The 240,265-nt window shown below is 48.2% G+C and overlaps 61 protein-coding genes across 61 annotated transcripts; 30 read left to right on the top strand and 31 right to left on the bottom strand.

The window, feature by feature from the left end:
• Positions 1 to 7,369: 7,369 nt before the first annotated feature.
• On the top strand, positions 7,370 to 8,315 carry KVR01_006306 (uncharacterized protein; the record flags this gene model as incomplete). Its single annotated transcript, XM_044789838.1, has 5 exons — positions 7,370 to 7,438; positions 7,500 to 7,659; positions 7,722 to 7,837; positions 7,952 to 8,033; positions 8,119 to 8,315. 5 exons carry the CDS (start codon positions 7,370 to 7,372, stop codon positions 8,313 to 8,315), a joined length of 624 nt encoding a protein of 207 aa, XP_044645109.1.
• Positions 8,316 to 10,463: 2,148 nt separating this feature from the next.
• On the top strand, positions 10,464 to 11,034 carry KVR01_006019 (uncharacterized protein; the record flags this gene model as incomplete). The annotated part of the gene is made up of 2 exons (XM_044792781.1): positions 10,464 to 10,971; positions 11,006 to 11,034. 2 exons carry the CDS (start codon positions 10,464 to 10,466, stop codon positions 11,032 to 11,034), a joined length of 537 nt encoding a protein of 178 aa, XP_044644822.1.
• A 15,785-nt stretch (positions 11,035 to 26,819) lies between these two features.
• On the top strand, positions 26,820 to 28,180 carry KVR01_005872 (uncharacterized protein; the record flags this gene model as incomplete). The annotated part of the gene is made up of 3 exons (XM_044787010.1): positions 26,820 to 27,195; positions 27,282 to 27,537; positions 27,714 to 28,180. Exons 1-3 carry the CDS (start codon positions 26,908 to 26,910, stop codon positions 28,178 to 28,180), a joined length of 1,011 nt encoding a protein of 336 aa, XP_044644675.1. The 5' UTR covers positions 26,820 to 26,907.
• Positions 28,181 to 28,482: 302 nt separating this feature from the next.
• On the bottom strand, positions 28,483 to 28,970 carry KVR01_006107 (U4/U6-U5 snRNP complex subunit DIB1; the record flags this gene model as incomplete). The annotated part of the gene is made up of 2 exons (XM_044787651.1): positions 28,483 to 28,850; positions 28,907 to 28,970. The coding sequence occupies 2 exons, from the start codon at positions 28,968 to 28,970 to the stop codon at positions 28,483 to 28,485; spliced, it is 432 nt and encodes a 143-aa protein (XP_044644910.1).
• A 1,745-nt stretch (positions 28,971 to 30,715) lies between these two features.
• On the top strand, positions 30,716 to 32,222 carry KVR01_005749 (uncharacterized protein; the record flags this gene model as incomplete). Its single annotated transcript, XM_044781646.1, has 2 exons — positions 30,716 to 30,853; positions 30,912 to 32,222. 2 exons carry the CDS (start codon positions 30,716 to 30,718, stop codon positions 32,220 to 32,222), a joined length of 1,449 nt encoding a protein of 482 aa, XP_044644552.1.
• A 595-nt stretch (positions 32,223 to 32,817) lies between these two features.
• KVR01_006195 (tethering complex subunit PEP5) lies at positions 32,818 to 36,133 on the top strand (the record flags this gene model as incomplete). Its single annotated transcript, XM_044789481.1, has 4 exons — positions 32,818 to 33,032; positions 33,108 to 33,482; positions 33,545 to 34,750; positions 34,805 to 36,133. Exons 1-4 carry the CDS (start codon positions 33,021 to 33,023, stop codon positions 36,131 to 36,133), a joined length of 2,922 nt encoding a protein of 973 aa, XP_044644998.1. The 5' UTR covers positions 32,818 to 33,020.
• On the bottom strand, positions 35,778 to 37,895 carry KVR01_005820 (uncharacterized protein; the record flags this gene model as incomplete). Its single annotated transcript, XM_044793934.1, has 3 exons — positions 35,778 to 36,501; positions 36,571 to 36,678; positions 36,780 to 37,895. 3 exons carry the CDS (start codon positions 37,893 to 37,895, stop codon positions 36,301 to 36,303), a joined length of 1,425 nt encoding a protein of 474 aa, XP_044644623.1. The 3' UTR covers positions 35,778 to 36,300.
• A 36-nt stretch (positions 37,896 to 37,931) lies between these two features.
• KVR01_005831 (uncharacterized protein) lies at positions 37,932 to 39,585 on the bottom strand. The gene is made up of 2 exons (XM_044788011.1): positions 38,460 to 39,585; positions 37,932 to 38,373 (listed from the first exon to the last, which is right to left on the bottom strand). The coding sequence occupies exons 1-2, from the start codon at positions 39,443 to 39,445 to the stop codon at positions 38,271 to 38,273; spliced, it is 1,089 nt and encodes a 362-aa protein (XP_044644634.1). The 5' UTR covers positions 39,446 to 39,585; the 3' UTR covers positions 37,932 to 38,270.
• An 853-nt stretch (positions 39,586 to 40,438) lies between these two features.
• KVR01_006351 (uncharacterized protein) lies at positions 40,439 to 43,989 on the top strand. The gene is made up of 5 exons (XM_044784786.1): positions 40,439 to 40,650; positions 40,721 to 41,276; positions 41,351 to 41,530; positions 41,649 to 42,034; positions 42,145 to 43,989. The coding sequence occupies exons 1-5, from the start codon at positions 40,579 to 40,581 to the stop codon at positions 42,490 to 42,492; spliced, it is 1,542 nt and encodes a 513-aa protein (XP_044645154.1). The 5' UTR covers positions 40,439 to 40,578; the 3' UTR covers positions 42,493 to 43,989.
• Positions 42,698 to 43,551, bottom strand: KVR01_006444 (uncharacterized protein; the record flags this gene model as incomplete). The annotated part of the gene is made up of 2 exons (XM_044781870.1): positions 42,698 to 43,298; positions 43,475 to 43,551. 2 exons carry the CDS (start codon positions 43,549 to 43,551, stop codon positions 42,698 to 42,700), a joined length of 678 nt encoding a protein of 225 aa, XP_044645247.1.
• Positions 43,990 to 46,020: 2,031 nt separating the features above from the next.
• Positions 46,021 to 48,321, top strand: KVR01_006356 (uncharacterized protein; the record flags this gene model as incomplete). Its single annotated transcript, XM_044793402.1, has 6 exons — positions 46,021 to 46,222; positions 46,289 to 46,376; positions 46,461 to 47,652; positions 47,720 to 47,956; positions 48,023 to 48,068; positions 48,275 to 48,321. 6 exons carry the CDS (start codon positions 46,021 to 46,023, stop codon positions 48,319 to 48,321), a joined length of 1,812 nt encoding a protein of 603 aa, XP_044645159.1.
• Positions 48,322 to 49,179: 858 nt separating this feature from the next.
• KVR01_006212 (uncharacterized protein) lies at positions 49,180 to 52,162 on the top strand (the record flags this gene model as incomplete). Its single annotated transcript, XM_044782029.1, has 4 exons — positions 49,180 to 49,683; positions 49,824 to 51,404; positions 51,454 to 51,986; positions 52,045 to 52,162. 4 exons carry the CDS (start codon positions 49,180 to 49,182, stop codon positions 52,160 to 52,162), a joined length of 2,736 nt encoding a protein of 911 aa, XP_044645015.1.
• A 911-nt stretch (positions 52,163 to 53,073) lies between these two features.
• Positions 53,074 to 53,946, bottom strand: KVR01_006084 (uncharacterized protein; the record flags this gene model as incomplete). The annotated part of the gene is made up of 1 exon (XM_044787718.1): positions 53,074 to 53,946. The coding sequence occupies one exon, from the start codon at positions 53,944 to 53,946 to the stop codon at positions 53,074 to 53,076; it is 873 nt and encodes a 290-aa protein (XP_044644887.1).
• A 664-nt stretch (positions 53,947 to 54,610) lies between these two features.
• On the top strand, positions 54,611 to 56,272 carry KVR01_005926 (uncharacterized protein; the record flags this gene model as incomplete). Its single annotated transcript, XM_044783471.1, has 1 exon — positions 54,611 to 56,272. One exon carries the CDS (start codon positions 54,611 to 54,613, stop codon positions 56,270 to 56,272), a length of 1,662 nt encoding a protein of 553 aa, XP_044644729.1.
• A 925-nt stretch (positions 56,273 to 57,197) lies between these two features.
• Positions 57,198 to 58,484, top strand: KVR01_006152 (uncharacterized protein; the record flags this gene model as incomplete). The annotated part of the gene is made up of 4 exons (XM_044782191.1): positions 57,198 to 57,348; positions 57,416 to 57,563; positions 57,621 to 58,087; positions 58,156 to 58,484. The coding sequence occupies 4 exons, from the start codon at positions 57,198 to 57,200 to the stop codon at positions 58,482 to 58,484; spliced, it is 1,095 nt and encodes a 364-aa protein (XP_044644955.1).
• A 242-nt stretch (positions 58,485 to 58,726) lies between these two features.
• On the bottom strand, positions 58,727 to 61,147 carry KVR01_005929 (uncharacterized protein; the record flags this gene model as incomplete). Its single annotated transcript, XM_044781838.1, has 1 exon — positions 58,727 to 61,147. One exon carries the CDS (start codon positions 61,145 to 61,147, stop codon positions 58,727 to 58,729), a length of 2,421 nt encoding a protein of 806 aa, XP_044644732.1.
• Positions 61,148 to 63,266: 2,119 nt separating this feature from the next.
• KVR01_005994 (uncharacterized protein) lies at positions 63,267 to 64,232 on the bottom strand. Its single transcript, XM_044788391.1, has 2 exons — positions 63,649 to 64,232; positions 63,267 to 63,576 (listed from the first exon to the last, which is right to left on the bottom strand). The coding sequence occupies exons 1-2, from the start codon at positions 63,949 to 63,951 to the stop codon at positions 63,328 to 63,330; spliced, it is 552 nt and encodes a 183-aa protein (XP_044644797.1). The 5' UTR covers positions 63,952 to 64,232; the 3' UTR covers positions 63,267 to 63,327.
• Positions 64,233 to 64,785: 553 nt separating this feature from the next.
• On the bottom strand, positions 64,786 to 66,813 carry KVR01_005738 (uncharacterized protein; the record flags this gene model as incomplete). Its single annotated transcript, XM_044787111.1, has 5 exons — positions 64,786 to 65,406; positions 65,465 to 65,911; positions 65,975 to 66,043; positions 66,115 to 66,355; positions 66,481 to 66,813. 5 exons carry the CDS (start codon positions 66,811 to 66,813, stop codon positions 64,853 to 64,855), a joined length of 1,644 nt encoding a protein of 547 aa, XP_044644541.1. The 3' UTR covers positions 64,786 to 64,852.
• Positions 66,814 to 67,685: 872 nt separating this feature from the next.
• On the bottom strand, positions 67,686 to 69,081 carry KVR01_005871 (uncharacterized protein; the record flags this gene model as incomplete). The annotated part of the gene is made up of 2 exons (XM_044786651.1): positions 67,686 to 68,907; positions 69,077 to 69,081. The coding sequence occupies 2 exons, from the start codon at positions 69,079 to 69,081 to the stop codon at positions 67,686 to 67,688; spliced, it is 1,227 nt and encodes a 408-aa protein (XP_044644674.1).
• Positions 69,082 to 81,314: 12,233 nt separating this feature from the next.
• KVR01_006206 (uncharacterized protein) lies at positions 81,315 to 83,793 on the bottom strand. Its single transcript, XM_044781345.1, has one exon. The coding sequence runs from the start codon at positions 83,636 to 83,638 to the stop codon at positions 81,422 to 81,424; it is 2,217 nt and encodes a 738-aa protein (XP_044645009.1). The 5' UTR covers positions 83,639 to 83,793; the 3' UTR covers positions 81,315 to 81,421.
• A 54-nt stretch (positions 83,794 to 83,847) lies between these two features.
• Positions 83,848 to 87,740, bottom strand: KVR01_006395 (superoxide dismutase SOD2). The gene is made up of 6 exons (XM_044784434.1): positions 87,356 to 87,740; positions 86,997 to 87,262; positions 84,560 to 86,917; positions 84,339 to 84,357; positions 84,080 to 84,178; positions 83,848 to 84,030 (listed from the first exon to the last, which is right to left on the bottom strand). The coding sequence occupies exons 1-3, from the start codon at positions 87,486 to 87,488 to the stop codon at positions 86,615 to 86,617; spliced, it is 702 nt and encodes a 233-aa protein (XP_044645198.1). The 5' UTR covers positions 87,489 to 87,740; the 3' UTR covers positions 83,848 to 84,030; positions 84,080 to 84,178; positions 84,339 to 84,357; positions 84,560 to 86,614.
• KVR01_006193 (uncharacterized protein) lies at positions 84,695 to 86,440 on the top strand (the record flags this gene model as incomplete). The annotated part of the gene is made up of 1 exon (XM_044782952.1): positions 84,695 to 86,440. One exon carries the CDS (start codon positions 84,695 to 84,697, stop codon positions 86,438 to 86,440), a length of 1,746 nt encoding a protein of 581 aa, XP_044644996.1.
• A 149-nt stretch (positions 87,741 to 87,889) lies between the features above and the next one.
• Positions 87,890 to 91,190, top strand: KVR01_006255 (uncharacterized protein). The gene is made up of 3 exons (XM_044786464.1): positions 87,890 to 88,057; positions 88,129 to 88,847; positions 88,910 to 91,190. The coding sequence occupies exons 1-2, from the start codon at positions 88,016 to 88,018 to the stop codon at positions 88,672 to 88,674; spliced, it is 588 nt and encodes a 195-aa protein (XP_044645058.1). The 5' UTR covers positions 87,890 to 88,015; the 3' UTR covers positions 88,675 to 88,847; positions 88,910 to 91,190.
• On the bottom strand, positions 89,799 to 91,126 carry KVR01_005991 (uncharacterized protein; the record flags this gene model as incomplete). Its single annotated transcript, XM_044784846.1, has 2 exons — positions 89,799 to 90,496; positions 90,556 to 91,126. The coding sequence occupies 2 exons, from the start codon at positions 91,124 to 91,126 to the stop codon at positions 89,799 to 89,801; spliced, it is 1,269 nt and encodes a 422-aa protein (XP_044644794.1).
• Positions 91,191 to 92,712: 1,522 nt separating the features above from the next.
• KVR01_005758 (uncharacterized protein) lies at positions 92,713 to 94,416 on the top strand (the record flags this gene model as incomplete). Its single annotated transcript, XM_044787727.1, has 3 exons — positions 92,713 to 92,965; positions 93,334 to 93,613; positions 93,672 to 94,416. The coding sequence occupies 3 exons, from the start codon at positions 92,713 to 92,715 to the stop codon at positions 94,414 to 94,416; spliced, it is 1,278 nt and encodes a 425-aa protein (XP_044644561.1).
• A 4,428-nt stretch (positions 94,417 to 98,844) lies between these two features.
• KVR01_005943 (uncharacterized protein) lies at positions 98,845 to 101,904 on the top strand. Its single transcript, XM_044789045.1, has 2 exons — positions 98,845 to 99,670; positions 99,971 to 101,904. The coding sequence occupies exons 1-2, from the start codon at positions 99,168 to 99,170 to the stop codon at positions 101,553 to 101,555; spliced, it is 2,088 nt and encodes a 695-aa protein (XP_044644746.1). The 5' UTR covers positions 98,845 to 99,167; the 3' UTR covers positions 101,556 to 101,904.
• A 227-nt stretch (positions 101,905 to 102,131) lies between these two features.
• Positions 102,132 to 104,600, top strand: KVR01_005992 (uncharacterized protein). Its single transcript, XM_044783615.1, has 3 exons — positions 102,132 to 102,960; positions 103,033 to 103,549; positions 103,634 to 104,600. Exons 1-3 carry the CDS (start codon positions 102,518 to 102,520, stop codon positions 104,360 to 104,362), a joined length of 1,689 nt encoding a protein of 562 aa, XP_044644795.1. The 5' UTR covers positions 102,132 to 102,517; the 3' UTR covers positions 104,363 to 104,600.
• A 1,522-nt stretch (positions 104,601 to 106,122) lies between these two features.
• On the top strand, positions 106,123 to 108,170 carry KVR01_006371 (uncharacterized protein). The gene has a single exon (XM_044781382.1). The coding sequence runs from the start codon at positions 106,646 to 106,648 to the stop codon at positions 107,954 to 107,956; it is 1,311 nt and encodes a 436-aa protein (XP_044645174.1). The 5' UTR covers positions 106,123 to 106,645; the 3' UTR covers positions 107,957 to 108,170.
• A 3,194-nt stretch (positions 108,171 to 111,364) lies between these two features.
• KVR01_006209 (uncharacterized protein) lies at positions 111,365 to 119,009 on the top strand (the record flags this gene model as incomplete). The annotated part of the gene is made up of 4 exons (XM_044787792.1): positions 111,365 to 112,310; positions 112,369 to 115,030; positions 115,117 to 118,907; positions 118,966 to 119,009. The coding sequence occupies 4 exons, from the start codon at positions 111,365 to 111,367 to the stop codon at positions 119,007 to 119,009; spliced, it is 7,443 nt and encodes a 2,480-aa protein (XP_044645012.1).
• A 536-nt stretch (positions 119,010 to 119,545) lies between these two features.
• KVR01_006389 (uncharacterized protein) lies at positions 119,546 to 123,672 on the top strand. The gene is made up of 3 exons (XM_044792067.1): positions 119,546 to 120,473; positions 120,531 to 120,692; positions 120,753 to 123,672. Exon 3 carries the CDS (start codon positions 120,807 to 120,809, stop codon positions 122,136 to 122,138), a length of 1,332 nt encoding a protein of 443 aa, XP_044645192.1. The 5' UTR covers positions 119,546 to 120,473; positions 120,531 to 120,692; positions 120,753 to 120,806; the 3' UTR covers positions 122,139 to 123,672.
• A 674-nt stretch (positions 123,673 to 124,346) lies between these two features.
• Positions 124,347 to 128,245, bottom strand: KVR01_005846 (uncharacterized protein; the record flags this gene model as incomplete). The annotated part of the gene is made up of 3 exons (XM_044785349.1): positions 126,623 to 128,245; positions 125,490 to 126,505; positions 124,347 to 125,422 (listed from the first exon to the last, which is right to left on the bottom strand). The coding sequence occupies exons 1-3, from the start codon at positions 126,931 to 126,933 to the stop codon at positions 124,347 to 124,349; spliced, it is 2,403 nt and encodes an 800-aa protein (XP_044644649.1). The 5' UTR covers positions 126,934 to 128,245.
• A 495-nt stretch (positions 128,246 to 128,740) lies between these two features.
• On the top strand, positions 128,741 to 129,177 carry KVR01_006235 (uncharacterized protein; the record flags this gene model as incomplete). The annotated part of the gene is given in 2 exon segments (XM_044791137.1): positions 128,741 to 129,041; positions 129,059 to 129,177. The coding sequence occupies 2 exon segments, from the start codon at positions 128,741 to 128,743 to the stop codon at positions 129,175 to 129,177; spliced, it is 420 nt and encodes a 139-aa protein (XP_044645038.1).
• Positions 129,178 to 130,795: 1,618 nt separating this feature from the next.
• KVR01_006080 (uncharacterized protein) lies at positions 130,796 to 132,381 on the top strand (the record flags this gene model as incomplete). Its single annotated transcript, XM_044784962.1, has 4 exons — positions 130,796 to 130,880; positions 130,939 to 131,642; positions 131,723 to 132,150; positions 132,216 to 132,381. The coding sequence occupies 4 exons, from the start codon at positions 130,796 to 130,798 to the stop codon at positions 132,379 to 132,381; spliced, it is 1,383 nt and encodes a 460-aa protein (XP_044644883.1).
• Positions 132,382 to 132,684: 303 nt separating this feature from the next.
• On the bottom strand, positions 132,685 to 132,994 carry KVR01_005802 (uncharacterized protein; the record flags this gene model as incomplete). Its single annotated transcript, XM_044786087.1, has 2 exons — positions 132,685 to 132,839; positions 132,916 to 132,994. The coding sequence occupies 2 exons, from the start codon at positions 132,992 to 132,994 to the stop codon at positions 132,685 to 132,687; spliced, it is 234 nt and encodes a 77-aa protein (XP_044644605.1).
• A 458-nt stretch (positions 132,995 to 133,452) lies between these two features.
• KVR01_006118 (uncharacterized protein) lies at positions 133,453 to 136,500 on the bottom strand. Its single transcript, XM_044792353.1, has 4 exons — positions 135,387 to 136,500; positions 135,142 to 135,323; positions 133,976 to 134,962; positions 133,453 to 133,900 (listed from the first exon to the last, which is right to left on the bottom strand). The coding sequence occupies exons 1-4, from the start codon at positions 135,424 to 135,426 to the stop codon at positions 133,649 to 133,651; spliced, it is 1,461 nt and encodes a 486-aa protein (XP_044644921.1). The 5' UTR covers positions 135,427 to 136,500; the 3' UTR covers positions 133,453 to 133,648.
• An 882-nt stretch (positions 136,501 to 137,382) lies between these two features.
• KVR01_005983 (uncharacterized protein) lies at positions 137,383 to 139,376 on the bottom strand (the record flags this gene model as incomplete). The annotated part of the gene is made up of 5 exons (XM_044784431.1): positions 137,383 to 137,413; positions 137,587 to 137,938; positions 137,997 to 138,081; positions 138,142 to 139,100; positions 139,178 to 139,376. The coding sequence occupies 5 exons, from the start codon at positions 139,374 to 139,376 to the stop codon at positions 137,383 to 137,385; spliced, it is 1,626 nt and encodes a 541-aa protein (XP_044644786.1).
• A 4,321-nt stretch (positions 139,377 to 143,697) lies between these two features.
• Positions 143,698 to 149,971, bottom strand: KVR01_006153 (uncharacterized protein). Its single transcript, XM_044787266.1, has 5 exons — positions 147,217 to 149,971; positions 146,929 to 147,147; positions 145,377 to 146,845; positions 145,076 to 145,241; positions 143,698 to 145,013 (listed from the first exon to the last, which is right to left on the bottom strand). Exons 1-5 carry the CDS (start codon positions 149,794 to 149,796, stop codon positions 143,739 to 143,741), a joined length of 5,709 nt encoding a protein of 1,902 aa, XP_044644956.1. The 5' UTR covers positions 149,797 to 149,971; the 3' UTR covers positions 143,698 to 143,738.
• Positions 149,972 to 155,613: 5,642 nt separating this feature from the next.
• Positions 155,614 to 156,687, bottom strand: KVR01_006142 (uncharacterized protein). The gene is made up of 3 exons (XM_044787214.1): positions 156,109 to 156,687; positions 155,997 to 156,053; positions 155,614 to 155,934 (listed from the first exon to the last, which is right to left on the bottom strand). The coding sequence occupies exons 1-3, from the start codon at positions 156,463 to 156,465 to the stop codon at positions 155,656 to 155,658; spliced, it is 693 nt and encodes a 230-aa protein (XP_044644945.1). The 5' UTR covers positions 156,466 to 156,687; the 3' UTR covers positions 155,614 to 155,655.
• Positions 156,688 to 157,266: 579 nt separating this feature from the next.
• Positions 157,267 to 158,447, bottom strand: KVR01_006359 (uncharacterized protein; the record flags this gene model as incomplete). The annotated part of the gene is made up of 4 exons (XM_044782080.1): positions 157,267 to 157,526; positions 157,609 to 157,888; positions 158,010 to 158,260; positions 158,411 to 158,447. 4 exons carry the CDS (start codon positions 158,445 to 158,447, stop codon positions 157,267 to 157,269), a joined length of 828 nt encoding a protein of 275 aa, XP_044645162.1.
• Positions 158,448 to 159,170: 723 nt separating this feature from the next.
• Positions 159,171 to 160,923, bottom strand: KVR01_006183 (uncharacterized protein; the record flags this gene model as incomplete). Its single annotated transcript, XM_044786948.1, has 4 exons — positions 159,171 to 159,333; positions 159,398 to 159,777; positions 159,883 to 160,289; positions 160,452 to 160,923. The coding sequence occupies 4 exons, from the start codon at positions 160,921 to 160,923 to the stop codon at positions 159,171 to 159,173; spliced, it is 1,422 nt and encodes a 473-aa protein (XP_044644986.1).
• A 1,371-nt stretch (positions 160,924 to 162,294) lies between these two features.
• On the top strand, positions 162,295 to 164,522 carry KVR01_005984 (uncharacterized protein). The gene is made up of 2 exons (XM_044792430.1): positions 162,295 to 163,609; positions 163,704 to 164,522. The coding sequence occupies exons 1-2, from the start codon at positions 162,675 to 162,677 to the stop codon at positions 163,828 to 163,830; spliced, it is 1,062 nt and encodes a 353-aa protein (XP_044644787.1). The 5' UTR covers positions 162,295 to 162,674; the 3' UTR covers positions 163,831 to 164,522.
• Positions 164,523 to 164,561: 39 nt separating this feature from the next.
• Positions 164,562 to 166,748, bottom strand: KVR01_006204 (uncharacterized protein). Its single transcript, XM_044781659.1, has 6 exons — positions 166,287 to 166,748; positions 165,925 to 166,170; positions 165,821 to 165,856; positions 165,600 to 165,758; positions 165,149 to 165,528; positions 164,562 to 165,021 (listed from the first exon to the last, which is right to left on the bottom strand). Exons 1-6 carry the CDS (start codon positions 166,731 to 166,733, stop codon positions 164,574 to 164,576), a joined length of 1,716 nt encoding a protein of 571 aa, XP_044645007.1. The 5' UTR covers positions 166,734 to 166,748; the 3' UTR covers positions 164,562 to 164,573.
• A 2,146-nt stretch (positions 166,749 to 168,894) lies between these two features.
• KVR01_005918 (uncharacterized protein) lies at positions 168,895 to 171,007 on the top strand. The gene is made up of 4 exons (XM_044793690.1): positions 168,895 to 169,602; positions 169,674 to 169,793; positions 169,894 to 170,359; positions 170,477 to 171,007. Exons 1-4 carry the CDS (start codon positions 169,411 to 169,413, stop codon positions 170,923 to 170,925), a joined length of 1,227 nt encoding a protein of 408 aa, XP_044644721.1. The 5' UTR covers positions 168,895 to 169,410; the 3' UTR covers positions 170,926 to 171,007.
• Positions 171,008 to 171,590: 583 nt separating this feature from the next.
• Positions 171,591 to 175,453, top strand: KVR01_005965 (uncharacterized protein; the record flags this gene model as incomplete). The annotated part of the gene is made up of 3 exons (XM_044786025.1): positions 171,591 to 171,842; positions 171,899 to 171,949; positions 172,005 to 175,453. Exons 1-3 carry the CDS (start codon positions 171,671 to 171,673, stop codon positions 175,451 to 175,453), a joined length of 3,672 nt encoding a protein of 1,223 aa, XP_044644768.1. The 5' UTR covers positions 171,591 to 171,670.
• Positions 175,454 to 177,721: 2,268 nt separating this feature from the next.
• Positions 177,722 to 180,013, top strand: KVR01_006311 (uncharacterized protein; the record flags this gene model as incomplete). The annotated part of the gene is made up of 6 exons (XM_044785282.1): positions 177,722 to 177,847; positions 177,943 to 178,368; positions 178,434 to 178,545; positions 178,596 to 178,630; positions 178,734 to 178,924; positions 178,984 to 180,013. 6 exons carry the CDS (start codon positions 177,722 to 177,724, stop codon positions 180,011 to 180,013), a joined length of 1,920 nt encoding a protein of 639 aa, XP_044645114.1.
• A 296-nt stretch (positions 180,014 to 180,309) lies between these two features.
• On the bottom strand, positions 180,310 to 182,173 carry KVR01_005851 (uncharacterized protein; the record flags this gene model as incomplete). Its single annotated transcript, XM_044787353.1, has 1 exon — positions 180,310 to 182,173. Exon 1 carries the CDS (start codon positions 182,071 to 182,073, stop codon positions 180,310 to 180,312), a length of 1,764 nt encoding a protein of 587 aa, XP_044644654.1. The 5' UTR covers positions 182,074 to 182,173.
• Positions 182,174 to 183,951: 1,778 nt separating this feature from the next.
• On the bottom strand, positions 183,952 to 184,973 carry KVR01_006190 (uncharacterized protein). Its single transcript, XM_044789327.1, has 3 exons — positions 184,510 to 184,973; positions 184,355 to 184,442; positions 183,952 to 184,279 (listed from the first exon to the last, which is right to left on the bottom strand). Exons 1-3 carry the CDS (start codon positions 184,676 to 184,678, stop codon positions 184,138 to 184,140), a joined length of 399 nt encoding a protein of 132 aa, XP_044644993.1. The 5' UTR covers positions 184,679 to 184,973; the 3' UTR covers positions 183,952 to 184,137.
• A 2,531-nt stretch (positions 184,974 to 187,504) lies between these two features.
• Positions 187,505 to 189,907, top strand: KVR01_005954 (uncharacterized protein). Its single transcript, XM_044787897.1, has 4 exons — positions 187,505 to 188,280; positions 188,385 to 188,602; positions 188,656 to 189,010; positions 189,124 to 189,907. The coding sequence occupies exons 1-4, from the start codon at positions 188,048 to 188,050 to the stop codon at positions 189,725 to 189,727; spliced, it is 1,410 nt and encodes a 469-aa protein (XP_044644757.1). The 5' UTR covers positions 187,505 to 188,047; the 3' UTR covers positions 189,728 to 189,907.
• A 1,350-nt stretch (positions 189,908 to 191,257) lies between these two features.
• KVR01_006260 (uncharacterized protein) lies at positions 191,258 to 193,299 on the bottom strand (the record flags this gene model as incomplete). The annotated part of the gene is made up of 6 exons (XM_044784983.1): positions 191,258 to 191,860; positions 191,926 to 192,073; positions 192,495 to 192,739; positions 192,797 to 193,010; positions 193,094 to 193,171; positions 193,268 to 193,299. The coding sequence occupies 6 exons, from the start codon at positions 193,297 to 193,299 to the stop codon at positions 191,258 to 191,260; spliced, it is 1,320 nt and encodes a 439-aa protein (XP_044645063.1).
• Positions 193,300 to 194,136: 837 nt separating this feature from the next.
• Positions 194,137 to 197,457, top strand: KVR01_006088 (uncharacterized protein; the record flags this gene model as incomplete). Its single annotated transcript, XM_044784679.1, has 5 exons — positions 194,137 to 194,322; positions 196,139 to 196,398; positions 196,591 to 196,993; positions 197,042 to 197,330; positions 197,363 to 197,457. 5 exons carry the CDS (start codon positions 194,137 to 194,139, stop codon positions 197,455 to 197,457), a joined length of 1,233 nt encoding a protein of 410 aa, XP_044644891.1.
• A 388-nt stretch (positions 197,458 to 197,845) lies between these two features.
• KVR01_005869 (uncharacterized protein) lies at positions 197,846 to 199,452 on the top strand. The gene is made up of 2 exons (XM_044794736.1): positions 197,846 to 198,305; positions 198,370 to 199,452. The coding sequence occupies exons 1-2, from the start codon at positions 198,243 to 198,245 to the stop codon at positions 199,054 to 199,056; spliced, it is 750 nt and encodes a 249-aa protein (XP_044644672.1). The 5' UTR covers positions 197,846 to 198,242; the 3' UTR covers positions 199,057 to 199,452.
• Positions 199,453 to 199,767: 315 nt separating this feature from the next.
• KVR01_006167 (uncharacterized protein) lies at positions 199,768 to 204,659 on the top strand. The gene is made up of 4 exons (XM_044793321.1): positions 199,768 to 200,175; positions 200,268 to 202,708; positions 202,779 to 204,020; positions 204,110 to 204,659. The coding sequence occupies exons 1-4, from the start codon at positions 200,148 to 200,150 to the stop codon at positions 204,137 to 204,139; spliced, it is 3,741 nt and encodes a 1,246-aa protein (XP_044644970.1). The 5' UTR covers positions 199,768 to 200,147; the 3' UTR covers positions 204,140 to 204,659.
• Positions 204,636 to 206,343, bottom strand: KVR01_006017 (ferroxidase). Its single transcript, XM_044783534.1, has 2 exons — positions 205,826 to 206,343; positions 204,636 to 205,733 (listed from the first exon to the last, which is right to left on the bottom strand). Exons 1-2 carry the CDS (start codon positions 206,189 to 206,191, stop codon positions 205,479 to 205,481), a joined length of 621 nt encoding a protein of 206 aa, XP_044644820.1. The 5' UTR covers positions 206,192 to 206,343; the 3' UTR covers positions 204,636 to 205,478.
• A 316-nt stretch (positions 206,344 to 206,659) lies between these two features.
• Positions 206,660 to 207,317, top strand: KVR01_006417 (uncharacterized protein; the record flags this gene model as incomplete). The annotated part of the gene is made up of 2 exons (XM_044794119.1): positions 206,660 to 206,728; positions 206,817 to 207,317. The coding sequence occupies 2 exons, from the start codon at positions 206,660 to 206,662 to the stop codon at positions 207,315 to 207,317; spliced, it is 570 nt and encodes a 189-aa protein (XP_044645220.1).
• Positions 207,318 to 207,822: 505 nt separating this feature from the next.
• Positions 207,823 to 208,248, bottom strand: KVR01_005783 (uncharacterized protein; the record flags this gene model as incomplete). The annotated part of the gene is made up of 2 exons (XM_044784436.1): positions 207,823 to 207,929; positions 208,008 to 208,248. 2 exons carry the CDS (start codon positions 208,246 to 208,248, stop codon positions 207,823 to 207,825), a joined length of 348 nt encoding a protein of 115 aa, XP_044644586.1.
• A 287-nt stretch (positions 208,249 to 208,535) lies between these two features.
• KVR01_006254 (leucine--tRNA ligase CDC60) lies at positions 208,536 to 213,185 on the top strand. Its single transcript, XM_044789707.1, has 8 exons — positions 208,536 to 208,692; positions 208,751 to 208,848; positions 208,903 to 209,081; positions 209,180 to 209,679; positions 209,742 to 210,667; positions 210,732 to 211,230; positions 211,321 to 212,083; positions 212,152 to 213,185. Exons 2-8 carry the CDS (start codon positions 208,795 to 208,797, stop codon positions 212,582 to 212,584), a joined length of 3,354 nt encoding a protein of 1,117 aa, XP_044645057.1. The 5' UTR covers positions 208,536 to 208,692; positions 208,751 to 208,794; the 3' UTR covers positions 212,585 to 213,185.
• Positions 212,884 to 213,650, bottom strand: KVR01_006243 (uncharacterized protein; the record flags this gene model as incomplete). The annotated part of the gene is made up of 3 exons (XM_044784340.1): positions 212,884 to 213,175; positions 213,295 to 213,486; positions 213,592 to 213,650. 3 exons carry the CDS (start codon positions 213,648 to 213,650, stop codon positions 212,884 to 212,886), a joined length of 543 nt encoding a protein of 180 aa, XP_044645046.1.
• Positions 213,651 to 215,326: 1,676 nt separating this feature from the next.
• On the bottom strand, positions 215,327 to 219,878 carry KVR01_006329 (uncharacterized protein). Its single transcript, XM_044788610.1, has 4 exons — positions 219,172 to 219,878; positions 218,577 to 219,118; positions 216,069 to 218,510; positions 215,327 to 215,979 (listed from the first exon to the last, which is right to left on the bottom strand). The coding sequence occupies exons 1-4, from the start codon at positions 219,594 to 219,596 to the stop codon at positions 215,915 to 215,917; spliced, it is 3,474 nt and encodes a 1,157-aa protein (XP_044645132.1). The 5' UTR covers positions 219,597 to 219,878; the 3' UTR covers positions 215,327 to 215,914.
• A 3,901-nt stretch (positions 219,879 to 223,779) lies between these two features.
• KVR01_006408 (uncharacterized protein) lies at positions 223,780 to 229,312 on the bottom strand (the record flags this gene model as incomplete). Its single annotated transcript, XM_044782432.1, has 2 exons — positions 229,011 to 229,312; positions 223,780 to 228,953 (listed from the first exon to the last, which is right to left on the bottom strand). The coding sequence occupies exons 1-2, from the start codon at positions 229,183 to 229,185 to the stop codon at positions 223,780 to 223,782; spliced, it is 5,349 nt and encodes a 1,782-aa protein (XP_044645211.1). The 5' UTR covers positions 229,186 to 229,312.
• Positions 229,313 to 229,850: 538 nt separating this feature from the next.
• On the bottom strand, positions 229,851 to 232,158 carry KVR01_006066 (uncharacterized protein). The gene is made up of 2 exons (XM_044785304.1): positions 231,015 to 232,158; positions 229,851 to 230,936 (listed from the first exon to the last, which is right to left on the bottom strand). The coding sequence occupies exons 1-2, from the start codon at positions 231,924 to 231,926 to the stop codon at positions 229,911 to 229,913; spliced, it is 1,938 nt and encodes a 645-aa protein (XP_044644869.1). The 5' UTR covers positions 231,927 to 232,158; the 3' UTR covers positions 229,851 to 229,910.
• A 2,415-nt stretch (positions 232,159 to 234,573) lies between these two features.
• KVR01_006247 (uncharacterized protein) lies at positions 234,574 to 238,013 on the bottom strand. The gene is made up of 6 exons (XM_044791780.1): positions 237,456 to 238,013; positions 236,967 to 237,251; positions 236,371 to 236,904; positions 236,130 to 236,303; positions 235,465 to 236,061; positions 234,574 to 235,397 (listed from the first exon to the last, which is right to left on the bottom strand). Exons 1-6 carry the CDS (start codon positions 237,678 to 237,680, stop codon positions 234,720 to 234,722), a joined length of 2,493 nt encoding a protein of 830 aa, XP_044645050.1. The 5' UTR covers positions 237,681 to 238,013; the 3' UTR covers positions 234,574 to 234,719.
• Positions 238,014 to 240,265: the final 2,252 nt, after the last annotated feature.

Consider the following 240,265-nt stretch of genomic DNA (forward strand, 5'->3'; position numbering starts at 1 on the left):
AATTAAAATTATAAAATATAAAATATAAAATATAAAATATTAAATATAAAATATAAAATATAAAATATAAAATATTAAATATAAAATATAAAATATAAAATATAAAATATAAAATATAAAATATAAAATATAAAATATAAAATATAAAATATAAAATATAAAATATAAATATAAAATATAAAATATAAATATAAAATATAAAATATAAAATATAAAATATAAAATATAAAATATAAAATATAAAATATAAAATATAAAATATAAAATATAAAATATAAAATATAAAATATAAAATATATAAAATATAAAATATAAACTTTTTTAATATAATTAAAACTTTTATTAAATAATAAATTTTTTTATTTAATTATATATTTTTATAATAAAATTAATAAAATTTAAAAATAATATTTTTATAAAATATTTTAATATTTTAAAAGTTTTATATATATAAAAATCTTTTAATTTATATTAATTATTAATTAAATTTTTATTTAATAATAATAAAATTTATAATTAAATTTAAAATTATTATTATTAATTTAAAAGGTTTTTATATATATATTTTATATTTTAAAATATAAAATATAATATAATTATATTTATAATTAAAATAAATAAAACTTAAATTGAATTAATATTTATATATTTAATAAATTAATTTATATATTTAATTTTTTATATATTTAATATTTATTTTATATAAAAGTTTATATAAAATTATATATTTAATTAAAATATATTAAATTTTTAATATTTAAAATATAAACTTTTAATATATTTTTAATAAATTTTAATATATTTTTAATATTTTATTATATTTAAATTAATTATTATTTTATAAATAATAATTAATAAATAAAAGAATTTTTATATTAAATTTTTTATTTATTTAATATTAATTATTTTAATATTAATTTTTATTTTAAAATTTTAAAATAAATTATATTTAATAAATTATAAATTTATTAATTTATTTTAAAATTAATTATAAAATTTTATTTAATAAATAATTAAAATAAATATATTATTAATATATAAAATATAATATATTTTAAAATAATTATAATTATTAATATTAATTAATTATAAATTATTTTAATATATTTTAATTAATATTTTTATTAAATTTTAAATTTTATATTATATTTTTAATATTAAATAATATTTTTAATAAATTTTAAATTTTATATAAAATAAATTTATTTTATTTTTAATATAAAATTAAAAATATAATTATAATTTTATTATTAATTATTTTTAATTATTTTATATTATTATATTTTTATTTAATTTAATTTATATATTTTTAATTATTTTAATTTTTATTTTAAAATTAAAATTTTATATTTTTAAAATTTAAATTTAAATATTTTATAAATTTAATATATTTTAAATTAAATTTATAATTTTAAATTTTAAAAATATATTAATTATTTTAAATATTAATAATATGTTTTTAAAATAAAAATATTTTATATAATAATAAATTTAATTATTAAAATATCTTTTAAATTATTAAAATTATAAATTTAAATAATAAAATATAATAATTTAATTAAATTATTTTTAATTTAATTAATAATAAAAATAATTATTTTATTAAATTATTTTTAATTTAATTAAATAATTATTTTAATTAATTTATATTTATATTTAAATTATATAATAATATTATATATATTATTTAATAATATTAAAATTAAATAATATATAATTTATAATAATTTTAATTTTTAATATATTATTATAAAAAATATTTTTAATAATAAATAATATTATAAATATAATAAATTATAAAATTATTATAAAGGTTTTTATATAATAAATTTAATTAAATTAATTTTAAAATATATTTTATTTATTTTTTAAAATTTTAATTATTTATTTTTAATTTAATAATAAAATTAAATAATATAAATAATTTATAATATTAAATTTTATAAATTTATTTAATAAAATTTTATTAATATATATATATATATATATATATATAATTTTATTTTAATTAAATATTTTAATATAATTATTTATATAATAATTATTTTTAAATTTAATTTTATTATATTATTTTATAATAATAATTAATTAATAAATTATTTTTTATAAATTAAAAATATTATTTTATAATAATATTAAATAAATTTATAAAATAAATAATTTATTAATTAATTATTATTATAAAATAATATAATAAAATTAAATTTAAAATAATTATTATATAAATAATTATATTAAAATATTTTAATTAAAATATTTTAAATATATATATATATATATTAATATAATTTTTATTATATATATTTATAATATTTAATATTAAATTTATTAATTAAATTTATATATATAAAATAAAATAATAATAATATTAAAAATAATTAATTATTAATAATTAATTATTAAAATATTATTTAAAAGTTTATATAAATAAATATTTTTATTAATTAAAATTTTAAAATAAATTATTATTATTATTATAATACTTTTATTTAAATATATAATTAAAATTAATATTTATATATTTAATAAATTAATTTATATATTTAATATTTTTATTTATTATTTAATATTTATTTTTAATAATTTTTATATTTATAAATATTTATTAAATTAATATTAAAAACTTTATAAAATATTTTTAATTTTAAAATTTTAAAATATAAATTTTTTAATATTTTTTATTTTTATTTTTAATAATTTTTTAATATAATTTTTAATTTATATATTTTTAAATATATTTAAATATTAAAATTAAATAAATATTTTATTAATATTTTAATATATTTTAAAAATATATAAATTAAAAATATATTAAAAATATTATTAAAAATTATTAATAAATTTTAAAAAATTATTAAAAATAAAAATTAAAAATATTAAAAATATATTATAAAAATATTAAAAAATTAAAAAGAAATTAAAAATTTTAAATTTTAAATATTAAAAATTAAATAAATATTTTATTAATATTTTAATATATTTTAAAAATATATAAATTAAAAATATATTAAAAATATTATTAAAAATTATTAATAAATTTTAAAAAATTATTAAAATAAAATTAAAAATATTAAAAAATATATTATAAAAATATTAAAAAATTAAAAGAAATTAAAAATTTAAATTTTAAATATTAAAAATTTAAAAGATTTTAATTAAATATATAATTTTATATAAATTTTATATATAATAATAAAATATTATATATATAAATATTAATTTATATAATTATTAATTTTAAATAAATTTAAAATAAAAATTATTTTATAATATATTATTTTTAAATTTTTATAATAAAATATTAAATTTTTAAAAAAGTTTTAAAATAATTTATAATTTTATAAAAATTTATAATAAAAATTAAAGTTTTATAAAAATTATAAAATATATATAAAATTATTAAATATTTATATATAATTTTAAATTAAAAATAAATAATTAAATAAAAATATTTATATAATATAAAAATTTTAATATATATAAAATTATTAATATATATATATATATATATAATAAATTTTATTTATATAATAATTTTTTAAAATTATTTTTATTATATAATTTTTTATAATAATTAATTTATAAATTATTTTATTTATAATTATATTATTATTAAAATAAAAATTTTTTATTTTATTTATATATTATAAAATTAAAATTATAAATATTTATTATATTATAATTATAATTATTAATATTATATTTTTAAATATTAAAATTTATATATATATTATTATATAAAATATTATATATATTTTAAATATATATAAAATAAAATATAATATATTTTTAAATATTATTATTAAAATAAAATCTTTTATTTTATTTATATATTATAAAATTAAAATTATAAATATTTATTATATTATAATTATAATTATTAATATTATATTTTTAAATATTAAATTTATATATATATTATTATATAAAATATTATATATATTTTTAAATATATATAAAATAAAATATAATTATATATTTTTAAATATTAAATTTTAAATTTTTATTATTATATAAAATATTATATATATTTTATATATATTAAAATTAAAAAAATTATAAAATTAATTAAATTTTTTAATTTATAAAAATTTGAAAAAAAAATTATATTAATAATAAAAAATAAAAAAATATATAAAAATAATATAAATTTAAAAATTAAATAAATAAATTAATTAATAATTAAAACTTAATATAAATTTTAAATAAAATAAATACTTTTAAGTCTTTAAATATTTTAAAAAGATATATATAAAGGAAGATATATATTTTTATTAGGTTGGCCGTAATTTAGAGATTATATAGATAATGAACGAGCTTAGTGCCTCTATTGCCTTAGAGTCGCCTTATGTGTTTGTGTGGGAAAATTTGTATATTAACAAGTAGAAATCAACAATCCGGCGGTGTCGGGGCAAGCTCCTCGTCCAAAGACTATCTGTATCTGAGACTGTCTTCAGGGGCACAGCACAGAGCACAGACGCCCACGACCACCACTCGGAAAGATTTCGCTGGGGCTCCCATCGGGATGTACAGACATGATATTAACAGAAGCCTCGAGAACTGAGGTAGTTCAGTAGTCAAGCTGCGGCGTGCTGAGCTTTTTGAGCCTTTGCGTGCGCACGAAGAGGCCGCCAGATATAGAGGACGGCGAGGTTAACTCATGCGAACCCCGGATTGACGTGATGCGGTTAATAAAAAGGGATTTGCAATAATGCTTACTAACGTAGTCCGGGGGTCAACGGAATGTGTTCCGGTGTGGCTTGGTTGCCCTTCAAATGTTTGCTCACGAGAGCGGCGCAAACGCCACAGCCAGCGCAAAGACTTTACACGCCTCGCAACTCACGACGAAAGAGACTGCTGGATTTCCATGCCCGCTAGGAGCTGAAGAAATGTGAGGTACTCTGATGGAAAGCCTTGCCCCGGCTGCTTTGGCCCCTAGGCAACGTCTGACGAAGCGTGGATTGGAACTTGCTGCTCAGCATCGAAACCTGGACTTTTGCGAAGGCATGATCAGCTTGCGTGTCCCTGTCCCCCCATTTAAAGAGATCTGACTAACTTAACTTAATTTTTTAACGACATCGCGGAGATAGGGATGTTTACTCGCTTATAATGTAGTTTCGGCCGGTGATTAGTTAGCAGGTTGCTGGCGAGGCTTTTAACCGCCGGACGATCGTATGATCAATGCCTTAATTAACGTTGAAGTTCCTTGAAATGGACAAACTATTTTGGTAGTAACAATAAATCACCGCTGTACCTAGGCGTTCCAATCCTCCATAGTCCTACTGTAATGACTATCCATACAATTAAATCTTTACAAGTCAAAAAACATCCTTGCAGTGCTCAGTCACCTCAGTTACTGTCAATATTCTTTCCCACTAAAACAGTCAAGATCTTGTGTTTCAACTCGTCTGGCACGTTTGTAAATGCCTTCCAACAATGCCTTATGTGGGCTTCAGCACCGTCTTCCGTCTCAACTAAAAGTCTTGCTTTGCCCAATGCGAATCCACGATATTGGAGTAACCACCGGTAGTAACAGTGCGTAACATGCTGTTCCCAAGTGGTGAACTTGGGACCCTGGTAGAACGGAATCTGCTCATACGGGATCTCGATCGTTCCTTGCTGGTCTTCATAAAAGGACCATGCCTTTGATGCCTCATCGAACTCGGCAATGATCTCTTCATCATAACATTCCTCTGGAACCCACGCATTGATGACACGATGGTAGCGACAGCCTCGTGCTACTGCACCATCCGGAGTGTCGCCGCATACGTCACAAGTTTTTAACGACATCATGTCGTTCACCAAAGACCAAAAGGCTCTACCCGTATCGAAAATACCCCAGACCGCGAACAAGAGAAGAACGCAAAACAGAAACTGCTTCCCAGCTTTCCGTTTGGGGGCTCGTGATCCTCGTGATGACGATGAACTCTTGGGTATGAACGGTGCACAAGGTGCATTGCATTCACGAAGGATTGCTTCTTCGTCTGTTTCGGAGGCGTTCATGATTGTGGGGTGGAATTGAAATCCCGTTCTCATGAATTCTACCGAATATCAGTCAGTATTTCATGTCTGAGACTCAACGTCTGGACTTCTTTTAGACATGCCTGTGTTTTCAATGCTCGCTTCAGCGTACTCAGTCCATCCCAAGATGAAAAGTTCAGGGTCGAGAACGGGCAAAGACCGAAGTCAAAAGCCCTGGCGGAGAAGTGCAATTGCCAAGATCCCCCGTGGTGCATCGATCGCCACGAAAATCGCGCGATAGCCAACGTTTGATGAAAAGATATTTTATCACAAGCTCGGGGCTCCACTACTGTAGGGCCCTGTTGTCCATGCAAGCGAGCGCCGGAAGCTTCACTTCCTCTAGGTAGTGTAGATACCAATCAAATTGCGCTATCGGATGTGCCGAGCTGGTGCGTCGTGCATTCATTCCCATTCATCGGATATTCACGTCACGCCATCAGTTACATATGTGCACGCGCACAAGGACACGCACGCCTCTGCAGGCATCCTGACCGGCATTACTACATTTTCCCCTCTAACAAAAAGTTTTGCCCAACAAAGTGGGGGCAAAACTTAAAGTAGATGTGTTGGCTAGGGTCCTGCATTGCCTTTTTACACTTGAAAAGATGCGCAAAAAATAACTTTGAGAGCCCCTGCTATTACAAACTTAATTAGCACTCGCGTTTTCTGTAGTCGTACAATTCGACATGACTGACCGCCACACAGGACATGGTATGTTTTGAAGTAAGACAAAGTAAGCCCCACCTCGCTTCTGCCATTCGAGCTTCCATGAAGTCCGACTGGCTGAATGGTTGGGCGGGCCTCCTCGTGATTTCCTCTATCAATCATCGATAGGCAGGCGTTTGTGATAGCAGGGTGGGTCAACAAAGAGCCAATGTCGACAGGGACAACTTAAGCACCGGAACTGGCGCATGCTATACCGGAGAAGTTAGCGCCTACGTTTGTCATCTATGGTGAGAATTCGACTGTCACGAAAAGTTCCTAATCCACTCGGAAATACACGGGTCTCAGATACGGAGCCACCAAAGCTGTAGACATCTCGGTGTTTGCGATTTTTAAATAGGAGTTTTGTTGCCAATTTCAAAATCTCCGTGCAGCAAGTATCAGGAAACTCAACATCACATGACAGAATCCAGGTTCTTTCCGCTTTTCACTAACATGTCTCATTATCTTGAAGCTGCTCAAGACGACGAATATGCGGAAGGCGTCGGCGGAGACCAGGAACACCTATTGGAAAAACCCCAGCTGAAGACGTCAACAAGGACCATAAAAATACTGGTCACTATATGTGCATCGCAACTCATCTTGACAATCTTGCTGGCTCTTCGCAGTTGGAGTCCGAGTTGGCATGGGTGTCACGGAGGAGATATGGGGAGTAGTCCAGGTATCTGGGGCACTGGTGCGGTCACGGAATACTGTAAGCAAATTAGCTATGCCGCTCTATGGTAGGGCCTGGACTGATTCTATCGAAAGGGCAGCTCCGTCAGAACATTCGTACGGTTCGAACGGTATTCGTCAACCCCCTCCGGCCAAATTACACGGCCAGCACGTGGGACATCGAGTACGCCGAAGGACAAAAGAGATATACCGGTCCCCCAAGCGACGATATTGAACGGTCCTGGGATGACCTGATGGCGGGTGAGCTTGGCAGCCTCGGTCTCCCATCCTACCTTTTTAGCTGACGCCGTTCCCTCCTGCAGCTATCAATTTCAACGTGTCCGGCGAGCTGGCGTCGCCTGTCGAGGGAGAAACTTTCCATTACCCGGATGGCCATTACCTGCTCGGGCTGGAAGTATTTCACGGCCTGCACTGCGTGGTATGTTACATTCAGTATCATGTAATAGGGAGATCTAGTGCCTGAGGTCATTCGCTACGCATGGCAGCTGCGACTAGTTACTTGGATGGGATCTCTGATCTGGACATTTTACAGAACATCATGCGCAGAACAGTAAGCTCTGGGGCACTCCACGCCAATAGCACAATGGATAATGAGCTGTGGGCGAAGCATGTCTGTGAGTACCGCTCATACCTGTTCCACCACGGTGACAGCTACGAAGGATGTACAATGATCTTAGACAGAAGATAACCGTTGAGCAGGGCATTGCTTGGATTATTTGCGCCAATATGTGCAATGCAACGCAGACTTGACGCCCATGTTCTTCGAATACATCGGGAGATCCTCCGTAAACCATGACCACAGCCGAAATCTGGCACTAAGGAAGGGGACCGTCCACACCTGTGCCGATTTTGAGGGCATACATGGTTGGGTTATGGATCAAATTCACCAAAGTTGATTTAAAGCGGACTTGGACCAGTACCTACGTAGCCTGAATAAGCTGAGAATGAAGATGACCGGAAATTCGCGCACCCAAAGAGGGGCGGAGCGCACCAGGAGCGCTTGGTCAGTATTGGGTGCGCGACGTCCACTTCAGGGTGCACGGATTTCCGTTCTCAAGATTAGCACTTTGCATCTTGGACTTCCAAGATACATTTGGGCGTACCTCTGCCCAACCAAGGCACTTGCGGCGCCCTCAAGACGAACCTTTAACCATACAAGCAATGTAGAGCTTCGTAGCTTGTCAAATCCTTTGCTTTATTTAATAATATAGACTGTATTACCAATAAACTGACCTCATGTCAACGACAGTACTCCTACGTGCCTACAATAAGAGCTCACAACTTGAGCGTGCCAGAACAACCCCAGGCTGTGGAACACGAGATGCAGACTGCTGTCAATATCCTAGGGGCCTCAGTAGTACAAAGTTCATCTGGCCAAGGCAATCCGCACCTCATATAAAGTTCAACAGACCTCTGTCCTGCAGGATCGCAGTCAAATCACCGGGAGACCCCCCCTCTTTTTTTGTCTAAACTATATCTTTTTGCATTTCGGCCTTTGACACCGCGGAAGTCATTGTGTACTCTACTGACTTTCAAAAAAGTATAAAATATCATGCGTAAGACGGGTGAGAAAGTTGATGCCTGCATCAAGAGAGTTTCCGAGCGCCTCACACCGTTCAAGAGAACTTTTCTCCGCAACCAACCCGATTGCACAGGCCGAATGCCGTCACTCCTCGTGGTAGCACGGCATCAGTGGAAACCTTCGTCAGTTTGAAAGAACCTGCATACCAACCGCCGCGTCACCGTGTGGTGCGGGTTATTCCACTGACGATCTATAATCAAGGTTTTTTCAAACTTTGTGGTACCCAGCGTTGATTTTGATCGGTAGTCATTCTCGGCAGATGAAAGCGACCCGAGATGACAAGAAAATATTCAAATAAAGCGGACACGGCCGGACCTTTACAGAAGTAGAGCCGGAACAGCCTTCCATTAAACATCATTTCGCAGCAAAACGGCAATCTTCTAGCAACGGCAGATTTCATACTCACATCGTATTCCACCATGTACAAGCCTATCGCCCTCCTCCTCTTGTTTTGCGGCGCCATTATGGCCGCGCAAGTGAGTCGAAATCAGGCATTTGATGCAAGTGTCCAGCACTGACCTGCGGGGCTACAGGATGACATGGGCAACAACCCGAAGCCCAGGCGCCAGATCGATATCCAGGACTATGAGCCCTTGGCCGAATACTGGCAGGATGAAACAGCTGGGGATAATTGATGGGCATTTGACAAGACAGGACATGAGGGAGGCCGGGCACTAGGATAGCGCATCTGCACATCATCTCGTATGGCCTTGTCATTCTTTTCCAAGGCCCACACCAGTAGCCTCTTCTAGCATAGGTCCAATGACTACCTGCCAATATGTCGTTTCCCTGTTATTGGTTCATCTATCCCCAACTATTTTAAGTTTTTGACGCCGTCGTTGGGTCCCAACAGCTGGCAGACTTCGACATATATCTTTAGCAACATCGGGCCTGCGGATAGCAAACTTGGACGCAAAAGTTAAATTCACGATGAAATCCGGGACCCCGATTTACCGCCGTCTAGTGAATTCAAAAGTGGGCCTCTTGATCTTAACTGTGACATCGGGGGTTGTCTTCTCCTCAGGCTAGCGACTAGGTTAGACTGAGCGAGATTTGTACGTCAAACACGGTTCCATCCTTTCCAAGAGAGCACTGCAAAAAAATAGGAATACTGATATCAGCTGAGACCAAATTTTATTTCACGGTGAAATCACCAGACCCGCACAGACCTTAGCTTAGTGTTGCATAAATAATACCTAGTCAAGGTAACTGCTATTCCTCATTCTTACTCTTCTCACTGGTCTGTAATAACGCATCGAGAACCAAAAGCCAACGAACAGACTCCGTATATCAACTGAAGGGAGTCTCGATGATTGTCTCTCTGCTTCGCATTATCCAAATCCTCCGTTTCACATCTGGATCGGCGGTTTTGGCAGTCTTAATTTGCGGCAGCAGTTTGTTGTACAGCCAGTTCAGGCCATGGGTCGGATGTGGTATTCAGAACCATCCGATTATCGATTTGATGGCCGATGCAGACAGAAAATTCGCCGAGCTGATTTCCAGGCAGGCGAATGTCTCTCAGGACGCAATCCATTTCTACCACTCGAAGCGTGGATGGCCAATCCCAGACGGGTTCAGGGAGTGGCTGCGGCTCGCTCAAGAATATGGCGCAATTCTGATAGAAGACTTTTGGGATCCCATCTATGAAGATCTCGCACCCTTCTGGAATATGGATCCCGTTAGAGTTCGGGGCTTGGCGCGGCAAATGACGTACGGAGAGCAATCAAATAACATTGATGGCTTTTGGGTCCGCGAGAATAAGCCTGGTACTGATTGCCAAGAAGACTTCTGTCTTTGGTTCCTAGAGCTACTAAGACAGCTTGTCGCCGACGGTGCTGTGCTTCCCGACGTCGACATTCCGGTGAACTTTCTCATAACGCCAAGAGTGATTCCGCCGTGGGAGGCCACGCAACCCAAATCCATGAGCACCATGACCTCAGTCCAACCTGAGATCCTCTGGCTAGGATCAGGTAGGTGGCACAGCTGACACTGAGATTCAAACAGGCGCAGAATATCTTTCAGCACCATTCTAACGTATACTACAGATACAGACTTCGGGCGCCTATTTAGCGAAGCATGCCCTCCTAGTACGCTGGCCCGCAGAGAAGACAGTCCAGGCTCGAGTAGGCAAACGAGTCACTGGTGCCATGATTCTCATGTATCTCTGGAACACACGGAGACACATATGTACCAAGGATTTATTCGTGACTTCGGGCTCTCGCAAAGCCCGTGTCACCAACCTGACTTACTCCATTTACATTCCAGTTTCTTCAGCCCTCAGTTGCCAAATCCTACAACCGCATTGGTGCCTTGCTTCTCAACGCAGAGGGTGGGGCGTCTCAGCAGAGAAATCCGTATTCCGGCGCAAGCATACTGGGAGGAGTCCCCGCTGTACCATTCCTTGGGCGGTGCGGAACAAGAGCCTGGTCCTGCTGACTGGACGACAAAGACATCCAAGCTTTTCTGGAGAGGCGGAAACACCGGAGGTCCGTTCGACAGCGAAGACTGGAAATGTTCTCACCGTCATCGGTTCGTTGCATTGACGAATGCAACGGAAATAGGACTCGTAAATAGATCAAGCAATTGCCATCTCCGGTGGGCAATGACTGCAGACGCATGCGATCTGGCCCGTGGGGGTCGGGGTGGTTTATATGATCTCGCGAACCAAAACTTCGACGTCGGCTTCTTCGCACTAGGCTGCAGCAAGGAACGCAACATCAATTGTTCATATCTTGACGAGAGGTTTAAGGCCATCCCTCCTGTATCACTGGCCCGAGCACAAAGAAACAAATATCTGATGGACATCGACGGCAATGGGCTTAGCGGTACGTCGACTTTTTAGTGTCCTCCGTCAAGGATCAATCTTGGATGAGATGCTAGCAGTCACACTCTTTAGGGCGATTCCGAAGTTTCATGATGTCGACTTCCGTTCCATTAAAAGCGACAGTCGTCCAGGAATGGCACGAGGGGCGTTTGATTCCCTGGAAGCATTTCATTCCTATAGACAACCGTTACCATGACTTGTGGGGCGTCCTCAACTATTTCATGCCTGGTCACATGTTAGAGCATGACAAGATACGGTGCCCACACCATGCGAATCGGGACGAAGAGGCGATGAAGATAGGCCTAGAGGGTGCTATTTGGGCCAGAAAGGTATTGAGGAAGGAGGACATGAAACTATATGTGTATAGATTGCTGCTGGAATACGGAAGGTTATACAATGGATTCAACAAGACCTTTTCTTCCTAAGCGAAGAGTGTGGAGATAAGTGAACACAAATATTCTTCTACGCGGTGGCCTCATGCCACTAATTGTGTTCTTCTTATACTGTTATCGACATCATGTCTTTTTCTTTAAACGCTGGGTCTTTGAGCGTTTACCACTATATGAAAGGACTGGATACACCTTTGCAGTACACGGATTAAAGACGAAACCACCTATACCTGGTGCAGAATACATAGAAACTTGCACAAATCGAGCGAGATCGGACACATTCTTACCCTCTGCGATAGGCCAGACACACTGGAGTGGGTTCGAACCCTATCAGTGCTACCCAACCACCACAATAGCGTACGTCGAACTGGAAATATCATACGCTTGGTACTGGGCTAGCTGTACCTCTGCACTATGTATTTCCTCCTTATTAGAGGTGGTTGCCCGAAGCGTGTTTCTTTGACTGGAAGCCGGCGTAAAAGAACCTCTTATGTTCTTAATTGGGAAAGCCCTGACGGCCAAAACACATCGTCAAACTCGTGCCACTCATTTATATATAATAGGGCCTAGAATAGGCGTTCCTATTCGTGGGAATACCTTGGAAGCTTGTGACAGGAGTGAAGGGCAGGGGCTGAGGGGTTAGCTATGGGTCCCCTCACCTTCTGCCCCAAGGCCCGAGGGCCAACCTTTCTTCCTTGTTTTCTTCCTCAGGCAGACGTATTTGTAAAATCCATATAATTTGGTGCAAACTTCGAGCCACAGTCCCGTCAAGTCCAAGTGACGTCTTAAAGGTCTGTTACCTGGAAGTGTTTGACAGACCTGGTGATGATCTGCGTTGGGCACCTAGGCTCTTGGCGGATGGAAAGCTCCGCAACGCGTTTAAAGGCCAGTCTTGCGCTGGGCTTTTCCAGGGACAATCCACAGTCTACCTTCCACAACTTTTAAATTAAGTCAGTATACTACATCACACATAGCCCCCCTCATACACTCTATATTTTTATATCCTCCTAATTAGTATTACTTTAATAAATACCTATATTATAAACTCTATAAAAATTATATAATTATAAAAATTATATAATTTAATTTCTCTCCTTCTTTTATATATAATAATATAGTTAAAATCTCTACTTTAAAAGTTTTTACTACCTTAAATAGCTACTTTAATAATAAATCTTAATAAAAGGTATATAATTAATATTATTTTAATAGATTTACTTTATAATAATAAATTATAAATATATTAATCTATAAAGATTATAATTTAAGTTTTTAAAAGTTATTATTAATATAAAAGGTTTTTAATTAATTAAACCTTTATATAAAGCTAATTAGTCTATCTCTTTATATATATCCTTCTTTAATACTTTATAATTTATATTATTAATTAAAATAATTTAAATTTTATAAGTTATATAATCCTTAATAAAAATGAATATATTACTTTATTTAGTAAAATCTATTTTTAAAGATATTTAAAACTATATAAATTAATTATTATTAAATTAATAATATTATAATTAAGTCTTTTATTAATTTTCATAATTATTTATATAACTTAAAACTTTTAAATATTCTTTAAATAAATTAATAATATAATAATAAAATTAATATTTAAAAGGTAATAAAAATAATAATTTAATAATTAATTTATTAAAAAAGTTTTAATTATTAAGAAAAAGCCTTTTAGAAATTATAATATATAATAATAGAGTATATTAATACTTTAAGTTAAACTTTTTACTCTTTATTATATTTAAGATAAAAATAGTCTAATAGTAATAATTTCTTAATAAAAACTTTATTAACTTTAAGGATTAATAATTTACTTATTTAAATATTGATTAGATTAATAATTAAATTAGTTTATAGTAGTTAAAAAGGTTTTATATTTAAGATTAAGTTATTAATTAAAAGAGTTAGTAAGTCTTTATACTTAATAATTACTATTTATATATAATTAAAAACTTTTTTAAACTTATTTTAATAATTAAATATAGTTTATTTTCCTTTTAATATATACTTTATATATATTATAACCCTTAATATTAATATTTTCTCTATCTTAAAGTAATAATATTACTAATAATTAAAGCTTTTATAATAATATATAATATAAAGAAATCCTTTAAGAATTTTTTAAAGTATATTATATAACTTATATAATAGTATTTATTTTATTAAAGGTTAAGAAAGTATAGTTTATAATAAGTATTTAACTTAAATAATAAGAAAAAGGTTTAATTTAAAGTTAATAGTTTTATTAATTATTATAGTTATTATTATATTAACTTAAAAGTACTTAATATATAATTTAAATAAGGAGATAATTAGTATAGATTTAAAAATACTTTATTTATTTTATTAATTATATAAAATTAAATTTAAATTATATAAGTTAAATAACTTTTTAGTTATTTATAGTTTAATTATTCTTTTATAAATTAGGTAAGTTACTTAATAAGTTAAATATATATATAACTATTATTAAAATTAAAAGAGATATATTTATAAATACTTCAAATTATTAAAAGTCTTATAAATAAACTTAAGTTATTTTTAATTTAAATAAAGTATTTATTAATATTATAATATTAAAAGATAAAGTAATAATAAAATAGGTATAATGAATATTTTATTAAAACTTAATAATAATAATATTAAAATTAAAAATAAAGATTTATTAAAAAGTATATTAAAGTATAAAGGTTAAAAATTAAAGAGTTTTAATTAAATAATAAATAACTTTATTAATTATTAAGAAATTTAAGTTTATAGTTATATAGTTAAAATTAGAGTGTTTAATTTAATTATATATATAAAGGGGTTATATATAATATAGTATATTAACTTAAAATAGTTATTATATTTTAAAATCCCCTTTTAAATATAAAGTTAAAAGATTTATAATTATAATTTTCTAACTAATTTTTATTTAATTATTTTATTATATTATAACTTAATTTAACTTTATTTAAACTTTTTAAACCTTTTAATATTTCTCCTTTTAAAATTAAATTTAAAAGAGCTTTTAAACTTAAATTTAAAATTCTTATAAATTTTAATTTTCTTTAAATTAAACTTATAATCTCTTAACTTCTTTAAAAATATATATTAATTATCTTAAATATTAATAAATTTTTTAAAGTAAAGATCTATTTTATATAATTATAAACTTAATTATTAATAATTATTTCTTTTTTATTTATTAGCTATTAAAATTATAAACTTAAATATTATATATAATAATAAAGTATAATTACTTTATCTAAAGATTAACTTTTAATTTAATAATATAATAAGTTAAGTAACTACTTTTAAATAATTTTACTTATAAAGTTAATAAATATATATATTTATTTAAATAGAGTTAAAACCTTTAAAAGAATAATAACTTTTATCTTTATTTATTTTAATTAATTTATATTTATTTAAGTTATAAAATAATTTTATATATAATATTTAATAATATTAAAACTAACTTATAATTTATAATAATTTTAACCTTTAATAAATTAATAATATTAATTTAAATAAACTAAATATAACTTAATACATTAATATAAAAGATATTTTTAATAATAAATAATATTATAAATATAGTAAATTATAAAGTTACTATAAAAATCTTATATAATAATTTAATTAAATTAGTCTTTTAAAGATATATTATATTTTATTTTTAAAACTTTAACTATTTATTTCTAATTTAATAGTAAAATTAAAAATATAAATAATTTATATATTAAAATATTTATTAAAAATAATAAATATTAAATATATAAAGTTATATAATATTTAATTTATATTATAATTAAAAATAATAATAATATAATTAAAGTAATTTAAATATATATTCTTTTATTATATTTTAATTATAATAATTTTATTTATAGTAAAGTAAAAAAGTAAAATTAATATTTCTTTTATAATTACTTTATATTTTAATTATAAAATATTAATATAAAGTTAAAATTAAAATAAAAGTAAATATTTAATATTTTAATCTTTAAATTTATATTTATTTTATAATAATTCTATTATAATATTAATAATAATAATTCTTTAATATTTAATATACTTATATAAATAATAACTTTTACTTTAAAACTTAACTTTTTTATATAATATTTCTTTTAAAAACTTATAATATATTTATAAAAGGTTTATATATAAATAATAAAAATAGTTTATAAATAAAAATAATTTAATAAAAATAATAACTTTAAATATTTAATTAAATATTTATAAATATTAATATAATTAATTAATTAAATAATATAACTATTTAATTATAAGTATAAAGTTAATAAAAATAAAATAATAATAATAAAAGTTTCTTATTATTAATTTAAAAGAATTTAAGAATATATACTATTATTAATATAAAAGTAAATATATTTTAATAATATAATTGCTTTAAGATTTTAAACTTATTAATATTTACTTTTTAAATATAATAAATTAATTATAAAATATATATTAATTAATTAAATTTAAACTATTATTATATTAAAATAATTATTAGAAACCTTATAATAATTAAAGTTATATAATATTTAATTTATATTATAATTAAAATAAAATAAAAGAATATTAATAGATTTATAAAGAGTTAATTTTAAAAAATATTTTTAAAATTAAACTATTAGTTTAAATAGTTAATAAGTGTTAGTATATAGCCTTATTGGCTATATATTAGGTACCTAGAGTGCTCCTTTTTAAAGCACTTTTAGTTTTTAAGAATCTAACTATTACTACTACTTATTCACTCACATTAATACTATAAAACTTTATATAAAGTAAAGCCCTTCTAATAATAAGTAAATTTAATATTATTAAATTATTTTACTTTTTATTATAAATAGTTTATATTATAATTATATAAAAGTAATTAATATTTAAAATGAAATAAATAATTAAAAAAGTTTATATTAATTATATTATAAATATATAACTAATTATAAAATATAATTAATATTTATATTATAATATTAATTAATTATAATATATAAAATAAATAATTTAATAAGTAATTATTAGTTTTAAATAATATATTTATTAATATATAGCTTTATTAGCTATATATTAAGTACTTAAAGTACTTTTAAAGTACTTTTAGTTTTTAAAATTTAACTTTTATAATTACTTATTTATTTATATTAATACTATAAAACTTTATATAAAGTAAAACTTTTAATATTAATTAATAATTAATAATAATTATAAATTAATAAAAGAAGATATTAATTATTTATTATAAAGACTTAATATATTAAGTTTACTTTTATTAATTATATATTACATATTAATTTTAAAGTATATTAATTAAATACTTTTAAAAGATATTTCTATTAAAATAGAAATTTTAAGTATTTAATAAGATTAATTTATTTAATTAATTTATATAATTAACTATTTAAAAATAATTAAAACCTTTAAACAATTAATAAAATTAGTTTATTAATTTTAAAGTATTATAATATATATATATAAAAAAGTAATTTATTTATTTAAATATTATTTTTCTTATTTAAAAATTTTAGTTTTAATAAATATATATTTTCCTTTCTACCTTCCTTTTAATATTCTATCCTTTATTACTCTTACTTTTATATTTTAATATTTCTATAAAATATAAAGTATATTTAAAATAATAAATTCCTTAAATATTAAAATTTAATTATAAAATAAATTTAATTAAATTATTAAAGTAATTAAAATTTAACTTTTAATTTTATTATAATTTAAATAATTAATTAATATTAATATAATTATTAATAATCTTAATTTTAATACTAATTAATTAAATACTTTTATAATATATTACTTATATTAATATATTATAATAAAATATTTTAATTATAATTTATTTTAAAGTTTATTAATAACTTAAGAATTATAATATAAAGATATTTAAAAGATTAATAGAATTATTTTATAAAATAAAGTATATATTTAAATATAATAGAATATATATTAAAAGTTAATTTTAAATATATTATAATTATTAATAGAAATTATAATTTAAAAGATTTTTAAAATAATTAAATAAATAAAAATAAATATTATATAATTAAACCTATTTTATAATATATAAAATAAATAATATTACTTAAAACTATAATTTAAAAATACTTTTAAAAGTAACTCTATATAAAAATTATTAGAAGATAATTATTATTTTAAGTTTAGAAATATAAAATAATAATAATATATAATATTAATAAAATTTAAACTATTAATTTAAATATATATAATATTAAAAGATTTTATTATTATAATTACTTTTAAAGTAAATAATATTAAAATTATACTTTAAAATAAATTAATAAAAGTAAATAACTATAATATACTCCTTTTAATAAATTTTAAAATAATATTATTTTATTAAATAAGTTAATAAAGTTTATTAAACTATATAATAAAAATTAATATTATATAGATAAATATATAATATATTTAATATTAAAATTTATTTAATATTTTATATATATAAGGTTTATAAAATTAACCTTTTAAGATTTAAAATAGTTTTTAAAAGATTATATTTAAATTAATATTTAATTATTAAATTTAATATATTATAAAAGTAATATATTTAGAAATATTTATTTAAAGATTTAATTTTATTTTAATATTAAAGTAAATTATTAATAATATTATAATAATTAAATTAATAATATACTTAATATTATTAAATTAAATAATAATAATATTAATAAAATATTTAAAAGTTATTTTAAATTTTATTTAATATTTTAATAAAGGTTTAAAAGTATTTAAACTATTATAAAATATAAATAAATAATTATAGGTTATCTTTATTAAAGTATATTATAAATTATAAAAGTTTAATAATACTATTAATATTTAAATTAAATATAAAAGAGTTAATATAATAAATTATAATTTCCTTTAATAGAACTTTAATTAAATAATTAGAATAAAGCTTTATATATATTATAATACCTTTAAAAATAATATATATAAATTATTAATATTATAGATTATTTTACCTATTTTATAAAGTTAATTATTATTTTAAAATAAAAAATTTAAAAATAGTTTTAAAATTATTTTAAAAGGGAATTATAAAGGTTATATTATAAAAGAGATTTTTAATATATAATAAGAATATAATAAATTAAAAATATATATTATATATAGAAAGTAAAAATATTAATTAATTAATTATTTAATTTAAAGAAAAACTATAAAATAATAATTTTTAACTTTTAATAAAAAATAAAATAATAAATAAAATTAAAGTAATTAAAAGAAATACTTTAAAGTATAAATTATTAATATAAAAATATAAATTAAAAATAAAAATGTTAAAAATAATAGTAATTATTAAAATTAATAAAATAATAATAATAAATAATACTTTATTTACTATTTAAAGGATTAAATATTTATTTATTACTTTATTAATAAAATTAATATTTTAAAACTTATATAAAATTTAAAAATAAATATAATTATTTAAAACTATTTTATTATAATATTTTAAAATATTATTTTAAATATAAATATAATAAAAGTTTTAATTATTAAAAATAATAATTTAAAATATTATAATAAAAGATTTAAATATTTAATTTAATATTTTTATAAAAGATAGAATATAAATTACTTTTAGAAAAATATATAATATTAATTAAATTTATAATAATTAAAATAATAATTAATATAATTTTATTTTATATTATAAACTCTAATATATTATTTTATTATCTTTTAAAAATTTAAATTAATTAAATATTAAAGTTTATAATATAATAAATATAATAGTTTATATTAAAAATAAATTTTTAATACTTTTAATTATAAAGTTTAAATATTTATAATTTTTTAAAATATAACTTAAAGTATACTATATTTTATATAATAAAAATAAAGTTTTAATATTTATATAAATAGTTTAATTATTTATTAATAGATTAATTATATAAACTTTTATATAAATAAATTATAAAATATAAATTAAAAATAATAAAATTTATTATAATATTTCATTATTAATATTAAATATATTTAATAAGCTTTTAATAATTTTAATTTATAATTTAAAATAATTATAATTTTAATTATATTATTATTATTAATATTATATATTTATTAAATAAAAGTTAATTTTATATATTATTAATAAAAATAAACTTTTAAAATATATTTTTTTAAAATATATTTATAAAATTAATTTAAAAATACTTTAATAAATTTAAATAAATATCTATTTAAAACTATTTAATTATATTATTTATAATATAAAACTTAATTTAACTTTATTAAATTTATAATAAAGTTAAAATTATAAAAATAAAATATAAGTAAATATTAATAAAAATATATTAATTAATTAATAAAGTAAAGGAATATTATAAACTATTAAAATATATATTTAAAATTTTATAAGTAAAATTAAATATATTTATATTAAAAGTAGTTTTATAAATAATTATTAAAATAATAAATAATATTATAAATTTAAATAAATTAATATTAATACTTTTATTTTTAATATATATTTTAAAATAATTAATTTTATTCTTAATAGTAATAATACTTTAAAAGTTAAAATAATTTAAAAGTTATAAAAATATTTTATAATAATTAAATATATAAAGATATAAAATATATTTTAAAATTATTATATTAATTAAAAATTATATAAATACTTTAATTTTTACTTTAAAGTAATATTTTATATAAAAGAAAAGTATAATTAAATTAAACCTTTTAAAATAGTTTTATAAAAAGTTATAATATAACTATTTAAATAAAAATATATTTAAAATATTTAAATTAATAAATATTAAATTATATTATTAAAAATATAAAAAGAATAATATATAAAAATAATAAATAAAAGAATTAATATAAAGAAGAAAGTAATTAAGGAAATTAAATAATAAATATAAATTTAAATATTTAAAATTAAGGTAATAAAGTACTATTTATATAATAAGAAAGAGGGAAATCTTAAAAATTAAAAATAAATTAAATTATTATATTATATAAAAGAAAATTAATAATTATAAGCTTATTTTAAAATTAAAATATAAAGGTATTATTATAATATTAGGTATTTTATTTAATATATTTATAATAATAGAGTTATAAAATTAATTAGTAAAAAATAATTAATTTTAAATAATATAATAAAACTTTTTATTAAAATATATAAATTTTAAAGTATATTTTATATATAAAGTTAAAGGTATATTTATAAAGCTATTTAAAAGATAAAATAATTATATAAAAATATAATAATAAAATAAAATATATATTTTAATTTAATTATTAATAATTTAATATATAAGTATAAAGTTAATTTTAACCTTAATATTAAAAGGTATATTTTAAAATAATAGTTTTTAATTTTATATAATATTATATAAATATATATATAATTAGAAATTAAATTTTAAAAGAGATTTTTATTTAGTTATTATTAGAAATAATTTATAAATATTTATATAAAATAATTATTTAAATTTTAAAGTTATTTTATAAAATTATAAAATTAAATATATATTAATTTATAATTTATTAACTTTATTTATATAAAAGTTATATATAATTATATTTTTATATAACCTTTATTTATTTATTATTATAAATAATATAATTAGTTTTAATTATATTAAAATATAAATAAATACTATTTTTATATTTTATAATTTAATATTTTTAAAAAATAATAACTAATTATATATTATAAAGTTAAAATTAAAAACTTATATTCTTTATTTATAAAAATAATTTAAATTTTAATAATTATAAAATTATATAATTTAATAATATAATTAACTTTATTTAAAAGATAAAATATATTATTTAAACTTATATAATATAGAAATTAAAATTAAAAATAAATATAAATTATAATATATTAAAGTAGTATAAATTATAATAATATTTTAATTAAAACTTTATTTATATTATTTATAATAATATAATTATAATAAAATTTTATAAAAATAATTATAAATAATTTAATATTTATTTATAATAATAAATTAATAATATTAATTAAAACTAAAATATATTTTATTTAATATAAATATATTAAAATTATATATATTTATAAATAAGTTACTTATTAATATTATTAATTTAAACTTATAAATTAATTTTATTATTATATTTAAAAATAAAAAGTTAAATAATAATAACTTTAAATTATAAACTAATTTAATTTATTAAAGTTTAATAAAGTATAAAAGTTATTTATAATATTTTAATATTAAAAATATATAAAAAGTAATTAGATTTAATATTAAAATTATATTAAAAACTACTTTTAATTTTATTATTTTAAGACTATTATTATTAAAAATCCTTTTATTATTTATATAAACTCTTTATTATTATATAAATATTTAATTAAATTTAAAACTATAGTTAAAAATATTTAATAATTAATATTATAATATTATATTAATTTTATAAATAATAAAAATAAGTAAAATTAAATAGATTTATAAAGATAATAATTTAATTAATATAATAATAAAAATTAAATTAAATAATACCTTTATAAAACTTATAAATAAAAATAAACTTATAATTTATATTAAAGGAAAGTAATTTACTTAAAGTTAAAATAGTATATTCCTTTTTTATAAAGTTTTTTATTATATTTTAAAAGTATAATATATTATATTTATTATAAAGTTATTTTAAAATAGTAAATTATTATAATTATTTTTAAAAGTATATTTTAAAATAAAAGTTATTAACCTTACTTTTTAAAAGATTATTTTAAAATAATAAATTATTATAATTACTTTTAAAATAGTATTTTAATTAAAGTATTATTTAATTTTATTAAAAATACTTAAATTTAAATTTTAAATAAACCTTTAAATAATAAGCTTTAAAATTAGTTTCTTAACTAATTTACTTTTTAAAATATATTAAAAGTAGAGATTAAATTATAAAATTATCCTTAAAATCCTTAAAATTACTTTCCTTAAAGTTAATTTTAATAACTTTTATTAATTTTAATATCTAAATTAATATCCTAAAAGTTAATATTAAAACTATCTTTCTTAAAACTATTTTTTTAAAATTATTATTTTAATTATAACCTTTAAATATTTACTATTTAATTAAAATATTTAAAAATAATATTTTATTAATATACTTTTAATAAACTTTATAAAAAGTTAAAATAATTATAAACTTAAAATTATTATTTTAATAAGTATATATAAAAGGTAATTATATATATTATTAATATAAAATTTATAATTAATCTTTTATATTAAAATAGTTTAATTTAAAATATAAATATTAAAAATATTATATTATTTATAATCCTTTTAAAAGTATATAAATAATAAATAATTAAAATTAAAATATTAAAGATTTTTATATAAATATTATTATCTTAATTATAACAAATATAATAATTATTTTTATTTAAATTATTATTAAAATAATCTTTAATAAATTTATTAAAAATAATACTATTAATATAATCTAAATAAAAATATTATATTTAATAATTATATTATAAACTTTATTTCTCTTTTAATAATATACTTCTCTTTAATATTCTTAACCTAAAGAGTTTTAAAATTACTTTATACTTTATAATTAAATAAATAGAAATAATAATAAAATCCTTTAAAAATAATATTAAAATAATAAATATTAAAAGAAAATATTAAAATAAAGTTTTAAAACTTACCTTTTATAACCTTTTAGTTTTTTATTAAATTTATAAATATACTTTTTAAATATAATTATAATTTAATTTAATACTTTAAAATAAATTAAAAATATATATAGTTTAAACTTTAATTTTAAAAGATATTTTTAAAGGTACTTTAAAAAGGGTTTTAAAAGATTATTAAAAGGAAGATTTAAATTTACTTATTAAAAGTAACTAAATATAAAAATTTTAAAATTATTAATATTAAATAAAAGATATAATATTTATTTATATTAATAAAAATAATAACTATACTTTTAAAATTAAATTTTAAAAGTAATAATATTTTAAATTATTTATTTAATTAAATAATTAAAAATAATATTTTATTTTAAGGATTATTTATTTAATTAAGTAAATAAAAGTAATAAATCTTTTAAATTACTTACTCTTTTAAAAATAAAAATATTAATATTAATATATAACTTTATTAACTATATATTAAATATTTAAAGTACTCTTTTTTAAAATACTTTTAGTTTTTAAGAATCTAACCTTTATAATTACTTATCTACCTATATTAATACTATAAAACTTTATATAAAGTAAAGCCCTTTTAATAATATTTTTAATTTATAAATAGTTATATTAAAGCTATTAAAACTAATTATACTTCTTTTAAATATATAATAATTACTTCTTAACTATTTATTTTCTAAAATAGTTACTTCACTTTTAAAAACTACTTAATTAGTCACTAACTAGTTATTACTTTCCTATTAAAACTAGTTATACTAAAGCCGGGGGCGAGAACATCGTACCTAGGGCTAGGAGCCCTTCACCCCCGACCTTATAGTTAACGGTTAACTTACCACGGGTAAGTAAGAGGATAGAAGAGTCACTTCTAGGTACTAATTAAATAAGAATAAGGAGGGATAAATTTCTTTAAAAGTTCTTTAAGGGAGAGGTACCTATTTATATAGTTTATATCTAAGGCTATTACTAATAGCTATTAAAATAATATTATAAATATTAATTAGTATTTTTATTATTAATTAATATAATTTTATAATTAATTTTAATTAATCTTTTTAATTAAATAACTAATTAATTAACTTTTATTTATAATTAATTTTAATATAAACTTATAAGTATTATATATTAATATTAATTATATTTTAAATATTATTATTATTTTAAATACTAATATATTAATATAAAATAATTATTTATATTATTTTATTTTTAACTTTTAAAAGTTATATTAATTTTAAATATAACTTTAATATTATATAAATTAAATTAAAATAAAATATAAAGTATTAAAATTATATTAATTAAATTAATATTATAAATTAAAAATAATATAAAATATTTAATTTATAATTATAACTTTATTCTTTTAATTAAATATTTTAATATATATAACTATTTAATTATTATTTAATAGTTAAAGAAAGTATATTAATTAAATATTAATTAAAGTATAAAATTATAATATAATATAACTAATAAACTAATTATAAATAATATATATAAACTAGCTTAATTCTTTATTTCCATATTTTAATTTAATAATTTTAAATTTTAAATTATAAGTATATTAATTTAAAGTTTAATTATATAGTCTTAAAATTCGAGCTATAAGTATATCTTAATATAAAGTATCTTTTTATATTAAATAAGTTTAAATAAGCTAAGCCTTACTTAAGAAAGCTTATCTTAGGTTTACACCCTCATACTATAATTATAGTAAAACTCTAACCTTACAACTATTCTAGACTGAAGGGCAGATTAGCTTAACGGACGAATATTCAGGTATTTTATAGCAAAAGGACGATCTGGCTTTCTAATTCCCGAGGCCCGCGAGGAGCACTCAAGATTGTTTCTGCGAACATTAAGAACTACGATTGACTTCTGTCTGCATGTACGGTATCTGTTCGGATCAATTGTTACTAGTTAACACTGAGTTACACTGTATGGGGGCGCTGCTAATGGGTTCGGACCTATACGGAATAGGAAAGAGACAAGGCAAAAACCTGAGAGGAAGAGATATTAGGGAATGTGTTGTGCTTCCTTTTGTCCCTCAAAGCTCCAGCACTTGGTCTTTCATCTACCTCAGTATACATGTGGGACAGGAATCGAGGGAGGTATCCGAGTTGCCGGGAGGATTCACATGGCCACAAAATATCATTTCGTCATTTTCATCATCGAAAGCGCTGAAGAATGTGACAAGGAACCTGATAACCACATTTCACGACCGATTAAGTTCATGTGGATTCTTAGGATTATGGTTCACGCACTTGAAAGTAGTCGTTGTGACCTTGGGGTTGGGACCGCAGGTCTCATCACAAGGAACGTCTGCCGGCTGAGTGGCCGAATCGTGCCAAAGAAACTATTATGATAGCAAAATACAAGGCATTTTTAGTTCGTCATCGTGTAGCACAACAAATCGAGAGTGGAAATCTTCGGGGTAAGCATGATCCTTGTCCTCGGAGACTTTCTGTTGCTGCCAAATCAAAACTCCTGCACTGGCAGGACGACAGGTTGAGAACAGTCAGCGACAGACACACTTTTGGCCATCATCCGTATGATCCTTTACTAGCGGCCGCTCCGTCCGACTCATCGGGACTCGCTCAGAGGCCCGTGGGGCTTGCACTAGCGCACTCAGCAAATGTGAGAGCGGTCAAGCGGCATTTGCCATGGTGGTTCGTTCTTAATCCCCTGCATTTGCCATCTTCGGGATGCCGGACAGACTAGCCTCTGTGGTAGGTTTCAATTAAGTGCGTAGGAAGCCAGGCAGCAAGGTTTTCGGATCACCAAGAGGCAGGATGTTACGAGTTGACGGACCTAGTTAGTGGCTTATTATACACCGTAATATAAATTTCCTTCCCCGCAGGTGGTGATATCAGCAATGTCGTCGGTGACATACCAGTTGACTCAAACTTCTAGATTCAGTATTCATCACGAGTCTTCACAACTCGAAAAATCTAAATCCCACTCCCATCATATCATTTCAATCATGGCGACACCGAATTTTGCTTTTGGGGGCGGCATATTTATGGCCCCGGAATTTAAGAGCAGCGAAGATGTTCAGGAATACCTAAGCGTCCTCGAGGAGCATGGCATCAAGATCATAGATACATCTGCAATCTACGGCAAGTCCGAGCAATTTCTTGGAGAGGCAAAGGCAGCCAGTCGCTTCACGATCGATACCAAAGCCCCGGGCGCCATGAGCCCCGAGCCCTCGACCAAAGATGTCGTGGTTGCTGCCGGGAAGAATAGCTTGGAGAAGCTCCGCACTTCGCAGGTCTGTGTCTACGCCACCTGAGCAAATGAGAATTGGTTTCCCGGTCTACGGTGTGTTTTGCAAAAGGCTGATTGCGTTTACCGCAGGTCGATGTTTACTACATCCATGTCCCAGACACTCGTCTCCCCTTTGCGGAAACGCTGGAGGGCATCGACGCCCTCTACAAATCCGGAGCATTCCGGAGGTTCGGCCTTTCAAACTTCAGCCCAGAACAGACGAATGAAGTCCTACGGATTTGCCGGGAACGGGGCTTTGTGCTTCCGACGGTGTACCAGGGAAACTATAACGCCGTGGGGCGTCTGGCCGAGTCTCAGCTCTTCCCCATCCTCCGCGAGAACAACAGTAAGTGACGCCCATTGAGAAAAGTGTCAAGCATCTGTGTACCTGCGGCTTCAATACTCGAAACAGGTGTCACTGCGCTGTTCTATCAACATGCCTATATTTCAATATCGGCATGGTAGTCCGTCCCGGTGCGAAGCTCACTGGGTGAAGCAAGACAGCTGACCAACCCATGCTAGTCGCGTTCTACGCCTACAGCCCAATAGCCGGAGGGTTCCTAGCCAAGACCACAGAGGGGATTAAGGAGGGAAAGGGGCGGTGGGACCCCTCGAGCTTCCTGGGAAAACTCTCCCAAGGTCTCTATGGCAGTCGGCCCGCCATGCTCGGTGCCCTGGACACGTGGAACAAGATCGCAGCATCTGAAGGCATCCCCGCGTCGGAGATGGCCTTCCGCTGGGTGTTCCACAACTCGATCCTGGACGGGTCCAAGGGCGACGCGGTCATTGTCGGGGCGTCCAGCCCGGAGCAGCTGAGGAAGACAGTTGCGGCCGTCCGCAAGGGGCCTCTGAGCTCGGCGGTCCAGGGGCAGATCCAGGAGATGTGGGAGGGCATGAAGCATGAGGCGTTCCTGGACAACATTAGTGGGCAGTCTGAGGAGCTCATGAAGGAGTTGGGGGATATGATAAAGCAAAGTAAACAATCGTGAATGCCAGAGGGTGGAATGCAGGTCACTGGGCGCCGGGGCCCTAGAATGTCGTACTGGAGGGCTTTCATTAGCGGGTGTTCCCCGGAGAATGCTATTTGTCTCATTGCTTAGCTGTCACACACCCAAGTGGTCTATCCGTTTGCCGCCATTCCAAGCCAACAGTCTCGTGGCTGGCGAAATGATCCCGAAATTGCAGCCCATTTTCACCTCACTCGAATGTTGAAGTGGCGTCTGTCTGGGTACCCGACTCCTGCCCGACTCCAACCCGACTCCAGAATATTTGTTAGGTGTGAGGCCACAACTCAATAGCGATGTCTCGTGCTGTAATCCTTGGGGCTCACGACGAGACCTCTGCCCTTCTTGGCACCCCGAAACACGGTCTCGAGGATGTCGATGAGCTCCTGCTTGTCGTCCAAGACCCAGTTGAGCTTGTTGTTGTTACCTGTTCCGAAATCGCACATGATGTGTTTGTTGCGGAAGAAGAACATGACTGTGCAGGGGTCGTACAGCTCGTACATGTTGTTGAAATCGGGCACCCTGTCGATGTCACAGAGGTAGATGGCGGCGAAGTTCTTGACGCGGTCGGCGATCTTGTACAGCACTTCGTCCTGCCGCATGCAGTCTGAGTCATGGTCACGGCCGAAGCGGATGACGACGAGACGGTCTTCCTCTGTGATGGTCGTTAGTATGTGATGCTGAGACGGGCGGAGTCAGCGTGAGACGCACCTGAAAGAATTGCTTGGTCCACGTGCCAGCCTGATGGCAGGTGGGGAAGCACGACGGATCCCATGATGAGTCGCTGATCTTGTGGTGCGACTTTGTGTATGAGGGTATCTTGGATGAGTAAGGCTTGATGATGGATTTGCAGCGGCGATGGTAGTTGAGTATCAGGGCTGGTGGGTTGCTGATTTGAGGCTCAGCCCAAGGTCACTTTAAGGTTTGGTTGGGTAAGGTGAGTGAGTGAAGGAATGATGCAGGCAGGAGTCGGCGTGTGGGGCAGGCAGCGGCACTTCATTCAGCGGGCAAGATAGGGCGGAGGCTAGTAGATACCTTGTGCTCCAGCAGTCTACAGTACATCAGGGAGGTATCTTACCACATCTTTCTTATTCGACCCTAACCCTTCTCTCTGCCCATATGGCCATATCGGGACTATTTTGACTTTAGGCCCCTGTTCCAGTGCCTTCTAGACTCGAGAGGCTGGCCACCGCTACAGGTACGCAGTGCTCCGTACCATGCAGCGGGAAAGCGAACTTGGTCCATCACTTTGAATTCAATATTTCACCACTCAAGTAGATGGTCGTCCGGCGGCATTGGCACAGTTTAAAATGTTACCCAATCAACTGATCGTCGAGTCCTGGCGCATCAGACATTCTATCACATGACTCCGTGATGTGTGACGATCCACTTGGGAGATCAGCATTCAAGCATTTGCTCTAGCTGACACTGGGCTACCATGTTCTGCACTGCAATGACGTTTCTCTCTCCTCCCTACTTAAGTATGTTTATCGGAGTGCAACATGACTTCCTGTACAGTTTTGTCATCAAAAGCTGTACGAATGAGCGTGGTTGGCGGAACCTTCGGAAGGCAACTCCAGCTCACGCCTTTCACACGCCGGAATACTTTCGAAAACCAGATACTAGTGACGACACGACGAACACGATATGTGCATAGCAACTTCCAAGGTTGTATCTGGGCCTGCCCCTTCATTTCCTCCTTCCTTGCAAGGTCACGCCAAGCCATGGCCCAAGACCTATGCCAACCGCCCAGAAAAACATTGGATCCACTCATGCTGTAAAGTCTTCTTGGATCTCGGCAGAGCGGTTCAAGCGGGAAAGATGTCCCCGAGTTGCATGGCCCGAATTGCAGCAGACTAGGCCAAAATTAGCACAAGATGTCTTCGATACAACGCTCTTTCGCAAGCAGTGCGACCTCACCGGCCCATGGTAAAATGTCCGACGTCCCCAACAATGGGCGACTTTGGCAACTCGTGAGCTGTGGCGTGTCAATAGCGCTATCATAATATTGACAGGCATCAGGGCTGTAAGTGGTAGCAGTTCCACTCAACCGGCTTTCGACTATTCCAGGACCACTACGAAGTCGTATAACTCTGATAGCAGAGAAGGCCATGATGGCGTCTGAACGCAGCGAGCCGCCCAATTGGCCGAGGCGGGCGGGATAAATGAAGCCAAGGCAAAGCCAAGTCAAAGCCAAGATATCTACATTGAACCTTCCAGCTTATCGTAGGCTTGACCTGCTTCATCAGGAATACGCAGGTGGCATTGCTCTTTCCTTAAGAGAAGGTCACAATTAAGCCTTTGTGTGCCCAGGTGCCTCTGCAGGCGCTATCTCTGCGAGGAAGGTAAGACTCACTGCCCCGTATTGCACAATGTAGAACAACAACATCCGGAACTGATTTAAGGCAAACATTCCCTCTTCATCCTTTTGCTCGACTACGACTTCGTTCCTCACCGCATCACCACACATTCGCTCCGTCCCTTCAGTATCGGTGTTTCCTGTATTCCTAATCACCCATCATGAAGTACGCCCTGACCCTGTTGGCTCCGGCCATGGCTGCGGCTGTCTCGCTCAAGACCCTCCTTGGCGAGAGCGAAATCACCCACGAGATGTACCAGTCCGGAAGAGTTCATGACGCCGTCATGCACTACAAGATGGTATGGTCCTGCCCTTCGAGATATTTGATATATCGTCCCAAAGCTGACATAAAAACAGGACGAGTGGGAGCAACGCCGCGCCGACGGAGCATACAACCAGACCCAGCTCTTCCAGACTCTCCCTGCCCCCGTCAAGTGTGTCAACGGCCAGGCTGTTGTCGTCCCAGGCGACCGCCTGCAGACATTCCGCTGCAGCAACCTTGATCTGCAAGACTTCAAGACCCACGCTGAGCTGGGGAGCAGCAGCGGCTCGGGTTCCTCTTCCTGGGGCTGGACATCTCCGGACGGACGTGAGTTCGGTGCTATCGGCCAGGCTGATGGCACTGCATTCATCGAGATCTCCAAGGAGGGTCGGATCACCTACCTTGGTCGTCTCCCCCAGCAATCAGTCACCTCGCAGTGGCGCGAGATCCGAACGGTTAAGAACTACTTCGTGATCGGATCTGAGGCGGCGAACCACGGTGTCCAGATCTTCGACGCCCGCAAGCTCCTGACGGTCACCTCACCCAAGACCTTCAGCACCACCAGCGACATCTCGCTCTTCAACAGCCTCCCCAGTGGTCGCACCCACAATGTCGTCTCCCTCGAGGAGAAGAACTTCGCCGTTGCAGTCGGCGCACAACCTCGCACAGACAGGTGCAGGTCGGGTCTGATCTTCATCGACCTGTCGAACCCTGCCAGCCCCACGACCCCGGGCTGTGCCCCCGGTGATGGCTATGTCCACGACGCCCAGTGCCTGGTCTACCGAGGACCGGACACCCGGTACACCGGACGCGATATCTGCTACGGATACAACGAGGACACCCTCACCATCTACGACGTCACGAACAAGGCCGCCGCCACCATCATCTCCACCACCAGCTACACTGGCGCATCCTACACGCACCAAGGCGTGGTCCTGGACCCCAACAACCAGGAGTACCTTCTCCTAGATGACGAACTCGACGAGCAAAATGGCGCCGGGACTGCGGCCGACGGGTTCCCCGTCACCTATGTCTGGGACATCCGCGACCTCCGTGCGCCCAAGCAGACCGGTCAGTACAAGTCGACGGTGAGGTCGATCGACCACAACCAGTACGTGTACAACGGCCTGTCCTTCCAGTCCAACTACGGCGCGGGTCTCCGCGTCCTCGACGTGTCCTCTGTGCCCCGCGACCCGACCGGCAAGGGCATCAAGGAGGTGGCTTTCTTCGACGTGTTCCCGGATGACGACAACCAGCCCGGCGGCGGCCGAGTCGCCTTCACCGGTACCTGGTCGCACTACGCCGGATACCCGTCCGGAAACATCCTCGTCAACACGATCGAGCGTGGCGCGTACATCGTCAAGAACCCTAATGTCACTGGACAGATGAAGGGCCAGTTCGCCTAAGGAGCTCCTTGGCCGGGTTTTCCGGGAAAGTAGGGGTTGGCAACAGGCAGTGGGCAGGGAGAATCCCAAGACGTTTTCCTATACATACTTCACGACCTGTAAATACCCACGTAAATAGTATGAACTGAGTACCAAAAAAAAAAGACGATTTGACTCACTTCATCTGCTTCCCCCTATCGAGTGACTGTGCGACGTAAAAGCCCACATAGACACAGGATCCTGGCCGATCCATCCATAGTATTGGTGACTTGGGACACTGGATACGACATTTTAACGACATGGTGCAGTTGAGACGTGTACACGCTGTCAAATGGAGCCACATAAAGACCCAGTAAACAACATCGAATGTGGCTGCCCCAGGGTGGTTTCCAGCACCAGGAGAGGATGGGGCATATTGACAAAATAGAGATATTCTGAATGTTCAGGATCAAGAGTCGGGCATGAGTGTAAAGTTATGTCGGATCATCTGCGAGGCCTTGTTGATGATGAGCTGCACATGTGCACTGCCGGATTGTTGTGTAACTCGACCGTTGAGAGCCCCAGTTTGGAGCTGCATCAGGCCAAGGCTTCCAGGCTCCACACCCCTGCAGCCACTGCATCACCAGCTCGCGCCACGCTAAGGCACGGTGCCGCAGCGGGAGCTGCTGCTATCAGCAATCGCCAGGTGGGAGCTCGTCGTCACTCGTCCCCAGCACAGCCGGACCAGTCGACACCACCACCGCCACCACCTCCCCGCCTCTCGAACGACTATGCGACTGGCGCCCAGCTCGTTGTCACGGAGGCAACGATAGGCACACCATGGCTCTCTCTGTATGTCCTCAACTTGCACTGACACCCTTCCGCAACGCATTCAAGAAGGTCTAACCTCTCGCCTTGCGCGCACAGTGGAAATCCTTCGACTTCTTCGACGTCAGCCAGGTCAAGCTCGCCGACGACGACGAGACGCGCTCCTTCTTCGAAGGCCACGAGATCTCCAGCGTCTGCTCCGGCTCCGACAGCCTCTTCCTCGGCAGCTCCGACGGCCACGTGCGCATCGTCGGCCCCAGCTGGCGCATCGTCCGCAGCTTCCAGGCCCACGACAATGTCCGCATCTCGCACATGCGCCAGGTCGAGGGGACGAGCCTGCTGGTGACCGTCGGGGAGGACCTCAGCGCCGAGCCCGTGCTGAAGGTCTGGGCTCTGGACAAGCCGGTCAAGAAGACCGGCATGCCCACCTGCCTGAGCAGCGTGACCATCTACAATGGGAGGAAGCAGTTTCCCGTGCGTGACCACCCCGGGTCATAACTACAACTGGTTGCATTGCATGGCTGAAAGAGCTACAGGTGTCGGCTTTTGCCGCGACAGAAGACTTGTCCCAGATCGCCGTCGGCTTCGCGAACGGCGCTGTCACGGTCATACGGGGCGACCTGATCAACGACCGCGGCACCAAGCAACGAATCGTTTACGAGTCCGAGGAGCCCATCACCGGGGTCGAACTCCGGGTCGACGAAAGGCTGACCACCCTCTTTATCTCGACTGTATCTCGCATCCTCAAGCTGACCATCTCTGGCAAGGGACAAGGCCAGCCACCGAAAACAGTCGAGGACCAGGGGTGCGGCGTGGGATGTATGGCGGTGGATAAGAGGGACGGCAGCATTGTCGTCGCAAGAGACGATGCGATCTACTACTACAAGGCCGAAGGACGAGGCCCTCCCAAGGCATACGACTCGCCCAAGGAGCTGGTGACCGTGTTCAACCAGTACGTCGCGCTTGTGTCGCCACCAAAGACGGCTGTGAGCCCAGGGCAACTGCGCCGGCGCTTCGGCGGGGGCGCTGCGGACGCCATCTTCAACGCCTCGACCTTCTCCCTGCTCGAGCCTGACCTGAAGGTCATTGCACACACCGAGACTCTGATCTCCAAGGTGCTCGCGGTTTTCGAGCTGTGGGGTGACCTGTACACGTTGACGCAGGACGGGAAGGTCTACAAATATCACGAGAAGACGCTGCAGCAGAGGTTGGAATTGCTTTACCAGAGGAATCTCTACCCCTTCGCGATATCCCTTGCGCAGACCGCGGGTCTGGATACTCAACAACAGAATGTCATTTTCCGCAGGTACGGCGATCACCTGTATCAAAAAGGGGAGTACGATCAAGCCATGGCTCAATACATCAAGGCGATCGACAATATGGAGCCGTCACAAGTTATTAGGAAGTTCCTGGACACGCAGAGGATACACAACCTCATCGAGTATCTGGAGCAACTTCACGAGCACGGGAAAGCCACCTCAGACCACACCACACTCCTGCTGAACTGCTATGCAAAACTGAAAGATATCGAAAAGTTGGAGGCGTTCATCAAGCAACCCGGGGAGCTAAAGTTTGATCTGGACACAGCAATAACGATGTGCAGGCAAGGTGGCTACTTCGAACAGGCTGCCTACCTCGCCAAAAAGCACGGGGAAAACGACCTGGTGGTGGACATTCTGATTGAGGATCTGAAGGACTATAAGGAGGCCCTTGCCTTTATCTGGCGTCTTGATCCCCAAACGGTGAGTTCTGGCCACGTGCGCTCAGAGAGAGAATGTGACGCTGATACAGTCCAGGCTTACCCATGCCTGATGAAATATGCCCGGGTGCTCATCGAGCACTGTCCAAAGGGCTCGACGCAGATGTTTATCGATTATTATACTGGAAACTACCGCCCCAGGGTGCGCAACGCTGATACCATCGAGACCCCGGCATCAGGTGGCGGCTTCGCAGCTGGTGCAGTGAGCGCCGTCCAGAACCTGTCCAACCTTCTCCCTCTGCCATATATGAACTCGTCCGCGGTTGCCTCGCCTCCGACACAAGGGAATATAGAGCCCACTGTGAGCGATGGGGCTGTGCTGCTTGATCCAGACGACGCGCCGCCTCCAAAATACACCGCACCGCCACCCCGAACAGCGTTCTCATCCTTCATAGATCACCCTGACGAATTCATCATATTCCTCGAAGCATGTCTTGAAGATGAGAGCATATCGGAGGAGAACAAGGCCGACCTCAACACAACCCTATTTGAGATGTACCTGCACAAGTCTACAGAGGTGAAGAGCGAGCACGACCGAGAGCAGTGGGAGCAAAAGGCCAAGAAGCTCATCGAAGGCCGGGGGGCGCCTATAGAGAACTCCAATGTGTTGCTTTTGTCGCATCTCTCCGAATTCCAGGACGGAACAACCCTGGTCAAGGAGCAGGCCGGCCTCCTGTCGGATATCTTCCGCTCCTACACCTCGGCCAAAGACACGCGCGGCGCCATGAAGGCCCTGCGCAAGTACGGCCCGCAGGAGCCCTCGCTGTACCCCGCGGCGCTGGCGTACCTGACGTCAGACTCGCGGGTGCTCGACGAGGCGGGGCTGGACGAGCTGGCCAACGTGCTCAGCACGATCGACAAGGACGGGCTGATGGCGCCGCTGCAGGTGGTGCAGATGCTGTCCAAGAACGCGGTGGCGACGATGGGCATGATCAAGCCGTACCTGCACGAGACGATCGAGCGCGAGCGCAAGGACATCGCGTCGAACCGGCGGCGCGTGGCCGGGTTCCGCACCGAGACGGAGCAGCGCCGGGCCGAGATCGCGGACCTGGGCGCCAAGCCCGCCGTCTTCCAGGCCACGCGGTGCCCCGTGTGCACGCAGGTGCTGGACCTCCCCGCCGTGCACTTCCTGTGCAGGCACAGCTTCCACCAGCGGTGCCTGCGCGGCGGAGACGGCGTCGAGGGCGAGTGCCCGCTCTGCGCGCAGAACAACGCCACCATTCGGGCCATCAAGCGGGGCCAGGAGGAGAACGCCGACCGCCATGAGCTGTTCAAGGATGAGCTCGAGCGGAGCGAGGACCGCTTTGCTACCGTCGCGGAGTGGTATGGGCGTGGTGTGATGAATGTGCAGCAGAACCTGGAATAAGCAGGGCACACGGCAGGTTTTTCAGGGACAGCATGGACATTGGGGCTTCGTGAGAGGGGGATGATGGTCGTGGTAGCATGGAAGCGGGTTGGGGGTATCATCATATTGGTTTTGTTGTCTATGGAGCGTGCAGATGTATTGAAGAAATGGTATCCATCCTATGGCGATCACGTGGTGTCGCCTATGCCAAACAAGTCGTTGAACCACCGGCCGACCTGCTCTGATGCGCCGCCGCTGCCGCTGTGTGACAGGACATGCCGCCAGTCGGCGATGGTGTGAAGGTGCTGGCCCCGGAGGGCGGAGCCGTCGAAGCCGGACAGGTCGGCCTCTTGGATCTGCCCATGGCGCGCGGTGATTGTTGCGCGGAACTGCATGCCATGTCAGTCATGTATTCTCAAATCAGAGGATCCGTGTACACCCTGGATGAAAGCACCTACATCTTTTGGCAGACCCGGTGGGAGAGGTGGTCTCTCCCTGGGGTCGTCCTCGGACGGATGGGTCGAGAATGTAAACAGGGGCGTCTGGTTGTAGATCCACTCTTGGGACTGCACCACAGCAGTGATTCAGAACACATCAGCAAACAACCCACACACACGCACACACACACTCCAAAGCATCATCAACAACGCAGGACATGCCAACTCACAGTAAGCTCCCTGTAACCCCTCTGGATCATCTCATGCGCAAAGTCAGCGCCGCCGCCGAGCTCCACATCGAGATCAGCGGCGCCATACATCCCCACAAACTCGCGCCGCACAGCCGCCACGAACTCCGACACGGGCAAGCCAACATTACACACCGGGCTGCGCACGCTCTCGACGCCGCGGGCCCTCATGTACGGCTCGGCGGGGGAGCGCAGCAGGCGGCCGATGCGGGCCAGGTTGGGCGAGGCGAGCAGGCAGGTCCCGTGGTGCAGGGAGCGCAGGCGGGTGAGCTTGTAGGCGGACCCGGAGACCTTGAACGTCTTGGTGCTGCTGCTGCTGCTGCTGGTGCTGGTGTGGGATGGTGGTTGTGGTGTTGGTTGTGGTGGTGGTTGTCGGTCCACGACGATGTCGTGCCTCTCGTTGACCCGCGCCGTGGCGACGCCCAGCCCCCGCAGCGCGCGGACGACCATCTCGGCGTGCTTGTTGCGGTCGAAGGCCTGCGGCGGGCAGATGACGCTGAAGTTGACGTTGCCGGTGTCGTGGAAGACGGCGCCGCCGCCCGAGCGCCTGCGGACCAGGGGGGCTGCTGCGAACCGCCGAAGCTGGGCCAGGTTGACCTCGAGCCAGGGGTTCTGGTTGCGGCCGATGACGACGCAGGGGTCGTTGGTGTAGAGGAACAGCACCGTCGACTCTGGGTGCGAGTTTTGCAGGAGGAAGTGCTCTGCTGACAGGTTCAGATAGGGGTCGCGGCTGTGCGAGGTGTAGACCTGGACGCGGCTTGAGGCCTCTGAGGTCTGGGCGTGCCAGCTGCTGGTTGACGTTGAGGTTGTGGTGGAGGTCGAGGTTGAGTTTGAGGTTGAGATGCCTCGCCTGCTAGGAGCGGCACATCGTGAGAGGGGGGCGGCGTGGGAGCCTGCCTGGCTTTTCAGACGCCATAATGTCCGGCTCAGGGGGGCCATTAAAGCATCACTGGCTGGGGCGCAGGCTGTGTTGGGGGCTGGATATGGTCCTCCACAAGAACGAGCCCGAACATGGTGAGTGAGGACTTTGATGTCTGCAAGGTTCAATCCCGATCTGACGCTTATGTAAGCAATACCCAGGTGTGTAGTTGAGGTCATGGATGCATGTCTCGTTCCATTCACGGCGCTATAGCATTTGCATGGCAATTCATAATGACAATTGTTTTTACCTCACTTAAATCAAGCTTACAAAATCAATCTTGCAAAGCTCATTTCAACAATCAGATGCATATCAACTTTTGTTCCGGAGGCTGGGCGCACCACGACTTCATCAGATATTGGATTTATTCAGTCGGCCAGGTCCACAGAATCATCTTTTCTTGACCTTGGTTTTACGTGAAATTCCTTTTCTCGACTGCTTAAGCCGGCGTCCAATGTTCAGGCCCACAGGTAAGCCAGTGCCAAGTCAGCAGTGCACACAACACGGTCCAGCTCCTTTCGAAGTTGAATACCAAGGCTTGCCTGCAGTGCTGCTCATTTGGTCTGCTCCTTGATGAACTTCTCCAGCTCCTTGCCGTTGACAATGCTGTCCACTACACCCTTAGCTTTGTGGTTGAACCCGAGGCTCGCAGTGAGGCTATCGAGGATGTCAGTCCGCCAGCCACGACATACAAAACGACAGGAAACAAGCACAGGAGTCGCCGTGCTCGAGACGTGACTTACTCAGGGCTGGTGTAGCTGTTCTCAGTGCCCCACACAATGTAGCCAAAGCACTCGCTGTAGGGGTTGTCCTTGCCACCAACGAACTCGATGAACTCCTCCTTCGTCTTCAGCTCCCTGGGCTTGCCGCCGTTGGCCCTTGCAGCCGGGTGGTCCAGCCTCCTCAGCTCCCCCGCGACAGCATCGAAGTGCTCCTTCCACGAGAACGGCTTCCTCTCGGCAGGGAAGACGTAGTGCGTCTTCTGCTGCCCCGGCTCAAGCTTCTCGAGGTGCTGCAGGAGCACGACGTACTGGTCCACGAGGTCGTGCACCCACACGCAGTTCCACGCGCCCTGAAACCCCTCCGGCAGCGCGACCAGCCCGTTCTTCATCATGAACGACGTCAGCATCGGGGTCTGGATCGAGATCCGGTTCCAGGGGCTGGAGCCGATGCCGTAGATCAGGGGCGGCATCATCAGGCTCGCGACGACGTTGTGCTCCCTCTCCGCCTCGGGGTTGAGGATCTCCTTCCGCAGGTGCCCGTCCACGTGGCGGTGGTACGCGTCCGGCCTGATGCGCGCGTCGATCTCCTCGTCCGTCAGGTGCAGGTCGGACAGGGTCTTGTCCCCGACCGACTTGGCACCGAGGCCCGCGGCCGAGTTGACCAGCTCGTCGTTGCCGCTGGTCTGGATGTAGATGGCGCGCTTGGAGCCCTTTGGCCGCGCCTTGAGGCCCTCGACGATGGCGAAGGCGCCCTTGTCGTCGTCGGCGGACGCCGTGTGGATGATGATGTCGCTCTTGGCCGCCCACTCCTTGATGGTGTCTTCGTCCTCGAGCGAGCCCCGCACCGGCTCGATCCCTTGCTCCTTGAGCTCGGCGGCCTGGTCGTCCCGGCGCGTGAGGGCGTGGAGCTTCAGGTCTGGCCTCGCCTCCTTGAGCTTCACCAGGAGTGAGCCGCCGATCAGGCCCGGCCCGACGAGGAAGAGGGTCTTTTGTGCCGTGGAAGTCATGTTGATCTCGGGGGTGGTGCCTGTGTGGGTGTGTTGTTGTCCGTGGTATTTCCTGCCAGTGGGTGCATGTGGTGATACGAGGTCTTGGTGAGGGGCAAGGTCTACTGATTATGTACGCGATTGGAAGCGACGGTGTTAACGTACTGTCGCTGCACCGCATGCTGCACAGGCAACAGGCCGCATCGGACTAGTTGCATTTATAAGCCGATTGAGCGTTTACCACTGTGTAATAAGTATGCAAACACCCCCGGATCCTTTTCTATTCATTCCAACGGCCGTTTTGCTAGTTTCCAGATGACCTTTGCTCCATAGATCCTTCAGAAGTTTTGATTGCATATCCAGGATATCAGGTAGAGGACATCTCTGTCACCGTTGGTCGTGTGATGGCGTCCTGTTACATATGTAATTTAGCGACACTTAGATACCACCACAATATGTCGAAACATAGCAGCTGTCAATACTCAAAGACTAGTACACTATCCCCTGTTTACCTTTCACGTACAAATTACTCTGAGAATTAACTGCAGAGTAGGTGCCTACTTAAGTATGTACCTAGTTTCTCTGGACTTGTATAATGGCTGGGCAACTTCCAGGCAAAGTGTGCACAATACCTAGGTACTTTAGGGTGGTTTAAATCTTTTTCTCCTCAGTGCAGTCGAGTGAGAATCGTCAAAGGAGCGCTGGGACTCCTCACACGATGGGAGGAAAACAAGGCTGAGGCTCGAGGCTTGTGAGACAGCTCTAAATGCATCACGTCGAATAGATGAATGTTGGCAGCACTTGCATGCCTGCATGCTTCCAGAGCAGCAGAAGTACATCAAGTTTGTACATTGACCTATTTTAATCATGTATTCGCTAAGGACACCCTTGCCCCTGCTGCAGCCTGAATTACTTAAGTAATCAATCAATACGGCCCCATCGCTGCCTGTCTGCAGCCAACTTGAAGGTCGATTGCTAGCCGAGCGCACACCGGTAAGTAGCACCACGCCACTCTTTTGTTCTATGTAGGACCTTTCATTTTGGTGCTGATGTCCTCCTATGATCTTCGCTAGGGCTTTGAACGCAACACTTTCAATTCGCTCGTAGTCTAAACCGAACCGAACGTCAAACTCGCCAGCTGGCTAGCATCAACAATGCCTTCGCAGTCTATCATGGACCTCTCGGGCGTGAGCGCCACCACTTTGGCCACCGCCGTCTTCAGCGCTGTGCGTTCCTCTCTGCTTCTATTGATACCTAGGTAGCAGCCGATAATGTCATGACTAACATCCTGCACAGATCGCCGCCTACGCGTGTACGCGCGTTATTTACCTGCTGTACTTTCATCCGCTCTCCCGTTTCCCGGGACCGCGGCTTGCCGCCGTTACCAACCTATGGTATGCCTACCACTGGTTATCCGGACGGTGGCCCTGGGCGGTCGAGAAGACGCTGCACAACTATGGCTCAGCCGTCAGAATCGCACCCAATGAGCTCGCCTTCTTCACGCCCCAGGCCTTCACAGACATTTATTCGCCGCAGCACAAGAACATGGAGGACTTTGTCAAGACCAACTTCCAGAACCGCGGTAAAGACCTCGGCGGCCTGATCTGGGAGGAGGACCCCGTTCGCCACCGGAACGTGGCCAGGCAGGTCGCCCCGGCCTTCAGCAGCCGCTCCTTGCGCACCTTTGAGCCCATCATCCACGAGTATCTGGACTACTTCGTGGCCAGGATGACCGAGGTCAATCTCGACCGCAAGACCATCAGCGTTCCACTGGTGACATGGACAAACTGGCTAGCTATGGATATGGCTGCCGACCTGGCGTGGAATGAGAAAATGCACCAGATGAGAGACAGTAAAGCCACACACTCCTGCCCTTCCCCGGAAGGCGACAGCTTCTTTCTTCGGCATACTAACTCAGGCAAATAGTGAAAAACTCGGTGAACCTTGATGTGTTGCTCAATTTCAACTCATTCGCGACCGTGCTTCAAGTGTTCAAGCGTTTCCCTTTCATCAGACCACTTCAATACCTGTTTGCACCCTTCGGAAAGATTACGTTGTTCTCCCAGATGGAGAAGGCGACGTCGGATAGTGTGCGCCGCCGTATCGGTATGGTATCCTTTCATTTCTTCATATTACCCCCCCTCCCCCCACTACCACATCTTTCTGTTTTCGAGGAAGAGAAAATTGGGGTTGACTATCGCGTACTCACCCTCACGTCAATTAGATCAACGAGGTCGTACGGATCATCCAGACTACTTTGATCATATACTACCAGTAGATGCTCCCTACCCCAAGGACCAAAAGGAGCTTCTTCATATCGGATCCGTCGCATTGCAAGTCATGTTCGCTGGCTGGGGCCCCATGGGAGATCTGTTTTACGGCGTCATTGTGCATTTGCTCACATATCCCGAAACTCATAAACTCTTGACCCAAGAGATCAGGGAGAGTTTCTCGAATTACAGCGACATCAAGCCTGGACCAACGTTGACGACCCTACCTTACCTCCATGCCTGTATCGAAGAGACGCTGCGCATGCTCCCAAGCAACAATACAGGCTTGCCCCGGATCAGCCCAGGGGCCATGGTGGATGGACAGTACATACCTAAAGGTGTAAGTGTCATTTTAGTTTTCCCTTTCCCCCTTTCAGCTTCCCTTCAACAGGCCACTACCAGCTATGAGATACTTCTGACTATGAGATATACTAAATCGTCGGCTTGAAGACCCACGTACAGTCTTGCATCTGGGCTCTGGCACGTCACCCGGACTACTTCCATGAGCCACTCCACTTCAGGCCACAACGGTGGCTCCCTGCTTCTCATCCACTATACGACCCAGCCTTTGCCAATGATCACCTTAAGAGCCTCTACCCATTCAGCCTCGGTCCGAGAATATGCATGGGTAGAGAAATGGCATGGACACAGGCTCGAATGTTCTTGGCCAAAATTCTCTGGTCGTTTGACCTGGTTGAAGTGGAGGGGCAACGATTTGATCTGGAAAAAAGCTTGATTCACCATGGCTTCTTTGATAAGCCCGAGATGTATGTCAGGTTCTTCCCTGTGTCGTTATGAAAGACAGTCGAAATAGAGGATATTGTTTGTCTCGGGCGTGGTTAGGAAAGAAGGTTTCAGTTGTACAACAGTAGCATGCAGCCGCATTGGCTCCAGCGTATTTCTTTCTCTAGAGGGACTCGATCAACTCTGAATAAACAAGACCATGGAAAAATATCATAATGATTATCAGAAACAACGAACATCAGCCTCTCAAGAAGTTTGTTCATTGCCATTTGACAATCACGATGACTCCCATCACAGCCTCTCTTCGTGTCTCAACATCTCTTTTCTTCCCCCAGGATCCCTCATCTTCTCTGAGACCATAGTCCGTCACAAGCTCTGTCCGGAGGGGAATGTCCCTTTCGAACCAGCATATCAGCCACCCGAACCCTGTGAACGAGATGGCAGCATACAGCACGCGCTGGATGGCGCGACGGTAGACAGCACGGATCTCATCCTGGACGGCGGGCGGGAACCGGCGAACAAAGTCGGCCGAGGCGAATTGATATGCGCCACCGCCACGGAGCAAGCCGGCCGCCACGGGGCTCGAGATGGCGGCTGGGATGGCTACGCCCCAGACGCTGCCGATGGTGCGGACAAAGTTCCAGCTGCCCGTGGCGGCGGCCTGGTCAGACTCCGGGACTGGCGCCTGAAAGGCGGGCAGCTGGGTGTTGAGCAGCAGGCCCGCCCCCAGAGGCGCCGTGAACATGTAGCCGACCCACTCGCCCGTGGGCGAGTGCTCGTCGAGGCGCGAGAACAGGCCGAGCCCCAGCGTGTACAGCGCAAAACCTAGCAGGTGGATGGCCTTGTAGCGGCCCCAGCGGCTTATGGCGGCGGACCACAATTCCATGTTACCCTAACCTGGAATCTACCACTTATAAGCCCGTACCGTCACATGAAGGGGGCTGTGCGTGAGGGTATCCATTGACTTACCGAGAAGACTCGAGAGGTTTGTCCCTGGCTAGTAATAATATTAATAAACACATTCCCAGAATCATACTAGATGATGGTTGTCGCCTCCTGTGTAACTGCCTCCGATGGGAAGTCCTTTGCAAAGTCGTCCCACATGACAGCCATCTGTGCAATGTCCCATGAACAAGACTCGCAGTAGGAAGATCCTCTATTTAACGGCCCCTATCACGGCGTAGCCAAACAAAAATTTGACAAGCTATAGAGGCATCGCAATGACGCTCTGAGAGGTGCTGCATATATTCACCTAGGTACTTGGCCGCTGATATTCATGGTGTTGCATGTATTGTCGGTGATGCAACAAAAAAGATGCATCATTGATTCGCAGGTTGCAAAGCCAAGGATGTCATGGTCATTTCTGTCGGGGCGGATGTTATGTGGGATCGAACTTCGCGTGCTTGTAGCTTTGACGAGCTGGGTACAGTACCCCAGAGTGTGGTGGGTGGCACAGGAGGTTGGTTGTCCTCCACGCAGAAATGCACATCAGACACGCGAAGGGGGCATTAATAGCACATTGCATACGGCTCAGTACCATCAGGCCTAGAGCAGCTGCGTAGGTGAGATCGCCACCCCTCATGCTACTTTATAGGACCAGCCGCAGCCTACGATGGCTGAGTAATGCTATTAATTTCGAGAACGGAAATTCGCGTACCCTCAATCGGAAGGCGCGTACCCTCCCTACTATTCAACCAATCAGAGAACAGAACCTCAAAGTCTTCACGACTTCAACAAATAAGGCTTCTTCGCGATAAGGGACCACAAACAGGGCGGGTTGGTCCTCTAGGAACTCGGGTCGTGCCTACCGGCCCTACTCACGGCCCTCCGCTATGCTTCGCGCTCCGGGGCTCGCCCCCTTCGCCCCAGCCGGCCCTTCGAGAAGAAGTCGTCTTGTATAGAATACTGCTTAGTCACCGTTGGGTACGCGCCTTCCGATCTTGGGTACGCGAATTTCCGTTCTCTTAATTTCTATAGGAAGAACGAGCAGGTGGTTGCTGATAGTACTGCTGTGATAAAGGATCTGGGAAGACAAAAAGACCGTGCATACTTAGCATCAGTGACCGATTTGCGAGCAGGATCTGAAACCCGGGAAATGAATTGAGAGCGGGAAGCGCGGCCACATTGGCCAGTGAAGATGCAGCTTCATGCAGCCGTATCATGGGAACACTGCGAGGGCCAATGGTGTTGGGAATCAGACCACAACATGCGGCTCTGCGGGCGTGGCAATTCCCGCCCTGGAGGAGCCTGGAGGAGCTTGGAGGAGCTGAGGGACGCTGAAGATACTCGGGCCGTCAATATGGCAACCAGGCATCTAGAGTTGCCCAAGGTCGCCTCGCCAGCAAATGCCAGTGGTGGTTGCGGTGCGCGGCCTGTACAAGCGCTAAACTGAATATATACCACGGCACGGCAGACTGGGCGCCCGGAGTGGGTTGTAGCCGAACCTTCTCTCCTATTCCGTCAAGAAACGAAATTTCTAGGAATTCGACCAAGACAAATCCACGATGGTTGAAGCTTTCATCAAAGCCTACGGGATATCGTCTGTGAGACTGCAGGAATACTTGCAGCAACTCTTCCCTGGGCACAGCATCGCCGTTAATGCAAGTACTATCTCTCCCTTGAATCTATTTAGCTCAAGGCATACTTCGGTTCAAGGCATTTTCCGAGGTGCTTGTTTTCATGGAAGGAAAACGCCTAACACGGATCACAGACCGTCCCCGGAGACCAGTTTGCCGTGGATCTGCCTCAGCAGCTCAGTCAAGTAAGCCTGACCTAATACGGAGATGAGCCTCCCGTATCGGACTAGAAAAATGACTTACCGAGTTGGAAGGCGCAGGTGACAGAGCTTTACAGGGTGCTTCGCCGCCGGCGCGGGTGATGGTTGCACACAGACGTGGCGGAGATAAGTGGAGAGCGCAGATCAGCCACTGCGATTCGGACGTGCGAGGACTGAAGAGAGAATGGAATGCACAAGGCTCTGTTATAGCCCGGCATTGTAGCCAAATACGTCGAAGCTGGTCTTACTGGATTGAATAAGGTTGACACGCAGTGAATGATTTATGAGAACAATAAATTGAAACATGACTTTTTCCACATACCAAAATTCTCAGCTGAGGATTCTTCGCCTGCGCCCTAGGTTGATAAGACGCCGACACCCTCCCAGGTGCCCGATGGGGGCGGAGGCCTGATCTTCAAGGCGAATTGCCTCACCGGTCGCCCTGCAGGATGCCCGCCCACATATGCAGCGGCCGGTATCGACCAATCAACTCGTGGACAGTCCCAAGCACGACGTTGCACCACTCCACCCCGGCTGTTGTGTCGTTTTTCGTCTGGTTACAAACATCCAATTAAAGGTCTCAGATGTTGTGACACCTAGCGTGGGGGCGTTGCACCTTCGAGGCTGGGAAGTGGACCCAATATCTTTTCGTCTACAGGTCTCATTGCGAGGTTGAAAGTCCTCAGAGCCTCAGTTGTACTCCCGACAGGGCCCAAGTTGGAATGAATTCAAAAAGATATCTTCATCCGGACCATTGCTGATTCAAATCGAGTGTTTCTGTCAATTGAAACAAGTATCCTGACGATATGGATTCCTATGATCAGCATGATGTCTTGAACGCGGCTCTCGTTGATGCCAATACATATCCTGTCAATCTGCTACGTTCACACTCATTCAAGCATGAATTACTGTCATACAATGAAACTCTTCGGGAGCAAGAACAACGCTTGTTCGTGGACGAGCCTGATTATTCTGGCGTCAAGCTCGTAGAATCATACGATGGCTGTGGTAAGTCAAAATCCGATTTGTATATTACAGATATCTTTTCTACGGGCACTAAGTGCTGCCAAGCAGAATTTGGACAATTGAAGAGGTACAGGACAGTGGAAGAGTTAAAAAGCCACTTCCGCGCTGAACGTAAAGATCCTCGATGCCGGCACGTGTGAGTCTCCCTTGCATCCAGCAACAACGGTATAACAGGAACACAATTTAAGTGATTCAGAGAGGATTCTGACAATAGACATAGTTTCATAACAGCAGATCATTCTCGCGCACCTCTTGACTGCTCAATGGACGTTTTCACATATACTCTGTCATTCTTACAAACAATGCCTCGATTCCTAGACCTTGCCTTCACCTTCGGAGAGCAGGAGGCATTGAAAGACTTCCACTATACCGCCTTCAACGCTGAGAACTTTCTTGATGACTTTGAAGCCGAAAGACATCGTATTCCCAGATTGGGGAGATCAGGCCACGAGATCAGGCATTGTTTCAATCTGTGGTCTATAGAGAGGTCTAAATCTCCTCCGTGGTCAATCCGACAGACCGCAGTTTACCACTCATTTGACGTGCGCACGGGACGTGCTACCTGGATCAACGTCAAGGGTAATGAGCTGATGCAAGAACGAATCACACAAGCCCTGGGATCCACCAGCCAGCTACAGCCTAGTTCGCTCAAGACTATCAGTGGATCTTTCTCTGCTTCTCTTCTGACACTCCTTCTTGTGCTTGAATGGAGTGGTGAGAATTGGAAATCAAGAATCAGTGATCTTCAAAACCAGCTCAACGAAATACTGTTGAAAGCTAAAGGCGCCCCCCTCAAGAACATTGAGCAGTCGTTGAGCGTGGACGCGAAGGCTCTTCTTGAGCGATTGTGGGAGACCGAAGAAGATGTTGGAAAGCTGCCCCGCCGCATCAACTCAAATGCCTACCCGAAAGCGCCGCGGAGAGCAGATACCCTGCATAGCGTTTTGTCGACTGTGTCCCCGAAGCGAATACTGAGCGGGATCTCCTTCTCGAGAGCTTCAACCAGTGTGGAAGCTGAGAAGAAAGATTCTCCAATGCTGAACAGACCAGAAACCCCACCGCAGCCACACAGGCCTGAGCCCCTCCTCGCATCTCCGACACAACTACAACAAAGCAAGTTCAAAGTACTGCAGGAATTTACCGTCGACGGACTACAGACGCTGACAGACGTCGCATCGCAAATTCACGAAGTCAAGCTTGTCATGAAGCTGAATGCAGAGGTCATCAACGAAATTATTGACTATTATAAAACGCTTGTTGAAAATGATCAAATTCCCATGGACATCAAGAAAGGCTGCGCCCAGGACCTGAAAGGCTTCTACACACGCGCCAGGGCAGTTGTCAGAAGCTTAGAAATGGAGCAGTCTCGAGCGGACACTCTCATGAGGATGTTCGAGGATGGCAAGTCACTGGTAAGTTCGGCCCGCATTCTAGGCTCTCTTGATATACTGGAATCAGTAGCTGACGAGTTATGATTAGTTCGACAAAATTGTGCAGTTCCGTAATATCGAGCTGAACAAGCTCTTTGCAGTCAATGCTTTTGAGAGCGGAAAGCATGTACATGCTATGACCAAAGATATGCACCAGTCAAGCCTCGAGATGGAGGCCATGACGAAGAGCATGAAGAAAGTCGCAGAGAAGACGGCCATACAGACCTCTTCAATGCACCTCATCACACTGGTCACGTTATTATTCTTGCCCGCCACTTTCGTCGCCGTAAGAACTTTTAGATTGCCGTCTTTCTCTTTCTCTGAGTTGACGGGTTATCTAACATCAGTCCAGACATTCTTCAGCAGCGGAGCATTTCAATGGGACCAAGACGACCCACGTGGGTCATCAATGCCATTCTGGAAGCCGCAATTCTTTGCGTTATTCGTATCGATCTGCTTGCCCATGACTGGGGTTATTATCTGTCTTTGGTGGATCTTGTACTGGAGGAACAATCGCGTCAGGCGCCAGCTTACTCAAGAAGACGAGGAGACTCTTGTGGGAGTTAAACCAGTTGCTGCAGGCTGAATCAATCGCTCTTGCAAGCTTCCAATCATTTCCCCAACTATGTTCACATTCACGCATCTACCTAGGTGCCCATTAGAGTACCGTGGAAAAGGAATTGGAAATGATGACGTCGGTTTCGTTTCTCTCGGAAGAAAATCTAGACACCATTCGGAAAGCGTGGATTAGTAATGAACTCGAACATCCTGCATGGTGGGGCATCCTGCAGGCTGAGTCCTTTTCGTCGGAGTGTAAAAAGGGGAGGTGTGGGTGAGGAGGGGGAGGCGCAACAAGTGGGAGATTACTGCAAGAGAATGCCTTATGAAAGCCCACAGTGGCTGAGGTACCTAGATAGGTTACCTCCGGTGTGACTAGACCGAACCGAGAAGCTGGTGAAAAGCCCGCAAGGTGAGCGTGGGTGGTGCGTGAGTGGTGGGCAGCCCGGCCGCTTCTGCAGATGACTGCATGCCAGGTGTGACACCATAAAGAGTTTGTTGGACGCTCGTACAAAATGAGGGGCACGGTTGTATTTTATCATCTTGTTTGATTCGAAAACTCGAAGTCCTGCACTATTCGTGACAAGAACATCAAGCATCTCGGACAGGGAGACCTATAAATGGTCTTACAGGACCTTTGGTGTGCCCTCGCGATCCAGCAGACTTGCGTAAAACGAAAGCCCGCTCCTTGTGGACCACCGTTCGAAACTTTCGTCACTCTCTGCTCGCCCTTCGACCCTACTAGTGGAGCTAACCTGCCAGGATAGTTCGAACGAAGCCTTTGAATGATGCTCTTCAACAGCGCGAGTACAAATTGTGTTTGACCAGCACGCTCCTTGCTGCCTGAACCTCACCGAGAAATCTACCCATCCACGTCTGCGATCCGACATCAACCAGATATCCCTGCACGAGACATCTATTGTCGAGGCTCAGCGATTAAATACGTCAGGGATGGCCTATTCATATAGCTCGACGACTCCAGACTTCCAACCCTTCGACGACTTTCATTCGTGGGTTGATAAAAACCAGACCGTTGGTACCGATGGACGCGGCAATGAGTCCGAATACATCACTTTCGAAGCTTTGAAGGAATACTGGCAGCGTGCTCGGATCTCTTCTATTCTGAACGCATGTAGCCACGTCACACCCATTCAAGTGCCCATTGACGACATTCTGGCTAGATTCCTGCGAATTTTTTCGACCCTTGCCTACATTTCCACCACCGACAGCCCAAAACTATTTTATATCAAGAAGTTCGTGGAGAAGGATATTGATGATCATAATATGCTATTCGACTCCAAGCCACCTGCCTTCTCCGATGCGCTAGATGGACGACAAACCTTCAACAAGTTTCGATGCTACCAGTGGCTTTTCTCCCCGGTTACTCTTTGGCCACACCGTTTACAGTTCAGGGAGCTGCTACCGGAGAGTATATTGCCTTTCAGAGTCGAGAAGGTACTCTCGGGTAGAGATGGGGAAAGCACAATAGTGAAAAAATGCCATGTTGATCCCTCTTCTGGCCTGCCGACTGTGAGTGCTCTTGATTTATTACGAATGGTGCTATAGATCGTCTGAATTAATGCGTCTTCCGCCAGGATGCGATTGTTTTAAAAGAGTTCGATCCCTCCGAAATGAAGTACTCATTCAAAAACGAGGTTGATACATACATCAGTCTCGAAAACAAAGTCCCTAAGCGTATCTACAAACAGCAATTTCTAAAATACTATGGCTCATTCACAAAGGGCGACAGAGGATTCATCATGCTCGAGTATGTAGAAGAAGGAAGCTTGTTGGATTTCTTCGACCGCAATCAGCTGCCACTTGAGCGACAGGAACTCTACGGCCTATGGTCCAGCCTCATCGACCTATTCACTGGGCTCGAATATATTCACAGTCTCGAGCAGGACCCCAGGAGCAGCATTTATGGCAACATCCGTTGCGTGCATCACGACCTGAAGCCTGCCAACATCTTTGTGTTCCGAAAAGGGGCCACCACTGCCTATGATTACCAATTCAAAATTGGTGACTTTGGAATGACAAGTACGGCCCTTGTCAAGACCCCGAACAAATCAATCAGAACCCCGGCCGAACCAAGCACGAAAATGTACGGAGCCCCAGAATTGTCCAGCCGCTATGCAGCATTGGAGGATATTGACTATGGTGCACTATGGGAAATGGACATTTGGTCATTTGGGTGTGTTCTTTTCGAATGTTTGGTTTGGATGACATGTGGATCAAGAGGAGTGCAGGCCTTTTTCCAAATGAGGCAGAAAGAAACCGATGCAGATCTGCGCCTCAAGGACCAGGGATACTCAGGTTGTTTCCACAATGGAAATGACCGAAATCAGGCTGTTGACGACATGATGAAACTTGTCATGGAAAGAAGACGGGTGTTTGATGATCTATCCGGCGCAATTGGTGAAATTATCATGCACGATATGCTCATAGCGAACAGCAAACGCAGGCTGGATGCTAGGACCTTGCGACCGCGTTTCGAGAGAAAACTGGAAGCAGAGACCCGACAACCGGAGAATCTCCAAACATTGGATTCGCCACCTCTCATGAGTCCCATCCGGGAGCAAAGACCATCGCAGGAAGACGGCGACGAGAAAATGCCCCTGGTAAACATTCAAGCAGGAAACCAAATTCGCCAAGATATCCACGCTCGCGAAGGGCTTGGGTCACCTAACTCGCTAATTGAGAGCAGTCGCAGCCTCCCCAGGCCCAACAGATCTCGTTCGAGTACCGAGGCAGGCGAAATACTCGCATGGCCTGCTTCACCGGCATCAATGGAAGCTCCGGACCGAGAGCAGGCACAAGCATCTCCATCAGGTCCAGACCAGGCGCATATAATTATCTCTCCACCGATGAAACCTGACTCTGGAGCTGCATCGGCTCTGAGCGACCCGAACGATATGTCACATCGCACGTCGATACACAATTGTCAACCTGTATGGGAGGAGAAGATTGCACATGATGACCGAGTGACCTCGCCAGATTCCTCACACGCCGTGGAAACAGTGGCCGCTGGTGGAAGTGGTTTGGGGGGACACGTTGAATACGCCCTTCTGAAAATTCCCGAGGTGCTCCGGTGGATAGATCGAAAGAAAAGAAGCGGGGCACCGCCACTGCCTGATTATCAACGAGCCATGCAGGAGATCGATGGCCGGGAACAGGTATGTCGACTTGCGTATACGTGACTATATTCCGACTAACCACGAACAGATATTTGTCATTGACGACTCGGAAACTATGAGGCAAAATCACTGGGATGATGTGATCGATACAGTGAAAGCGCTGGGATACTTGGTGAAACACGCAGATCCAAATGGAGTCGAACTGTTTGTCACTTCTAACCCGACCAGACCTAGAAAGAGTGGGGCGAGGGAGATCAGCACTCTCGTTCGTTGGCTGGACAACCCAGAGAGAAGATATCCTGGAGGCCCTTGTAACATGGAGTCCAGCCTCAGCTCCATATTGGACCATGTCAAGAGTGGTCTGAAGAAAGGGCCCGGCTTCTTCCAGCAGACAAATCGCCGTGGGACAAGTGTGTACATCCTGACCGACGCAATATGGGAGGGCGGAACGAGGAAACAATGCGGAGTTGAAGACCCGATCAAGGATCTTGTGAGGAAGATGCAAAAGCTATGTAAAACCAGGACAACTGTCGCCCTGCAGTTCATCCAGTTTGGCGACGACCCACTCGGAAAACAGAGGCTCCAGTACCTCGATGACACCCTAGGAAAAATCTTGGATTTGTGAGTTAAAGTGCACCAAGTTGACCCTTGAAGGTCCACCTCGTTAATCGTGGTCTAGCGATATTGTTGACCATAGACATCATGAGCGAGACGGGGTTTGGCATATGCTCTTGGGCTCCATCAGCCGTGGAGTCGACCAAGAAAATGATGCCGAAGGTCAAGAAGCGGTCACCTGAGGCCTGGTTGGACCTGCGTGGTCAGGGGCAGTAGCCCTGATTCCATGATCGTGCAAAGATATCAGCTCGAATTCCTGAGGGTTGACACAATTGCATCCTGTAAGTAACGTTAACGGCTCAAAACAACGGCTTTTCAGCAGAAATCAATCAAGGGTCACCAGGGATATACCTACATACTATTTCATGTGACGGCTCGCGAGCTGATAAAAATATCTAGTCCACTGGAATTTAAGTCACACACCCGTTGTTAGGCATTGCTAAAAGCCATGGCGTGGACGAACACCTTCTATGCAAATTGAAGAATGTTGTTGTCTGTAGGCTTAATCTGGCACATACCTGGGTACATGAAGGTGCTTACAACCTGCCGTTTGCAGGCACCTGAATCAACCAACCTATACCCCACTTTTACCTCTCCCTGCATATGCGTGAAGAAAGCCAACCGACAAATGTGAAGGTACCGGGGCATTGCAACACACGCACAGATGCTTATTTAGTACCTTGTCCCTTCGGCGCTTAATTCTGGCTTTAGATGTTGCTCAGACATTTGGAAGTTATGAACATAAGGATGGGGTAAAGCAACCCCAGCACCGCACCCACCCACCTGGCCTTTTACAAAACCAGCAGTGGTAGGGGTAATTTTGTTCCCAATTGGACATATTTATTCATTAATAAAGCTGCGGGGAGAAGTGAAATATGTAAATTGTTTTTGTTCTTACTTTTGTATTTCAGTGGTAACCTTGAAAGTTAAAGTACCAGGGGAAAAGGGTTTGCCTTGTTTCTCAGGCTGTAAGAGCTTTCTCGCTGCGTGTAGGGGAGCGCCCTTTGGTAATTGGAAATAAACAATCTGGGGAAATTTCAGTAACCACTGCACCAAAACACGGCTGTGCTGATTCTCCGAGGAAGTAAATGACCTACTCGACTGACAATTCCTCGTCAGGCTTGACGACGGATGTTTCCTCCTCAGGCTTCTCGATGGTGGGTGTTTCCTCCTCAGGCTTCTCGATGGTGGGTGTTTCCTCCTCAGGCTTCTCGATGGTGGGTGTTTCCTCCTCAGGCTTCTTGATGATGGGTGTGCCATCAGCGTTAACGGGCTGTCCCTCAACGTTTACCCAACCACAGCTCCCTCGCAACCCCCAAAACGCCTCAGGTGCGGCCTCCTCAAGCGTCAAGCCCTCAAGCAATTCGTGTGTCTCGAGAATCTTTCTGTTGCCTTCATGAAGTTTGCTTAAAGGAAATTCCGTGTTCCTACCGACAAATGTGTAAACGTGACCTTGCAACAGGAGGTGATTAATGTCATCTCCTAAGTATACCGTAATGTGCCAGTCGGCTGGCATGTATCCAGTCTTTCGGCCCGTGCGATCGAACATTGTGGCGGTGTTATGATGGTCTGATCTCAGAACTACACATTTCATCCCGAGACGTTTTGCCTCTCTAATGAGGATGTCCTCGCACCGCTTGACTGTTGGTAAGGCAAGGCGCAAATAGCCAGATGCTCTAGTCCAGAACACATTTACCTCAGTCTCGTACAAAGGCTTGCCACAATCGCACGGTGGGGTCAGCGTGTAGCAAGCACGGCACTTAGGGGTGCCTACGATCAGGCTTTCTGCCACTTTTTGCATTTCACCCATCTTCCATGGGACACCGCCTCCCTTGCTCCTGTCAATTTCGGTGTGTCCATGGATGTATTTCGCGTTCTGAAGCTTGTTCTTGGTCTTCGCGTTTGACTTACCTGCGGGTCTTGATCCTTGCTTCGGCCTTGGGAGCTCTCTTGCTGAAGATGACATCTTATCGACTGACAGTTTTAGGGCTGTTGAATAGGTCCGGATTGAAGTTTTGATCGCTTGTAGTTGATGCTGGGTTGGTACCAAGGTGGTTGGTTTTCTTCCAACCTTTCTTGATTATGGGTAGATTCTTCCCTTATTTAAATTGACCCCGTAGCAGGACTACTCAGATGGTACAAAAAGCTTCGGTGGACCTCGGAACCATTCAAAAGCATTCTCTTCGTATCAAGTGGTTTTCAACGGCTGGCCTTCCGTTCCATTCCTTGTCAAATGTCAACGCATTGTCACCCTCCTAGTGGGGGAGCATACACACCCAGATCATTTGAATCACACAATCATTCCGCGACAATGGAATCTTCATTGAAAGGCTGCCTTGTTGGGTTTGTTCAAATTGGTAGGGTTGCTCTGCCGTGCAAGGTCGCTGTCGGGGCTTTCTGCTCATGCTGGACAACCTTAGAACAATTAAGAACAAAGACTTCTTTGACCTCCGGGCGAGGCAAGAATTATATATATTTAAGACAGTGAGTTCTTGACTGCCAGCCAACTGACATTAGACGCCACCCAGAACCAACCATTCACATCTCTAGTAGAGATCAAACACAACAGCAACAGCCGCAACATCAGCAACAGAAGTCCACGTTTCGTACCTTTTGCTGCATTTAATACCATGGCATCAACAACAAATTCAATTCGACCGGTGTATGTGCCAGCCGACTCCGATGTGGGTGCAGAGAGCATCGACGACTACAAGCCTGGCGGTTTGCATCCTACCCATCTCGGGGACCTCTTGGGTCAAGATGGCCGGTACAAGGTAGTACACAAACTCGGCTATGGAGGCTTCGGCACTGTTTGGCTCTGTCGGGATCTTCAGCAGAACATGTGGAGAGCTGTGAAGATCCTTGCTGCCGAGCATTCTACTGGTCACTGTGCGGACCTAAAGATCTGCGAGATGCTCGAGAACTTGAGCCCTAAAGAGAGAGACATCAGTTTCAGTCATGTGGTCATTCCAGAGGACCACTTCTGGCTTGACGGGCCTAATGGCACGCATCTTTGCGTCGTCATGCCGGTCCTCGGTCCGAACCTGGAGGATGCCGCTGACAGACACCACCACGAGGCACAACCACTGAAAAAGATTTGTTACCAGCTCGTGCTTGCCATGAAGTTTCTCCATGAAAGGGGGATCTGCCATGGTGACTTCCGTCCTAACAACATCTGCTACGTCTTGAAAGGTCTTGATGACCTCGATGAGGAGCAAATCTTGCGGCTGCTTGGTAGGCCGAACTTGCTATGTTACGTTGACGACGACGAGTATGATTGGCGCAGCGACTATGCAGGAGAAGCCGAGGAAGATGACACCTTCTACGACGAGGGTGTAGCAGGAGACGATTTTGAAGATGACGAGAATGTTGTGCCTAGCCCAGCATCTGAAGAACATGAAGACGAACACGCCAGTGTCAACCTCCATGAGCCCAGGTATATTGTCATCCCTCCAAACCTTGCCATATCTTCGGGTTATGTCTCGGATGAGATCGCAGTGATCGACTTTGGAGAGTCTTTCCTTGCATCCAATGCACCTGAATCCACTGGCATTCCTCACTCATACTGTGCCCCTGAAGGATTCTTCGAAAACAGTTATAATTTTGGATTCGGTAGCGATATCTGGGCACTTGGCTGTTCCATCTTTGAGATCAGGAGAAGTGGCCATCCATTTTTGGGTTTTGGCGGCGTTTGGGGACTTGTGAGTGAGTGGGAGGATTTGAACGGCCCGCTGCCTGAGCCATACAGGTCCGCCTTCGCCAAACAAGTCGAGGTTCCCGAGGATCCATTACAGTGGGCGACGCTTAGTGTTGAGGAGAGAAAGGAAAGTCAAGCCGAGCACATGAGAAGAGTAGGTGTGCCCGGGTCCCTTCACATGCTTCTTCTTCTGGAGGAGCAGTTCGTGGTTCCCTTGGCTGAGGGGGAAGCACAACCACCGCCTCCACCCCCCGGACGGGGTTGCAGGGGTAGGTACCTCATGCGACCGGGCTACAAGATAATGGTTTCCGAGATCCCAGAGGGAGAGGTTTTAGAGCTCTTGGACCTCTTCAAGAAGATCTTTGCCTGGAAGCCTGAGGACCGCATCGGAGTGGACGAGATTCTCAGCCATGCGTGGTTCAACAGCTGCCGAGAAGGAGATGTTATGCAAATGACTGTCTCGCGCTCGGAAAGCATGGATTTGGATATAGATGGAGCTGAGGTCGCCGAGGTCCCAGACTGTGGAATTTTCCAATACCTACCGGCAGCTATTCGTAGACTACTTTGGCTAAACGGCCGAGGTGGCTTATGGTAAGTAATGCTGAAACAGTTTGGTAGAGTTGTTAATGAGTGGTAGATAAAATGTGTTCTGGGAGTAAAAATCGTCTCTTTTGTTATGCATATTGATTAATACATAGCGTTCAAATGTTCAATGTTTGTAGTTGACAATGGGATTGCGGTACTTAGTAATCATTATTTTCAAAATTTCGGCGCTGTGCACGTGAAGGCCCAGGGAATTTTCGTGTTAAACCCCGAATCTGCATGATCTACGAATTGAAGAGTTACCTAGGTATATTTGTTATTACAGGACTTCACAATGCTGTGCAAGCATGAAGAAGGGCAGGGACTGGTCACCTGGCCCCGTGAGGCCTATGATACTTGTGTGATTGCGTTCGTACAACACTGATAGCGTGCATCTCCCTTTGAGACAGATAAATTAGCTTCGAATCTGGAACTATTGCCGGTATTCTGTAAAGCGTTGTTGGGACCTAGTCAGGAGATAGAACCTAGTGTCCTGACACGCAGTGCCTGTATTTCCGGCTGTGAGGGCCTTTAGCCCGAAAAAGCGCGGCTGGCCTCCTCCGAGGCAAACTCAATCCACCTAAGCGGCCAAATAGACACGGAGACGGAATGCCAAGAATGGGTCTGGGCTTCCAATGGTCAGATCAAGTCGATGCTATTTCATTTCGAGGCCACGTTTTCGTCTCCCGATTCTGCGGGACCAACTGCCCCATGTAGTGCCCTCCGGACAAACCGGTGGTCTAGTATCCCAGCTGAACACCGCGTGGAGCGTACGGGCCGAAGCGACACGCCCTCTGTACAACACTGTAATTCACGTATAGATAAGCTTTGGCCCAGCCTGTTACAGAGATTCCTATTCTCTCGTTGCTCTGTATTTTCTCGAAAGTGAGCTGCATACACTGTCATTTTCTCGTTGGGCCGGTTATTGTGAACTAAATATGGCTCTCAGGTCCTTGTGGTTGGTGTCCGTGCTGGCTGCTGCTGCATCAGCACAAGTGCCAATGTACGGGCAATGTGGAGGAATCGGCTTCACTGGAGCTACGAATTGTGCTTCAGGATCGGTCTGCACGTCCTTCAACCCGTACTACTGTGAGTTTTCAAGCAAAAAATACGGTGATTTGTTTATTCTTAGCTGACAACTTCGCTCGAATTTCAGCCCAGTGTGTTCCAGGCACATCTTCAGCGGGGCCAACATCCAGTAGTACGTCGAAGGCCTCAACATCCACGACCACGTTCAAAACCAGCACGACCTCCACAGCCACGCCTAGTAGTGCCCCGACTGGAGCTAAATATTTGATCACATTGTCAGTATCTCATGCAAGCTATCTTTGCTCCACTAGTCGTGCTTACTCGTGAAATAGCGGCGACTCTTACTCGCAGACTGGATTCGATATCAACGGTGACAAGCCATCAGCCAGCAACCCCATCGGAAACCCAGCGCTGCCCGGCTATACAGCTGCTGGTGGTCTGAACTGGGTGGGCATACTGGCCTCCCAGCTGAACACGTCCACACTCCTCACGTACAACTTCGCGTACGGTGGCGCCACGACGGACTCGAACCTCGTTACGCCTTACGATCCTAGCGTGAAGAGCCTTGTGGACCAGGTCGGACAGTTCAGCAGCTCCCTCGCGTCCCACCCGTCTTATGCCCCATGGACGGCAGCAAATACGCTCGTTGGAGTGTGGATCGGCGTCAATGATGTCGGAAACACCTATTATCGCAGCAATGTCACCGATATCACCAATGCCGTCATCTCGAAGTATTTCGATCAGCTCCAGATCATCTATAACGCCGGCGCTCGGAACTTTGTCCTGCTAACCGTCCCACGTGAGTTCTCGGCCCCGCTCCCTTTCAATGTTCCGACAGATTTTCAATACTGACACAACACGGAAAAGCAATCCAATACACCCCGCTCATGCTCGGACAAGACCAGAGTGCGAGAGACTCGGAGGCAGCAGTGATCGCCAGCTACAACTCACTTATCGCGTCCTCGCTTGCGAAGTTCACCTCGGCCAACAGCGGCGTCACTGCGAAGATCGTCGATACTACGACGCCGTTCATGACCGCGATCAAGAACCCCACCGCATACGGCTCGCCAGACGCCACGTGCTACAACGCGGACGGCAAGAGCTGCCTATGGTTCAACGACTACCACCCCGGCTACTCCATCAACAAGCTGGTGGCACAGGCTGTGGTGAGTGCGTGGAAGGGAAGCTTTTTCTAGGTCAAGTCGGCCTCGGGGCCTCAGCGCTAGGCAGTGATTCTTGCATCAACTTTCAAAGGAGACGCAGTCATGTTATAAATGGCAAATGTGTCATGTACATTGACAAGTCTTTATCTACTGTGATCTCAAAATATACAAGAAAGCTTCGAATCCGAAGGAAAAGAAATCACACCGAGTCTCCTGACTCCCGTTTAAAACCTTCTATACCCGACCATGCAAGGTAAAAGCAAACGCAACTCCCTCTAGTAGCGGCGGCGGATGACGCGGCCCGTGGAGTCACGCCTCTTCCTGCGCTTGCAGGGGACCTCGGTCTCGGCACCGGCACCTGGGCTGCCAGCGCTGCCGGTGGCGACGTCGAAGGCGGCGATCTTCTCGGCCGCGTGCTCAGCGACGATCATGATGATAGCCTGTGTGTTACCGGTAGGCAGGTCGGGATGGATAGAGGCATCAACAACAAACAGGTTGTCGGTACCGTAGACGCGGGTGTCGGTGTCGACGACGGCGGTGCCGTTGGAGCGCCCGTCGTCAGTGCCCATCTTAGCGGTGCCGACCCAGTGGTCGCCCGAGATGAGGTTGTTGGTGATGATGGACTCGGGGGTCGCGTCGGCGTCCATGGCCATGGAGGCCGCGGCGGCGAGGGTCGCGTTGCCGTTCTTCTTGGTCGTGGTGTCTATCCACCACTGGATGAAGGTGGTGAAGGCCTCCTTGTCGCCGTCGGTGATCAACCAAGGCTTGACGTTCAGGACTGTATTGCCGCCAGCTGTAATGCCGAGCTCGCCCGTAGTGGTAGTGCCGTGGGTCAGGAAAGTGCGCACAGTGATAATGCCGTCCTTCATGGCGCTGACGGTGCCCTGGAGGTAGCGCTCGACGCCATCGGTGCCATTGATGGAGGTCCACAGGTGCATGCGCTGGGCGGCCTGGGTGATTGGGCCGGAGCCCTGCTTGTAGAGGTCCAGGTCAGACTCGACGGGCGCGGTGGCGATGCCGGTGAAGTCGTAGGCGTCGAGGCTGGCGATGTTGAAGGACAGAGGAGCCTGGGCGTGGTCCTTGAGGCCGTGACCGACGGGGAGATCGATCCAGTCCGCCTCATCGGGGAGCTCGACACCAGTGGTACCTCCCTGGACAATCTTGAGAGCATCAGACTTGCCGATACCAGAGTTCCAGAGGATCCTAGGGGTGGACAGAGCACCTGCAGCGAGGACGACCTTGCCACCCTGGTTGAGGTTGATGATCTGCTGGCTCTTGTCCTCAGCCTCGACGAGGACACCGGTGACGCTGCTGCCATCGCGCTTGACCTGGACGACCTTGCTGCCGAGCTTGAGGGTGAAGTTGTCGAGTGCCTGAGCGTGGGGCATGTAGGTCCTGGCGGGACCGGCACGGAGGTTGTTGGTGATGGACCAGGCGGGGCGAGAGTAGATCATGTGCTTCTCGTTGGGAGACTTGATGGAGTCGACCTCGGTCCAGCCCTGGGCATCCAGGTAGGAGGAAACAACACTGAAGGCCGTGTCGTCGTAGTACTTGCCGTCCTTGGAAGGCAGCGTAGTACCGGGGTTACGCTCGTACAGACGCTCAGAAGCCTTAGTCACATCGTCCCAGGACCATCCCGCGGGCCAGTTCTGGAAGTCGTGCGCAGGAGGGTGGATGAAGTTCTCGCCGTTGATGGAGCTGGAACCTCCGAGGAGACAACCAGCCATCGAGGCGGTGTCGCTGCAGATCTTGGTCCCGGAAAGGCCTGAAAGACTGCTACCGAGGGCGGGAACATCGTAAGGGGTCAGGGTGTCATTCCATGGCAGGGCGTTGTCGGATCCGAGGGCGACAGTGTTGGCTGGGCCACGCTCGATCAGGAGCACGCTGGCGCCAGACTCGGCAATACGCTCAGCAGCAATGATACCAGAAGGACCACCGCCGACGACGATCACATCGTAGGTGCTGTTGGAGGTTGTGGGGATGACAGAGGTGCCGTTGCCACCAACCGGGGCGGTCGAGTTGCTGCCAGCGCCAGGAGCAGGCGGAGCAGGCGTGGTGGCCTTGGAGGCCATGGCAGCCCACTCCTCGAACTTGGCAGACTGGGCGCTGGCAGCTGGGACTCCGTACAGACCGAAGCCAGCGCCGTGGTAGGGCAGCTCACTGGCGGGGTCAGAGGGAGTGGTGGGGTTCTCAGCAGAGAGTGCCCAGCCGAAGATGGGAGTCTCGTCTGTGGGCTTGAAGGTCGTGGTACCACCGACGATACATCCCTCGCAGAGGAAGGTGAAGGAGAAGTGGGTGCTGTTGACGAAGGTTCCCTTCTCGATGGGCAGTGCGCTGACCTCGGTGGCGTCGTACACGGCCGGGTTGGCGTATGCACTGGCTGTTCGGAAAGTGCTGACAACCTCGTCTCCGTTGGCCCAAGCAACGAGCAGCAGGTGGTTCAACATGCCCCCGGCAAGCGAAACAGCTCCCCATCCTCCTGTCTCTGTGATCGGCACAACGAGCTGTCCGATGAAATCCGACTCGATCGTCTCGGGAAGCGCAATACCGAATTGGAACGCACCGCCGTTGGCATAGTATTGCTGGAAGTCAATGCCGGTGTTGGCATCCGTGTAAGCGGACGACGTGGTGGCAGCCGCGGCCATGCGAGCAAGCCCGGCGAGGGCTGCTGCAGAGCCCATGAGTACGGAACGCATTTTCGTATCTTTCCAAGGTGCTGGAAGTAGCTGTGGTGATATTGATGTGATAGGGACTGAAGGTAACAGAGCCTAGCTCTGGTTCGTGAATGAATGTATGTGGAAAAGAATGTCAAGTCAGGCAAATGCACTGACAGTGAAAAGAATGAGAGACAACACCGAGCTCGCGGTGACTTTGAAGAATACAATCCCAACTGAAGATGGTCGTGCTTGAGGAATGGGAGAAAGGGAAACAGCTGAGAGAACGTCTCGACATATATCCTACCTTTCTGTGGACCGTGTGCACCCCGCGCCTCCAGTGGGAGTTAGATTACCAACATCGTCGATGTCCTATGCCCAGCAACGTGTTTAGGGGGATGTGTTCAGGGGACCGGCCTGAGCATTTCGGAGGTTTTTGTTTGAGGCCATGATCCTGCAGGGGTCTTGTACATAACCTGCGCAGGCGGCGCTTGAGCTTAGTGATAGATGTTCCGTGTACTTGATATTACGGGACGAAGTAAGCTTTTGCGGGTCGCCTTCCCCAAGGGGAGTCCTGTTTGCTAAGGGCCAAGCATTGAAAGCCTCGTGACCCATCGTAAACGGTAGCTGGCGAGTCGTGTGTGCGATCATGAGTAGCATCAGTGCCACTCAACAGTTCAATATATCCACAAGATTTGACCGACAACATCGTTGCTGATGGATCGTGGTTGTTTCGTTTCGTTCTGTTTCTGCGGCTCCTTCCTGGACGTTGATCCTACCGCCAGTTGAAGCCTCAAACCTCCTCTGACGTGATGGTCCGCGTCCGGGGCGGACGGCGGGGGTGGAACTCCAGGCCTTCGGATCCGGAGACCGGAGAAGAGACTGATTGGTGGAACATCTGGGGAGGCTACTTTGCCCCTGTCATCAATCCTGCACAGGCTTAAACGCCAAGCCAGCGCGATAGGAAATTCCAGGGCCCTAATTCGCTGATCTTCTACGAGGAACGGTCCGCCACATCTCGGCGAAACAACCGCTCAAGCGAGGTGGAAGGTGGATTCAATCCGACACACGGAACAAGATTAGAACAGGGAAAACAACCTTGTTCGGTGGGCCAGCAGGATATCTCCTCCAAGGGAGCCGAGATGAGAGGAGCAGAGGCCCAGTGTATTAGATTCCAGCGTCAACCATGTCGACGCTGTCGTCATGGCAGCTGTCACGTTTGCCGAGGGAATGCGTGGGTGCATGCGCTCTTTGAGCCTCCTTTCCGCCGACAAGCCTGGTACTTTTCTGGCCTTGCACCAATACAGACGCACTAGGCATCCGAATTTCCGATCCTCAACTGCATCCCCCCAAAATCGGCGCCAACCGAAACATCCCAAGGTCTGGGCCCAAGGCTGAACTACAAGGGTTCGTGCTTCCAGACCGTACATATCCACAGTACAGGAAGAAAGCACCACTTCCCCTGCGTCTGATGTGGCAGATGTCATCGCTATCACCGTTATCACCGCTGCCACCTACCGCATCGGTTCAAAGCAGTAGGCAGCTCTCGAACTTCTCATCGACTCGGCTGCCGTCCGAGAATTACCAGCGCCAACCTACTGGTGATTGTTAGAGCAGATAGGGTAATCACGATCCACAAACCTCCTGCGGCGCAGATCTCCCGAAGATCGTTACTACTTGTGGACTGTCTTACTCGACCCCATCCCCAGGTGGCGTGTTCGAACTGGGCCTGCTAGAGCCTCCACCTAGCATAGCCCGAGGCTGGTACGGTGATTGCATCACTCCCTGTTTCTTCCACGTCTCTCACATTGCTTGTACTTATTCGCCATTTATGTTTGTGCTATACGGTCTGAGGGTGAGCCTAGTAGGGAACGAGGCCTACAAGGACTCCTTCTCCACCGTCTCGGCATTTCCGTTCATGTTCGCTGAACCGCAGGATTTGTTCAAAGACGGCTCTGGTATCTATGGCTAGACGGTACATAGACGCAGCATTCCAATGATCACCAAGTCATTCCAAAAATTATTTTGTGTGATGCAGATCAAACTTCACCATTGATGTCTTGCGGGAATTCGTGGCGGGCAGACGGAATGAAGCTCGCGAATCAAGAAAGCTGATCACTGTTCTATACTTCTGTGCATTTGAGTCAACGGTACCGTCATACTTGTTGGATATCTCGAGCTTAGTGTCCTCTATAAAACGCCGAAGATGGGCGCCAAAGTGTCTATCCGATTCTTTGCTTCCTCCTAACCCAGACTTCGCTGTCTCCCGCCTCGGCGCCCTCCGATTCGACAGGGCGAAGCTCAGTCTCCCACACTTGCAGCCTGTAGTTGCCCCGGTCGCCTCTGCCGGTAATGAGATCAAAAGACCAACCGTGCTTGGGGCATGTGATGCCAGAACTCAACACAACGCCAAAGTCTTCAATGTCAAATGGTGTCCCGTCTGACAGCGGATATGACGAATGAGGACACTCCTGCATGCCTGGTTAGTCTAAAGACACATCGGCAGCACATTCGTTACATTTATCAATGTGGTGTTTGCTTGCCTGATTTATAGCATGAAATTTGCCCTTGTACTTGAAGACAAGCACTTGGTCCCGCAGGCTTCCCGGCTCGCACGGAGCGCCGGATTCGTCAAGCTTGACCTCGCTGGCAAGGGAACTGTCTTCCTTGGGGACATACAGGACTTTGCAGCCGGGTGTCGTTTCAGCACCGGCGCCACACGGGCGCGCATGGGCGATGTTGTCCTCGTCCTCGCCTGTGATGTTCGGAAATGAAGACGCTAGGCCAACCCGGAACCATGCGTCACCGCCCCTGGAACGGGAGAAAGGGTTGAAAAATAGAGTCATGGCTGTGAGACTACCACGGTCGTCTTATTGACAAGTGTTGTGAGACTGATGGACCAAAAGTGATGTGGGTATATCCAGGCGGATTGGTCCGGCCGAATTCAGGATGTTCAGATTTTGTTGTATCGGTGAATGAAGGCTGATTCGACCTCGGAACTGGTGGCTGTCCTGACTCACTATCCGTGTGGGTTACGACCATACAAATTAAGCAAATCCAGTGATGATATTACTGGCCATCGAAAGTCTCATGCGTCTACAGATGAACGTAGGATTGGTATTGTAATGACCTCGGGAGCGCTTTGCTTGGTGAGTCCTCGGCTCTGGCACCAGCTGAAGTGTCGAGGGTCCTAGCGTGGGAGGGTGGGTCCGAGGGTTAGGGTCTAAGGTTTTCGAAGGGGAGGAGGGATTCATCCATGGATATCATTGATGTCTTCCGAGTCTCACAGATGCCATTCTGTCGGTGTCTAATAAGGTGGATGCAGTATCCGATACACAATTCTTTAGCTTTTACGGTTTTTCTCTAGTTCCGTAGGCCTTGATGCCCCACCAGCATCCCATACCAATGTGACACGGTCAAAACCGACCGCCCCAGGAAACCTGGGACTTGAATCCTCACGAGTGCCCACACGTGCGAGTAACACTGGACGATAATGACACACATAAGATCATTTAGTAAGTTAGATGAACTTATTCTTTCAACGTTGGATCAGTTCAAAAATAATTATCATGTTTCAACTTATGTCTACCGCGGACACCAACATGCGTATTCTCAACATTTAGGACTCAGATTTATGCCTTTCAATGAAGTGTTCCCAACTCAGGGGCCCACCATATGTTCTCCGGGTTCCTGGCTCACATTTCAATTGGACTTTTGAACTCCCTCTCATGATTCATCCCATTCTCTTCATGTTTCCGCCCGCCACTTCATCCCATATGTGCGGCTGACTGCCGCCGCAGACATGCACAAGACGAGCACACCCCCACCCAGGGCGCAAAAGGATGGCATGGCCCCAATCCCTTTAATCATGTAGTGCACGAGAGGAACAGCACCCGCAGAAAGAGTGCTCCGCGCGAGGTTACTAATCGCCGTGGCGCTGGCGCCCTTCCCCGGGTATAAGTCGGTCATGAGGCAAGAGGTCAAGGCAAATATCATGTTTGCGAACACCGCGATGAAGAACTGTAGAACCAGGAGGACGGCGATCCAACGCCGGCGTGATGTTGTAAATGAGTCCAAGAGCGCCAGACCGTAAAGGACCACCGAGAGCGATAGCATCACGATGATCCAGAAGACGTGGCGGAGTCGTGCCTTTTCGATCGGAAAGTCACTGGGTATAGCCTTGAGCAATATATTGCTTTCATCTGGCATGCCGTGGGCTTGTCTGTACCTCGCTTCGGTGGAGCGGAAGTCCCTATTCATCAACCATCCGGGGATGACTGATCCGAGACAGGTACCGGATCCTGAATCACGGAGGCGTCAGTGTCCTGGCCCCCAAACTGTAGAGGTTGCTGAACTCACCATTCGCCAAGTATGCCAGGCCTATATCAAGCTCGCTGAGGCTAAACCTTTCTTCGAGAATCATCGTCGTGGTGCCATTCATCATACTCCACATCGAGCACGCGACTCCACCCAAAACCAGGCAAAACAGCGTATTCTTGTCGCGTAGCATGCATAGGGGCTCCAAGAAGTCCCGCAACTTGATCTTCTGCTTGGTCATGTGGTAAGGGCTTGCGGTGTCTGACTGCCCTCCCGCCCTAAAATCCCAAAGAGGCTTGTATCTGAAGCCCTTGACGCGCGCAGAGCCATTCCCGACCACAGATCTCAACGTCTCTGGCAGAACCACGATGATCATCACTAGGATCAGGCCGTTGAATATGGCGAGGGCAATGAATATGGAACGGAATCCAAATCTTTGGGCCAAAGCGCCGCCCATTACAGGACCCACGGCCATGCCAAACATGCGTACTGTAAAGTTCAGATAAGTCTTAGAACTCCACTGCAGCAGCTTCATTTTACCCTCTCACTTACACGCTTGATATATACTTAAAAAACCACCGATCTCGATAGGGGGTGCAATATCCTGGATGAAGCCGCTCCCTCCAAGATTGTCAGCCGGTCATTAATTCAGTCACTATTTCAGATCTGGCATTGACAAGTCGCATACGTACCAATGCTGATCACGGAGGCGCTGCCGAATGCCTGCAAGCCACGGAATACGAAGATAATTGGCAGGTTGGGGGAGCCGGAAAGAACTCCATTAGCAACGAGGCAGACGATGAAGGAGTAGATATAAGCTTGACGTCTCCCTAACTTATCCGAGAGGGTTCCCCATAGCAGGACCCCTATACCCTGCATGAGCGAATATGTAGTAATTGTAAGAGAGGTTAGTTGGTGTGATATGTCAAATTCCTGTCAACGAACGGTCAGTGTAAGATTCTGAGTAATAGTCCTGCTATTCGCTTGGGACAAATATCAAATAAAGAGCTGAAGACTGGCGTCGCCCAATCGACTACCTTCGTTATGCTCTTCAGCGCTGGAAAATAGGTGCTAGATGTCAGGCCTGACAAAGTCCCAGCCACACCAATCAGGGCAACCATGAGATACTTCGTGCGCTTTCGAAACACGTGGTATGGCACATCGGCAGCCGCTTCAACATGTGGTGTCGTCGCAAATATCGCCAGCTGGTCCTGATTGCCCGTGTCTGGATTTATTGTATGCCCGAGCTGGGGCCCATCCGGTGTTTCATTCGAATTACGTCTGCTATAGTCCGGAATAGTTCGTAATGAGTTCAGCGGCAAGGCCGTGGGTTCGCTCACGTCTTCCTGTGTCGTCTTTTCGGAGGCAGACTCCGCCAGATGACCGCCCATTCTTTCTGCTGATGATGAGCGGCAAAGATTAATATAAAAGCCCAGTAATAGCTGCAATCCTATGATTGCGTGCACATGTGTTGGGTGGGGGGGGGGGGGAATCGCCGCGCCTTCGCCAGTTGAAGGGATAAGGTTGAGAATCGTACCCGTGGACGGTTGGGCAGTGGTAATTTAGAGTACAGACTTGGTAGGCTGAATCGAAACCATCAAAAAATGTCAAATACATCCGTAAACACAAAATTCCCACCCGGGCCTCACGAAAATAATTATGTCAAAGTGTGTTCCAGGCCGGCCCGCACTATGAGTACTAGCCGGTTGTCGAACAGTGACGGGACCACGCCATTAGCCGCCACTTTAGAAGCCCACACGCGGCGTAGAATAGTCTTATTTCGGTCTATATTTGAGAATTGTAACCTTTCCAGATCTTGAATGACTTGTATCTAGGTATGCTTACTCAGGTAATGAATACCTCGTTCGCCATTTCCCTGCATACTAGTAATTACTCAACTGCCAATCGAAAGGACACACCTTGTGTTGTGACCCGGTCCTTGGTATTCAGGAAAGATGGTAAAAGTTTCGTGCTATTTTTCCAGCATAGAACTTTTATAGTCCATTCCATGGCCTATAGTCATGGTTGTTCAGCGTTCCAATGATCGTACCAATCGGGCTGTCTAGCTGATTTCATGACATATGAACCTTACAGAGAAGTAAAAATGAGCTAGCACTTAAGAGTGAGCGCCTTATTTGATGTTGTTTCTTTCTAGTTTTGTATTCTCAGTGCATGCTCTAATCAACTATGCTATCAGGTAGACTCTTGGTCGTTTTGACTCTGTGTGCCAACAGTCAGAACCAGTATAGCCACCAAGCTACTACTAGCCCACCACCTTAGCAACCCAGTCATACAGAGTCAGCCCAAGCTGGCTCTCTGCACCTATCTGGCAATGCTCTCCAGCACCAGTGTTGGACTGGAACAGATGGAACGTCGCCTCGACCCCAATCATCTCCGCCGCGGCGGGCGCCTGTTCTAGACCGGCAGTATCATGGTCGGCACCAGCCACGAATACAGGGACCGTCAGGTTCTGCGCGAACCCGCCGATGGTGTAGTTGCCCAGCTGATCAAACCAGTTGAAGTAAGACTTGGTGTTGAAAGCCCAGCGGCCCTGGTTCACAACCCACTTGAAGCTCGTGGGCGCCAGCCCGCTGTCATAGATAGCCTGCGTGTAAGCGTTGAAGGCACTCTCGTTGCGCGCGTCGTAAAGCTGGATCAGCTGCGCGGGGAACAGCTCCCGAAGGACCTGCTGCAGGTTGTACAGCCCGTCAACCAGGGTGACTCCCGCGAAGCGCCCCTGCAGGACCGCGGCGGCGCGCACCGCGAGGATGGCGCCGAAGGAGTGGCCGTGGAGGATCAGCTTGTCCGTGTCGACGTCGTCGCGCGTGTGCAGGTAGTCGACCACAGGCGACACCACTGCGTCCCAGTTCGGGATGAACCCGAGGCCTTGCTCGCGGCGCACGGTGGGCTGGCCTGGGCCCTCATAGGAGATGAAGTTGTAACCCCGGGAGGTGGCCTGGCGGCCGATTCCGTGGTATAGGTCCTCCTGGCTGCCGTCGTAACCGCTTACGGCGACGATGGTTGGGCGTTTGGCCGAGTCAACACAGGCGCGCTTGGCTTTCTTTGACGGGGAGCAATACGTGTCGGCCGGGTAGAAGTAGGCCGGGATGGTGAAGCCCGGGCCTTGGATGGTGAGCTTCTCGCCGGGGAACGGGAGCAGCTCGATGGCCTTGGCGAAGTTGCTCAACTGGCTGTCCCATGCGCTGAGGAGCCGTGGATCGGTAGTGTTACCAATGAGGAAGAATGGTGACGTCCGATAATATGACGATGCGTGAAAATACGACTCTAGCTGGCCGATCGGAGAGGTGGTGCTGTCGCCTTGGGCCTCGATCTGCCCTGCGAGGTAGTTGAACTGGGAGTACCAGCTCTCGAAATCCCCGGGTGTGATCTGAGAGGCAGCACGGAGTACTTCACCCGTGTTGGAGCCGAGGTTGTTTGACAGCGCCAGGACGACCGACAGGATATATGAAAACTCGGAGTCAGTGCTCAAGGGCAGCGTGGTCACATTCGTTCCATTGTTTTGGGCAGCCTGATCAGGGAGATTAGTGGTCAACAAGGGCCTAGGCGACGTTGATATTGGTTGGGGCTGGAAAAGAGACGACTGCACGCACGGCAAGAAAGACCTGACCGGTCAGGGCGAGGACGTGAGCCAGCTTCATGTTGGCTACTGGTAGTGCTTATTCTCGTATGGACCAATGTCTGTGGTGTCGAGATCCGGAGGGCTCGCCGCTGTTGAAGCTGGACCAAGTGCTAGTGTTGGAAGGAGGCGAACACCTGATGTTTTGTGGGAAGCCACTCCCGCAAGAGCGGTAAAACACAGGCTCTTTATAGCTGTTTGCTCTTGGAATCATTGACGAGAAGGAAGATACTAGTGGGGAGTGACTATATGCCGCATCCAAAAATTTTGTAGTTGGACGTGGTATTGGATCCTTCGCGCCATATCGCTGTCATGCCTGGCAAGCCTATCGTGTAAGCGACTGGTGGTGTCCGATTCCTTCCTGCAGGAGGACATACGCGTAGGACTAGCCTATATTGGACTGCCATCACTTTCCGGTGACCTTAGTAGTTCCCATTACCGCTGTATAGGGAATTCCGCTCCCTGGGCCTGGGAAGTATTCGTCATCGACAACATCTGGAGGTTTGAGTGCATACCATGGTATGGAGCAAAGATGTGGGGATGTTCTAGAAGCCATGGAGGATTGCTAAGAGCTTAAACCTCGCAATCGGGATCGTTCCCCCACACCTGGGAGGCAGTGACTCGTGAGTGAACTGCCTGCCCCTCTTGCTGTGCGGGTGGGCTAGTCTATAGCCTCGATGGTACCTTGTTATAAGCTCCAATTGGCCTCTTTCAGGGCAGTGGACATGGACAGGCCGGCAAGAACAGCCTGTTTGGGGATAGGACGCTGGGAGCTCGACCATCACAGCACCTACATAGATGGTCCCGGACCTCTGGTTGATAGACCTGCCCCAGTCTCGCTTAACGTTGGAAGCCCGCGACTCCAGACCGTGAATCCTGCTCGACTCATCGAGATTTGATTTTCAACTTAATATGGCTCGGTTCCACCATTATTCCCACCTGCTGGACTCTGCACATAGCAGTGTTGATCTCCACCAAGTCCAGTAATCAGCTCGGGCTCGCGATCGCCTCCATCTGAGTTGCAGTCGCTGGGGTTGCTTTCCGTCACTTGGCACGCCGTTCCACGTGTTAGTGCCAGGGACAAACCTTGGAAATGGCAGGAACCCACCTTTGCAGAAGGACAAGCTTTTTGGGTCCCCACAACCCTGATTCATTTCAACGTCACCGTCAGTCTCTCCCCTCCCTCTCCTACCTAATGCTATATTATACCAACCAGTCTTACCTAATAGTCGTACTTATCTCAGGCCTTGGCGCACAGGTGACCCGTCACCCACACCCCTACCGTCACCCCTAATCACCCTATAGGGGTAGGGGGGGGGGAGGGGAGTAGGGTTAGTAGGTTAGGGTTAAAGCTATTAAGATTATACCTAAAAAGGTAAAGGTAATAAGAAAATAAATAATTATTTAATAGAATCTATTATTAAAGAATATAAATATCTACCTTCTTTTTATAATTTTTTTAAAATTTTTATTTTTTATTTTTTTTTATTATTTTTAAAGATTATTTATATTATTAATTTAAAGTTATTAAAAATTAAATTTTATTAAATTATATTAATTAATATTAAATTAATTAAATAATTAAAGAATTAAAGTTAATTATTATTAATTATAAATTATAAATTTTAAAATATTTTTAAAAGATTATTAAAAAGTTTAATATTAAATAATAATTTAAAAGATATTATAATTAAAAGTAGAAATATTATTAGGTAGAAATTCTAAATAAAAATTAAAAAAGGTTAAGTTTAATTAATTAAATAATATTAATAATTTAATTAATAATTAAAGTTTTATATTTTTATTTTATTTAAAAATATTAAACTTTAATTTAATAATTTTTAAATATAAATAGTAATTTAATTATTTTTATTATAATATTAAATTTTTAATAAGTTTTAAAAGTTTTAAATATTAAAATAAAATTTAATTTTTAAACTTTTAAAAGTAAATATTTAATATATTTATTATAATTTATTTATAAATTATAAATATTTTTTTATAAAATTATAAATAAAAATAAATAATTTTTATTTAAAAGTAATAAAATAAATTTAAGTTTAATTTATTAAATATTATTAATTTAAAGAGTTATAAGTTTATATTAAAAGTTAAAAGAATAAAATTTTATTAATAAAAAGTATAAAAGGTTTTTTATATTATTTATTTATTATAAAGAAGATAAAGAATTAAATTTTTAATAAAATTTTTATTTTATTTAAAGTTAAATATATTTATTAATATATAACTTATTTTAATAAGTTTATTAATTAAAAATTAAAAAATAGTTAATATTAAGTAATATAAACTTTATTAAAAGAAATACTTTATTTATTATTATTTTATTTTAAAAATTATTATATATTTTAAAATTAATTAATATTAATTAGTATTAATTTTTTATTTATTATTATTTTAAAAGTTATTATTTATTTTAAAATTTAATTTAATATTAATTAATATTAATTTTTATATTTTAATTATTTATTAAAACTATTTAATTTAATATTTTTAATATTAATTATTTTTAACTTTTATTAAAATAAATAAAGCTTAAAGTTAATTTAAAATAATAATAATAAAGTTTTTAACTCTTTTATTAAATTAAAATAGTTAAATTTTAAAATTATTTTATTATTTAAATTAAAATATATTAATAATTAATTAATTTTATTATAAACTTTATAATATTTAAAAGTATAATATTTTATAAATTATAATTAATAATTTTAATTAATTATTATATTTAATTTAAAATAATAACTTTAAAAAACTTTAAAATTAATTAATTTAAATATAATAATTAATATAATAATATTAAAGTATTTTATTTATTATTTTATTAAAATTTATATAAATAATATTAATATTAAATATTATAAATATAAGTTTTAAATTTAAATTATTTATATAATTTTTTTAATAATTTATTTTATAATATAATAATTTATTATATATATATATATTAATATAAAAATAATTATATTTATATTAAAAGAATAATTAATAATATTAAAATATTAATTATAAATAATAAAGGTATTAAAAGTTATATTAAAATAAATTAAAAATATTATAAATAATATATTATAAAGATAATTTAAAAATATTATAATTAAAATTTAATATAATAAAATATTATAAGTTTTATAAAAGGATTATTAATATTTAAAAGGAATATAAAGAGTAAATAATTAAAAAGATTATTTAATTAAGTTTTTATTTATTTTATTAATAAATTAAATAATAAATTATAATATTATATTATTTATATATTTTATATAATTTAATATAATAATATTATTAAAGTAATAATAAATAGAGTATTTAATAATTATTATAAAATATTTAATTCTATAAAATAATTTTTTATTAATTATAAAATAGTTTTAATTATTATTTTAAAGTTTTATTTATATAGTTTTTTTAATAATTAATTATTATTTTTAAAATATAAATATTTTATATAAATTTTAAGTTTTTATTAAATTAATAATATATTAAAATATATATAATTTAATTAAAATAAAAATAATATAATTAATTTAATATTTAAAAAATATTCAATTAATAAATAGTTAAAATTTTAATAATTAATTTTAAAAACTTTAAATAATATTATATTATATTAATCTTTATTTTATATTATATATTTATTAAAATAAATTTTTTAAAGTATTTAAAAATTAAATATATTTTAATTTAAAATAAAAAATAATAAATATATTAATTTATAAATTAATTATTATAATACTTTTAATAATTAATTTATTAATTTTAATAGTATAATTTTAAACTTAATTAAAAGTTAATTAATTTATTTTTTTTTATTTTTAATTAATATTAATTAATATTAACTATATTATAACTTTTTTAATTTTTAATTAATATTAATTAATATTAATCTTTATTTCCTTAATTAATATTAATTAATATTAATTTTTATTTTTATTTTATAAATTATTATTATTATTATTAATATTTAATAAATATTATTATAATATATAAAATAAAATAAAGTATTTTTAAAGGTATATTTTTATTAATAAAATTAATATAAAAGATAATAGTATTTATAATAAGTTATAAAGTTTTTTTAATTTATATTTAATAAAATTATAAAAGATTTCTTTAAATATAATAAAATTAATTTATTATTTATTATATTTATAGTAATTTTATTTTTATTAATATAGTTAAATAATATTTTAATAAAATTAATAAATACTTTTAATAATATTTTTATTTATAAGTTTATTATAATTTTATTAATAATATTAATTATAACTTTATATTATAAAAATAGTTATAATTATTAAATAATTAATAATAAAATAAAAATTATTATAAAATAAAAAAGATTTTATAAATAAATATTAAAGTATAATAAAGTTAATTAATATAATAATAGTTAATATTAATAAATATTAATTTAAAATAAATAAATTTATATTATTTAATATTAATTATTTTTAATTTAAAATTAATTAATTTAATTAATTAATAAAATATATAAAAGCTTTAATTTTAATTATATAATATAATAAGTTATTATTTATTTAAAAATATTAATTATTATTTTATTAAATTAAAAGAGTATTTTATATATTTAATTTATAAAATTTAATATTTATAATAATCTTTTAATTTTAATTTAAAATATATAAAATTTATTTATAAAATTATAATTAATAATTATTTATTTATTAATATTATTAAAATAGGTTATTAAATTAATCTTTTATTATTTATTTTTAAAAAATAAAATAAATAAATTTATTAATAATAATAATAATAGTTTAATTAAATTTATTTTTAATAATAAAAGTATAAGGTTTATAATTAAATTATTAAAGTTTATTATATTATTAATATAAAATAAATATAATTAATTAAAAATATATATTAAATAATAATTTAATTAAATATATTAATAATAGTAAAAAGAAATTAATAAAATAATAAAATTTTTCTTTAAATTTAACTTTTTAAAGTTTTTTAAAGTTTTTTTAATATATAGTAATTAATAAATATTAATATATTAAAAATCTTTATATTAGTTTTTATAATTATTTTAACTTTTATTAAAATATTTTATTACAATTAAATTAATAAGAAATAAAATTTTTAATTTTAATATTAATATTTATTATATTAATTATTAATTAAATTATAAATTATTATAAATTAAATAATTTATTTTAAAAATATAAATTTATTTATAAATTTTAATATAAATAATAAAATTAATAAAAGATTAATTTTTTATAATTTATTTAAAATTATATTAAAGGTTTATAAATATAAATTTATATAAACTTTATTAAAAAAGTAAAATAATAATATTTATTATTTATTAATTAAATATATAATATTAAAAGATAAAAATATTTATAATTAAAATATTATTAAAAGTATATAAAAGTATATTAATATATATTAAAATATAAATATTATTTTATAACTTTTAATTATAATAATAATTTATTTTAATATATAAATCTTTAAAATAATATTTTTTATTATATTAAAATATATATTTTAAGTTATATTATATTAAAGTTTATAATTAATAAATTTATAAATAATTATTTTAAAATTTTATTATATTTTTAAAGTTTATTAGTTTTTAATTAATAATTATTATTTTATTATATAATATTAAAGTTTAAATTATTATAATAAAAAGGTAAAAGAAAGAGAGTAATAATTTAAATATTAGCTTTTTTAAATTCTAAATATAATTTTATAAATTTTTAAATATAATAGTTATAATTAAAAGAATATAATTATATAAATATTAGTTAATATTATTTTAAATAAATTTATTAATTTTAAAAATAAATAATTATTAGAATATTTAAAATAAATTAAAATATATTATATTTTAAGGCTTTTAATATTTAAATTTATATATATTAAGGTTATTATATAAAGTAATAATTTTAATTTATTATATTTATAATTATTTAAGTTTAATAATAATTTTTATAATTTTATTTTAATTAAGTATAAAATTATTTTTAATTATATTTTAACTTATTTTTATTAATATTTATATTTTAAAATTATATTATTATTATATTAAAAAGTATAAAATATTAATTATAATTAATATTTTTAATAATAATTATAAGTTTATTTTTTAATTTTTAATTAATATTAATTAATATTAATTATATTATAATTTTAATATTAATTAGTATTAATAATTCTATTTTATTTATAAATTTAAATTTTATTTTAAATTAAAGTTAATATTAATTAATATTAATTTAATTTATACTTTTATATTTATTAATATTAACTTTACTTTATATAAAGTTTAATTAATTAATATATATTTATTTTAAAATATTATTTATTATTATAAAAGGTATTTTTAAATATATTATTTATTTATATTAATATAATAATAATTAAAATTAATATTTTTACTATATTTAATAATTTAATTTTTAATATTAATATATTTTATTAAATATTATAGTAAGTATAGTTAGTTTTAATTTTTATTTTTATAATTTTAATATTTAAATATAAATATTATAAAGTTATAATAGTTTTAAATAATATTTAAATTATTTTATTTATTTAAGGTAAATTAAGTTTATTATTTGTAATTTTAATTATTAATAATATAATATATAACTTTTAAAATATTATATTTATTTTAAAAGGTTTAAGCTTTTAAATATTATATTTAAGTTTAATAGATTATATTTAAATACTTTATTTTCTTATAAGTTTTTAAATTATAAAGTCCTTTATATACTTTAAAGTTAATTATTTAATTATTTAATTTAAAATATATTTATTTTTAATATATTTAAAACTTTATTTAAAAATTTATATATATTTAATTATTTTTATAGTTTTTATTAATTTATTTTAAAATTAAAATAAAAACTTACTTAAAGATTAAATAAAGATTTTAAATATAGTATTTAGTTTTAAAATAGTTTTTTTAATCTACTTTAAATATTATAAAATAAACTTTTAAAGTAATTAATATAAAATAAAATATATATTATTTATAATAATATTTATAATAATATCAATATTTAAAAATAAATAAGTATTTTTATTTTTAAAATAAGTTTAATATAATATTTAAGTTTAAATAATAATCTTTATTTTTAGTTTAATTAAATAATAATAATATAAAAATAGTAATAATTTAAGAAAAGTAGTAATAATAAGTTAAAGGTTAATATTATAATATTTTTAATTATTTTTATATAAATATTAACTTATTAATTAGTTAATAAGTTTATTTTAAAATATTTTTAAATATATTTAAATAATAATAAAAATAAAGAGAATTAAAATTTAAGTTTTATTATTTTAATATTCTTTAATATTAATTAAAGAAATTAGTTTTTATTTATTTATACTTTTTAATACTAATTAAAAAATTAATCTTTAATTTATTTATACTCTTTAATATTAATTAATAAAATTAATTTAATAAATATTTATTTATACTTTTAATATTAATTATATAGGTTTTTAATCTTAATTACTTTATTTATATTATAAAATATAAAAACTCTTTTATATATTTTTTTACTTTTATTAATAAACTATTTTAAATAAATAAATTTATATAATATAAATTTTATTAATTAAATAAATATTTATTTAATTTTAAATTAAATAAAATTCTTATTTTAACTTTTATTATATTACCCTTAATTAACTTTTATTAATTAATTATTTATTATATTTTAAATATATTTTAAATATAGGTTTATCTTTATTTAATTAATAAATAAATAAACTAATTATAATATAATATAATAATTCTTAATATACTCTTTTATTTTTTATTTTTAAAGTTTTATATTATAATAATCTTCTTTTATATTAATAAAATAAAAGCTATATATTATAAGTTTTAAAATAAATTATAAATAATATAATACTTTTAAATAAAATAATATAAATATATTATTTATTAATAAATATATTTTATATTATTTATATTATATTTTATAATAATAAATAATATTATAATTAATTTAAAATTATATTAAATCTATATACTTTAAAAGTTAATCCTTTTTTTAAAATAATTATACTTTTATAAATAATTAAACTATTTAATCTTTAAATAATTTATTAATTTATAATTATAGAGTAAAAGTTTAAAATTAATAATATTTAATTTTTAAAAATAAAAGTTTTAATAAATATTTAAAATTAAATATAATAAGTATTTAATTTAAATATAAAATACTCTATTAATAAATATTAAAAGGTATATATTTTTAAATAAATTAAATAAATAATAAATTATATTATTTTAAGCTTTAATTTATATAAAAGGATTTATAATTAATATTTTTATATTATTTATATTTAAATATAATATAAAAATTAAAGTTTTTATTTATATTATTTAATTAATTTATAAATTATAAAAGTAATAGAAAAATAAAAGCTATTATTAGTAAATTTTATTAATAATAGAAAGTTTTATTATTTATAATTAAGGTAATTATTTTATATAAGCTTAAAAGTAAAAGTAGGTTAAAGGAGGTATTAAAATAGGTAAATTTAAATACTATATTTAAAGTTATTTTATTATTTTTAAGTATTATTATTTTAATTAAAGTTTAAGTTTAGTTTAAATTTATTAAATAAAAATATTAGTTTAATTATAATAATAATATAAATATATTTAACTTTAAAGTTTAATAATTTTTAAAATTATTAATATAAATATTATATTTTATTTTATTTTTTATAATATAATAAAGTAATATAATATTATTATTATTTAATTATATATAATATAGGTTATTTATAATATTAATTTAATACTTTATTTATATAATATTATTATTTAAAATATAAGAAATACTTTATAAAAGTATTTTTATTAATAAAAAATATTAATATTAATTAAATTATTAAATTTATTAAAAATAAATATATTTTAAATTAAATTTTAATATTATTTATATTATATAATAGTTATATTTAATAAAAGAAAGTTTTTAATAACTTATTTAAAGGTAATAATTAATTTTTATTAAATAATTATATATTTTTATTTAAATAATTAAAAGGGTTTTAAGTTAATAAACTTTTTTATATTAAGTTTTTAAAAAGTTTAAATTAAATTAATAATTAACTATAAACCTTTATTTTTATAATAAATTAAATTAAGATTAATTAGTTTAAAAGGTATAACATAATATTATATTATAATATAAAAATCTCTTTATTTATATTATTAATTAGTTAATTTTAACTTTTTTATAAATAGTAAATAAAGTAAAATATAAAGAAGTTTTAAACTTTATTAATTTTTATTATTAATATTAAATTAAAATTATTTATAATATTTTAAAAAGTTAATTATAATAATTTTTAATATATAGTTTAATAAGTATTATAAAATTATATATAATAAAGTTAATATTAAAGTTAGTTTAATTTTATATACTTTATATATTTTAATTACTTTAAATATAAATAATAAAAATATCTTTAAAACTTTAATTTATTAAATTAATTATTAAAATTATAATATTATATTTAATTATTATTTTCTATCTTTACTTTAAACTTTATATATAATTTTATAAACTTTAATTTATAATATATTAAAATATATATTATTAAATATATTAAAATAACTTTATTAAATAAACTTTACTATTAAGTTTAATTAAAGTTTATTTATTAAATTTAATAATAATAAAAGTAAATAATTATAAAAATTAATATATTTAATATTATTTACTTTTTAATAAATATTATTATAAAGTTACTCTTATAGTTTCAAAATATATTCTTTTAAGATTTAATCTTTTTTAAAAAAATTCCTTAAATACTCTATCTTTTAAAATTTACTCTTTACTTTTAAAAATAAGTTATATTTATTAAAAATTAAATAAATATATATTAACTTATTTAAAAGATTCAATTAATTATAATTAAAAGTAATATTTATTATAATTAAAAGTTTATATTATATTATCTTTTAACAAAATAAATTAATAAAAAAATAAAAAAATTATAAATAAAATAAAAATATTTAATTATATTAAAGTATAAAACTACTTTTTAATATATATTTTAAATTAAAATAAAAATATATATATAAATTTTATTTAATAATAAAAATTATTAAGATAATATAAAATTATTATAATAATAATTATAATTATTTATATTAATTAAAAAAATAAAAATTATATAAAATAATTATAAATTTAATAAAGATATTATTATTATTTTATTATTATAATTATTTTATTATTATTTTAATAAAAAATTATTATATAAAAGTTAATAATAATAATAATAATAATATAAATATATTATTATTATTAACTTTATAAAATTAAATTATATTTAAAATAGATTATATAATAATAACTTTTTTATTTTATTATTTTATAAAGGATTTTAAAAATTTAATAAATAAATAATTTAAAGATAAAAGTTTTAAAAAATATAAAAGGTTAGATTAATTTTAAAATAAAGGGAAAATTAATAATATATTTATTATATATATTTTTAATATAAAAGGTTAATTATTATATTAATAAATTAAATAAATTAAATAATAACTATATTTTAAAGTAAATAAATAAAAAAATATTCTTTATATAATAATTTAAAAAACTATAAAAGTAAAAGAAATTATAAAAGTAAAAGGTATTATAAGGTATTAATTATATATTTAATAAGCTTTTAATTTAAATTATTATTTAATAAGGTAAATTAATTATTTATAAACTTTTAAATTATTTAATTATTAATATAAATAATTATTTAATCTACTTTATTTAAAATAAAGAGTATTTTATTTATTTTATATTTAACTTTATTTCTTTAAGTTTATAAAAGTATTAAAAATTAATTAAATTAACTATTTTAAGTTATTATAATTAAGTTTTAATTAAATATTATAAAAAAGAGAACTCTTTCCTTTAAAAAGGTTAATTATAAACCCTATTTTTATTAATTTTACTATATATCTCTATAATAATAAAATATTATTTTTTATAATTTATTCATATAAATAAAGTTATTACTTTTATTTTACTTTATTTATTATTACTTTTTAAGTAATAAATTAAATAATTTTATTATTATTAAGTTTTATATTATAAATAAAAAGTTAAAGTTATATATATTTTAAATTATTATATTTATTAGATATATTTTAAATATTAATTTAATAATTAAATTATAGATAAATAGAGCTTAAAGATTTATTATAAATAATTAAAATAATATATTTAATTATTATTTTATAAAAAAGGAGAAATAATATATTTCTTTAAAAGTTACCTTTTTTAATACTTTTATAAAGTAATATAGCTTTTATTTTAATTATTTAAAGTAATATTATTTTAATATTTAAAATATAAAAGCTAAGCTTCTCTTTAATATTAAATATATTAAAATTATTTAAGTAAAGTTAATTATAAATAAATAATTATTATAAGTTTAAATTAAAAGTAAATATAAAGTTTAAATATTTAATTATAATAAAAAATAAAAAATAATAATCTAAAAGTAGATTAATTATAATATTTATTATATAGTTTAATTATTATTTTTTATTTTTAAATAAATAAATATTTTTTTTTTTTATATTTTTAATTTAATTTAGTAATAGTTTACTATTAATTAAAGGGAGAAGGGTAAAAAAATTTTCTTCTACTCTATAGGTAGAAGGGGGTTGAAGAAAGGGGCTACCATAAAAAGGGCTTACCTCAGTGTGTGCCCAGAAATGTAATCTGTGCGAAGCTGAATCGGTTGCTCTGCCCTTTCTCAACGCGAGTATCGCAGTCACGTACCACCAAACAAATCAAGGTAACGCCAGGTAATACCTAGGTACGCGCTCTCCCTTGATCCTTGTCGTACAGCGACTTCTGAGGCGTCAGTGATAGCCCCCGGCCCCCGCCCCCCGCCCCCCGGCCCAGATCTGGACAATTGGCAGTCAGTACACAAATACAAAGTCAATACCAGCTTTCTCCGCGAAATGGCTCAGACCTCAAGGTAACTCAAATGTAGTGTTAGTACGTGCTGATGGGGGGGGGGGATAACCTCCAAAGGTATATCCTCTTGTAGGATGACCTCACGTGCTTCCATAGAATAGACTTCTACGAGGTACTCCGCTACTATGTAATAATATCATGTAGAGGATTCCAATTCCTAGTCCTAACCAACCAGGCATCGGGACTTACCCAGGTACTGACACCGTGGCTCATTAATGATGGTTCCCTCGTCTCTGCCATTCAAGTTGTCAACTTCTGCGGACCTTCAATGTTGCTGGATCGATCTGCCTTAGACAGTCCAAGTCCAGCCCTCCCTGAAAGAAACACCACGGCTCACCTCACCCCTCTAATCATCAACTCGTCCACAGCTATTGCCCCTTCGCTAACGACAAACCCAACGCCACCACTCTGGTATGCGTCGCCCTCATCATCCGCCCTGATCACCCGCAGACTATCGTCGCCAGACCCCGAAGGACAAACCTGGCCCACCAGGCTACGCCCATCGTGCTCAACGCCCACGTCGTACGGGACGTCGACCTCCCACGGCACCAGCATCCGGGCCAACACCGTCCTCTTCCCATCCCGGTCCTTGACCAGAGCCACCCCATTCCCCGAGTCCTCGCCCCGCAAGAAAACAAGCCCATACCACCTCCGTAATCCCTGCACGCCGAAGATGACACCGCACGGACCGCCAGCCAGGACGCGGAAGCCGCGAGCCACGGCACGACACCGGGCCCACTCGCGCGTCCCGACGCTCAGGAGGCCCTCGCCGCGGTCCTGCGCCAGCCGAAACGTCGGCCCCGTGCCGACGTGGAAGTTGTCCACGGACCGGACGAACATGCGCCGGAAGTACGCCAGGGGCTCCTCCGTCTGCCGCGGAAGCCTGAGGGCCAGCTGCGGGGGGCCGTCCCAGGAGAGGCGGTCGAGCCAGACCCTGCCGGCGGCGGCTGCGCTGGGCGCCATGGCCACGCCCGCGGCGAAGATGGGCCGGGTGCCGTCGAGGTGGCCCGAGGTCGGGATCTCGTACTCGAGGGCTGCTGTGGAGTATGTCGTGTTGGGGTTGGTCGCGCAGAGATCGACGGGGGGGCCTTGGAAAGTGAGCACGGTGTTATCGTGGTCGTAGGCTTTGATGATGATCTGGCAGGAGACAGGAAACTCGCACTCCCCGACGTCGACGTGGAGGGTGGCCCTGACGGTCTGCCCCGGGTACAACAGGGGCGTCGACATGAGGTGGTATGCCTCGCCGGACGTGGGTAGGTAGAGCGGATGGAAGGTGTCCGTCATGATGGCGATGGGTTCACTTGTCGGGGTCAGGCCTGTTAGATTTATGGCGAGGCCGGCTCTACCAAGACGGTCGAGGCCCTGGGCCACTGTGGCGGCCTTGGGAGGGTGGACGGTGAAGCCCTGGACGCTGCCTGGGAGTGTGAAATGGTATTTTGCTCCGTCCTTCGGGAGATTTAGGGGCTCGAGACCCGCAAGCGTTCGCCCAAGGTCCGTGATATCGTAGGCGAGCCGGGCTGCATTGTTGATCGAGTACCCTCCGTTGGCGCTCGAGATCAAAGCTCGGTCGGCAACGGGGCCTCGCCAGTCTGGCCCGCCCTCAAGGCATTGCAGACCGTGCATGATGGCAATGAGACACGCCACATTCCCCGAGTTGCAGTCTGTGTCCCACCCGCACGTGTTGACAATATGCATAGCCTCGTGGAAGTCGTCACCCGCGTAGAGCAGGGTCATGATCATAATGGCATGGTTTGGGACAACGTGGGTGATGCCGCCAAAATGGTCGTAGCCGTATTTGTCGTCAATGCGTTGTCTTGTTGCCTCCCATTTCTTGTCGAGTGACACCCATTTGCGCACCTCTCGGATCATCGTTTCGATAAGGGAGCCTCCTCTTTCTTTGCGGATAATCCTCAGCCCTGTCTCAATCAGATGGTCCACATCCTTCGAAATGAATGCCTCAGCTTCCATAGAGGCCCACATCATGGCAGCGAGGACGCTGTCGCCATCATGGCTAACCGAGCCAGCTGCCTTGGCAAATGTTGCCGCGAGGTCAGGCCGTCCCGGACAGAGCATGGCCCATCCGTCAATGAAGATCTGGGCACCGACCTGCTCAGCCACTGTCTTGCCGTTCGTCCTTATGCTGCCGCTACCGGGTGCCTTGATGTCCTTCTTGAGGTTGAGGAACGCGGTGTGCTCGGTGGATATGCCTCTGCCTCCCCACCAAAAGACGGTCTCCCTCTCAATGACATTGTTAAGCCAGGTATCGCCAATCTGCTCAGACGTGATGTCACTGGTGATGCCGTGCTCCACGAGGGCATGGATGAAGGTGAAAGTGCCAGAAACGTCATCGTCAGTGACGACGGGTGGCCGCTGGCCGAAGCCTGGGAAGCGCGTGTGGACGTAGTGACGGACTCTGCCGAGCTCGGCGACGATGGCAGCGTGAGACCAACCCTCAAACGGCCGGCCGAGGTAGACGCCGATCAGCTTCCCGAGCACGCCGGCATACACTCTCGTCAGGTAGTCGGGAGGTATTTTGGTGTAGGTTAGCATGTTGAGCTTATCATGAAGAGCAGAAAGTCGATTTAGCAGACAATGCCAGTCTCAAACACATAGTAGCAAATCGGGTGTTGCGCGGACACCAATATTTACCCCGCACTCAGCTGATTTCATCCTTGTGTCAATCATCTTCGTGTTTTGGCCTGTCGTGATGTCTGATTGTCCTAAAAGAGGTTGTGCCATATAAGGTTGTCCCATCGGAGGTTGTCCCATGTCAGGTTACTTTCAAATGTTATAGGGAGCGATCCTATAGGACACTGCCCCCTAGAAAGCTGCCTCCTAGATCAGGATACGATGTAGGAAGATATTATTTAGGGCTATAACAGCTTCCTCCCAATCAGATTGTCTTGTAGGGGCTATAGGAGGTGATCGACTAAGAATCTGTCCTATCCTCTCATGTGAGATTGTCCTAGAGTTCCAAGGTTGGGTACCTACTAGGTAGGTATCTTGTGGAGCGGGAGATCCCGTGGAATGCCACCACCTGGGCAGCTAATACTGGGATGTTGCTGCATATCAGGGGAGAGTTACCGTAGACTCGTAGCGAATTAGCAACCTTGGAAAGCCGTTGTACTCGTGAAGTGTATTAGAAGTTGCCTTAATCTAGATGACTTTTCAGGGTTGCAATTCTTGCCGGTATGGGAGGGGTCAAAACGTATGTTCTTCTAGTCTTTTTCGTGGATGATGTCCATCTTACTTTAAGCCAAGACTTGTTTCTAAATTCCCGCACATTAGCCGTGTTTGGGATCCTCGAGGTCAAGCCACACAGGCGCCTATCTTGCTGCTTGGGGACAGGGACGGACAGGCTGAACAGGCCAACTCTGAACAAGCATGTAAGCCGGCTAGTTATCAGTCCGTTCCAAGGCAGCAGTCTCAGGATTGAGGAAACAACAATTTTGCTGCTTGCAGTGGTCTTACCATTCGGTTTCATAATAAGAGAAAGTTCACTCTCAGTACTAATGGATACCGGTGCAAGCCTGGACTTGATCTGAAGTGGCACACGCAGCGTCCTCTGTCTTACACGAGAGGCCCGGGCTCTAGCTGCGATCGGTCATGGGCCGAATATTATTCCCCGTGTGGACGGCAGCAGTCAGCGCTGTTGCCGCCTATGCGACTACTTCTCCCTCAAACCACCCCGACATCAACAGTGCCCACGAGAATGCATTTGCCATCTTCAACTCAATCCACTCTGCGATGCGCCAGTGGGGCTCGTCAGTTAACCACAACGGCCTGTCGTTTTATCTCGCCACGGCGCCCGAGGGCAGCATATTTTACCACGGGGGATTCAGCCCAGACCGGCCGGACAGCTTTGAGTGGCTGGCCTTTGAGGTGGAGCATGCTGCTCAGTTCGCTGCCTCGTGGGAGTTCACACAAGACCCGAGCCTTCAGATCAGATCGGGTTCGACGGGTTTCAATGAGACGGCCTGGAAGGCTCTACTCAGCCACCGAAGGTCTCATGCCAGGCCGGCGTCTGACGCCACTTATGCCTCGCCCATTGGTGACGGATCTTTCTCGCAGCGTCCCATGGCAACGGTGGACGACGACGGCGACGACGACGGCGACAAAGACCCCCAGCCCAGCCTACACCCGCCATTCGACGAGCTATGGCGCGGCTACTTCCACGTCTACCGCGCCAACCGCCCCCTAAACCTCCTCTACATAGACGGCCAAGCCGCCGCAAAGGGCCCCCTCGGCCCCCAGGACAGCCAGGACCTGATCCTCCTGGGCCACGCGCACCCCGGCCCCGGCGCGCCGACCTACGGGGAGTGGCCGCGGGCCGAGGGGCTCTGCGACCTCGCGGGCGAGTGGCCGGCCCCGGGGGTAGGGGGAGGGGCCAGGATCGACGGCTTCATACGCATGGAGTGCGGCTTCGAGATCATCTACTGCGACTTCTCGGAGCGCGGCGGGCTGGACCGCCTCTCGGTGCAGTCGAGCTCCTTCAGCAACGAGACGGGGCTGGCGCCGTACCAGGTGGCGCCCGCGTTCGAGTGGATGCGCGCCTGCGCGGCGCGGTTCCACGGGCTCCCCGCCGGCCGGGTGGACGTCGACTGGAGCAGCATGGTGTCGGCGTACTTCTACCCCGTCAACATCTCGAACCCGGACCCGCACAGGCGGGACCTGCCCAGGCTGGCCAACGCCACGCTGCAGAGCAGGCTGGGGGTGCGGGACAGGCTGAGGGACGTCTTCGCCGCGCGGGGCGGTGAGGAAGTGCCGCGCAGGGAGGTCGTGAACTGGCAGGGCGTGGTCGACAGCATCGTGACGCGCTTCAGCGGGCGGCTGGGGTACATTGCGAGCAGCCGGTGGTCACACGATGGCCTCCTCCTCGCCGTCGGCACCATACTCGACCCGTACATCAGCTACACGGACCGCAGCCCCGCGTCCGAGCAGCGCGCCGTCGACCGTTGCGCGCGGCACTACCTGGATCCGTCCGCACTACGGCCCGAGACCTGGACGCCCGAGGACCACGCCATCGCGGCCGCGGTTGAGCGGGTGTCGCGGGATATCTGCGACTCTCTGTTCGTTGCCCGACGTATACTTCGGGCGAGCCGTGGAGAAGGGGTCGATCTTGACCCCCTCGTGGAGGAGGCACAGCAGACCATCGTCGAGCTCACCGAACGGCTGCGGTGGAGCACGTGGAGGGAGTGCGGCAGGTGCCCGTCCCCGGACGAGATCTGCAGCATCCCCATGTTCCCGATGGGCGTGTCTGAGGAGGATTACTTCCACCCGAGCTGCAAGAACATCAGTGCGCTTATGCAGGACTTTAGCTACTGGCAGAGGGAGTTCCACATCCCTGGTTGAATGTGGGACACGTCTCGCAGGGTGGACTTTTACCGAGGATAGACCAGTCATCATCTTAGAAACCCGTAGCGTATTGGCACTACATAGACAGGATTATACACATACCATCGCCGTCGCCATTACCATTCCTCCCCCACGCTCACGCTCACGCACACAACACAGCCCGTCCGTCCCTTAGGCCTGGGAGAACCTCTTGGCCACGGTCTTCCAGTTGATGACGTTCCAGATGGCGCTGAAGTACTCGGCCTTGCGGTTCTGGTACTGCAGGTAGTAGGCGTGCTCCCAGGCGTCGATGCCCAGCAGGGGGACCAGGTTGCCGGTGACGGGGTCCTGGTTGGCGCGGGTGACCAGGCTCAGGGTGCCCGTCTCCTTGTCCTTGGCGATCCAGGCCCAGCCGCTGCCCTGGATGCCGGCGAGGGCGGCGTTGGTCTGCTTGACGAGGGTGGAGTAGGAGCCGAAGTCGCGGTCGATGGCTTTCTGTTTAACCCCAATGGTGCGTCAGCATGCTGCATCTGCATCTGTACCCCAACAGAGGTCCTGCCGGGCTCCCACGTACCTTGAGCTCTCCCTCTGGCTCGCCACCACCGTCCTTGTTGGCGGGGGCCAGGTTCTCCCAGAACAGGGAGTGGTTGATGTGGCCACCGCCGTGGAAGTTGAGGAGGGGTGCCAGGGTGCCGGCCTTGGCGGAGTCGCCCTTGGCCTCAGCCTCGCCGAGGGTCTCGAGGGCGCTGTTGAGGCCGTTGACGTAGGTCTGGTGGTGCTTGGAGTGGTGCAGCTCCATGATCTGGCCCGAGATGTGAGGCTCGAGTGCGCCGTAGTCGTCTGGGGGGGGGGGGCGACGGCGAGTTAGCATTCCGATCAGAGGTTGATGATATTGGGGAGATTTGAAAGGGTGTTTCCAATGTGCCCACGTACAGGAGAGGTCGGGCAGGGTGGCCTTGCCGCGCACGAACTGGGTGCTGGCCATGCCCATGACAGGCTTTGCAGCCGAAGAAGCTCGCAGAGCTCCGCGCATGGCGGGAGTCGATCGGAGGAGTGTGGCCGACATTTTTGCAGTTGGAAATTCGTACGTGTGGATGGTGCAGAGTGCAATTGGTCCGCAGAGACTGGATGGATTTGGTCGAGGTAGGGCGTGTACAAACCTGGGCGAGGACTCGAGGTGAGGTTGAAGAGAGCAATTGTATTAATAAAGTGCTCCAGTCTTTGGTGATGTCAAGCCCGTCTGGCCGACCGGCTCGGACCCCACACACGCCTCAGGTTCGGTCGGGGTAGCTGGGAGCTTCGGATGCAGTGGGCTGCGGGAAGCTCCAATGCTGTGGCAGTCCATCTCACACTGTCGTCATAGCGCCGTGGGAGCTCATCACCCAGCACCCAGCACCCCTCGGATTAGTCATACCCCTGCACCAGCCCGTCGCGTCTCGCTTCCATTTTCCACCACCGCGTTCACATGTCAATATTGTGAGGTGTGGTGTTGGACAGCCAAATATCTCCAATTCTCTCGCATTCTCCCACTAGTCTATTGTATATCTTCCCTGAACCTACTTGAACGTCCAAGACAAGTATTCGAACCACAAGATGTCGTACTACGACATTGACGCGATCCTCACGGACGCAGAGGTACGGATGCATCTGTCCAGTTGGTCCCAGTCATCATTACGTACGATTGCTAACACCCTCTTGGCCCGCAGAAGATCCCCTGCGAGTTCAACTTCGAGATCCCCGACCTGGGCCACCTCGACAACAGCCCCGGCCTCCCCCTCAAAGCCGGCGCCAAGCTGGCCCTGCCCCTCTGGCTGGCCGAGATGCTCGCCCTCGCAAACACATCCGGCCCCGGCACCGCTGACGACGATGCAAAGTCCTTTGTGAACCTGTCCCTGCCGCCCGCCCTGTCCAGCGAGGTCGTCCAGGCCCTCAAGGCCGACCCGCGCGCCGTGCCCCTGCGCGACCAGAGCACACACTTCTACGGCCTCGCCACCCGCCTCATGGACCTCTTCGAGGAGAGGGAGCTGGACGGCGTCCTGCGCAAGACCTTTGTCACCCGCGCCGCCGACCTCGCCCTGCACGCCAGGAAGGTCGGCGGGTCCACCGGCAAGGAGGACGGGAGCAACCTCGGCGTGGGTGTCGACGGCGAGTTCCTCCGGGGCCTGGACGAGTGGGAGAGGGCGCTGCACCGCAAGGCGCACGATGGGACGAAGCTGTCGAAGCAGTGGATGGAGAACGTCAAGAAGCACTAAGTGCCAGTGCATTGAACTCCCAAGGCACCCTTATTGGCACACTCCACTGCCTGGCTCCCGGGCTAGCAGACCCATGATCTGGCTGCTGCAGTTCGCCTTGGCGACATTAGCCATCTGGCTCCACGCTCCGAGGAATGCTATTGTGGCAGGAGCCAGCCTGCCTTGGGGCCGTGGTAAGTGTTCATTGAGGATTTGAAACAAATACTTGTTTGCGCGGGAGACTAATAGTGCTTAGAGCTTATGAAAACAATACTCCAGGGCCGCGCCACGGAAATCGCCTCGAAGGCTACCGGCGCAGAATGCACCGAGGTTCTGGGTCCAAGTTCGCAGTCGTCGGGCTGGACCTAGATCATTACAAGGATTTGAACCACATGAAACGGAGGTCGGCAGTACACCGATGTGAACAGCCCAGGAAGAAGTAAGGCGAGGAAGGAAGCAGGTCCCGTTTTGCTTTCACTGCATATCCGCGCCGCAAAATTGACGAGGCCCAGGTCGTCACAGTCCGCGTCCGCAGCAGGGCCAGCGCCAACAGTGCTCGCGTTGGTCCCCGGGTCGTCTACAATCGGCTTGATCATTCTCAAAGCCGCAGCGGATAGGATGCCTGGCCATGAAGTGGGAACACTATACTGCACACTTGAACGAGATGAATATACGAATGGATAGGTCTATATGCGGCTTCTTCTCGTTGCATCTTTCGTGTCCTGGTCCTACTTGCTCTCCAGTTATTCTTGGCCCATCGAGCATCTTTCAGCCGTCTGATCATTGAATAAGTCTCCCAAACACGCTTCAATATTCTTACACAGATCGCCGCCGTCGTTCTTATCCTTTGGGCCGGTCGCCTCGTGTCTAGCAAAACCAGCGACAATAACACATCTCTCGAGCTAATTGAAAGACATCTGTCAAACAAAGTGCTTGGGCGGCTTCCTCTCTTCGGCAATCCGCCTTGTCAGCTCCGGAATGGCTGTGGTCTGCACAGTAATTACACCAGATCCATCCAGATAGGGTCAACAAATAAGGGCCCCAGGGCGTTTCCCATAAGCAGGGAAAAGGCGCCGAGCTGCCCGTCGGCGAACAGTCTGCCTTTGACAAGCAAACGGCAAGCAATGTGGCATAACTGCGAATGTTTATTTGATCCCATGGATCGACATGAGCTCCCGAAACGAATCGTCATCCAAGAGCTGCTGGGCGCCGATCCTCTGCGAGGGCTGATATCGAAAACCCTTGTGCATCACGTCCAATATCAGTTCTCGCTCCCGTGGCCCAAGGTCCTCTCTGGTACGCCCCAATAAGCCCTCAAGCGAGTCCTCGGGGACCCTCGAGTCGTCGTACCACTTGCTGCGCTCCTCTTCAGGATAATGATTCGGCCACCTGTAACGGCCTTTCCACTCCTGAGGCAGAGGTCCAAGCATGTCGAACATGCTGCCCAGGGTGCCAGATTTATCGTACGTGTCGAACGGGCTGAAGGCGGTCATCAGGGTGGTAAAGACACACATAAACCCCCACATGTCGGACTCGTAGGTGGGCTCGAAGCCCTCGTGGAAGAGCTCTGGCGGGCAGCAATGAAATGGTGGGAGCGCGTGGTCGGTCGCTGGAGAGTCGATATGCCTTGTTAACCCGAAGTCGCCTAGGAAGGCAGTCTTGCCAACCATGCTCCACGGCCACTCTATGGACGAAACAAGATCACCAGGCCGCCATATCATATCGCTCACTGGCATTGGGAACTTCTCTGGCCGACCGACTTGTTTGTAACGCTCGGTTGGTGTTGGTCCTTGGTCAAAAGCACCAGGGACGAGGCTGACCATCACGTTGCGGTCGGTGATATCTGTTTAATAGGTCAGCCTTTGGCATCTAGACGCGATGTCGACCATGGGACACACGTACCTCGATGAATGAATTTGTGACGATGTAAGAAGGCTACTGCTTGAAGAATATCCCTGGCCATACGAAGTCTTGTTGATGAATCCGGACGATAGACCGGCGGACGCATACGTATATCAAGGGGCGGCCCCATTACCGGTAGGACCACTACTACATGGGTATCATCAGGGAATTGGCCAGGAAGGGAGAAGGTCGAGGTGGCGATTAGTAAGTGGCAATCGCTGGGGTCCGTTATCAGCCGTTGTAGGTCCTGGTGAATCTGACTCTCAGCCTGACCTGCTGTCGTAAGGGTGCGATGGATCTTAAGGGCGACCGATGTGTTGGTCTCAATTTCATATGCAAGCCATATGGTTGAGTATGCTCCGAAACCAAGCTTGTGCTCTATGCGGTATGACTTGCCACCGCCTTGTATGATCTCGCCGATTGTCACAGGGTAACAAGGCGGCCCGGGAGGACCTACGCGCACGACGTAGGCGTCAAATCCCTCTGTGGCACCGGTAACGTATTCCTCGTACTCTTCTGAGATGTAGTCACCCCAGTCTTCCGGTTGAGTCATGTTGCTGTGTTGCGCCATATTTGCAGCCGTCCAGGTTGGTCCGCCAGGCCTCAGAGTCATAGGGACATGATCTGTGGGAGTGCAGGATATATGGCAGCGGCGATGCTGATTTTGGGTAGGTGGATGAGCGCTTTGGGAATAAGGGCCAGAAAAACTGAGCCCCTCACAGAAACAAGAAGAACCGTGGAAAGAACAAAGCAATGGAACCGCCGAAGTAGTGCTCAAGATAATAATAAGAGATCGGATTTTTGAAGTGAAGGCATCCATGGATATTGGATTACATAATACATTCCCGCCTATTTCTATCTTGGGAGCCTAGAAAGTGGGCTGAACTAACGTCTCAATTGTGGAGGACCTGTTGGCTCCTGACTTGGTAACAGAAAAAGACGAGACAGCGTGTTGGTTCTGAATAGTGAGTCCACATAGGCCTGTTAGCCGACCTGTGAGCTACTAGTACCTAGGTATTCTCGTATGTGGAACCAAAGGGCAAGCACAATCCCTTGATGAGCCTAGGCTCAATCTATGGCCAGGATAACAGCAGCCGATAATCCAAAGATACGAGGTTTTTGACATTAATAATAGATCACAGATCGAAGCGAAGCTCACCTATCAGTACATCGATGCGCGAGCCAAGTTCCGAGAAGCTGTGGCCATGACCAAACCACTATTACTGGTTGAAATGACCAACCCCCCCCCCCCGGCGGCCAGAGGTACACTCGGTTATCCCAAATGGTCAATAAGTGCTTCGGGAATGGCCAGGGCCAGACGATGACAATGGATTATGAAAAAGGAACTAGATGGTACAAGATGCTGCAACGAAGAAGTGGTCCAGAGCCCAGTCGCCGCCGCCCCCGGCCGGGCCCAAGAAATGAGACTATGGGACAGGTGAGATGAACATGTCCACCTCTATGGATTAACATGATATGATACTACGGGACTGTATCTTTGGGTTTCTGGGCGAATAGGGTGCACAGAGTTGTGACAGTTGGAGAATGAAGTTGTAGGTTCTATTATGTTCCTATTTCCAATCGGTCACATGGAGCTGCCCAGGTGGCATGAGTAGATCTCTCCTCTACAGATCTGTTCGGGTTAAGGCTCCCAGGGATTGGACACGCTGCGTCATTATGCATCGTTGGTTATCACGTGCATTATTGGAGAGATCTCCAGATGTCCAATGCCGTCGACACCGAGGTAGGTGACTGCGCCTCTTGCAGCTATTAGCTGTATACTTCACTGAACTCCGGATATTAATACTTTTGTATTAATTTCTTTAATGAAGATGTCATGAAGATTCTCTCATCTTATTTGAAGGATTTTAATTTAAAGAGTTATATGCGGTTAAGAAGTAACTTTCGTGGGAAACACTGCCATAGGTGTTGCGGGGTTTTGGCCGTTGCGGAGTTGTGGCGCTACATGGCCATCGCCGTTCTCGGGGAAAAGGAGTTCCTCTAAACGAATTCCTCTGTGCGCTTGCGTGGGATGGTTAGACATACACTCATAGATTTGTTGTACTCTAAAGATTTCGTTATTGTTGGAAGGCCGCACGGCTGTCGATATTAAGCAACAACCTCACAAGGCCCAACCTTGGAACCTTGGAAGCCACCATGGCCCGCCGCTACCTTGGCGGCTCAGGAGAGCGCCTCACAGTATGGATCTCCATTGCAGCCTCAACAGTGCTCATATTCTACGGCTACGACCAGGGCGTCTTTGGAAACGTCCTCGTCTCAGACGACTTCCTCAGGACCATGGGCTACCCGTCAACAGCAGACCAGGGCACAATGACCTCGGTGTATAACCTCGGCTGCTTCGCCGGCGCCCTGTCGACGCTCTACAGCGGCGACAAGCTCGGGCGGCCCCGCACGCTGATGCTCGGGAGCTCAGTCATCGCCGTGGCGGCTGTAATACAGGCCGCCTCCTACAGCGCCGGGCAGATGTATGCGGGCCGTGTCATTGCGGGCCTCGGGACCGGGATGAATACCGCCACTGCCGGCGTGTGGCAGTCTGAGACGAGCAAGATGCGGAGCCGTGGGAAGCTGATTATCATCCAGATGGCGAACTGCATTACGGGCTTCGCCATCTCGAACTGGTTGACGCTGGGTTTCTCGTTCGCGCCGGGGAGCGTCTCGTGGCGATTCCCGCTGGCATTTCAAATATGTGAGTCGGTCCGGCTACTGATTGCCCACCCCTTCATATTGATAAAGTTCCGTGTTGAACTTTGTGGATAGTCTTCTCTGTACTTGTCTTGCTCATGTGTCCATTCCTGCCCGACTCGCCCCGGCTGCTCATACGCAAAGGTCGGCATGACGAAGCTATGGAGGTTCTCGCCGCCCTTGAGGGCCATGGCGCGACGCCGTCTACAGCCTCCGTTCGCACGCAGTTTTCCATTATCAAGGACGTCCTCGATCGTGAATATGCTGTCGAGTACACCTGGTTGCAGCTCATCACCGGACGCGGTCCTCCAGGAGCGCTGCGGCGGATGATCCTAGGCGCCTGGATGCAAGCCATGTAAGTAGCGGTCTGATCGCTTGTCCCGCGACGCTGCTTGCTTATGATTCACCTACAGGAATCAAATCTCGGGCATTAATGTGACTTCTTACTACATGACCTACGTCTTCATACACGCGATAGGATTCAGCGAGCTGACGGCCAGGATCCTCGCCGCCGCCGGGTCCATGGACTACCTATTCTTCTCGTTCATGGCCTACTTCGTCATCGAGCGGTACGGGCGCCGCCGCGTCATGATGGTCTCGGCCGCGGCGTGCTGCACGTGCTGGACCATCATCGCCATCGCCACGGGCCTCACCGAGACCGGCCGCGGGGACAGCTACCGGCTGGGCATCGTAGCCGTGTCCTTCTTCTTCGTGTTCTTCGCCTCGTTCGCGATGGGCGTCCTCGGGGTCCCCTGGCTGTGCCCGACCGAGATCAACGCGCTCGCCTTTCGCGCCAAGGGCGCCAGCCTCGCGATGGCGACGAACTGGATCATGAACTATATGGTCGCGCAGGTGACGCCGCCCGGCATCGAGAACCTCGGGTATAGGTTCTGGGTGATATGGGCTGTCATATGTGCCTCGTTCATACCCACGACGTACTTGTTCTACCCGGAGACGGCAAACCGCTCGCTGGAGGATATCGACCGGTTCTTCGAGGAGAACCACCACGTCTTTGTGTTCCGGAACAAGCTGGCCACGCAGCTGCACCGCCCGACCGTCTATGAGGATGCTGATAGAGAGATCGCGGCTAAGAATGAGAAGTCTGGCAGCAGCGCTGGACATGTTGAGAAGACTGGGAGCGGGACTGGGATAGATTAATGGCGTACTAATCAGTTGGCCCTCATTATGGGGCAAATATTCCGCTTTTCAGTGGTGAAAGTGCACCGGTGCATATGTTATTCGCAGTGCCGCAAGCCTGATGAGCAAGTGTCGAGCTTGGACGAGACCTTAATTGATGGAGAGGGAAACATTCTCAAGCCGTACGCCCCGCCAGCTACTCTAACATGATAGCCTGACCCTACTCGATGAACTACGAGTAGACCATCTCAGAAACAAGCTTTCCCTCGGCATCCTTAATAAGAGAGACTCTACCGCCCTCCGGCCGCAGTACTGATTTCTGTAGGTCCACCCAGGTCTCTCTTTTCTCAGTTGGCTCTGACTCCGCGCCTGTGAGATTGGGAGATAAACGTAGAGTAGGGGCTCTCTAGGGCTTCGGCCACATTGTATTTTTTGTTTAATTATATATTTATTTATTTGTTGTCTTCTTGACTTTTGGACTGATTATTAGTTTGTACTTTAAGTATGAAGTTAATAATTACTTAATATATACTCTTAAATTTATCTATATATAGTAGAGTTACTAACTTCCTTTATAGGGTTTTTTTTTCTATTATATTCCTTATATATTATATAAAAGTAGATAAATTTTTAATAATAAAGTAGTGTCTTAGAGGAGGAAGATTTAATTTTTAAGTGTTTAAATTTTTATTTTTTTATATAGTATTTATTTAATATATAATAAACAAACTTTATTTAACTTTTTAAAAGGGTTTTAATTTTTATAAAATTTATATAGAAAGGTTTTTAAATAGGTTTATTATTATAGTGTTATTATTTTATTAGTTATATATTTAGGATAGGGATTATATTAGTTTATTTAGTAAGGATAAATTTAGGTAGTTATTAAGTATATTAATAGGGAAGAGTTAGTTTATTAAATCTTATATTATAGAATTCTTTTTTTATAAAGGTTATTTTAAGATTATTTTAGTTTTATTATATAATTACTTTACTAATTATTAGTCTTTAAGCTATTTATATTAATAATTTCAATATAATATTATTAGGAGTGATGCCTTTTAGCTTTATCTATACGGTATAAGGTTTAGTTATATATTTATATATTATATTTTTTTTTTACTATTATTAGTATTATATTTCTTTAGATGTTGGGTCTTAAGTGTTTATTACTATATGAAGGTGTTATATATATTTTATATATATGGGGATTAAAAATGAAACCATTTAGGGGCTCTCTGGGTAAAACTGAAATGTGGCAGTGCCTTAGAAATGGAGCTGATGGTGTTAGGTTAAGGAGTCTCATGTACTTACCTAGGTAGGTAGTCCATTAATGGACTTCGAGATGGGTGCTATTCCACATGTCAAATGCGCACCCTGCAGGAAACAGAATAGCTGTCTTAAGAAGACTATAAACATTTGTATCATGACGATCAATTTATTATTTGTTCTGAAATGGATTAATTTAAAAAAGACATCCCGGCAGAGACTCATGGCTGATTTTCCATCGGTCATGGTGTCCATGCTGCGCAAACCCCCATTCCTGGACAACTGAGGCGTGAACTGCATTCCCAAATCAAACAGCATTCATGTCCCCGAAAGAATCTCGTCAGAACCAAGTGCTCCTAGCAGCCTGTCTCCACTTTAGACTGTCTATAGCGGAGCACGTAGCAAGCTCACAGTCTCCGGTGCTTCCTGGAGCGTCTAATAAAACGTATAAACATGCATATTTTCAGATTACCGTGACGCTGGCGCTTCCGGTTCCGCTTCCGGTTTCGCTTCCTCCCACTCTTCAACGCCCTCAGCGGTTGAAGACTTGGTCATCTTCAGAACCATGGCGGGCTGTGGTCTTCGCAGACGCTGGAGCTCAAGTTGGCGCGCGGCGTCATCTTTGCACGCTGGAAGCCAGACCTCGAACGTTTCAGCGCGGGAGCAGGCCCTTTCGATGTGCCATCTTCTTGGGTAGTTTTTCATGGTTGTATCAGAAGCCTTTAACAGCCGGGGAACCCTGCCGAGCGTGCAAGGGCGCATGGGAAGGTGACTCGGGGGGAAGGGTCTGAGCCCGGGTACAACGGTCCTGACGTCGGAGATGATGACTGAAATTCGTTCGACATGTTGGAAATCTACCATCCGCCGCGTATTGTTATCACCCATGTCGAAATAGTCACTTCGAGAACAACTGTTGTATGGTATCGCGATGTGTCGTGCTTTTCGTACCTGCAGCACATGTACGCAGGTGGGCGATGCGGGACCGGCGGTTCTCAGGAGGTCTGCGGACGCAGACAGGTATTCACGGAATCCATCCTTTTCGGGGTAAAGAATGTCGACATCAGGGTCATATAGTCTTGTGGGAGGCCCCTGGGGAGGAAACTGATAGCCGAAGGCATCGTAAATTCGTGCTGTCTCGTCACGAATATCGCGGCTGACGTATCGCAGCTTGGGGGGGTCGTCGAAAACAAAAAGCGGATCCGTACCAATCCCTAGAACTTGGGCGTTTTGATATTGCTTGATGACCCGAGTGAACTTGTCATATGATATTGGACAGAGCCGTGGACTTGAAGGGTTGGAGATTACCATCTCATAGATGATGTTGCGTAGCTCAGGTGGAAGCCTGAAGAAAGACCTACGTGTCATGGGCTGATTATGGCAGCATTCGGTCGACATGTTTGCTAAGAAGTTAGGCAGTTGGGCCTTGATTGAGCAGCGGTATGTTGGAATGCGTCCCGTGGATGTTGTAGCAAAAACGGCTTCCAAGGTTGTTCCGGTGGTTGTAAAGAAAGTCGAAGATGGATGTCTCGGAACTGGATGCACATGTGCACTTGAAACCCATTGACTGGGACTTTCTTCTAATATATCAGGCACACCTGTAGACCAAAAACTGAAAGAGGGGAAGAGAAATTAGTGGTGAATGGTGTCGGACTAGTCTCAGCTACCAGCACCCTTATACACACCATTAGTTTCCTTGATGCCCTCCTACGGGCATTATTTGGTTTACATTGATTCAGCTAACAAAAACACCGCTTTTTGTATAATATGAGTCACGGATGCTTTCCAGCTGTCTGTGCGGCACGAGACTGAGCCACGTGCCCACAGACGTACTGTATTCTCTTTCCACTGTTATTAGCACTGTATTTCTTTTTAAACGCTGAGTCTTGAGCGTTTAACATTGCATGAAGGCGCCACATACATTTTATATGTTACAAAACGAAACCACACGAGTCACGAGTCGTCACCCTTCGCTGGTCGTGTCGTTATTCCAACAACACGCCAAATGCTTTTTTCAGCAAAACACTAATAAGCTGGGAATAGGAGTCAGCCCTGTCATATCAACTACCTACCTAGCCTGAGGTGCTTGATGAGGCACTTATTTAGGTCCTCCCTAGGTCCTTACCAGCTTACTTACCTAGGTAGGTACTTGCCTAGATACTTACCTACAAGCACCTATCATATTATGACTATAGTTATTAACATCGTGTCCTTTTCAAGCACTAGGTCTTGAGTGCTTACCATCATATAAAGGCGCCATGTATGTCCTCGGATGTATACGGAATAGAAGCGGAACCACTTACCTATTAGTACGGCTGCTTATATGAACTAGTAAACTTGGGAGATGCAGATCACCACGATTGGAGCACTTGAGGTCCCTCACAAGCGGCTGTGGCATTTTCTCCGCCGGTCCTCCGTCGTCTCGCGCTTGTGTCCCTCCGTCCGCTTCGCAGGCTTGAGCACAGCGACTGCTTGTTGGAACCAGGCTTACAGGTGTCCTGTTTCCATGAGGTAGCAGCCTTCAAATGGCTTAGGTCCAGGGCCGACTTTGTCAGCCCCAAGGAGCGGTCGGCCCTGGCGCTGGCGATCCCCAGGGTCTAATCTTGGGGGAGGGGGCTGCATGCCAAGCCCTAACCCTACCCCTACCCATCGAATCTTCTACCTCACATATTCCAGGCATCTCCCCGGAAAATGGCGACGTGCGGCTCCACCTGCCAAATGAGCTAAGGCGAACGTCACCCCACGTTCACACGGCATCAGACATCTGGACGGTTGTTTCTGTCTGGCTGTATGCTGATCCCGTTGCGTCTTCTACGATGGTTTGATGTCTCAGTGCAGTGCCTGCATTGGACTTGCCTCCCAGCTCAGTACTACCAGGGCCTGAAAGCTGTCAGGCCACGTTGAGGTATCGTTGGCGGGAACACGCAGACGACGCAGCCGACATCATACCACTCTGGCTGTCTGGCAGTCCCCCATCGATTCTTTCGCCTTCCCTGTGAAACGTCGGGTCCTTCCACATGGCAGTCTCGCCATGTGTGCCTGCCAAGCAGGGCTGTACTGTAACTTGAAGTGATAAACAGCGGCAGCTGCCTGAGCTTGCAGGTAGGATTTGTACCTAGGTACCTAGGATAGGTACCCCAGTACCAAGGGCTTGGACTAGATGTTTCCAAGCATGCCCAGGGTGCCCAGAAGTCAGTCGCCTGATGTCTCATAAACACCGCGGCTGCTCGTCAGGAAACGGCAAAGCCACATAGATGGCGTCACAGCATGCAAGTTCAAGTTGTTTTCAGGTTTAGTTAGGTGTAGGTGCAGGTAGGTACAAGGTGCAGCCAGCACCTGCACCCGTTCTCAGGCCCGGTCTCGATGATATAACCCAGCTGTCATCACCACATGTGCCCCTATTTCCACTTCTTTTCTCCTTGGACTGTGTCAAGAATCACGCTGTTTTCAGCTGCTCTTGTCTTGTATCATCTGTCTCACTCTCCTGTCCACAAAGCCCGAGCAATATGACTTCGGCTGTTGCTCCGACCCGCCGCTTCTCGGATGCCTCGATGCATCGCCAGCGGCGCATGAGCCAGATCGTCGACAAGGAAGGCCGCTTCAAGGCCAACCTCACCACCCTCTTCGTCGGAATCTCGGCCGTAATCGCAGGCGACAACACCGCAGCCGTTGCCCTTGCGATCCATGACACCGTCTACCTCGTTGACTTCTCCGTCAAACACATTGTCCTGGACGACCCCACGAAGACCGGTCACGACCTTATTGCCGACTATGTCGTTTCCGCATTAGAGGGCTATGAGCATGAGAAGTTCGCCAAGTTCATTGGTGCCGGTCTGCCGACGACTGTCGATACCATGAGCCCTTCCCTCTGCTCCCGCCTCTGGTTAGAGCTCGATGTCGTACCTATTGTGCTACGACCTGAGGTGGATGGTACTGGCAAGGACATGAGCTTCTGGGGTATCAAGCGAGTGGATGAGCAGGCTGATAGTATGGCTAGAAAATGCATCATGTAAGTCAAATCTGACCTTGCTTTGCTGCCTCGGTACACACATACTATCGCTAGGGATGGCCTCACATCGTGAGATCCGACATTCGCACCCATTAAACGGAGGTCCACCCGTACAAGCATAGCCCCATATACACATCACCTACGAGTCCTATAGTACACACGACATGACTCTGCAGTATATCGATCCCTGAGTCACCTAGCATTGGCTTTCCCTCCGTTTTCGCGAGTGTGCATCTCACATCTCTGAACCCTATCAAGCAGATCCACTGCGCTTTGGATTCTGCCTCTGACTCTTTATAGGCATTTTGGACCATCTCTGGTGCCGCTCCTTCAGGTCGGCTTCCGTGGCGTTGTCCAGACCGATGCCGCGTTCCGTGCCCACCTCACGACGGTCCAGAACCACAAGGACACATGCACATCACCAACTTGGGAATCCACGGTCAAGTATGTCGACCAGCTTCGCAGCAAGAAGACCAAGATCGCCTTCTTCAGCAGCACACCGCAAGGCGGCGGTGTTGCCCTCATGCGTCATGCGCTCGTCCGCTTCGCTCGGCTCATGGATGTTGACTTGACGTGGTATGTGCCAAAGCCTCGACCTGGAGTCTTCCGTACCACCAAGAATATGCACAACATCCTTCAGGGTGTCAGTCACCCAGACCAGCGCATATCAGACGAGGAGAAAGCCAGTATCATCGACTGGATCACGGACAATGCTCAACGTTATTGGTTCTCGGACGGCGGCCCCCTCTGCAGCCGAGGCGAGGGCGGAGCTGATGTCGTTGTGATTGATGACCCACAGATGCCTGGACTGATCCCCCTCATCAAGAAGCGGACCCCAGACCGGCCTGTTTTGTACCGATCTCACATCCAGATAAGAGCGGATCTGGTCGCCAAGGAGGGCAGCCCCCAAGCCGACACGTGGGAATTTCTCTGGGGAAACATCAAGCATGCGGACATGTTTATCAGTCACCCGATCCCTTCCTTCGTCCCTCACAACGTCCCGAAGGAGAAAGTTGCGTACCTGCCGGCCACTACCGACTGGCTTGATGGCCTCAACAAGCCGCTCAACCGGTGGGACTCGGGCTACTATGGCCATATCTATAACACCTCCTGCCATGCGCAGCGCATGACGGAGCTACACTATCCTGCACGCAAGTACATAGCGCAGGTGGCACGCTTTGACCCTGCCAAGGGCATCCCCACTGTGATCGATTCTTATGCCGAGTTCCGTCGCCTTCTGGACCAACGCGGAATCACCGACACCCCACAGCTCGTGGTCTGCGGCAATGGATCCGTTGATGATCCCGACGGAAGTATGATCTATGACCAGACGATGCTCCAGATAGAGCAGACTTACCCCCATCTTGTCGGAGACATTAGTGTCATGACCCTCGACCCAAACGACCAGTTACTCAATACCATCATCTCCAACGCGCATGTCATCCTTCAGCTGTCAACCCGTGAGGGGTTTGAGGTCAAGGTTTCGGAGGCGCTGCACGCGGGACGTCCCGTGATCGTCACCAAGTCCGGCGGCATACCGCTGCAGGTGAAGCCCGACGTTAACGGGTTCCTGGTCGAGCCGGGAGACTGGGCCGCCGTGGCCAAGCACCTGGTCGACCTATTCACGGACGACGAGCTGCACAAGAAGATGAGCCACGAGGCACGAACCGGTGTGTCGGACGAGGTTGGCACGGTTGGCAACGCGCTTTCTTGGTTCTACCTGGCCGCCAAGTGGGCCGAGGTTGGTGTCAAGAGGGGCGGTGGGCAGGGGGGCCTGGATGGGAACGAGAAATGGGTGAACGACATGGCTCGGGAAGAGGCCGGATACCCTTACGGACCGGGTGAAAATCGACTGCCTCGGGCGTTTACGGCGAAGAAGGAGTAAGGATGATGACGTTTAGAAACACTCAATGGGATGGGTTCTGGACTTGCTTGTGGGGTAACACTCTGCTCGTTCATTTGCCTTATTACTGTGTAGATGGGATTTCTTGTTGCGTCGACTTCCAAAACTCGCGGCGGTGCCGCAAGTACATAAGAATCGACCGAGTCCTCGGAAAAACTGACCTTTTTTGGAGAATCAAAAGGGCCACAGAGCAGGGCCAAGCTGTCAGTTGACTGTACCAGGCACGGCGTGGTCTTTACGTGCCACCCGCGATGTAACGATGCATGTTCGATTCTGCTTAGTGTCCCGCGCGCTGGTGAGGCGGCGCCCGCCTAATATTACCATGTTTGCGATTCCGGTTTACGTTACCGCGAGTCCCTTGGCGAATTGCACCGATATGTGTCAGAACCCCAACATAGTGGATCAGTCGAGACTCCTCACAAGCGGAGCGGCGAGTGGGACATTTACGAGAAACCCCGGATTCGGGTGGGTCTGAGGAGAAACTACCCCAGATGCGGGAGGCACCGTGTTTCCTGGTTGGTCTGCGTCTGCCGGGGTATATCAAGCATCCTCAGTCTTTTGCAGCAATACCCCAGGCAAAGCAGGCAAAGCAGGCAAAGCGTGCAGAACAGGCCCGAATGAATGAGGGGGAGCACTGCGGCATATGCACATCACCTGACGATTGTTACCTACCTTGGCCCTAGGGAGGTACGCCGGAGATTATCCATAGGCGCGAACAAGCTCGAGAATAAGAAGCAGGGGCATCCCGAGGTGATCCAGGGCGACCAAAAAAAATGGCCGATTTGTAGTTTGCGAACCTGGTCGGTTTTTTCATGTTGACCATCGTTAGTTACCTTAGGGTAAAAGAGGGCGAGCACCGCGGCTGCTGAACTCCAGACCATCTGACTCTGTTGATTCCCAACAGCACAAGCAGCAGAAGAAGCGAAAGAAAGGCGACGATCACTATGGATCCCACCGCCGAGTCGTCGGCCGACGCCCGCACCAAGCTCGCGTACAAGAACCGATGGCACACCGTCCTCAGCAACCCCAAGATCGTGGTGATCGCGCTATTCGCCTCCTTCGGCGGCTTCGAGTATGGGTACCAGCAGGGCGTCCTGGGCCAGTCGCTGGTCATGCACCGCTTCAAGGACAACTTCCCGTCCGTGGTCGAGTCGTCGAGCGCCACGGGCTGGCTGACGTCCATCCTCCAGGTCGGCGGTATCATCGGGTCCGTCTCGGCTGGCGTGCTTGGTGAGGTGTTCTCGCGGAAGTATACCATGTTTATGGCTTGCCTCTGGGTTATCCTCGGGAGTTATCTGTACTGCGGCGCTTCTTACCATAACCCAGCCATGCTGTATGCCGGGCGGTTCTTTACTGGTATTGGTGTTGGAACATTCAGTGGTGTCGGGTGAGCAACAGACCAGACCCTAAGTCTCCGAGGGCTTGACAAAGAGTCGACCGGTGCTGACGACCAGAACAGACCCCTATACAACGCAGAGCTGTCTGCCCCCGAGCTCCGTGGATTCTTGGTATCATTCTACCAGTTCGCCACCATCTTCGGCATCATGTTGTCGTTCTGGATCGGCTACGCCAGCAACAACATCGGCGGCCAGGGCGACACGCAGACGAACCTGGCCTGGCAGCTGCCGACCATCATCCAGGGCATCCCCGCCGTGTGCCTCGCCCTGGGCATCTGGTGGCTGCCCTTCTCGCCCCGCTGGCTGATCAAGCAGGACCGCGACGACGAGGCCATCGCCACCCTGGCATACCTGCGCAGCCTGCCCGCCGACAACGAGCTGATCCAGGTCGAGTACCGCGAGATCAAGGCTGAGTGCCTGTTCGAGGAGAGGCACTTTGCCAAGTCGTTCCCCACGCTGGCGGCCAAGGAGAAGAAGAGCGTCTGGACGCGCCAGCTGGCTGAGTACTGGAATATCATGAGGTCGTGGGATAATGCCAAGCGTGTCGCTACGGCGTGGTTGGTCATGTTCTTCCAGCAGGTAAGCCTCTCTCTTCACCTAACCTACTCATGTCGCAAGGCCTTCCGTTTCGTGGGGCATGTCTAACGCCGATGTGACCAACAGTGGAGCGGAATCGACGCCATCATCTACTACGCCTCGAACGTCTTCCTCAGCCTGGGCATGTCCAGCACCACGCAGGCCCTCCTCGCCACGGGCGTCACGGGCGTCGTCTTCATGGTCTCGACCATCCCCGCCATGTTCCTCATCGACCGCGTAGGCCGCAAGCCCCTGCTGATCTTCGGCTCGGTGCTCATGTGGGCGTCGATGGTCATCGCGGGCATCATCGTCAGCCAGTTCTCGCGCGACTGGACGCACCACGCCGACGCCGGCTGGGTCGCCGTCGCCTTCATCTGGGTCTACATCTTCGCCTTCGGCTTCACGTGGGGCCCCGTCAGCTGGACGCTCGTGTCCGAGATCTTCCCGCTGTCCATCCGCGCCAAGGGCGCCTCGTTCGGCGCCTCGTCGAACTGGGTTAACAACTTTGCCGTCGCGTTCTTCACGCCGCCTATGCTTGAGGCCTGGGAGTGGGGCACGTATATCTTCTTTGCCGTGTTCCTTGCTATCGGGATCGTGTGGGTGTGGTTCTTCATCCCTGAGACCAAGGGCGCCACGCTCGAGGAGATGGACCGTGTCTTTAAGAGCCACTCGGGCGAGGAGGACGCCCGGATGCTGGCTGAGGCTAGGAGGGATGTTGGGCTGACCCATGAGTTGGAGGTCACTGCTGAGAAGGCTGTTGTTGCGGAGAAGGATGTTGGTACGCCTTCGCATATGGAGGAGGCCAGCTCTCGCTAGAATATGGCGCGGCGATTCAAAAAGGGGTGGGGTGAGCGCACTAGGAAGAGTCTACGTCGGAGTCTGCGGTGACTTCGAGCGCTTGACTGGCCGGTGTTCGTGACGGGGACCGCAAGCCATGCCCATATATGCCCTTCGCCCGCTATGGATGAGGACATGCAGGCTGTGGACATTGCGTTCCAATTCTTGAAGATGCCTAGATACCCAGTATGATTTCAGAATGAGAAGTCACACATGCTATAACCGTACTACCACTACCCAGGTAAACCTTCAAAATTTGCAAAATTTCGTAGAGGATTCCCTGTGACTGACTATCCCAAGGTACTTCTTATGTTTCTAAATACCTTCCATATAATGGTCCTCCAGAATGTTGTTGGTATCAGGGGAGAATCTTGTTTGACGGTGGAGGGTGTCCCATCAGAGGTCAAGGGAGAGATGCCGCAGACTCGCAGCGGACATCTGAGCAGAGCTCATGGAATTAAGGAAATTCTACAAAGCGTGACTTAAATAAACTAGCTGTTGATGCCTGTAGGCAGGACCAACGCTTGTAGTGTCTGATTCATGCGTCCTCTCATCACCAGCAGAGCAACACAAAGACTGCAAGAGCTTTTATTTATCCAATCTACTACAAATCCACGACGTGCTTACGTCTTTCTGCACATTAATACGATTCAGTGCGTGCATAACTAAGTAACTTTTACACAGCAATGATCAAAACAATAGAGGACTTGGAGTCAGTTCATCCTGGTCATAGAGCCAATTACAGCTGAGAAAAACTACAATTCTGTTTCTTTTTCCGGAGGGCTTGGAAACCTACCTAGGTACACATGTGAGTAATCAGGTAGATATATGCCTCCAGCTCATGGTAGGTAGTATCCATGGGCTTCGGCTGCCTCTTACCCACTGCTGGCATGTTAGCGGGCAACCGGAAGGTCTGGACCCTGGGTAAGCTTCAAGCCTTGCAGCGCAGATGTGGGCTCTTGCTGATGGCAATCCACCAACCTGTTTCACAGCCATGCTGACACACAAAATTTCAACGACTTGATGTCGTCTACTGCTGTTTGCAAAGCGAAAATTCATAACGTTGACGATCCCATGCAATCAACGGATTTCAGGTTCGGAAGTTGATTTCAGGCTCGGAGGCTGACTGTCAACCCTTTCCATGGCAAGCAGATTCGATAAATTCGATTGTTCGCATGACCAACGCGCATGCATCATTTTACCATGGTTGGCAGTTGAGAACGCGCCATAACAAAAAGTGGGTTCTGGTTCTATGTCTACATCAGATCATGTTGTAGATCATCTTTGTCAATTATAGATACTAGTGATTTGCTGAGTCTGAAATAAGCAAGGGCGTGGGCTCACAACGGCAATTGAAAGACCCATGCCATTGTTACCATAGCACTGGGACTGCAGATCAGACATTCAGTCAACAGGGGCTGTCGGAATGGGCAGCTAGAGTGGATACACAGCTTGAGCCCACGGCGCTGCATCTTGCGGACCAGCTGCTGTTACGTCCTGAACAAAGATCGAGCCTTCAAATATTGCAGAACATTTTGCAAATCTGGTCAGACAAAGCAGCCTCTCAGTCCTTGATACTAAGATATGTTCTAAAATTGTTGTTGATAGTCAGGAGATATTTCTATGGGTGCTGAGTAAGCATCGATGTACGTTTTTGCTCCCGCGGAGAAGCCAAATGCTACGAAAACCGGCCGGCTGCGGGTGTTGCGGCTCGAGCCGCCATGCTCTCGATCTCGCGTGTTGGAAGAAAACAAAGTGCCCTGAAAAGGCGACCCACACAACCAATCACAATAATTCTATTACTCCAGATCCTCAATGGGTCTGCCAGCGCCGAGGGTCTTCCTTCGGCCATCGCACACAGCGGATGTCCGAGCGGTGGCATGATTTCCAAGGTTTCCAAGGTTTTCCCAGGGGTGTGGGAGCGACTGACTGGAATCATGCTCGCGGCCAGCGGGACAATGGTAAATAGATGGAGTGGCACGATGATGGCTGAGAACTGCATCTCCGTGGCAGATGAAAAATACACCAATATTAATACCAAGCTGCAGCCCGTACCTGCATCGTGTTTGAGACCTGACTCTTGTAACAGACTGGCACATCACCGCAAACACCACTCATCATTCTTGCCTAACACCTCACTTGGCACTCACGACAGTGACTGACCGCTCACAACAACCACCCTGCGACAACCTTACAAGACACCACGCCGTACTTGTACCACCGTATTGGGATCTCACCCTCGACTAGGAATACATCACCACAATGACCGTGACACCCAGCACAACAGCAGGCCCAAAACCGGGTGACGCCACCAATGGCGACGCTGTCCCCCAAGCAGCGCCCCTGAGTCAAGCTCAGCTGGCCATCATCAAGGCCACTGTGCCCGTTCTGCAGGTCCATGGTGAGGCTATCACGAAAACTATGTACGACAACATGATCGGCGCTCATCCCGAACTGCACAACGTCTTCAGCACTACCTCTCAGACCACCGGAAGGCAGCCACGGGCACTTGCGCGCTCAGTTCTCGCGTACGCCATGTACATTGACGACCTGCCCAAGCTGGCACACGCCGTGGAGCGGATAGCCCAGAAGCACGTCAGCCTGTTCATCCAGCCGGAACAATACGACATCGTGGGGGGATTCTTGATAGGCGCCATCGGCCAGGTCCTAGGTGACGCAGCCACACCCGAGATTGTGGACGCCTGGACGGCTGCGTACGGGATCCTGGCCAGCGTGTTCATCAACCGCGAGAAGGAGCTGTACAAGGCCGATGAGAACTGGACGGGCTGGCGCAAGTTCCGCATTGCGAGGAGGGTGAAGGAGGCCGAGGACGTCGCGAGCTTCTACCTCGAGCCCGTGGATGGGGCCGCGCTGCCAAGCTTCCTCCCCGGCCAGTACGTCAGCCTGCAGGTTTTTGTGAAGCAGCTGGGCTACAACCAGAGCCGGCAGTACAGCCTGAGTCAGGCACCCGACGACGCAGGCAAATCCTACCGCGTCAGCGTCAAGAAGGACCGGGACGCCGAGGCGGGCATCGACGGCCTCATCTCGAACATGCTGCACGACGGCTACAAGGAGGGCGACGTGGTCGAGCTGTCGCACCCGCATGGCGAGTTCTTCCTGGACCCGTCGGATGTCTCAAAGGAGGGCGCGCCCGCCGTGCTTATCTCCGCCGGCATCGGCGCGACGCCGCTCATGTCCATGCTCCACGCCTTGGCGAAGCCCTCGGCAGTCAAGAGGCCCGTCTCGTGGGTCCACACCGCGCGGTCGAGAGCTACACAGCCGTTTGCCGATGAGGCGACCGCCACGCTGGATCAGGGGGCCATCAAGGACAGGGCCTCGACTCACGTCCATCTGAGACAGGGGCTCGACGGAGAGGGAAAGCCAAGGTTGGACATTGCGGCTTTGGGCCGGGAGGGCAAGCTCTTCGTGAACGACTCAAGGGCGGAGTACTTTATCTGCGGACCGGAGAAGTTCATGTTGGAGGCGAGAAAGGCACTTAGGGATCTTGGTGTTGAGAAGAGCAGGATCTACCTGGAGTTGTTTGCGACCGGCGATGTGGCGGATGACGCTTAGACGACGGCCGTGGGAGGTCAGTTCTAGAGATTTGGAAACGTTTGTTGAAATTAAGAGGATTCAGATGCCACATTTTGGACAATGGGCTGCCAGAAGAGTAGATCATGGTGGCAGGAAACTCCTACGATATCATTTCATTTGGGGCGGCCATGGAACTCAGCTCACCTTGTAATAACAATTGTCTTTTGTAGTAAGGGATCAAAACTTTACCACCAGCCCAGGCACGTTAGGGTGTTCGAAACGGACCGGAATTTGGCTGTTCGAATTGAAGTAGACTTGGCCTACGCCCCCTGCCAGTAACAGTTATCTGATCGAACGAGCCTTGCATCTGACGGCCGCCATGTTCCAGAATGTGTCTCATTTGGTCCTGGTCCTTCATAGCATCGAAAGTTCCAGGAGCTGCTTCCATGCAGGATGCCTAATCCGATGCACAGCAAATCAAGACATCAACACGCGCGTCGCGTGTAACATTGATGCTCAATCATGGCCGCGGCATATGACCCGTGGACGTTTTATTTCCACCTGTTCCCTCATTCCGACTCGCTGCACGGCTGCTTGGCCCCGAGAGCTTGGTGGCTTGGGATCCATTCCAAGGGTTGTCCTTTTCGCCTTCCACGGGTGCCAACGCAGTGGTCTGGTCACAACTAAGGATGACTGCATGTCAGAGATTTCACGACCTCGGCAGGTATCTGAGAGGCCTTATCCGATGTTGCAGTCTGTTACCTCGGTTCGAGGGCCATTCCACAGATCCATCTAAGCTTATTGCAGCTTTGTGGCACCGATGGCCAAACATTTGGGGATACATGTCGTTCAGCATCGCAATACGACATTCATCATACCGTAAAAAGACGACAGATACCAATTTGCCATGCACGGAACAAACCAGGGAGAAGTAGTTGGGTAGAACCATCTTGCCATTGACTTCAGCATAAACATGTGTTCGCAGATTGCGCAAGTACGTACTGACAAATGATGTTTCAAATGCGAATGATTTGCGCCTCAGCAAAATGTAAATATAATGTGCCTTAAGGGTGAATTTTCGATCCCTCCAAGAGGTTAAGCATATAACTTTCTCTTGCCAACAAAGTGGCTCTTCTTGTCGCACTCAGTCAACCGATTGCATCAAAAAGCAGCCCTGGAGTTCTTCCATTATAATGGTCCACGGGTATCTACTACCTGAGCCAATAGCCACAGGTGCCTCCGTATCGCTGAAAGCGTAGTGGATACTGGTACACGGTTCGACCCAAATTCAAATTCGATTAAAGGCATGATTGAAAACCCAGACCGGACACAGAAGCTGCGTTACGTGACTGTAGCGGAAACACACATGGGCACCGGCTTTGCCATGTCTCACGAGACTCAATAAGCTCACTTGCAGCACTTCCGTGACCTTATTGCTTTCAGACACAGCCAGCCAGTCCCACCTGTGCTCTTTTCGGAGCCAGGACGATTCCTTAGGACATAACACGAAAGGTTCAGTAACATGTTATTATGTATTTACCTACAAAGGAATCTCATGATCAAAACCTCAACCAATTTCACCAGCCCTTGGATTGGGGCGCATAATTAGTGTCAAGGTCAAACATGCTGCCTATTGGTAAGGGAGCCTGGAAGGGGTAATACCAACAAATACTATGGCTCACAGTTCAGCAGTATCTTCAGTCCGATGGGGAGCCCACATGCCATAGTAACAGATGTGGTACAAGACTTGCATCGGGAAGGAGCAGAATCTGGCACCTTGTCATACGATCACAGATCCAAGCTGTGCTGCCGAAACTTCGATCGGCTTGTCATGACCTCAATTTCAGTGCCCTGAGGACTTCCAAATTGGGTTCCCAGAGAGTGGCCGCATCCTGCTGGTGTTGATCGCTCCACTCAGAGATTAATTGATCGCTTCGCTCAAGGATTGTGCGCAGACGGTCAGATATACGTCGTCGCTAAGTACTTTGACTCCATATAATTCACGGTCAACTCAAGTGCCCATTTAATCTTGTATCCCCGCACCCATGTCCATCAATCATTCTCTCTTTGTATCTGGTTTTGCTTCTATTCCGTATACTTCCGAGGACATATATGGCGCCTTCATCTCTCTTTGTATAAACCAGTATTTCTGATGATCCAAGTATCTTTCAACCAGTACTAAAACCAAGAGCCCTGATGAACAAATCTGTCAGCAACATTGTCAGATTTCAGGCCATAGATCATTAAGTGTTTACCCATTAGCTGGAATTTGCTACAATAGACAGCAGTACCCCAAGTGTTCTTAGGGTGCCCAGATGGTCAAATTGACGGAAGAGTCTTGGAGACCGCCGGATTGTTTAGGAATAGTAAGGAGACTGAGCTGAAGACTAACAGAAACTATTGTGTGCCAATCAAAGGAAAGAATGCCCTGCATTAGTGAAGTATTTGGCGTGGTGGTTCCCCGTTGGCATGGGATATGTGCCTACTGCCCCAGATAGGAGCACCATGCCAATGCCAAGAGGCGATGGGTTGAGCTGAGCCAGCACGCAACTCCTAAGCTCCTTCCAGCTCCCTATTGGACACAGCTCAAGCCTGGAATAGCATCCCGATCATATGACAGTATTAAGGGCCAATATCATGTGCCTTTTCCACAAGTAGCGCTTAGTCAGAGCATTGAGGCTGGCACAGTGAATGAGGGTTGTCAAGTTATTTGTGTTGAAACACCCAGTGCCAACACCTGGGTGGCATTGGAAGTCAGATGAAAACAAGTTGCACATACTCATTCACTTGCATCACGGATTGAGCAAGTTGTTTTCCGGTCCCCAGTTTCTTTTGTTTACTTGAGTGGATTGCCCCACCCAGGTACCTTCTGAACCTCCCACCATAGCTCAGTCAAAGAGTACTGTGCCGGTTCCTTGTTGCGGTGCACCTGTCACTGCTGTCTTTCACTTTCACTCTTGGGTCCGTGTACCTGCCTCCGTCAATTTTCCCAACCAACTTCCTGCGAGCCAGTCCTTGTTGTTTCATTGAATTCCCTTGTTCCTCGACGCCTTTAATTCTTCGGCGCTCTGCCATTTCAGCATCGACACAGAGCTCCTCCACAGGTTCTTGGTCATTCTTCAGCAGCACACAGTAGGGTCTCGTTTCTATTCTCAACGTCCCTGATACCAACAAAGCTGTTTGCACACAGCCGTCACAAAGCGCGGGTCATAAAATCCAAACAGCCTTTGGCCTGTGGCCTGGAGCCAATAGCACGACGGCGACCAGGTGTGTACCTTTGGAGGGCAAAGTTTCCCATCACACTCATTCCCAAGTTGTCTTGCTACCTACCCTTGCCTCTGCCGGACCACTTTCCGTTACCCGCTTCCAATCTCTGTCTCAGTATTTACGGCCGCAAGTGCTTACACTCTCTTCAAGCCACGAGCGTACGGCTTGGAGGACAGAAAGATGCCTCCCGAGCCAATCGCCCTCGTTGGTAGCGGTTGCCGATTCGCGGGCGATGCGACTTCACCTTCTAAACTGTGGGAAGTCCTAGCGGACCCCGTTGATCTTTCGCGACCGGTACCCGCGAACAGGTTCTCTTCGACAGGTTTCTTCCACAAAGACCCAGAGTATAATGGCACAACGAATTCTCCTTATGGGTACTGGCTGAGTCAGGACGTGGACAAGTTTGACGCCGCCTTCTTCAACATTTCCAAGAGAGAGGCCGAGTCCATGGATCCCCAGCAACGACTCCTTCTTGAGGTCGTGTACGAGGCCCTTGAGTCCGCTGGGTACAGTTTGAAGACGATGGCCGGTCGCAACGTTGGGGTCTACACCGGTGTCATGACAACGGACTACAGGTCTCTCTCCGAGAGGGATGAACTGAACGCGTCGCAATATGCGGCCACCGGCAACGCGAGCTCCATCGTCGCCAACCGAATTTCGTACTTTTACAATTTTAACGGCCCGTCCATGACCATCGATACGGCGTGTTCGTCAAGCTTAGTTGCTCTGCACCAAGCCGTGCTGGGCCTCCGCTCAGGAGAGACATCCATGGCCTGTGTCGCCGGCGCCAACCTGATGCTTACCCCAGAGCAGTTTATCTCTGAGTCTGACCTGCACATGCTAAGCCCCACAGGTCATTGCCGGATGTGGGATTCAAAGGCTGATGGGTACGCGAGAGGCGAGGGAGTGGTCACCATCCTCATCAAGACGCTCACCCGTGCTCTCGCCGATGGCGATAGCATCCAAGCTATCATTCGTCACACCGGAGTGAACTCGGACGGAAGGACACAGGGCCTCACAGTGCCAAGCTCAGTAGCACAATCTGCACTGATCCAGCAGACATATGAGAAGTCGGGTCTGGATCCTCGAAACCCAAATCATCGGCCGCAGTATTTTGAGGCCCACGGTACGTCCTTTCATCTTGATGTATGTCAAATCTCCCGCAGCAGCTGACAATCTTTAAGGAACCGGAACTCCTGCGGGTGATCCAAGAGAGGCTCGTGCGATTGCTGAAGCCTTCTTCGGTGAAGGCGAAGATCACATGTCACTGTCAACAATGTCACATGACGCCAAATTGTTCGTTGGCTCAGTGAAGACAGTCATCGGGCACACCGAGGGCGCAGCAGGACTTGCCGGAATTCTTAAAGTCGTTCTCGCGATGCAGAACGATTCAATCCCAGGGAATATGCACTTCGAATCCTTGAATCCAGGTGTGCTTCCCTTCTATCGCAACCTACAAGTCCCCACCCAGATACTCGACTGGCCATCCCCTCCAGAAGGACAGCCCATGAGAGCGAGCGTGAATTCTTTCGGTTTCGGAGGCACGAACGGGCATGCTATTGTTGAGAAGTATCTACCAGAAATTCACGACAACGAGGTCCTAATAGCCTCACCCACAGCCGACTACCTCTCGTCTCTGAATATCCCCACGACTGGCTGGTCTGAGAATAAGGGAGTTTCATTACCTCTCTTGATTACAGCTGCATCAGAGGAGTCCTTTATTTCAACTCTCAAGAACCTTGCGTCATACATTCGAGAGAACCCACATTTGACTACTCAAGAGCTGGCCTGGCATCTCTATAGTCGCCGTACAGCGCACGGTCTGAAGGTGTTTGTGGTCTCGGGACCTGGGAAGGTGACCCTATTGATGCCAACCCTGCGAGCGTTGATTGAACGGGCAAATAAAACCTCTCTCATCCAGAGTGGTACTGTCATCCGATCCAAGAAGACCTCGAATACTCCACGCATACTTGGAGTCTTCACAGGACAGGGAGCACAATACACTGCTATGTCAAAAGGCCTTCTCTTCACAAGCGCGGTCTACCTTGACACCATTAGGAGGCTCGACAGCATTCTGCAGAACGACTGCCCTGACCCTCCAGAGTGGACTCTGGAGGAGAAAATCAAGTCAGAAGGCGGCGGCCCAGGCGTGAGCACGGCTGCTTTAGCCCAACCCCTGTGTACCGCGGTTCAGATTGCCTTGGTGGAACTGCTCGCCAGCATCAATGTATCTTTCAGCTGTGTTGTCGGACACTCTTCTGGAGAAATTGCAGCTGCTTTCGCGGCTCAACGATTGTCAATGCGCGACGCCATATTGATTGCCTATTATCGGGGCCGGTTTGCATACCTGGCTTCAGGGAATGGTGGGAGAAATGGAGGCATGATGGCATGTGAAATGTCAAAGCAACAGGCCGAGCACTTTTGCTCCTTGCCTGAGTATCACGGCCGTATTGGCGTTGCGGCGAGCAACTCTCCTAGCCTGGTCACCTTATCTGGAGATTTCGACACCATTACTGCTGCATCTCAAGTGCTAAAGACTGAGGGGAGATTGGCAACAATTTTGAAAGTGGACACAGCATACCACTCATTTCATATGGTCCATTCGGTCCAAGAATACTCCAAGGCCTTATCACAGTGCGGCATCCAGGCTCGCCCGCTCCAAGGTGATGCCCCGCCCACGTGGGTCTCGAGCGTTCACGGCCAGCTGGTTGACATTCCTGCTGAAGACTTGGCAATCGATTACTGGAGGGACAACATGCTAAGGCCTGTCCTTTTTCATGAGGCACTTGGAGCAGCCCTGAGTGGCTTTGGGCCGTTTGACTGCGCAATCGAGGTCGGACCTCATCCCCAACTGAAGGCCCCGGCCATGGAGACCATCAAGAGTTACATGACCGCTGAGCTGCCTTATTACGGACTACTCCATAGGGGCAAGCATGCGGAGATTGCATTCGCCGAATTCCTTGGGTCCATGTGCATCACCTTTGACAACGCTGCTGTAAACATCCGCAGCTTTGTCCAGCAATCCTCTCAACCTGATCTCGTCAACTCGCGCCTTGTCGGTGCGCCGACATATGCTTGGGACCACACGCAGGCGTACTGGAGAGAATCCCGGCTATCATCCCAGTACCATTTCCGAGATCAACCACCACATGAGCTTCTCGGTGTACGCACTCGCGACGATAACCAATTTCAAATGCGGTGGCGAAATATCCTCAAGGTTGAGCAGATCCCGTGGGTAGAAGGGCACAAGTTCCAAGGCCAAGCACTGCTCCCAGCGTCAGCGTACTGCATTATGGCACTCGATGCAGCCAGAATTGCTCTGAATGGACGCCGTGCATCGGTTATTGAGCTGCAGGAAATGAAATTCCTCAGCGGTATTACCTTGGAAGCTGGTTCTCTCGGGGTGGAAGTATTGTTCACTCTTTCCATCCTGCCTGCACAACAGTCTCAGCCGGATGGCACAAATACCATCCAAGCTGATATCACACTGACCTCAGTTCCTGTCACCTCATCCAAACCCAGCCCAATGAAGAAGAACTTCGAAGGAAGGATCGTCATCATCCTCGATGATCCCTCTCCATATTCCCTACCTCCTCGATTCTCTGGCCCTCTCGCAGAGACTGCGCCCGTAAACATAGGTGCATTCTACCACATGATGGAAGGTATTGGACTGTCGTACACAGGTCCTTTCCAGGCACTCGAATCCATTGATCGGCGTCTCAACTACGCGAGAGGAACTCTCGGCAAGGTCCACCTGTCAGATACGACACGTCTGGACATGAGCCCAGCGTTTCTCGATAGTTGTTTCCAGGCCACCTTTGCAACATTTTCGTCGCCCGGTGACAGGTAAGTTGACAAACCGGCCATTCCAATCCATGCAACCTCGAAATAATGAGCATATTGCGTGAGTACTAATCATTGTCCACAAACAGGGCCCTTTGGACATCTTTCCTTCCCACGAAGATCGGCAGAATGCGTTTCAACTTGGCTTTGTATGGCGGTCAGCGTTCTTCGGAAAAGATGACCGTGGAATGTGAGCTCACCAAGTTCGACCATTACTCCTTTGGCTCTCCAGCCACCATCACCGCCGACCTATACATCTACAGCGACATCGGACAGACGGCGGTACAGCTTGAGGACCTGGTCGTCTCCTCTTTCTCCTCAGCGAAGCCCCAAGATGACTACGAGTTGTACCTGCACACAGTCATAGACTTGGACCCTGAGTATGGAATTGCCACCTGGCGTGACCAGCCCAAGTTTGTTCGCAAACACATCAAGGAGAGCTGTGATCTTGTCGCCCAGTTTTACATCAAGGAGTCGACGAGTATTTCGTCGCCCGACACGCCACCGAATTCGCCCCGAAGTAGCTCACCCGCGACCGATGCAAGCAAAGGCTCCATTGAAAACGAGCAAGACATGGAAATATTCATATCGAATTCTCCATACTACCATGCGTTGGACCTGATCCGCAGCCCTCTTATGGTTGGATTATCACAATCAGATCCGCGTAGGTTGCCACGTGTGTACAAGTCTGTTGTTGACAGCGCGTATGCCGCGGAACACATCAGCGCACATCTGGGCAGAGTCGTTCAACAGATCTCACATCGCTTTCCACGAATGGATGTCCTTGATCTGACCTTTGCGGAGTGGACATTTACCGAAAACGCACTTGAAGGCCTGCGCGGCTCATTCTCGTCATACAATCTGATGGCGTCGGAGAAGCCCCAAAACTTGCTGCATCGTTGCCCAGATCTGCATGGTAACAAGAAGGTGTCTTCCGTAAACTTCGATTTCGATGCGATGGAAGATGAGATGGATCTAGGTGATACGGTCGGTACTTACGACTTGGTCATCCTATCAACCGTTGTATTCTCCATGTTCAACGCCGGCCAAGCAGAAATCATTCGAATGATCAGAAGGCTGATGAGGATGAGAGGCTTCATCATCATAGTCGACGCACTGCCTGTATCGACACTTGAGCGCATGGTTGGCCTAGAGCGGGGGCGATTAAGGCAGCTCATCTCGGATGTGTGGCAACCCTTTGATGCTCAATCACTGCACAACGACTTGTTTTTGCCAGAAACTGAGAACTCCACACAAACCTTCTCTTCTGGTTGGTCGATAACTGTACGACAAGCAAGTGGACATCTTCCGATGCTCGATGACAGCAAATCCAGCGAGTCGATACTCCTGGTCGGCCCAGGTTCATCAATAATCGTGGGTAGTCGACTGTCTGATTTCTGTGAGGAACACGGATTACTCCCAAACTGGGCGATTCTCCCTCCCATTGGTGAGGTAGAGGATGTTACGCCAGATGTAGCGTCCAAGGCCACTGTTGTCATAATGCTTTCGGATTTGTACGCGCCGGTCTGCACGAATATGACTGAGGGCGGCTTGAACTCGCTCAAGTCCCTCATGCAGCCTGGAAAGACCATCATGTGGGTGACGACTGGCGCGCAAAACAGCCCGGAGACAGCGGCATCCCTCGGCCTGACAAGAACTTTGAAGGCGGAGAACCCAAACCTGATTTTGCAGGTCCTCAACTTCTATGATACCGACAAACACACAGTGGGCACGATTATAGACCGACTGATGCAACTCATTCAGTACCGGGATCATCTCCAGCCCGCGGAGAGCCTGAAGGAGAGGATGCTTTTCACGCTCGAGCCTGAAATCCACTTCCATGGAACCGAACGGGGTGTGCCCCGCGTGCTTCCGTACAAACCGGCGATCGAGCGTCTGAACTCCAGTCGAAGAGAAGTGTTCAGGACGTACAATAGCCTCGAAACCTGTCTGTCTATCGGTAGTGCCCGAGGCAACGACGGTGTAACTCGGGTTGAGGTTTACCGCTCGGAGGATCCGATGAGAGGTCTTGCCGGAGATTCAGAAGTTGAGATTGTGGATGTCGAGTTCACCTCGCTGTATCCTCTTTTGACCAGGGGCGAAACGCAGCTGCACCTGTCCATAGGCCTTTACGCCAGCACTCGCCGTCCAGTTGCAGCTTTGGCCCCCCATGCAGCCTCGAAAATCCTGGTCTCGGATACCGTTGAGCTGGGTGATCATGTGGATCGACGAGTGCTCGTATCGTGGTTGGCGCCGATGATCTCCGCCGCTGCCATAGGTGTCTGGGCCCGTCCTGGTGACGTGGTCTTCGTCGAACCAGATCCAATATTCTTTCGCTGTGCGCGGGAGGTTCTGGCGACAAAGGGATTTACGGTCCATGCCTTGACGAGCGACACGGATCTGGCCAACGAGCATGCCGACGTCAAGTACATTCACCCACTGAGCAACGGCCGGCAGCTGATCAAGCTCATCCCACGCACGCACCCAACCGTTATCAACTTCCAACCCGAAGGGAAGGACTTGTCAAAACTCATCCGAAGCCTCTCAAACCACTTCGAGTATGAGCAGTGGCCACCTTCTTCGACAGCCCGTGGTGCCCTAAGATCAGCAACGACGGGGCCAGAGCTTGCCAACTTACTGGTTAAATGCATCAATATGACAGGTCCCAATCCATTACCGGGCAGGCCTTCCACCTTCGTAACCCCATCAAGCCTCCATGGAATGAGCGAACCGAGGCCGGCTTTCACAATTGTGGACTGGATGTCCGAGCGCTACGTTTCTGTTCCAGTCAAAGCCCTGGTGGAGACCCGGTTATTAAGCCCTGACAAGACTTACATCCTCGTTGGCATGACCCGTGATTTTGGCCAGAGTGTGTGTCGGCTGTTCATCAACTACGGGGCACGAAATATTGTCGTGGCCAGCCGCAGCAAGCCGAAGGGTACTCCAAACTGGATCGCTGAGCTGAACGCGGACGGGGCCAACATTCACGCCAGACAATGTGACGCCACCGACATAGAGAGCGTTAAAGCCTTGGGGCAGAGCCTTCACAATGTTGGAGGTATAGTCAACGGTGCCATGGTCCTGGACGATAGGAGTTTCTCCCAAATGGACATCGAGACTTGGACACGCGTCATGCGACCCAAGACGCTCGGGTCCAGCAACCTTGACAAGGTCTTCAACCAGAAGGACCTGGAGTTCTTCATCATGACCTCCTCATTCGCAGCCATCGGCGGACACGCGGGTCAGTCTAACTACGCCGCCGCAAACATGTTCATGAACGGCCTGGCTGCCAACCGACGACAGCGCGGGCTCGCCGGATCAGTGCTGAACATCGGCGTCATCTACGGCATCGGCCTCTTGGCGCGCGAGCAGCGGAACCAGGTTTATCACAGCCTGGAGAGAGAAGGTTATCCGCCCATCTCCGAGCGCGACATCCATCACATGTTCCTCGAGGCAATCGTCGCCGGTCGGCCCGTGCCTGGGCAGATCGTGGACTTGACTACTGGCCTGGCGCGGTACCGAGTCAATGACCCAAACCCGCTGCACTGGCACCGTGACGCGCGCTTTTCTCATTTCACCGTCGACGAGGACACCGATGAGACAGGGGCACAGCAGGGCGGCGGCGCGGTCGACAACCTCAAGGAGCTGATCGGTTCGGCGGATTCGGCTCAGGTGGTCTTGGACTTACTGGTCGAGCATCTTTGCGCCAATCTACAGACCACCCTCCAACTTCCACAGGGTGGCGTGGCTGCCGATAGCCATATTATTGAACTCGGCGTGGACTCGCTGATGGCGGTTGAGATCCGGAATTGGTTCTACAAGAAAGTGGGAAGCGATGTTCCGGTCATGAGGATCCTCCAGCCCCAGAGCATTTCAGAGTGTAGGTTCTTGTTCATTGTCCTATCTGAAAGACGTTCCTTGCTGATTGGTTATCGTAGTGTGTCTTGATGTTGCCAACAAGATCGTCGCCGAGAGGGGTTGAATGTTCATGGTCTGATGACTGCATGTGTGTAAGAGGTACCGTGGCAGATGTCGAGGGGAAGAAAAAGATATGCAGCCGGTGTAGGGTTTACTTTTTTTCTGTTTGGCAGAGCATGACACTTTGCATGGAGTTGCACATTGGCACCGGGTCTAGGCGGCCTCGTTCAAGTACTAAGGTCTCCGAAAAATCGTACAATGGATGTGACTGGCAGTGTAAGCGCCAGCTATAGATAGGATGAAAATGTCGACGTCATGAGGCTGAAATTGAACAGTTACGGGTTCTACCATAGTACTGATTAGAAGGGAAAACGATATTCCCCGGATGCCGGATGCAAATCTTGCAGCCAGGGAATCTGACCACTCCCTGAGAATTTTGAGATGGTGGGCCCAAATTTTCGCAGATTTGTAGGCTGACGAGTCTAGAACACATATCCAGCTCGCGCACGCCGTTCGTATCAAAGATGGACCTCGTCCGTAAATCCGATACCCAGCCCCTTTTTAAGGCTGACGACAGAGTGGCGGCGTGCTGCGTGTGTAGAACATACGGTCCGTCTGTGGAGCCCTGGAAGATTCTCTGGATCCCGCTGCGCCAAGCCCCTGAGCCCACTGCCCGAACCCACGCAGCTTAAAAACATCGACACTGTCCGGGATGTGTTACCGATTAACCTCGGGACGATGTCGATATAGTTGAGCCTCAAGATTCGGCCACAACTACATGCCTGCATCATCCTTGATCGTCAATAACTTTTGTCAAATATTTCAACTTCATCAACGGATAGCAGCATGCAGGGGCCAAGTTTGTATCGGCAGCCCCTGACATCCAACCGCCACTGTCTTGACCAACAATCCCTACATTTTACCGAGGGCTCTGCGTACTCGGCGTGTCATTTGTTTGACGGCGCACACGGCCGTACGCCTCTTGGGTCGATATACCCAATTACGAATCTCACCGTTGCCCTTACGGTGGCAAATCTTCCATTTTCGCACCATCAATACAGCCTGTCTCTATAAAGTCATTTGAAGCAATTGTGAGCTCATCTCCGAAAGCGCTCGTGAGCAGCCCATCGACTCGTAGCTGGAGTCCAGTGGATCTGAGCATTTGGTGGATACTCAAGTATGGACTGCCTAAGTAGGTATCCGGTGGATGTCAGTTCTCATCATTACATGTTGAACAACCGGCAGCGGGCAGGGCGTGTGAATCTTCGATTTGTCCCTATCGGCGCCTAGTGCCGCCGGCGACGGTCCACATTACGTCCCAATCCCGCGGGCTGGATCCACCCACGACAGCATAGTGGCGAGACCCGAGGCCGAGAGAGGATCTGAAAATGTGGCACCATATGGGACCGCAGGGCGTGTTGTTGGTGATGAAATAGCACCTTTCCCCCCAGGGAGGCTTTTCATTTCGGGGAAATGGCTGAAACAACGAGGCTCGCGCATCCGCCATACCACCCAGTCTTGAGACCTTGTACGAGTCGATGAGCCCCCGAAAATGCATGGCGAGGCAGAGCTGACGAGGGAGAAGACCCAAGACGAGCGTGGTGCAGCCGTCCCGTCCGTTGAGCATGAGGCGCAGTCGACACAGTCGGACACCGATAGCGATGGCCGGCGATCATCATCACAGGACGATGTCGTCCCCGTGAACTTCCAGCCCGGAGAGCCTGCAAACCCACACAACTGGTCCACGGTGAGTGCCAACACCCAAAACTCTCAGGAGGTGTCCTATCTGACGGTGTGAGGGTCTCAGGCCAAAAAGTATTACATCCCAATTGTCGGCACCCTACTCTCAATCAACTCCACAATGGGCTCAGCCACAGCCGCGAACGAAGTCCCCGCGCTGAAGGAAGCCTTCCATTTTCCTGATGGCCCGCAGTCCATGCTCCCAGCTACGACATACCTTATCGGGTTTATCCTGGGTCCTCTCTTCTTTGCACCGCTGAGTGAGCAATACGGCCGCAGACCTGTCCTCGTCTCCACGCTATGTCTTTACATCATCTTCACGATGGGCACCGCGCTCTCCCCCAACTGGGCAGCCTTCCTGATTTTCAGGTTCCTGAGTGGCACTTTTGCAGCACCGCCGATGAGCGTGACAGGAGGTTCCATCGCCGATGTCTTCGACGAAAAGATTGCCAGGGGAAGAGCAAACATGCTATGGTCCTCTGCTACCCTTCTGGGCCCTCTTGCCGGCCCTGTGATTGCCGGCTACACCTACCAGTATTCATGGAGATGGGCCTTCTGGGCTTCCATGGCGTTCGCTGGCATCTGCCTCATCGCTCTAGTCTTCCAGCCGGAAACACTCGCTACCAAGATCCTGCGGGACCGCGCTGCCAAGCTGAACAAGGAGAAGGGATCCGAGAGGTACATCGCACCCGCCGACATGGACAGGCCTGGACTGCTGGTCACGCTCAAGATTACCACCACGAGACCGCTGTACCTGCTCTGCACGGAGATGCTTGTCGCACTGACGTGTGTCTATATGGCCTTTGTGTATGCTGTCTTCTACATGCTGCTAAAGATATTTCCCAACATCTTCCACGGCATCTACGGCTTCACACCCGGCGAGTCCGGTCTCGCATTCGTGATGATGTTCGGAGGATCGGTCATATCCAACGTCGTTGGGTACTTCTACGATATTTATGCCCAGGTCCTCATTCGGAAACACCCGAACAAGCACGCTGAGTACCTCCGCCTGCCGCTAGCATGCGTCGGCGGCCCGGCTTTCGTCATCTCTTTGTTCTGGCTGGGATGGACATCACGACCATCAATCCATTGGATCGTTCCGCTGTTGTCCATGCTTCCATATGGTTTTGGCTACCAATGTATCTTTATGGCAATGATCAACTACACGGCCGACGCGTACGGCATCTTCGCTTCGTCGGCCCTGGCAGCATTGGCTGCGTGTCGGAGTATCGCAGGTGCGGTCATCCCCTTGGCCGTTGACAACATGCTGGACACGCTGGGAATCGCGTGGTCTTGCAGCGTCCTGGCCCTGATCAGCTGTGCTTTGACTCTTGTCCCGTTCGGCTTCATTATCTGGGGCGAGAAGATTCGGGCTGCGAGCAACTTCAGCAAGAAGTTGCAGAATGCACCGCATCCCGAGCTGGAGTTGACGAGGAGCGTGTCAATTGTTTGATTTTGGAAAGAGCGAACTTGACAGTTAATGATCATGAAAAGTGTTAAGGAGCAGTAATTGTGATTTGTCAACGAGCTCCCGGCGTACCACGGAGGTTTTATACTGTATATAAGTAATGCATATGTCTTGCACATGAAAAAAATGACATCTGTTTATTCTTCATACTCTTATTATGGTGTTACTCTTGCACTATCTTCCCAAACGCACGATGGTTTCGTGCCATTGTGTCGAACAGCCACACAATCGCCTCGCTACTGCAGCGGGCTTTCCAGGAAAGGGGTATTTTGGTGTATTCCGGCATTCTGATCCCGAGTGTCTCAACGAGCGTAGGAAAGCTGAGGAGACCCGCCCACAGCAAAGGCATAATATGAAACGACTTCTCCAGGATCGGTCCATCCCAATGATAGCAGTTGCCAGCAGTGCGGTGTGACAAGAAAACGGTGTTGCCTCACTCCACTGGCAGGCTTGATGTCCTTTCTACCTCTAGCAAGTCATTAAGCTCGAGTCGGTAGGGTATTCTTGTGCAAAAGTATAGATGTGAATGGAGACGTGAAGCGAAATTTCATCTATGGTTTTCAATAGAGCTTGAAATTGTGAGCAAACATTAGCCTGATACTTGTTCGAGGTAAAATTGTAGAGTACTGTTCCTTGTACTAGGGAAAGACTGCATTACATGGGACAAATTAATGTAAGTATTAACAAGAAGATACAGAAAAACCAGTGTACTCCAGCCTCTACAAGCAATACTAGTTGGAACTATCAGTTCTGAGGTCAGCAGCTCTACTAGTAGTCAGACATTACGCATAGATTCCAAGCAGGCACCAGGGGTAAGAGAAAGATCATACAAGTAAGGTAAGGACGACTCGACGACTCATGTCCTCGAAGTTTCTATTTACCAAAGTCTTGCAAAATTCCCAGGCAACGGACACGCTGAAAAGGAGCTCAGCACATGAAACAGTCGCCCACAACACTGGGAACCAGATTCCCTGTTCACACAAGTCAACGGGCCCGGGATTCATGGGGGACCAGAAAAGTGCTATTATGATCCCATGTGCTAAGACAGCAAAGAGGGTTGGTTCTGCTGACACCTGTCTGATGGACAGAAATAAGCTTCTTGCAGTGAGGTCTGGTGTTTCCATTAATTGCTCGCTCTGTTGCGTGCTTGAAGTAGAAGCAAGAAGGTTTCTGTACTGACTCTTGGCACGCTTTTTGTCGTCCACGCCGGCGTCTAGTATGCTAGACGTTGCGGGCTGAGGCTGATTCCATGATACTTGGTACCGATATCCCCCTATGTTTTGAGGTTGAGCGTTTCGGAAGCGAGTTCCATCCATGTTTTACTCGTCACCTGCGGAACTGGTCTGGAATTGTGCTTGGTTGAATCTAGAGCGTGGATATTGAATTGAAGAAGAAAGAGATGGAAACAAAGTGGCACGGCCACCAAGGGCCAGTGTGGAATTTTATGCACATGATAGGCAGACGTCATTCCTGCACACAGCCCCAAATTGTCGAATGTTGGGAACAAATGTGGTAAGCCACGTATCTGGATGTTGCTTGGCGGATACTCAAAGGGCACCGTGACCTAGGCAACCTCAGCGGACAACACACCAAAACCTCTCCAAGATAGGATACATGTGTCTAAGGAGAGATCTAATTGGTTTTGTTTCTATTCCGTATAGGTCCGAACCTTTGAACCTACACGCGGCTTTGTCATACAGTGGTAAACGCCCAAAAACCCGGCGTCGAACTACCTTCTTCAAATATCTGATTAGCATTCAAATGTAGTCAACACTGCTGTCGGTAATCCTAGACTTGCGGTGCCTTGTTGTGAGCACAAAGCAATCGTAGTTGAAGTTGTCCACCCTGGTATGGTACTGTCCTACCAGACATAAATCGGTGGATGGCCCTGCAAGCGAATCTCATTCGATTCAGCAGCTACCCCAACAGTGCCATCGCCAACATTTGATCGACGGACGCTTTCTGCACCATTGCTAACCCAAATTTTGCATGGCTTCGAGAAGGTTATATTATCAAGCGCAGGTCCAGTCCGGACGAACGGCGTATTGGGACGCCCTTATTTGCACACTAGCCGCGGGAATTCTGGCATATTGCCATGGTAAATATAAGAAGGCCTGAGAAAAATTCATATTTGTCTTTGGACCTTCGGATCGTTTTATAGAACCAATGTTTCCTTCATTCAGAGATAGTCAATCAGTTGATAATAATGACCGGTATTGTAGTGATGAATGAGCGTTCTTGTTTGTGCGCCTGCGATCTCACCCCGGTGCCCAGGGGTGTGAGATGTCTCGTAGAAAACAACACATCAAGTGCGTCGTTCCCGAACCTCCTCCTCGCCTCGTCCATACTCCAGCCCTGCTTCTTGGCGATCTGACCTAGGCGGAAGACAAACTCCTTTATCTCACGCGCATAGGACTGCCGCACATAGTCTATCATTGGCTGGCCCCGAACCTTGAAACTGTACCAGTCCTTGGCCCAGTGGGGCCGCGTTGTGAGATACTCCCCTCGCGAGTCTTTCAAGTTCATCCAGTGGTCGAGGACTTCCTGGGCGTAATCCTGCCACAGCCTCCCTCGCATATTCTCCAGCGTCTGGATCCCGATACATGCACTCCCGAGTGTGTGGCCACGGTATGGTGCCATGATCACCTGTGATGGACCTGTGATGCGCATCGAGAGTGGCAGGCGTTGGGGGCATGTGTCTTGGTACTTGTAGGCAGTGAGAATGGCAGCCCACCACGCGCGCTGCACATTGCTGAAGTCAATCTCGTTTCTGAACCTAGTTTCAGAGAGAGGTATTCCAGACATCGGAAGTAGCGGGATTTCCATCTCCGTGTCCAGGCCCCCGATGCTTGGGGATGCGCGACTGAAGTGCAATGCGTTGGGTAGCTTAGTCTTGACGGCTGGCTGTTGATCTGTAATGTCAGGCATGCCGTAGAATGAGAAAGTGGACATCAAGGTGACCTGTGCCCAAGGAAGTCTGTGTTGTAAATACTGAACGGCTTGAGATACTTGCAAAATCCGGGCCAACACGGTCTGGAACCATTGCAAGATAACTTGGGCGTCCCTTGGATACTCAACCTCGCCCTCTGGATCATCTGTTATCGACCAGCAATTGACCCATACCTTGGAAGTGTAAGGAAACCAGAACCATTCCGCGTGGAATTTGTTTCGGGCCTTGTCTTCAAAAGCGGCTTGTGCCTTGGCGCGCTGCTCCTCCGTCATATGTGTTTCTGGTCGAAGACCGGGCGGCAATTGGTCGATCCTGATTTCTGCTACGTATTAATAGCTGTTTCAAGTGATTAGAAAAGATTTTGACAGAAGAAATGTAATCCCTACCTGGTGGGGGCGGGATTGCTTCGGTTATGTGTAGCTTCTGCGGCCTCATGACTGCGTAGGCCATTGGGTTCAGCTCGAAGGTGATGTGAGTGACGATTCCAAGCAGTCCAAAGCAGCCGCTTGCAGCCTTCATACCCTCAGGGTCTGTGTCCTTGCTGAGCTTCTGGATGGATCCATTTACATCGATGTATTCGATTGTGTGCACAAGATCACTGAGGGTTGGATGGATTCGGCCTGCTCCATGACTTATCGTAGCGTTGGATCCGCCAAGCGTAATATCTCCCATGCTGACGTTCATGGGCATCGTAGATGCAAGTTTCCCTTTCTGAGCATTACACCAGCGTCTCAACTGTTCATTCGTGACCGCTGCGCCCACACGGACTAGACGGCTCCACCCAGCCCTAGGTGGTCCCTGGAAGGTGATCGTGTTGAGTTCAGTTGGAGATTCGCCTTGTTCCGAGACAGAAAGACATGAAGTGTTCGGGGGCACAGGAGCCTTGTGATCATCCGAGATGGAGATCATAATTTGTGCCTGTCTCCCAAGCATTGGTGACCAGGAGTGTCCATAACCCGCCGCGCGAACATTTAAGTCAAACGCCTTCGCATGCTTTACAATCTCCTGGACTCCGTAAGACGTCGTCGGGAAGCAGGTGATCTGGGGAACGTTCTCGGCAGAGTGACGCCCGCCTTCGAATTCCTTGTTGAAGAACACAGGAACCTTCTGCTTGTGATCTGAATCGTCATATATAGCGAAGTCTGGTTGAGAACTGATCCAATTCTGGACTTCATCCGCTGGGGACTTGGCTTCATTGGCAAGTTGATCGCAATGTCCACCTGCAGGTGAGTGACCTCTCGCAGTCGGCTGCTCCGAATGAATGAAGTTATCTAGCTGCGAGTCAAGTCCATCAACCATTTCGATTGCACCGGATGAGAGTCCGATGTGAAAGTCTTGACCAACACTGGAAGCTGGCTCTGCGTCAATAACGAACCTGTTGAGGAGTCGCTGTTCCTCGCCACTGTACATTGTTAGGACCTGAGAGTATGACAGTTCGGTTGTCGAATCCTTGAAAACCCGGATCATTCGGCGTATTACGTCTTCCTCAGACGGTGTCCTGATGCAGTCGGTTGCGTACTCATCTAGCAAATCAGCGAGGCCCGGAAGCTGTTCTTCGTTGAGGTTTGTGTCACCACGAATGAATTTGACCAGCTCGGAGAGGCGCTGATCAGAGGGCAAATGTAGTATGTTGGATGGAGATTGGAAACCCATCTTTGAAAATGGTGTATGAGATTGAAGATCTCGAGATCGTGTAGATTCTATTTTGAATTGGGTGTCGTGGTAAGAGGTGTAGGAAACCACTCGAGTGGTGAGCGGCTCGTTTAAGTACCTAGGTATTGTGCTCATGAAAGCTTTAGACGCAGCATGTGATTTGCACCTGATATACATCCCCGAGTCACCGCCCAGCCAATCTGAGGCTCACACCACACCAGGCCTAGTCGATCATGTTCCCGTCGGTCTTTGACATCCTCCACTTTTATTTCCAATCAAGAAGCTCAAGACCTTCTGTGCGCGGGAAGTAGTGTCAAATGAAGGCTAGGGGATTCTGTCAATGTCCCGCACGTGCTGAGTTATCAGCCCATCTCGAACGTCAAAGAAATTGGTGTGTTGATTTATATCACTTGCTGTCGGAGTTATGGCGCACGGTATGATTCCTTAGGGAATACTAGGAGTGAATTGCTTGGTTACTAGCAGGTCTTTGTGCGTGAAAAAGAGCTACTATGGCGCGCTCTGCTAATCCAACGCTTGGCTGCTGTCAGAGCGGTCTCATGAAGATCTTCCTTCAACATGTGTTAGTCATCGCTTTGCTTGCTAACGGTGTTTTTGGTGTTTTGAACCCAAATTTGAAAGAGGAACCCGCTGTCGATGGAAGAAGTTGTCCGAACTCTGCGCGTGCCTGTGTTTCTGAGAAACTCGATGAAATGTCACGGTGTAGTTACAACTTGACTGGTGAAGTTAGTATGCAACTCTTGAACAGCTTGGAGCGAGGTACCACAACGTAGACCCGTCGAAAAACACCGCAATGGGCTTTCAGCTGCTACGAAGTAACTCATCGCATCAAACCACTCCTGTGGGTTATTAGCAGCAAGAAAAACGAAGCCGTTGCTGCTGGTAGAACATAGCGCAAATTGCGAGCGACAGCTTCACGTACTGTGTAGTCGACAGCCACCGTAAGCCCAGTCCGAGTCTATTACCGATTAAATCCGTTCAAATGCTTGTGGCTTTACGACCCACAATTATCTTCGCCGTGCTTGGTGGGTACCAATATTGACGGAGGAAAAGCTACCCTACCTACCCTTGTAGGGTAAGGCCAGGGCACTGTGCAAAGTGCCTCTCATCGCGTTTGCACGGCGTCAGAGGATACCTGGCGAGGATTTTTTCGTGATGGCAAAGTCATGATGAATCACCAAACAAACTTGGACCAGATAGTGGAGGATAGACCGCCACAAGTCCGCTCTGCCGTGGTTGATCTATGATGGAGCTTCGCAGAGCGGCTGCAGGCTGAGTAAGGCGGGAAGTACTGTACCGGCCCGTAATGCGCATAAGATTCTGGAATGCGAAAGACCCAAAGCAAAGGACCAGAAGATGTAAACTGGTGGAGAACATCGTGGCCACAACATATATACAGGATGGAGGCTTTTCACAACAAATAACGTGAAGCCTTTTGATTCCGCCAGCACAGCAACAGAGCACTCTGAGCAAATGATTTTATCAATAACTAGGGTACCGCTCCTGCTCGGCGGTTTCACGTTGCGGCGTTCCATTTATAGTCCGCGAACAAGCTGAAAGTCAGCCTGCCTAAGCCCCAGCTGAGCCATCTCGTCCCACTGTATTTTCACCGCCCAATGTCAGGCTCGGCACCTAATAAGGACAGGATCTGCGTATCAGAATTCCCAATTATGCGGAGCCCCACAATAAGAAGGCCAGGGATCAGAATCCATGGCCAGCTATTGAAGTTCATTCAACATGTTCGCGTCTCCCTCCCCCTTTTCATACAAAAGTCCACAATTCCTGGGCTTGATACGGTGAACGACCATAGCCGACTACTAGTACGCTATCTGAACACCTAGGTAGCCTTGCGGGATATTCGGACTCTATACGGTCTATACAGCTGCGCAGGTACTTTCGGAAGTCGTACAGCGCAGCCAGGCCGGTCATCGCGGTGGGCAAGCGCCGAAAAAAGTCCATATACAAAATGGCAAGCTCGGATCTTCAAAACAGCTATGGGCCCGAGATGGCCCCTAACGGCCACGACCTCCCCCAGACCGTGGCAGTCGATGGTCTCGAAGCGTTACCACCGAGCCAACAGTACGCGTTAGCACCGCCGTACAACGTTCAGTCCTCAAAGAACAACGGGTATAACTCGCCACATGCTGAACAGCCTGACGAAACAGGGAGGAGGAAGAAGCGAGTCGCCGGCCTACCCATCGTCGCATTCTGGGGTATCATCATAGGGTTGGTGCTCATCTTGGCGATAGGACTAGGAGTTGGACTCGGTGTGGGGCTCAGCCAGCGAGACAGCAGTGGAGGGAGTCCTGCAACGGCAGAGGCGACTACCAGCGCGGGCGCAGATTCCGCCACAACGTCTGCCGCATCATTAACGCCGTCGGGTACAACCGCGAGTACCAGTAGTACGACGAGGTCGACGACGACCTCTGCTACATCTGCGATTGCGACGGCGAGGAATGTGGAGATTTGCAACCAGGCGTCTCTGGCCTCTGACTGCACGAATCTTACTGTGCCAGTGAACACGTGCAGTATGTTCTCATGCAGCTCTGGACAATTGCAAGTTGTGCCTGGTCAACGAATGTTATTGCTAACGTTGGATTTATAAGTCAACTTTCCATCAGATTACAACGACAGCGTTAGTTCGGTGGATACAGGAGGTCCTGAATGTTATTTCTATACGTGCGCTCCTCTACCCAGTTACTGTTTCTATCTGTTGCTTGGCTAACATGATAATCTGGCAATTTAGCGACGCGACGTGTACAGGGGATCGTTGGAATGCGAGTGGTACAAACTATCTCATCCCCGGGAAGTTCAACGATAAATTCAGCTCGGTGGCTTGCTTTGTCTAAAGTGAATAAAAATCATAATAATGTGTGTCGACACCACGTCATGAAAGATGAAGACAGCAGAGCGACTAGAGTACGAAGAGATGAGGAACGCCGGCTCCACTTATTATATCAATTGATACAAAGGCTCGGTCACCAAAACAACATCCAAAACGCTGCAAGTGTACGCGCAAGCCAACCTTGGAAATAATGCGCCATGCTGACGCAGATGGTGTCTTCGGGTCTGTCTCTCGTCCATCCACTGTATGAAGGCGCCACATACCGAGGTACGTTTCATATGTCTGGGGATTAGAAACGAAACCACTTCGATCAGGTCACCCTCTCTCGTCAACTTTTATGATATATGAAATCTGACAAGAAGCAACAGTACTGGAGAAATTCTGATGTCAACTAATGTGAAAGGGTCGACAAGTTTTGCAGGAATCTGAAGGCCAGGGGAAGCTTCATGACGCATGGAACGACTGGGTTTCAGGTCAACTAAAAGTTCGTCCCGGGAGTCAAACAAAAGGACTGCAATGGCAATTTTATACTTCATTGTGTCTTGGGTACGGCTAACTGAAAACGAAGAATCGTGCTGCCTAGATTTTAGAATCTGTTGAATCCATAATTATGTGGAGCAGTCTATTTCATGATTGCTAACGAAACCATGCCTCGGCAGGTTCCTCGAACCCTGGAAGTGACCCATCAACTAAAATTCCCTTGCCCGTAAAGGGGATGAGAACCACCCACCATCGAGCGCATGCTGGTTTCTACGTTGCTCCGCACTCGAGCCGTGGCGAGAGCGATCACATGCAGACTTTGCTGGGTGGGTCGCAAGCGCTTGGAATCAATGGCGAGGACCAAATTGATAGGCCGGGCTGCTTACGCTGCGCGAATCAATTCCGAATGGTATAAATGCCGATAAGCACACCTCGATCTGTCAGCACAAGAAAAGTCCTGTCTTTAGCTGTCTTCATACTTCAGTCATCATCCAGAACTTGGCTCGAATGCCGGTATTCGGGATGGCTACCACGAAGTCGTTCGAACTCGATGGGGTTGGACTCGGTATGCTGCTATCGGCGAGAAGCCTGGCCAGCCTCTTTGGAATATGGTTCGCTTATCGAGTAGCCATCGCTTTGTACAACATCTCCCCTCTTCATCCTCTTTATCGCTTCCCAGGCCCCAAATTGGCTGCGATGGGATTCTTCTACGAAGGATACTACGACTGGATCCTGGCTGGTCGCTACGGCCATGAGATCCGACGAATGCACGAAGAATACGGTACCGTATTGAGTCCAAGGTGGCCAAAACGTCTTTCATCACTGACCGATCGAAAAAGGCCCGATAGTGAGGATCAATCCCGAAGAGCTGCACTGCGACGACCCCAGGTTCGTCGACGAGATCTACGCCATGGGCAACAGGAAGCGCGACAAGTGGCAGCACTTCCTGAACACAGGCGCCACGGGCCCCATCCTCCTCGGCGGATTCTCAACCGTGTCGCACGAGCTGCACCGGACACGGAGGCTGCCTATGAATAAGTTCTTCTCCCGCGGCCAGATGCTGAAGCTCGAAGGCGAGGTCCACGACTTCACGCAGCGAACATGCGACAAGCTGCTCCGCACACGGGGCGTGTTCGATATCAAGGAGGCTTTCAACTGCTACACGGCTGATATCATCTCGCAATATTCGTTTGGCGAGCCGATGGGCTTCGTAGACCAGGACGGATGGCTGCCGAACTTTGGCAGCTGGGCAAAGAGCTTTTTCAACAGCGCTTACATGATGCGCCACTTGGCGCCTGCGAGGGCTGCGGTTGCTGTTGCGCCGTATTTTGCGAATTACATGGGTGAGGATATGAAGAACCTGATGTACCAGTTGCAGGTGGTCATACCTGGGCACATTCAGAAGGCCATCGACAACAAGGAGAATGGGAGGATTTTCGCCGACCTGATGGCCAACGACCAATTACCAGAGCAAGAGAAGTCTATAGATCGCCTCTCTGGAGAAGGATTCAATCTCTTGCTTGCTGGTACAGAGACAACTGCTGTATGTACTCCCCCTCTCCCCCAGGCTCCTCGCATGTTTGACACAATGTATACTTAAGTACTGACAACGGTACTCCTTAGGCATCCCTCGCTTGCATAACCTACTACCTCCTCTCCCAACCTGAAACCCTGGCCCGCCTGCAAGACTCCCTAAAAGGCGCTGACCCGCTAAACCTCAAGTGGACAGACCTCGAACAGCGGCCATACCTCTGGGCCGTGATCCACGAGACCCTCCGCCTGATGCCCGGAATCGCACACCGATCCTCCCGGATCGCGCGCGACGAGGACTTGGTCTACAAGAGTGAGGACGGCAAGACCGTCTGGGTTATACCGCGCGGCACACCCTTAAGCATGACCTCCATCATCCAGCACACGAATGAGAGCTTGTTCCCGGACCCCAAGGAGTTCATCCCGGAGCGGTTCCTGCTAGAGGACGGGCGGCAGAATTATGCGCTTGAAAAGCATCTCATCTCGTTTGGAAAGGGGAGTCGGGCTTGTCTTGGCAAGGAGTGAGTGACTTAGATAATGTCAATGTGTTTTGGACTCATTCAGCTGACCATTGATTCTAATTTAGCCTGGCATATTGCGAGCTCTACCTCCTCACGGCCGCTTTGGTCCTGCGAGTCCTGCCACGGGCGCGGTTGGTGGACACGACCATCGAGGACATCGAGTACGACCACGACGCGATCGTGCCTCAGCCAAAGAATGGCTCGGTCAAGGTTCAGGTCGAGATCTATTAGAAGGGCGGCGTACCTAGGTACTACCTAAGTACCTAGGTAGGCTGGCCCGTGTCATGGGCTTGGCAAGGCATGTGACAAGCGCATGAACCAAAAACATGATAATTGGACTTGGAAATATGTGTATCAGGCCATAATACATGACCGTGAAGGCCGCCTCTCGTGGTTGCAACATCCTGGAGCACCAGTCTTGCAACATTTTGTGAGTATTCTGGAAGGGCTAGGCAACCTCTCATTCCATCCGTCCCTAATCCTTCCATTGCTTCTCGATAGGCCTAGCTGAGGCTAGCGAAAGCTTCTTAGCTCTTATTTGACTTGGTTCCGGAAAAACTCCTTCACGTCCTTCCAGCTTCCAGACCCAGAGGTGGAGGATGACACCTTGCTCAGGACACTGCTCCGCCGCCGCTGGTCCAACCGCTCGGAAGGGAGCACGTCGTGGACAACTGCTTCGGCTCTGGTGCCTGTTGGATGGATTCATCAGAAAAGCTTTACTCTCAGGACCACAAGATCATCGGCTCGAGCGAGCATGTGACGTACGGATGTTTCCAGCACCGCCGATCCCAAAGGACCGCCTCCTGTCCTCTCGGCTAGCTTGCACGGTCTGTATGCCCTTCATAGTCTTTCTTCTGGGATATGGATAAATTCACATCGAGCAAACAATGCAACAATAAAGACCGGGAATAAGGGCCATACAGAGGTCATGGCCCTTGCGACAAGTTGGTAGTTGATATATAATCTGCCTACCTGCCAGTCGAACCACCCCAAGGCTCAGATAAGTCCAGCCGAGGCGATTGGCCCCAAGCTCCGTCACCGTGCGTCTGTGGCGCTGCACCAACAGCATCCCTCCGCGAAGCTTAGCCTACCTAGCGCTATTCCCGGATCGGCGCGCGTGAGATAGTTCCTCGGTTCCTGAATGGCAGGAGAGCGCCTAGTGGGGTGGTTCTTCGCAGCGTTCTGCAGACGTCACACGATGTTATCCAGATCGATCTTGGATCCTGAACGTGAAGGGGCGCCTTCCTACAATTGCAGACGACCATGATGGGCCAAATCGTCAACCAGTCGGTGAGCTGCATACACGTGCCAACACTGAAAAGCTTGTAGGATTAATGTCATATTATACTAGTATGCTTCTAGTTGCAAGTACCCAGGTATATATCCGGTCTATCGCCCACCCTTGGTCATTGCGTTTCGGGGATCCAGTCCCGAGATACACATCTAGACCAAGGCAGGTAGCCGTGCAACAGATCAAATGTCAAAAGCGCGAACCACACTATGAGCTGTCGCTTCCCTTGACCTTGATCTCGGGAGAGGTCTTGATTCCGTCCTCGGGGATTTGCTCGCCGGGAGCATGTCCAGGCGGCAGTGCGATGCCAGTGATGGCGCCTTCAGGAATATCTTCGACATGCTTGACATCCTCGACTTCGTAGTTGGTGTCACGAACGCCCCACAGGACCCAGGCGCAGAGCGGGAGGGAGACCAGCAGGAGGAGCCAGGAGACGAGGTGCTCGGCGAGATATGGGGTCTGAGGTGGACTTTAGCAATGGCCGAACAAAGAGAATTACAGAATCATGGTGGCGTTTCGAAGAGCCGGACTCACCTTGACGGCATCCATGCCGAAAGACACAGCAGCACCAGCCGATTGGACACCCTTATAGTAACCCGCCATACGGGCAAGCTTGAACGGCTCGTTGGTAAGGGACGACATGGTGTAGTAGGCGAGACCCTGGAACATGGCATCGGCCAAGTAATAAGCCAGCAGTAGTATGATGGGTCCCGCGGAGACGCCGACGGTCCAGTCCCAGGGAATCTCGACGCCGCGGACGGAGGTGTTAGCACGGTTGAACTGGACCTGGAATCCAAGGCCGGCGCCCCAGATGACGCAGTTGAGAATAGCAACGGCTGCTGTGGCCATGAGGGCACGCTTGCGGCGACCACCAGGGAGGTTGTCTGTGAGCTGTCCGATGATGATGGAGCCGAGGATAGAGCCGACACCGGTCAGGAGTGCAACCAGGGCTCGCGTGCGGCCGTTGAACAGGGCGGTTGTGATTGCACCCTGGTATGCGTAGAAGTAGTTGGACGAGAAGAACATGGGGAAGAGGGCAATCATGCGCCAGTCCCTCAGCAGCTTCCAGATCTCCTTGAACTCCTGCTTGGGCGTGATTGCTTCCTCGATCTCGACGACGGTTCCGTCACCGCGCACAACAAGGTGAGGCGGCAGAATGAGCCAGGACGTAACCACGGCCGTCAGCATGATGATCAGGAAGGCCAGGTAAACACCAGTAGAGACACCAGGGAGGGTCGAGTGTGCCTGGATGCCGAGTGCAATGGCGGCGCCGACCAGTGTTCCCATCTGGAAGAGGGCCCAGAACAGCGAGAAGGATCGGCCCTTGTCCTTTTCAAGGGGCTCCGCCATCATGATGGCTCCCTGCGCCGCCCACAGCAGGGAAGCCGTGACGCCCAAGATTCCACCGGCGAGAATGAGGAACCATCGTGTGCCGTGGACCTGGAAAGCCCAGAGAGAGCCGATGTAGAGCGCGTATCCCGTTGTGCCGATAGAGAGGGTGAGCCTCGGGCCCAGCATGTTCTGTCAGGGGGCAGTCAGCGATCGGCGCTCGGTTCCTTGCCACCGCAGTGGGCTGGCTTGGTCTGGGGTTCTGGGGCCAATATGCCAATGTCCCGCGGGGCGGGTGCGGCGCAGGTCCCCCCATCTCGCGCTGACTCGACTCGCCCAGGGGGGAAGGGGAATCCAGGAAAAACACGTACATTTACCGAACCAGCAAAGAAGCCGGCGATGGCAAAACAGCCATAGAGCACACCGTTTGCCGTGTCAGAAAGCTGGGTATCTTGTGTGCCACCAGCGCCCAGGTTCGAAACTGCGCTGAACATGCCCACCGAGCAAAAGGTCACGAAACCGAGGATGGTGACCTGTGTCCATGGCGAATTATCTGCGACGCGGCAGATTGGTCAGTATACAAGACAAGTCGGGGTCGAATTGGGTTCCCACGCACATCGCACAGGGCCAATCTTTGTGGCTGCGAGGTTGACCATCTTGGATAGCAGTCCGGGTACACCGCCCGTGGTCAGGGTAGAGAGGTATGGACGAATAAGGCGAACAGTCAAGCCGGGCCGTTGGTGTTGGCAACGGATGTCGGACCCGCGCTGGAATGGGCAGGATGAATTGGCACGATTCCCGGGTCAAAAAAGAGTAGGACAAGCCGACAATAGACCGCTGTGTCTGTCGCGGGAGCAGACGGGGAAAGACGCACGACCGCGGACTATTAAATTCAAGCGGATCTCAGCGCGTACAAAAAGGGGACGGCGGATTGGGACCCTGGGGTAAGAAGTGCCCGTCCCTGTCTTGTGTCCCCTGACCTGGACTGAGCTGATAGCAGAATGGTCCACGTTGACGGGCAACGGTGTCGATACGAAGAAGCCCCGGGGCGACAGGGGTGCCCGGGCCAGAATCAGATGTTACCTTACATTGGGGCCAAGGATCGAAACACACAGACAGGCACGACAGGCATGCAATCAGCACGGCAACTGGACAGCAGATCTAGGGCAGTGGGCAGGAAATGGCTTCTTATCAGATGAGTGACCTCAGACTTGGAGAGTATCATCAGAGCGGTGCCGAGAGGGTGGAAATGGTGGCAACGGGATGCAACTCTTGATTCCACACACACTGGCAACAAACGTTGCACACGCTGTTGTGCACTAAACCAAACGGTATTCTTATCTCCAACCGCATTCACACTAGGATCAGATAGGTACAGGTCCAGACTCGGGGTGGAGGGGAATGGAGACTGGTGCTGGTCCAACAGTGGAGAAGGTCGGCTGATAAGGTCAGCAACAGGAATGACCATTTCAGCCTACTGATATCTACAGTACATAGTACTCCGTAGACAGATACCACAGAACCGTAGATGGGCTCTAAATATAGAGCAGTGATTCGATCATGACTAGAATGGGCAGACGATGCATAGGCCTCGAGGTGGCACTGCTGTTTGCTCGTGTGCCCGTTGCGAGAATTGCTGCCTCCCGTGTTCACTCCCCTGTAAACTTCGCACGTGTGCTGGCTGATTACCTGCGTCTTCGCCTCCCATTCCAATCCAATGCTTGGTTTTGGTTGGAGCTTGCCTGGATTTGCCCGGCACTTGACCCATACCACCGGGAGCCTAGGCCTCTTATAGCAGTCGGTGGAGACCTATAGTTTCTTCCCCCTCTCCCGCCAACTTCCCCACGCCGAAATGCCTGAGGGCATCCCGTAGTACCAAACATTAGAGCCATTGCCGGGCAACCGGGGCAGCCTGGAAGCCACATGCGCCTCCCCTGTGTCAGATGCGAGGGTGGTTGCATGTTGCAGCCCCGACTTCCCCCCGTCCAGCTTCTATACTGATTCCATGAAGCTTCCACTGCATTTCTTTGTATGGTCACATCCATCCAACCTGCAACACAGCCCGCCGTGATTGTGCCGCAAGCTGCATACTTTGAGTAGCCAAGTAGACGGGCATACCGTTGAGGGTGTGCGACGTCGGCAGACGCCACATGCCCACGGGCTGACTGGCCGACACTTGCGGTCGATCGGATCCGAATGGCAGGTTTCATCAGGTTACTTGCAACCATCACCCCACCCCCACACGCCAAGTTCAACGTCAAAGTCAACCTGTACCAGGACTCCAGGAGCTCACCGTCACCAATGCAACCTATTCCACTAACAGTCTTAGGTAATATGTCTTGCTGCCCTGTGGCTGTTGCGACGTCTGATTGGTCTATGAACGTCAGGATGCCTTCATCTCAGCATCCAGGATCCACACTTGACAGCAGTGATGCCTCCCCATCCACAAGAATCCAGAGGTAACATTGAAGTCGTTGATAACCGAGGTCTTTAACAAGAGACAAGACCCAACGCATTTTATCATGCTCATCTCCCTGGTCGAGTGCGTCTCTGGGAATCCCACCGCACAACAGCGAGTCATGGCATGGACCTGAGGTGTCCTGGCGTGTAGACTACATCACATCGTCGTGCTTGAGAGATTTTCTGTTCGCAGTGGCGGGAAGGCCAACCACGCTCCACTGCCCTGTGGCTGCTTTGAAGAGTATCCTATTATGAAGCTGTGTAAAGTCACCCACGAACTCGCCCCGTGCCTAAGCGCAAACTCCTACATATCAGTGATGATTTATCAGTGAACTCTGGACCCATCCTTCGTCCGCACTTTAATATATGTCACCACCTCAGCACCATCGTCGGTTACACTCCGCTCCGCTACCACCTTGTAACCGCCGATGCTGGGCAGCACCTTTGTCCAAATAGTCCAGTAAAAGCCACCGAGTATCAGAACACCGACGCCGACTACGGGGAAGACATAGTACGGGTAGCCCTCAGCATCCCAGCTGCCTGTCGGCGGTATGAATGGCACGATGGCTAGGAAGACGTTCATCGCGAGGAACAATAGTGTGACCGGGAGGTAGGTGTGCCATGGTGACGACCAATTCTCTGACTTCTTGAACTGTAGGTAGATGAGCCCGGCTGCCACGAATCCGTTGATCCACACGCCAGGGTACGCTTTTGGCCTTGTTAGTAATCTGCTCGGAGCATGGAGTCACAGATGACCGAGACTGACTGTATAGATCAACGATAAAGTTGTACGCGGGGCCCGCAGGTGGCGCCACGAGAACGATGACGGTAATGAGCCAGTGCAGGAACAGCTATCCGACACATTTAGCAACTCCATCTTCCTAACAGCTTCCGTGAAACTTGGCACTTACCGAAGCCGCAGGCGCATTGCTCGGCTTGTTCGACGCCCAAAACCTGCTGAAAGGCAGCATGCCCTCCTTTCCCAGCTCCTGGTTCAGTCTCGCATGTGCGAAAGACACAGCGAGGACGTTGCCCAAGTTGCTCAGAGCCACAAACGCCGGGAGACTCCTGGCACCTGCACTCTGTCCGAAGACGTTGCGGAAGAAGAGCCCAGCCACGATGACCTCCGACTTGGCTAGGTCGCTCTTGGGGATCGCGGCGAAATAAGCCACATTCGCAAGCAGGTACAGCACTGTGACTCCGCCCACGGCCAGCGGCGCGGCGACGGCGAGCGTCCGCTTCGGGTTCTTGAGCTCTCCGACCACGTAGTTCGCGTTCTCCCACCCCTTGTAGCTATAGACGATCCGCAGGAGGGCCGTCGCATATCCGTAAGCGCCGCCGTTCCCATAGCCATCGCCTTCCTCGATGCGAAACGCGTTGTCAAAGTTGTGCGGGTTCGGCACCAGTCGCCGTCCCGCAAGGGCGGCAAAGCCGCTGAACACGATGAACAAAAGGATCACCACCTTGAAGACGCCCAGCACGTTCACAAGCCTCAGACCCCACTTCGGAAGCACGGAGTGCAAGCCCACGGCGAACGTGACGCACGCGATACCAAGGCCTCTAGCCGTCCACCCGTCCGGCTCGGACGACCCAGAGGCGAAGAGGACGTAGCGCCCAAAGGCTAGCGAGTTGCCCGAAGAGAAGCCCAGCAGTATCATCTGCGAGGCGAGCACGCAGGTCGCCAGGTACCGCGGGTGGCGGTACACGCGCTCGAGGTAGTTCTTCTCGCCACCGGACCTGGGGATGGCGAGGCCGAATTCGAGGAAGACGGATAGGCCTGCGAAGGTGAGGATCCCGCCGATCAGCCACAGGATGATGCTTATTCCGACCGAGCCTGTTGATGCGAAGATCCCGGACGGGGTGGAGAAAACTAGTTGGTGGTTTCCGTTAATATTTGCGCGGCACGGGGGAAAGTTCTTTGTGTGAGGTTGGGCAAGGGGGGCTCACTTCCTGTCCCGATCATCTTGTTCAATATGAGGAACACGGCCCCCGTCACGCCGATCTTCCGCGACTCGGAGAACTTGAAAGCCTGCTCATCCTGGACCTGCCCGCTTGCGTAATCGGGAGAGGAGTCGCCGCCATGGGCAAGGACCGAGTTGTATTGCTCGGCGTCTTTAGGGGATGCGGCCCCTCTGTGGTCGACCATCGTGGACTGTGTCAGTCGCAATCACAACACAGCCTGGTATGTACTAAGTAAGAGGTAAGGTGGAACCCTCATGCTAGATAAGGACAGGCCCTGGGCAGCCTTTATACCTCCGCAATCAAAGGGTAACGAATGCACGACGATGTGCCAAGCGTAGCTAGGTACCGATCATACCTCTCGGCGCGTGGTGGTCTTGGTATCCGCACATCATCCGCAGCGCGAGTGGTGCAACAGTACTTTTGCCTAACTGTGATCCAATGCTCACCAGTACATTGCTCAGTATTTTCCAAGGAAATTATCACATAACTGAGTGGCGTCCAGGGCGAGGCCAGGCTGGATTTTTCCATTGCTTCTAGTTCCCTTCCTTCGCAAGGGTCCAAGTCGGTTTGTGCCGAGCAGAAGCCCGCGCCAAGTGTTGTTCCAACCGGCTCAGTGGGTTTCTCACATACCCTGTGAGACATGCGTGCTCTTCTGTGGTACAGTGGTTACATGGGTGCTGAGCCACCTTCCGAAAGCGATCATAAGAAAACGGCCTCCCAGCCCTAGATCTCACCCGGCTTGTGTCGCTTTTGCTCGTTTTCAGCATATTCCGTGATCGAAGGCGTTATTGCACCAGCGCTGCCGAGACACTTGGCACGCAGACTGCACCCAACCAGCGGTGCTCACGCCTAGGCATCGGTGGTGAACAGTTAATCAATTCCGGTGCCAGTGTTCCTTTGTCTTGAATTTTAGTGCCCGTGTCAACGGTGCCTTGCGCGAGGCTCGCATCCACCATGCAGTGTGGATGAGTAGCTGTGGACCAGCTGACCGAACGACCGTGTTCATCCTTCTTGTGGACTTCCTGGATCATTTAATTCTATGCTGCGAGGAATTTGAACCCGGTTGTGGGCAACGTAATGGCAGGTAATGACCTGAACACACGGCGGATCAGTAATGCATGATCTTGACTTTGTGAACAAGTCAGGCTTATTCTTCGGTCTCGCAGACTGTGCCCGCAGATGCTCCCAAATCATGATCATATATGTGGCTTCGGTCAGATCTTCGTGCATGGCAGCCACGCCCGCGATCTTGGATCTCATCTCGTCCCGCCACGTTTGAAGCTGCTTGGCGTCGCTAAGACTTCTCGTCACGATGACCGGGGGGACCTTCTTTCACAAAAGCTCGACCGCATTCCCCTGGACTTCCGGGGTCAAAGACATAATTAGGGACAATATTTGGACGACCACAGCCTTGTTTAGTCCAATTTACCTTGTGAACTAGCTGGCGAGCCAGCGCACAAGGCCGTGTGGAGGCGTGTTGGATAGCAATGAGGAGCTGGTCTGCGGCAATTGTAACAGAAGAAGAGGGGCAATTATGGGGAGTGGTCAGATATCTCCAAGCCATATGAGTCTCGAGTGGACGTCTAAGTGTGTCAATTTTCGAGAAGTACTGATTGAGATTGGTACTGAGTTTGATTCGATAATGCGCCATTTAATAGAGACCCATGGACTGCTATACCGAGGACAAGAGGCATGATGCCATGGCAATCTTGGAAGGCTGGTCACCTCAATCATAGTGTAAAGTTGGCGAGATCACAATGTCATTCAGTCTTGTATCTTAACTACGTTTTCCTGATGTAAACCAATCAAACCCATACTTCCACAGCTCTTCATATATTGCTTCCAGGCACTCCTAGTTCTTGTTGCACGCCAGGTAGCCTTGGGTCGCAGCAAGTGAGCTAAACACATGAAACAGTCAGTGTTGGTCCGCCAAAAATATCCCACAGGGTTTTAGCAAAACATACCATGCATTGGTGCAGTCCGTAGCAGCCGTGTCACCGCAAGCCTCGAGACAATCGACCTGAGTTGCGGCGACATCCCTGTAGCAACCAAACAGGCTGCGGCTCTCAAGCTCGATCGGGGTAGCAACCGCAGCAGCGGCGAGCGCCAAGAAAACCGATAGTTGGAAGAATTGCATTTTGAAGAAATTGTAGACTGATAATGTCAATGGTTTGTGATGAAAACTTTGAGAATGTAGTGCAGGTGAGACTGTTGACGTTGATGTTGATTGTGATGTTCATAAAAGATTTCTGCGAGGCCTCAATCTGACTCTTATACCCAGTCATGCGGTAGTTTTGACATGGAGGAATACTCGCAAAAGGCTACGGTAGGATTGGATGCAAAGCGAGCGGTTTCAGCCTCGCCTCTTCGCCTCTTGCCACGATGTCAGCCACTGGAGACTGTCAGCCAAAATGTCAGCAAGTCCGTCAGCAAAGATGACAACCGCAAGGTGAACCTAGGAATCCATCTACCAAGTAATATATTTTAATTTGAAGAAAAAGTGAAACCTACAAGTTACAGCAAGCTTTTCTGTTCTCTGTGTATTTCCTCGTACGGACGAGGTGGTGTTGGCCACCCCGGGGCCCGGGCGTCCCGCATCGATACACATGGCCAGGAGTGTATCGCTCGAGATCAATTGCATGAGCATTCTCCAAAGTTATTTGACAAAAGGGGCTGTAGTTGAGATAGAAAGTATTGAAGTGGCGGGGCAAGCCTCGATTGACCTGGTCGTCTGGGTTACGAGTGGGAAGCCAGTCACTCACCTCCGTCACGCCCCATGGGCCTCCTGCCCGCGCACGCGTCGCGACCGCGTCACCAGACTTCATCCCATCACCATGGTGATTCACTGGGCCCTCCAACAACCCTGCACGCAAACAAACCAGCGCTTCGACCTTATAAAGGACCACATTACGCCATCATTTAGGGCAGATGGCTCAGCGGCGGGGACGTCGAGTTCAAAACCCCAGCCATCTGTACCTGTCGCCAACCCCGACCGAAGCCCCCGAGTTCAACTCCCCGATCGATCGAAAAATTCAGCAAACGGCGGACTGCAGGACCGTCGGTGAGGTTCACATGGCAGGTAAGGCGACCACGGAAGCTCCCCGGAAGCTCGATGAGCGTCTTCCTAGAATGTCCGGTAGCCCTATCGAGGATCACCTCTAGGAGGAATTGCAGGACTTAACATGTAGGAGAACGGGTCAGCTTCAGCCTTACCTACCATGTGGGCCAAAAATTCCGCGCTGCAAACAACAACTTATCGGATCGACGACAAGAGATTAGGACATACACCAATCCCGCCGGGTCCGAACTCTTTTGCCTTTCTAGCACACCTCGACACCTCATGCGTAGGCTACCTTTTTCGTTTTTACTAATGCAAGTACCCACTAACATTGTACACATTCTCTTGAGCACAATGCTAACGGAGCATTATGACAGATTTAGACTTGGGACATTAATGCCGATGTCTAGGTATGTGCCCAGCTTCGCAAACCATTCTTTTCGTTCCTTCACACCACATCCTGTCCACGCTTAAAGCCTAAAACTTAAGAGTCGTGATGGTCCAGGACAGGGAGGCCACTCTAAGCTTCGCCATACCTGTGATGACTTGGTAAGGGACCATAAAGCTAAGCAGCATATTTCACAGCCTCCTTGTGGATAACTTTAACTGTACTTAGGTAGGCGATTCTCGTACCCTATCGGCCGGGCTATCACGTGGAACGATGATGCTGACTTGGAACAATATCTGGTCGCCATGCAGATAAACTTTGAAGCCCTCGTCCAAGTGTGGACATGTCACCGTCGGTTAATAAGATTGAGCTGGCCATGGCAGAATCGACCACCCGAATCTCAGTTTTGATGAGCCATCATCAAGTGTCCAAAAGCCAGCGTCCACTCAATCCACTTGTCCCGTTTCTGGGCAGCTAGTACTAATCACATCCGAAGCGATCATGGAATGCTCTAATCCACAGCGCAGGAAGATGTTAAAGTGCACCTCTATCCTAGTACGAGAAAAATAACTGGCGCCGCTCATGCCCCTCTCGGTCTGCCGTTTCTTTACGGACTTATCTAGAGGCAAGAGTCCATAGGAGCATGATATTGAACTCAACTTGGGCAATGCGAATCCTGAACAGGTTCGGGGTTTGCCGCGTATGGTGCCCACATGCAGGTGTTTAACGTTACAGGCTGCTCGCAGACTCTTTCTAAGTTAGAATGTTCGAAATCCTGTGTCTAGTATTTATTTATTCTGACTTTAGCGAACATACCACCTTGATGATTCATATACCGGATTTAAAGTAGGAAATATAAGATTTAAAAGTTGACTTCTAAAGTTTACGCTAGAATTGCAGCAACCGCCACGAATCTCGATGTCACGTGCTAAGACATTTCCACTACCATTTCGCCCGTGATACCCTAACCCTTGGGGTTTGAGCGACTTCAATCTTGAAGATGCAATCCGTCTGCCGACGGTGTCTCTTTCACGCCGACCATTCGGTTGTTTCATCAGGTTTGTTCTTATACAAAATGCACACACATGGCTGGCTGGTGATCAGGCCCGCCCCAACTCGTCGGCCACCGAGGCGGCGAGGGTGCCCAGCGTCCTTTCATGGCTGAGAATGTCGAGGAAAGGAATGTCGACCTTGAAGGCGGCCCAGATCCAAGTGCGAAACTCGGAGGCGATCATGCTGTCGACGCCGAAGTTGGCCAGCGACCTGTCGTCCTCGACCTTGTCGGGGGATACCAGGATGAGGGAGGAAAACCGCCTGCGCAGCAGGTTCAGCACGGCCACCTGCATCGTGGGAGCATGTGCCTCGGCCTGGAGGGCCTTGCGCACCGTCGCCGGCAGGCTGGAAAACCAGGCGGCGCGGGCTGAGTTGCTGCCAGCTCCGTTGGTGCCGGCCCCGTGCCCACGGTCCCGTGTCTTGTTCCTTGCTTCCTGCTCGGCCGACAGCGCCGCAAACAGCACAGACGCCCGTGGGTCGTCCATGGACGCGTGGGTCACGTCAAACCCTTGGTCCTGGAGGCGCAAGACGCCGAGCGGCTCCAGTCCCGTCAGGATGTGGGCCGTGTCCGCCCACGGGCCCCGGGGCTGTTGGCCCGAGACCTGCCCGGCCGTCCCGGACAGGGCGAGGTCGATCGTCTGCAGGAACTCGGCCTCAGTCAGGGGCTGGATGCCCCGGCGCAGGAGCAGCGCCTCGATCTCGGGGTTCTCGTGCAGGTAGCCCACCTCGGAGATCATGCCCAGGCCGAGGGACACGGCCGTCTTGCCCTGCGAGCGGCGCCAGTTGGCGAAGGCGTCGAGGAAGCAGTTGGCGGCGCAGTAGTTGCTCTCGGTCGCGGTGCCCACGCTCCCCGACACGGACGACATGAGCAGGAAGAAGTCGAGGCTGGCGTGGCCGCTGGCCGCAGCCTCCTCGAGCACCTCGTGCAGGTTCCACGTGCCCTTCACCTTGGGCTGGATCCCGGTGTGCCACGCACCGCTGGTCATGGACGCAAAGAGCCCTTCGTCGAGGCCCATCGCAGCCTGGACAACGCCGCCGACGGGCTTCCCGGTGGCGATGCATGCGCCTACGGCGGCCTCGACGTGGGCGCGGTCTGTGACATCGCCACGGACGACAGCTACGGTCGCGCCGCTGGCCTCCAGGCGCCTGACCATGTCTCTGGCGCTCTTCTTATCCGCACCCGTGCGGCCGAGGAAGACAAAGTTGCGGGCGCCGCGGGACAAGAGCCAGCGGCTGAGGCTGCGACCAAGGCCGCCGAGGCACCCGATGAGGAGATACGTCTTGTTAGGATCTAGGGTCGCGGTGTATTTCCGCGGGGCAAGCTTGAGATCTGTCAGTCATATATTCCAGACCAGGCTCTGACACATACAAGGAGACAACTTACCAGGATCAGAGATGACTCGTTCTCAAAAGAAATCACGACCTTGCCCACCCGGTCTGGGGTGGAGAAGAATCGGTAGGCCTGCACAACATCGGACACATCAAACGTTTTAATGGGCGGTGCTTTGATTTCACCAGCACGATACAGCCTTACAACGTCACTGCCGAGCCTATGAAGAGAGAACACATTAGCTTGAAACTCACGCATACCTCTCGAGAGCCCCGGGAGGAGTTGAGAGGAACACATGTTAGCATCGACCTGGGGACCGAGGCCATGCCCACGCGACACTCGGAATGGAACTAACCTGTCCCACACCTGGCGGTGATGCTCGTCGTCCAACATCATCAAGTCGTGCAAGTCAAAAGCAGTGAATGTCGCACCGCGCAAGAAGACGTCCATGTCCAGGCGGCCGCCCTCGATGAGGTCGCGCTTGCCCACCTCGACGAAGCGGCCATAGGGGCCCACGCAGCGCCAGCTCTCGTGGAGCAGGTCCCCGACGAGGAAGTTAACGACGACGTCGGCCATGCGGCCGCCCGTGGCCCGCCGCAGGCCCTCGACAAAGCCCGCGTCGCGCGACCCAAACACCCGCTCGGCGGGGATGCCGAGCTCGCCGGTGATGAAGCGCCGCTTGGCGGCCGACCCGGCGGTGGTGTAGACGACGGCGCCGAGGCGCCTCGCGATCGTGATGGCCGCCCAGCCCAGGGCGCCGGCGCCCCCGTGGATGAGAACCGTCTCGCCGGCGCGCAGGTTGGCGCGGGGCCCGAAGGCGTACAGCGCCGTCATGTACACGGTCAGCAGGGTGGGCATGACGGTGAAGCTCTCCGCGTCGAGCATCACGTGGGCGTCGGTGGCCCTCATGCGCATCGTGGTTGCGAGCTGGCCCGGCGCGCAGCCGAAGACGCGGTCGCCGGGACGTGGCGTGGTGACGCCCGGGCCGACGGCGGTGACGATGCCGCTGAGCTCGTCTGCGTTGGACGCGGCTTGCGTCTCCAGGCGGCCGTTGAGGGCGTACACGTTCTTGGCATTCAGGCTGATGGCCTTGATCAACACGTCGATCGAGCCTGCTGGGGGGCCCTCGCCCTGGACCTGGGGTTGGTCCTTTGCCTGGAAGTGGATTGTTTCACTGACGCCGACCCGGCCGATGGCGAGCTGCGCCGGCCGGGCTTCGGCCAGCGGGGTGAGTCGGATATGGTCTCCTTGCTGTGCACTCGTCTCGGGATTCCCCAGGTGCATGCGGTTGTTGAAGGTCGTGTTCAGGACGGTGTCGGGGGTGAAGCGGCTGATGTAGACGAGGCCGTCATGCTGCACGAACTCGCTGTCCGCCCGATCAGCGTGGCCGACGGAACCCGCCAGCACGCTCACGATGTTCTCGCGTGTCGACGGCAGCATCCACTGCGGCGCGGCACCCACGTCCATGACCACGAAGCGCAGCGCCGGCTGTTCCAGCATCACGGCGCGCGAGAGGCCGTTGCACAGCGCCAGGTCAGGCCGCGGCTTGCTGCCCAGCGTGTCGGCGCCCGTGAGCCACAGCAGCGTCTTGACGCGGCCCGTGACGCTGCGGAGCCGGTCCATGTCCTCCTGGCCCATGGTTGCCAGGAACTTGTCGGCCACCTCGACGAGCGAGATACATATCGTGTCCTTGGTCAGGCTTGTCTGCGGGGCATTCTCGAGGGGTACCACCTCGACGCTGCACGCGCCGGCCTGGTCCTGCAGCTGTGTTGCTATGGCTTCCGCAAATATCTCTGAAAGGGGGCATGGCAACGCTTTTCGGGTCTGTGAACGTGGTGGCAGGAACGGTCAGCCTGGTCCTGGGGTTGTTTCATGCACACACTCGTCTGAGAGGAGACTTGACTTACCAGGATCACAAACCGCTTGCCTTCAAGCAAGCCGGCTGGACTGTCTTCAGGACGGACGCCACAGATGAGTCCGTTGCCCATCTCAACCACCCTGAATCCTGCCTTGCGAAGGACCTCGGCGCTCACGGCCGTCTGACGAGTGATGACGATACCTCCTCTCGCAACTCGGGAAAGGATGTCGGTTGGATGCTTTGCCCAATACTCTCGACCCTGCTTTCGCTGTTGTCGAGACATGGTCAGTAAAGAAAGACTGTTGCGCCTCAAGACGGAGTTAGAGCCAAGACTCACGCTGGTAAGAAGCACCACATCAAACACATGCTCGCTCGCATGATCGTCGTCATTATCATCACCACCATCACCACCATTGGGAGCCCCCTCAATGTGGTCAGTATTTCCATCGGCCGGACCTAGGTTCATCGTCTTCCACGACTGATACCGCTGTGCCGCAGTCCCCTTGTCCAGGACGGCCGTCCACTCGGCCGCCCTGCAGCCGCACTCGTCCCCCAGCTGCAGCACGCGCATCCGCGGGTTCCGGTGGCCAGCGAGGTCCAGCAGCGCCGCAACGGCGGCGTCGCACGCCGTCTCGGGCAGGCCCGTGTCGGGGAGCCTCTGCGGGAGGTGGTCCACGAAGCCGGCCAGGTAGCCGCGCAGTGCCTCGCCCGAGCCCGCGCGCAGGTGCCCGACGTCGGGCTTCCAGGCGACGCGCAGGCAGGGCTGCCGCGGGAGGAGGGCCGCTGCGCCCGTCGCTGCTGGTGCCACCTTGGCCGCGTAGTGCGACACGAGCACGTCCTGCAGGTGGACCAGCGGGGTGGCGCTGTGCGGATCCCTGAGGGTGGCGTCGACCCGGTGGGTTGAGAGGCCTGTCTTGCGGGCCCGCGCGTCGATGGTCCCTTGGGCTTCCGCCGTGGCTGCCGCCGTTGCTCGGGTTTTGTCGCCCCCGGCTGTGCTGCTTTCGCCGCAGTTCCCTCGGACCCAACACTCGCGGATGGAGACGGGAACGTGTGCTCCAAGGGCACTCATGTCTCCCGCCGCGGTAGACATGATGCCTGCCTGGATGCAGGCGTCGATGGTGATCGTGTGGACCGCATCCTGCCCAACCTCGTCAGGGCTGAGCTGCGTGTTTGTATCAAACTTCTGAGGCCGCAGCAGGGTCGTGGCCAGGACCTCACGGTCGTCGCCGGGGCTGACGATCCCCGAGACGGACTGGAACTGGGGCCCAAGGCACAAGCCCTCGTGCTCAAACTTTTGGTAGTACGATGCCGCTGACGCTAGCCCTTGCCCTGAGATCCTCTCCTGCAGGTCGTGGTCTTGGTCGGGCCCAACCTTGACAGTGTCTGCGCTGAAGTCAAGCTCGGCTTGATGGCCTCGCACACCCCCAGCGCAGTGCACCCTCGTCTTGCCCCCCGCCCACGACGAGATGGAGAAGTCGTACCAGTCGGCCGACGTGGTCGTGCTCGACAGGGCTCGCGGCGACATTGCCGTGTGCAGCTCGGCTTGTTCTGTCCCCTGGCTTCCCTTCTTGTCCTCATCGTCGGCCACCACCAGCGCCGCATTGATGCTGACGTTGCGGAACTCGAACCAGAGAGGGCGGCCGGAGGCCGAGTTGCCGCGCCTGGTCTGGTTCGAATCATTCTTTGGCCTGTCCTTGTCGCTAGCGACGCTGCGCAGGTGTAGTACCTGTGACAGGGCTTCGATTCCAACCGCGAGGTAGCCCGCGGCAGGGAACACAACCTGTGTCTCGATCTTGTGGTCGCGGAGCCAGGGCACCTCCTTCAGGCTGAGCTGGTTCTTCCAGTGCCAGTCGAGGTCGCTGCCGGCGACCCTGAGGGAGCCGAGGAGCGGGTGCCGTGGGAACGGGCGGTTGCGCGTCTCGATGCTGGCCCGAGGTTCGACCCAGACGAGGCCCCCCGAGTAGTCCCACGGGTATGGGGGGAGGTGTGCCAGCTGTGGGCCTCGATGCCCCCTGCTAGTGATATTGATGTTGAAGTTGTCGTTGACGTGCTGCCAGGACAGGCCCACGCCCTGGAGAAACAACAAGCCGGCGAGCTTCTTGGCCGAGAGGTCCGCGTCCTGGCCTCTGACCAGCGCGCAAGAGTAGGGAGCCGCGGCCTCTTCCCAGCCCATATGCTTGCGGATCTGCTGCAAGGGCCCCTTGAGCGCGCTGTGCGGTCCAACTTCGACCAGGTGAAGACCACTCCTCCCCCTTCTCCCCTGCTCCCCTTTTCCTCCCGACCCGGCGGAGCTCGCCAACATGTTCTGCACCGCCCCCCAGAACTGGACTGGCCGCTCGAGGTTATTCCTCCAGTACTCGGTCGAGGTTACGGTCGCACTGTCGGCCCTTGCGACGCGATCGCCATCGAAGCCCACCGACGAGAACATTTGCGCGCGCCGCCCTGTGCCGTTGCTTGACGAGGCCACGGCGGCAGAGACCTCGGGCCCGCCAACGAGATGGGGTGCGAGCAGGTTCTCATAAAGGGCGCCAACCTGCTTCATCATGGCCGAGTGGTACGCCCTACCCCCTGTCTGCAACACCCGCGCAAACCTGCCCTGCTCCTGGAGGCTGGCCATCAGGAGCTCGATCCCAGCCGCAGACCCGCTCAGCGTCGTGCTCTCGGGGGAATTGACACAGGCAACGCATACCTCGTCGCCGAGGCCGCTGTCCCGTATGAGCTGGCCGGCAGCCTCGGGGCCCAGCCCGGCCGCCATCATGGCACCCTCCCCGCGCAGTGTGCCAACGGCAACCCCGCGGAAATATGCCACCAGGATGGCCTGGCGGGCACTCAGCAGCCCTGCCGCGTAGGCAGCGGCGATCTCGCCCGACGAGTGGCCAACCACCGCCGCAGGCGCGACGCCCCAGCTCGCCAGCATGTCGACCAGTGCGATCTGGAGGGCGGTGCAGACGGGCTGGCTCCGGGTGACGTGGCCGATCTGGCTCGACTCGGCTGGGTCGACGAGGGTCTGCTCGATTGTCCAGCCGGGAGCTTGACCACCTGGCAGCCCCTGGAGCACCCCGTCGAGGTCGCGGATGGTCTTGCTGAACGTGGGGCATGTGTTGAGCAGCTGTTTGCCCATGCCGGCCCACTGGGCTCCCTGGCCGGTGAAGACGAGGCCGAGGGGCAGCGGGATGGAGCTGTTCGTTCCCTCGCCGCCGTCATCGTCGAGCCGGCACACCTCAGGCTGGGACCCGGGGATATCTTGTACCTTGAACAAAAGGGCTTTCCTCAAGTCCATGTGGGATCTGCGCTGGCCGAGCGTGTAGGCCACATCTCGCAACCTGCGCCTGATGTCCAGTGACTGTGAGTGTGGACCTGTGCCGGCTATCTGTGTGATTACCTCGGCGACCTGGGCGACGCGGGAGGCCAGTGCTTGACTTGTCGCTGCTGACACTGGAAGCAGCAGATGATGCTCATGGCGGTGCTCCAGGAGACTCTTTTGCGCTGTTTCATCTTCTTTCTCTTCCTCTTCGGGGCTTTGCTTTCTGCCTGCAATCTGCCGCAGAAAGCTGTCTTCTGACTCTAGTATCGCGTGCGAATTTGCGCCGCCATAGCCAAAAGAGTTGACGCTGACTCTCCGAAGCGCCCTCGGCCAGTTGACGGCTTCTTGGACGACGCTTATGTTGTGTGAGTCAAGTTGCACTGCGAGGATAAACAATATGTAAGTGATGTGGCCATTTCATACTGTCACAGGGCGATGGGGAAAAGAGAGTTATGTGTAACACTCACATTTTGGGTTGAGTGTTACGATACCACGGGTCGGAGGGATCTTGCCCATGTCCAAGGCCATAACAGCCTTGATGATGGCAGTGAGCCCACTCGCCGCCTCGCTGTGGCCAAAGTTGGGCTTGGAGGCCCCTATCAGCAGACGAGTGTCTCTTCGCTGCTTTGTGAAGCATCGTGCGATGGCCGCGACCTCGATCGGATCTCCGATCGGCGTACCTGTACCGTGGCATTCGACGTAGTCTGTATCGAGGACATCGAGCTTTGCCGCGGAATATGCCTTTTTTATCACGGCCTCCTGGCGCTCTGCTTTGGGCTGTGCGATACCGGATGTCCTGCCATTACTATGATGGGGAGTTTGCCGTCAGTATCAGTCGATCCTGGCCACTGGCAGTACCTATCTGCTTGCTGCCTGTACCTGACAAGCAGAGGGCCATGATGGGGAAAACTTACGCGTTCACTGCGGTGCCGCGAATAACGGCCCACACCTTATCGCCATCTCGTTGCGCCGCAGAAAGCCTCTTAATATAAATGGCGTTGACAGCTTCGCCTCGTGCGTACCCGTCGGCTTCGGCGTCGAATGTATGGCAGATAGCCGAGGGCGACAGGAAACCACCTTTCGCAGTCCCCAGGCATTGCTCCGGCGACATGATCAAGTTGGCCCCGGCCACAATGGCCCCATCGCATTCACCGCCAGCAAGCGCCTGCACGGCATTGTGGAGGCAGTACAAGGTAGAGGAGCAGGCCGTGTCCAGGACCTGGCTGGGCCCTTGGAGGTCGAACACGTAGCTGATGCGGTTCGCGAGCAGGCTGGTGCCGACGCCCATGGCCGTGTAGCGGCCGATCGTGTCCGGGTCCCGCAATTGCATCGTCGCGTGGTCGACGGTGAAGTTGCCCACGTACACCCCCGTGTTGCTGCCCGCCATGCCGCCCAGCGTCGCGCCCGCGTGCTCGAAGCACTCGTACACGACCTCGAGCAGCTTGCGCTGCTGCGGGTCCAGCCCCGCCGCCTCGAGGTTGTGCGCGCCGCCGAGGCCGCCGAAGAAGCCCGCGTCGTACTGGCGCACGTCCTCGTCGAGGAAGTATCCGCCCGGGACGTCCATGACGCCGGCGCGGTTGCGGTCCGGGTGGCACCACCCGGACGCATCGAACCGTGTCGGCGGGACGGGCCCGCTGTGGCAGCGCTTGTTCATGAACGTGTCCCATAGCTTGGACGGCGAGTCAACCCCCCCTGGGAGGCGACATGCTGTGGATTTGTGTCAGTGACCTCTGGTAAAGACTGCGAGATTGGAGGCAATTCCGGCATGCCCCTGTGAGGAATATAATGCATCGAATGGTTAGGCGGACGTACCCATGCCGACTATACATGCGGGATCGTCGTCCACGACCGGTTCTAGCCCAACATTGTGCAACCTGGGCGAGTCCATTGTTGTGTTGCAGGACGATTCTGCATCATGCTGTATTCCCATGACGAGCTTGAAGCGATTAGGATCAATGATAGCTCTAGAAGACCAGAACTAAGGTATGCTAGCCGTAGAGAAACAATATAAACTGCTAGGACATCAGCCTAATAGATGTAGCTTGATCCTGTGTGAAGTTAACTTATGGAAATACTCAACAGTATTCACTGCCAGTAATTTATTCGGCTGTTGTGATGGTCTACCGCCCATGTACTGCTTAGAATTCCTAATCCTTCGGTCACCAAGGTTGTTATTCTGGTCTCTTGAGCTGTGCGGTCTACAGCAAGGGACTTGCAATCCTCACTCGATGCCGTCGGACCTACTACACATTCGGCTAAAACATTCTACTAAATTCTACAATTTAATATTAAGGTATTCAATACAAGGATTTTTATTAAGATATTATATATATTATTTTATATAGATAAAGTATAGTTTAAAGACTAATTATAATATATAAATAGTAATTACAAGTATTAAGAATATAGTTTTATATTTTATATTAATAGAATTTAATACTTTTAATATTTTTTTTAAAGTGTTTTATAAAATATATAATCTTATATAATTATAAGTATTATTTCTTTCTTTTATTTAATAGTTATTACACTTTAAATATATTTAATATTAATATATTAATAATCGTTTATATTTACTAAAAACATAGTTAATAAATTTATTAAATTTTCTTAATAATAATATAGTAGTATTCTCTATTATTAATTTATATTATATAATAAGAAATAAAAATCTTCCTATCTTTAGAAATTCCCCTAGACACCTTATTATCTAGTGTGGTGGGTATGTTAACCCGGTTAAACAGAGATTTTAGCGGTGAATCTAGGCCTAACGTGCCGCAGCCACGTTGTTGCAGAGAATCATGTCCATCGGAAGTGTACCCAGGGCATCCACGGTGGTCAGCGCTTGAGGTACTTCACAGCCCTGCGTTGTCCCATCAAAGTTACCGTTCCTAGGGCTCATCTACGTACCCCACGTACTCATGTACTGTGTACTATCCTACAGGCAGTATCCTTGACCTAGCGTTGCATCCGGGCGCTTATGGAAGGAATGGGCCGAGTGGGCCATCGAAGGAGTGATTATAGGGTTGCCTGGGCAGTCACCCTCCTTATCCTTGTCGATAATAAGCCCAGAGTACAAATTCGTATCTAAATTGGACCGCTGATGTATGCAACCATTGCTATGCCGCCTGCGCGCAGCCTACGCGGATAATGTCTAGCCCGGGCTCGTCCGGTCGTCCGGAATTCCTCCTCTTTGTAGCTAGTCCAAATCCTGCCAGATGTCTCTATTCTGGGCACATGCCATGGTACAGTCTCAGCTGGGAAGACACATGCATCTCGCCATAGACCCAGTCTGGACTTCCAGACCGCGGGTTTTTCACCAAGAGTTCCTAGACACATGCAAGCTCTAGTGCTTCCCTTGTGCCGACCAGTCCGTCAGAGAAGAAAGAAGACGGAAAATACAGCATGGCGATTACCAGCAGAGACAGATTTGCTCTTGTAACGGGGTAAGTGTTGGGCTCAATGATCAATGTCTGCCATTGTCTGCCAAGACGTTTGTCGCTCACTTGCTAACAGAGAAACTAAGCTGTGGCCAGGGAGGCATCGGAGAAGCATTGGTGAAGGAGTATCAAAAGCGCAGCATTCGGGCCATTGCCACAGTTCTTCCGTCCGAGGAGAACAATCACTTGACTGAAGCTGGCATTACCTGCTTCTCCCTTGATGTGACGGATGAAGACTCTGTACGGGAATTGAAAAAGAATATCGCCGCCCTCACTGGTGGACAACTTGACATTCTCGTTAACAATGCGTTTGTGCCTCTCATGTCCGTCCGCTAGATGAGACCCATGCTGATTCACTTCGTCTATGTAGTGGAATAGGTGAGTGAGCCTTCCTTGGAGTAATCGATCCGGTAGAAGTGATGTTTTTGCTCGAAGAAGTGGCTGATCGCTTCAGCGTACACGATGACTGCCATTGACACAGACGTCAAAGAGGTCCAGCGCATGTTTGATGTCAACGTCTTTGGCCCTATGAGGATGGTGCACTGGTTCCACGACATGTTGATAAACTCGTCCGGGACCGTTGTCAACATCGGCTCAGTCGGCGGTATTGTCCCATATGTCTACGGATGTAAGCCCCACACTTGAGCCGCTGATGCGATATGCGATCCATTTCAGAGATGTTGGTCAGAGCTGAGCGATTGGGCCTGTTATAGCATCGTACAACGCTACCAAGGCGGCCCTCCACCACTGGTCCAATACACTAAGGGTGGAAATGGCGCCTCTGAAGTGAGTCGTCGTTTGCACGAGTAAAGCAATGTTCACCTACACCTAGGCTAATCATAAAATAAAACGATAAAAGTGTGAAAGTCCTTACAGTAAGGCATAGATCCCTTGGCTCTCTCTCACGCTCCATCCGCCCCGCCCCTTCTTTCTTCTTTTCTTCTTCTATATCCTCTTTTTGGTTTCTCTACTCTTTTTGGAACCAATTTTTGACCGCATGTGCAAATAAAGATAATCTCCGGTGAAATTGGGACGAACATTCTCAGAAGAGACATGTCGAGGGAACTGCCACAAGGTTTGTCCATTCTCCGGGTTTGGCAAAACACTTAGCTTGTACATCTTGTTAAAGGTTATAGGGTCATACTTCGCTCCCCTTTCTGAAGAATTCAAGAAACACGTGCAGAGGACTCCCGGTAAGCCTGAGCCCGTTTTATGTCGGACCTGGGCAATCAGAATTTATGTTCCACACAATCTGACCCTAATTTCAAGTTACTACGAGCCGGTTTGACTACGCTCGCAATGTCGTCTCTGAGAGCATCAAGCAGAGCCCGGCAACATGGTTTTGGTATGGAAAGACTACTTTCATTGTCCGTTTCTTGGATACCTTCACATGGCGCAGAATCTGGGTAGGTGCCAACCTTCATATGCATGCGAAACGTTTTGTATTAGAAAATTCAACTAAACCCCATGTTCGTCAGGACTACATGTTCTGGAACACTTTCAACTTCGGCAAATTACACCGTATGTTCCGCTTTACTAAGAACAAGGACCGGTAGCAGTGGTGTGTAAAGCTGGTGTACCAGCCGAGAATTCATCAGGGCTGGAATTATGTTTTTCTGTCATCCTCAGTACTACTTTCAGCTTCATCAAACCAGCTACAAATATTCTTGTTTTGTTTTCCAAAAATTATTTGAGCTCAACTTTCACGTCGAAGTGATGCATGATAAAAGTTCTCTGCGTCAAGCTCTGACAGGATTTGGGCGTGCGAGCAGATGAACGTCTACACGCAGCGTGAGAGTAGTGGTACGAGTAGTTATTGTAATTAAAAAGAAGCCGCTAATGATTTTGCCCACTCTCCTTTTATTTTGCCTCACCTCTTCCCATTTAAAGCATCGAGGTCTTCCCGCGTAACACTGTGCCATGTCAGAGCCCCCGCTATTTCCGATACTTCAGGATTTCGAGCATGATGTGCAAAGACATAGAACCTTTTCCCGTAATAGTTGTCATTTTGCTATCTGACAATATCCCTAGTTCAACGGCCCTGATAGTACTGGGCAAGGTCCCCAAGGTCCTCCTGTGCCTCCTGACCATTAAGTACAAAAGGCTTGCAGTCAAGCAAGACCCAAAGCATGCGACCAGGCAGTGTGCCATTGCCTGTCAAATTCCGCCATGCATGCATAGCCCCTCGGTTCACCGAGAAATCTCCCTGCCTCATGATGCGCGTCTCCCCCGAGTCCAGAGTCAGTTCAAACTCGCCTTCGATTACAACGCCGTAGTCCAGTGAGACTGCTCGGTGGAGGGGAGATTTGACCTGGAATAGTTCAGTATGATTGGTCTTTCACGTTCTATAAGGAGGGTGTGTTGCATGCTCACACCAGGGCCAAAGTCCACCATTCGAACAACAGTACCATTATGGTAGTGGAGTGGGGGCTGTCAGATATTGTCAGTTGCCAGGCAGGATGGCACAGGGACAGTTAGGGCTCACCTCGGCCTCTTTAGCCTTGACGACGTCAACATCACCTCCCATGTCCACCGGACACTCCCTGGTTGAGTAAAGGATGTTGGCAACAGCCTCATTCTCCCCCATGATGCGGTGATGGTCACCGCAATCAGTGGAAAGGAAGATGCCCTTGCCCTCGGCGTTATGGCCTGTGATGTACCGTACTGTTCGCCGAAGCCCTGCGGCTGGGAATCCATGCGTGATGTACCCCACACCTGGCCCAGGCTTTTGTTCCTCCTCTGGCCCAGTTTTGGTGGCCATTCTCACTGCCTGTGTCCTGGTCAAACGATGGGCATGCTGAAGACCTCGAGCCCCCCTGGATAGCAACCGTGTCGAATTCATTGCTTAGCTTGATCACTGTCAGTGAAGCTGAGAGTTGAGGGATGGAATGAATGACGAGCCAGATCTGAAAGGGTAGTACGTCGAGTCCAAATCGTACGCAACTTTCAAGGCTCGAGCACGTCACCAAGTCTTAGTACCAAGTCCATCGGAAGAAACTTTTTCTTTCGGAATTGTATTTTCAAGTGAGCCCTGGTTCTAGGCTCCAGCAGCTCTGCCATCAACAGATCCTACGTGTTCCTCATAGGGCCAGGTAAAATTGCCTCACTCTGACATATGCAGCTAGCAGCTATTCAAGAGGTCTGGAGTAGGCTGCAGGCAATCCCCTCTGCAAGAATTCGATCCCACTGCAACATTGAATTATCACGTTGGATCTGGGCAGTTGTGACATTGAGTGACCTGTCAGCCCTATCCCTAATCTGAGTATGGTTGCCTACTCAGATAGCTAGGCCTGGGTGAGATGCCAAGGTGCCATGGTGGTTGGTGTTGTAACGGTCCGGGGTCCACGGGTGTAAATTGCCTAATACGGAGGGGAGCATAACACGGCTATATCAAGATTACTGACTCAAGGAGGTTGGTTCTCCCAACTTGGACGAGAGAATCCTGTTGGAATATTGGGACCACGCGTCCCTGACCAGTTACATGCGTCCTCGGCCTTTTTGGATCTTGCATACAAAGTCAAACACTCCGCCAGATCCTCCCCACAGCTCGCGTATGCACCGCCATGTACCAGCATATGCAATGTGACCAACAAACATCTGACTCGAACACCTGCATGTACTCGTCCAAAATAGTACAACACAATTAGGCGCTCAAAGGACTCAGCATGGTTCCGCCGTCAAGGACCAGAGCAGAGCCGGTCATGTAACTCGATCTCGGGCTGCAGAGGAACATCACCGCATCGGCGACCTCCTCGGTAAGCGCAATGCGGCCCATCGGCACAGCAGTCCTGATGGCGTCCCCCAGCCCTGGAACCTGGTCTATCGCACGTTGTACCATGGGTGTGTTGACCCAGGAGGGGCACAGACAGTTAACCCTAATGCCGTATTTCGCGTTGTCAAGGGCTACAGATATCGGTGTGGTGAGCTCATGCGATGTCTTAGTGTACTTGTGCACTCGTAGGTTGGATGATAAAATTAGACATACCGGCATTCCTAGCCAGTCCGAGCACCGCGTGCTTGGAGGTCGTGTACTGCACCATCCGTGGCTGAGCGCCAAACGAAGCAGCCGAGCCCATCAGGACGATGGAACCGCGCGTGGCGCCGCGGCCCGGCGAGCGAGGGTCGATGTCCCTCGGAGCCTGGGATTTCATGAGTGCCGAGACGTGCTGCGTGACCCGGAAACTCCCAGTGACATTGACGTCCATGAACCGACTGAAATCGGCCGCGGAAGCCTCAGCCACCTCAAGTGCAACCTCGATACCGACCTAGGAGCCCAGAGTAAGCAAGATTGCATGCATGTATGTGTCATTCTGGCTTTCCTCGCTGCATGAGGGTGGGGGCGAAGGGTTCTAAGTTCAATATTTTGACTGTTTGGGTTGCACTCACACCAGCGCTATTGACGCAGTAGTCGACGCGTCCGAAGGCCTGCACAGCGTGCCGAACCATCAGGCTGACAGATTCCTCTGACGTTACATCGACAGCCAGGGCCTCGACAAGGAATCCGCCCGTGTGGGATGCCGCCGCCCGGCACAACTCGGACACCTCCCGCGCGGCGTTGAGGTTGACATCGGCAACCAGGACGCCCGCGCTACCCTCCTTGGCAAAGGCAATGGCACACTCCTTGCCAATGCCACTCCCTGGGTCGATACGAACCATGTCAGCACTAAATCATTGGTCCAGGATATCCAGCCGCACGAGAAAGAGACCGCGTCTGGACCTCGGACGAGGGCCGTCAAGGCTCTAGAATTGGGAATGGGCCCGGGAAGTTCGGGGTTCGTTAGACCAACCTGCACCAATCACGAGGGCAAATCCCTCGATGTTCATGACGTCCAATGTGCACAGATCGGGGTCCTCTGGCCGACAACTACGCCGGATCGTATATTGGGCTGGGTGTGGGGGCGAACAGAACCTGGTCTAGTCCAGGTTGTCTGGAGTTCTGACGCCTGGAAGCAACAACGTGAAGGCAGAATGTCCGATTTTTATAATTACTTCTACCAGGCACGCTAGGGACCAGACTCGTTCAGACTGGGGTGCCACGAAGAGGCGCCATGCCAGTGTACTCCAGACGCCTGCATACCTAGGTACTCAGTACGTACCTAACTTTACATACCTAGGCAGTACTTACATGTGGCTATATTGACAACTTGAATTGCTCCAGTGCTAGTGCTCATTGCTGTCAACAGGTCGCAAGAACTGAAATGTTGCCCATCCTCTTCCACCATGCAGGCACACTAAAGTCAGGGCAAGATGCTAGGGGTTCCTGATGCCGTCTGAATGCTGGATCACACGCTAAATCAACACTCAGTGCATTGATACAAAAAGTATAGTCCGCATACAATACGATTATGTACTCTTCAACAATTATATACCTTCCTGACGATCAAGAATTGTCTAATTACCACCAACTCTAGTGTTTGTACGATAGGGGTACTGGATTATAATATGAGAAAACCCTGTCAGGATCCCATTGAGCCTTCAGAGCAGAAAGTCGAGGAAGCTTCTCTCGACTGTACAACGCCTCCACCGGCTCGTTCCCGTGGGCGTAGTTCATGTAGCATGCAAGCCCATCGTAGCCTGCCGTCGACGCAAATGTGTCTCGAAGGACAGGCCCCTCTCTAGCAAGAGCCTCCCGCCCGGTCTGGTTGTTCCAGGTGAAAACCAAGGCGCTGCAGTAACGGAGTCAGCCCCTTTATCAGCACATGAAACCAGCCTGTGATGGAAAGACACTGAAACAAGACTTTTGCCGCATCTTAAAGGTGAGGAGAAGTGCTTACATGTGGCCCCAGGCATCTCTGTACGGATATGCTGTGCTGCTGTCGGGGATGGCCATCTGTGCTTTGTTTGAAAACGTCTCAATCTGAATCGTGCTGCCACGAGTGTCCGGAAAAGTATTGTAGATTTCCGTGAGATTATCGAACACGGTCTGGAAAGTTGGGGCCGATAAGTTGCGGAAAGTGACACCATAGTAGTCTATCGACTGGCCGGCCTGGCAGAGGGCCGCATCAAATTGGCCGAAGCCCTGAGAGGCAAGGATCTTGTTCCAAGGCACCATCGTCGTTGAGATTATGGGTGCGTTGAGGGCGTAGACCGGAGCAAGCGCCTTACGGCCCTCTTCCTCGGACCCGAAGAATACCCAGTTGCCCAACACATGGGGCTATTTGTACTGTCAGTCACCTGAGCTGCGCAGTCGACTGAACTGAATGCCCTGCAGGGTGCGAGGGGTTCGATAAGAGTAGTACAGAGGGAAGGAAGTGCTTACCGAGTTGAATGAGGTATCCCAGCCCATGGAAGTGATCTGTGCCAGGTTCGCAGGCAATGACCCGTCAACATGATAGGACTCGAGGAGTTCAAAGTACGTGGTGCTCATGTTGGGGGGCAGTATCAAGTCAACAAGCATGACCTCTCCGCGGTCCTCTGGACTGTCAGCGATACGGCGGAGCTGGTAGGTCGCCGAGGCGACGATGCCGAAGTTTTGACCAGCTCCGCGGATGGCCCAGAACAAATCTGGGTGCGAAGTGTCGGAAACATGAAGCAGACGCCCATCAGCGGTGACTAGGCGGACCGACAGTAAGGCATCGATTTGAAGGCCGTACTTGCCCGTGAAACGGCCAATGCCGCCACCGAGCGTCACGCCCAGCTGACCTGGGCACGAGCAAGTGCCTTGCTCTACAGCGCAATTCTACCTGTCAGCATTCGGCTCTGGCCCCACGCGAGGGACACGATTCCGGCTTGTAACCAGAAGGGGGAGGGGGAGCGGCCGGGGGAAGGGGAGAGGGCCGGAAGAAATAATTGAGTGCAACATTGGGCCGTCGGCGGAGAAAAACTTACGCATCTCAAAACCGGCTTCATAGATGGGATCCAGGATCTCGCCGATGGTAACACCGGCACCAATCGTCAATGTGGCCTTTTCGGAATCAATGCTGACTTCGTTGAGCTGGCTGAGGTCGATCTCTAGGCCCTGGTCCAGGGCATCGAGTGTGGTGGAGAAGCCATGACGACCACCGGTGGCCAAGAAGGGCAGCTTGTGCTTTCTCGCGAGTTGCACCGTCTTGACCAAATCGGCCTCGTTTGCCGGGCGAAAGACGCCTGCAAAGGTCGGCCCGGCGATGATGGTCCACCTCTCTGTGACCCCGTCAAAGGCCGCATCCTCGGGGAGCACCAGGACCGATTTGGGATCCCATTCGTCACAGTCTTGGCTGAAGATAGTGCTGAGGTTCGTGGCGGATGCAGCAACTTGGGAGAGCAGGAGAAACAATACGACTCTCAAGAGTGACTGTTTCATCTCATTTGGCGTGACCATGTTGGCGTTTCAAATGTACCACCAGTATGTCTCCAAGTCACAGCCAGGTATTCCTTGTGGACAAGAGCTGTAGCAGGAGACGAGAGAGGCTCCGGTGCTGTCTTTTTAGATTGATGCGAGCTGAGCCTCTCCGCCACGAGTCGAAGTCGGACAGAACTTGGGAGGTGGATCTCAGTCTCATGGAGGATTATTGATTTGGCTTAGTTCCACTAGTCTTCCCGATGCCCTACAATGCTCTCTCCCTACTGTGGTACACCCTCCTGTGGTACAGCTCGTCACATGGCCACCGATCAAGGAAACGACGTCGCAGGGTGGGTTCACTACCCCTAGCAACCAGCATCGGCCCGCCTCCAGGTGTTGTTCTTGGTAGGCCTCAAGTTGCTATACTATCAACATACATTTACTAGTACTAAATGTAGCTTAAAATAGAAGAAGTTTAAGTATGTTATTCAAATAATTAAGAAGTATAAATAAATAATTTATAACTTAAAGTTAATATTATATTATTAATACTTAAAAAGTAATATAATAGAATAGAATATTTCTATTAAATAAAATAAAAAATAAGTTTATAATTATAACTATATTTAATTTAAGTTTTAAATTATTAAAAACTGCTCTTTAAAGTAAGATAAATACTAATAATTTATATTAAATAGATGTATACTACTAGTAATTACATAGATAGGCCTATAACTAAGTGATACTAATTTGTGGGCCGATGCTAGCTGGCCCCCTGGTAAGGCACAAGCTGGCAGGTCCTGTGGTAGCTTACTGGTGGTTAATCAATACCTGAATCCTGAGGGATCTGCAAGGGTGGGGCGGCAAACTCTAGTTCAGCCCTGCGTTGGGCCGGATCTGGCACATATAACACAGGTTAGATTGCGTGGTGTAACTTGGTACCAAGACTGGACACCTTACTTGGCGCGTCTATATCAGGCTGACGCCAACTTGCTTCCCAGGGTCATATGCAACGTTCGGGCTCGGCATGGCCTGGTGCTTTTCAAGTTCTTACATTAGGTGGTGTGTTGTACCGGTACATGCATGCACTTGAGTGGGATTCTCAGGATGGCCCCCATGTGCCAACGGACAACCAACCAAACACTGCGCTGGGACTATTGATTGCGAACAAGGCTAAACAGGGGGGCAATAACACACAGTGTAAGAGTCATCTTGCATTGCGACATCACTACAACAGCAAGTCCAGGCTGCCAGATTCACATCCCGTTTACCGAGGTGGCCAGGCTATCAGCAAGGATGACCTGGACACCCAGGTAGTAAGCAGCACGACCAGGGGCATATCTGGGGCATTCAACGACTACGGAGCAAGCAACTAGGGTACCCACTAGCCGCCCGTTGGCCCTAACATTGGCCAATGCCGCTTTGGTGATTTCAGCCGCTGCAAAGCAACCCTTGGGAACATATCCATGCAGCATCGATGGCACCCCTCATCCAGCTGGAGCCCCCCGTCCAATGTTTTGTCTCATGCCAGTGTCCCTCTCTACTTCCCCTCTGACGCCCTCCAGCTCATTTTCTACCAGCAGTTGATAAATGCGGGCGGAGTTTGATGTGGCTACAAGTAGCACTAGATGAGACTGTCTTGTCTTTGAGCCTTCCAAGTTGATTACTTACACAGTAATAAGCATTCGTTCACTCGTTAAGTCCCTCTTGACAGCTCAAGCCAGAGTCGAGTTACTAGTCCCTGTGTTTAGTCTCCTCCACTAGCTCCGCAACAGGATCCAACACGCAAGATGGCCACGTCTAAGTACGACTACACGCCAGAAAAGTTCGCCACATTCCCACAGTGGCTGCGGCGGCAGCTGTTCGAGCACCCCCGCCCGGTGACAGGTGTCGACCTGGCAGGCAAGACAGTCATCGTCACAGGCGCGAACCAGGGCATCGGCTTCGAGATTGCCAGCCAGCTCCTCGTCCTCAACGTCGGCAAGCTCATCATCGCCGCCCGCGATGTAGCCAAGGGCCAGGAGGCGGCCGACAAGCTGGCAGCCCAGCACAAGGGCAAGGGCGGCAACAACTCGGCCGTCGAGGTCTGGCCGCTCGACCTGCTCAACTACGACAGCGTCACGGCATTCGCCGCGCGTGCGGGCCAGCTGGAGCACCTCGACATCGCCATCCTCAACGCCGGCATCTACCGGATCAAGATGACCATCAACCCCTCCACCGGCAACGAGGAGGACATCCAGACCAACTTCCTCTCCACCTTCCTGCTCGCCATCCTGCTGCTGCCCACCCTCCAGGCCAAGAAGCGCTCACCCACCGAGCCCGGCCGCCTGACCATCGTGTCGTCTGACACGGCCGGCATGACGCACTTCGTCGAGCGCGACGCTGACCCGCTGCTGGCCGCTCTCAAGGACACGAGCGGCAAGTGGAAGTGGGACATGCAGGAGCGCTACGGCACCTCCAAGCTGCTGGGCCAGATGTTCCTCGCCGAGCTGGCCACCCGCGTCCCGCCCTCCGAGGTCATCATCAACGCCGGGTCGCCGGGGCTCTGCTCTGGCTCGGGCCTCGCCCGTGACGCCGCCGGAACCTTCCTCCGCTTCCCCCTTGCCGTCTACTTTGGCCTGCTCGGCCGCAAACCTGGAGTTGGTGCCCACGTCATCCTCGACGCCGCACTCAAGAAGGGCGAGGACTCGCACGGCGAGGTTATCGAGTTTGACAAGATAAGGCCGTAAGTCTTACCTCCATGCCCATGACATGTAGTCACCACGCTTCCCCAATATCTACGCGCCTGCTGGCTAACATTTTGGAATCCCCTATCGTAGACGCGGCCCGTTTGCATACTCGGAGAAGGCTCCAGCCGTCACTCAGCGGCTATGGAAAGAGACCATGGCCGAGCTTTCCTTCGCCAATGCCGAGGCCATTGTCCAGAGCTTTGGCTCTAAGAAGTAATGTTGTGTCCGCAATGGATCTGATTTGGCATGTAGGATGCCTGTGTGAACACTGGCCGGGCCGCGCAGATTTATGTGCAGGTGTACTACACGAGCATATTCCGTACAACCTTTGCAACCATTTAATCCGTATTAGTACTCAATGTTACTTCTCTCCCCTGCTCGAACCTTTTCTCTTCGTCCAATGCGTCTCTTTTCTCATTTGCCCTGTTCTCACACTGCACCTACGTACTTTGCAACCATTTCACGCGGTCTTCTACTGCTAGATTAAATATGTAGTAACAGGGTAACGAATGTCCACTTTCAAGGCCCAGTCAAATTGATCGAGACCCTCAACGGAATTCATGCACAAGCTCTTTCTTAGGTTCATATCTTCTTCGTCATTGCTCGTCGTCCTTCATCGCACCAAAGGTCATGGTCAAGTTTCCATGGTTATCGCGGGACTCAAGCCGGGCTGCGACACAAGTTCATGCACTTGGTAAATGAGACTCTTGTCTTTCTATTCCCAAGTAACAAGCACTCTAGACTCTGCACCAGTATAGAAGACGCCGACTCCGAACGAGTGGCCGCGTGATACTATTGATACAATTGGGTACGAGTGAAATCAGGCCTCTCCAGTGCTCTAGAGCTTCCTCCAATTCGCTCATCGCGATTAGACTTTCAAGAGCATGTAACTTGCCTCATGTAACAGACACGAATTTAAAGCCCGATGCCCACCCCCCCCCCCCAACCCCATACTGTAGCTCAGACAACCTGAGGCGAGGTCTGAGGCACCGCCTTCCATTGCAGGTCCCCGTCCAAATTCTTCTCGGCTTCCTGCTGCCAGTAGTCCCTGATTTGCTGCGCCCTGTCGGCAGATCTTGGCTTGATATCTGCGGGAAAGGGCTTTGGCATGACGAAGAGGCCGAACTGCAGGTCCTCCATGTCCGGGACGATCTCGAGCCCCGTGGCCGGGTCCACGGCGCGGTTGAAGTCGAGTCCCCACAGCAGGCGCGAGATCACCAGGAACAGCGACTGGTCGACCAGGTTCATGGCTAGGCACATCCGGCGGCCGAAGCCGAAGCCGAAGTGGTCTCGCTTGTTGACGACCTCGTTGGCTGCCGACTCGGACGAGGTCGAGTCATCGTCGGCCCACCGCGCTGGGTCGAACTTGCGTGGGTCCTTGTAACGCTTTGGGTCGTTGTGAAGGGCCCTAGGGAGGGAGTCTTTGTTAGAAAGGCAAACCACTGCAGCCCATGAGAAATCCTGAAATTTCTGGTGACGAAAGCAGCCGGGGGAAGAGACGTAATCAGACAGGGATAGGAACAGTGGCGTCTCACCAGACATTGTAGATAACGGCTGTGTGCTTCGGAATCCTGCATCCGGCATACTCATCGTCGGCATCGGCTGAGTGAGGCACGCCCAAGATGGTGGCTGGCATCCACCGCAAACTCTCCTTGATGCAGCCGCGAATGTACTTGAGGTCTTTCCAGTCTTCAATGCACGGGATACGGTCGCCACACACGCGGTCGATCTCGGCCTGGGCGGTCTTGGCCACATCGGGGAAAATGACCATGGCCTGCGTAAACCCAGTGATAGTAGCTAGTGTGGTCTCCGCCGCGGCCTGAAGGAGCGAGCCTGAGTAGTAGGCCATGAGGTCGGGAGATACTTGGTCTTGTTCTTTCCTCTGCACCTCGATGAACATGGACGTTGCACAGGGCTGGCGTACTGGTAGTCAGCAATAGAAGCAGGAATATGTTTGAACGTTGGAACATTTGGGATTCGCCATACCTCCGCCGTGCCGGAGCGCAGTTTTCTCTCGACGTCCTGATACAGGCCCACCAGCAGAGCCTTTTCATCCTGGTGAAGCTTCGCCGCATGCTTGCGCGCAGGTAAGAAGAAATCTGGAAGACGTCTCAATATTGGGAACATGTTGAGCAGATGCGCGGTCTATATTGCTGTTAGTTATCGATGGTTGGAATTCTAACTTGGGCGTACGTAATGCCACTTACCTGGGTGCCAGAAACTCTGGAAAACTCTTGAAGGTGCTAAGTGACGAGCCATTTCAAATCAGCAAGACCTCAAATGTATAATGTGGACCACCGTGATGACGCACGTAAAAGATCTTTGCCACCAGCGGGTGGTCATGGGTTGGTGTCCGGAATCCATATGTGATCTGAGTGGCGAAGGAGAGTGAGAATCGCTGTAGGTGGATCATGAAATCCTCTGGCTTCTCCAAAAGACCTTGGAGCAATGCCGCACTCTCTAGGTACTGGTATGACAGGTACGTTGTTTTGACGACGCTCTCGGCCAAAACTTTCCGTCCAAGCGTCCGTGCAAGCTTGAGGTGCCATGAATACTTCTATCAATGCCGAAGTCCAGTCAGCCAGTCTGCACGTTCATATCGGGCCAGGGGAGCTGTAAAGGTTCCCAGGACATCATGGGGGCTGAAGTGACTGGTTGAGATGAGGACCATACCATGAAGATCACCCGGAGACTTCCACTAAGAACGTTGTGTGCCATGTAATGGTCTGGACGGGACGAGAAGTTGCTGCCACGCTTGACAAGAAGATCCCTGATCTTCTGCTCATCCGAGACCACAATTACGGGCTGATTGGGCCCCATCATCAGCGTGTACATGGAGCCATACTCTTTGGCCCATTCTGTCATCTGTTTGTGTCCTGTCTCCAAGCTCAACTGATGGATATTACCCAGTACGGGCAGCGTTGGTGGCCCTGGAGGCAGACCCTTTGGCGGCCGGCCAAGTTGTCTGATGCGGTGCACCAGCAGGTAAAGGCCTGCACAAAGGGCTAAGGGGATAAGGAGGTTCAGTCCAGGCATCGTAACCAATACACGTGTTCCAATATGAGATGACGATAGAAGTGAGACAGTTAGGTGACTAGTAGCAGCAGATGGATAATCCATTTCGCGATACAGTCCTTTGCTATATTTCAACCACCTAGGTATCTGACCAAGTTCATTTCCAAGGTTAGGATTCTGATCACGCAAAATAAGACCGTACCTGGGCTCCGACCTCATGGCAGCCGCTGTCACCGTCGGAGCCTCGGAAAGGACAATATCTCCAGCAGCACCGAAAGCAACCTGTCTACAGTCGAATGGCCACAGCCGTCGGCATCGTACGGTCCAGACTCGCGCACAAGGGTCAGTGTCTAACTTTAGAAACTCGTCTGGTAGCCGAAAAGTCCTATGACATGAATGTACTTTGCTGGTCTGCCTGTGGTCTTCAAGTACCTAGGTACATTGCTGCTAGAGTGGTGAAATGGACCCCAATATCGACGTTGGTCGTGTGAGAGTACCACTGCAAAGCCACTTCCTTCCGGCCGTAGTGCCATATGTGGATGGTGGCTACTAATAAAGGTGCAGCGCTAAATCAGGCCGAAAGTGAGGTTGGTGAGAACGGGTGAGCGACCACAATGAGACAGGGAACCTTGGAACCTTGAAGGCTTGCAGTTGGGATCCTTGAATATTGCCTTAGCCCCAGTTTGCCCACACCTCCAACTCGCCGGGTGCGCGGCGTGGCTGCGAATGATCTGGGAATCCCACACACCTCTTCATAGACACACTAACGGTCCAGATCCCACTGGCATATTGAGTCCTTATTCGTAATATGCAACGTTGGAAGAGGAGTGGCGCTATTGATTACAAGCAGACTGCCACCCATCAACCCCTGGAGCCCTTCGAGTCCTACCGTACCTAGGTACACGGCCTTGGCAGTTCGTTCCTATACTGTACGCCACGTTGGCATCCTTGCGCTATGGGATATACTTCTATTGATGGCTAAAGATCCCCCTAGGGCCAGAGTAAGCGACTTTTGTTATAGGAGTACGTGAGTTCTAAGATTCTCTATTTACTTTATTATAAGGTTAACCTAGAACACATTCTCTTTTAAAATAATTTTATACCTTTTTTAAATTTTAATAAGTTTAAGATTTAAAATAAAAGGTTTAGTTTTAAGTCTAATTATTTAATATAAATAATTTCTTTTTTATAAATTTATAATAACTACTTTTTTTTAATAATTATTTTATTATAAAGCTATTTATTCCTTATATAAAAGTAAGTATATAGTTATTATATTACGGTATAAGCTATTTAATATTAGATTTTAAGTTATAAAATAACTTAAAATTATAATTATTTAATTAGAGCGTCTTTAAGTAGTATTATATAAATTTATCTTATTTTATACTTTAATTTTATAATATTAATACTATATTAATCTCTAATCTTTATTTATTATAAACTTTTAATAGATTATTTATAAATCCTTTACTTAGTAATAAACTATTATTAATATTATATTATTATAAAAATAAATTATCTTTTTTAAAATATTAAGTATTATATATTTATCCTTATATAAAGGCGGTATATATATTTTCTTTATATAAGGATTAGAAATAAAAACACCTTATAAAAGGGAAATAATTTAAAGTTAAAGTAACACAATAGTAGTATTAATAGTATTAATAGTAATAAATCTTACATTCCTATTTACAGGCGGAAAGACTAGATTTCATTGGTCCATAAGGTTGCATTTCTCTACAGGCAAAGTCCCTATGTACCCAATATTAGTAATTGATCCCTGAGGCCTGAGGGTAGTAGGAACTATTAAACTCTATGCTACCCTAGTCTTCTTGGCCTGCTATAAGTGCAGGCTATTAAGACCGGGTAAGGTGGATGTACAGATACATGCGGGTAAGACGATACAAGACGTTGGATGCCTGCTGCAGGTGTTGTGTGCGACCAGACTGCTGTTTGGCGACTAGTGCTGACATCCATGCAGGCTATCCACCTTACCAAGAACTTCTCTCATATCGTACTGCATTTCAGCATCCTTTGATTAGATCCTGCGGATGCTCAAATATCTCCGGAGCACAAGATCTGCTGTGCTGCGACTAGCGCTGACATTCATACAGTGAGTCCACCTTACCAAGAAGTTCTCCCATGTCGTACTGCATTGCAGTATCCTTGATCTGATCCTCTGGATGGACAAAAATCCCCGGAACACAAGATCCGCTGTGCTGATTGGCGATTTGCCCCCACGAGGGATCACTTGGACGGAGTGTGCTCCCGATGTAGGTAGGCATCGCTCCCATCGCTCAATCCTGTCTTCATCGCCGCCCTGAATCAACACCAACCGGCAATAGAAGGCTACTTTCAGCCGCACCGCACGACATCGGCGGTGGGAGAGAATTAGTCGCGCCCAGTTGGGGAAGCCGGGCAAGCACTCTAACAATACCACCCAGAGCCCGTGGGCGCCAAATGCTGGCCATTCCTGGGGATCCTCTGCCCGACCATGACACCCTCTACCATCGATGCTAGTCAGTGGCTGCATATGGCCGCGGCCAGAGTCCATTCGGGTCAACTGCGGCGGCGTGTGGTTGGATACAAAGGTGCTGGAGCAGACGAGTTGCGTCAGGACTGAGGCATTCACACAATGGTCACGAGTAGACTAAGTAGTTTAGAAGCCGTTCTATCCCATCAGGCTGGACTTTGAAGCAGTTGTGCCCCCTCTGTTGACTCTCGCCGGCTCTCATCCCTTTTCGTTGGTTTTTCGAACATCGTTCACTGGCACGAGATGGCTGCTCCAATCGATCCCTCGATTCTTACCCCCGAGTACCTGGCGGCTGATGAGGGGCCCGAAGTACTGAGAACAATCACCGCCATGGCTGCCATCTCAACTCTCTTCTTCGGCCTCCGCATTGTGGTTCGGCTTCGGCGCTCCGGTTTTGGCATAGGCGCCGACGACTGGTTCTTATTTGCTGCAGTTGTACGTACGCCCCAGTGTGTCCTATCTCGAGCGACCAAAGCCGCTGACGCAAACATTCTTCTTGTCTTCAGTGCTTCAACTGGGCCCTTTACGGCTTCGGCACCCACCTGATCGTACTCCATGGTGGTCTCGGGAGGCACTTGCCTGTCGTTCTGATGGAGGATCCGCACATGTTTGAGAGCACACTACTCGTGAGAAAACCCCTGTGTTTGGAGCTCTTGCTTGCCCTTTCTTTTGTTTGTGGGGTGATTGAATCGCTCTGGACTCGTGCTGAACATGGCATGTCCACAGGGCCTCTACATAGGCGGGTTCGTCTATCCGTCCGTGATTGCATGCATCAAGGCCAGTGTTCTTTGCATGTACTTCCGCATATTCCCGACCAAATTCATCAAATGGGGCTTGATCGGTCTGGGAGGCTTCACGGCAGCCTGGTGGCTCACCGTCGTTCTGGTGACTATTTTCCAGTGCACGCCCATCCACGCTGCCTGGGAGCTCGCTCTCCAGCCCGCGGTCAATCCCAACTCCAAGTGCATCAACAACAACGGCTTCTTCATTGGAAACGCCGTGCCAAATATCGTCACCGACCTGTGCATTATGGTGCTTCCCCTGCACGAGGTGTACAAGCTGCATATTAGTAGATCGCAAAAGATCGCCCTGAGCGGCGTTTTCATGCTGGGTGCCCTGGTTATAGTGGCCAGCATCATCAAGCTGAACGTGACTGTTCAGCTGTTCAGTGAGGCTCACGCTGACTACACGTGTAAGTCCCTTCCTGAGGCTTTGCGGGTGTCCTTTGGCTACCCCTTGCGGAGAAGGTCTTCCCTAGACTCGGTCTCTGTGATGGTTGTCGGTGACAAAGCTAATGTTATATGTCTAGACCGCCTTAAAGACTTCATCATCTGGACTATGGTCGAGACGGGAGTGGGCATCATCTCTGCCTCACTGCCGCCGCTGCGGCCGCTCCTCACTGCAACTCTGCGCACTGTTGGACTTTCCCGCGACTCCTCCAAAAACCCGAGTGGCAAGTCAGACCGTATGACGATTGGTGGTGGTGGGAGTGGCAAGAAGTCGTATAAGAGTACCGGCAGTACCGAGACCAGCACTCTCGTTGCTGTCACCAGGACCGACGATACTGAGATGGCTCGGGGCCCTTTCAAGCAGATTCACGATCAGCACGACTACGAGCTCAGCCCTTCACCCAACCAGTGGCCAAGGGTGTATCGCTCTGGAATAAATACTGCGGTTGTTGACCGGGAGCACGCTACTATTAATGGGTATAGCCTTCCTCTGGACTCCGTCGGGGCTGTCCCCGCGCCGGTAAGGTAGTCGAGGTAATTCGGTTTGTTGTCATTTACTCTCCGTGGCAGGAACTGTGGGCTTCTCATGTTTTGGCTTCCACCCTGTTCGCCCAGTCGTGTATAAATAGATGTGTTAAAAATACCTGGTTATTGTGTCCATAATAGCTTTTGAACGCTCGCCGCCGCGGCGGAAATCACTCGCATTGCCTTACAAGGTTTGCAACGACCTGGCATCCCCAGGAATCCAGCACGATGAAGGTCACATCATGCAGCCATTCCATCACAAATGAAAATTTTCAACTCAAATATATGCGATTTCATGTACTTCCTTCACGAGGCTGAGGCAATGCGCTCACAAACATTTGGTGTTCAAAGTTGTCTTTGAACCGTTATTGGCATCGTGTTCCTTTTTAACGCGCTCTTAGGCGTTCACTGCTGCCCAGGCGCATGAAGATGCTAACCTGGGCACATACAATTGGTATGTATGGAGATTAGAAGCAAAGCTACCTTAATTCGACAACAACCTGAATAATTCAAGATGTGTTGAATGGTCTTTATCCATGAACACATTGGCATGCTGCTGTATGCGATACCTCAGGGTTAGGGTACATTTTACCAACGTGTGCCCCGCAGTTGAACCTGCAGTGCCAGCCCAACCTGGCGGTTCACTCGTCATTGCAGGCTCCATGAAAACTGTTCTATGGTTGTAACCAAGGCAAAGCTAAAGATCGGCAACCCATACAATCACTAGATGAACTGAGGTGACATCGGAGATGCTGACACCCACGGTACTTCGAGTTGTCCGTCCGTTCTTTGCGGTTGGTGGCGCACCTGCAGTGTCGCTCACACAAAACGTGCCCCAAGGCGTAGACGCCAACATTCTCCTGCTTGCATCCGGAGATGTCCGAGACATACTGTTCACAGCACACCATGAGAAGGGACTTCGTGAGTTCTATGCTGCACTTTTCAGTCACCCATGGCACGAGCTGACTGCGCCACAGCGACCAGGAACCTGGACATCACGTCGTGCGATGTTGAGGAGGCCATAATCGGTATGTTCATACAAGACCTTCTGCTGATATTCGCGCGATTACTGACTGATCTAAGCTCGAAATGCGCTGTTCCTCAGTTTGCTGTTCGCTCAGCGTGAGCGAGTGAAGCCCCAGCTACTTTGGAATGTATACTATCACCTTCTTCTAGACGAAGAGTCGGCTGAAGTTCTCAAAGCACATCTTGCCGCCTTGCTGACTGCCTCTGTCTCGCTCAAAGATTGGAGGGAGAGCGATTATGGAGGCAGATTCCACTTTGGAAACGCATCGACCCTCTCTTCTGTTCGCTGTATCTGGCATAAGTACGCAGAGTGTCTCGAAAATAGGGGCCAGGATCAGTACAGAGCCGATTTCGAGGCTGCTTTCCAGCACTCGAAGAGCCACAGAGATGAGATCTTTGGAAGCGAGGAGATCATTTCAGGGAGTATGCGGGCGGCTTCGCCTCTTGGAATCGAGGTCAACGAAGCGATGAGAGCTTCTTTAAATTCGTGGTGGGAAAAGGGAACGACAGGCCGAGTGTCCGCGGACACGAATATCCCAAATCCTCTCTTCGCAGCGACTTTGTCAGAGCATTTTGTCCTTTCCCCCCTCTCAAACCCGATTCTGGGCTACCACCTAGCAACGGCGAGTGTGCAACTCAAAGAGACTGCAGGGGACCAATCTGACGACGAGCACAACAATCTTTCTGAACTCGCCTTTGCTGCAGCTGCGCAGGAGCAGTTCGCGGAATGGTCTCAGGCATTCTTCGAGATGTCACAGAGACACCTGACTTTGCGGTTCATCGCAGCAGATGGTCTGTCAACGTGTATTACCCTCCAGCACTATCTCGAAACGGGCCAACTGTCAGCGGGCGTTTATCGACGCCAGCTTGCTATGGATCACCTTGAACTCGATCTTGATGAAGATGGACCGCATGCAGTGGCTCCGAAGCAATTCGATATCATTGATACATCTGATCTAGCAGAATCCTTGGGAGCGTTGAATATCTTGATTGCTGGTGCACCGCTATTGAAGCCAGCTCCGTGGGCTACGCTATACACCGAGGCCAACCAGGGTGGCACAGAGGGCGAAAAGGCGAAATTTGATGAGATTTTCTGCGGGCAAACCAGAACCATCGCAACTCTCCTTGGTATCAGCCCTGTGGAGTATTGGACCAACGCGACTGCAATCTCGAATGTGGACGAATACAGACTGGGTGTCTCTGCGGTCAAGTCGAAATCCGACCGTCAAAATGTCCACTGGCGCTTTGCTTGGAAGTCCCTCGAGAACCTGTCTCATCCAAACAGCCAATTGCCGCGGCTCAGAGTGAAGGAAGACACCGTTGCAGCCCTCATACAAAAGATCCACCGAGCCATGTTTGCTGACGAGGATATTTCTGGTTCCGTGAGCCTCCCAGCCAGCCAACAGAGCAGCAGGCTCCAACACGATACCTACCCCTATCGCCACCCGGGGGCTTTCGTTGCTTTCATTCGAAGGCTTCTAGAACGTGTTGATACAGATGAGAAAGAGATTTTCCAGAATGCCCTCGCTGAGATCACGCAAGACTCGAGTCTGAAGTCTGGCTCGAAATACTCAGAGGCGATTTCTTTGGAAATGTCAAGGCAGGGCTTGCTTACATTGCCAGAAGCTGGCCAAAATGTGTCCCAAGTATCTGATGGGACTTTGTTCACCAGTTGGTCTCACGTTCCTGATTCTGTTGCCGTTACGATGTTGATTCCTGCGGAAATTTGGAAGAAGCTTTCCCAGGAAGCCCTCGTGAACAAGCTCGCCTTTGTCGTCGAGGGAAGTTTGAGGCTGGTCCAAGGGGATGAAACCATCTGGCACCAAGTCTTTCCCGATGTCCAGGTCACTTTTGGCACAGTCTCATCTAGGGGCGATCGACAGAACAAAGATTTTGTCCTGGCCGTGGACGAGGACCTTTCGTCTTGGTCTGGGGGCTCTGATCTGGTTGCCTCATTCTTAGTGCCCTCAAACGCTCTCCAGGTGGACCCGAGTAGCACCAAAGTCTCTCTTTGTCTGCAAAATGGGGTTTCAGAAGCCTTATTATTCAACAAGCTCCAATTTGGAGACACTACGACGGGTGACACGATGAATATCTACGAGACGGATCTGAATGACAATAGTCACGTCTACATCACAAGGCATCGGCCAGGCCTGGACGAGGTTTCACTGTACAGAAATTCTGCGACCGTAGCCGCGCCTGCAATTTCACAGGATTGCATGACTTCCTTTACCGCAGATCTTGACGAATCTGGCAGCATCATCACTATCACAGGCCGCCTGGAAATATCAGCGCCGGATGGAAAGAGGTTACTCTCTGAAAAGGCAGTTGTCGATGTCCGGAAGATCTCGCCTTTCATGTTCGAAATAGTCCTCGGGGAAAGGGAAGCGGTCTATCAGTTGTGCTTCCCAGTTCCGGTAGTCAAGGATGGAAGCACGATGAGAGTCGCAAGAACATCCGCCTATGTTGAGGTTGTAGCACCCTTGGCCGATCCAGCGACTTCTCAAACTCTAGATGACTTCATTTTTCCAAGTGTTTTGGCAGACTCGGACCTCACTCCGCGGCTAGACCAGACAATCCCAGTACCCCTCAACATTCCGCACGTCAACCTCCACAACTTACCCGTACTCGACGTCACCGACAAGTCCCGTGTGGGCTTCCTTACGACCTTGACATCCTTCACGTTTTCGGCCCGAGAACGAAAACTCCGTGAAGAAGCGGACAGCACCGGCCTGGCGACGTCTGCACGAATGAACTTCAAAGAATCCATCTTTACCATGTTCATGCTCGCATCTGGGCTCCAGGGCGGGCAGACAGGACTGTTCGCGATCCACCATCCAGAAAAAGGAGGCGTCCACATGCTGATTTTCGTCTCTGCGTTCCGTATGGACGGCGCAAATGCCACCGTGGTTCTCGACGCGGCAGTCATCCCGTTCACGGTGGAGCTCATCAAGAGTGGGAAGCTCGAGTCCTTTCTGCTCATCCTACGGGAGCTGGACGCCTGCACAATTACCGTCAACGACGAGGAGCTCGTCCTCTGGAAGAAGGTGCTGCCGGCCCTGGCTGAGCGCTGCAGAGATTGGACCCACACGCCCGAGTGTGAGTATGCCAGGCCCGGCGCGACCGTCCCCCTCAGCACCGAGATGGGGAAGCAGGTGCTGTGCAGCTGCGGCACGGGGAAGCTGCCCGAAAACTTCCTCGGTCTTCCTGAGTGGGATGTTGCCTCACAGTTTGCGACCCGCATAGCGATCAGTCCGACATATGCTGTCCCGTTTGTCGAGGATATTGTTGACGACAGTGTGGTGGGGGCCTCGTCCGGTTCCGGGATGAGCGTGCAGGGCGACGAGACCCTTCGGTGTAGGAACTGTGGGACTGTGGAGGCCAAGGATGGTGGCCCGCTCAAGAAGTGCATGCGTTGCCTGAAGGTGAGGTACTGTTCTGCTGAGTGCCAGAAGAAGGATTGGAAGAAGCATAGGATGGAGTGCGGTGAGGGACGAGCCATGTGAGTGGAGTTGATGGTGTCAACTGGTCGCCATCAAGTTGGAATACATCGGTACCAGTGGACTGGCATCTGTCCGTACCTACCTACCTAGGTATGTAGTATCACCGCTTACAATTCTGAGTGGCACCGCTTGCCGATGTGGTCACTTGCAGTGTGCAAGTGTTTTGCGGGTCATGGGCCTCATCCCTTTGTACTGCCATAACGCTATGACATTCTCACTAGGGAGGATGATGGTTCCCAAATCCAGCTGCTGGACGTGGCGTACCTTTAGGGAAGACATGCAATGAGCTGGCCCAAGGTGACCATCGTTTGCTATTGTTGGTTCGTAGTCCACACTCGTACGCGGATTGCGGTACCAAGCGAATGCGACAATCATCACGGATGACCACTCCGACTCCCGGACCACAGTCCCCGCCGTCGATCCACCAACTACCTCGAGATTCGGACAGGTTGTACAATTGTCCCACTTACATATAGACCACTTTGGGGATGGAAAGGCATGGTCGGCTGGCGCAATGGTAGCGTGTATCACTCCTACTAAAGAAGCGATGATGAGGTTTTGGGTTCGAGTCCCAAGTCGATTGACCATAACATTTTTGCTTTTTGTTTGTCTTGACTCAGAATCTGCTACGTGTGCTCCATGGACGAGGGAGAGGAGCTAGAAATCGCGCTTTTGACAAAAATTAACCGGTTAGCGGCGGTCCTGCCGGCCGTGTGCGGAGTCGGTCCGGATCGCTGGGCCAATGGCTGTGGCTCGCCGGGTCTATGGGCTGCCATACTTCACACCACCACTTGAGTGGTTGGATGTGTAACGGAAGAGTGGGTGAGGCAACGTTGTCAACAGGTTGTATCACCGGCCACGCATACAGACACGTTCCAGAACGCAAGTGGTCCGGGGAAATGACAGATGGCTGGATCCGGGGAAGTGGTCACGCTCAGTCCATTCTGGGTAAGCTGTCTCTTGTTACGCCACGCTGTCACCCAATCGACATCGTTGCTTCCTCCACTCATGAACGACTCAGTTAAATCGTTCCAATCTGACACTGCATGGGGCACGTGCTAACCACCCTTCAAAAGCACATCAATAAGGCTAGTGCCCATCCAGTTGGGAATGATTAAGTAGGGGCTTGCCCCTGACTCTCGGTTGTCGGAAGCGCAGCTGACCTTCCTGCAGGCATGTAATCCACGAGGCCCCGGCGGACGCAACAGATGAGACAGCTGTTAATTAAGTCAGCCGAGGCAATTCATCCTTTTTTTTCGGTCCCTCATTGGTAACGGAAGATTTCCGTCGTCCGCAGGTCTGCTCTCGGGGGACGGCTTACACTCCCTCAAGCAAGGAGGTCAACGAATGGCAGGAGGACATCTGGAGCGCAGCCACTATCCAAAGCCCCAACAGTCATTGATCGTTGTCATGCGGCACAGCAGCGATGGACTCCAATCGTGAGGGCTTCTCGTTGCTACTAGGCACTTTGAAGACGGATGTCGTTTTCTTTGCCACGGTGGCTTATGACAGTGATGTGAGTGAATTTCAATCTTCAGATCCCGTGGAAGCGTTGTCAAGCAAGGGGTCGGTCTTTATTCACAGAACGAGGGTGGATTTCCGATATCTTATATCTTCTTCCGATGACCACTTCAATGTCGTCTGTCACGTTGTCGCTTATATCAGCGCGGAGGAAGAAACAGTCAAGCCACAGTGCGCAACTGAACTACCTAGGTACGGGACTCGGCTGTGCCCGCTCTTCGGATTCAAGGCGGCCATGGCTAGGGTAACACAAAGTAACAATAAATCAGATGTGGCGTAACTACTGTTTCTTATTCGTCCAAACCGGAAAAACTTCAAACCATGACTATCCCCGTTAGGTCACCGTCTATTGGTGGTGAAAGGGTCGTGACGACGTCAGTCACCCGCAACCTAACCCAAGGATCTCATCCTGTGTCATTCTGCCCGACCTCATGGCAAGAGTCTTCTGATACTTGGCGGTGGGATTTAAAGACACTTCCTGAGTCGATCAAGGGAGGAAAGATGCCGCGCACTGTTCATGTGGTGGTCTTGGGGTTGTATGTGGGTGATGCAACCCACGAGCATGTGGTGAATTCCGTAGGCGGACTATTCAGAGGTGACCAGGGTGAAGAGACAAACGCTGAAGCAAAGTTGATATAAAGCATCTAGTTCACAATCGGCAGAAAATGCATCGTGGACCTTTTGTGTACACCATTGTTCTCTGATCCAGTCTCGACCACCCCACGGTTTTAGCAAGGGGACGAATCCAAGATGAAGTCTGTCATCAATCTATTCGCAGTCCTTCTGCTTTCCATCGTGTCTCCTGTTTTTGCTAGGCCCAGTCATGCAATTGATCAACGTCAAAATACCGACAGACTGGTTTTCTGTCACTTCATGGTATGCTTCCCCAACATAAACCTCAGGCTTGGTGTCATCAAGGCCCGGGCCTCAGAGACAATTTCAGGTCTCATCCAAGATTAACGAGATGACAGATTGGTATCGTCTCCGACCGCACTGGTCCAGCGGACTATGACTCCGATATGCAGCGGGCGAAAGAGCTCGGCATCGATGCCTTCGCCCTCAACATCGGCGTTGACCCGTACACTGACCAACAGCTGGGCTTCGCCTACCAGTCTGCCGCCAACAACGACATGAAGGTCTTCATCTCATTCGACTTCAACTGGTACCACACAAACCAAGGGACCCAGGTTGGGCAGAAGATTGCGCAGTATGCCACCACCTATCCCAAGTCTCAGCTCTACGTCGACGGCAAGATCTTCGCTTCCAGCTTTGCTGGCGATGGAGTTGATGTGAACGCGATCCGCACTGCTGCAGGTGCACCGATATTCTGGGCCCCCAACTTTCACCCAGAACAAGGGACGAACTTCTCCACTATCGACGGTGCACTGAATTGGATGGTGTGTTTTCTCATGCTGCCCACCAGCCCAGTGAATGATCCGGCACGCTGACTCACTGTAACCAGGCTTGGCCAAACAACGGTAACAACAAGGCACCTACACCTGACCGCAATGTCACCGTCGAGGAAGGTGATGAAGCATACATCAAAGCGCTTGCTGGCAAGCCATACATTGCTCGTGAGTCACTCCCAAGCAATATGAAATTCCCGGCACTAATGCAGTCACAGCTGTTTCTCCGTGGTTCAGCACCCATTTCGGGCCGGTAAGCCAATGCATTCTCAATTCACACTCCTCTCAGCATGACCTCAGGCTCTTTCTTCTCTTCACAGTCGGCACCTCAAACTAATACTGGTCCTGTACTCTAGGAGGTTCCGTACAGTAAGAACTGGGTGTTCCCCGGAGATTTGCTTTGGTACGACCGATGGAATGAGATCTTGAGCCTTGGTCCACGTTTCATCGAGATTGTTACTTGGAACGATTATGGAGAGAGTCACTACATTGGCCCACTATCCTCAAAGCACACAGATGACGGGAACTCGAAGTGGACCAATGACATGTGAGTAAAGAATATCCTGTGTTCTGTGGCTATAGAAGGCTGACAACTTCGCAATCTAGGCCTCATGGAGGCTGGATGGACATGGCCAAGCCTTTCATCTCGGCTTACAAGGACCAAGCGACGTCCGCTGACTCCTACGTCGAATCTGATCAACTCATTTATTGGTACCGGCCAACACTGCGAGATATCAACTGCGATGCCACGGACACCACAATGGTCCCGGCGGACAACAGCTCAGGAAACTACTTCATGGGCCGTCCTAATGGCTATGAGACTCTCGCTGACGCCGTCTTCGTCGTGTCGATGTTAAAGACAGCAGGCACTGTGACAGTCAAGTCCGGCAACAATGTCCAGTCTTTCAGTGCGCCGGCTGGAATCTCAGCCTACCAATTGGACATGCAAATTGGCAAGCAGCAGTTCTCTCTGGAGCGTAACGGCCAAACTGTCATGAGCTCTGTCAGCCTGAAGGACGTTTCCGACGTCTGCCCGTGTGGCATCTACAACTTCAACCCGTATGTTGGGACTGTGCCAGACGAGGCCTCTGATCCGCTCGGCCCTGATGGCCTGGCATCTTTGACGGCTGGTCTGCATGTCACCACTTGCAAAGCCACCCCATCCCTGGGAGTGCCGACCACAACTGCAACATCAACCACAGTGACAACAACGTCGTCGACTCCAACTACCAATACGACGTCATCCAGCACATCCACTCCAACAACAACAACTTCAACAAGCTCGACGTCGAGCCCAACCACAACACCGCCGCCAACGACCACCTCGACCACTAGCGTCACCACAACTTCCTCGTCCACCTCGAGCTCCACGACCTCTGCGGTTCCAAGCCCAGTATGCAACGCAGGCACTGGACCAGGGAACTATGTCGGTCTCTGCAGCTTCTGTTGTAACTTTGGTTACTGCCCACCTGGACCATGTACCTGCACCTCCTACGGGGCCCAGGTGAACCCACCGCCGGTGACGGGCACGGTTGGGAAGCCGCTGCCATGGGAGGACGACAGCTATCTGGGATTATGCAGCTACGCGTGTAATCACGGTTATTGCCCACCAACGGCTTGTCAAGTGGTACAGTAGTCCAGCTGATGTGGCATTTGTTGGCGCTGGAGCTCCAGGTCTTTATTTGGAGGGGGGGGTTGAGCATTTCACAAGGGCTGTGTTGTCATTAACTGCATGTTCTGCATACCTAGGTATCGAGGGCGGTGATTTTAATCTGTCCCTCGGAAACTAGAAGTTTTTCATACAAGACAGAAATCATCAAACGATTCTGCATCCGTCATACCGTCAAGTCCTTCCCCCGACATAAATCCGTGTAGAAAGCTGCGCTCAAAAATGATAAGTGATAAGGTCAAGGCATGTAGGTCAAGGGCGACTCACCATTCACCAACCAGATTATAATCAGTATTGTTGCCCGCACTTGGATTGGAGTCATTGGTTTCACCCGTCTCTCGAAGTGCAAATAATACCTCCCCGCCGAGCAGCACGGCAACCGTATCGCCGGCTCGAGCTGTTGCATCGACGATACCAAACCGCCCCTGCTGTGAAATAAAAAAGGCTTTGCCATATATGGCCCTGTGCAGGGCATCATCGAATGACTTGGCCAGCTTACGGCCAGAGCTAGTCAGCGAGGAAGGTTTTGTGCAAGACGTCCACCAGGCATTCCACATCTCTTGCACGGTGCGTGGGTCCAGAATGCTTGGCGTTGAGCCAGCAGGGCCCTTTTCTCGGTTTCGTAAGGATGAAAGTGTTTCTGAGAATGCTGCCGGAACGTCAGGCATTTGATAATCAGAAAATTCTGAATCTCTCTTTGCTGCGGCAAGTCGCCAAAGCCTTTCTATGGTTGCTTGTCGTGCTTGCCTGTTCTTGAAGTCGTTGTACTTGATCCTTTTCGATATCAAGTCGATGCGGTCCAGAGCTCTTCCCTTAACTCTAAGAGTGTCACCGTGTATTACTGCGTGGGCAGTGGTATTTCCAGCAGCTGAGTATTGATTTCTTTGCATCAGGTAGTGAGATCCGCGTCGTACGGTCCAGTCTGGGCACCAAGACGGCATACTGCTGTGCGACTGTGGATTGCCCGAGTTATGATGAGAAAGGATCTCAAGAGTCCCCGTATTATCAATTATGGCTCTCACCACATCCTTGTAAAGCTCCTCGACTGAGCGGCTGTAATTTGGCTGTAGCCTTGGGTCTTCAGCAATAAGACGGAAGAGGCTGTACACCTTATCTTTGGGATCTGAGGCCTGGGAGCCTCGGGACCTGTACAGAATCTCCAATGGGGATGGTTTCGCTTGCGGACTTGAGCTTTGGTATTGTTTTCGAATAGACAACAGGTGGTTGATTCCAGTGAGAGCCACATTCCTCACCGCCTCTTGCCAGTGGTGCGGAATGCTCGCGCTGTACCTGTAATCCATCAGGTAATCCATTGCGTGGCCAAAGTTTTCTCCGTCAAGAGTGGCTAAACCGCATACGAAGATGACTCGCGGTGCAACAGCATACTCTTGAATTATCCAGGCTCTGCTCCACCATGGCCTCTGCATTAACCTTTCGAGCGCAGTCCAATGCAATGACTTGTGGTTGTCCTCCAGCAGCTGGTTGATCTGACTATGTCTCTCGGTTGCCACCACTGACAAACCCGACAAATGAGTGAGAAGTTGCAATGCTTTATCGCTTTCTTGTGTAGATTCTCCTAGAAACACCACGACATTTTTTGATCCCTCGTAGATGGCCCACATTCTCTGAACGTAGGTATTAACCTCGGCGCCATCCGCCTGGTTGATACAGAGCGCATCGATCCACAAAAGGCGGCCGTCATGAGGCAACCGAAGATGGCGCAAAGAGCAAGCCAGGTTTTGTGTCACTTGCACTGGTCGGCCATCCAAGAATATGGTGGTCTTTGCGTTTAGGTCACCCCACGTGTATGACAAGGCCTCGTAGTTGCCGCGCATGACCCCCAAATGTGAGCTGACGAGTTCACATCTCAGAGGGTCAGTCCTCTGTCCGGGTTCCAATTTGACGCATCGGACGGCCCAGGTATCTTGTTCTGGGTCTACTATGTCTCCGGATGCGACTGTTAAATCCTTGAGCGGAGTGTAGATACACCCAAGCTCATTATCGGCGGGTGGCACGAAAACGTTCATGGTGGATAAGCCGTGAATGCCATGTGTCCATGGTCCGAGGGACTTTGTGTGAATGGGACGAATGATGAAATTTTCGCGATTTTAGGGTAGTCCTCGTCTGTCGATGGACAGGGCTGACCAGCACCAGATGTCTCGATGGGGTTCAATGTCGGATGCCCAGAGCAAAGGGCCTCAGTTGGCTGGCCACTGCTGACTCAGGCGGGGTTATTTTCCCGTGGGCCTCCACTCTTCCGGCGAGACTTCTATGCAACATGAGCCTTGCCTTTCTGGGGCAGGGTCTCAGGGTACTCGGAAATTTAGGTTCGGTACTTGTTGGACGGTCTCAACGTGTGGTCTCGCCGACAACGAATGCTGCCAAGACCAGCAAGTTGCTAACGTTACCTGGGTACTTGGAGTCCGTCTTCCATAGCTGCGTATGAATTGAATTCTCCACTCTTCCCCCACCTGTCCTTCACAAACAGTGCCGTTGTTCACGCATAGCAATGAAGGTGATGGCGTTGATTCTGACCATGAGTAAATTGACCCTGGTTTGCGGTTCTGTTTGTCAATCGGAAGTCCTCTACTCGAAATAGACCTAGGTACACTACTACATAGACCAGGACATCACCCAAGAGTGCCTTTTTCAGCAGCAAAGTTAAGAACAGGCGTGTAACTAGGTCTTTGAATTCAACCAAAATTTTACCACATCTCATGTTTGCTCTGTTTTTCGTGATATCTGTGTAATGTTATGTGTCATTTATGCTAGATGCTTCCTGTGCTGCTTCCGCAAGAACCAAATGCAAGGCATGAATGGCGCTGATTGGTGTAAGTCGTCCGATTGCAAGAGGAAATTGCCAACAAACCAAGCCTTTATTATCGTCACATAGTTTTTGTAGGTAGACAATTGATAGTTGAGTCAACTTCCCACGTCATGACCATTTTCTCCAGACCTATATAACCATTGTATACGAGAGAATTGATCTTACGTTCTTGTTTCTTCCACAAGTGTCGCTTTCGAAACCCTGAGTGTCAAGATACAACACAAAGTAGCTCCGAGCCAACTCGATTTTCCAGATAGGCCGACATGAAGTCTTTCACGACTTGCCCACCGGGTTGCAAAGGGCCTTTTGCAGATCTCACGGCCTCCAGACCAAGATACTATCCTGCTTCAAGTGGTGAAGCCCGGGACGAGCGACGATTTCAAACAGTCCTGACACGTCTCGGTAGTGGAATCAAAGAAAAGTCGGCGTCGGACCAACACCAGTCCCCTTGCAATCGCATCCAACAATTAGACTGCCAGCCATTCATACCACGAGATCGTGGAGGGGGGGTTTCAGACCCGCTTCGCACAATCACTCAAGCGCCAACCATATCGTCCAGGTATCCTTATGGGGCTCTCTCCACAGATCCAACCACAGAGCACAGGTCCAGACAGTCTACACGAGCGGGGCTTGCGGGTGGAACCTCGTACGGCCCGATCGGTCCATCCTCAGGACCATATAAGCAGAGAGTGTCGTCTGCCTAGGATGAGACAGGAACCATGGATCAGACGGAGTGGTTCTCGCATGAGTCCCCTTCTCGTCACATAGGCTGATGCTAGTGTGTTGGTATTTTGGTGGATATCCCGCTAAGCAGAACAAGTGAAAGCTTTTAGCTGCACATCAATGGGTGGGATGCTGCGTGGACAATCGCTGCTAGAGAAGAGTCCAAGGAGCCAAAGAGTTGAAAAGAAGTTTCCCAACATCACAAGAATGCCTAAGTAGATGATTTCGAAGTCGACTGTTGTAAAGTGGAAGCACAAATCCCGCTTGCTTGAGTGCATTAATGAGGCCGGGAAATGTATGCGACAACGCGTAATGAGCTTGAAAACTGTCTCGTTGCTTAAACAGAATGCATCCATAGGAACCGAAAAGCAATTATTCGTGTTGAGAACTATTGGAAATATGATCGTATAACACATTAATATTAAGTACAAGCGGCCATCCCTCTATATTGTCAGGTCAGGTCAACCACCTCAGAGATGGAGCCCTTCAAAGACAATATCCGGTCCCAAAAAAGTATTCTCCAACATAAATGTTACTGGAATCATTCGCAGTTGTATTTTTTGCAGGAAAAGCTCTGGGCCAGATTATCCCAGGCATCCTCTGGATTGGCGAGATCGTAGTAGCTGCCAACAACGTTAAGCGTGTCATTGGCGTTGCCTTGTCCAGGATTGCAGTCCGTGTTCCTAGAACCTGACTTCAGTACGCTTATACAGATGTTTATTTGAGTCGAGCCGTTGGGGGTTGGTCTATGAACTCACGGGTAGACCGTACACCAGTTGCCCTCATTGGCAGCGAGGGAGCTAACTCCGCCTGGTTGGGCAAAGGGAAATTGGGCTGCGATCGAGACTGTTGGGACAGATGTTAGACACCAGGTCAAATTGTGCAGATGTACTGGCGCCGAGTTTAGACCTACCGCATGTGTCCCAGGAAACATTGTACTGGTGTGACGTTCCAGCGAAGTTCGCATCAGACCAAGCCGTAAGCCCAGGCGCGCACTCTGAAGCTCGTCTGCAGGCCAGCGCCGTCACAAGACACGGGATGTACGTTGTCGCGAGCACACTGAGGAAGGAGCTTCGTAGCATGATGGGCAGTGCTGCTATGCTGGGGGGTAGGTGGGGAGGCTTCGCGCGATAGCTGCTTCTGTGAGTTGTGCTTGGGTGACGGACTCGCCCCAAGACAGAGGAGAAATTTTATTGAACAAATCCAAATATACTGAGAACCGTGTAGAGAAGACAGAAACCAATGGCCAGGCAACTTGAATTCTCGGAAGGACGGTTGCCAAAATAGTGGCCCACCAGAGCTTAATATGCTGGGCGGGATCCTCACCATGGCCACGCCAACATCATCCAACGACATCGAGTCAGTCACCACGCCTACCAGCAGCGCATAATGCATGGTACACTTGTAGAACCTATTGCAGTTGGACGCACCAGAGGCACATTGGAGGCGATGTGATTGTGATAGCCCCTTGAACCCATCATGCAGGGTCTTGACCGTGATTGGTCGCTGGCCAAAAAGGGGCAGCTCGCCGGGCGGCTAACCACCATGTCAGATCCAATGGCTTGAGCCAACGGGCCCGCCCCGGACTCCCGACTGCGTGCTTAGAACGGTAGATCATGGAGAGACACACACAGAAACCCCTGCAGTTGATAGCCCAACAAGCCCGACTAGGCCAGGACCCATCTCGTGTGATGGGCGTGCGGCCTAGGACGGCTTTAGCTGCAAAACATCCTGGGTAGAACACCTGAGGAGGCCAGCTGGTCGTTTATCGAGGAGAAAGTATCGATGGATACTGACACCCTAAAGTTCCGGTCTCCTTGTCCGGTCGACCAGCAAGGTACCACATGTGATTCACTCTGAACATGCGGGCCAATGTGCACCTCAACACAGCGTTTGCCTGAGAATGATAAGCCTCCGGACCATGTAGCTGACATTTGGATCTATCAGATATGTTTGGATGGAAGTGAATTGTCCATTATTCCTGAGGATGAGACACAAGCTTGGACGTGAGGCTTCTGTGGACTAAGCGTTGTCGAAAGAGCTCAGCCCAGTCGACGGACCAGTCGACGGGCAAGATGGTAAACAATCTCAAGCAAGCACTGTCAGATGAGATTGCTAAGTCTTTATTAGTTGTCACGCTCCTGAAGCCTCTGAAGGGTCAACTAGAGGCACTGACACTCGACTTCACTGGGTTCCCAAAATACGGAAATAGGCGGCCCTTCCGACCGATCACGTCCCTAGCAGGTTTCACAGCCCTAAAGGTCCTCAGACTCGGTAGGAGGAGCATCATTGTGCCTAAATTCGACGCGGTTGCTGCAGGCCAAATTGCCAGTATTACACAACAGGGGCCTGAAAAGATCGAAGAACTTCACAAGAACTTTATCGAAAACTCCAAGAGCTTTGTCGTAGAACTTCTGCCGCGCAGGTCGCTCGAACTCCTCCAGATTACTGATGTCAAGTTCAGCCTGAGCAGCCAAGCGTGCGAGCTCGCTCGGCGCAGTAAGCTTGGAGAGTTCCCCAATCTCAAGGAAGTGTTAATGCTGGGAGGCACCAGTTACCATTTTAAGGACCGCCGTTGGGCAAGAGAGGAGGGACGGTATCACAACCTGGAGCGTTTCGTCCCCGAGAAATACCAGAGCAAGGCAAGGATCTCAACAAGCTGGAGTGGAGATGGCTCCATGATGGAGGGGGTGGCCCGGCCGCTTTTCAAAGAAGCTGGTGTGCGGCTCGACAGATTCAGCATAAGCTGGCCGGCGGGAGCGAGTGAAGACAGAGAGCTGGATGAAGGCCTCATAACAGTTTTGGTTCAGCCTTGTACAGGAGGATGCGGATACACAAACTGTAAAGTCCTCGACGAATAGCACAATCGCCCTTATATAGAGTATTAGGACTAATTAAGCGTTTACCACTTTATGAAGGCGCCACATACATTTCATATGTATGGGGATTAAAAAGCGAAACCAATAAAGTCTTCATCTTTACCCCTTGCGAATTTTGGTGCTTTTTATCAGCTTCACATTGACAGCGCAAGTGATCAGGTTGGCTAGGCATTGAATAACGATCATACAGCACGTGCAGGTCTTAGCCTTGCGTAACCGCGATGCAATGTCTCTTCTTCAAATGGACAGTGTGGCCATTCAGACCTTTGGTTCTGGGTTGACGAGCTGCACATGTGAGCCGACAACTGGCTCTGCGCATCGTATCTCACAAACCAACCGGCTGTACTGCCTGGCTGCTGTGTGTCAATTAGGACGTAGCTTGATAGAGTTTACTACCTAGGTAGCACGGCAGTCTGATGCTACCGAAAAGCCTGTGGCAGTTGAGGTGTCCAAGGAGCCGGCAGCCTGGGACCAACAGACGAGATGCGGCGGCACAGCCTGGCCGAGCCGTGGGGGAGTGGACGGGCCTGACGGGCAGACGGGCAGACGGGTTGAAACGTGACAGCTACCAACGGCACGCTAATGACTCCCGGATGCAGCTACATTACGGTACCAGCCTGTCAGATCAGATGCACATATGCCATGCATATCCAAGTTAGCCGGGCCAGTTGTAACTTGAGATACATTCCTGGGATCAGCTGGTCGGATACTGTGACGAATGGCTTGTTTGCCTCTTCGGGCTATCATTGAATCGAAGCAGGGACTGTGTTCGATTCATGCCTCGTGGCGATGACGAACCCCTTCTATATGCTCAAGTCGGCTAGCAGCAGGCCGTTCCCCAGCCCGGCATTTTGCCTCTCGGCAGCCATATCTCGATGGGGCATGGCCCGGTTGTCCGGCTAGGCCCGCGCTGGCTTGGGGCCAGATCATGGCCGGCATGGTAGTATGGGGCCCCGCACGTGGTTGCATCAAGTTGAATGATCAAGGGGCGGCTGGGTCGGAACTCCCGTCGGGTCCACACATGTGCAGGCTTATTATGGGCATTTGGGGTGAGCTGTCTGGGCTGTCGAGAGCCCCAACCAGCCCAACTCGGTCAAGACTGAGAGTCTTTTCCCGAGGAAGAAGGTTCCATTCGCTGTTCAATGTTTCTATTGCAGGCCAGCTGCGGGCCATATCGCCTGCCCCGGGACCACCCTAGATCAGACCATGCTTCCCCCAGGCCCCGTCGGTTAATGACTGGAGCCATTCGTCTGGGGAGATGTGGGGTATCCCCCCCAGAACAGCAGCAACATGGAGTAGAAGGGCCGAAGTTAGAAAGTCATCCTCGTCTGCCGTCTCCATATCAATTCCACCACGACCCCATTTGCCCATTTGGTCAATCTCACCCGGATCTCCTCCTCTTTTGCGTTTCAATTCTCCTTCAGACGGTGGGCTTTCGACACTCTTCCCGTCACCTTCTACCGGAGCCTGCGAAGTCGAGTCGATAGCAAGAGCATCCGGGATACACTGCTGGAGCAAGGCTGGGGCCCTGTCCGATCTGTGAGGGGTCAACGCCCGACGACTCGAGTCAAGATGCTCTCCAAAGAATTCTGGAAGGGCCGTTCTCTGCGCACCTCGGACAAGAAGAGGACAAAGGCAGCAGAACTGACTCTCAAGGAGTCCCTCTACCCAATCTGCCTCGTCACAATCCTCTTCTTCCTCTGGGGCTTCTCATATGGCCTGCTCGATACCCTGAATAAGCACTTCCAGAACACCCTCAACATCAGCAGGGCTCGTTCGTCTGGCCTCCAAGCCGCTTACTTCGGGTGCGCATTACTGCCCTTCTCCTCCTCCTTCTCCTCCCCCCACAAATTCTTGGCGCCCAGTGGCCTTCCGTGACGGTCCCCACTGACAGGACTTGACTGAACAGCGCCTACCCCTTGGCTTCTCTTGGGCACGCCGCCTGGATCCTGCGTCACTACAGCTATCGAGCTGTCTTTATCTGGGGCCTGTTCTTGTACGGTCTCGGCGCCCTGTTAGCTATCCCTGCCATCTTGAACCGCTCCTTCGCCGGCTTCTGTATCTGCATTTTCATCATTGGAAACGGCTTGGGATCGCTCGAGACAGCTGCCAACCCTTACATCACTGGTCAGTTCCATGTCGTTCTTGGCGCCCACCAATGCTGACCTGATGCTATACAGTCTGCGGTCCACCCAAGTACTCCGAGATCCGAATCAACATCTCCCAGGCCTTCAATGGCATTGGCACGGTCGTCGCCCCCGTCCTGGGGTCTTATGTCTTCTTTAACTTCGACGACACCAAGGCGCTCCAGAACGTGCAATGGGTCTACCTAGCCATCGCGGTCTTCGTCTTCATCCTGGCTTTTGTCTTCTTCATGTCGAACATCCCAGAGATCACGGACGCGGACATGGCCTTCCAGGCAGAGGAGTCTCAGGCGTCGGCAGATAGCAACAAGCCGTTCAAGAAGCAGTACCGTCTCTTCCATGCTTCTTTCACCCAGCTCTGCTATACCGGAGCCCAGGTCGCAATTGCTAGGTACGTCAAAGTTATCGACAACCAACGTGTGCATATGGCGCACGACAGCCTGCGGTGAACCCCTTCCACATGTGACACAAACATCAACTGACGCGTCAACTGGTATCACATAGCTACTTCATCAATTACGCGACCGAGTCTCGCAAAAACACCGATTCCGCCCTGGGCTCACAGCTTCTCGCCGGCGCCCAGGGCGCCTTCGCCGTGGGGCGTTTCGTTGGCGTGGGCCTGATGAACTTCGTCAAGCCCCGTATCGTCTTCGGCATCTTCCTCACGGCCTGTATCGTCTTCGTCGGGCCCTCCATCACCCAGGGCGAGAATATCGGCATCGCCATGCTCTACGTCACCCTCTTCTTCGAGTCGATCTGCTTTCCGACCATCATGGCGCTCGGTATGCGCGGGCTGGGCCGCCACACCAAGCGCGGCTCTGGCTTCATCGTGGCTGGTGTGTTTGGCGGTGCCATCGTGCCGCCGCTGACAGGTGCCGTGGCGGACATGCACGGCACTCCTGTTTCGATGGTCGTGCCTATGGCCTTCTTCATCGCTGCGTGGTCGTACGCGCTTGCGGTCAACTTCGTCCCTAGGTACCGCGATGTTGCGGATGCCTTCACCGAGACGGAGATTGGTCTGCATGGACACCATGATGGCGTTGCTGAGGACGGCAGCCTGGGAGCTGACGAGGAGAAGGCTGTTGTCTCGGACCAGAAAGAGTCATAACCACCTCCGATATTTTGCGACAAGTCTTGAAGGCTGTCTAGGGCATCATGGCACCAGTTGACGCAGGTGTTCCCATGATTGTACATGTGTTTCGGATACGATAATACGTCTTGCCAATGTCTTGACGACTTGTATGACTTATTCAAGATACCAATCATTTATATTCATGTCGACCTCCCATCATGTTTAAGTCGGGTTCCGCACCTGGGCACCTAAATCACAGTGACCATGCTACACTTGAGATATTGATTAGACTACCCTACGTAGGTCTACATTAGAATGCATTGACGTTGCATTTTATGTGGTTGTAACAGCAAAGCTCTATGATAACCATGCAATCAGTTTTACTGGAAGCAAAGGAGGAATTGAGGTGTAAAACACACCTGGGCAGCCTAGTGAGCCTCGCCGTTAGCATTGTATTGGACTGAAAGGATGCAGCCCAAGGGCAACCAGCCCGCAGACTGCCTTGCCACGGCAACTTAATGATACCACACAGGCATAGTATCGATTCTGAAAACAAACTGCTTAGCCTCCCGCATCGATCTCAACATAAATACAGTGTGGATCTTATCGAACCTCTCTGGAGGATTGGCTTTCGGATATTGCACGCCTGGAATGGGTAAACCACAGGCAAAGCAGAAGCTTTTCCATCCGAGTCGATGTTGATAAATTTATCAACGTCTAAATTTTATTTGAGCACTATTTACTGACCCCGATTCCCCTGTTACCCAACAATCAATAAAAAAGTCGAAGTCATAACTCCACGGTTTGGATTGTTAACCTCAATGTAGCTCGTGTTGAGGTGAGGGCCTTTTCAAGTCACATGTAGTTCACCTGGGCCTACCATTTCCTATACCTAGGTAGAGTCTGAAAACCAATGTGCATTTGAACCACCTGATTTGAGAGCCAACTTATGCGATCCTACAAGGTTTGATTGTTTAATTCCCTCTTTCAGATTCAATCCATCCCAGGACCATAGCAGGTATTAGAGTTTCATTATTTGACACCAACCGTGGCTTCAGGGTGGCTTTAATGGTCGTCGTGTGCTCTTTGATCCGTGTCTTTGCTCGAGACATCGACGCCGATGAGGTGCGCCACGTCGTCTTTGTATATGTATAGCGCTGTCATGGTCTTGAGTGCTTACCACCGTATGAAGGCGCCATGTATGTCCTCGGACGTATGGGGAATAGAAGCGAAACCACACATAGCGCTGTCATAGTGGATTTCATTCCCAGGTGTAGTAAGAATTATGCTTTGGTTTTTAAGCCTTGTTAATCCCTCACAATGCTAAGTACACATTATTGCAAACGTGTGGACTCATTTTCCTCTGGAAATTTCATAACCGGTGATGGTCTGATTGCCTTTTATTGAGATCGTGTAGTTCTCTATCATCATTTATTTAACATCAGGCAACGTCAGGAGTGGGTTCACGATCCTTAACCGCTTTTTATGCATGCAACTCATAATCATACCCGCATGTGACCACCGTTTCAAGAAAGATGTCTATTTGTTCCATCATATATCGCTGTGCTACCCCTCTTCTTGTGTGCTACGTGTAGCTAGACCTGGAAACAGAAAGAGCTGATCTGATCGCTCCAGGGGTGTGGTGGACTGCGCGACTGTGCTACTGCACTCTCCCTGGTATCCGGGAATCAACTCGACCTGTATCGCCCTCAAACTTTCCATCGCTGATGGTGTCACAACAGAGCCATTGCCAAACATCTCATCTGATCCATCATTGGCGTGGGAACCATGCCCTGGATTGGCGCTTTTTTGACTGGTGGCAGTGGGCGATATCGGAGGATCGTTGTAATCACCGATATCAAAATCCTCCAATACCACAGTTGGGTTGGGTGATGCGTCTGGAGCATCCGAGGAAGATGACCTGGAGCTGTAGGATGAGTCGGCCTCGTCTCCATCGTACTCGCTAGGTACTGGGGAGAGGGAGCTTTCAGATTCGTCATGCTCTGATGAGGTAACCAGAATCCTGTCTTCGGTGGCGTAATGGATATCACGCTCCTCGCGTGCTGCAACGTCTTTCCCATTTCCTCCTGGACATTTACCGTTGGCCTCGTGTTCTCCCGTGGTTCCCGATGCGGCTGCCACGGCAATTGAATGGTCATGTGTGTCGGACTAGTCGTCGCAGCACACGGGTCAGTGTAGTCCTGGGTCGTGCTCAAGTGACATCAAGTACATACTGTGCCCTCGTCTTCGGTTCCAGCTTCGGTCCGATCACTTTCAATGTTGACACTCAGCCGGGGCTCACCACGAGAGGCACGGTATGCTTCAAGCCGTGCGCGGAACCTGCGTGCCGCCTCCTGACCATCCCCGATGCCCCTGACTGAGCTGGGTAGAGTCTTCCATGGGTGCTTGAACCAACGCCGGCGCAGGTTGGAGGCACCGAACCATGCGAGAAACCGCTCGTCAGATGGGACGTTGAACTCTTGGTCCCAGGGAGGTATCTCGAGGCCGGGTCTGAGAACTAGGCAGGGGAACTTCCGGTCTCTTGCTCGGGGACCAGTTATCTGGAAGCCTGGCGCCCAATCGAGCGCAATCAGTTCGGAGTTTTCAAAATTTATTCGTTGGTAGCAAGCTGGCATGCTCTTAGCAAGAAGACTGCCCTTGAGAGTCCCATCGATTCCGATGGTTGTCCTAAGTGGCGTTTTGTGAGATCATCACCAATACTTCGATCCCAAGGGATTGATTGTGGTTAACGATAGAATAGACTTACCAGTCATCCAAAGGCAGACAAATCACCAGAAACCACACACGCTCACTGCGCCCCGGCTGTCGCTGAGCACCCTCATACACCTCACCCGGAATCGGATCGATGATTCCGTCAAACTGTGTAGACGTTCCAGCTGGTCGGAGGACACCGTGCGTCGGTCTCGGCCTGTGTGCAGCAGGCTTAGAACCGTGACCAGCCTTGCGTCTCCTTTTCCTGCCATGTCCCTTCGGCTGGTAGCCATCTGCCAGGGCCTTCTTGTAAGCCATGTTGCTCCTATTGGCTCGCTTGGCATCGCAGCCAGTCACGAGTACGCCCAGCTCCCGGACGGTGGTATCCTGGACACGCTCTATGAAGCCATGAGCCTCAGAGTAGAGGTGGCTCCTTGCCGAGGTGAATGGATGTTCCCCAAAGTTCAAGTCGTGCTCGTCGCAGCGCAGTATGTACCATTTGTTGCTCTTGCGTGGCCACTCCACGATGTAGTGCTTCTCTCGTGAGTCTTTGTCCTGGACATTCTCGAATACCTCTCGATATGTGATTGTCTTCCGGGTTAAGATCCTGCTGGATGGGAGTGGAGTTCGCGCAGGCTGTTGAGCTGGCGGCACTGACGGGCTCCGAGGCGATACTGTTTGCGTAGCTGCTGCTGTCCTGGCTGCAGGTTGTCGTGCGCAGGTAATCGATTCTGCTCCGATATCCTGGCGCGGTCCTGGCACATTAAGCTAATCATCATCAGCAACGAATTCCAGGAAAACTACATGGAATCTTTTCACAAATCTTCTCACCTGGTCTGGGTCTTCCGAGTGGTCCAATCTCACCAATCTTTGCGATGGCCGTCTGCTGGCATCATAAGCGAAGGCCGGTAGGAGGTCAGGATGGGCCCGAGCCCTGAAGTCGGTGTTCAGCGGCCTCAAGCTAGGCGCTCGAGGACCTACCGGTGCTTCAGGTGCTCGGGTACGCTCTGGCTCTCCATGTGGGTCGTTTGCGGCGTTGGTGTCCTGGCGTGGTGACTGCTGAGGAGCAGTGGGCTGGGGCCAGAGACACTGTCGCCCGTCTGCCTTGCATTTCCCACACATGGGTCTCGTGCAGTCACACAGACGGGCTCTTCTCTTACAGGTAATACATCCATCCTTTGCAAAGCCTTCAAAGCGATGTTTCTTCGCCCCTCGTACCACTGTATCTGGTCCCAGAGTGGTTCGTGAAGGTGGCTGTTGCTCGTTCGAGCGTAGTGGTGGTAGGAGAGTTCGGGTGGGCCACAGGCTCTCTGGAATTTCTTCGCGGGGTCTAGATTCAGCCAGTGAGGGAGGGTTTTCCGAGGGGATATGGGCCTGCAGAGAGTTGACCGGGAACTCTCGAGTGGCGGAAGGCGGTGGCGTTTCTGGCAATGCCTGAGTTTGTCAGCGAAAAGCCCCAATTTGCGTGTTGAAAACCCTCATGTGCGTACTGAAGCTCTCAGTTGCCCGTCCAGGAGCTTCAAGCGAGACAAAAACTCGGATTCGATCTGTCTGTTGTCTTCTTCGTGCTTGCGTTTCCTTGAGATCCGTTTGTGCTCCAGCTCCCGGGTCTGCGTCTCAATGTCGACCTTCAGGATCTCAACTTCCCTTTCGGTTTCTTTCTTGACATCCGCAATCATTCTTTGGGCTTCTTCCTGGACCCTCTTTATTTCCATTGCAGCTTGTTCTTCGATATGACGCTGTTCTGCGTTCGCCTCCTCTTTGATGACTTCAATCTGTTTGGCCTGGTCGTTCCGCATTCTCGCAATCTCTCCATCGATTTCTTGATCTTTCGTATCGAATTCATCTCTCGCTGCATCTCTCAGGTCACGTCTCTGAGCTTGGAAATTCTGGAACTCATTGAACATTCGCTGCCACCTGTCCTCCAGGTCGCCGTTCTCCCCCGCGAGATCCATTTTTGAAGCGGAAGACGATTTCCAGTATGCCAACTGCAATTTTTTTGGATAGATAGGAGTGATCGAATGCGAGAGAGCTTCATTGCTTGTCACGCCGTACGACTGATCTCGAGTGCTTAGCAGAGGCAGAGTTTCAGATCACCCAGTATGGGAGTAAGTTGTCGAACAACATCATGGCAAACGAGCAACGAAGTGTGGAGACATGAAATGCATGACACCGGTTGAAAAAAATTACACGAGTTCTATTCGTGCCTCGAAAGCTATCCAGCTTCCCACCTGTATCAATTGATGGCAGGTTTGGGCGTCAGACTGGGATGTGTTGACGACGTAGGCACCCGTGATTTCTTTGTCGTACACCCCTGCTGTATCGAAACATTGGTTCCACACCATCGTAAATACGAAGTCAATTACTGTAATCCACACTGAGAAATATCCATCAAGGTGTCCCGAATTCGCAATAATCGCATATTCCCACACCGCTAGATCGTCCACACCCTGGGGCAGGCGTGAGGAGCGCTTGTGATGTGCTTCTGTGGCGTTAGGACTGACCATCTCATGAATAATGGAGGGAGAATCTGGGCAGGTAATTACAGATCACATTTCAGATGTTAATACATGAGTCAATATGCGCTCCCTAATCAATATGCTAGCCGTTCAAGTCGTGCTGTGATCTCGGGAGCACCTGAGGAACGTACGGCTTACCACACGGGAACAATGTCTACTTAAATGCTGCGCGGAATGGCTGACCTCAATCATCAGAATTTCATGACTAGTTATTGTCACGGATTTATCCACGACTGTCAGTTGTCAAGGCGTGATAGAGGTAAACTAAGTCTGCTGGTGTGGCCGGCATGCAACGTCCCGAAACTGGTTGCACTTGTGGCCAGGCAGCATTTGAAGCTTCCAATATTGGAACGTGCTAACCCAGGCTTCCTCCACCAAGTTTGCCCAAGCGACCATGTCGAACGGATAATTGAATGCCTTGTTTGCTTGAACGATGAGCCGAAATTGAACAGACAATGGGGTGAATGTGGATACTAAAGATCGCTCAGCAGTTGTATTATTTGGCATTCTATATAGCCCGAACTGTGCCGTCGCCAACTGACCTTTGCTGTCTTACTCTGTTTCGGTGGCTGACAGGTCATAAATGGAACGCTGCCTTGAACTGGCCCGGTATGAATGGCGTGACGGACGTCTGTTTCGCGAGCTGTGATGTGATCGAGTCTCCAACATTCCCAGGCTTGAACACTGGTATTTGTTGGCACTAACCTTGCACAATCCCCAATGCTGTCAGAGCCTCATGGGTCAGCGTGGCTCTATCCATTCAGAGGACATTTGCTTGCATAGTGATTAGTCAAGGGGAATTTTGCAAGGCCGTGTGGCGAAACGCACTTGACCTTTGCTCCTATTATCCATAAAAATTGCGGCTCCAGCACTAGAGCGCAACTCAGAGTGGGGACCTAATTGCGTGATCGCGGCGTGCAACGGCCGAAGAAAAATCGCCCCTTGTAGAAGTTGTAGCTATAGCGTAATAAGTGACAACCAAGCGGAGTTTCGGGGCCTGAAATATCTCATAAAAGTCTACGCGCTCGCAGGCTCGCGGCTGCAGCGCGAGGGCCTCAGGATGGAAAATACAGACTCACAAACCTTGAAAGGGTGCACAGCAGCTACAACGATGGGGATCCCGACGGCCGAGCGAAGCACCCACGATAGCGAGCATGGGTCCGCCGTGCGGCCGCCAAGCAAGGCGGCCTCGATGTACCGGTCCGTGCCGTTCCAGATCCTCGTGGCCTGCGGTGTGTCTTTTACCGCCCCGGGAATGTGGGATGCCCTCAACAACCTGGGGGCCGGCGGCGCAGCAGAGCCATACGCCGTGTCGGCCGCCAACGCGCTCGTCTATGGCCTCTTCTTCCTCGTCTGCATCGCCGCCGGGGCCATCAACAACCGGATCGGGCTGAAGTGGGGCCTGGCCCTCGGAAGCATTGGATATCCCATCTACGGCGCCGGTCTCTACGTGAACAGCACCTCGGCCGTCACCTGGTTCATGCTGTTCGGCAGTGCCCTGTGTGGGATCTCGGCCGGGTTCTTCTGGGCGGCCGAGGCGGCCATCATCATCGGATATCCCAGCCCCAAGGACAGGGCATTCTACCTCGCCATATGGCAGACCGCAAAGGCTGCCGGCCCCATCGTGGGCGGCGCCATCAACCTGGGCCTGAACGCGGACAAGTCCAGCTCCGGCTCCGTCAGCACCTCGACCTACATCGCCTTCATCGTCATAATGTGCCTGGGCCTGCCCATCGCCGTGCTCCTCAGCCCGGCGGACAAGGTCTGGCGCAGGGACGGCACCCGCGTCGTGACGCAGAGGGAGGCGACGTTCGGGGCCGAGTTCAGGGCGGTATGGGGCCTCCTCGGGTCGCCGCGGATCCTGCTGCTGCTGCCGGCCTTCTTCATCAGCTACTTCTACAACGGCCTCATGAGCACGTGGCTCACGACCTACTTCACCGTCCGCGCGCGCGCCTTCTCGTCCTTCTTCACCAACTTCGCCGGCATCTTCAGCTCCTTCATCATCGCCTCGCTGCTGGACCGGCAGGGCATCCCCATCCGGACGCGCGCCAGGGCCGCCTTCTGCGCCATCGTCGCCGTCCTCTCGGGCACCTGGGTCTGGGCCATCATCCTGCAGCAGCGGTACTACGCCGCCGCCGGCCCGGGCCCCGTGTTCGACTGGTTCCGCGGCGGGTTCGGCGCCTCGTACGCGCTCGTGTTCTTCTGGCAGTTCGCGGGCCAGGCGTTCCAGCAGTTCCTGTACTGGCTCGTGGGCCAGTACACGACCGACCTGTCCTCCGTGTCGAGGCACACGGGCATCCTGAGGGGGTTCGAGGCGCTGGGCCAGACTGTCGCGTGGGCGATGCAGAGCGAGGCCAGGGTCAACCACTTTGTCAGCATCGGCATCAACTTTGGCGTGCTGCTGCTTAGTGTCGCGCCCACGTGGACGGTGCTGTCTAAGCTGGAGAAGAGCCACGAGATTACGCGCACGGCCGCGGATCTAAGCGCCGAGTCGTTTGGCGATGGTGCCACGGATGGGCCCGTGAAGCAGGCTGACGCGAAATAGAGGTTTTTTTTTGGGGGGGGGGGGGTGGTTGCATATAGATTCAACATCAAGCATATACAGTATATTAATAGACATCCGGGCAGAACCGATTTTACATGTATCTCGAGCTTACCGACAATAGGTGCCCCTGACTTCCACTTTCTCCCGTGGTAAACTTGATGTAAGTTTTTGGCAAGCAAACGCCATTCATTGTCCACAGGAGAGATCAGAGGAGTGATTGGCGCAGGCCTGCATACACATACACACGCATGACTTGAGAGCCGCATCGCCACGTCACCAACAAGTAGATTGGGCTGCCAGGGCTGGCCACATGTCCTGAGCTGGGCCGGATGTGTCGGCCGTAATGATCGAACGGAGGTTCGGATGGAAAGCTTGGAAGCAACACAAGGACGCTACAGATCGTCTCCAGTTTTTTCATTTGGAATTCGCCCGCCTGCTGCCGATCCGGATAGTGATCCCCACGCCTGTGGGCCTGAGCACAAGTCTTAGTGCGCAGTGATGCATCTGGAATCGACCTCCAGTGGGTTGGATACGACGTCAAAACTGCTGACAACCGCAGGGTCAAGTCATTAGCTTCCCCAGGCGGTTCAACTCTGACTACCGACGGACTGAAGTACGGCCGAGACATGATAATTAGAGTTTACGACCCCAGCCCATCTGCCTGTAAATCGACGTCTTATTAAACACACATCAAAACCACATTTGCGTGAAGCAGAGCTAGGATCGGAGAGGTGCCCTCAAGCTACAAAGACTTTTCAAGTTACAAGTTGCCATCATGTCCCTGGAACTTCACCACCTGCACCTTTCCCAGTCGGAGAGGGTCGTCTGGCTGCTGGAGGTGCGCGCCCCTGTCCTCCTTGACGCCTCGCCCCTGTCCCGGCGCACCGGCTAACAGCGACCAGGAGCTCAAAGTGCCATACACACTGCATGTCCACGACAGAGACCCCATCACCGGCCTGGCGCCGAAGCAGATCAAGGACATCAACCCCTTCGGCACGGCACCCTACTTCCGGGACACGACCGTCTCGCCGCCGGTGAGCCTGTCCGAGTCGGGCGCCATCGTGGAGTACATCCTCACGGCGCACGGCGGCAACACGGCGCCGGGCAGCAGCAGCGGGGTGCCGCGGCTGATCCGGACGCCCGGCGACAGCGACTACGGCGAGTACCTGCAGTGGCTGCACTTTGCCAACGGGTCGCTCCAGCCGTCCGTCTCGCGGACCATGACGTTCCTGCTGGCCGGCATGCCGCAGGACAGCCCCATCGTGCAGGTGTTCAACCGGCGCACCGAGGCGGCGCTGGGGCTCGTGGACGCGAGGCTCGCGGGCTCCAGGTTCCTGGCGGGCGAGGAGCTCAGCGCCGCCGACATCATGACCGTCTGCTCGCTGACCACGCTGCGCGGGTTCGCCCCGACGGTGGACCTGGGCCCGCACCAGAACATCCTCAGGTACCTCAAGGACGTGGCCGCGAGGCCGGCGTACCTGGAGGCGCTGAGGAAGGGCGACTATGGCATGGAGCCGATGATCCAGCCCAGGGTGAAGGGGTTCAGCCAGTTTGAGGCCTTTAGGGGTGCCTTGGAGAAATTCAACTAGAGCTGGATGATGAGACGGTATCATGTGTATGATGGCTTTGATCAGCATCAAGTGTACCACGTGAAAAAGTCACATGTAAAACACAGTCATGGAATACCTACTGCTGTGCACTACCTTGCTGCTGCTGGTGGCTCTTCTACAGTTCATTACTACTTGAGTATCTGGGAACGGTGATGAGGGCATATGCTCGTGGTCTACTCCGTATGTATGACTAGCTTACTGACCTGGGTGCTTTGCCAGGGTGGCAGACGGAGAAATAGAGCTGCGGCAGGGAGTAACAATTCAGGTAAAAATATAACGGCAGAAGTCCTCGTGCAGACGAGTACCCAAGTACCCAAGGGCTGGTTTGGTCACAGGATGTGGAACCCGGAACTGCAAGGCAAAGATCAAAAGCAGACCAAGTCAAGGCTAATATGATCGCCGGCTGTCCCGCTGTCCCGAAAGAGAGGGCTGCGATAAGAATCGTCAGAAAGTGGCCAAAAAGCAGCAGTGATGGGTGCAGCTGCCAGCTCGGGATCTACCGCCCAAGCCTAGGTGCATTGACCAGGCTCCTGGGGTTCCACGTAGCTGGGTGCAAGCTTGGCCCGGCCGTTTCAATGTGCCAGGCGTGGGAGGAACGGATGGATTGGACGGGACAGGGGGGCCCATTTCAGGCCATGCAACCGATCAATTTAGAGCAGGTCATCTCCCAGCCTCGGGCCTCATCAACCACATCTCCACTTTGTCGCTTCGCCGCTTCGTGCTCGTTTCCCTGCGCGCCCGACACTCTCGTCGACATCAACCCCCCTCCTTGTCCGTTTGCCAGTCACTCTCCTGTTTGTTGCAGTTTCCATCCTTCTGCCAGCTGCCTGCCTGGACGAATTTACCTCCTCGGCCCTCCTCCCTCCTCCCTCCCCCCTTGACCGACCTAACTATTCCATCCGAGCAACGACACGCGCGTAACGACCCACTGCGCATCCCACCAGCCCCGTATCTCGACCTGCGACCGCGCTGCGCCATCGGCAGCCCTCCCATCCTCACGACACAAGACGGCAACGGAGCTATATCACATCCCCACGAGGGCCTTGGCTGTTGGCCTACCACATTTCACGATGGCTGAAAGCAGCAGCGCCGATGCTGGTGAGACACGACTGCGAAGCTGGGATACGGGGAAGGCCGGGGTGGCTGACGGAACGGCGAGACAAGGGCTAACACATCTTCCTCTCCCATAGGTGCTCCGAACCTGAACCTCGGCCCCGACGAGAAACGAGTCTACGGCCAGCTCTTCCGACAGGCAGACACCGAGAGTGTCGGGGTGGTCACTGGCGAGGTCGCCGTCAAGTTCTTCGAGAAGACTAGGTTGGACTCGAGGATACTCGGCGAGATCTGGCAGCTTGCCGACCAGGAGAACCGGGGCTTCCTCACCCCAGCCGGTTTTGGCATCGCCCTGCGCCTGATCGGACACGCCCAGGCCGGCCGAGAGCCCTCGCTACAAGTCGCCCTGCAACCAGGTCCTATCCCACGATTCGATGGCTTCACGCCCGCCCCTCCTCCTCCACTTGCTCCTGCTCCCACCGGCTCCCCACAGCCCATCTCTGCCCAGGGCACTGGCAACGCCCCCATTCGAATCCCTCCCCTGACACCCGACAAGGTCGCCCAGTATGCTGGTCTCTTTGAGCGCCAGCAGTTGCAACCCGGAAACCTACTGGGCGGAGAGCAGGCGAGGCAGATATTCGAGAGGTCGAACCTCCCCAACGAGACCCTGGGCCGCATCTGGCAGCTTGCCGACACGGAGCAGAGGGGCGCCCTTGTGCAGACCGAGTTCGTCATCGCCATGCACCTGCTGACCAGCATGAAGTCTGGGGCGCTTAGGGCTCTTCCCAACATCCTGCCAGCCCCTTTGTACGAGGCTGCTACACGGCGTGGCTCTACGGCCGGCAGGCCACAGAGCCCAGGCGGCCCGACTGCTCCCATCTCTGCGATACCCCGCCAGCTTAGTGGCCAGGCTGGACATCAGATGCCCATGCGGACAGGCTCCCCGTTGGCCGGTGCCCATGGGAGATCTCCTCTGGCGCCACAATCCACCGGCGATACGTGGCTCATCACCGCCGCTGACAAGCAGCGCTTCGACGTCATCTACGACGGCCTAGACAAGACCAAGAAAGGCTTCATCACTGGTGAGGAGGCGGTGCCGTTCCTCAGCCAGTCCAATCTTCCAGAAGCTGCCCTTGCGAATATCTGGGATCTTGCAGACATCAACTCCGAGGGTCGTCTCAACCGGGACGAGTTCGCCGTGGCCATGTATTTGATCCGACAGCAGCGCATGAAACAGGGAGACCTGCCTCAGACTCTGCCGGCAAACTTGATCCCACCCAGCATGAGAGGCCAAGCACGACCGTCTACAGCTACCAATGCTTTCGATGTAACCCCGCAACAGACCCCAGTCCAACAGCCCCCGCCGCCCAAGCCAGCGTCTGCTCTTGACGATCTCTTCGGCCTCGAATCCGCGCCAGGACCGGCCCCAGTTCAAAGTGCTGCACCGACCGGCGCTCCTGTGTTAAATGACCCCTTCGCAGGGAGCGCCAGTCCACTTGCTCCTTCATCGCCAGCCCGGGCCTCGCCGACTGCTACTGGTTCCACCTTCAAGCCTTTTGTGCCTTCTTCGTCCTTTGGTCGTTCCCTGAACCCCCAGGCCACAGGAGGATCAGCGTCGGGCTCTCAACCTGCGCCACCTCCGCCTGCAGAGGATCTCCTGGGCGACTCGGAGCCTCAGACCCAGGCCAGGGGCAACGACATGAACGAGACGATGGAGCTTGCGAACTTGTCTAACCAGATCGGCACACTATCGAAGTCGATGCAGGACGTGGCAGGGCAGCGCAATGCTACACAAAATGAGCTCACTCAGACCTCGCAACAGAAAAAGAACTTCGAGCAGCGCCTTGCGCAGCTTCGCACCATGTACGAGAACCAGGCGAAGGAAGTGCGCGACTTACAGGACAAGCTCAACGCTTCTCGCAACGAGACCAAGAAACTCCAAGCTGAGAGTCTTGCTCTTGACGGCCAACTTCATGATCTACAGGCCCAGTATCAAACTGTCGCAACAGCCCTACAAGCTGATCAGCAGGAGAACGCCAACCTCAAGGAGAAGATAAGAGCCGTCAACGCAGAAGTCGCTTCTCTGAAGCCCCAGATCGAGAAGCTGAAGTCCGAAGCCCGACAGCAGAAGGGTCTGGTGGCCATTAACAAGAAGCAGCTGACGACTAATGAGGGCGAGCGCGACAAGCTCAAGACGGAGGTCGACGACTTGACCAAGGAAAACTCCGAGCTGGCGCGGCAGCTCAGCCAAAGCCCGCCACCGAATCCTCCGCCCCAAGTGGCCAGTCCTGCCCTTAGTAATGCCAGTGGTAGCAACCCATTCTTCCGGAGGACAGGCAGCACGGATATGGTGGGCGCCTTCGCCAGCCCCGGCGCATCAAAGTCTTACAATGACAAGTCATTTGACGACGTGTTTGGTCCTGCCATCCCAGCCTTCAAGCCTCAGACCACAGGGGCTTCGGTCGCTAGCACTGGGTCGTTCGCCACGCCGATTTCAAACAGTCCCAATGTGAGCAGGCACCCGACCTTTGCGAGTGAAGCGTCCGCGACAGCCCCTGCCCCGCCTGAGCCGCGACAAGTAAGCTCAAGCATCCTGCTACCGTTTGGATCCTCGACCCAGCCCCAACTTACCGACTAACAATGAACAGGTCCCAACTACCGCCGGAGAAGTCCCGGCCTCTGCGCCAATCGAGGCAACAGCAACTGGTGGTTCGACCGCCGAGACCAAGGAGCCGGAAGTCAGGTCGGCTGACCCTAGCTCCTTCTTCGATGGGGCAAAATCCGATCCTCCTACTGGTGCTGGTGGAGACCCCTTCTCGGCGATGGACGAGGCGAAGGCCAAGGATGATTTCGACAGCGCATTTGCAAGCTTCAAGAACTCAAAGTCTGCACCGGAGGAGGCATCTGCATCTGAGCAGCCCAAGACCCGGTCGGCGTTCGACACGGAGTTCCCTCCGATCTCCGAGCTTGAAAAGGACGACTCCTCTGATTCCGAAGACGACCAGGGAGGCTTTGATGACGATTTCGCCCCGGCTAGCCCCCGTGCGAACCCAGCTGAGAGGGCCGTATCGCCGAGCTTGGCCAAGGCAGTCGCCCCGGATGCGCCAGCACCCTCTTCCGACGAGACTGCTCAGGCCAAGGCGGATGATGTGTTCGGCAGTGCCCCACCGCCCGGGGCCTTCCCAGAGGCAGAGCTAGCCCCAAGCGCAGAGAAGGCCCCCGCCGCTGCCGGCAGTGATGCCACGACGACAGGAATGTCGAAGCAGAGCTCCTCCTTTGATGATCTCGACGACGACTTTGCGGACCTGGAGGACGCCAAGGAGGGCTCGACAGCCGACGACGACTTCCAGAACATCAGCAGGTCCAACCTCGACGACTTCAACGCTGCTTTTGACAGCCCGCCCCCGGCGGTCAAGAGCGACGCCGGGGCGGCCCCGCCCGGCAGCAGCCACGGCCCCGCGGCCCCATTCGGCACCGAGAGCACCTTTGACTTTGCGAGCATCGACAACACCGCCTCGCAGGCGTCCGCCGCGGGCCCGGCCGAGGGCGGCGCCCCGAAGGACCCCGCGCAGGCGGACAGCCACGACTGGGACGCCATCTTCGCCTCGCTCGACGACGCGCCGCCGGCGCAGACCTCGGGCAGCCCGCCACCCCCGGGCAGCGCGGGCAGCGCGGCGGCCCCGCCTTCCGCCCCGGCTGCCGCAGAACCTGCCAAGGAGGCCCCCGGCAGCAACGGGCTGCTCACCGGGCCCAGGCCGTCCGGCCCCGGCCGCGCCCTGACGGAGGACGGCGAGCACGACGACCCTATCCTCAAGAACCTGACGAGTATGGGGTACAGCCGCGGGGACGCGCTGAACGCGCTTGAGAAATACGACTATAATCTCGAGAGGGTGAGTTGAACTAATATAAGATGCTAAGTATCAGAACCACCTACCTGGTTTGCCCATATACTAACACGTTTTGTCTCTTTTTTTTCTAGGCCGCCAATTATCTGGCATCCCAGTCATGATTTTGATATATCACGAGCGAGACCGGGTAGACCAGTCAGACCTTGCTAGATCCTCTTCCTAGTTGCGTCTATCTCGCGGTGACGATGACGGGGGGACAGACAGCAGACAGGCAGGGAGGGTAGGGGAGGGGTTGAGGACTTCAGTCCGCAAAGTAGATGTAGCAAAAGTCTCAAGACGCATGGTATGGGGCTTGACACAAATTTTCTTGTACATCGACCTTTTTTTCTTTTTTTCCTTTTTCCTTCTTCGTGCATACACCCCAACCAGGAAGTAGGAGGTTTTTCTGGCCCGGATTCGATTCTGTGCCCAGGCCAGCCAGCCCATGTTTTGTGGATTGTTGGTTTCTGGTGGGCCGGCGGGAAAGAGCGTTATTTTATTTTCATTCATGTTTCCCATCTATCGCATGTGGCGGAGGATGAACGTTCAGCAAGCAAGCAGGCAGGCAGGCAGGCAAGACAGACAGGGTCCGCTTGAGATGAGCGGCCATATACAATTAATGTGTACTATGATACAAACGGAGTGGAGTCCTGGGGATGTTTTATGCATGTGTGCATTGCTAACACGGTCTCTGAATTCATGGCTTGCGATGCCGGTTGTTTTGTTGCCTTTCCTTCTTATTTTGAGAACAGGTCCTTGCCCATCCACGCTGTCTCTGGGGAACACAGGTACAGGCAAGGAACCTCGGAAGGATAAATGCTCCAGCAGCAGCCAGCCCCGAGCCCGTCAGATGCGCGTCGCATTTTCCAGCGACTATCGCCAGCACGGGTTCGTTTGATTACGAGTCAAAGCTGGTAAAAGACCAAAAGCAGCGAGTGCCCTTATTACCGCTGTTGTGTGTCAGCTGCCCCCGGCCACGATGGCCAGGGGACGGCAGAAAGTATGACCCTGATACTGATGCAAAGGAAGAAGGAAATGACGAGTCCCTCCTGGAAAATCAAACAAAATATGCGCTCCTGTCGCTCTCGCATGGGTTGGTATCCTTCGAACACTTCCTGCCACGGCTGACCCCGGGTACCCTCTTCCAAATAGAGCAGATATTCACGCCCCGAAAATGGAGGATGCACCCCAGCCCTATAGGAAAACTTCCCATAGGACAACCTCATACAAAATAACCTCCTGTAATATAAGCTCCTACAGGGCAAGATCCTGTAGGAAAACTTCCTGCGGGTAAGTTGGATGTGCCTCTCTTCTCCTATTACTTCACCCCACAGTCCGTCGTAGACCGTTCCACCCAGAACGGCTGGGCATAATCCGCTGGTCGCTCGCTTCAAACAAAGCACGATCAACACGGAGCCCTGACAACAGAGCCCGCGGCCGTCTCCCCGTCTAGCGCAGGTCCTACCGGGTGATGACCAGGGAGAGGTCAATGTTGAGCTCCTTGAGGAACAGCTCGGCGAGGGTGGAGCCGTCGCGGACGTAGACCCAGTCGCCCGTGGCCGTGTCCTCCTTCTGGCTCTGGCCCTCGCCCGTGACGACGTAGTCGTAGCGCTTGGGGCCTGAGATGGGGCTCGACAGCCAGATCTGCTTGTTGGGGGGCTGCTTGTTGATCACGTAGGTGCCGATGTCTGGGAAGGTGGCGTTGAGGACTCCGGCCTTTTGTCCCAAGAGTCGAGTTAGCAAGAGTGCGTGCGGCTTGGGCGTGGTGGGGGTGGGGGTGGGGGTGCGGGGGATGGGGGATGACGGACAGAGTACTCGACCTCGATGGAGTCGTTCTTGTCGGCAAGGTTCTCCAGCTCCGACAGGATGACCTCGAGGTAGCTGTCGGCTACGTCGTGGTACTGCGCGTCGGTGAGGTCGGCGGGCGTGGGCTTGACGCCGTCATCTTGGACGTTGGGGGGAGACGGGTTGTCGGAGTCTGGGAGGATGCCTCTGTTCTGGGAGGAGCCGTTGGAGAGGAACCTTGACTGCGTCTTCGTGGCGATGGGGAGGATGGCTCGGGTCGTGGGGGAGGCAGCGGCACGCCGGGGCGCAAACAGAGCTGTGCGGTTGGTGGATGTGCGAATGCTGCGGCCGACCATGCCGGTGGCCCTTGACAATGATTGTCTGGTCATTTTGGATAAAGCGATTGGGAAAGTTGGCTTGGATAGAGAGTGGACGAGAACGATTCTGGAGATGCTGTTCGTATGCAAGTGAAGTGGTACTGTGGGTTGGTTGATTGAAGAGGGGAGGCAGCTTGAAGCTGTGACAAGGTGGTGACGGCCAAACTGACTGGTTGGAGAGCTCCCTCTGTGCAAGTCAATTGGCAACAACACCCCACCTTCTGGCAGTAGCTTTCCCCAGCTTTTCAGGGGTGATGCCAAGTCCGTGCGTCTGCCGTCCAGGCCATGACCGTTTTAGCCTCCCGTCCGTCACGTCACGTATCTAATCGCGGGAGCGTATCGGCTCGCCCAGTCTGCCTGTGATGAGCGTCTGAAAGCAGTTCCACCGCATCCTATATTATATCGAAGCACTCGACCGACCATCTTGGCCTTGCTTCCTTCCCTTTGCTGGCTGCGCCTTAGTCCTTGGAGCCTTCCACTATGATTAACGCATTTCTGGTCTTTAACGGCCAGGGCCAGCCACGGCTGACCAAGTTCTACACCCAGCTGGTAAGCCTTGCCCGTCACGCCCAACCCCCCCAAGCAACCCCCCAAGCAACCCCCCAAGCAACCTCCACTGACTCTCCTTCTCCCGCAGGACACCAACATACAACAGCGCCTCATATCCGAAATCTTCACCCTAGTCTCTAACCGCCCAGCCGGCTCCTGCAACTTCCTGCCCCTCCCGCCCCTCCTCGCCGCCTCGGGCACCTCCCACTCGTCCGGCGACCAGCAGCAGAACGACGTCCCCTCCCTGGTGACGTACCGGCACTACGCGACGCTCTTCTTCATCGTCATCTCGACCTCCACCGAGTCCCCGCTGGCCCTGATCGACCTGATCCAGGTGTACGTCGAGGCGCTGGACAAGCTGTTCGAGAACGTGTGCGAGCTGGACCTCATCTTCAATTTTGAGAGCCTGCACGCCGCCCTGTCCGAGATGATCGTGGGCGGCGTGGTCATCGAGACGAACCTGGACAGGATCGTCGCCGGCGTCAGGGCGCAGGGCACCGTGGCCAAGAGGCCCGTCAACGAGTCTAGGAGCACGGGGCTGGGCGGTGGCCTCGGTATGGGCGGCAACTTTGTCTGGGCTGGGAGATGAGGCGTGCCTGCCGATACGGATGGGCTTCGCTTTATCTCTACTACAACATACAGAGGGGCACTGCTGTCTAAGTTTTGATGCGCAACATAAAATACCGACGATCTCGTTGCGCGGATGCTAGCGCAAGACAAGTGGCTTTGGGGGGAAGGGGGGGGGGGTTGCCCGCAGATTTCAGATCACGCCTTCGATGGCCAATTACCTAGGTAGCCCTGGTCAGGAGCGGCAGTCCTGTCACAACATCGGCGCGGACACTTCGATAGGAGGAGAGATCTTCTATTCCCCTTGGGGGCCGACTCTGGAACTGATTGCTATGCCATGGGTATCCCCAACCAAACGCCGAGAAATGCAGCAGACACGATAGAGAGGGTCATTATCAGTGGCTTCAATCGGCCTTGGCCCTAGGAAAAGCCTCAGAGAGGGTCTTCTGTTTGGGACCCCCAGATTTGGGCTCATATTCAAATCCAAGAGTATTCCAAAAGGTTTTCCGGATCTGCGTCTGTGTTAGTCACGACGTGATCTTTGAGCGGCTTGCATAGTAGACTAGACCTACGCCATCAAATGGCTGGTGCTCCTGCTTCCAGTCCATGAACAGAGCCGAGTATATGATAACAGCTAAAACCCAGTCAGCTCATGCCCTTTCGGAATGAATGTTCGTTCTGTTGACAATCGATCTCAGTCAGCTTCACATACTTGTGACGGTGAAAAGCTGCGCCAGCTTGATGGTCTTGTCCCATGCCGGCCGTTCAGCCTTGATGGCCAGCCTCCTCTTGAACTTCTTCTCAAACTTGAGCTGCTCCTGCGGCGACAGCTTCTGGAAATCTGGCGGCCAGACCTTTTTGGTCGGGTAGAGCTCCTTGATCATGCGGATGTACTCGGCACTGGACTGGGTCTTGGAGCCCTGTGCAGCCCTTCTGGCGAGTGTCGCAAACATGGCCAATGCGATACTAATACCAGCTGGCGTTCCAAAAACGTAGATGAGCCGACTTGTATGCCTCAAAGCACCTCGGTAGTGAGGTGAGGTTGATGTGTCGCAGCTTCCATTTAGATATCAGTGGAAGGAGCCAGCCAAAAAGCCTTCCGCGCCTTGCCGCGGCCTCTTTCTTGCAGCACGAGCCCCTGCAAAGCTTGGCTCACCCAGAAGGTAGGTGCCTTTAACATCCCTGCCATGCACTTACCACAGGACGGCCTGGCTGGGCTGGCTGGTGGTCCAAGGGCCCACCGACCCCGCGATCGTTCCTGGTGTGAAATTTTGGCCCCTCCAAAGCCAATAGAGGGAGCATCTGAATACCTGCCAGCGTGACTCAACTTTTGGACTGCGAACACACTATCAGCCCTGCCTTGCACACCACCAAGAGACCGCCACAGACCAAGGGTGGTGAGTCAATCTCGGGTACAGATAACACTTGCATTTTCGCCTGACTGTTTGCCTCCAGATATCTTGTTACGAGTGCTGCGAGCAACAACAACACCACCCAGCATGGCGGCGCCAAACGTGATCGTTCCGGTCTCCAAGACGAAGGAACTCAAGGGTGTAGGTCTCCTGGCTGCTATTCAACTGATATTCATACTCAACTGTCTCTTTTAGACCGAGAAGCGAGATGCCCTGGTCGCCTGGGAGAAGAAGATCCAAGCACAATGGGAGGCCGACGGCGTCTTCCAGCCCGATGCCCCGACCACCGACGAAGTCCCTCTGCACTCCATCAGCCCCAGCGAGCTTCGAGAGAAATATCCCAAGTTCTTCGGCACCATCGCATATCCATACATGTGCGTCTTACCATTCCCACCCCATCTACATCGAATATTGGAGGAAGAGGGTGGGAGCAGGCTGGAGGGACATGGTGCTGACATAGGTTACTGGACAGGAACGGCGTTCTGCATGTCGGCCACGCATTTTCGGACAGCAAGATCGAGTTTATGGCCGGTTGGGAGAGGATGCAAGGCAAGAGGGTCCTGTGGCCCCAGGGCTACCACTGCACAGGTCTCCCCATCAAAGCATCTGCAGACAAGATCGCAAAGGAGGTCAAGCTGTTCGGCCAGGAGTTCGAGAACTACAAAGAGGACGCCGAGATCCCAACCGAGAAGCCAGATGGCGCGGAGAAGCCAGTACAGGCCAAGAACGAGGACGTAACCAAGTTCAAGGCCACCAAGGGCAAGGCGAACGCGAAGACAATCAAGGCGAAGTACCAGTTCCAAATCATGGAATCTGTCGGCATTCCCAGGAATGAGATCCACAGGTTCGCCGACGCCAACTACTGGCTGGAGTTCTTCCCACCTCTGTGCAAGCGAGACCTGTCGGCTCTGGGCTGCAGGATCGACTGGAGGAGACAATTCGTCACGACTGATGCCAACCCATACTACGATGGTGAGTGTTCGCCGGTGCCGGCTTCTCATCGGATCATTGTCAGCTAAAATCTACCTACCCAGCATTCATCAGGTGGCAGATGATCCGTCTCAAGGAGCTGGGCAAGATCAAGTTCGGAAAGCGATACACGATTTACTCCGTCAAGGACGGCCAGCCTTGTATGGACCACGACCGGAGCGAAGGAGAAGGCATTGGACCCCAGGAGTATGTCGCTCTGAAGCTCAAGGTCCTGGAGTGGGCTCCCAAGGCGGCTGAGGCCATCAAGGGAAAGCTCCCCGAGGGTTCCAACGTCTACTTTGTCCCTGCGACTTTGCGAGCAGAGACCATGTACGGCCAAACAGCATGTTACGTCGGACCCAAGCTGGTCTATGGCGTCTACCAGGCCACCGACAACGACTACTATATCATGACAGACCGCGCCGCCCGCAACATGGCTTTCCAAGGAAAGCTGAAGGAGGACGGCGTTGTCCCAACTTCCAAGGCCGATCTGAAGGGTTCGGATTGCATCGGAACCTTGGTCCACGCTCCGCTGTCCCTGCACAAGGATGGCGTCCGCATCCTGCCCATGGACACGGTCCTCGAGACGAAGGGAACTGGTGTGGTTACCAGCGTGCCGTCCGACTCGCCTGATGACTACGCTACCGTCCGAGAGCTGGCTAAGAAGGCCGATTTCTACGGTATTCAGAAGGAGTGGGCGGAGCTGGAAATCTTCCCCATCATTTCCACGCCCAGCTACGGTGACATCTGTGCCAAGACCCTGGTCGAGAAGCTCAAAATCGCGTCGCCCAAGGACACGAAGCCCCTGGCCGATGCCAAGGAGCTCGCTTACAAGGAGGGCTTCTACCAGGGAACTCTCCTGGTCGGCAAGTACAAGGGTGAGAAGGTCGAGACTGCGAAGCCCAAGGTCCGGGCGGACCTGATTGATGCCGGGGAGGCCTTTGCCTACGCTGAGCCTGAGGGCGCTGTCACCAGCAGGTCTGGTGACAAGGTAAGTCGCACAACTGTCTCCGTACTTTGGATTTCCCAATTAGCTAACACGCGGGTTCCTGCAGTGTATCGTGGCACTCATGGACCAGTGGTACATCAACTATGGAGAGGAGCAGTGGAGGGACCAGACTATTGATTGGGTCCAAAACAACCTCAACACCTACTCGTCCGAAACCAAGAACGCCTTCGTCGGTGTTCTGAACTGGCTGAACCAATGGGCATGCGCGCGTACCTACGGTCTGGGCTCGAAGCTGCCCTTCGATCCGACTTTCCTGGTCGAGTCTCTGAGCGATTCTACCATCTACATGAGCTATTACACCATCGTTCCATGGCTGCACACTGACCTCTTCGGACGCTCGCAAGGCAAGGGCAAGATTGCCCCCGAGCAGATGATCGACGAGGTCTGGGACTACATTTTCTGCAGGAGAGAATTGAACGACGAGGTCCTGGAGAAATCCAAGATCCCTAAGGCGACGCTGGAGAGCATGCGCCGTGACTTCGAGTACTGGTACCCTCTGGATGTGCGTGTCAGTGGAAAGGACTTGATTCCTAACCATCTTACTTGTAAGTCAATCCTGCACATTGTCGCCTCTTCGCCCGTATGCCGCGGTGACGTTGCGCTCTCCAGAAAATCGCTGACCATCCATGCACCAGTCTTCCTTTACAACCACGTCGCTCTGTTCTCCCCAGAGTACTGGCCTCGCGGAATTCGTGCGAACGGACACTTGATGCTGAACGGCGCCAAGATGTCCAAGTCTACTGGCAACTTCATGACTCTGGATGACACTGTCAAGAAGTACGGAGCCGACGCCGCTCGTATTGCTCTGGCAGATGCTGGTGACGCCAACACGGATGCCAACTTCGAGGAGGATGTCGCCGACAACGGAGTCCTGCGTCTCTTCAACAACCGGGAATGGATCGAGGAGGTCTCCAAGGACTCAGAGCTGAGGACTGGCGCCCTGAACTCGTACCAGGATGTTCTGTTCGACAACGAGCTGAACGCCCTGGTCGCTGAGGCGAAGAAGGAGTACACTGCGACGAACTACAAGCTGGCCCTGAAGGCGGCATGGTTCGACTTCACCTCCGCAAGGGACTTCTACCGTGAGGCCTGTATTGGCGCAGGTATCAAGATGCACAAGGACCTGATCTTCCGGTACTTTGAGCTTCAAGCTTTGGTCCTGGCCGTTATTGCGCCACACTTCTGCGAGTGGATCTGGCTGGAGATTCTGAAGAAGCCCCAGTCCATCCAGCTGGCTCAGTTCCCTGAAGTGCCAGCGGTCAACCCTGGTCTGTCTGCTGCTCGTGAATACGTCCGTCACACGTCCAGCAGCATCAACAGCGCCGAGTCAGCCCAGCTTAAGAAGAAGGCCAAGGGCAAGGAGACTGTCTACGACCCAAAGAAGCCCAAGCAGTTGACGTAAGTTGAACTCATCTGGTTCACAAATATCTTGCCTTGCCAGCGACATTTCACTGACTTGTTTCCAGCATCTTCACCACCGACAAGTTCCCCGCATGGCAAGAAAAGTACGTCGACCTGCTGCGCGAGAACTGGGATACCAACAGCAAGTCCATCGCCAACGAGAAGGAGCTCAACGGAAAGATTGGCAAGATGGGCGAGATGAAGAAGGCGATGCCCTTCGTCATGCAGCTCAAGAAGCGCCTTCAGTCGGGTGAGGAGGCCTCGGTTGTCCTGGAGCGCAAGCTCGCGTTCGACGAGCAGCAGACGCTGCTGGACATGGTGCCAGGCCTGAAGAGGTCGACCGGCTTCCAGAGGATCGTGGTGATCAAGATCCAGGAGGGTACCAAGAAGGGCAACGACCTGACGGACGGCGGCAAGGAGGTCGATATTACCAGCCCCATTGGCGACAACGCTGTGCCTGGGCAGCCGAGCTTCTTGCTTGAGAACTTTGAGGCTTAGAGCGGCGTATAGATACTATCAAAGAAGTGAGTAGCTACTACATCTGGTATAAATGACAAAGATTTGTTCTTAGGCTCCTTAGGGGTAGCCTCGGTCACCAAAAAGCAGATGCCCTCAGACTCTTCACGTGGAACTCAAGATTGGTACCGGGATGACCGTTAGATAGTTTTCTGTTCCAGAGACGACAGTATACACCACAAGGCGCTGTTATTCTCAAGAGACTGTTATACAAGGGTATACAAAATCAACAGATATACAAGAACACATCATCATCAACAGGTCTGCCTCCCTGTTCCCCCTCACTGGCCCTTGCCCCCCCGATGATGTCCCCCGGTCTTGGCAGCCGTCGGCTCCACCCGAGAAGGCAGCTTCCGCCAAAAGATGTTGGCCATGCCCGTCGGCCGCGGCGCCTGGAGCCTGAGGATCGTGTCGCCGTTGGGGTCCTCAAAGACGGTGTAGTTCCTCGCCTGGCTGGTGCCGACCCACGCGGGGATCGCGGCCACGACCAGGGGCCCGTGGATCACCTGGCCCGAGGTGCTGTTGGCCGGGATGGCGTCGCTGATTTGTAGGGGGCCTGCGTAGCAGAGCAGGCTGGTGGGGGGGTTAGCAGAGTGCCCTCTGTTTTGTTTACTTATCTCGGGGTTGGGGCGAGGGGGTGGGTAGATGAAGAGGGAGGGGGGAAGGGAGAGAAAGAAAGATGTGGTGCTTACTGCCTGCCTAGGGCTGCCCATTCGGCATCGCTCTGGTTGGCCTGGCTTGGGAATGTGAGGTCGAGGGGCCGCCACTCTGGTTCTGTCGCGGTGATGGTCGCCGACATGTATCCCTCGGGCGTGTAGTGCAGCATTCCTACCGGCGCGGCGCCGTAGGCCTGGTCCTGGGTGACTGTGCCATTTGGGGTGACGCTGGGTTTGGGCTTGTGTGTCAGTTTCCCGAGTAGACCTGCGTTCATGTTTTGCTGATCTTTTTTTCTTTCGTTTTTTCTCTAAGAACCCTTGGGAAGAACTCACACTGTGGTGTTCAAGAGAGAGTAACTACCCGCGAGGGCCGCAATGATGTCTGCCTTCATTGTAGCGTAGAGAGGCTTTCTGGGGTTGTTGATAAAACGAATGGTTATCTCTGGGTACGCGGGTGAACGTGCAAACGGCCAACAGATAATGAAAGTCCAAATTGACTGGCCTAGCTACAAAACACAATCGGCAAGGCAAGCAAGGAGTTGAACTAGCTATTATACATATTGGCAGCGCACACGCTCATGCCCCGCCACAGGGCAACATTTCGACAGCCCCCGGCAGTGCCCTCACGACAGGCATTGAACAACAATTTCTCAATGGCAATATAAGCTGCGGGGCTAGGGGCGACAGTCCCAGATTGGCTCGTGAGGCCCGAGGACGGCGGCGGTATCCCTCGCTGCGGCAAGGCCGGCCGAGGATCCCGAGGTCGTCAAGGGCCCCCTTGGAAGTCAGTTAGATTGGGACTTGGAGACCCTGTCCCTGCGTGTTCGTCCCATTGCCAGGTCGTTCACCAACCGTGATAACCTTAACCTCCACATGCTTGTTTCCTCCCTGAAGTCCCGCCTCTTGACAGGAGTCCTTATTTTGCGGATCTTTTTTTGGGCGGAGATTTTGTGTTGCAACGTCGTGGCTCTGGGCAAGACAGAACGAAACGTGATGTTTCGTGATACCCGCAGCTGCTACTCGTCGTTTCAAGATGTGCCGGTGGCCCAGTAGGCCTTGCGCAGGCCTCGACAAAGCCTGAAAACCTTACGGCCGCAGGATCCTCGTGACCACGAGGTCTTCGGCTAAATGGAACCAGAAGCTTTGCTGGGTGTGCGTTCGATGATTATAAATCCCGTTTTAGAGTTATCAATGGACCCACGTCAAGTAGTGTACTGGTGGGTACCTAGGTAATTATATCCGTCCCTGATTCAGAAATGCAGGTTTGGCAGCCCAGGAGTCCAGGAGCTCAGGAGCCCAGGAGCCCAGGAGCCCAGTCATCAACAACAGAGGGCCCTGGCGATGGTAAAGTCGTCAGTCCAAGGCAAACCTTGGAAGTCAGATGCAGATCTTTGGCACTGCACCTGGATATAGTTGAGCACGAGCAGAATTGTTTTCAAAAGTTGACGGCGATGACGCGTGCCTATTCTGGGGAGGGCTTTTCAGATCCCTAAGAAGCAATGCCCGGGGTCGTGCGTGTAAACAAATAATTCCTGCCACTTGGCTGTGGCTGGAGCATGGAGTCCCAAATGTTCTCCTGGCCAGGCGGTGGAGTTCCTCACAGCACCGCCTCGTCCCGATAGTACTTGGGCATGAGCATGCTCGACTTTATAACGGGATCACTGCGGAATGTCCTGCGCAGCGGAGCGCAGGTACTCGAAACAGTTTCAAGTTGATTGCTGGGGTCCTTCGATTTTCTCAACATGCGTGACTCGCCACGGGACGGGGGACTTCAGGGGCGGCAGGGCGGCAAAGCGGCAAGTCTCGCGTCCTCGTGTACTTATGAGTTAGCGCTGCGTAAGTTTTCAAAACGTGCCGAGTATTGCTTTGTACGACTAAAGTCTACTAAGAGTCAATAGTGCAATGCATTTGGGCGGGAACAGGAGGTTGCATACAATCACGCCGTCAGTTGTTGGGGAGGCTGAGCGAAGAACGCTTCCATCGACTCATGGATCCATGATGTCAATCGGAGGGACTTGCCGCCTTGTGGCATCACACATCAATAAATATAGGTACGACAAGGCAGAACTCTTGGCCACTTTTGCCTTCAAGATGTAAACGCTATGTATCAGAGAATACAAGACTAGATTTATCGGTGCATACGCCAACGCGTCTTCTTCATTCGGACATCCTGGTCCGCTCTATTGATCCAATGGTCTTGTATTGGCATGACTCTGTCGTTGAGCAACAGATTCCTCCATAGCCAGGTCTTCTTGCATCAATACGAGTGGGCAACCCACTTTCGCAACAGTTTTGCAAATTGCAAAATGTAGGCACGCGGGGAGGGGGAATCGGCAAAGTTGGCCGAATAGACCTAGGTAATCACAGTCTGTGGCAGTGATTCAGCGTCCATTTGCTCAAGTGATCTGTTAAAGCAAGATTAACTCAGTGTCTATTCTGATATGGTGTTTTTTGTTTATCATATATGGTAGAAAAGAACTCCATAGATCATTGGACATATCGATTGGCTTTCTTCACGTGAATACGGCGTGCCAGGGGGTTGTGGATGTAGATGCTGGTGCAATTGAGTGCCTGTAGAGGGTTTCCAGAAGGGTCTATGTACAGGTGCGTTCGGTTGACCGAGCGAACCCATAGGACCACCGAAGATAGAATAAGTTCAATCTGATGCCCTTCTGGCAAGTTTTTCTAGGACACTGGTGTATAACGTGGTGAGAATAACACCTTCATCTTTGTTAGTTAAGACCGCTTTCACCTTCACCTAACTAGATAATTGGAATAACTATACTGCATATGATGAAAGAGCTACTTGCCTGTCAAAACCGCCAAAGCATACCGAAAATATTCATTCCTCAATGAATATTGGACTCGTCGAGACACAATATAGAGATAACGTTGTGACCCGATCGGATTGATTAGCTTGGACTCTGGAGCCCCACCGGCGTTTCTGGTCCTTCTTCCCTGATCTACCGATGACATTCTGTCCTCCATGGAGCCCTCACCCCTCGGGACTGGGGCTTTTGTAGTTGAATTTGAAGGGCTAGGTTGCTCCCCATTGCTAGTCTCTGAGTTTTGGTCCAGCAGTCTTAGGAGGACGGCCTCGTTCTCATATGCCGAAAGCTCAATGAATTCTCTGAGCGACACATGTCTTCTGGCAGGCTTGCCGTCCTCTGAGGGTAGTCCAATCTCGCTTTCCATCCAAGGCAGGTCCCACAAGTCTTGTTGCTCGTAGCATACAGTCCGAAACTTCAGTATCAAGCCTTGCTTTCCAAGATTCAGGACAAAATCTCGTGTTGATACGGTGGTTTCCCCATCGACAAAGATTTCGTATGAGAAGTCAGTGTCTTTTGTGAAGCGAAGAAACAACTCAAGAAGCTTGCCATCGTACTGTCGACTTATTTTGTTGTGATATGTGCGTTGATATTCGTCCATACTTCTCGAGACTTGATGGTATCTCGAACTCAGCATCTTGACCAAGAAACGGTGCCACAAAGTCAGATCCGAGTTTAGAGCAGAATAATACCCTCCATCATCTGACCACATGCTACCATAACGGACCCCTCGATATTTTGTGATGGAGTCCGGAGAAACCCAACCTTGTGAGAACAAGGCCTCGAGCACAATGAGTGACTGACTGTAATCTTTCCCTCCAAAGCCTTCATCTAAACAAAGACTCGCGAGGGTTGAAATGGTGTCTGAATCTTCATCAAGCAGAATGCCGTTGCTTATGTGCCAAAGAGGATAGTCGCTGAGTCCGAGGGCAGTCAGTATGTGCAATGGATCCGAAAAGTGGCGCGCTCTGGAAAATGAGTCTGTCCTCCCCCCGGTTGCAGTCTCTGGAAGCTTCCCCATGAATTCAATACAAAAAGCAGTCCCAAACCTCCCTGCTTCCCAGGGATATGTCAGTGTTAATACGCCCCTCAAAGTCATTGAATAATTCGGCTTCGTAGAGGCGAGTAACTCTCGAAAGCGCTCAAAATGGGTAAATGGCTCTCGAGCCAAGCCATTTCGATTTGTTGTTCGCACGAAGACTGCACCCGTGATGCCTGACCGCAGGGAGTTGTATACCGAAAGTGAGCTTTCGAAGAGGATGTCGCTCACTATCAACTGCAAAACAGCGTCGACAGGATCGAAGTATTTCAATTTTAGTTTCATGTCATACTGGATCTCGTCAGATTCCAGGAAGTCTGACACGCTTCGATGCGCGAAGTCGAGCTCCATGGACCAATCCCCCCACTCGTCAACGCATGGGCTCCTACCTTTCAACCGGTCATTGCTCTGATCTTGCAACCACATTGGATTTCCATATGGCTCGACGAGACCTTTGCACCAGCCAGCCAACTTTCTGCTCGTGGAGTGCACCAATCTCTTGCCACGATCTCCGGTGACGCTTTCGATGGGAAATCGGCTGCGCCCCGCTGTGAAAAAGCCTTTTCTTAGCTCGTACTCTTCGATAAAAGAGTATGCGAGAAGTGACATTCTATAATTTTCCTTCTTAAGCTCTTTCACCATAGCAAAAGTCTGGTATGCTTTCTTGAGTGCTGACTTGCCCAGTGACGCCAAAATGTGGCTGTAAAGACTTTCAAGCTGGTCCGGAAGGATATCGACCTCTCGTGTCAGTTCATCGCAGGACAGGCCGTTCTCGAGACCCTCTCTCAAAGACTTCACCACGAGCGCTACCCACAAGAAAACTCCGTCGGCCTTGTTCATGATCAAGGAAACAAGGTTTTCAAAGCTCTCCTGAGTGCTGGCATGCGCAAGCTTATCTCGAATATAGGTGTCCATATCGCGTCTCGTCAGGTCGTGGAAGCGGATCCTCAAGGTTTCAGTAAAACCGTCCATGAATACTGGATACTCGCGACTCGAGACGCAAATCTTGATGCTCCCAGATTCGGCTGCTGCCCAGTGGCACAGTAGCCTGACTAGGTCCCTGTGATCATCCTGTACGTTCGACTGGAATTCGTCGAGTCCATCGATGAAAAATGCAAAGCAATGGGTTTTGAGTGCGCCAACAGAAGTAATGACTCTTTTGAATGCTTGCATGATGTCTTTTCTGGTGGCTTCAATGACCCTCGGAACTAGCCACGGTGGTGAATAAGCCTGTGCCCAATGCGTAGGCCAAACTTGAGGTATGATGTCAGGGCATTGACTGAATATCTGATGGAGAAGACTGATGTACAGTCCCTGTAGCGACTTTTCGTAATCAGATCCGATGTTCCAGAAGTAGAAACTGGCGATGGTCAACTTGCGGCCATCTGTGTGATGCCACCAAGTCAGTCACTGTACACAGCCTTGAGAAATGATCTGAGGCCAACACTCACCGGCCCACTTGTTTAGTTTCTCTTCAGTATGAGGGCTCCCCCGTATGTGCTTCATCAAAGTCGATTTCCCAGACCCCAGTTTTCCAGAGAGGTGGAAAACATCGCCTGAAGTCTCGCTTTCCAGCCATGCTCGAAGCTTGTCTCTCGCGCGCAATTTCTCGATGTCATCGCTTATTATTGACGCGGTAATCGTTTCTCTCTCAATATCGGACACCTCGTCCTCCGTGTCTGGTGTCGTGGCGGGAGCGTCGTCTTCCAAAATCCATTCATAGGTATTCGCATGTGTCTCGACTACCATGTTGGAGCGCCGACTCATGCCTTCAAAGGAGAGACATTGGAGTATTCTGTCCTGAGCGATCATCGCAAAGACTTTCTCTTCCTCTGTGATCAACGTCGTGACCATCGCCGTCACTTCAGGAGCAGCGGAATTTGACTTGACATGTTCGCGCAGGTGTGCAATATCGCTCTCAATTCTATCCAGCTTGGCCTCGTCGGACTTTGATGCTTGAACCAGGCTTTCGAGTCTTTTCAGTGTCTCAGAGCTGGAATGGATTAGCGAAACACTGTTTCAACGGCCTGGATTATCTGAGCGGACCTTGTAAGGTTACTGAGTTCCAGATGAAGTTGAGCTCGACAATCACTCAGTCTTGCTTCCAGGCTTTCCCTCTCGCTCTCATAGGTTTTGTTCCGTACTGCTGACAATAGACTCTGAGCTTTGGAGCCCGAGTCGTGTGGTTTGATCTTTTCTAGTAACGAGATGAGTTGAGTCGATAGCTGACGGCATTCACTAGCCAGAATGCAGAGACTGGAATCATGGCCCGCTTTGTTATGTGATTTGGACACTGACAACAGCGTTGACATCCTCTGCATCTCTCGCATGACCGTCTCCCGGCTTCTGTTGTCTTCAAGCACGCCATGTTGAGAATCGTAGACTTCCTTGGCGCCCTTTAGAAGCCTGGAACTAAATTCAACGAAGGACAGGATGTTGCTGACAAGGCCTATCGCCGTTAGAGGATCCATGGCGTGGAATCATTTGTGTGTGAGTAGAAAGGTGCAGTGTCTGAGAAAGAAATTCATGTATTTCACCAAGGACCAGGCGAGCTGATCGGCCAGCAATAACTTGACATGGACAAGTGGAGAAAACTTCATTCATGGATGAGAGAGAGAGAGATTTGGGTGAAAGCCCCCGCTTCTCCGAGCTGTCCTCCGTGGGATTTGAGGCAACCAAGCGCTTACGGATTGTACGACGAGACACCAGGGTGCCATTGGACGCCCTGGTATGCAGGCATACCACTGGTCGGCCGCATAATCTGGTCTGATCAGTAGAGTCAGACAGCGCCTGGGGGTGACAGGTGATCGCACGCCGGTGCCCAAATATACCAAGATAGAGTGCAGGCCACAATGGGCAATATTGCGCGTTGGACACGGTTGCACAATCCAAATCGCCAACAAGACACGAATTGAGGACCCTCAGCTTCCCAGGATCTATTTGGGGCGGCCATAAGAGGTTAGCCTGAAACCGGTAGCTTTTGCCAACACCACTTCCCACCAGAACTTGGCTGCTGCTGCCTATACTCCTACCAGACATCCTTCCACGGGTCACACCCATATTCTACCAAAGTCGGAACTTGAACACGCTGGCTATTGCGACAATCACCAGAAACCGTCTCGTGTCCTCTCCGAAGGAATGACTGTAGAGTAAGAATATATGACAGACACCAGCTGGAGAATTGCCATGGATCGTCGACTCTTCTAGCTGTCCATAACTTTGGCTGTGCAGGGTGGTGCTACGCAACGAAATAACACACGCCTACATAATACGATGCTAGCATCGCGAGGAAACAGAATTGGATGCGGGTGGACGTTGTTGATCTTCTGTATGGTCATGTTTTGGTCCCCTGGTAGCCATGCCTACTACTTAGAAGGAGATCATGATCCGGAGCGTGGTGCCGCCGTCGGTATGGTCAGTATACCTGAGATCATGCTTTGAAGCTTCTACAACTACCCCGAGAACATTCAAAGGAATAGACACTGATTTCGATTCGTCCGTTAGGACCTTGGCAGTGTGAGTATTACCAAGCTAGAAGGTCCAAAAGTTCCCCGTCCATCAGCTGTCTCATTTGAACTTCAACGGACTGGCCGACCGTTCTGACAGTTTCTAGAAAATTTCTCGAATAGGAATAATCAGAGACAGCCTGAGGGAGTTTGAAGTTTTACACGAAATGCCGTCTTGTGTCGCTTTCACAAACTTTGATCGGCTTCCCTTTATTCTGATAGGCGAAGGTTCGTTTCTCTCCACTGAACTATCTCCTGCCAGCGTGTGACCTGACCTCCGCCACAGAAGCACTGGCACAAAGGGCAGACAATCCAGCTCGTACCGTATGCGACCCCAAATTTCTCATCGGCCAAAGGTGGTCGGACCCCAAGTTACAGGAGGCGCTCGAAGGTTTACCCTACCGCGTGGTTGAAGGAAAGGGAGGCTGGGCGGCCGTCAGCATGAACATCAGAGGGAAAGAACGCGAGTTCTCCCCGGAACTAATATTAGGTATGCTCATGCTCCGTCTGCAAGTCAAGGCGGGAGATAAGCTCGGCGAAAAAGTCGCTTCTGCGGTGGTGGCCGTGCCGGCCCACTTCAACGATCTCCAGAGACGTGGCATCAAGGTCGCCGGCAGCGGAGTGAGTCTGCAAGTACTGCGCTTCATCAATGAGTATGCGGCGGCTGGCCTCGCGTACGAAATCGACTCGGACTGGATCGAAGACGAAGCCAATTTCATCATCATGGATCTTGGCGCGAGCAAGACCGAGATCACTGCCGTCTTCGTGGACCAAGGGGTCTTTGAACGGCTGGCAACGGTATCTGTGCCAACCATCACGCCTATTCATAATCGTCGCCTTGTGTATTAGTGAGACAATGTTATCGTTCTCCCCGTTCCGAAATAGGGAGGCTAACACATGCCAGCATCACGGCCCAGTGCGCTGCACAAGGGACACTTCTCGACCAGCGGGCCCAAATCGAATTGGAACAGAGTATAGAGCTTACCCAGAGCAACAGATCATTCGGAGAATCTGCATACTGCCTAAGGGCTCAAATACTCGAGCACTGCCTTGGTCTGCCAAGTTGCACGTTGAAGGAGTCGAGTCAAGAAAAGGGAATTAACATTTCTATAACTGTGCTTGAGCCACTCCAGCGCCTGCTGCGTACGTACTCATTGTTCAATCCCTCCTTCCACAAATCAAGCGCTGAAAATGAAATAGAAGAGTTGAACATGTCGATAGAATGGGAGAAGAGCGAACCAGTCCCGAAGAAAGACGTTTCTTACTGGTTTCGCTTCTTTTCCGCATACGTCCGAGGGCATGAATGGCCCCTAGATGTTACTTACATCCCCTCGAATATTAGCAATGTCGCGAAGGTCTTTCCCATTGGCGGCTTCAGCAAATCTCCAATGGTGCGACCCGCCCACAATATCATCTCGGTAGGAGCTAACAACAATTCTGAAAGGTGACGTGGTTCTTGGAGGGTCTCTTACGGAATAGGTTCGAGTTCAACGGGGATTTTGACCCAGAACACGCCGTCCTGAAAGGCGCGGCCATCCAGGCCGACATTATGTCGAACCCGGACGATATGATCACTTATGTGGAGGTCATCCCGATCAGCCTCGGTCTCGTAAGTCCACCTTGAAGCTAGAGCTACTCCCGCCCCAGATGGACTTTTACCGCGAGCACGGGGCCCCATCAACATTGTGCAGATCTATTGTCTAGTATGAATACGGGCTTCCCCGGCTCACTACCCACTCACAGCTAGGAAACCAGTCAACCTCCTCTATTCGATATGACCTGCTCGGATGATTGAAAATTGTGCTAACACATCCGAACCCCAGGAAACAAGCCAGGGCTACATGCACAAGATCAACAGGCGCTACACGCCCATCCCAACCCGCACGGCCCAGAACCTGACCACGGCCCACGACAACCAGGAGTCGATGCTCATCCGCGTCTTTGCGGGCGACCGCGTGATGGCGAGGGACAACTTGCTAGTGGCTGAGCTGGAGCTCGCAGGCATCCCTCGGGCGCCGCGGCATGTCCCGGTTGTCGAGGTGTCGTTCGAGCTCGATGTAAGTGGCGCACCGGCCCTCTCCCGGATGGAGGGGGACGTTGATGAATGCTGCATTATATGTAGTTAACAAAACCTAGTCCAACAGTATCCTTAAAGTTACCGCTCGCTGTCTCAGTAAGTTTAAAGCAAGAATACGGAACCCGCGTTGCATACCAAGTTAGCTGACGTGCGCATCAAGATACGACCGCCGAGGTGTCGGCTATCTACGTACGGGCACCAGCTACTATTCTCAACCGTCCGCTTCAAGGAGCTTGCATACTGACAGTCCCTCCAGATGAAAACCACCCGTTTGATCACAGATGTGGCGCTCATCGAGCGGTACGGGCTCGGCGACGAGTGCGTACTCCTTCAATGACAACCGGCGGGGATTGGCTCATGCCTTGCTAATAACTCTCATAACAGCCAACAGTTCGAGGAAACCACGCCCGTCGACAAGGCAAGCATGGAGCGCTACATCGAGACTGTTGAAGAATGCCTAGCCAGAGAAGACGTGATAGGTGCACCCCACAATCCCGACGGCTACGACCTGAATGAGTAGGTGAAAACATGTACAGAAGCAGATGCAAGCGATGTAAATGCTAATACGATAGTTAGAGAAGCCAATAAGGTCGTCCGGGAGACAAGGGAGTGGCTCGCCACCAAGTCCGACACGGCCCCGTACACGGAGTTCAAGCTTCGGAAGTCAAAGTTATGGGACATGTATGTCACCAGGCTGCCCTCATCACGTAGACTGAAAGGCTGACAGGTCTCATCACAGTATGCACGATTTGCTCCATTACAACCCACGCGGAAAGATTTACAGCGTCGGCTTTCGGGATAAAGTTGAAACGGGGCACGAGGAGCTTTGAGGCTTGGGAAACGAGAGAGCAAATAAAACATCAAACAATTTTGCATTCTATGACGCATCAAGAGCGGCGCCTCACATAGGCTGTCTATCATCTAGACCATCCGGATCTATGATTTAAACGCTCATTTCTCATGTCCATCCGAGCCAAGTATGCGCCTTCGAGGCACCGCGTCGTAACAGCACTTTTAACAACCGAACAGCCAGCATGCAAGACGCAATACAGACGTCCAAACACCCCAGAATTAAGCCCACTGCTTCCTGAACTTCTCATCGAACTGCTGCTGAACCATCTTGAACATCCGCAGCACCTGCCCTAGGTTCTTCTCGCCATCGCCCTCCCACGCGGGGCCGGCAGCCTTGGCGGCGGCCTCGGCGGCCTCTGCAGCCGCAGCCTCATCCTCGCTGCTGTCCTCGTCGTCCCACGAGTCGACCACCTTCTTCTTCTTCTTCGGGGCCGGGGCGGCTACCTCCGGTTTCTTGGAGGCTTCTTCTTGAACAGGAAGGGCTCCGTGGGCCATATCGCCAGCGGCGTCATCGGGCTCCAGGGCATCGGAGGTCTCGCGGGCCGCGTCCTCGGCGTCCTGGACGTCCATCATGGCAAGGTCCGAGTCGGCGGCAGCATCGAGGTCCAGGAAGTTTGTCAAGCTCGTGACGATGGTCGCGAGCACCAGGGAAAAGTCCTTGAGGAGGAACCAGACGTCTCCCTTCTTGATGTGGTTATCCCTGACCAGGGCCTCCATATCTCCGTGCTTGAAGAAATCGTAGAGGTATGCGTTCCAGGGGACACCGTTAGTGTCGTCAGGGAACAAGGGGATGTAAGGGATTGCCGACTCCTCCAGGAAGACTTCGCTTCGAACTGTCTCACAAAGCTCGTGGATCGAACCGAAAGAGTTGTCGCCGAAGCCGGAGAGTGCATGGAAAGGTGAACGGAGCTTTGTCGGCGGGTTGCGGCCCTCGCCAAAGATCCCTTCGAGGTCCCCTTCGCCTAGAACGCTCTTCGACGCTCCAGCTTCAGTCTTGGTGAAAGGCAACTGCTTGTCCGGCTTGTCGTCCAAGTGCTGTCGGACATACGTGCTTGCATATGTCTTGAATATGTCAAGAGTTTCCTGGTTGTGCTGCCTCAGAGTCTGCAGAGCTTCTTCCGGCAGAGGGGGGAGGAAAACGATCGAGTCAGATCTGGTGACGGCTGCGGTCCAGTCCTTCTTGAAAGTATTGGTCGAGATGCGGCCGAAAATGTGCGAAAGTACCAGGACAATCTCCAGCAGCGTGGCTTCGGACGCAGTGCGGAACTTCTCGCACAGCTTGTGGAAATAGCCCTCCTTGAGCAAGGAGTGGAAAGCGAACACAGAGTTCTCCGTAAAGTACAAATGCCCGACAAGGCCAGCAAAGTTGAGCGGAGTACCATCCTCAGAAAGAAGGTGTTGCCTTCGAAGGTACTCGATGGAGAAGCGTAGGTGGTGCTTAATCGAGAGCTGACCAGAAGGTCCACCAAGATACAATCTTGTCTGTGACAACAATGACTGGACTGCACCAACAGAGTATTCCGAGTTTTTGGTGTGGTGTAGTAGGCCGAGTGTCCGCAACACCAAAGAGGTCGACAGCGGGAAGTGTCCCCTAAGATCAGGCAGTCTGGAGGACACAATCTCGTACACCCGCTCTTGGGGCATGCCGACAAAGACGACGTTTCCGAGCAAGTCAAATCCTCTTCGACCTGCACGACCTGCAGCTTGATGATAGTTCAGGGCGGTCAGGAACACGGAGTCTCCGAAGAAGACGACCGTCTTGCAAGGCATGTTGAGACCTAGGGCTAGGGTGCCAGTGGCAATGACAACAGTGAGGAAGCCCTTTCGGAAGAGCATCTCGACGATCTGACGATACTTGCGGTTCATACCGGCATGATGGATGCCTATTCCGCGGCGAAGGGCGTTCAAAATAGCAGGATTGAGGTTCTTCCAGCGCAGCGACCAGATCATCCACTCCAGATCAGTGCGCGTCAGCTTGGTCTCGTCACCGAGGGAGAAGCGCTCGAGAGGGGCGTCTGGGTTGAAACCCGCCATTGTACTCGGGTCATCGTCCATCAGACCGTCAGGCACATCATCTTCGTCACGCTTGCCCTTCGCCTTGGCCTTAGTAGTCTTTTGTCTGAGCGCATCGGCCTTGGCCTGGTCCTTCTTGTACTGTTCCCATTTGGCGATCCTCTTTTTCCAGGCGGCATCAGTTGCCTTGAATTCATTCTCCGCCTCTTCCAGGTCAGCAAGAATGCGGAAGGCGATATCCTCACAGGCGTTACGGTCGTAGTTGAACAATATCGCTGGCAAGGCACCTTGCGTACGAAGGTCTGTCAATAGTGGGAGGGCGGAGTCTTCAAGCTCTTGACGTGAAGATGCCGGAACATGGCACTGTGGTTGCAAGTCCTTCTGCACAGCATCGAAAGGCGAGTTCCGATCCAGCATCCAGGAGTGAAGAGTTTTCTTCAAGGCAGCCTCGTACATGGCCACATCGGGCTTTGTTGCAACCTTGGGGAAAGCCTTTGGCGGGTTCAGATCTTGGCTCAATGGATAATCGGCATTCTGGTGCTTTGCCATGGTCTTCCACAAAAGGAGACAGTCACGGGGTTCCAGGGTGAGATCATCGAGGGTCTCGCGGTTCCTGTTAACCAGAGTAGCCACCGGATGGATTGGGAAGAAGTTCGAGGACTTTGCGCCGTTGTCGTCCAGACCAGGGATGGGTAGTCTCTCGACCGGGTCTAAGAAGTCCAGAGCGTACTCCTTGGAAGGTTTCCATAAGAACTTTCGCAGGTCGGAGTAACGTGTTTGATGAACGACTGTCTCGAACTCAAGCCCCTTCGACTTGGCTGTGCTCTCAAGCCATTGCCGGAACTCCACGGGGTTGCCCACGGTAGCCGACAGCGCGATGATAGGACATGGTGCCAAAAGGAGCAGCTGCTCCCAGACGACTCCATCTTCGGCCTGGCCGATGGAGTGGACTTCATCGAAGATAATGCGCTTAATGCGTCGCGACCATGAGTTTTCATGCTCCGCGTTAGACGGGGCCATCAGCATGATCTGCAAGATGTGTGGGACCGTGACTAAAACTTGACATCCCGCCGGGTTGTTGACGCGGTAGTCGCGAGTATGAATTGCCCACACAGACCTGCCGTCGTGCTTGTAAGACTTGGTGAAACGCGCCTGGATCTCGGCAGCAATCTGGTTGACAAGAGCCTTTGTTGGTGCGACATACACCAGCACACCGTCATCGGTTTCTTTGAGGACCTTCCTCATGGCATAGAAGGAGATGAATGTTTTACCGGCAGAGGTTGGGGCTACAACGAAAAGACTCTTGTCTGCATCGATGGCATTGAGAACATCCCGTTGCCAACCGTCCGGGTTGAAGGGAACACGTTTATCTGGGGCAGGATCGAAACTTCGCTCGAGGAACGGTCCACAGTGTTGTAGTTGGAAGTCGAGGTTGACAGGTGCCAGGTTCGTGACCCCGTTCTTGGCATCGAAGACGCAAGAGAATGGAAGTTTTCTGGTGGAAGGCGAAGAGGGATCGCTAGTGAACTCTGCTGGGATTTGCAGAGACGCGGCAAGAACGTTGAGCATCTTAGCAGTAGGCGGACTCAGGTTGGAGTTGTCGATGCTGCGAATGATAGACCAAATCAGGGCTGTTAGGCTCTGTCTCGCCTTGGGTGCATCCCCTGCTTGGACGAGTATGGCAGCGAGGACATTGCAAGCATACAAGGAGACTTCAGCCCCGATAGAAGATGCATGATCCCCAGACAGAGAATTGAGAAACTTGATAGTCTTGAGATATCGCTTGATCAAGTCTGGCTCCGAGGACAATTCCCTGCACCGCTGCTCCCACCAGACCAGCCTGTCGTTTGTTTTGGAAGAGGCTTTCTTGTCCTGTATAGCCTGACGGGCCTCCATGGCCAGCTCCTTGCCACTCTTCGCCTTGCCCTTCTTTCCACCCTTCTGTGTTGGTTGTTTAGTGGGCTTCTTCTCGTCGTTCTCCTTCTTGGCTTCTTTCTTGACTTCCTTCTTGGGAGCCGAGCTCGGGTCCCGATTGATGCCTCCGATGATGACCTCAGGTTCGATACGCTTGCCAGATGCGTTGTTCAGACTCGCCGAGTATGCGATTGTACTGGCCATCTGCTTCTGATCGGCCCTCATTTCCCGCCAGTTCTTGGGCGGCGGAGGGCGTCTGCTAGCCACAGACACACGGGCATTGTGCCAATGTGTCAGCTCTCTGAAGATCTTGGGAAGGGCTTCCTTCCCGGAGTCGTCCGTTGGGACAAGGCGGATATCTTGCAGATAGTCGTTGAGTGCAGGATGGCTGAAGGGTAGAACGCCACGTTCATTCACGACACCCTCGCCATTCTGGACACTCTGCCGAGCAGAATCCGTCGATGACTGAAGAGCAGACAGGGATTGCCCAATACTAACACTCGTCAGTTCCTGCAGCTTGTTTGCAAACGCATGTACTGCTGGGGTCAAGGACCCGGGAAGCTGTGGCTTCTGGCTCAGGATGAATCCCAGGAGCCTTCCGTCCAAAAGGTCGAAGAGGTCCCAATGCAAGGAATGTGCAGCTTGATCGAGTAAGGCGACGCTTGTGCTTGAGAATTCTGCCAAGAAAGCCTGCGTGTCAATCTCACCTCGATCTTGGACGGGACCGAAAGATCGCTGTGAGAGAGGCAGTTGTCGCAGGAGAACGAGATGAATGATGAATGCTGAAGCAAAGGCCGAGAATTCGGCCGGGTCATCCTTGTGCGCTGTTGCCATGATGGCAAGCGCACGTAATGAGATGGCTTCTCGAAGAGACAGAGGCTCGTCGTCTCCCCATGGTGACCATGTTCCTATGTCACTTTGGTCTGCGCCATCACTCTTGTCCTCTCGCGCTGGAGGCTGGGGTATGGAGAGCGGGGCGCGCTGCAGATTTGGAAACGGCGACATGACAGACGCACGGACCCTCGAGCTGGAGAACTCGACGCTGTTTATGAAGGCGAGGCAGTATCCTCTTGCTGCGAAGTGATGAGCAATGCCCAGGTAAGCCTCTTCTGAGCTGGCGGAGCATTCCCCAAAGGCGGGAGCATCCAGACACATGAAGCAGTGAACAGCATTGTTGATGAGATAGTCATGGAAAGACGGGCTATCTAGGCCGTCAAACTCGAAGGATATGGCCGTGGCATCCTGAGTGGCGACAGCGTCCTGCGACGGCTGTTGCCTGTTGAGATGGCGGATGAGAATTGCCCGTATCAATAGGTACTTGGGTGACAGCACATCAGTGGCTTCACGCGGCAGACACAGTGCCTCGTGGTCGCGGAACCAGATGACATGGAAGTTCAAGCCACGGTCCTGCAGCCTTGTGAGGAAGCTCTCAACCGCATGAATTGCGTGCAGAAGCTGGAAACCACCTGCGAGGGTCACACATTAGCTAGTGATCGTCAGGGCATGGCAGTTGAGGCACTTACTGGCAAGGTCGACCTTGGCATTGGTGATGCAGTAGAGCATGAGGGCATCGCCGTGGATGGCGAACAGCTCCTTGCCTGCGAAATCGCCAACAAGATCAACCGAGAGAGGGTGCAGCAGTTTGTACCAAGCTGCAGGCCCAAGAGGGCCGACTTGGTCCTCAGTCGACGACGCCATGCTGTGTGACGTGTGCGATAGGCCTCAGCGGTGTGTTTTGTTGCTGAGGGTCGACTGTGGGAGGGGGAGGAGAGAGGAGAATATGAGATGGGCAGTGGGCGTAGAACGTGGTTGATGCGGGAAAACGGTTGAGGACACAGGTTGCCTTTGCACAGCGTGTTCCGTGTTGACTCGGTGCAGAGGTTGCTGCTTGCTTGTTGTGCTCCTTCCTGCAGCTGCACTGCACCTATCTGCACCTGCCCATGCACCTGCAGGCTCGGCAGGCAGGCGGGAAGATACCTGGCAAGCACTCTGAAAAACAAGCACGGAGGTCTGCAACTGGCACCGAGCGTCTAGTTTCAGGCAGACGTTCGTCCCACTGATGACGTTCCAACCAGGAACCTTCAAAGTCCACGGCTCTCTCGCTACGACGGGTCTCCAGCCCTATGTGGGAAATAAGAGCCAAAATCCAAAGCATACAAATCAGCTGCTTGGGTATTTCTCATACTTTGAAGATATTATCGTGTTGAATTAAGCATTATCGAGACTGTCACGTCGCCGTGCGTCGCCGTGAGCCTCATTCTGCCCTATCTTGCTCCGTACGCTTGAAACGGAGATCTGTGCCGTTTCTCCCCACCCAAAGGGGACCCACCTACCCACCCACCTGCCAGCTACCCCCAACCCTTGCGCATCACTTCCCCTTTCTCCCACGTCGGTATTTGCCAAGGAAATCCGGTAGGCCAACTTCAATTCGCATATCCAAGGCCATGGCCAAATCGAAAGAGTGGGTCCTCTGTATCGAAGGGCACATCCTCTCGACTCTCGCTGACAGCCTTCATCGACCTTGGCAGGTCAAAGGGCAGCCTGCCCCGAGGCCATGATTTGCCAACGCCCAAGCAGACGTCGAGGAAGGCATCCGTGTTGCTGCCATAATTCGCCGTCAGCGCGCTTCCAACCCAGCCGTCTGCGCTGGCAGCTGCCTGCGCCTCGACGATGGGTGTAAGGACAGCCGGGCGATCGAGATACACGTCCAGGATCGATATGGGCACCGTCCTGATCAGCTCCGAGATGCGTCTCGCTTCCTCCTCGGGATATTCAAGCGAGCCTGACCGGAACAGCGACTCGAAGCCTCCCGGCCGGGGCTGGGACGGAGCTTTCAGTCGGATTAGCGCGATGTCGGCCTCGTCAGGCGTGTCGACGACCTGCAGGCCCCGGCGGCGGGCAACTTGGGCATCCAATCCCTCCACGTAGAACTTCTTGTCGTGCTGGGAGGCAGGGATGGGCATCACCTGCCCGTGGTTGCTGAGTATCGTGAACGCCTCCCGTTGCGCAGCCTCGCCGAGGGCAACGAACTCGGGCTTGCCCGCGACCCTGCCGGCTTTCTCCACGTCCACGAAGCGCCTGTCGTCAAACAGGCCTAGCACGAACTTCTCCCTGAGCACCCGGCGGACCGACTCATCAATGCGAGCCTCTGGGATGAGCCCTTGCTCCACCGCCTGCACGACCAGCTCGGGCACCGACTCTCCGCCGAACTGGTCGCACCCTGCGTCGAGAATCTTGACCGTTCGCTCCAGCTCACTCAGGTGCTCGCAACCCCAAGCTCGTGCCGGCAGGTCTTGGCCCAGGATTTTTGCGTCCGTCACGAGGCCCCAGTCGGTTAGGACGACGCCTTCGAAGCCTAACTCTTCGCGGAGGAGGCCTGTTATAATTCCCTTGTTGAAGCCAAACCCAACTTGCTCGTACTGAGTCCCGACTGGCATCGCATACGAGGGCTAGGCGACCACGCATGATTAGCTCTCAAGTTCCTCATAGCATCAAGTCGGGAGTTCAGGTGGGCCCTAATAACATACCATGATCTGCCTTGTTCCAGCCAGAATTGCCTTTCTGAACGGCTCCAAATGGTACTCGAACTTTCCTCCAGGGTAAACTTGCTCTTTGCCATAAGTAAAATGTGAGTCCTCCCCGTCCATCTCAGGGCCAGCCCCGGGGAAGTGCTTCGTCGTGGTCGAGACGCTGTCCAGGCCGTCCTCGCTCCTCGACAGCCGGCCCTGCAGACCCTCGACACAGGCGGTCACCAGCTCAGAAGCCACGTCGGCATCCTCCCCAAACGTCGAGCTCACCCGCGCCCACCGGTACTCGGTCGCCAGGTCGGCCTGGGGGTGCAGCGCCACGCGCAGCCCGACGGCAACGTACTCCTGCCGCACGATATCTGCGAACCGGCGCGCCAGCTCGGGGCTGCGCAGCGCCGCGAAACCGAACGTCTCGGGCCACTGGCTGAAGGCACCCGCTCTGCAGCCGGTGCCGATGTTGGTGTCGAAGTGGTTGCGCGGGTCCGTCGACAGCGTGACGGGTATGCCGAGCCTTGTGTGGTCCAGCACGTGCTGCTGCACCCTGTTGTGCCAGCGGGCCACCATTTGTGGATCCGAGATGGGGCCGAGTAGGTTAAAGTGCGACATCTTCTTGTCCTCAAGAAGATACCGGGTCGCTGGTGCCCCGTGGGATGGGTAGCCCTCGGAGAGTGTGCCGTCCGGGCCGGGCGCGATCATATTGTGGAATAGCTGCCCTGCCTTTTCCTCCAGTGTCATTCGGGACAGGAGGTCCGCCACTCGCTCGTCGACGGAGAGGCTGGAATCATTGTACGGGTTTTGTGGCTTCGACATGGCCGCCTTCGTCGCCTTCGGCGATAAAGTTCTGGAGTAGTTGTCTGGCGTGGGTCTGTGACCGGCAGAGGATTGCCTCGGGCTTAAATCGTTGGCCGTCATGATGAAGCACTGATGCTGCAAAGTACAGGGAGCAAAAACCAAAAAGACTCAAATCGTTCTCACTTCAATCTTGAAAGGCATTTCTTGGGTCTATCGGCAATTCTAGGACATGCAAAGGACTTATAAGAAGAAAGAAGTGGATAGAGACACCAAATACGATAGATCCGTCAGGCAAGATAACTTACATGATAGCCGGTAGAACAAGACGAAGACCAAGAAAGGACGCATGTGGACCCCTCTCGTTCACACGATGTCAAGCCATGTCCAGATCAAGCAAGTCTCACGGCCCACCAGACAGTCGGGATTACCACGGATAAGCACACGGCCTAACACCAACATAGACAAATCAGGCGTTGCGCGGCAGCTGGTCTTGCATTTTTGGCGCGCGAAGCAACACCACACCACACAAGCGCCAGAAATGCAGCCCCGACGTTGCGCAGAAGCCGGTTGCGTTTCTCCTTTTCGTGGGTCAGGGGATCCGGAGGGGGGATCATCCCGGTGGGGCTCATGCACGAGGGCGACAAGTCGTTTGACAGGTTCGCGCTGGACTACTGCAGCCGAGGTTTAGCCGGTGTGGTGTGGTCTAAAAAAAGGTGCTGGTGTTGGTTTGTCTTGTCTGGTCTTGGTTTCGCGAAAACTCCGTCTAAACCTCGGCCGGGCGGCCTGCCGCTGCAGGCGACCTTTGCTTAGCCCTGTTGCTGGGAGCGACTCAGGCGTTTTATTTCCGGGTGCGTATCATTACTCCAGTGGTTCATGCCTGCGTGTTCTTATTAATGGGTTGGTCTTTCGACCGCCGATCTGTCAGAAGATTCGGACTCCTCGTTTTGGCATGAAGACATCTGGAGCGTCGGAGCTTTCTGCTCTCACTATCCAGGTACAGATACTAACTAGCTACGCCAGGCGAGAGTGTTGGTCACTGCCGTATTTTGAGTGCGAGTTGGCCTGGCTTTCAAGTATCTGTGCACTTTGTTCAGGATCTTGTTTCTCGGGCAGATAAGCACGCAGCGACCAAGATTAGGTTACCGACGTTGTCCGCATCTTGTATCGGGGCCAATTACACTGGCACAGTGTGGCATGTTCGAAAGGCGCCAAAACACGCAAAGACACTGGCGATGGCCATTTTTAGACTGGGCAGATGGGTCATCTTTTATCGCAACACCTCCAAGCTTTGGGGTTTGCATTTTCCAGAAAGCCCGTGCAAGATCACTGGTAAGGTTCAATGTCATCATAAACACACGATCGGACTAGAGCTTCCTGAAGCTCTCCAAATTCAGTTACCCGCGAAGCGAGCCAGCTCGGGTAAATGCCGGGAAAGAGCCACGTGCGCCGCCCCCGTTGAGTCGATGTAGGGCAAAAGTAAGATACGTGAGCACTGTCTGAAGAGATCTCAAGGTTGTCTGCGGATCTGGACAGCCCGTTGACTGATGATTACGCTCGAGGCTCGGCGAAGACTGGTAAAACACTTTGCAGCCTTGCCAAAGCGTCAAGCATAATCCATGGATGTCAGTGAGTCTGTCGAGTTGAACTTACCGCGGACACGTTCTTCATGCCTGGGTAAATTACTACCTAGGGACGGCTAGGCTCCCGACGTCCACTTGCACAGTTGCAGATGAAGACGCAGTGCATAGTATGTATAAAACACGTCACACAGCCGGGCGAAACCCTGCCGCATATCAAGACACGGCCTTCAAAGACTTAGGTGGACACATATAGCTCCATTCGAGAGGGTAAACAGCAAGTCGTAAATATTTTAGTCAAGCCCCGGTCCAGCATTCTCGATCTGTGCTACAAGCCAAATCTAGGTCTCATCTCTTCGAACACGCCTTTCTTCCCTTTACACAAAGTACCGCGGTGCTCGCTCTCGCCCGAGATTTCCATGTGTAGACTGGGTTAATGCGGAGGCTCTCCCAATGTAACACGGCAGCAGAACGGCGTCTCACAGGCTAGTCTGAACACATGGAAGTCCCGAAACCGGATAGTCCGTGCCAAATATGCTGGATGTGGGGTAGTGTTGGCCATCCGGAATAATCGCGGACGGGAGGTGGGGGAGCCGTTATGGTGGCCTCTTTTGGGTAGCGTCCATCTACTGGTTGATAGAGACGTTTCCCTACGTAGTGAGTTGCCAAAGGATTTGTTCCGTCGTCGTCGATTGACTCTTTCGACCATTGCTTTCAGCAAGCGGAGAGCATATGCGCTTCCGGATGGTCGATGTGGTCGAACGCTGTTGCAGCTTCATCTTCGTGACAGGATGCGGAAGATACAGCGAGAAGGACACTATGATGCCGATATTGAGCTCGATGGCACTGTTTAAGTGTATATATGTATCAGAACTCCGACAGTAAGTTCGAACCCGACTTGATCATACCTGATACCATCTCTATGGTTTTGTTCCACAAGTCCTCGCTATGGTAGTGGGTGACAAATTCTACCAAACTTAGAAACAGGCCAGGCTAGCATCAGCGAGACTTTGAAGGTTGTGTTGCTTCACAACCGGTGCCTTGTCGGAGATGGATTCAAAAGGACTTGCACCATGCCACAGGCGGAGACGGCGGCCACTCCAAGCTTCGCTTTAGAATATTTCTCACCATGAAGTCGAGGTGTCTTGCATTGGTAACACAGTGAATAGCGCAAAAGGAATCCTCTTGATTATTTCCTAGCAATATCTGAACAAGTTCAAGCCCAAAAGTCCGCCGCGCTAACGATTGCGTCGAGCTCAGTGAAGATTTCTGCTATTATACACTGCCCAGATGCCCTTCTGACAACAGCGCGCACCCCATACTCCTAGTAACTTGCCTATTTCCATTCCTTTGGCCCAAAAGTCTCTCCATCCGCCACTGTCAGTGGAATTGAAGCACCTTGTGTATCCAGGTTGTTGAAGGCGTTGGTGATGTTCGGGTTTCCATCCGCGGGTGGGTTCATGAACCACTGAGGCGGGTTGACCTTCTGGGGCAGGATGAGAGCAAAGAAGATAATCAGAGTGCAGATGTACAAGCCGGTGTCGAGACCCGCCGACGTGATGTAGTTGTACTGTGCCCACCAGCCCCTGAAGCGGCGCTTGAGGAAGCCGTTGAAGAAGATGCCGACGGCACCCCAGCACAGGTAGATGTAGACTGTTGCTGGGGGAATCCAGCCGGTACCGCCGAAGATAAGCGGCCAGTGCAGGTAGCGAATGCTGCTACGCGGGAACCGCTTGGCGGCGAAGTAGGTGATGACGGGAAGTGCGGCGCCTGCCAGCCAGTACCACTGGAGCGCCGAGTAAATTCCACCGGCGCCGAAGACGCGAGCCGGACCGATGACGCCCCAGACCACGGATGCGGTGTAGAAAACACTAGCTCCTGGGCAGGTATAGCCGTTGGGCTGGTCCGATTCGCAAATGCCTGGGATGGTTCCGAGTGCCCAGTTGAAGACGGCAACTTGGACGATACAGGACCAGACACAGGCAACGACTTGCGCGGTGAAAGTAATACGGGGCTGTCGGGAGAGCATTCCGTCAGCATGGCCGGAGGAGCAGAAGTGGTTTGGCTTGGGGATGACTTACCGGGACCTTGAGGTAGTGACCGAATTTCATGTCCTGAATAAAGTACAGAGCTTGAGCCATTGTGATGTAGCCAAACGTCTTGAAAAGCATCATAGCTATCGGCCGCCCCGGAAGCATGTAACCGACCATGAACTCGGTCAACACGTTGAGTCCGAGCTGCGTGTTGGTGGTACCTTGAACCATGCCGATAGGGACGAGGAAGACAATGGAGAGCAGGAACGCAATGATCAGCGCCCACCACGTCAGATGAGTGTCCCAGACCAGGACCGTAACCATGGACAAGGCAAACAAGATAGCGAACAAGGCGTAGTACCACCAGTTGGGGGTGTCTCTATACTTGCGCATCATCTTGAGATGGACATCGGCGTCCTGGTTCCGCGCCAACTTCCAGCGTTCGACAATCTCAGCACCGTGGAAGATGGCCGTATGCACGATGACGGACGACAAAGCGCCAAAGGAAACGCCGTAAGTGAGGGAGAAGAAGGTCCCCAAGAAGAGGGGCGAGTACTGCTTGTAAGCGGCAACATCAAGTGTCTTCTCGGGCGTCAGGATCTTTGTCACGTTGTATGCCGCACCGGTGTTGTCGAACGAGTGTGTCTAATACGAACAGATATGTAAGTGAGTGACTTGATGCAGTGGGACAATGGTCATCGCAGTTGACTTACGCTCGCGATTGGTAGGTACTGAGTCCACCAAGTATTGGTGTAGAACACTCCGAGCCCGGCCGCCAAGAAGAAGATAAAGACACCGATCAGCGTGTTCACGATAGAGAATAGAGGGTATGGCAAGGGGCTGCCAATGAAGGCAGTCATGATAGTCCAGTCAAAAGTGATTGGGAGCTGTCCGGTCAGCTGTGGCTCGATTCACAGTAGAAGTTGGGAAGAGGGCTCTGGTTGCGACACTTACAAGACCGAATCCAGCGTTGTTGCCGAAGATCTGGTTTACAACCATGTTGTTGGGCGCGATCCAGCAAATCCAGTCGAAATAGGTCAGTCCCTGGGCAATCCAGCCTGGGAACCAGTACCATGTAAAGCTCCCAGCAAAGACGTAGAGGAAGTATCGGTATCTCCCAATGCTCCAACCATTTGCAAGGGCGGGATCGGTCGGTTTGTGGTCGTGGAGAGTGTACATAAGAGCCGTTTGGGCAAGCGTTTGAGGCCAGATCATTGCAGCAGGCCAGACCAAGAATCGGCGCACGATTCCGGCCATGCCGAACCCAATACACTGTGTGGTGAGTACCAGGAGCATCTGGAAACCCCAGCCAAAGTGCTGCTTGTAGAAAACTTGTTGAGCCAGCAGGACGTCGGTGGCATAGGCGACACCACCCTGGATAGACACAGATGACATCATGACGATAATGGCATGCTCCTTCATGTTGAAGGGGCCAGGGTTGAGGTTCCATTTCAATCCAAATGTGTTGAACTCGTGGTTCGGTAGGATCTTTGCAGCCAATGTTTGTCAGATACCTTGTGTTCGTTCTGGTAGTGTTTAGAGTGACTTACACGAGCCATGCCGCATCCCACCGGATACGCAAGCAACTGCACAACGTAGACATAAATACTGATTGACGGGTTGCGCAGAGAGAACAGCAGGTTGACAGCCGAGACAATTGTAGTCGCGGTCAGACCAATAAACCAAGCCCTGATAGTGTTTGCCGGCATTTCCTCGTCGTAGTTCCGCACCGAGGCTCTGACTTCGAAGTAAGGTGAGTCCTCCTCGAGCAAGGCGTGCTCGAAGTTGGCCTTCTTCTCGACATCGTCGGTCTCAGCGACCTTAGTGGCAGCTTCCTGTCCATCGGTTAGTACCAAGTATGGTCGCGACTCGTTCCAGAGCGTCTGCTATCGATCACATGGCAACACCTTGCCGTCGTCTCTGCTGTGATCTTCTGCTATGATCTTCTGCCGGGACACAAGAACACCCTCGACCAGTCATGGCCGGCAACGACATGCATATGCATATGCATATGTGAATAGAAAGGTGTCAGAACGTACAATAGTGTCATAATCAAGGTTATAGTCCCATTGATGCGTCTTCTTGAATTTCTTCAGCTGATCCACGCCGGAGGCGATGGCGGCGTCTTCCTGACCAGGACTGTCGGTTCGGGGAACAGTCTTGCCATCAGCGTCGACTTCACTGACGTTGGTGGGCGCGTTCCCTTCAGTCACGGGATGATCAGTCGTCCGCCGGGCGAACGGCTTTCGGATGTTGAACGGCATGTTGCAGTATCCAAGGCGCAGCCAAGAACTCCCGCAGCCTCAATGCGATTCCGGACAGGCCCAATTGGACTGGTATGGATACGCAAGATACAGAGGGGAACACAAGCACAGGGCGCAACCAGAGAACAGGCGCGATCGACGTGGTAATTATATCACCCACCGAGCAGGTTCTCCCCCAAAGTTGCACAAACCAGGGCATGCGGGTTGGCACCCAGATAAGCTTTCCAAGGTGGCACCGTCCAGGGTCTGTCCTGTCGGGCCCCCTGCTCCAAAGGGACCAACACCATCTCCGTCATATCACCAGTGGACCAATGCCATGCATGCAACCCAGACGCCACAGCACAATCGAAGCTTCCCCGCGCGCCAGAAGGATCAGGCGGCAAGGGGGCGTCCTGAAGCTAAGGTGCTGAAGGAGTCGCTGAATGACGAATGATCGTCGAACCATCACCGGAATCAACACGAGACCACTATCGGTAACCAATAGGCCACAGACCCAACCCGGGGAAGGAGAAAGGTAGGAACCAACCTGGTCAAACACCTGCCAAGAAGAGAATGGCTCGCGCTGACCTTTATCAGGCACTCTAGACCGACGTTCCGGATCAGCTGCGTCGGAGACCTGCCCTGCCCCGGCGCGGGGTTTGAGGGAGTCAGCCGCACACCACTTGACCGCAGACTCGGATGTCACCTCGAGCCTTCCAAGGTTTGGGACCTGAAAGAATCTCAGCAAACCATACTTAGGTTCTGAGCTAGTCAAAGAACAGCGATGTGAGGCTACTAGTACAAGTTCTCGTGACCCTAGTCCTTAAGTTTTACACCCTTTCGTGCAGCGGCGCGGTCATGACGCGAACAACAGTCTTCATTTCAGAATGAGCACCCATTCTTCCAGAACATTTCAGCCAGATGCCCACATCCCTTATAGGCTTAGCTCAACGGCAAAGTACGACAAGCTTTCCTGGGCAGACTTAGCTATACGCCAGCAGCCTGGGCACGCCCGCGCTAGGCTCGTTTACAGTAGTCTGGCCCGTAATGGGGTGATTTGGCTGACAAGGATCCGCGAATGACAGGACCTGTTCGAAAGATCGTTCCAAATCCGGAGGAAGATCTTCGACGCGTCGGCAAAAGGCTCAAAAGGATGTCATTATGGCTCACGCCCTCTCATCACTTCCTTGCTGATACGTTCGAGCGACAGGCACAAGAGAGACACGCATTTTCCGCGTCATGCTGTGAAAGGGACTGTGCGATGTGGCCCGCTGATAAGAGTCCCCATCCCTTTGCTCGGGAAAGCTTATGCGAGTTTATATTTGTGGAAACGTTTATCATTAGCCGATGATAAGGACTTCAATTCCTGGAACCCCTGTTCAGGGCCACATCGAACCCATCGTTAGACATAGCCGCGACAGGCATTGATTCCATTTCGGCCAAATTGCCGCAGTGTTAGACTTGATCTAGACGCTCAGTAATCGTGCCAACACGAATCAGTCACATCATGGGCAACGTTAGTTTCCGGTCTTCCCATCCGGATGTTATCATAAATCAGAAGAAACTTCTCCAATAATTTCCGAGGATCACTAGAAGAGGTCTTGCACTGAAATGGACAACAGACCTCTGGACGCTTTGCATGGACTGGCGCTACCAGAACACAGATTTCCACATAATTATCGACTTGACTCTGGCAGGACAGCTCTTCACCAGCACAAGTCTCCCTTGTCACCAAAATATTGGGCCGGGGTGTTCTCTGTCGAGGGGCTGTCTGCCTGGAACCGCGTGACTTTCAAGGTTCTGACCACTCAAACTCTGATTACCCGTTAATCAGAGGACTGCTCACATTCCAGCCGCCGGGGCGACAGCTTCGCCTAGCTGTGTGTGAGCCCTGGGCGGTGTATTCAAGCCAAATTTTCATGGTGGGCTTCGCTAGTCATTAACTTGTGCCTGTCTACTTGCCGGAGAAGCCTCAGTATGAATTGTTCGCTGGCTAACGCCGTTGGAAAAGTCTGAGAGCCTCTATTCGAAGGGTTACGACCTCAAAATCCAGAACCTCCACCGAGCCCGGTTGTATATTGGACCTGTTAGGTCGACCTGGCGGCCCTTCTCCTTGTTATCCGCCTAGTTGATGGAGATTGAATTCGCCTAGACGGCGCATGGCTTCGAAGGATACCGTATTGCTACTAGTGCCTGGAGGAGATTTGCTGTTATCTTGACACGCGTCTCGTTGCAAACTACCTTCTTGTGCTTGATCTCATGCCCCTAGAAGTACGATATTGCCTTGAAGTCTCGGTCTTCCTCCAGGTTCACGATCTTGAGCTGGCAGCGCAGCGGTTGCCGGCGTCTTCCAGGCTCCAGGATCCGGAGCCTAATATATGCCCCATCCGGCAGAGGGTCATATACACCGGTTTGGTGATTCCGTGGCATAGCGTTTATTGTCATATTGGGATAAACAGAATTAAATACTGCTTTGCAGACGATGATGTTGGATGTTTGAAGGGATGGCATTTCTATAAGAAATTCAGTAAATTCGCCTCTTGTCAGTTATACCTCGGAGCCTGCAAAGTGGAGGTGGTCGTGCGGCTGACTGCATTTATTAAGGC

Source organism: Diaporthe batatas, assembly GCF_019321695.1.
Source record: "Diaporthe batatas strain CRI 302-4 chromosome Unknown Contig00006, whole genome shotgun sequence".
Lineage (NCBI taxonomy): Eukaryota > Fungi > Ascomycota > Sordariomycetes > Diaporthales > Diaporthaceae > Diaporthe > Diaporthe batatas.

What these genes read in the sequence shown, in the direction of transcription:
- KVR01_006118 (XM_044792353.1), bottom strand. Translation starts at nt 135,426, where the DNA reads ATGGTCAACCTCGCAGCCACAAAGATTGGCCCTGTGCGAT. An exon ending in AAAGATTGGCCCTGTGCGAT is followed by an intron (nt 135,324 to 135,386) that starts GTGCGTGGGAAC and finishes GCCGCGTCGCAG; the next exon opens with ATAATTCGCCATGGACACAG. An exon ending in TCGGCATGGATGCCGTCAAG is followed by an intron (nt 133,901 to 133,975) that starts GTGAGTCCGGCT and finishes AGTCCACCTCAG; the next exon opens with ACCCCATATCTCGCCGAGCA.
- KVR01_006167 (XM_044793321.1), top strand. Translation starts at nt 200,148, where the DNA reads ATGGCTGAAAGCAGCAGCGCCGATGCTG. An exon ending in AAGCAGCAGCGCCGATGCTG is followed by an intron (nt 200,176 to 200,267) that starts GTGAGACACGAC and finishes CCTCTCCCATAG; the next exon opens with GTGCTCCGAACCTGAACCTC. An exon ending in ACGACTATAATCTCGAGAGG is followed by an intron (nt 204,021 to 204,109) that starts GTGAGTTGAACT and finishes TTTTTTTTCTAG; the next exon opens with GCCGCCAATTATCTGGCATC.
- KVR01_006066 (XM_044785304.1), bottom strand. Translation starts at nt 231,926, where the DNA reads ATGACGGCCAACGATTTAAGCCCGAGGCAATCCTCTGCCGGTCACAGA. An exon ending in CTGGAACAAGGCAGATCATG is followed by an intron (nt 230,937 to 231,014) that starts GTATGTTATTAG and finishes GTGGTCGCCTAG; the next exon opens with CCCTCGTATGCGATGCCAGT.
- KVR01_006371 (XM_044781382.1), top strand. Translation starts at nt 106,646, where the DNA reads ATGACCGTGACACCCAGCACAACAGCAGGCCCAAAACCGGGTGACGCC.
- KVR01_006206 (XM_044781345.1), bottom strand. Translation starts at nt 83,638, where the DNA reads ATGCTAACCTACACCAAAATACCTCCCGACTACCTGACGAGAGTGTAT.
- KVR01_005918 (XM_044793690.1), top strand. Translation starts at nt 169,411, where the DNA reads ATGGCTGCTCCAATCGATCCCTCGATTCTTACCCCCGAGTACCTGGCG. An exon ending in TGTTTGAGAGCACACTACTC is followed by an intron (nt 169,794 to 169,893) that starts GTGAGAAAACCC and finishes GCATGTCCACAG; the next exon opens with GGCCTCTACATAGGCGGGTT. An exon ending in GGCTCACGCTGACTACACGT is followed by an intron (nt 170,360 to 170,476) that starts GTAAGTCCCTTC and finishes TTATATGTCTAG; the next exon opens with ACCGCCTTAAAGACTTCATC.
- KVR01_005984 (XM_044792430.1), top strand. Translation starts at nt 162,675, where the DNA reads ATGGCCACGTCTAAGTACGACTACACGCCAGAAAAGTTCGCCACATTC. An exon ending in GAGTTTGACAAGATAAGGCC is followed by an intron (nt 163,610 to 163,703) that starts GTAAGTCTTACC and finishes CCCCTATCGTAG; the next exon opens with ACGCGGCCCGTTTGCATACT.
- KVR01_006329 (XM_044788610.1), bottom strand. Translation starts at nt 219,596, where the DNA reads ATGGATCCTCTAACGGCGATAGGCCTTGTCAGCAACATCCTGTCCTTC. An exon ending in GAACTCAGTAACCTTACAAG is followed by an intron (nt 219,119 to 219,171) that starts GTCCGCTCAGAT and finishes AATCCATTCCAG; the next exon opens with CTCTGAGACACTGAAAAGAC. An exon ending in GAAACTAAACAAGTGGGCCG is followed by an intron (nt 218,511 to 218,576) that starts GTGAGTGTTGGC and finishes GGCATCACACAG; the next exon opens with ATGGCCGCAAGTTGACCATC.
- KVR01_005954 (XM_044787897.1), top strand. Translation starts at nt 188,048, where the DNA reads ATGCTCTCCAAAGAATTCTGGAAGGGCCGTTCTCTGCGCACCTCGGAC. An exon ending in CTCCAAGCCGCTTACTTCGG is followed by an intron (nt 188,281 to 188,384) that starts GTGCGCATTACT and finishes TTGACTGAACAG; the next exon opens with CGCCTACCCCTTGGCTTCTC. An exon ending in TGCCAACCCTTACATCACTG is followed by an intron (nt 188,603 to 188,655) that starts GTCAGTTCCATG and finishes GATGCTATACAG; the next exon opens with TCTGCGGTCCACCCAAGTAC.
- KVR01_006142 (XM_044787214.1), bottom strand. Translation starts at nt 156,465, where the DNA reads ATGAATTCGACACGGTTGCTATCCAGGGGGGCTCGAGGTCTTCAGCAT. An exon ending in TCAAGGCTAAAGAGGCCGAG is followed by an intron (nt 156,054 to 156,108) that starts GTGAGCCCTAAC and finishes AATATCTGACAG; the next exon opens with CCCCCACTCCACTACCATAA. An exon ending in TGGTGGACTTTGGCCCTGGT is followed by an intron (nt 155,935 to 155,996) that starts GTGAGCATGCAA and finishes GAACTATTCCAG; the next exon opens with GTCAAATCTCCCCTCCACCG.
- KVR01_005992 (XM_044783615.1), top strand. Translation starts at nt 102,518, where the DNA reads ATGGATCCCACCGCCGAGTCGTCGGCCGACGCCCGCACCAAGCTCGCG. An exon ending in GGAACATTCAGTGGTGTCGG is followed by an intron (nt 102,961 to 103,032) that starts GTGAGCAACAGA and finishes CGACCAGAACAG; the next exon opens with ACCCCTATACAACGCAGAGC. An exon ending in TGGTCATGTTCTTCCAGCAG is followed by an intron (nt 103,550 to 103,633) that starts GTAAGCCTCTCT and finishes TGTGACCAACAG; the next exon opens with TGGAGCGGAATCGACGCCAT.
- KVR01_005994 (XM_044788391.1), bottom strand. Translation starts at nt 63,951, where the DNA reads ATGACTCTATTTTTCAACCCTTTCTCCCGTTCCAGGGGCGGTGACGCA. An exon ending in AATTTCATGCTATAAATCAG is followed by an intron (nt 63,577 to 63,648) that starts GCAAGCAAACAC and finishes CCAGGCATGCAG; the next exon opens with GAGTGTCCTCATTCGTCATA.
- KVR01_006247 (XM_044791780.1), bottom strand. Translation starts at nt 237,680, where the DNA reads ATGCCGTTCAACATCCGAAAGCCGTTCGCCCGGCGGACGACTGATCAT. An exon ending in AGTACCTACCAATCGCGAGC is followed by an intron (nt 236,062 to 236,129) that starts GTAAGTCAACTG and finishes TGTTCGTATTAG; the next exon opens with ACACACTCGTTCGACAACAC. An exon ending in GTCACTACCTCAAGGTCCCG is followed by an intron (nt 235,398 to 235,464) that starts GTAAGTCATCCC and finishes CTCTCCCGACAG; the next exon opens with CCCCGTATTACTTTCACCGC.
- KVR01_006254 (XM_044789707.1), top strand. Translation starts at nt 208,795, where the DNA reads ATGGCGGCGCCAAACGTGATCGTTCCGGTCTCCAAGACGAAGGAACTC. An exon ending in TGCCAACCCATACTACGATG is followed by an intron (nt 209,680 to 209,741) that starts GTGAGTGTTCGC and finishes CTACCTACCCAG; the next exon opens with CATTCATCAGGTGGCAGATG. An exon ending in GATTCCTAACCATCTTACTT is followed by an intron (nt 211,231 to 211,320) that starts GTAAGTCAATCC and finishes TCCATGCACCAG; the next exon opens with TCTTCCTTTACAACCACGTC.
- KVR01_006255 (XM_044786464.1), top strand. Translation starts at nt 88,016, where the DNA reads ATGTCGTACTACGACATTGACGCGATCCTCACGGACGCAGAG. An exon ending in CGATCCTCACGGACGCAGAG is followed by an intron (nt 88,058 to 88,128) that starts GTACGGATGCAT and finishes CTTGGCCCGCAG; the next exon opens with AAGATCCCCTGCGAGTTCAA.
- KVR01_006351 (XM_044784786.1), top strand. Translation starts at nt 40,579, where the DNA reads ATGCCTTCGCAGTCTATCATGGACCTCTCGGGCGTGAGCGCCACCACT. An exon ending in CCACCGCCGTCTTCAGCGCT is followed by an intron (nt 40,651 to 40,720) that starts GTGCGTTCCTCT and finishes CATCCTGCACAG; the next exon opens with ATCGCCGCCTACGCGTGTAC. An exon ending in GACAGTACATACCTAAAGGT is followed by an intron (nt 42,035 to 42,144) that starts GTAAGTGTCATT and finishes GTCGGCTTGAAG; the next exon opens with ACCCACGTACAGTCTTGCAT.
- KVR01_006017 (XM_044783534.1), bottom strand. Translation starts at nt 206,191, where the DNA reads ATGACCAGACAATCATTGTCAAGGGCCACCGGCATGGTCGGCCGCAGC. An exon ending in CCATCGAGGTCGAGTACTCT is followed by an intron (nt 205,734 to 205,825) that starts GTCCGTCATCCC and finishes TTGGGACAAAAG; the next exon opens with GCCGGAGTCCTCAACGCCAC.
- KVR01_006204 (XM_044781659.1), bottom strand. Translation starts at nt 166,733, where the DNA reads ATGGATTATCCATCTGCTGCTACTAGTCACCTAACTGTCTCACTTCTA. An exon ending in TGGTGGCAAAGATCTTTTAC is followed by an intron (nt 165,857 to 165,924) that starts GTGCGTCATCAC and finishes CTCGTCACTTAG; the next exon opens with CACCTTCAAGAGTTTTCCAG. An exon ending in CCAGAGTTTCTGGCACCCAG is followed by an intron (nt 165,759 to 165,820) that starts GTAAGTGGCATT and finishes ACAGCAATATAG; the next exon opens with ACCGCGCATCTGCTCAACAT.
- KVR01_006389 (XM_044792067.1), top strand. Translation starts at nt 120,807, where the DNA reads ATGGGCTCAGCCACAGCCGCGAACGAAGTCCCCGCGCTGAAGGAAGCC.
- KVR01_006395 (XM_044784434.1), bottom strand. Translation starts at nt 87,488, where the DNA reads ATGTCGGCCACACTCCTCCGATCGACTCCCGCCATGCGCGGAGCTCTG. An exon ending in CACCCTGCCCGACCTCTCCT is followed by an intron (nt 87,263 to 87,355) that starts GTACGTGGGCAC and finishes CCCCCCCCCCAG; the next exon opens with ACGACTACGGCGCACTCGAG. An exon ending in AGCCAGAGGGAGAGCTCAAG is followed by an intron (nt 86,918 to 86,996) that starts GTACGTGGGAGC and finishes GGGGTTAAACAG; the next exon opens with AAAGCCATCGACCGCGACTT.
- KVR01_005831 (XM_044788011.1), bottom strand. Translation starts at nt 39,445, where the DNA reads ATGACTTCCACGGCACAAAAGACCCTCTTCCTCGTCGGGCCGGGCCTG. An exon ending in AACAGCTACACCAGCCCTGA is followed by an intron (nt 38,374 to 38,459) that starts GTAAGTCACGTC and finishes CATCCTCGATAG; the next exon opens with CCTCACTGCGAGCCTCGGGT.
- KVR01_006153 (XM_044787266.1), bottom strand. Translation starts at nt 149,796, where the DNA reads ATGCTGGCGAGCTGGGGCGTCGCGCCTGCGGCGGTGGTTGGCCACTCG. An exon ending in ATGTGGTGCTTCTTACCAGC is followed by an intron (nt 147,148 to 147,216) that starts GTGAGTCTTGGC and finishes TCTCGACAACAG; the next exon opens with CGAAAGCAGGGTCGAGAGTA. An exon ending in ACGAGTCATCTCTGATCCTG is followed by an intron (nt 145,014 to 145,075) that starts GTAAGTTGTCTC and finishes ACAGATCTCAAG; the next exon opens with CTTGCCCCGCGGAAATACAC.
- KVR01_006190 (XM_044789327.1), bottom strand. Translation starts at nt 184,678, where the DNA reads ATGCTACGAAGCTCCTTCCTCAGTGTGCTCGCGACAACGTACATCCCG. An exon ending in TGTTTCCTGGGACACATGCG is followed by an intron (nt 184,443 to 184,509) that starts GTAGGTCTAAAC and finishes CTGTCCCAACAG; the next exon opens with TCTCGATCGCAGCCCAATTT. An exon ending in AACTGGTGTACGGTCTACCC is followed by an intron (nt 184,280 to 184,354) that starts GTGAGTTCATAG and finishes GTCAGGTTCTAG; the next exon opens with GAACACGGACTGCAATCCTG.
- KVR01_005869 (XM_044794736.1), top strand. Translation starts at nt 198,243, where the DNA reads ATGTCCCTGGAACTTCACCACCTGCACCTTTCCCAGTCGGAGAGGGTC. An exon ending in GGGTCGTCTGGCTGCTGGAG is followed by an intron (nt 198,306 to 198,369) that starts GTGCGCGCCCCT and finishes AACAGCGACCAG; the next exon opens with GAGCTCAAAGTGCCATACAC.
- KVR01_005943 (XM_044789045.1), top strand. Translation starts at nt 99,168, where the DNA reads ATGACTTCGGCTGTTGCTCCGACCCGCCGCTTCTCGGATGCCTCGATG. An exon ending in ATGGCTAGAAAATGCATCAT is followed by an intron (nt 99,671 to 99,970) that starts GTAAGTCAAATC and finishes GACTCTTTATAG; the next exon opens with GCATTTTGGACCATCTCTGG.